The sequence below is a fragment of the Canis lupus genome, chromosome 22 (assembly GCF_011100685.1).
Source record: "Canis lupus familiaris isolate Mischka breed German Shepherd chromosome 22, alternate assembly UU_Cfam_GSD_1.0, whole genome shotgun sequence".
Lineage (NCBI taxonomy): Eukaryota > Metazoa > Chordata > Mammalia > Carnivora > Canidae > Canis > Canis lupus.
The window spans coordinates 2,951,642-3,210,770 of NC_049243.1; the positions used below are offsets into that span (position 1 = coordinate 2,951,642).

Genomic DNA, 259,129 nt, shown 5'->3' on the forward strand with positions numbered 1-259,129 from the left:
CGAGGTGCCTGGGGGGCTCAGTTGGTGAAGTGGCTGCCTTGGGCTCAGGTCTTGAGCCCAGGATCCTGGGCTCCAACCCTACATGGGGCTCCCCACAACGTCACTTACAGATGGGGGAGCCTGAGGAAAGGGGAATCAGAGTATAAGAAGCAGGATCTTCACTGATTGTGGTTAAAATATGTCTTGTGGGATGCCTGGGTGGCTCAGTGGTTGAGCATCTGCTCAGGCCATGACCCCGGGGTCCTGGGATCGAGTCCCACTTCGGGCTCCCTGCGTGGAGCCTACTTCTCCCTCTGCCTGTGTCTCTGCCTCTCTCTGTGTCTCTCATGAATAAAATATATATATACAATCTTGCAAATTTAACAAAAAATTTTATGACCATGAAATCCTGTGTGTAGGGCCTTAGAAGGGCCAGTGCAAGGGAGGCACCCGGCAGCTGCAGCTTCATTCCCTCTGACTGGTGCTCAGGCAGAACACTGTGCTTCAGGCCTTCGGCCCTGACGTGTCACGCACTGACAACCTCTGCCCAGAGTGGGGAGGGGAGGAAGCAGGCCTGGGGAGGGGGAGGGGGAGCACTGGCACCTGTCTCCCCAGGGCTGACAGTGGCTTAAGGCATGTGATGTGAGCAAAACGCAAGGGAAAGAGCATTTCCTGGGAAGTGCCTTCTCTGCCAGCTGGCAGGGGAGGGGTGCGTGTGTATGTGTGTGTGTGTGTGTGTGTGTGTGTGTGTAGGTGTGGGGGGGAAGGGGGAACTACACCGGGTGTTGAAGGGAGTCAGGAAAGAAAGGAAACCAGTTCAACTCTTCGGGGCTCTCATACTTAACGCGTAGGCACCAGACAAGGTCTCTTCTTTACCAAAATCTTTGACCTCACCAGAAGGATCGATGAATTGGTTTCTTACCATTTCTTCTAAAACCAGTCGTCTCTCCCTTATCCCCAAGTGTTTTTGCATTCTGTGGATTGTAACCACAAGGGCTTGCGACACACTGTACTTTGGATCTGTCTCTTCCACTATCAGTGACACATGCAAAGGAAGTAGAGACTGACGTAACTGGTAGGCCCACCAAAATACGATGAGAAAGATGATTCAAGGCAGAAAGATCACCGTACACTCCATAGCCAACACAGATTATTCTTGAACGTCTGTTTACTTCTGGGTCTTGAGGAAACAAACATTTATAGCGGCCTATCTTGTGCCTCTCGCATGATCTCCGTTTAGGGGGAGGCGTTATTATTCATATTTCACAGAAAAGGACACAAGCCCATAGTGGAGAGGTAACCCAAGGAGGTTGTGCAAGGCAACACACTAAGGGTTCCCGAGTCATTTTTTTTTTTTACCACCCCACACGGATAACTGAAAATCACCCATAGCATCAAGTCCCCCCGATGGCCAGCATCCCCCGCCCCCGCCCCCGCAGGGCTTGGTCACACTTAGGGCATCTGCACCGGTGAAGGCCAAGAACCTAGCGCAGCATCATTCTTGCCCTTTACAGGGCTCCTCGGTGCCTGCTGAGTGATCCAGACACCAGCTGACAGATCTTATTATTTTCCAGATTTGCCATTACCTTTAGATGCAAACTCTAGAGCTGAGAAAGCAGGCCGCCAAACTTAGTTTATAAATACTGTAAACCTCCATATTTTCCAACTGTACATTAGTGAGCACGGTAGGTTGATAGTGCTAAGTTGGATGAGTAAAAAATAAAGAAAGAAAGAAATCCTTTCATTTTTTTGAGCCACTGCGAACGTATAGGGGCATATTGTTCACACTGTACCCCAGGAAACAGTCAGCCAAACGCTTGCTTCCTGCCAGGTCATGTATCTGAAAGCTGATATTTCTCGCTTGCGTGCCTAGTTTCAAAATGAAACCGGAACATTCCTAGCCTTCAGGCAGCTCTGGTAGCCACAGCCAGCCGGAGATCCGACGATCACAGTAAAATAGGATGAGAATCTCCCAGCAGCTACACACAAATATGGAGGGGGGGTGCATATACATATACATATTTATTTTATTTTACTTTTAATTTTTTTCCATGAGGCACAGAAGGAAGAGAACCACAGCTGCAGTGACCGAGTGAGCTGCCTTCTGGCCCTGAGACTGCAGTCAGGGCCCGCGGCTGGCTGGCAGTCGAGGCTGTGGCTGGAGGAGGGGGTCAGTGGCATGTGCCCTTTGAGTCTGTCAAAACTTTAGAGATGTTTCTGGAAGACTAAGCAGACCTCTTTATTCCCTTTAAAAAAAGAAGTATATAAAATATAGGGCAGGGGATAGACACTCCAGTAGGGACATCCGTATGGGTGCCCGGCTGCTGCTATGACAAATGAGCGTAGCTTTAGGTCACCACACACATTTTTTTTTAACCTTAAACACACATTTTTTTTTTTTTTTTTCAGTCTTACTGTTCTGGAGGTCAGAAGTCTGAAACAGGCATCACTGGGCTAAAATCAATCTAGAGAAGACCCTCCTTCCTTGCTGTTCCAGCTTCTAGAGGCAACACACGTTCCTTGTCTCGTGGGCCCCTTCTCTCTTCAAAATAGCAACAGCGATGGGGGCCCTCATATATCCACTCCAACCTTGGCTTCGGTCCTCACGCCTTCCGCTCTGACATGGACTCCTGCTGCCTGCAGAGACCCCTGTGCTTCCCCTGGGCCCACTAGACAAGCCAGCATAATCCCCCATCTCGCAGCCAGCCGCTTATAACCTCAACTCCATCTGCAACCTTCATTCCTCCACTGCCATCCAACATAACATGGTCACAAGCTCCAGGGTTAGGGGCACAGACATCTTTGGGGTGGAGGGAAGCCTTAATTTTGCCCACTCTGTGGCATAAGGGGCTATTACTGTGCCTGGCACGTAGTCAGCACCCAATAAAGGTTTGCTATTTTCGTGGTTGTCTGTGATGCTGAAGACACCCGCCTTCTTCTGTAGGAGCAGGGCAGTGGGCTGGGCTATATTCTTGTGAGGAAATGCCCAAGATATTTTCTATGGCAGTGTTCTCTAGTTTTGGCTTGTCTTACCCTCCACAGCCTGTGGGGGGACACATATCCCTGATTAGGAAGCTCCCTCACCCCTGGCAAGCCAGTCACAGTGACCCAGGGTCATCATTCCATGTCTAAAGCTTGAGAAACCTTCCTGTGTAAGCAATGCACGCCTTAGGGCCTCACGATGTAGTTACAGAGTCCTCTGACCCCAGTTATTGGAATTTTCTCCTGCAGACCACCTACCTTCTGGTGCATCCACTCAGGATATATATATATATATATATATATATATAGGGGCATATTGTTCATATATATATATATATATATCCTTTTTTTGAGAGAGAGAGAGAGAAGGAGAGGGGGTAGGGAAAGGAAGAGAGAGTTTTGTTTTGTTTTTTTAAGATCTATTTATTCTCTGTGAGAGACACAGAGAGAGAGGCAGAGACACAGGCAGAGGGAGAAGCAGGCTCCATGCGGGGAGCCCAATGAGGGCCTTGATCCCAGGACCCCGGGGTCACGCCCTGGGCCGAAGGCAGGTGCTCAACCACTGAGCCTCCCGGGGTCCCCAGAAGAGAGAGACTCTTAAGCAGGCTCCACGCTCAGCATATAGCCCAGTGCTGGGCTTGATCTCGCAACTTTGAGGTCACGACCTGAGCTGAAATCAAGAGTCAGATTCTTGACCAACTGAGCCACCCAGGGCCCCTCATTCGGGAAATTCCAAACATGTATCGTGTGTGAGGTGCCAGAGACCCGAGGAGGCTGGGTGGCCCTACCCTCACCCCTCGGCGGAGCCCCGTCTCCCTGCAGAGGTGCCCTGGGAGCCGCCAAGAGCGTTCAGAGGGCAGCTGACTGACCCCGGGTCCTCCGAGCCTCGCTTCACCAGAACAGCTTCGGTTTTTCTGCCTTAAGATACGGGGGTGTGTGTACAATTCTGCTGCAAACCAGGATGGGCTTCCTGGAAGCGGGCCCATGGTGGACGCTCCTAAGTAAGGGAATCTCCGGTGTAAAGGCCACAGGCCTGGGGGTCAGGGGGGCCCTGGGGCCTCCTGAGTCCTAAGCGGGGAAGCCTCCGCTTCCTGGGCAGGCTCCTGGGCACAGAGGCTCCACTTCCCCTCCTTGTCCCACTTCGGGACCACATGGGGCCCTCCCTGGTAGCGAAGCCCTTCATCGCCATGGCTCCCAGGGCCCCTGTGCCTTGCCGCCTTCTCCGGAAGGTGCCCGGCTCTGCCCCTTGCCCAAGCCCTACGCGGCCTCCCTTATGTGGAGCAACAGCGTGTCTGAGGCTCCCACGGCTCCGCTCGGGCCTGAGGCATTTGGAATTGCCCGAGCTGTCTCATCACGCACCCTCGACGACACCTAATGACACCTTACATTTATGGTTCTTTAGAGTTCGCAAAGCTCTTTGACATGATCGCACTTAATTTGAGCCTCAGACGCCCTTATGAGGTAAGTGAGGCGGTGACTTTTATTCTGGTTCCGCAGAGGAGGAAAGCGACTGGGGACAAAGCCAGCAGCGCCTCGCCCAGGGCCGCAGGCCCCGAGTGGCCCGGCCGGCCTCCTCGAGGGGAGGGGAGGCCTCCGTCGAGCGCTGTGGCCTCCCTTCCCCACACCACGGAGAAGGCTGGGGCCGGCCTCCTTTCTGTTTCAGGAGTGGCCTCCACCAAGGAGCAAGGCGGCCCGGCTGACCCTGGCCACGGCTGTCAGAGACGTGCTGTGGCCTCCTCGTGGAGCCGCACGTGGATGTTGGAGCCTCAAAGCCCAGTCGGGGAGGGTGACAGCGACGCCGAGACCTTGCCCTTCCTGGGGGTCCCCTTCTGTCTTCACCTAAAGGAAGAAGGGGGAAGCCTGTTGGTGTCCTTGGTGTCCTTGGTATCGTTGGTATCATTGGTGTCCTTGGTGTCATTGGTGTCATAGGTGTCCTTGGTGTTGTTGGTGTTCCAGGTGCTTTAACTTGAAAACAGAACCCGCTTTGTTGTGAAGAACAGTGGTCTTTCCATGAAATAGGGCCGCCGTTGGGAGCCCAGGGGAGATCGGAAGCTCAGCGACATTCCTCACGGCGCACACTTGACCCATGAGGGAACAGCATCTCATTTTTCTGGTAACAGAAATAAGCTCTCAGAGCCACTAAGATCACGAGGCAGTCAGCCCTGTCTTCTCTGTTGTCCCTTCTGCTCTCCCTGGAGAAGGCCGTGCAATATAGGTTGTCCTCAGGGCTTCGCAGGCGCGTGGGAAGTACTTAGGATTTGGGGAAAGTGGTGTTTGGGGGTTATTTGGGGGGGCTGTTGTTTTTGTTTTTTTAATTGGTACTAGAAGAAGAGACTGCTCCTTCAGAGCCAGGCAAAAGGAATGGAAACTGCAGGAAGGGAAAGTGGTCTCCACAAATGCCAACCTACCTTCAGATCAGCAGCTTTCCCTTTACTGGGTTACCCCCCACACCCTCCCAGGGACAGCCTGAGAAATAAACACTTTCAAACTTGAGTACCCAACAAGAAACACGCCTGACTGGGGCGGGGGCGGGGGGTGCGGGGGGGACACAGATTTGTGGTTGCGCGGTGTTGGATTAGGAAACAGAGGTCAGTGTGAATTGGCCATGATTTAAATAAACGTATATCCCAATGCCCCCCACCAAAAGGGCCTAGAAGCAAAGATCCCTAGGGCCTGGAAGCAATGGTCCCTTGTGGCGGCACATGGACACCTTTGCCTCGGTGCTGGTTTCTGAATCATCCGGTGGCTCCTTGAGAAAAAGGGACAGTTTCAGAGCTGAGGGAGGGAAAGCACAAACCGAGCCTGTGCTACACCGGTGGGCAGCAAACCCTCACAGCCGCGCGGGCACGTGGGAAAGAAGGTCATGCGAGGACATGGATTGAGCCTTCAATGCACATCGCTAAGTGAAAGAAGCCAGTCCGATTCCATTTATGTGACATTCTGGAAAAGGCGCAACTGTGGAGCCTGTAAACAGAGCAGTGGTTGCCAGGAATTTGGGGTTGGGGGGGAGGAAGGAGCAGGTGAGAAGCAGAGGGGAATTTTAGGATGGGGACAGTGCTCTGCAAAGTAAAGCATCCTTCCATACTATGAAGAATCACCTGGAGGGTGATGTCTTTTCCAACTTCAGATTTTTATTTTGTACTGGAATTTTTTTAAAAGGGAAGAACATCCATCACACTTATGTGTCTGTGTTACAGAACAGAGGAGGAAGCGAAAGCGGTGTGTGGATGCATGAAGTCGGTAAGTGCACATAACAGGTAATCACTTTGATTGAAAAGAGTACAATAAAGCTCCACATTTTTAACACGAAAGTTCCTGTCTCCGTCACGCCTTGGCCCTGCTGCCACAGACTTCAAGCCTTGTGATGCCTACAGGACCCACGTGGCACAGAACCTGAGGCACGTGAGGCCAGAGCATCCCCAGCAAGGCCTTCACTGTACTCCGAAATCTCAGGAACTCACCCACAGTCCCTCCGAGGAGGAAGACGTTTTGATTTAATGTGACCAAGCCAAACAGGCCACATTGAATCTTAAGAACCCACCGTCTGTGTTCCCGGTTGTCAGAATTACTGCAAAATATGGCAGTAAAGATGCCACTGGCCCTTGCAGTGGACGGAAATTAAAGCCTGATGCCTCCTGCAGGGTATGTGCACACGCTCACACTGACACACACATTTCCCCCTTTCTTTCCCATAATACTCAATTCTAAGATAAACTCTGCATTGCACAATTTGGGTTTTTTTTTTTTCTTTTCTCTTTTTGCCTAAATAAGGAGCATGAGACCAAGTGTACGATAACTGCAGACTTAGGCAGAGTCAGTGTTTGTAAAAACCCCTCAAAGCGCCTCTTATCACTGTCAAAATAGATAGGTCAGCAGCCCGAAGAGGAAGTCAATCACAGACAAGGAAAGATGATCTTTTTACACTGGTGTAAACATCCTTTCTTTGCCAGGGCCTCTTATTATCATCACTTTTCCTTAGCTGTAATAATAAAAATACCTTTTTTTTTCATGAGCTGTTCTTGCTAATTACCCCCAGAGAAGAGATAGCATTTATCACTCTTTATTTCTACATTAAAAAAAAAAAAAAAAAAAGAGGATATTAAGGGCCCTTCTGCCTTTGTGGTCACAACCTCATTTTCCATCTCTTTTCAAGGTGCCGGTTGGCAACTGCACCTCATGTCTTCCCTTGGGCGCTCCCTTCACCAGCCCTCTAAAACGCTAGCAGGATCTTTGCTTTGTTTTCCTGATGACTCAAACAGCTTATTAAAAGTGCAGCGAAGTCAGCTCAAGCTTGCATGTGTCGACAGTGGACGAAACAGAGACAGGAAGTTTTTCTAACTAGATGAAGGCTCACATTAGCCTTGTGGCAGGGTTCCTTTGGCCACAGATTCTTATAGCTCAAATATTTACATTTAAATGTGATAATCATCTTTAAACAGTTCAAGCAGTTCAGGTTTGCATACAAAGCAACCAGAAAATGGGACTGATAATTGGAAACTTTATAATGAAAGAAAAGATGACCCTCTGCATACTCTGCAGGACTAGGAAGTGTTGGCAAGGGAGGCACTTCAGGGATCATGGAACTGAATCCTTTTGTCTTACAGATGAGGAAGCTGGAGCTGGGAGCTTGGGTGACACCTAAAAAAGGCAATACCGACATGGCCCTGGGTTATTCCATTAAACCATTGATTTAAATTATTTTGGGACATTTGGACAAGACAAAATACGTCTGTTAACTACGTTGCATCCTTATTAGGTTGTGGTGCTAAATATCACACACGATGTCCTAGAAGGAAGTTTGCAGGACAGAGCTCTGAGCAAAGAGCATATGAGTCTAGGGCTTAACAATGATTTCTGAGAATACATTTAGCCGTTCGGTGTACGACAGTTCGGTGAGGGACTCAGAAGAAGAGAACCAAGCTTAACGTTTTCTGATTTCATTGAAGAACAGATAGCAGTTTGGCCAACAGAGAATGCAATCAAGTATTGCTGGGAATACAATCTTTTCTGCCCGTTGCTCTTGGTTTCGGCAATCCTAGTTTTGTTTTTTTCTTTTCTTTTTGAGATGTATGTTTATATGTAATTAATGTATAAACATGCATTATATGTAATGTATGTTTATATATAAGATTGTACTAGTCCAAGGCATACAACGTGATTTGATGTATGTGTATCTTGCAAAATTATAACCACCCTAAGTTCAGAGAATATCAGCCACCTCACATAGTTATATTCTTTCCTATGATGAGAACTTTTAAGATCTACTCTCGCAGCAACTCTCAAATATGTACAGTACAGACTTGTTAACTATGTAGTCCCCACACATGACATTCCCAGGATTCATCTTAGAACCCAAAGTTTATACTTTTTTACCATCTTTACCCAATTTCCCACCTGTATCCCCAGCTTCTGGTAACCACCAGTCTGGTCTCTGTATCTTTGAATTTGGTGTCACTAGAATCCACCTATTAGTGAGATCATACGGTATTTATCTTTCTCTGACTTATTTCACTTAGTGTAATGCTCTCAAGATCTATCTGTGTTGTTGTAAATAGCAGAATTTCCTCCTTTTATGCCTGGATGAGAGTCTATTTGCGTGTGTGTGTGTGTGTGTGTGTACACACCATATTTTATCTCTTCATCTGTCGATGGATTAAGGTTGTTTCCATGTCTCGGCTATTATCAATAATGCTGCAAGGAGCAAGGGGTGCACCAGGTATCTTTCTAAGGTACTAATTTCATTTCCTTTAGATAAATGCCCAGAAGTGGAATTGCTGGATCATATGTTAGTTATGATTTTTTGAGGAACCTCCATACTTTTCTGTAGTGGCTGCATCAGCCTACATTCCCATCAACAGGGCACAAGGGTTCCTTTTTCTCCACATTCTTGCCAATACTTGGTATTTCTTGTGTTTTGGGTAATCGCCATTCTAACAGGTGTGAAGTGATTTTTCATTATAGTTTTGACTTGCATTTCCATCATTAGTGATGTTCAGCACCTTTTAATGGACTTATTGGCCATTTGGATGTCTTTGGAAAAATATATGTTCAGCTTCTCTGCCCATTTTTCAATTGGATTGCTTGGGTTTTTGTTGTTGTTGTTGTTGTTTGTTTTGCTATTAAATTAGATTAGCTGGTTTCAGCAATCCTGAGTTGAGATACCACTGAGTAGGAGGTTTAATGGGAAGAATTTAAGGCAAAGAGACCCTTGTGGTTAACAGGCCTGTCATTCTAGATAGAAATGGAAAGTGGGACTTCCTAATATCAAAGCTACACTAGAGGATAGAAATAGTGGTCAAGGGCCCTCATCTGCATCTTCCATTAACCTAATTATCATTAAGTTCCTTTTCCCATTACTCTAGGTAACAAACCATTTAAAAATTTGTTCTCCCATACTTTTTCCAAGTTTGGCACATAGTAAAACCTTAATTTGTCATGCTCTAAGTTTGGCACGAATTACTTAGTTGGAGAAATTGTATCAAGTCTGAGTCTGCAGCTTGGGGCTACAAGGTTGACTACATGATGGAACAGAAACCCACACGCAGAACCTCCCAGGTTGTCCAAATGTGAAGCCACGCTCCTTGTGAACAACTGCTTCTGTGGCTCAGATCTCATCCTCACTGCCTCATACTGAATCTGCCTTGTGTGCATTTTCTCTTTCTCTTCCTCTGAGGTCAGTGGTACTTCCTGTAGATAAGGTACTAAATATCTCAAGTCGGAGTACATCACTTTTTCTATTAAGCAACATTAGGGAGGAAGACACTGGTCGACATAAATTCTATTTGCTTTAGATTTGTTGTCTGATTTAGCAGCAGCAGCAGCATTACAGATTTGCTTTCAACAGCAGATTTGTGTGTACAAATTTATGTGTATAGACTTGCTGGAAAATCCATTTCAATGAGCACTCACTAAACACCTTCCTTAAGCTCACTATTCTGACAAGCACTGCAGAAAAGATGGTCTTTTCAAGTCGTGTGATTGTAATTTAGATGTGTTTTCTGTAAGTTTCTCAGGTTGTTTTGTGTCTCTCAGTCACTTACTTCCTTTTTCCAAAACATTGCAGCAATAAACGGTGCAATCACTGCTTAATTTTTTTATGCACTTCAGTCTTTGGCTGAAGAGCTTGTAAATTTACCAATTCAGATGCCAATCTGTTATGGATCTGTGTTATATAATAGAAATAAACCAGAAAATAGGGATATCAATAATTACCAATATTTAATTGACAAGTGCCAACCTTGTCCTGACTTTATATATTTTAAGAACTAAGTATCACTGTAAACAATGGAGTCATAAAAATTCCTGAGCATTTGGGGTTGGAAGTCTTAAAGGAAGGAAGCAGCCTGGGTTATCAGCACTAATCTTCCAAAAAATCAAGGTGCTCGGAGAAGAGCCAAAATTGTAATGAGCTTGAAGCAAATTATCAAATTAATCCTGGTTGATGCAACTGTCCTAACTTTTGAAGCCACCTGTCTCCATTTGAAGATGTCAACATCAAAAGTGGAACAGCATTTACTGAGTGCCCACAATGCCGCAGGCGGTGAAGAGAAAACCAAAATGAAAGAGCCTCATTCCAGTGATCTTATAATTATAGGAGAAGTAATAGGTAGGGTATTTTAAGGCATAAATAAATAGAAATAACAAGATAATCTTGAGCAAGAAGAAATTTTAGGATGAGCTCAGGAAAATAACTCCTATCAAATTTCTCAGTATAATCACTAGAGCCATTACACTATATCATGTTGTTGGGGCTATTAGTATTAATAATAGTCATCATCATTTATTATGAGTGTAGCATAGAGAACAATTCTGCAGTGGTAGGAAGATGGAACAGATAGACTTGAAGAGATTGGTCTTTTTAATTCTGGGATGCCATGCATAATGTGAACCCTAAGAACAGGAGGTCTTACGCACTTCATTATCAAATAAAGTACTGCCGGACCACATCCAAGGCAAGTGTCTTCTTACAGCTCTGCTCCTTTAATTAAAGAAGATGATGCTTAATATGACTGACTCAGTTGCAAAAACACTAGAACCAAGAATGATCTGTTGACTGTTTGTTAGTTGGGAATATGTTTATTCATCCTATTTTCTGTCCTCTTGCTCTTCTTGTCCTCTTCCTCTAGTTCTCTTGAAGAACTACTCTACAAAATAAAGTTTATCTTATAATTGTGTCCAATAAATAAGGCAAAGAATAAGGAATGGAAGGAACTCTAGTAGAAAAGTTAAAGACATTTAGATTATTTAGTCAGGCACTTTTTAATAGAGTTTTTTTTTTCACCTACTTCTACCCAGTTCCTCCAAGGGTAACACTTTGTACCCATCTTACTCATATTTCCCCAGCTTTTGTACATATTTGTATTTAGATCTACGCAATTTTATCACATACATAGGTTCACATACCCATCAGCACCGTCAGCATATAGAACGTTCCACTACCACAGGATCTCTCCTGTTGCCCTTTTAAAACCACATTCCTTCCCCCCATTCTTAACTCTTGGCAACAATTACTCTGTTTTCCATTTCTAAAGTTTTGTCATTTGAAAAATATTTCATAGGTAAAGGCGTCATACAGCATGTCACCTTTTAAAATTGACTCCTGTCTCTTAGCATAATTCCCAGCATATTCATCAACATTATTATGTATGTCAATAATTGATCTTTTTTTGTTGCTAAGGAGTATTCCATGGTCTATATGAGTCACAGTTTATTTAATCATTTACCTGATGAAGGGCATTTAGGCTATTTCCAGCTTTTAACTATTACAGAACACTGCTATGAACATTTTGCAAGTTTTCACTTCATTTTCTCAAGAGTGTGATGATAATTGTGCTAGGTACCCTTCTAAGAAAATGCCACTGCTTTCAAAGCAGCTGTACCATTTTATAGACCCACCAACAATGTAGGAGTGATTCAAATTCTCTTCACCCTTGCTAGTGCCTGGTTTTGTCCTCATTTTTTTATTTTAGTCATTCTGATTGGTGTTCGGTGATATCTCATCATGGTCTTTACTTAAATTTCCCAAATGGCAAATGATGATGAACATCTTCTCATATACTTACTTGCCAACTGTATGACCTCTTCAGTAATATGTTTCTTCACAACTTTTGTTCATTTTTGTTTGTCTGTTTTTTAGTGTTGTGTCTTGAGAATTCTATGATGTAACTTGTAGTTTTTTAGAGATGCTCTTTACCAAGTTGGGGTTATTCCCCTTTATTCCCTTTTTTGTTGCTATTGTTGTTTCATTTTATTTTGTTTTAGAATTAATTGGTGTTGGATTTTCTCAAATGAATTTTCTGTAATGAATTGATTTCACACAATTTTTTTTTCTTTAACCTATTGATATGTCACCGATAGATATGTTCAACATTTTGAACCAAACTGTTTCCTGGAATAAGTCCCAGTTGGTCATGATGTATAATTCCTTTATGCACTATTGGATTTCAGTTTGCTTACATTTTGTTAAGGATTTTCATGTTTGAGTTTATGAGCAATGTTGGCCTATAAATTTTTTTCTTTCTTTCTTTTTAAATTACCGTCTTGACCAGGCTTTATTGTCAGGTAATACTGGTCTCATAAAATGAATTGGAGAGTATTTCCACTAATGTTTTCTGGAAGGAACTATATGAAATTGGCGTCAGTTCTTCGTTAGATGTTTTGTTGGAATTCTCCTGTAAAAACATCTGGGCCATGTGGCTTTTTCACATGGTCTTTCCATGTCGCTTTCCAGCAGGATAGCCAGACTCCTTACAAGTAAACTTCAGGGCTCCTGAGAGTATAAAAGTAGAAGCTATCAGACCTTTTTAAAATCTTAGATTGTGATCTAACATAGCATCGCCTCTGCCACATTCGGTTGGTTAAAGATAAGCCCAGACTCAAGGGATGGGCACTGCAAAAGAGCATAAATATCAAGAAGTATAGTTCAATCAAACAGATGGTCACAATTAACTTCAGAGTTTATTAGGTCAATTATGTGTGCTAAAAATTTAAGGTGATCAATGGAAGAATTAGAATTAAATGTCGAAGGACCAAGAAACCTCAGTAAATCCAATATTAGAGAAAAGTGATAGTAATAAGGGAATACAAAAGCAAAGCAAGGTAAATACAAAAAAAAAATAAGACAGCAGAAATACAACCAAATATGTCAGTACTTACAATACATGCAAATGATTTAAACTAGTTTATTTTTTTTAATATTTATTTATTTATTTATGAGATGGGGGGAGCCCATGAGCAGTGGGAGAGGGAGAGAGAGGGTCCTCAAACAGACTCCCCACGAAGCACAGAGCCCAGTGCAGGCTCAGTCCCAGGATCCTGAGATCATGACCTGAGGCAAAATCAAGTCAGATGCTTAATGGACTAAGCCACCCAGGTGCCCGTGAACTAGCTTCAGACAAGAGCTTCACTGAGAAGATGTTTAAGATCCAGTTCTATGTTTTTGTCAAATCATAAGGACACAGAAAAGTGGAATGTAAGAGGAAAGACAGACACACCAAGCAAATACTAAGCAAAGCAAAGGAGAGGTAGCTACAGCAACATTGGACAAAAGAGAGCTTAAGTCAAACTTTAGTTTTTTTGGGTTTTTTTTAAAGGTGGTGAGTAAAGGGTTTCCTTTTTTTATTTTATTTTATTTTATTTTATTTTATTTTATTTTATTTTATTTAGTCATGAGAGACACAGAGAGAGAGGCAGAGACACAGGCAGAGGGAGAAGCAGGCTCCCTGAGGGAGCCCAATGCAGGACTCGATCCTGGGACCCAAGGTCACAGCCTGAGCTGAAGGTAGACGCTCAACTGCTGAGCCACCCAGGTGTCCCCAAACTTTAGTTTTAATGACAAAGAGGATTGGTACTTAATGATAGAAAGAAATAACTTATCATAAGAGATTACAATCTTGACTCTGTACACAATGAACAAGATAGCCTTAAAAGCATATCTTTTTAGAAGGAAAATTTGATAAAATAGCAGAATAGGTGAAAGAGAAGACAAAAGAAAAAATTAGAAAATGTGAACAATAATACACTTAATATAAGTGTATATGAGAAACTTCCCCCAACAATTACAGTTTGGAACACAGAGAATTTAGAAAAACCAAACACTCAGGCCACAGAGGAAGTCTTAAAAAAGTACAAATGTTCAATAGCGTATAGACCCATGTTGACCACAAAGCAATAAAATTAGAAACCAAAACTTAAAGGTAGCCTGAAAAGATTCATAATTAAATTTAAGATGTATTTATACCTGAATGATGTTATTGCATTTTAAAACCTGTGAGATATAACTAATAATACTTAAGGAAAATTAATAGTCTTAAATGTCTACATTTTTTAAAAAGATTGAAAATAAATGAGCTAAGTGTTAAATCAAAAGTTAGAAAAAAACAACAGAGTAAACCCCTCTAAGTTAGAACTATGTAAAGACTAGTAAGGTCTAAACAAACCTCTGGCAAAACTGATCAAGAAAAAAAGAAGGCACAAAGAAACTATATTAAAAATGAAAGAACTACTGCAAAGATTTTTAAAACTTAATCATATTTTTAAAAATTTAGATCCAATAGAGAGTTTTTTGGTTAAATGTAAGCCATCTAAATTGACCCAAGAAGAAATAAAAAAGCGGAGTAGGGCAGCCCGGGTGGCCCAGCGGTTTAGTGCCGCCTTCAGCCCAGGGCATGATCCTGGAGACCCAGGGTCGAATCCCTCGTCAGGCTCCCTGCACGGAGCCTGCTTCTCCCTCTGCCTGAGTCTCTGCCTCTTTCTCTCTGTGTCTCTAATAAATAAATAAAATCTTAAAAAAAAAAAAGTGGAGTAGATCTATACTCAGAAATAATATTTTTAAATATTCAACAATTTGATATAGGACATGCAACAGTAAAACCAAAGGACAACTAATAAATCCAAACAGACAATTGCTGAAAATAACTGATACAGACTTACCGTGAATACTAAATTACTATCAATCCCATTCATATCTGTTGAGGAAATTAAATCAATAAATCAAAAATTTATATGCCAAGAAAGTCTCATGTCCAGAAGATCTTACAAACAAGTTTTACCAGCACTTTAAGAAGCAAGTAACTCTTTTCTAATACAAAATGTTTCAGATAATAGAAGAAGAATCATTTCCCAAATCAGAAATAGGCAAGAAGGTATTAAAAGGAAGATTTTGTGTAAGCTTAGTTATGAATATGGATGCAAATATCCCAAGTAAAATATTAGCAAACTGAATTCAGCAATGTGTATAAAAAATTATCATGACTAGGGGCTATTCCAGGAATATAAGGATGGTTTAAATCACGAAATCCTACTAATGTAATTTGCCACATTAATACATTTTTAAAAAGATGTGATAATCGGGGATCCCTGGGTGGCGCAGCGGTTTAGCTCCTGCCTTTGGCCCAGGGCGCGATCCTGGAGACCCGGGATCGAATCCCACGTCGGGCTCCTGGTGCATGGAGCCTGCTTCTCCCTCTGCCTGTGTCTCTGCCTCTCTCTCTCTCTGTGACTATCATAAATAAATAAAAATTAAAAAAAAAAAAGATGTGATAATCGCATTATATGCTCCCCAGAATTAAATAAAATTCAACATTTATTAACAATTTTTAACTAATCCAAAGAACACTTTAGAAATTAGGATGAGGGAAAAAAAAGAAATTAGGATGAGAAGGGAACTTTCTTCAATGATAAAAGGTACAACTGATAAAATGTACTACAAATATCATACCTGATGGTGAAACATTAGAGCATTTTGTTTCAAGCCAGAAACAAGACAGGATGTTACCATTACTATTTCCATTCAACTTAGTTCTAGAGGTCTGAGCCAGAGATAGAAATGAGAAAGATAAATGAAATGCAAGGGAAAAAATAATTTCCAGAGATTTGGGTTGTCTACACAGAATATCCAAGAGAATCTACAAAGAGTTTAGAAAGGAAATGTGTTACCTGAGCAATATTAAAAGTTCAATGGTGTCCTTGTACACTAGCAACAACCAATTAGAATGTAATTAAAAACCAATATTCTATTTACAAAAGCAACCTAAGAATACAACTAACAAGAAAGATATGAAAGATATTTATGAAAACATTATAAAGTATTACATAGTAACACTTAAGAAGGCCTAACTAAATGGGGAACTAAATGGGGATTCTCATGGTTGGGAAGACTCACGATGACACAGATGTCAGTTCTTCCCCCAAATAATCTACAAATTCAATAGAAATCCAAACAAATTTTCAAGAGACTATGACTTGGGATTTGACAAGCTGAGCCTAAAGTTCAAGTACATAGGCAAGGGCCAAGAATAGCTAAGAAAGTTTTGAAAGAAAAAAATATAGGAAAGGAAAAAAATACATAAAAAGATATCTTTCCAGATAGCAATACTTATTATAAAACTAAATAAAGTAAAACAATGTGGCATTGGCAAAGGGACAGAAAAACAGACCAACTAACCAGGAAGAAAAGGTCCAGAAAAAGAGCTTACAAGTGTGGAAATCTGGTACATCACAGAAGTGGCATTACAACTCAGTGTAATAAGATGTCTATTCAATAAACGATGTAGGGATGTTATGTTACCATATGGAGGGAAAAGTTTAGACCTTCATCTTGTACCATATGCAAGCTCAACTCCAGTGGATTAAAGGCTCAAATGTGAAGAGCAAAACTTCAAGACTTGAAGAATGTCTTCATGACCCCGAGGTAGAATGAATTCCTATATGTGATTCAAAAAGCACAAATCACAAAGGAAATGTAATTAGTGTTTTCAAATTTAAAATCTCTGTTAAACAAAAGATCTTGAAAGATAGGCCAGAGATTTGGAGAAGATACTCACGATGCATACATTTAACAATGATTCAAAAAAAAAAAAAAGATTCAATAGTCCAATTATTTGAAGAATTTCTAGAAATCAAGATAAAAAAGTCAAATAACTGGGAGTGATATAAAGAGTAAATTCAAAGAAATAAAGACCTCACTGGCCACTTAATATAAATATAAAATATATATATAATATATAATATATAATATATAATATATAATATAAATGCAAACTCGTTGGTAATCAAGGAAATATCTTTTCGGGTCCATCAGACTGGCAAGATTGGTGATGATGCCAAATGGTCAGAATGAGAAAATTCTCATACAATGCTGGTAAGAGAAAATTGATGCAAATACTTTGAGAAGTAATTTTGCATTATCTGATAAAACAGAAGTTGTGCATACTCTAAGACCTAGCAATTCTACTTTTTCATAGATAGCCTAGAGAAGCTTTTGCACTTGTACTTGAGGAGATATATAATTGGATTTTCATTATATCATTGCTTGCAGTAATGAAATATTAAAAATAATAAATGTTCATTAATTGGGAAATAGATAATTGTGGTATTTGGTTGAACCATATGAAATTGCTGCTATTCAACCATTTCAATATGGTTCAATCTAATAAATGCATAAAAGTGAATATTATATAGGAGCTAAAATGAATGAACTAGATCAAAATGACTCACCATGGATAGATCTCAAAAAATATTGAGGGAAAAATCCATGCTGTAATATATATGGTATGATCACAAGCACACTCAGGCAAAAATCAACATCTTTAAGACAGAGTATCTACAAATAATAGCAACTAGAAGGATTTTAAAAATTAAGAAGTTTTTGATGATGACAGAAGAACTTGTTGAGGACTATATGCTTTTACACTTATATTGAAAGTGAAAGCCCCTCTACAGAAAACCACAGTGATATTAGAAACAGAGAATGAGCCCTGGCTAGCCAAAAATTACAAATGTCCATTGTACTATTTTAGTCCTCTACTTTTATTTCTTACTTACTAGTGATCTGTCACTGATTATTAATCCAAAGAAAAGAGAGTAAATACTTGTATGCAGAAGACCAGTAAATCTCCAGAGCTAGGGAAAAAAAAATAGATTAACTGAAATTTTTATTCCAACATTCTCCATTTCTTAGCAATTTCTATGCATATCATATCAATACTAAACTTGTTTTAAGTGAAGATTAAGATTGGCAAATTCATCTCTATTATTCCCTTTCTTTTCTTTGTTCATGTGGTTAATGATCTATACATGAAATTTTAAAAGTTGTGCTCTAGTTCTTAGTGATGTGAAGGGAAAATGCAAGAGTGCCATAAATGTGAATGAATTTTTCTTCATATCTAAAATCTATTATTTGTTCCTCATGATTTATATATAATTTACATATATTTATACATCTATCTATCTATATCAAAGATCTAAATTTCATAGTACAGAGTTCAAAGCCTTCTTGATATCATCTCAATAAAGTTGGTGATTTCTCTTTTAGTACCAGCTAAAATAGGTTCAGCTACCATGTACAGAGGATTCATAAGACAGAGGCTGGTATGGCAACTCTACAATTATCAGAGACCCAGGTTCTTTCTAACTTCTTGCTTTGCCATCTTCAACATGTGACTTCAACCTGTGGCCCAATTACTCCAGATCTTGCAATCACATGTGTATGCTGACTAACAAGAAGGAGGAAAAGTGGAGGAGAAGGCATATACCCCATCTCTAAGGACACTGTCAGGACACCTGTCACCTTATGCTTACATTGCATTGTCTAGCACTTAGCTATATGCCACACATAGCTCCAAGGAAAGCTGGTAAATATAGTTTTATTCTAGGTGGCTAGAACCCATCTAAATTTGAGGGCTTTTATTACTGAGGGAAAAAAGCTGATTTTGTAGGGGCAATCAGTAGCTTTTGCCATACCATCTTCATCCTTTCTTCTTCTCCTCTAATTGAGGGAATACTAATTTGATTCCAGAATTAATCCTGGGTCATGATTACTCTTGGGCAGAACCACTGTGTAATAAAAGACTTCATGCATCGATGCACTGATGTAGCCCTTTCTTGGATGATCTACTCCATTTCTTCCTTGTATATAGCTGAGTTGGTAAACTGATCAAAGCTTGGCTTAAGGAATGACCCAAGCATCTGGTCTCTTTCTCTTCATTTCCAAATGTTTGAGCACTTTCACAGTTTTCATGGCAGCAACTGGCTGTGGTTTGCTTTGGGCACACATGGAGTATGAATCCTGCCTTAAGAATTATAGGAAGTCATGCCTTAAGAATTACAGTTTGAGGGGATCCCTGGGTGGTGCAGCGGTTTAGCGCCTGCCTTTGGCCCAGGGCGCGATCCTGGAGACCCAAGATCGAATCCCACGCCGGGCTCCCGGTGCATGGAGCCTGCTTCTCCCTCTGCCTATGTCTCTGCCTCTCTCTCTCTCACTATGTGCCTATCATAAATTTAAAAAAAAAAATTTAGAAAAGAATTACAGTTTGAGACTAGCTAATATGGAAAATAAAATTGACACATTGGTTTTAGTTTTAAAGAAAAAAGTACTTGGAATAGAAATCAGAACTCCAAGAAAATACTGAAGTGATAAAAGATGGTAGCTAGATTGTTCTATGTAACAGAAGGAACCCACAAGAGCTGGACGTTGTGAGGTAGAAGAATTAGAAGGGAATGACCTCGATTAGGATTGGAGAGACAAAAAAATCCCTATGGCTGTTTGCTGGCTGTGTGCTGTGGGTATATCTTGTCAGTCTCCTCTTTCTTTCTCTTCTATGAAATATTTAGAAAACAACATTGTTCACAAGGGTTTGTATGAGCAGATTCATGATGGGCCTCAAGGATGAGACAATGATAGGTGGCAGTTTGGATTCACTTCCAAGTCCAGAAATCCAAAACAAGCTAAATAAAGGAAGAGAGAGAGAGACAGAAAGACTGAAGGAGAAAGTAAGTAACTAGGAAGTCCAGGGATGAATTTGGGTTTAGGCACAATAAGTACTTATTTCTCACTTCCTTCTCTTCACTGCCCCCTCATCTCTATCTTTTTTTTTATTTACATGTCTGCCTCTGCTTTCTTCTGTCTGTTGGTCTCTTTTCCTTTCTGCTAAAGACAGGCTTCCTCCATGCACCTAGGGAAGACATTTACTAACAGCACCAGATTCACATTTTCCTAGCACAGCAACCCCCAGCAGAAAAGCAATCGGCTCCTCACATTTGAGTATCAATCCAAAGGAAAACTATTTTTCTGCTGAATTGTGTGTCCATTCGTATAGCAAGCATATAATGGACCATGAGTGGGTCACATGACAACACAGCCAGAGAGTAATGGGCAGTGTGTGATAGTGGGATAGTCACATCCAGACCATATGGAATTGGGAAAGCATTCCCCAAGAGAAATGGAGTGCTGTGACCAAATGTGTTGTGCAGGCAAAAATGAAAAAAAAAAAAAAAAAAGAAAGAAAGAAAAGAAAAGTTCCAATCTGCTATACTATATCAGGTTTTCTATCTTTAAGATTTCTAGTTGCATATTAGTTGAAACCACCACTGCAGGACCGAACAATTCACACACTCCAATCACTGCCAAAGTGTTGAATGCATGGCCTGGAGAAATAGAAATTAACTAGCAAGAAGGTCTAAGAATATCACTTCTGAGTCAGAAGAAAATTATGGCAAGAACTGAGTGTAGCCTGATAGCTTTTATGCCAGTTCATAACAGAATAGGTTTCTAGATTTCTAGAAATAAGATTAATATGTCAACATTTGTTCATATTTAATGAACTATCAAAATTCAGGCTGCAATACAAAAAAGAGGTTCCAATGTGTGATCCCATCAACAATACATAAAAGTGCCTGTTTCCCCCATCTCAGTATTGGTTATTAGGGGATTGCAAATTAACCACAATGAGCTACTAGCACATATCTATTAGAATGTCTAAAACTTAAAAGAGTGACCATATTGAGTTTTGGAGAGGATGTGGGTAAAATAACATTCTCATATATTGCTCTTGGGAATGTTAAATGGTTCAGCTACTCTGGAAAAGATTTTAACAACTCTTATTCCTACCGTGTGATCCAGCCATTCCATGCCTAGGAATTTACTTAAGAGAAGAAGAAAAGTATAACTATACTAAAACTTATACATAAATGTTCACAGCAGTTTTATTTGTAAGAGCCCCAAACTAGAAACAATCCATTAACAGGTACATGGATAAAAAATTTATGTTGTATCTATGCAACAGAATATTAATGAGCAATAAAAAGGAATGAACTATTGATACATGCAGTAAAATGGATGAATCTCAAAATCATTATGCTAAATGAAAGAAGCCAGATTAAAAAAAAAAAAAGAGTACATGCTGTATAATATCACTTAAATTAACACCTGGAAGATAAAAATAAACAGGAAGTAGGAAGTTTTTTGGAGAAAGTAGGAAGTAGGTAGTTTTTTGGAGAAAGGTTAAAGTGAGAGATAGGGGTGGTGAGATTGTGAATAGGCATGAAGAAACCTTTGGGGGTAACACATGTTCCTTATCTTGATCGTGGTGAAAGTTGCCAGAGTTTATACATATGTCAACATTTAGCAAATTGTACACTTTAAATATGTGCAGTTTATTGTTTGTCAGCTATACCTCTATAAAGCTGTACATACATATAAACACATGTATACCTATATATCATACATACATATGTATAATATCATACCTCAATAAAGTTGTAAATACAGCAATTGGTAGATTGATAGATTGAATGTTTATCATGTGCTAGGCACTGTTCTGGATGTTGAAAATTCAGTAATGTCAATCGAAGACCCTGCCTTCATGGAGCCTTCCTTCTAGCAGAAAGACATTACCCACCTGCCCCCCCAAAAAATAAATAACTATATAAATAATAAAGAAATGGGCCACCTATTATTTTCCTTTATGGCTTTTCTCCTCCAACGAAGAACAACATAAATGAAAATGGCAAAATTCAGTGTAGCAATAAGATATTCACATTTTTCATATCAGAAACACACTGCTATTTTAATTGTTAAGGTACTCAAGGAAAAACTATAACCAAAGGTTAAGTACTCCTTCCCTCAAAAAAAATCTAGTTGTCTAAACTTACTTCTAAATTCCTTCTGGGCTAAAGAGGACATGAGAATTGAAAGCCTACACTTCAGAAATGATGAAAATGAGAACATCCTGTGGGTTGTAGTCAAAATAACACTCAAAAGAGAACTCTTAGCCTTAAGCACACATGGTTAGGAGACAAATGATCTAAGCATTGACCCAAGAAGCTAGAACAACATAGATTCAAGGAAAGCTGAAGGAGCAGATCAATAAGAATAAAAGCGGAAAATAATAAAACAGGAAGAAAAGCAGAATTAGTCATCAGTACCAAAAGTTGATTATTTGAAAAGAGCAATAAAACAGACAAACCTATGAGAAGTCTAATAAAAAGTTGAGAGAGAAACAGGGAGAGAGAAAACTTGGTGGATCTTGGATTCAGACATGCCTCGACTTGAAACCCTGCTCATCTTGAGCAAGTTACTTGACCTCTTTAAGCTTAAGTTTCTCATTCACAAAATGAGGACAGTGACACGGTGCTTATTTCATGGGGTTGCTGTGAAAATTAAATTAGGTCATCTCTAAGGGCTTAGCCCAGTGCCTTGCACATGATGTGCATACGGTAAATACTATGATTATGATGAATTGCGCCTGGTGCCTGCACATTGCCAGTGCTCAGTAAATGCTAGTTTCTTTTCTCCTTGTTGCCATAGTTCCACACATCAAATCATTTTCTGTTGTTCATGTCTTACCACTAACATTTCCTTTTTTTTAAAGATTATTTATTATTCATGAGACACGAGAGAGAGGCAGAGACACAGGCAGAGGGAGAAGCAGGCTCCCTGCGGGGAGCCCGATGTGGGACTCGATCCCAGGACGCCGGGATCACGATCTGAGCCAAAGGCAGACGCTCAACCCCTGAGCCCCCCCGGGCGTCCCTCACTAACTTATTTCTTTTTTTTTTTTTTTTAATTTATTTATGATAGTCATACAGAGAGAGAGAGAGAGAGAGAGGCAGAGACACAGACAGAGGGAGAAGCAGGCTCCATGCACCGGGAACCCGACGTGGGATTCGATCCCGGGTCTCCAGGATCTCGCCCTGGGCCAAAGGCGGGCGCCAAACCGCTGCGCTACCCAGGGATCCCCCTCACTAACTTATTTCTAAAGTCAAATCAGCTCAGGGCAAATGAGATGTGCTAAGACAGTAGCTTGGGGGACAATGCTGAAAACATCAATGTTTGTCTGAAAATAATTTTGATGCAAGGTTCCACACTCTTTGTGTGAACAGTAGAGAAATTCACGGCTCAGAGGTGTCGGCTTTCTGGCATTATTGCCAAAACACAATTCCCCATTCCGGGATGTATGCAGTCAGGGATCCCCCGTATCCTCCAAGGAGGGCTGGGAAGCACGTCCCTGGTATCAGAATAATCAATCATCAAGTCCCAAGCCCTAAAGACAAAATAGGGAATCAGTGAGCTTCCTGAGCATTGTCTCTTTGGGGGAGGGATCTCTCTGAGCTTTTAGGGAGATGAGGGAGACACATGTGAGCCATGAGCTAGTTTGAGTGGCCCCAGATGGAAAAGGAGTTGAGGCCGTGGGAACCAGGAAGACTGGTTAAACTACGCCCGGGACATTCTGATGCATGAAATAGGAGGCAGTCCTTAGTCACAGATGGAGATCACGAGAGGTAGAAGGGTTGGAAACAGGGTTTGTGGAGAGACAAAAAGGACACTGAATCACATTGCTGAGCCAGAGAAGAGCTGCTGTCAAATCCTAACCATAGAGAAGTCCCAAAGAAAGCCCTGTCAAATCCTGTGGAAAGAGATTGCAAAAAGAAGTGAGGTGAGGTAAGAGACGAGTATAAGAGAACATAGAAGACCGCCACAGTCAGGCAGCACCTTGTCCCATCTTCTGGCTTCCTGATGGTGTACGTCCTGCCTATCTTGCAGCCCTGTTATAAACCATTGACTAATAATTGATTCCTAATTTGCCGAAAGTCCCACTCTTTAGTTTTCCTATATGCTGCTTGGGAAGTCCTCTGGGAGTAGGACTGATAGCCACTTGGGTGGTGATGTTGGGACAGGGGTTCCACACACAGTCCATACGCCAGGCTAGGTGGTTCTAGGGAAGACGGTCAGAACTATTCTACAGCCCTTTCTCCTAATTTTAATTTTAGGAACCCTGAAAGGTAGCCATACCTCAACTTACTACACAGGCAATTATTTCAATGTACAGAAAGAGTTAGAAATTTCATTTTGGGGCAGCCCCGGTGGCTCAGCACTTTAGCACCACCTTCGGCCCTGGGCCTGATCCTGGAGACCTGGGATCGAGTACCACATAGGGTTCCCTGCATGGAGCCTGCTTCTCTCTCTGTGTCTTTCATGAATAAATAAATAAGATCTTTTAAAAAAATTTCATTTTGTTCCTCATTTCACTGTGATATGCACGACATCGTCAGTTCAGACTACACTACTGAGTTTTAGAAACATTATACCAAGCCTTGCAAAATGAGACTGTGAATTGGTTTCCAAGTGTTCTCTGGTGACTTGGGTCTGAGACACGAAACCCTGGTTAGCAACTAGCACACGGATAGGAATCTCGGAGGGGGCAGGATTAAATAGACACCAGTTCTAAATAGCAGAATCTCAACAAAATTTCTCTTATACTTTCTCACTGACCCATGCTTTGTATTTTCACTGGTGGGCACAGCATTCTTGACCCAGAGCAGATCTATGATCCTGATTCTTGAACGGCTTGGCAGGGAGACAGGCCCAGCCTTTCCCTCAAGGTTGCAGATATGCTACAATATTTTCTCAGACCAACATTGGTTCAGGGTGGAGGGGCAACATGAGTTTTGAGTTCCTGTTGTTGCCGAAATGTCAGAGGCACATTTGTCTGACCTTTGACCAGGCTTCAAGACCATCTGTCCCCTCCAAGGCAACTTGAGTGAAGAGCCATTACCCAAGAAGGCTGCAAATGACCAGGTCCACTGCAGAAGTTACAATACTCCCAGCTAAGGGTGTGAGGACTATCACCTCACTGAAGACTCTGAGGTCAGAATAGGGAGAAAATATCAAGGCTATGATATGGCTTTGGGATTGACAGCCGACTCTATCTACACTGGGGTCAAGGCCACATCCCTACCTGTAGTGGGAGCTAAGTGCTACTGTCAATCATCAGGGGATGATGGATCTATCAGACCACACAACAAACCTGCAGATGACTTGGCACAGAGTTTCACCATTTCCATGCTGGCTGCCAGGAAGGAGTAAGCTCTTCCTCCTTCAGAGCTCTGAGCCCAGGGTGGGTGGAAGAAACCTTGTTCTCAGTTTCCCATATCCTAGCTGAGATACAGTGAACCTTGCTGAAGACTCCACTGATGTTAAGAGAGGACGAAAGGCTACTTACAGTATTTGCTTGCTCCCTCCTTTCTTCCCTCCTCTCCATCCCAAAATCACTGCTCAAATTCAAGCTTGCATTTTCTCTCCTCTCAACTCCTGCAGCCACTTCTCCATTTGTTTCCCTATATCCTTCTGTACCCCTCATGCCATCCTGGTGACTGTGTCTGATCTCTTTAAAATTCATCAATGTCCTCAAGGAATGGCCTTTCTAGACTCATCTCCAACCTTATCTTATGGTATGTCTTCTGGGCATTTCCACACAGTAGATGATGAGGTCCAGGAGAGCAAGATTATCTCCTTTGTTGAAGTTGCCCCAGCAACTAGGGTAACACAGGGTGTGCAGCATGTGAGCCTAGAGAGCTGTTGGTTCTATTTCCTTTAATTGCTGTTGTGGTTGGCATAGCTCTGGCTTCCTGTGCTCATGGGCTGACGGAGCCAGCCACATAAAAGGTAAGTGACAATAGGAAAAAAGGCCCTTTTCCACTTTTACTCTGGAGGCCTAGTTTTTTTTTTAATAAATTTATTTTTTATTGGTATTCAATTTACCAACATACAGAATAACACCCAGTGCTCATCCTGTCAAGTGCCCCCCTCAGTGCCCGTCACCCATTCACCCCCATCCCCCGCCCTCCTCCCCTTCCACCACCCCTAGTTTGTTTCCCAGAGTTAGGAGTCTTTATGTTCTGTCTCCCTTTCTGATATTTCCCACACATTTCTTCTCCCTTCCCTTATATTCCCTTTCACTATTATTTAAGGCCTAGATTTTTAAAAAATATCTTTTTGGTTTTAAGAATATGCAGTTTCTTGGGAGAATTAAATGTACCAAAGAAATTGAAACTTCTTAAGTGTAGGCTAAAGGGAGACTCATTATTATTTACACTACTAAGTGAAAATTGTGCCAATGGTATTTTCTTGGTGACTGGAAAAGGTCTCTAATAAGACTTGTGCTTTTCTGAAAGTTTTTTCTTCAACAGGATGATTATGTCCCACTGGGCTAGACAGTATTGTTAATTATAACAATAAGATCCACGAAGGAAAAAAATTGCAAAAATGTTCAGATCAGGAAATGCTTAAAATGTTTCCAAAAAATGTTTATCAGGAAATGTTATTCCAGAATCAAAACATTTCCTGCCTTACAATTACACTATGGAGAAAAATCATGTGATGTGATGCCAGTTATGGGATCTTATAAAAAAGAATTTTTGTGATGGGGTATATATTTTTTTTACAAGAATTCATTATAAGTAACATGAATGAAGTGAGAATTGCCCAGAATCATACTTTCCAAAAAGTTTATTATTTACATAAAAATGTATGAGCCTTATACCTTATAGAAAAATACAACAAAAAAAGTGGAAATTCACCAGTCTCTCATCAGTCAGAGATGAACACTCTTAATAGTTCAATGAACCTAATTCCAGGCAGGTCTTGGTGTAAATACATGCATTTGTGTTCAATCGTATGTGAATAATTTTAATGATATGTATATCAGCAATATAGAATAGATACCATTCTCTATCAGTAAGTCTGGATCTGAAATATTAATATTCATAATCGTGCCTATGTATCTCATATATCCACTGAGACATTCCAAGCTTGAGTAGCAGCTCTCCAAACATCAAGTCCTTCTGTGGTATATGAAAAAAGCTGTGGCCAGAGGGATGGGAGAGAAAAAGGGGGGCACTTGAGTAGGTAGAGGGATCTGTCTTGGAAGTTATTTTCCTCATATGTGTCTACAGTCAGGACCAGTTATAAGCCCACCCTAGACACTGCCAAATGAGAACGAATTGATAAGATAGGGTCAGTCACGCTGGGATTTCTTCTCTGTGACTGATTGCATTACTTCCTAAACAAAAACAGGGTTCTGTGAGCAAGACAAAGGAGATGAAACACAAGAAGCAAGTTTAAATCCATGAATTCACAATGATACCAACATTTGGTTACTGTTGGAGCAGGCTGGTGAAACAACTCATTATTTTGAAAACTGGCAAGTTGAGAGTGTCATGTTTGTCCTGTATCACTGGGAAATCAAGTCATTGAGGAAAGTATTGCTCTTCTATAGAGGTACGTATTCCAGCTAACAAATGAAGAAGATATGATAAGAGTTAGGATTTCACCATTACTGAATGGTGAACATGGACTGAATTACATTAGTATCTACTTCAGCAGCCCATATTCAGTACAGTGTGGATATGGGCATTGAGTATCAACAAATACTGACACCGCAGAAACAATCTAACATTCCATTCCTCCTGATGGAAGGATACAACACCATCTAAGAAGTCATCTTGCAAAAAAAGTAAAGAATAAAACCCGAATATAATCAAGGTTCTCAATTACTAATTTATGGGAAATATATGGGAACTGCCTTCTGGAAATTCCAGATTTTGGAAGATCTAGAGGACAAAGAACCTGGTGTCTCCAAAGGAAACAAAAGGTGCTGGAGAGTTAAAAGAAACTTAAAAGACACATCAACCAATTGCAATGTGTATACTTTGAATTCCAAGTCACTCAAACTGATAAACCAACCCATATATGGTACTTGCAAGGTAATTAAAAAGCTGAACTCTGAAAAGGATCCTTCGTGATCAAGGACTTAGTGTTAGTTTTTCAAAGTATGGTAATAGTATTTTGGGTGTTTTTTAAAAAGAGGCTCCTTATCTTTAGGAAACATCCATTGAAATATTTACAGATGAAATGATAAGATGCTTCAAAATAATATGGTGGTGGAGAGAAGTACTGATAAGACAAGATTGGCTGTGAATTGCTAATAGATGAAGCTGAATGACTGTTTTTGTATATGTTTGAAATTTTCCCTAAATAAAAAAAGTACAAAGATAAAGGAAAAGAGGAAGCAAGAGAAAGAAAGAAAGAAAGAAAGAAAGAAAAAGAAAGAAAGAAAGAAAGAAAGAGAGGGTAGCTTTTAGGTGGACTATCAACAGTATTTGCCATCCTTTAACCAGTTGGTTATAGTATATAGAAGTTTGTTTTCTGTTTTTCCCAATTATAAAAATGCTATACACCTTTCTGCGTTTATCTTTTCATATGAATAAATTCCTAAAGCTGGGATTATTGAGTCAAAGGACAAATTTAAAACCTCTCACTAGTTGTGTGACCCTAGGCAAGTTAGTTAAGTCTCTACTATTACATCTGTAAAACAGGGCCAAAATTAAGTTGTAGTTTATCGTAGAGACTAATTTAAGATAATGTGCTATGAAGAGGACAACTCAAGAAAGCACTCAAGGAATTATTGCGAGTTTCCTCCTCTGCCATCACTGTCCCCTCCACATATCCTTTGTGCTGCTTGTTGAGCAGCTCACAATCCTCAAGCACATCATATTCTTTCCAATGCTTCCTTTCCCTAGCATCCCCACTCCTAATGTCTGTTCTTTTCGCTAACTCGTGCACGTCCTTAAAACTTAGTGCCGAAGTCTTTTTCCTTTGGGAAGCCTTTCTCGACCTCCTCCTGGGAGTCTGTTGTTCTCTCATTATTGCCACAATAACATGTACATGTATCTTATCATCTTCATTGCTTTATATCCTGGTACCAGGCTGGGATACAGCTTGCCATATGCCGTGGTGAAGAGGAAGTGTCTGGAAACCACAGTATGACTGATCTGTCTCTAAAGCACGCAGAGCTGGGCAGTGCTGCTGCTGTGCCTTCCGCACCAGAGCGGCCCGGGCACACTCGCTCCACAACTGGGAGTAGCCAAGACCCCAAGGAGGGTCTCCTGTCCCCACTCAGGAGAGGCAAAGAAGGAGGATGCCACATGGTATCTACGGCATTACAGTATAACACTCCATCTTCCCCGCCCCCATGGGCTTCAAAGAGGGGCTAATATTCCTACAAGGTTTCCCTTAGATGGACTCAGAAAGTCTTTTCTTTCTTTTTCTTTTTCTTTTTTTTTTTTTATAGTAACCTTGCTGTATTTCTCAGCTATGGACCTGCAGGAATCTAGGTTCTGATTGTAAGGACATTATCTGGAATATTTTTTTTTGGAATATTTTAAAAGAAATGACAAATGATGAAATAATAGACCAAAAGGAACACACACACACACACACACACACACACACACACACGTCTGTCTGGTATAGAGGCTATCACTTCTGTCCTGACCAAGGAATGTGTTGTGTTTAATGGTCTCCTTCCCCCTTTCCCTTCCTCTCCCCCTTTTCTCTGGAACAGCTCCCCTCATTCAGACTCCTGGCCCCCAAACAGTCCTTTTCAACCTTCAGCTTCTGGCCCGTTAGTTTTCCCAGAGTTTGGTCAGCTGATTCAATCCAAGGCTTTGCTTTATCTTAGTGTTTGCAGTACATTATTATCTTAAACACAGTGAGGGAAGGTGGGGGCAGGTGCATCGGACCTCCCTATACTATTTTTGTGACTTCATGTGAATCTATAATTATCGTAAAGTAAAAAGTTAAAAAAGAATTTCTTCCTCTTAGAAATTCTATGAGAAATGCTTGCACCTTCTCATCTTGTGCAAGGCGTTGTTGTTATCATTCATTTGATGGATAATGAGATCTTGGTGTTTGTCCTATGAGTGAGATGATGCATTGGAAAAAGCACTGAAACTATGAATCCGAAGATTTGAGACAAATTACTTCATGATCTGGGCATCTATAAAATGAGGATTTACATTTAATCCCGCAGCTTTAGAATAATACAAAGAAACATTATAGAAGTCACCAACTCTGTTCTGGTCATTCTTGCTATAATCACATCTTAAGTTCTCCATTAGCAACATGTTTCATGGTAGAACCAGGAGAAAGTCTATGCTATAAAATGTCTTATTATTTTTTTTATCATTTAGGAATAATCTTAGGACCTTTAAAAAGTCCTAAGAACTTCAGGACTTTTAAAAATTATTTTATTTTTAAAGCCACTGCAATCTTAGAATACTAAGTTGTAAAGGAGCATCATACCTGCAGGGGAAGAATTATTATATAGGTTGATTTGTAAATTACGCATTACATTCTGTATGAAAGTTGTTTTCTATAATTTTGCTCTCTAAACAATGACTCAAAGTTCTTAAAATGCCTTAAGTATAAGATAGTCGGGATAAAGGAAAGAGGTGGCAGGAGAACTTGAGTGTTTGAATTAGAAAATTCCTGTTTAATGAACCAGCTCTAAACTTGTTTAATGATGAGTTTTAGCTTTGGTGGTGATCAAAGGAAAAACCTTTTCCTAAACAGAAAGATAACTCAGTGGATATATATATATTTTTTTTAATTAAGTGCAGACTCAGTGTTCTGCAGCTTTGCCACAAGGAGAGGAAGCCTGAGAGAGCTAACAGGGTATAAGAAAAGGTGACTTAGAGGCTTTTGGGATTAGGTTTCAACGACTCTTAAGGGGTCAACTTACCCAGGCAGTCAAGCCCAGGAGAACCGGCACCAACAATCCAAAATGAGCGTAAACCTTGGAGTAAGGCTCATGTTTAGTTCTCAGTGAAGTATGGAAGCAAATTTGAGGAACTTAAGGGCATGTAATCAATGTAATTTGATTCCACAAACATTTATAGGGATTTTATGGCACACAGAAATCAGGCATGATCTGTGCTCTCAAGAGTCTCACAATCTAGTGAGATCTAGAAATCACCAATAGTAAAAGGAAGGTAGGTTTCGTGATCATTCCACCGTTTCTTACTACTTTTCTTAGTCCCTCCACCTTCTCCCTGAGATACATACCGTGACAGGAGTTCTTCGGAATTAGCCTTTTCAAATAAAAAACACAAGCTGTTCTTTCTATTATGGTCACGTTGTTACCTTTTATACTAAGAGGCCAAAAGTGTAACTGATGGTTTCAGGGGAAAAGCTGGTTTTAGGCAATGCCATGGAGGTAAGATTCCTGCCCCGCTGGTGACTTACAAACTCAAGTAAATGCAAGCCTCCTCCTGAGTTTTAACCGACTATCCTGTGGTCACAGATGTGCCTGCCGACTATAGTAGCTGCAATAAAAACAGCGAGACACTGTGGAAGGATGTTTTCCCCAGTGAATGACAAAGGCCAGACCAAATACAACCGAAGTGGTCACTGTGGGGTGACATCTCAGTCTACCCGTCTGTGCTTTCTGGTCAATCATTTAAACCCTTGAACCTGTGTCCTCCTTAAAAAAAAAAAACCAACGTAAAAGCATTCAGCTAACTGCACAGAACGGTTGGCAGTAGTAGCTGTGGAGCATTTTACCCAAACCCAACTCAGGTGAACGAGAGTGTAGTAAAGGGGAAGAAATTTCCACATATTTTAAAGCTCTGGTGCATTCTGCTAAAAGCTATGGAGACCAACAGCAGCGCAGGGTAACACAGGCACTGCTGAGTTAGTGCAGGGATAGTGTGGTCGGCCCAGAAGCCCTTGCCCCAGGGCAACTCCGGGCACCCCTCCAGACAGGTCACGCGTCATGTCAACATTCCGTAGTTATCAGAAGGGGCCAGGGCTGGGGCCCCACAGCAGGGGGTGAGGAGCGGGGGAACCCCCTGTGAAAACAGGGAGGGCCCCCAGGGACTGAGCGGGGAGGACCCCCAGGGAGAGCGTAGGGAGGACTCCCGAGGACGGGGCTGGGAGGATCTTGGGTACAGAGGAGGGAGGACCCCCGAGGACGGAGCGGGGAGGACCCCCCCGAGGACGGGGCTGGGAGGACCCCGGGTACAGAGGAGGGAGGACCCCCGGGACACAGTGGGGAGGACCCCGGGGACGGAGCGGGGAGGAGCCCCCCGAGGACGGAGCGGGGAGGACCCCGGGTACAGAGGAGGGAGGACCCCCGGGACACAGTGGGCAGGACCCCGGGGACGGAGCGGGGAGGACCCCCCCCGAGGACGGAGCGGGGAGGACCCCGGGTACAGAGGAGGGAGGACCCCCGGGACACAGTGGGTAGGACCCCGGGGACGGAGCGGGGACCGGGCCGCAGGACACGATGCCCACGCGCGCCTCAGCCTCCCGGGCCGGGCACCTCCAAAGCGCCAAGCCCGCGGGGACGCCGCGCGGGGGGAGCGGGGCGGGCAGGGAGCTGCGCGGGAGGCGGCGGCGAGCAGGGCGGGGGCGGGGGGGGGCGGGGGAGGGGCGAGGCTCCGTGCCGCCCCCTCCCCTGCCCGCCCCTGCCCGCCCCAGCCCCGCACCGGAGCGCGAGCCGCCGAGGCCGGGCCGTCGGGGGAGGCGCCAGGCGGTCGCCGCGCGGGCCCGGCGGAGCAGGAAGGGCGGCGGAGCAGGCGGGCGGCCGCGGCTCGGGCTGCGCGGAGGTAGGGCGACCCGGCGGCGGCGGCGGTCCGCAGGGGGCGCGGCGCTGGGAGCGGGCGGGCCCCGGTGCCCCCTCCCCCGGCCCGGGGCGCGGCGACCGCGGACGAGCCGCCCCCGCCCCCGCCCGGGCCCGGGGCCCGGGCGGGGGCCGGGGCCGAGGCCGAGGCCGGGGCCGAGGCGTCGCCGCGCGTGCGCAAAGCCGCGGGCGGGGGCGGGGCGCGGGCTCTGAGCCCCTCCCCCGGCCGCGGGCCCGGCGGCGCTGCGCGTGCGCGGAAGGTGCGCGGGCCTCGGGGCGCAGCGGCCGCGGGGCCCGGGGCTCGTCCTGGCTGCGGCGGTGGCGCGGGCCTCGGGTGTCACCTGCCCCGCCCCCGGCCTGCGCCCGCGTGGGGCACCTCCCGCGTTGGTCTCTGCCTCCGCGGCGTGGGCGCCCGGAAAGCCTTTCCCGCAGCCCCGGGTCCCGACCCCGCCCCCCCGACCCGGGTCCGCAGAGGAGGGACGGCCCCGCTCGCCGGGCGGGGCGGGGCGGGGCGGGGCGGAGCTGCCGAGCCGGTGCGAGGAGGCGCCCCGAGCCGCGTCCGAAGCCGGAAGGTCCTGCCCTGCTCGGCCCCGGAAACCGGAGGCTTCCAGACGCTGCAAACTTTGCAAGCGCGCCGCGCGGCCGCAGCTGGAAGGCGAGTTCGCCGCGGACTTGTTGTTTCCGTGCTCGGGGGAGTCGCACCCCGGGTCGGAGCGGAGCGCGGCCGGGACAGTCCCGGGGCCGCCGGGGCCGCTCGGCGCGCGGTGCAGGCGGCAGGGGTCGCGCGCGGCCGGGGGGCGACGCGCCTCGCGGGCCCCCATCCCACCGCCCCTGTGCACGGCTCTCCGTGCTCCCGCCTTTGCATCTACCCAGACCCGGCCCGGTTTTAGGAGCCTCTGGGCTTTGCACCTTCCCGGCCCCGGCCCGGTTCTAGGAGCCTCCGGGCTTTGCACCTTCCCGGACCCGGCCCGGTTCTAGGAGCCTCCGGGCTTTGCACCTCCCAGGACCCGGCCCGGTTCTAGGAGCCTCCGGGCTTTGCACCTCCCAGGACCCGGCCCGAGCCTGGCCTCGCCCCCGGCCTCGCCCCCTTCTGCTCCTTGGGCTAGTTTGGTGACTCCTGAGGCTGCTTGGAGCAGTTTTTGACCACGTCACTACGGTGCCTGGTCCTCTTACACGATGTGCTGATGCAGGCATTTGGGGGCTGGAGTACTCCAGGTGAGAGGTAATCTGTTGCCCGGGGCATTATTAGGCCGTGTGAGTGGATACATCAATGGATCCATACCTACAGGTTACTGAGTAGCAGGTAAAGGCAAATATGTATCCTACATTCTTGCTTACCCCAGTTCCACCAGGCCGGCCTCCTTGGGCTTACTGGGCTTATTACCACGTGGGCCTCCACCCTAGGGCGAGGCATTTGCTATTTTTTTTTCCATGCTCAAAGCCCATTTCCCCCCTCCACCCAAATATGTATGGCACCTGTCTTAATTCAAGGCTCAGAACAATTGCCATCACTTCAGAAAGGTGACTCAGTCATTTAAAACAGCCACTGCTCTCCTTCCGACCTCTTGCCCTGTTTGTTCCCTTTGGCTTTATAGCACTCGTCACTGTCCAATGGTATGTATTCGTGCGTGTAGGCTCTGTCTCCCCCATATTCAGAGCACAGGAGACATTTGTTAACTGCATAAATGAAGGTGAAATCTGACCGCAGATACAGTTTGTACTGAATTCTCATTGTGGATCCATTCATTCATTCAATAAATACTGAGTGACTGCTTTGCATCAGGTCCTGTCCAGGTATTTAAGATCTGTCAGTGAGGGCAGCCTGGGTGGCTCAGTGGTTTAGTGCTGCCTTCAGCCCAGGGCCTGATCCTGGAGACCAGGGATCAAGTCCCATGTCAGGCTCCCTGCATGGGGCCTGCTTCTTTCTCTCTCTGCCTCTCTCTCTCCCTCTCTCTGTGTTTCCCTCATGAATAAATAAAATCTTTAAAAATAAAAAAAAGATATGTCAGTGAACAAGAGAAACAAAGATCCCTTCCCTTTGGAGCTTACATTCTAGAAAAGAATGATTGACAGTAAACGTATGTGGTTACTTATCATTTAGAAAATTATAAGTGCTATGAAAAATGAAAAAGATGAGCAAAAAAAAAAAAGAGGCCTGAGGGTACAGGTGTGGGTTGCAATTTTATACAGCATGGTTATGGTGGATGTGAAGGATAAACTGAAGGCGATGGTCAAGACGGAGAACTAGTTTTTTGAATTATCTTTCTGGGATAAAATGCTCCTTGCTGTCCTTCACTATAAATTGGATGGGGGCCCGCAGCATGAACTTGTGACAAATAAAACCCAATTTTATAGTATGTAAGTAAAAGATGTTTTTTTTTCCAAAGTGAGTTCAAATCATTCAGAATTGTCCAGTTTAACTGAGCACAGCATATGAAGAGACTGGGCTCTGGCGTGGAGGAGTCTAGCCAAACGGACACTGCGGATGCGCTGAGAAAAAGTGTATGATTTTCTGAACTTTGCAATTGCCCTTAATGTCTCTCTGTGATTGACTAGAGAAGTTGTTTTCTAAGTGTGGGCAGTTGCCTTTCTTGATTTGAAACTATGTTAAGGTTCACCTGGTATGATGTCATGTGATAAGGTATTAAATTATTGCCCTTAGAGATTTTTGAGTGAACCAGACAAGACTTCCAGAAAGCGGCTGGATAGTGAGGACCAGTTTTAGAAAGTAAAGTATGTGTTCTTTTGGGCCCTTTATTTAAGTAGATTACAAACAATATGTTTAAATATCAAAAATGATTAATCTGGAACTATACATGCGGGGTACCTGTGGGGTTCATCTAAGCCTTTAGGAGTTTGTATTTAATTTTGGCTTTATCACTTGTTAAAGTGAAATTAAAATGCCCGTAAGATACTTTTGAAGTTTACTGGAATTGAATTAGTATGAATCAAAATTTGACCAGACGAGAGGTTTGAGACCAGGGGTGGAATTATCAGGGTTGCAGAATGACATCAAAGACTCTTGTTTGGGGCTGAAAATAGAGGACTTCATGGGGATATTTACTTCAAAGGAGTAGCTAGTTTGCCTCTTTGAAAGGGATATTTATAGTGTCCTTCAGTGGAAGGCAGATACCCTTCTCACTTTCATTATCTAGGAGTACATGTCTAGTTCCCATGGTGATCCCATCTTAACAGTGTGAGAATCTTTCGGAAATTTAAGGCTTAATAGTTTTTTTCAGCATTTATCTGACACTAGAGTGTGTGCCTTAAGTGTCTTGCTAATCTGACCTTAGCTAACATCTATTATGTATATTCTCCATGGAAGACAGTTTGAGCTAACAAGTAGCAGTGGGTGACAGATAAAAAATCGTAAATAACGATTAAATCGTAAATAACGATATTATAGTATGTTCTGTATTGCCTTGAATGTATATGACACTGAACAAAACAAATCCCGAATGCAAACAAGCCAAGTCTAAGAAAGCCTACGATGCTGAAGGAATGTTTATGTTGTGGGACAAAGATCTTTCAGCTAGGATTCTATTTCATAGGCATGTTAGGATTTTTTTTTAATTGTACTAGATCTATAAGGACCTAAATTTCAAATGGATTTACAAATGTCTCCAGTACTAACTCATTTTAGCTAGTGGAACAACATAGAAACATTCATATTGTTTATGTTTTAAATATTTTTCATATTTGCAAAAAGGCACTTTGCTGTATGTGGTTGAAAAGGCTCTGATGAGCTCAGTAATCTTTTCAGACTACATACAGTTTTGCTTAGAACTGAAGATCTGCCTCATTTCTAGGTGAAATTTGGAAACCTTTTTAAAAACATGATTAAAATAGCAGTGTTGTTTCTGTGTCCTAAGTCAGTTTGATTCTTATCATAAGCCTGACAATACCATTTCTTTTGAGGTTGTACCTTAGTTTTAGTTGTGCATTTCAGTTTGACCATCCTGTTTATAATTGTCCCACATTGGTTAGCAGATGTGTAGGTATTTTAATGGCATTTGTGGTAGGCTTATGACCTCTCATTCAAAGTAGAGGTAAATTATAGCTGTCATCCTTTTTTTGCAAGTGATAATTGGGATCATGTTTTCTTCTATTTTTCTCATTCATAACTTACAGAGGACATACCATTCTGTGGTTCAGTTAGCATATAATTGGGAACCATCATTACTGCATTGACATTTACTTGGTCTGGAGCTCATTAATACACCGGTGCTGTAAACTGTGTGCTGGCATCCTAAAAGACGTTAGTTTTCTTTAATGTCCTATTTCTTTGTTAATAAAAGCATCACCAACTGTGTGGCCCAGATGGGAGAATTTGTTTAAAGCATTGAGTTCTATATTGCAAGAAAACTTTTTTGTATATTGTATTTTTCAAGCATAGCTTTAGCAGTGATTTCATTAAGTTGGATTAAAAATATATATTTGTATACAGCATTGGGTTTTCGCTGCAGAAATTACTTTTTTTTTTCACTTTTTCTTCAGGGATTACTTCTAAAGAATGGATATTAGCATTTAGAAGCTCCTAGTTACTTGCAAAATACCAGTTTCCATGGAAAATGCTTGCTCTCATAGATACAATGTGTCTAGCTTATTAGCTTTTAGTGAAAACTAACAAGTGCTGTTGTGTTGGGGTAATGTTGACACAAGCACCTGGGAGGTGGATATCCTTTTGCTCCATGTTATTTTGTTTTTTCTTTTATGCAGATTTGCTTTCAGCTTAGTACCTACTGCAGGCACCAAATTAACATTTGTTGAATAAATTAGGCAAATGAATGTATGTCCTCTAATCAGCTTAAGTCTTTATTTGGGTCAGAGGTATTACCAAGTAATATGACACATTGTCCTACTAGCAAACATGGTGATTAACGTTGATTACCAACACTAATATGTAGAGGCTGCTTACTATATACTTTGTGTAGGGAACTGAATTATTTGACCTGTTCTTTGGGAGGATTAAGAATTGCTATGTTTTTCATGTTCACTTATCAAAAGACTGTCTTCTTATCCACCAGTCTCCAGCTGCGTAGCTATTAAGAATGTAAGGAGGGATCCCTGGGTGGCGCAGTGGTTTGGCGCCTGCCTTTGGTCTGGGGCGCGATCCTGGAGACCTGGGATCGAATCCCACGTCGGGCTCCCGGTGCATGGAGCCTGCTTCTCCCTCTGCCTGTGTCTCTGCCTCTCTCTCTCTCTCTCTCTCTGTGACTATCATAAATAAAAAAAAAAAAAAAAAAAAAAAGAATGTAGGGAAAACTCTCAAAATATAATCTGTAAGAATAAGGAGTTCTCTGTTCCAAACAGGGATAACTTGGAAATAAGTTGTTGAACTGTACAAGTTTAAGAAAACAGATATAATAGGAAATGTTGAGGGGGGGTGGTCCAAGGTGTTGGTGTGGGAAGATCCTGAACTCCTCTCCTTCCACAGACATACCAGATCTACAGCTGCATATGGAAAAACTCCCTCTGAAAAAGACCTGAGAACTAGCTGAATAGCTGCTTCACACAAAACAGTAAAAGGGCCACTATGGGTGGTCTCACCGAAAACCCCACTGCCAGAGTAACAACCCACAGCTGGGAAAAATCTCACAAATCTGGAGCTTCCTTAATGAATGAAGGGTTTGTACCCCACGTCAAGCACCCCTGGGACCTGCAGTGAAGGATGAACTCCCCAAACAACTAGCTTAGAAAACCAATGGCTCTCACATCCAAGAGACTGAAAATGAAAAGGCTGTAGAGAACAGAGATATTTCTCTTAAAGGGTTTGCATGTAAACTCACTTGCCCTGGGAACCGGCACAAAAGCAGCAGTTTGAAGAGCACCTAGACTATGTGTGAAGATTTATTTTCTAACCTTAAAGCATCTGCTGGATGCCACAGTCAAGGGACTGTTGGGACTGTCTCTGTGGACAGGGGTGCTGGTGGGTGCCATTTTTGCATTGTTCCTCTACCTTGATACCATGGGTAGGCATGCTTGTGTGGCTGAGTTCCACAGGACTGTAATGAGTGGAGAGACAGTTCTCGGTAGGCTGTCACCCCCAGGGCACTGTTCAGACAACGGGCTGGAACACACTCCTAGTCTACTTGTGAAAAAAGTCTATTCACTTGTCCTGGCGCTTCAGCCCAAGGGGCAGACTTCAAGTCTACCACACATCTAGAGGCTACAGAGGTGCTCTCAGGGTACATAGGCTGGATGATACCATCTTTTTGTTTTCCCTCAGCCTCACTACAGTTTGCCAGAACCCCCCAGAAAAGGAGCTTACACACTGGTCTGAAGCCCCAGTTTTTGCAGCTGTCACTAGGGAACACTGCCAGATTGCCTGGTCTAGAGGTCAACAGGGTGTATGCTTGTGGTCTCAAAGTAATGGTCAAAAAGATGTTCACCAATCTTGAGAGAAGAGCGAATGAATACAGTGAGAACTGCAACAAAGAGAATATGTAAGAAAGTACCAACTGAAGTCACAGAGTTGAAGAATATAATAACTGAACTGAAAAATATACTAGAGGGGGTTCAATAACAGACTAGATGAAGCAGAAGAAATGACTAGTGGCCAAGAAGACAGGGCAGTAAAACTTACTCAAACACAGCAAGAATCTCTCAACAAAGTAGGTATGGAGGGAATGTATCTCAACATAATAAAGGCCATATATGACAAGCCCACAGCTTATGTTGTACTAAATGGTGAAAAGCGAAAGCTTTTTCTTTAAGATTAGGTACAAGGATGCCCATTTTTATTCAACATAGTGTTAGAAGTCCTAGAACAATTAGGCAAGAAAAAGAAGCAAAAGTATCCAAGTTGGAAAGGAAGATGTAAGCCTTTCATTATTAGTGACATAGTTTTATATATAGAAAACCCTAAAGACACCACCAAAAAACTTTTTTTTAAACCGTTTTTTTTTTAATTCAGTAAAGAATAAATAAATGAATTCAGTGAAGTTGCAGGGTATAAAATCAACCTACAAAATCTGTTGCATTTCTATACACTAACAACAAACTATGAGAAAGAGAAATTAAGAAGATCTCACTTACAATTGCATCAAAAATAATAAAATACTTAGGAATAAATTTAAGCAAGGAGGTGAAAGACTTATATGCTGAAAACTCTAAGATTGACAGAAGAAATCGAAGAAGACGCAAGTAAATGCAAAGATATCCCATGTTCATGGACTGAAAGAATTAATATTGCTAAAAAGTTCCTCTTACCCAAAGCCATGTATAGATTCAGTGCAATTCCCATCAAAGTCCCAATGGCATTTTTCACAGAAGTAGACGAAATAATCCTAAAATTTGTATGGAACCACAAAAGACTCTGGATAGCCAAAGCCATCTTGAGAAAGGACAAAGCTGGAAGTATGATGCGTCCTGATTTTGGACTATATTATGAAGCCTCAGTAATCAAAACAGTATGATTTTGGTATGAGAACAGGCACCTAGATCAATGGAAGAGACCAGAGAGCCCAGAAATAAACCTATGTATATATGTTCAATGAATTTACAACACAGGATGCAAGAGTATACAATGGGGGTGAGGACAGCCTCTTCAATAAATGGTGCTGGGAAAACTGGACAGCTACATGCAAAAGAAACTAGATTACTTATCTTACACAACACAAAAATTAACTCAAAATGGATTAAAAACTGGAATGTAAGGCTTGAAACCGTAAAACTAGATGGAAACATAGGCTGTAAGCCTCTTGACAGTCTTGGCACTGCTTTTCGGATCTGATTTCTAAAAGCAAAAATAAACACGTGGGGCTACATCCAAAGAAAAAGCTTGTGCACCGCAAAGGAAACCATCACCAAAATGAAAAGGCAGTCTACAGAATGGGAGAAAATATTTGCAAATCCTGTATCTCATGAGTTAGCATTCAAAAAATACAAAGAACTCCCTCAACTCAATAACATAATCCAATTAAAAATAGGCAGAGGATCTGAATAGATATTTTTCCAACTACAGATGGCCAACAGGCACAGGAAAAGATGCTCAGCATCATAAATCAGGGAAATGCAAGTCAAAACCACAGTGAAATGTCCCGTCACACCTGTTTGAATGGCTATTATCAGTATGCCAAGAAATAACAGGTGTTGGCAAAGTTGTGAAGAAAAGGGAACCCTTATGCATTATTGGTGGGAATGTCAACTGGTGCAGCCACTATGGACAACAAAGGTTTCTCAAAAAATTAAAATCACATATGATCCAGTAATTCCATCTCTGGGTATTTACTGAAAGGAAATAAAAACAGTAATTTGAAAAGATATATTCACCCCCATGCTCATTGCAGCATTATTTACTATAGCCATCATATAGAAACAACCAAAGTGTCCGCAGATGCATGAATGGATAAAGAAGGTGTGTGTGTGTGTGTGTGTGTGTGTGTACACACACACACACACACACACACAATGGGATATTACTCAGCCATAAAAAAGAATGCGATCTTTCCATTTGTGACAGCATGGATGGACTATGATAAGTGAAATAAATCAGAGAGGCAACTACTATACAATTTCACTTATATGTGGAATCTAAGAAACAAAATGAAAGTCATGGGTATGGAGAACAGAGTGGAGGTTGCCAAGGGTAAGGGCGGTGGGGGAAGGATGAAATGGGTGAAGGGGCATGGGAGGTACAGACTTCAAGGTATGAAATGAATAGGTCAAGGAGATGTGGTGTGCTGCACGCTGACTATAGTCCATAATATTGTAGGTGCCGTATTCGAGTGTTGGCAGCAGAGTAGATCTTGAACGTTCTCATCATAAAATAGAAAGAAAAAATTTCTTGTAACTTTTTATGGTGATAGGTGGTGACTAGATTTACTGTGTAGATAATTTCACAGTGTATACAGATTGGGAATCATTACATTGTACACCTGAAACTAATGTTGCGTGTCAGTTATATTTCAATAAAGTTAAAAAGAAAATAACAGAAATATTACCAGCATAGAACCAGTGTGACTCTGAAAACCAAATCAGATTTTGTCGCTTTTCAAAACCTCACCTCAGAACATTACACCACATAGACCTAGATAGGTTTTGTTCTAGGTGTACTCAGCTCACTTCTTCATTTTCTTCAAGTCTTTCCTCGAAGATCATATACCTAGGGAGGCTCTCTGGCCACCCTGTTTAAAATCGAAAACCTTTAACATCAACCTTCAAGACTCTAACTACTCCTTATCCGGCTCCATTTTCAATTTTGTGTCACCATCACTTTCCAATATGCTATAAAATGTATCTATTATAATACGATTGTTGGCTTCCCACACTGGAATGAAAGTTGCACAAAAAGCAAAAAGAGAAAAACAAATTTCATACAAAAAATCACCTTGGTTGTATATTTGCTTTTGAAAATTCCTCTTGCAAAAACTTGAAACATTGGCCCCGTGAGTATACAATTTAGATTCACTAAAGGCAGCCTTAGACACTTTTTGTTATGAATTATTGGTTATGTGCCTGAGCCAAGTTGTAAGTCTGAAAACACATGTGAGGGGGGAAAAAAACCCAGTAAATTAAAACATAGTAAGTATTGAATGGAATGATCTTAAGCCGAGACACCATCACTGTGAAGATCTCCATACAGACGCCAGCCTCTGCTCTGGGTCTATAAGAAATATTGCCCTCCTGTCTCGATGGGATGAGCACTGGGTGATATACTATATGTTGCAAGTTGAACTCCAATTTAAAAAAAATAAAAATAAATACAATTAAAAAAAATATTGCCCTCCTGTGCAGAAAAGGAGGAAATCTATAAGCAGTTTTATTTTTAAAATTTCTGCCTTTTTCAAGTTTCTATTTAAATTCTAGTTATTATACATGGTAATATTAGTTTCAGGTGTAGAATTTAGGGATTCAGCACTTACACAGAACACCCGGTGCTCATCACAGTGCCTTCCTTAATACCCATCCCCTAATTCGCCCCATCCCACCGCCCACCTCCCCTCCAGCAGCCCTCAGTCTGGTCTCTATAGTTAAGAGTCTGTTTTCTGGTTTGCCTCCCCCCACCCCCCCGCCGCCCTTATGTTCATCTGCTTCATTTCTTCAAATCCATTATGAGTGAATCATATGGTATTTGTTTTTCTCTGACTGATTTTTGCTTAGCATAATACTCTGTAGCTCCATCCATATGGTTGCAAATGGCAAGATTTCATCCTTTTTATGGCTAAGTAATATTCCGTTGCATATATATACCTCCTCTTCTTTATCCATTCATCAGTCAATGGACATCTGGGCTCTCTCCATAGTTTGGCTATTGTTGACAATGCTGCCATAATCATTGGGGTGCACGTTTCCCTTCGAATAAGTATTTTTATATCCTTCAGGTAAATACCTAGTAGTTACATCAGTTATATATGTTGAAAATACCTACTCCCATTCTGTGGCGTGTTTTCCTTTGTTCGTCTTTCAGTATGCTGTATTTTTGAAGTTTTGTGTAGTAAATTTCTCCAGGCTTTTCTTTGTGGTTTATGCTACTGTGTCTTATTTAAGAAATCGTTCCCTGCCCTGAGGTCACAAAGATGTTTTTTGTGCTTTCTTCCAAAAGTTTGAAAGTTTTGCTTTTTTCACATTCCAGATGGCTTCCCTTGTGTTTTCTGTGTTGACACGAATTAAAGTGTTCTTAGTATGTGGGTTTTTTTTTTTTTTCATGTGTGTTCAGTGTCCAAATTGTTAAGCATGGTCTCCAAGCTTACAAAGTATAATATCTAAAGGTTATATTTTACATTAGCTTTTTAATAATGGAGCATCCGTACTGCTGACTTTTTAATTAATAAAACTAATACAATATTTGAACTATCTGCTTCTCGGATAAATAATGGCTTGTTAAAATTGCAAGATAGTATATTCTTTTCCTTCTCTCTTATTCTCTTAATAGAATTTATGTGTTTATGTTTTTCAGTCACATTGACTTTATTCTAGAAGACAACTTTACAAGGATCTAGAAGGAACAGAATTAAAGATGACTGAATACGGGGCTCCAGAAATTTAGGACAATCAGGTATAAAAATTTTTGGATGGAACATTCCCAACCAGTCAGTATAAAATAAAACTGGAACGTTCACAGGAGAACTTAAATACAGGGGAGGGTCTAAAAGAGAAGTTTTGAAATCAAATACTGTGGCTCTAACCCTGACTGGTTGGTGACGGTCAAGTTTTTGAAACATGTCCAAAAAATGGTGGCAATGTTTGTATCTGTTTCTTTTGGCCACTGTAAAGTTTAATGACATAATATAAGGCGCTTAATCGGTGGTACAGGGTAGCTGTTTATATTAACTGTTACTGTTGCTATTGTTATTTAGAATTCATGGATGTGGTATTCTGTATGTATATTGTGGATTTTTAGGAGGTATATATTGATATAGTGCTATAACATTGATATTAATAACAGCCTGGTCAGGGGCGCCTGGATGGCTCAGTCACTTAAGCATGTAACTCCTCATTTTGGCTCAGGTCACGATCTCAGGGCTGTGAGATCGAGCCCTGTGTCGGGCTCCGTGCTCAGCACATGGAGTCTGCTCAAGATTCTCTCCCTCTTCCTCTGCCCCTCCCCTTTTCCTTCTGCTCACACACTCTCTCTCTCTCAAAAAAAAAAAAAAAAAAAAAAATAGCCTGGTGAAATCATGTAGACAACACGATAACTATAATCCTTACATATATTCCATAAACTGCATTCCTCAAGTGGTGCAAATTAGAGAAGCTGTTTTTCTCTATTATGTTTGATCACATTGAGATAATTTTAGAAAAAAAAATCCGGGATCCCTGGGTGGCGCAGTGGTTTGGCGCCTGCCTTTGGCCCAGGGCGCGATCCTGGAGACCCGGGATCGAATCCCACGTCGGGCTCCCGGTGCATGGAGCCTGCTTCTCCCTCTGCCTGTGTCTCTGCCTCTCTCTCTCTCACTCTCTGTGACTATCATAAATAAATAAAAATTTAAAAAATAAAATCTTTAAAAAAAAAAAAAAAAAAGAAAAAAAAATCCAACTACTTTCCATAATGCTGGAGAAGTCAACAGTTTTTTCATAGTACTGTACAATAGTAATTATTCTTGAATAATTTTTAAATCTTCAGGAACATTTTGACCAATGAAGGTGAAATTATATTAATTTTATGTTTAGTCTTAATTGAATCGTACCAATGTTATTTCTTCAAATATGGTAATTTCAATATTCTATTCATGCAATTATGTCTTGATTTGATTAGTCGGACACAATAGCCTGTGTTCCACCATTCTAATTTTTAAAGAGTTACTGTACTTGAAGTTGATTTAAAGACACTAAAAAGAGCTATTTATTTTCCTCCTTAAAAAAAAACAGGATTAAAAAAATAAAAAAACCGAGGATGATATTTAGTTGATTAAAATTTTTAAAAAATCTCTGTTAACTGATCAGGAGTGATTTTCAGGATATGTTGTTAAGTGAAGGGGAAAAAAAAGCAAATTACCAAAGAGAATATATAAAGTATGCTATTTTTGTATAAGGAGGAATTGGGAAATAAAATTACAGACACGTATCTGCTTATTTTTGCAAAAAGAAATAGGAAGAATAAACCAGAAACCAATAGAATTGGTTACCTACAATGGTAGAGGAATGGGGTGGGAAACAACAAGCCAGGATTACTGTTCCAGGATCTTAGTGTATTAGCAGGATTTCTCTTCTCCTGGCAACAAAAGTGGCCTACGGTACAATAAAGGGCAGCCACATCTCTTCTTTGGTCCCCTTTCCTCCAATTTCCTTTTTTTTCTTGCCTTTGACTTCCCTTCCTCTACTTTTTTTCCTTTTTCCTTGTCCCCTCTTTTTATTTTTTATTCTAGTAAATGTGGGATAGATATGGGCAATGTCATTCCAGTTAGGATGAAATAAATTTAAAAAAAAAGAATCCTCAATGCCAGCAGTCTCCAATATGCAAAAAGCTGTATTCAAAAAGTGCTTTCAGCCAAATACATAATATTGTGTTCTTCTCTGAGCCATGTCCTACGGTGGTTATAGCCACGAACGAGCCATGGTTGCCTTTCTTAAAGAGCTTGCAAATTAACGGAGAAGACTGATCATGTAGGAATAACCGTCACATGAAATTATCTTTCCATATTGGCAACTAGATCAAGTTTTATAAATTGATTAGTGAGAAAAGTCTAATTGATTCTTTTAAAAACAAGTATATCTTTTGTAAATATTAGAAGTAATGATTCGTGGGGCGCCCGGGTGGCTCAGTCGGTTAATTATCCGACTCTTGATTTTGGCTCAGGTCATGATCTCACGGTGGTGAGATAGAGCCCTACGTTGCTCTCTGCACTCTGTGTGGAGTCTGCTCTGAGATCCTATCCCTTTCCCTCTACCCCTCTCCCTGCTCACAATAAATAAATAAATAAATAAATAAATAAATAAATAAATAAATAGATTTTTTAAAAATTATTTGTATCAATCGCCATAGCTTGAGCTATAATTATTCTGAATATGTGACTATTCCTTATATTCTGAGACACCTTTTTATAGCCAAGGAAACAAAATTTTACTAATATTCTCAAGGGCATGTAAAGCATGGATCAGGAACACTGTTAAGACTTGATTTTATTTTGATTATTGTTTTTATCTATTATAAGGTTCTAATTGCTTGTAGATAATATCAGATAAAATGTCCTGACGTTAGCCCTTGAAATGTAGTGTATTTGAGTAAATAGAACCCAAACTAATAAATCAGAAATACCAAAATTTTTTTGTTTCACCTTTCTTTTTTTTATTTTTTAAAATTAATTAATTAATTGTTATTTTTTTAAATTTATTTTTTATTGGTGTTCAATTTGCCAACATATAGAATAACACCCAGTGCTCATCCCATCAAGTGCCCCCCTCAGTGCCCGTGACCCAGTCACCCCCACCTCCCTTTCAACCCCCCTAGTTCGTTTCCCAGAGTTAGGAGTCTCTCATGTTCTTTCTCCCTAAATACCAACATTATTAAATAGGATTTTGTTCAATTGCTTTTGGGGGAGAGAAAGAATATTTATTTATATTTATTTTTAGTGATGAGATGGTTCACTGTGTAATGATTGAACCATAGTCCAGACCTGCCCTGCAAGAAATATTAAAGGGGATCCTTTGAGCAAAAAGAGAGCCCATGTTGCATGCCTTTTGAAAGAGCTGCTTCTGCTGTTACTTCTATGTGGTAGAAAGTAGTCATTGTGGAAATGGTTAATTAAGGCAAGAAGATTGAATACTGTTGCTTCATATTTGATGGCTACTGTTGCAGATTTTTTATTACAGTTTACGATAAACAAAGCCATAGTCATTCTTCGTCCTTTCATTTTTTCATTCATTTCTCCTTCCCCTGTCCCCCAAGTTTAGCAAATCATATACTCTTCAGTGGAGCTGAGAACTGATAAGTCTGCTCTGCACGGTGATTTGGAGCTTTCCAATCCCAGGGAAAACTTGACTAAGGTCTAAAATTTATTTTTTCTTATCTATAGTAGGTCAACTGTAAAATGAAAATTTTCTACTTGTTTCCTTATAGATTTAAGAATCTTCATTTATCCTGGGATTACTTTCCCAGACCTCTGCAGGAAGATTCCCATAAGAGACCATAGGATAGTTTCAGAACAGTTAAAAACACCTTTTGGGTTTTAAAGCTATTAACTCTCATGCCTAAACCTTAATTCCCTATCTTCCCTTCACCATATTGGAGTTTAGCTTATTTTCTCTGTTAATTGGAAGTAAAATAATTTTAACCTGCCTAGTATCATTCGACCTATGGGATCCTGATTTTACCACATACTTTTTCCTTAGGGACTGCACAGGACTGAATCCATATGGAAGAAGAGCTTTCCCTTTCCTATGGAGAAAGTGGCAAGGTTAGAAAAAAAAGATCATGTCTTTGGAACATGTGTTTTCTGTTGCATGAAGCATGTATCAAGCATCTACTGGTCACCGAATAGGAAAATCAGTGAGATAGTATCTATCTTTGAGGGGCTCACAGTGTAGTGACCCAGATGCAAACAGATAATTATTGTGGGTGTGTAGAATGCTAAAGGGGCCTGCAGAAAACCGTGAGTATTATCTGAGGGGTAGAGCTGGGTTCCCAGAGATGACGAGGTTGGTGCTGGACAAGGGGAGTACAGACCATCCCTACTGTCACAGATAACACTGTCCTGCAAGAGGGTCTGAGCTGAACGTCTACTTCATTCCCAGAGAATGAACAAAATTATAAAATACCTAGTCTTAGATGACATGTTCTTAATTCATCATAAAATATTCTTTATTCCTTTTCCATCACAGCTCAACATGACAGTCAACCAGCTTAAGTCCAATGTGTCCAAGTGATGTCAAAAGCTTCGCATCTTTCAGCATGCACATGGATTTCCAACTTGTGTTAATTTTATTAAACTGATACAATATCTGTTCTTCACTATTAACAGCTTAATATTAACTGCCACTCTTAATTTTCATTTTTCTGTTTTCTGCTGTTCTTAAAATATGGTTAAAAGACCATAAAAGATGTAAATAATTATATAGTCAAAATACAACAAAAGATGTAAATAATTATACAAAGCCAGCAGAGTGCATAAAGATGGCAAAACTTCTGAAACCAAACCATAGTGTTACCATGTGCCTGACCCCTGACATTGTTCATTTGTGAAAATACAAAATACAAAAATAGCTTACTTTTGTAAGACTGTATGGAACTTGAGAATCTTACAAAATGTTCATAGAAAAATTCCGGATTTTTCCCAGGAATAACAGACTGTGTAAAATAAAAAATAGACTAACAGAATTAGGAATGAAGTGACTGTTACATATAAAGTGCTGCATAGCCAAGAAGTCCTGAAAGGCAAGCTGTTGGTTGTTTTTTTTTTAAATAGTTTTTTTGGTAAGTCATGCCCAACAGGTAATTTTGGTTTTGTTTCTATATGGTGTGTTTTAAGTTTAATTGTGACAACTTAGTTGTCTAGATTGTTGACACAATCTGTCCGATTGTGCTTCTGTCTAGAGAAGCAGAATTATATAGATAGCACGTACTCCAAGGAGTAATAAAATGTATCTTGGTCTCTAATTTTATGGAGCTGTGTTTCCTTAACTATATTTTCCTTGAGCTAATATTAAAATATCACCATTTTGCATTTCCCGAACAGGGGCCAGTGAAAGATGGGGCTGTGGGGCTGGATGTAGAGCAAAAGTAAAGGAAAGCTGGCCTGGGAATAGTTATTGCCGGTAGTAGTATTATGTGCAGGGCTACCTGGGCCAAATTAAGGTTGAATTCTAGGGACATGATCTTGATGACTCATCGTGTATACTGTCAAGCTCTCATTCCCTGGAAGTGCTTTTTCCCCGTACAGATTTTTCTGTTGCCTGACCTTGGCTCCTGCTAAGCCAGTCCCTTACTTAACAGTTGGGCACGAAGTTGATTGGGCGCCTTCTGCAGAGGTGGCTGCTGTCATGCAGGGTGGCTGCTTCTCTTGCAGGGCGCTGTATGTGAATCCTGCTTCCTACACTCTTAATATGTATATGGAGGATACATACACGTTCCATTCAGGCAGGTTTACGGTGTGCACAGTGTGTACAGCTATATATACCTATGAGGGTGTTGTAGAGAGCAATGTATTTTTCTTCTGAGAACAAAGATGCTACAGTTCCTTGAGACTAATACTAAATACCTCAGAAAAGCATAAATGTGTGCCTTTCATAAATTAAGTCATAAGTTCCCCCCCATGAAATAACTCCCCCACAAGACTTAGAAAAATGCATTTTTGATAACTGACCTCCAGGAGCCAGCCTTCTGACAGATGTTTAAAAGCAGTGTATTCACACCCCCATTGTACTCCGGTTATATTGTTAGGTATTTGTTTTCTATTAAATTGTGAGCTCCTTGAAGGAGCGATGATCTTTCATTTTTATATCTTTTTTTTTAAAGATTTTATTTATTTATTCATGAGAGACGGAGAGAGAGGCAGAGACACAGGCAGAGGGAGAAGCAGGCTCCATGCAGGAGCCTGATATGGGACTTGATCCCCAACCCTGGGATCAGGCCCTGAGTCAAAGGCAGATGCTTAACCACTAAGCCACCCAGGCGTCCCAATTTTTATATCTTTAATATCTGGCACTCGGGACATGTTCAGTGATACTGTCACACCTGATGTTCTGTGGACCTGTGACATCCTTTAACAAATGTATGACTGCAGGCGATGCTACAACACACACACACACACACTGCAGGTGATGCTACAACACACACACACACACACACACACACACACACACACACACGAAGCCTGGCGGTTATAGAGTCACGGGGTGGGTACTAGAGGTTTTGTACAAGTGAGCCAGGAAGAAAGTTCAGAACCAATAATTTGTAGCCAGGTGTTTAGGAGCTTGTTGGATTTACAACCAGATTCTAGGCATCAAAGAAACCACTTGAGTTTTGTAGCAGGGCAGGTTGAAATCCAAAAAACCTGCCTGATGGGAAAAAATGAGGTAGGGATGCGTATTTTCTCTTTGTGTATTGCCGTCTGCTCTGTTCGTGGAAGGTAACCCACAGTGGGTCTTGGTGCCTGTTCATTAAGGACTGCGTGACAACAGCCAAAGCCCTGCAGCTGTAGGCCCGATCTGCCAGCGATAGAACTTTTTATGTGAGCTTTTTTCTCTGCAGCATGTGGTGTGTGGAAAGCAGTCTTTGGAAGCAGGTGATCTTGGAGGATTGCTTAGTCTTTCTGTGCCTCAGTTTCCCTGTATTTAAAATGAGGCTAGCAGTCTCTGTGCCCTATAGTAGTGAAGTTTAGGAATAATATATGAGTGCTTTTAATTAGCACATTAGCTCATCTATAAATATTTGATGCCACATCCCAAACATTGTTCTTTTTGAAATTTATAGACTTAAATAGGAAAAAAAAATTAAAATGAAGACCCCCCCAGAGAAAATAAAATGCCTTCATGATGTAAGGAGGTATGTAATTTACCTAAATTTTAGCCTAAAAGCTAACAGAACGAGAGTCTGTCCTTAGATCTGTAGTGGCCTTGGGTGCTGCCCAAAGATAACGGACGACTTCCCTCCCCAGACAGGGTCCTAGAACTTGAGTGGCACGGTGAGGGACGGTGGCTGGCTCTGGTGTCGGGGCCGTCATCCCGGTTCAGGCGCTGCCGTGGCCTCAGGATGATGCTGTTAGCCCTTACAGGCTGCTTACCCTCTGTATTCGTTTCCTGGGGCTGCCTTGATAAAGTACCGCAAACTGGATGGCTTAACACAATAGAAATGGATTCTTTGACAGTTCTGGAGACTAGAGGTCTGAAACTAAGGTGTCAGCAGGGCCATACTCTCTGAAGGCTCGAGGGAAGAAGCCATCCTTTCCTCCTCCCAGCTTCTGGTGGCTTCTGTCTGTCATTGGTGTTCCTGGACCTGCGGGCGGATTGCTTCAGCCTCTGCCTCCATGATCACATGGGATTCTTCGCGTGGTGTGGTATTAATTTTATGTGTTACCTTGAGTAGGCCACTGGTGCCCAGATGAGACATTGCTCCTGGGTGTGTCTGTGAGGGTGTCACCAGACGAGAAGAGCCTTTGAATTGGTGAACTCCGTAAACGGTTTGCTCTCCACAGGGTGGGTGGGCATCATCGAAACTCTTAAGGGACTGAACAGAACAAAAGGTGGAGGAAGGAGGAATTCATCCCTTTTTTCCTATTTCACTGGTTGATCTGGGTCATTTCGCTTCATCTTTTCCTGCCCTCAGACTGGGATGTGCATCACTGTCTCCCCTGGTTCTCAGGCCTTTGGACTCGTTACACTATGCTTCCAGCTCTCCCAGGTCTCCAGCTTGCAGATGCAGATCATGGGACTTCTGAGTCTCCATAATCTTAGGAGCCAAGTCATCATAATATATATACACACACACACGTATACTCAGCTGACTCCTAAGTCCCTTCCAGGTCTGCAGAGAGTGAGTCGCTAGTCCCGTCAGCTTTGTACCAGAACTCTTCCCTGGTAAGGTTGACTTAATAGCAGTTGGGAAGGACAGGCCTCACAAGATCCCCTGCTCCTTGAAATTAAGCAGAAGCATGGCGATTAGGAGAGAGGGCCAGACCTGCCATTTGAAAACCTGTTGGCTGCTTCTGCATCTTACTGTAATCCCCAAATGTCTGAAAGCTAGAGAGCACACACCTGACAATGTTGCCAGGGGAGCAAATAAATGAAAGCTCTCTTTCAGAACAGCTTTATGGTGTCCACATTGCGTGCTCTAATGAGAACTCAGGTGCCTATGATCTTAACGTATACTGCTGTGGGTTTCATTGTGTTTCCCCCCAACCCCAATTGATATGTTGAGATCCTAAACCCCCAAAGGTGATGGGGTTAGAAGGTGGGGACTTTGGGAAGTGATGAAGTCACGGGGGTGGAACCCTCGAGAGTGGGATTAGTGCTTTATAAAAGGGCCTCCAGAGAGATCGCTAGCCCCTCCTACCCTGTGAGGACACAGAAGACAAGGGCTGTGAAGCAGAAAGGGGCCCCTCATCAGAACATGAGCATTTCGGTGCTTTGCTCTTGGACTTCGAGTCTGCGGAACTGCGAGAAGTCAATTCTTGCTGTTTATAAGCCTCCCGGTGACAGCAGCGCAATTACACGAGGACACCCCAGTACCTCAGACGGTGACCTTATTTGGAAATGGGGTCACTGCAGATGTGAGGAGTTAAGATGGGGTTATTCCGGTGAGCCCTAATCCAGGATGACTGGCGTCCTTCTGGAGAGGGGCGGCCTGGACCCAGAGGCCGACTTGCGTAGAGTGGAGATGATGTGAAGACACAGGGAGAAGGTGGCCTCACAAGCCAGGGAGAGGGCCTGGAACCTTCCCTCACAGCCCTCAGGAAGAACCAGACTAGCGTAGACCTTGATCTTGAGCTTCTAGCCTCCAGAACTGTGAGAAAATAGATTGCTTTGGTGTAAACCGCCCAGCCTGTGGCACTTTGCTGTGGCGGCCCTAGCGAACAAATACGCACTTTCTGAGCGTGTCTTCTCACCGGTCTTCAGACCCGAGTGAGGGGGATGCGGCCAAGCCACCAGCCGCCCAACTGGTGGTCAGAATGGACTCAAGAACCGGGACTCCGGGACCGGTGTCTTGGCGTCACCGTCAGCGTCGTTCTTTTCCAAGGACGCATTTCGTCAGGACGAAGTCACAGTGCGCCCTCTCCCCCCCAAACCTCAGTTTTTCCTGCCTTTCCAACCAGCCTAGCGTCCAGAGCTACGCTTAAGACCAGCCAGCCCTGAGGGTTCAGGGGTCAGCCGTGGGCGACTGCCGTGGCCCCGAGAAGATTGGCTCCGGCTCCGGCTCGCTGTGAGAGCAGGACTGAGGCGTGGGCTTGTGGAGGCCGTTCCCGTAGCTCGGGGGGCCCCTCAGGAGTTCCCTCCTTGAACCGGCGCTGGCCTCCACGGAAGTACAAGGGGAAGAAAAAAGAAAGTATTTTTTAATTAATAGTCTTAACCTGTGTGAATGTGTGCGTGTATATATGTGTGTGTGTGTTTCAAATTTTATTTATGTATATATTTATTTATTTCCTTTTCAGCCAGTACAGGCTACTCTGTCATCTTTGAAGATGTTAGATGTGGGAAAGTGGCCAATTTTCTCCCTTTGTTCCGAGGAGGAACTGCAGTTAATTCGTCAGGCCTGTGTCTTCGGCAGCGCCGGCAATGAAGTCTTATATACCACAGTAAACGATGAGGTAAAGGTCGAAGGAGACATTCAGCCCCTTACAGGAATGGATTTGCTAAGTTGAAGGTCTTGGGTGGGGCGGGGATGGGAGGAACGAAGGAATTGCGGTTGTAAGAAAAAAAGCATGGAGAGTAGATTCTTATTATATCATGTTAAACAGTGAAGCAGTAATTATGGGCTCTTCAGAAATACAAGTGCTTGGACTAACAGTGGTTTTTTTTTCCCCCCCCATAGATTTTTGTGCTTGGCACAAACTGCTGTGGCTGTTTGGGATTAGGTGACGTCCAGAGTACCATTGAACCTCGGAGACTGGATGCTTTAAGTGGCAAAAAAATAGCCTGCCTCAGCTATGGGAGTGGCCCCCATATTGTCCTTGCGACCACAGGTAACCTAGGAGCACATGTAGAATTGGAGCCACTGCCTTGTTAGAAGCAGGACTTAGGACCACCCCTTAAACCGAGAATGTACTTTTTGATTGGGCAGGAGTTTCTGGCTCTGCTCTGTGAACTTGACTCTTGTCCATGCTTTGGACACCATGAAATATGAACATATCTGAATATGAGAGTAAGATAATGTAGAAGATGGAATCCAGCAAGCATTGGCACTTTGGACGTGAGAATGACAGTACTGTAAGCCCAGTGAACCCCTTTTGTTTATGCTTTTAGAAAGTTTAATTATTTTGCATTAAAATGCTGACCTCACTCTGGACTTTTTGAACTTGGGATCCCTGATCTATGAACTAATGAAGTCCAAGATGCCCTCTAACTCCTAGCACTGGGATTCTTATCATGAACGTGACTGATGGCTATAGGCTTTGATATTAGTAGGATAGAGAATTAAATACTCTCATGGCTATTTTATGAATTCACGCTAATAAGACATTTTAATTAAATCATACCGTAGAGGTTTTTTTTAAGCTGGGTATTCATTTTATTAGTATTCTTTGAACTGAAAATAAAGTTTATAAACATTCTTTTGGTTACTTATTTCACATAAATTTTAGGGAATTTTGGTTGCCAGGAATAGGCTGGATTTTTTTGGCCCATTTTCTTTGGCGGAAATTCTACATAAAGTATTTAAATTTTTTTTTTCATAGAGGCATCTAAGTGCTGACAAGGCAGAGGCAAATTATTGGATCATATTTAAGAGAAAGTGTGAAGTAAGGTTAAAGGGAACTTAAAGCTACTTTTGCCTTCAGGGCATCTACCTCTCCACTTAAATGGGGTTGTGGTTTGATGTACTCCTGAGGTGAAGGGATCGTGCATCAGACATCTAACATGCTGGGTCCACGAAGGGCTATAATGGGGGGGCAAGGATGGGCCGGCTCCTCCATCTCGAAGGCACTGAACAGAAAAATCGTTGGCTGTGAGCAAAGCAAGAAGGAAAAGAGAAAGAAAAGGAAGAAAACCTGTCCCTGAAGGGTTGTACTCATGCATTTGTATCCCAGTTCACATCAGACTGGGTGGGCCAAGAAATCCTAAGTGTGGGATCTATCAAAGAAGTACCTTTAAGGGCCTTCATGGCATGACAGAGGTTAATGCAGATGCTTTCTTGAAGAAGGCACCTTCACTTCATCGTAGGCCTGAGGAAATACATTGCCATTGAAAAATGAGTTTTCAGTGGCAGTTAGTAGCATATAGTCAAAGATAACCAGGGACACAGGGAAACAAGGCACCATGAATGAGAACCAAGCAGAAAAGGACAGCAAAAACTAACTACGAAGTATCAGATATTAGAATGATCAGATACCAGTTATAAGAGAGCTGTATTTATTGTGTTTGAAAAAATATCAGATGAGCTTGAAGCTATATCCTGCAGAGATGAGAAGATTTGAAAAAGAACCGAATAAACAATATAATCATCAAAAAGAAAAGCTCAGTGGGCAAGTTTTATAGCAGTTTGGACACATCAAAAGAAAATAAACTAGAAGATTAGAAGAAATTAGCTCTCTGGAATGTAGCACAAACAGATAATATAGTAGAAAATACAGACAAAGGAGTATATACTGTATGATTCCATTTATTGAAAGTTCAAGAATAGGAAAAACTGAATTCTCTTATTCAGGATTATATATGGTGAGCTTTTTGAGTGATCATCCAGTTATATTTCTTGATCTGAGTGGTAGTACGTGAGTGTATGCTTTGTCGTTATTTCTAAAACAGCATATATTCTGTGAACTTTTCTGAATGTGTATTATACTACACAATAAATAATAACAAAGATTTAAAAATTAACTTGATGATCATTTTATACATAAGAAAGTAGCCCCAGAGAAGGTAAATGATCTTACAGTCTTTTGACTTTCAATCTGATATTTCTTCCTGTTACTCTTGGTAACATTTCTCGGCTGTTTATTAAAAACTTATCTCCGGGATCCCTGGGTGGCGCAGCGGTTTGGCGCCTGCCTTTGGCCCAGGGCGCGATCCTGGAGGCCCGGGATCGAATCCCACGTCGGGCTTCCAGTGCATGGAGCCTGCTTCTCCCTCTGCCTGTGTCTCTGCCTCTCTCTCTCTCTCTCACTGTGTGCCTATCATAAATAAATAAAAAATTAAAAAAAAAAAAAAAAAATTTAAAAACTTATCTCCTAGTTATTATAATTTCATCCATTTCAATTCACCTTGTTGCTTTGAGATAGAATATAGTTTGTATTTCCAAATGTGTTCTTTTATGGAATGAGTTTGGTGGAATAGGGAAGTTGATTAGTTTTTGCACATGCATTTTTAGTTTTCATCCATGAAGGTGTGCAAATATATATGTTCATATAATAAAGTAGAAGTTTTGAAAGCTGGTTGTATTTCTTTTTATTTTCAGAAGGAGAAGTCTTTACCTGGGGTCATAATGCTTATAGCCAGCTGGGCAATGGGACAACTAATCATGGTTTAGTGCCCTGTCATATTTCTACTAATTTGTCAAACAAACAAGTCACTGAAGTTGCCTGTGGGTCTTACCATTCTTTGGTGCTAACATCTGATGGAGAGGTGAGAATAGTTAGCATAAATCTCATTGATTTTTTTCAATAAGGTTACATAGATTCTTATAGCAGTCTTAGAAATATGATCATTTGATTTAAATAACCATTTTCCTCAAGTTCAATCTTATTCTTGTTGGCAATTCATAGTCATGGTGGGTATATCATGAAGTGTACCTTTATGTAGTAGGGATTTCTATTAAATTCCTAGCAAAATTTAAAAGGCTGTATTTTCCTTCTATATGGCTGTACTCGAGGGTTTTATTTGCTAAAAGAAAAAATTTCAAAATGCTGGAAAATATGGCTAAGGTATCTATAAGTAGATATTTTAATAATATGTGATATTTGAGAATAATTACTGCTATTTGTGTAGATAATACCAATAACCTAATTTTGTAACATACTGCATTTTGTAAGAATGAATTTCATAAAAACTTCTCTGCCTGTGGTGTGAGAATTGATGGATATCAGGCACTTTGAGAGCAAAGATGAGGCACTATGAGTACATATTTGCGTCCAACTGAGACACTTTATAAACGAGTGTGTTTCATTTTTCGATTCCCAGGTATTTGCTTGGGGCTATAATAACTCCGGACAGGTAGGATCTGGATCAACAGCCAATCAGCCGATCCCTCGAAGAGTCACAGGCTGCTTACAAAATAAAGTTGTTGTGAACATAGCATGTGGGCAGATGTGTTCGATGGCAGTAGTGAATACTGGGGAGGTAAGAAAGTTGTGTGATATGTTGTTTTAAAAAACGCATTTGCCTTGCTGGTGTCCTACTGACGCAGCACGTTTCTCTCCAGCAGAGAGCTTGCTTGCTTATGTTTTCCTTGGACATTGAGTCTCTGGTTTTCTCTCAGGTCTATGTCTGGGGTTACAATGGAAATGGGCAGCTTGGACTTGGCAGTAGCGGCAACCAGCCAACTCCCTGTAGAATAGCAGCTCTGCAAGGCATTCGCATCCAGCGGGTATGTCCACAATTGGTTTCCGTGTGCCTGCTTTTAAGTCTTTAGGGGCAAAGATACACAGTTTTCTTGGCAGATGAAGGGTTTAGCTGCTTGATGTTTTCTTCATTGAAGTGAAGGCTAAAGCTCTGTTTCCCTGAATTAATTTGTAGATGTTCATCAGGAATTTATGTTTCTAGGCCATTCTCATACTTAGCTGTTGGAATGTAAATTGTCACAATCTTTTCCAAGGAAACTTTGGTAGTATATATATCAAGAGCCTTGAAAATACTCATAACCTTTGTTCTGTAATTTTATTCCTAGGTATTAGCCTAAGGAACCAAAATGAAAGACACTTACAGAATTAGTGGAGAAGATATAGCAAAAAAAGAAAGAGAGAGAGAGACAGAGAGAGAGAGAGAGAAAGAGAGAAAGAAAGAAAGAAAGAAAGAAAGAAAGAAAGAAAGAAAGAAGGAAAGAAAGAGAAAGAGTTAACTTCAATAAATAAATAATAGATGTAGGATAATTTAATCAAATAATGTTAATGATTAAATAAATTATACTAAATCTGTATGAATGGAAATGATGTTTACAAAGGGTTTTGAAGGATATGGAAATAGTGCTATGTGATGTCAAGTAAAAATAAAGATACAGACATGGTGCATGGAGACATGGTACATATCCATGTATCTATATATGAGTAGAAAAATAATCCTGATCTTCAGATTAGTTTCATATTTATACTTTTCTACATTTTTTCCACATTGAACATGTTTTAGTTTTACAAAAAAGGAAACAAATTCTTAAAAAGTAAAAGCAGAATCCCTGGGTGGCTCAGCGGTTTGGCAACTGCCTTTGGCCCAGGGTATGATCCTGGAGACCCAGGATCGAGTCCCACATCAGGCTTCCTGCATGGAGCCTGCTTCTCCTCTGTGTCTCTGCCTCTCTCTCTCTCTCTCTCTCTCTCTCTCTCTCTCCCCCTGTGTCTCTCATGAATAAATAAATAAAATATATATATTTTTTAAAAGTAAAAGCGTATTTCATATTCAGTCCACATCTTTGGTCTCTGTGAACATAATGAATGCCATATTTAAAGCTGAACAAACCAGATTCATGTTACTAAAGGACTCGTGTTGATCTTACTGCAGTTTTGGCCACACACAGGCTAAACCAGTTCTAGACATAACTGGTTACCTTGATGTTTTGCCTCTCTGAGCAGGCTGCCACTGTTTGGGGTTTTTTTTTCATCTTTGGTTCTTAACCTACCTTGTGAAAGCATATTTGCGGGCCTAAGTGGATTTGGGTTTTCTTTTTCTAGGTTGCCTGTGGCTATGCACACACATTAGTTTTAACAGATGAAGGCCAAGTGTATGCTTGGGGTGCAAATTCTTATGGTCAGTTGGGCACTGGCAATAAAAGTAACCAGTCCTATCCTGCGCCTGTCGTCGTGGAAAAGGACAGGTAATATGTGCATTTTCAAAATAACTTGCATGTTCTTTGGTTTATTAAAACCACGTAGACATGATACAGAATTGTGGGCAACTTACTGCTAATGTTAGAATATTGTTTCATGAGAGCATTCATCCCTTTTTAAAATTGGCCTTTTGGGGATCCCTGGGTGGCGCAGCGGTTTGGCGCCTGCCTTTGGCCCAGGGCGCGATCCTGGAGACCCGGGATCGAATCCCACATCGGGCTCCCTGTGCATGGAGCCTGCTTCTCCCTCTGCCTATGTCTCTGCCTCTCTCTGTGACTATCATAAATAAATAAAAATTAAAAATAAATAAATAAATAAATAAAAATAAAATTGGCCTTTTGGGCGCACCTGAGTGGCTCAGTTGGCTGAGCAGCTGACTCATGTTTTCTGTTCAGGTCATGATCTCAGGGTTTTGGGTTCAGGCCCCTCATTGGGCTTTGTGCTTAGTGGGGAGTCTGCACAGGGGATTGTCTCTTCCTCTGCGCCTCCCCACACTCATGCTCTCTCTTTCTCTCTCTAAATAAATCTTTTAAAAATAAATTAAATAAAAATCGGCTTTTGAGCTGTTGGGGAGTTTGTATGTTACATATTCCCCTTTCACTTACCCATATTTCAGCTACTCTACACTAATGGCAAGGACGAAACCTCCAGCGGCTATCCTACTGTGTTCTCCTCCGTCACAAATTACCTTTTCCTCCTTCTCATCGTTTTCTGTTTTATATTCTTAAGAGAAAGTTGTTAACGCTTGAGGTCAATCTTCTCTGCTTAGGAAAACGAAAGCACCTCAAATGAGGTATAAAGCTGTTCACTCAGCTACTTATAAAATGTAGTTGAAAGGATAGGACACTCTCATTATTTTAGTTCCCAAGCTATGAGGAAGTGTGAAATGGTTAGAAAATTAAGACTTCTCTTTGCCTACTTGTCTGCAAGGTTGTGTTAAGTAATTAGCATATGCAGAATTTCCTCCCAAATTATCCCACTATTTTTTTAAAAGCCTTTTGAGTGTCTCAGACATGGCATTATCACTGCCTTTTCATTCTACGTGTTTTGACACAGTGCTATTGAACAAAAACATTTCATTAGTGTTTCTGTTAAACTAGGGTTGTAATCACTGTGGGAATTAATATGGCTATTTTCATTTTTATTGTGCATATTAATTTTTGTTACATCTGATTTTAAAGTAAATATATGGACACATAGATTATCTTGCATTTGTATGCAGTTCTTTTACATTTTCCTGTTGGAGTATTTAACAATGAAAGTGAAGAACCAGATTGTCATTCTCAACCCCATTGATTTTCATTTGAGCATTATAAGCTGGTTAATTTTGTTTAACATATGTCAAATAGGTTAAAAAAAAAAAAAGACCTGTTTTTGGTTTATTTCCCCCAAAATCTTAGGATAAGACCCTGGACCTCAAGGATTGGGGAGGAGGAGAGGGACTGGAGGTCAGGAGTGTGTGAGTGTGTGCTGGAGGCACACAGCCGTGCTCTTTGCATTTCCCTTAGATCTAGTCCCAGTCCCGAGCTACTCAGTGAAAAGAGAAGGGACAGTCTTGAGACTTTGGACAATCCCACAGATGCCTCAGTTGAGCAAAGCGAGTCAGTAGGGACATTTAGTATTTAGATACACGACAAAGAAGAGTTAAAGGATCAAATAAAGGTGCTGTGGAAATAAAAACAACATATTTATGTGGCACTTAACCATTTTTATGGTGCTGCCACACTTCACGTACTTTTTAACTCATTTGCCAAGTCCACTGCGCTCCGCTCATCAGCAGCTTGCCCCACATTTGCACCCTGGTCCCAAAGCGTCCCAGAGCGAGTCACTAGAGCCAGGGAGCAGCATGGTGGAGGAAGCAGGAGAGGCAGAGAAGCCGGCATGGGAGTTACGTGAGTGCCAATGCCTTACCTGGTACTTGAGAGTATTGCTTTTTTAAATTGAGTAAAAACTCAATTAAAAAAAAAAAAAAGCATTTTAAGCGTTTTTGAAATTTTGAATTATAACTGTAAAAAAAAAAGTGGAAATAGCCACACACTTGCCTGCTCACTGTTGTCCACATAGTCACCATTTTGGCTACGACTATTGTGGATGAATGTCTTGAACGAGATCCTCCTGCTTTTCTGTTTTCCGTGCCTGAATTTGCCGTGGTAATCCCTGTTTGCAGGCCCCGCATCACACGAGCATTGCAAGGGAGGAATTTGTAAGTCTGCTGGGACTTGTTTTGCACGTACCTACCCCTTCTCAGCAACTGAAACGTGCAGATATGTTAGGACTTCTGTCTCAAGAACTCCCTTCTGAGTCTTGGGGCCCATTTCGGGGAAGTTGAACTACTTAGAAACAAAAGGATTGAATTTAGGGTGGGGTGGATCGTCAGGTCCTGGTTACCTGGTCACAGAACTGGAAGGTGAAAATCTGTCTACATTGGATCCTTTGCTTAAATGACAACCCAGAGGAAACCTTTTAAGATTTTTCCCACAGAGGTCCGCTTCTGATGAAGACTGCTAATAACATTTGTTAGCAATTTATGTTCACATAAAAGTAATTTTAATGACTAAAGCCATTCTCTTCTCTCTAATCCAGTCATTCCCAATCTTTCTGAAGTCTCAATACTTTGATTTACCAGCATTTGTCTTTGTTCCTGAAGTTTCATAAAAGCATATTTTGAAGTTAAATTGAGTTAGAACTCACTTTGCCTTGCGTTTTCGTGAATTTTGTGACACCTTGCGATAATTGCAATGACGTTGGCCTCTTACAAAGCCAGGCTTGGGAATCACTGCTCTGGACCTTTTATGATCATCCTTTGTCCCCCACTCTTCTTCTCGCTCACAAATCACCTTTTTTCTCTCCTCCTCGTTTTCTGTTTTACATTCTTCCTCAGTCTCTGCGTTTTCATTTCTAGTACCACGGCCATTAAGCTGTGGTCCTTGGGGATCATTCCGTGGAGGGGACACAAAATTCCTTCATCATGAACATGTAGTACCTTCTCTCCATTACTCATGGGCTGCAAAATAAAATGTCAGATATGCCAGACACCCTGACAAGTGGAGGTGAGCTCAGTCCACAGTCACTGTCTGTTATATATTAGACTGGAGAGTATGAGCTTCCAAATTGGCTCCTTGGTACGAATTGGATTTAAGAACAGATGACCTTAGGCAACTGCGGGATGCCTTGGCAGTTGGTTGGGTCCCACGATCAGCCTGAAGGCTCCCTCTAAACTGTCTCCACTCTTGTTCCTGTAGCGGCTGCTGCCGTCAGCCCAGCCCGTGCCCCACCCTTGACTTCCCTCCCGCGCAGCTGCTGGGTGTTCAGGTAAACGTCCCCTGGCTCAGGGAGGCCAGCGCTCCAGTGCCTTCCGCACCCGGAGCCCTTTGCCACGTCTGTTCCACCCTTTCTCCACGAAGCAGCATTCCTGCCTCCTGTAAGGGCAGAGGCTACGCTCCCTTTTCCGTAGAGGCTGGTAAAGCTATCCCAGAAGCCAATGTCAGAATTAAAGCATTTTGGTTTTCTGAAGTTGGGTGGAAGGACGCTGTTTCGTTCCCACCCGTTACATTTTTCATAGAACATTATCAGGGAAAAGAGGTGATTTTAAGCGGTCTCCCAGAGCTCCTGCCACCGCTGGTAAACACTTGAGTCTTCGGAGGAAGCTGGCTGTGAATGTGCACTGTGCTGGGGAGCTGGTTTCGTTGACCCTTCACCACAAGGCCGTGAGACGATTGCTATCTTGTCTTCTCTTCCCTCGCCTTTTTTTTTTTTTTTAAGAATAAAATGGATGATAAGAGTTTAGGTAACTCGGCCCCCACAGGCTGCCCTCTGACCCCTAGCCCGTGCCCTGGCCACCGCAGCAAGGTGTGCAAAATGAGATAGGTCTCTGCTCTCACATTTGATGTAACGGGTGAGGGTAGATGGTAACAGTAGATGCCCTTTCTTTGAATAAATGTATTTATTCTATTTCCTTCCCCTTTTTTCTTTATTTGTTGAAAAGAGAAGCCAAATAGGATTGGCCATCTTCCTGGTGTGGGCATGGAAGGTTCATTTGTAAAGTCCACGGCTGAGGTTCGGGCCCAGTCGCGGACTTAACCGTGCAGCCAGGAAAGGTCTCAGTGTCCTAATCGATCGTTGGAAATGTCCAGGCTCTGTATGAGGGAGGCTTTGCCGCCGAGAACACTTAGCAGGAATCCTGTCAAGAAAGCTCTGCTCCTGGCTGCTATTTGTACACCAGACACAGTGCGCGGTGTATTTGATCACTTCTCAGGTCCTCGCCTTGCATGTGATGAAACTGAGGCTTCGAGAGGCCCGGGGACGTTCCCACGGTCACCTGGCCTCATGGTAGAGCTCCGATGCGCCCCTGGGCCCGCCGGACTCCAGCGTCTAGGCTCTTCACCCTGGCACGCTGTGGCCTCTTTTCTAGTTAGTTCTCCTGTTGTCCAGAAAGCAGCCCTTGAATAAATCAGTGAAATTACTTGGGCCACACATAAAATCCGTGCACTGTAGCCTTCTGACGCAAGCCACCAGAGCGGTCTCCAGCCTGTGTGATGCCCGTCTTCCCTCCTTGGCTGGGAGGCATCCGGTTAGACATCCAGGGACGTCTCCATCCTCCCACGGCTAGCCGGTCATGGGGTCTTACCCACCCCTCAGTTGCTCTGGGTTGTTGAGTGTTTCCCATAAAATGACCTCCAAGTTGCTTAGTCAGACACCATGCTGGGGACAGAAACACACTTGGGGAGGAATAAGCCAGTGATTCAGGCTGCCAGGAACCTGCAACCCAGCTGGGTAGGTACGACCCAGGCCGTGCTTCCGGGGGCGCAGGTGAACCAGAGGCCTCCTACTTCGGGGCTGTTTGAGCTGGGCCTTGAAAGATGGGCAGGATTTCTAAGGCAGAAAGGAAAGAGCATTCTCGAACAAGCTGCCTGAACTGTAAGAATATTGAGGGGCAGCAAGTACCTCTGTGTGTTGGCGCCCGGAGGACATAGGCGAGTGTGGTTCGAAAGGGGGCTGGATACAGACAGAGTTGTATCCAGTTAGGGCCTGGAGTTGTGTTAGGGCCTCGTGCCACGTGCCTTGATCCTATCTTGTGGGAAGCCACTGTGGCCCGAAGGCACTGATGGGGAGCAAGGTGTCTTCAGCCCTTGTACAACCGATTCAGAGGAGAGGGAGAGTCTGAGGCAGGGACACCGAGCAGGCTGTCCCTTGGTGCACGCACGTGGTGTGACTGACCTGGGGTGGAGGCGGATGGCAGGAGTCCGAGCAGCTCTGTCACCTGTCAGTGGCTATTCTGAGCGGGAAGGGGGAGGAAGTCCAAGCGGAGTCGGAAGCTCTGTGCCTCCTGCCTGAGGGTGCGGGCGCCCTGGGCGCTGGGGCAAAGGCAGGACACTGACCTGCCTGGGGGGAAAGCAGTTTACCCTCTTCTCTGAATCTGCGTGACGGCGTAGGCTCGGAGCAGAGTAACTAGTTCCAAATCACCAAAACCAGAGTTTTCCATTAGGAAGGAAGCCGAGAACTAGGTCCCTGGCAAAATCAGGGGGCTCTAACGTGTGCCGGTTTCGGGAACCTGCGCCCCTAGGCCCCGGAAGGTAGGAGGGGGGGTCCACGGCGAGTTCTGGCTGACGCTAAAATTGGTGAAATTTTGATGAAAATATTTCTTGATACTGGGTCAAGACCTGGGTTAAGTAAGTAGCCTGAGTCCTTTTTTTTTTTAATCTACTTCATTAAGTCCTTTTTTAAGAAAAAAAAAAAAATTAGACCACCATTGGGTTAATCTGTTTGTTTGGGTCTCCATCCCCTTGGGAGGGTTCTTGCATCTCGCCATGGAGGCTACAGAAGCAGCCAGAAGTGCCCCCAAGCCCGTCTTCCTGAGCTGCGCCACCGAGGGACAGCTGGCCTGGAAACAAGTGGTGCCTGGAAATGGAGGCCACTAAGCCTCCTCCTGTTCTGTTTTGTTTTGAAAGCAGATAAAACTAAGGGACGGGGGAGTCAGCTTGTCTCTTCTCCCGTTTGCCGTGTTCACCTGCTGTTTGTGGACTTAGGATCGTGGAGATCGCGGCCTGCCACTCGGCGCACACGTCGGCGGCCAAGACCCAGGGCGGGCACGTGTACATGTGGGGCCAGTGCCGGGGCCAGTCGGTGGTCCTGCCTCACCTCACCCACTTCTCCTGCACCGACGACGTGTTCGCCTGCTTCGCCACGCCTGCCGTCTCGTGGCGCCTCCTGTCCGTGGGTGAGCGGTCCTTCGTCCCCTCGGGGGACTGCCCGGTACTAGGGAGACGACTCTGGTGCTTTTAGGGTGCTAGTAACGACTTTTCCGGGCGCAGCGTCGCACTCAGTTCTCTCTTGTGGGCTCCTGTGGAAGGAAACTACTTTGATGGATTAATTTTTCTTGGAAGTATCAGAAACATCACGTACTAAATTCAAGGCAGTTGTAGTTGACTGCTTTTAATTTCCCTGGGAAAGTGCACCTTTGTCCTTAGCCAGCTTATTTACTGAAACATGCAAACATTTCACGGAGTGGAGCAGTTTGGGACTTTTTAGTTGTTTTGTCAGATTTACAAGCAGATGTGGGTGAGGCTCTTATCCTTCAATGATAGTAGAGCGGTGAAAATCTGTATTTTGGGGTGGGGGGTGGGGAACGTTGCCCTGTTGGTCACTTATCTTGGGTACTTTCGCGAGTGTCACCAGAGCAGTGCGAGAGGCTGCCTGCAGTTTTCTCCATCCTCCTTGACCCTAGAAACTTTGCTGTTCCTCCCGTAGAACCTGACGACCACCTTACAGTGGCCGAGTCGCTCAAGAGGGAATTTGACAACCCCAACACGGCGGACCTGAAATTCCTGGTGGATGGGAAGTACATTTACGCGCATAAAGTGCTGCTCAAAATTAGGTAAGGAATCCTTTCTTTTGAGAATTGAAATAAGTACCTTTATTAGGTCCCAGGCGGCCTATGCCCGTCAGTAGTTAGGGAAGAAGGGAGGCCGGTTTCGCCCTAGGAGTGGACAGCCCAGTCTGGGGATCAGGTGTCCCTGGGGGGAGCCCCGGCCGGGCCGGCGGGGTTGTGTCCTTGTGTTTGGACGTGAATACCTGCGGGCAACACTGTTTCAAAGGTCTCCGTGTGCTCTGGTGAATTCCATGAATTGGGCATCCCATAAATTCTAATTAATATTCCTTATAGTTATTCAACCCCGTTCTTGTTTTTTTTTTTTTTTTAAGATTGTATTTATTTATTCCTGAGAGACACAGAGAGGGAGGCAGAGACCCCAGCCGAGGGAGAGGCCCGAGTCGGGACCGATCCCGGGACCCGGGGTCACGCCCTGGGCCGCGGGCAGACGCTCAGCCGCTGAGCCCCGCAGACAAGCGCCCCGTTTTCACGAGGCCACAGTCACGCCCCGTGCCCGGGCTGCCCCGCCGTTACCCTGTAAAGAGCCTTGCTCCGAGGACCGCGTGTCCTGAGGTCGGGGCGCAGGCCAGCCCCGGGGAAGGAGGCCACGGCCGCGGGGTCCCGCAGTGGGGGGGGGGGCAGGGCCACAGGTGGGGGGACCCGGGCGAGGCCTCGGCGCTTCTGTGCCCTGCAGGTGTGAGCACTTCCGCTCCTCCCTGGAGGACCACGAGGACGACACGGTGGAGATGAGCGAGTTCTCGTACCCGGTCTACCGCGCCTTCCTCGAGTTCCTGTACACCGACCGCGTCAGCCTGCCCCCCGAGGAGGCCGTAGGTGGGGGCCGGGGCTCCGCGGGGCTCCTGCGCCCCGGCAGCGGGGGGAGGGGGGAGGGCGGGAGCCGGGGGGAGGCCCTGGGAGTGGGGGGGGCCGGGAGCCGGGGGCCTCGGGAGCGGGGGTGCCCTGGGAGCAGGGGGCGGCCCGGGAGCGGGGAGACCCCGAGAGCGGGGGTGGGGGGAGGGGGGCGGGTGCTGAGCGGAGCTGGGGCGTCTTGGGAGCGGGGGATGGTGCCCCGGGAACGAGAGGACCCCGGGAGCGGGAGGCCCCGGGAGCAGGGGGGCCCGGGAGCGGGGGTACCCCGAGAGCGGGGGTGGGGGGCCCGGGAGCTGGGGTCCGGCTGCCCCCGGGGCGTGTGCGGTGCGCAGGGAGTCCACGCCCGTGGCACGACCCCTGGGGCCTCCGGGCTCAGGTCCGGGAAGAGGCACGAGCGGACGTCGCCCTCGGGTGCCACCAGGGCCACGTGGGGGGGGGGGGACCAAAGGCGGAGCTCTGCCCTCGAGTTTGGAAGTGACCCCAGGGGCCTCGTGGGCGGAGCAGCCTTCAGTTTGCGTGGGGGCCTTGTGAGGCCGCGTCCTGCCACCGCAGAGCCCTCCTTCCCGCAGACGTGGGCCGTCGGGGCACGTGCGCCCCGGAGCCGGGTCCTTGGGGCGAGGAGCCTGCAGCGCAATGCTGGGGCGCAGGTAGCGGTTGCCTGTTGGGGAGTGCACGCGGCTCCAGGGAGGCCCCCCTTCCGCTCCGCAGTGCTGTGTCCTGGGTTACCTGGAGCCACTCTGACCAGAGCTGGGGCCCCACTGCGGGGCAGCTCGTGTGTCTGTCAGACCCGCCGGGATGGTCCAGGTGCAAGGTGGCTGTGCCCCGGGTCAGGGCCGCGTAGCTGGAGCTGTCGACGTTGCTCCCGACAGCTGGTAACCAGAGGGCTGCCGGGGTTTGCTCCCAGGGGGCACGCGTGTGAGCCAGAGAGGGAAGGCTCCCCGCTTTCGGGTGCTCGCCCCAGGAGCTGGGTTAATGGAGGGATCATCCGTTAAGCTGAGGACGATGACGGGAAAGGACAGGGTTTGCCCTAGAGTGTGACAAGTCAAAGGAGTTTGAGTCCGTCTTAGACTCCGCGTGGCAATTTTTCTGTAGCCCCCCCCCCCAACATTTGTAGGGCCCTGGGTGAGAATCCAAATAAAGCCCCTTGTACCTTTGTCTAAAAATGCAAAGTTCTATGTTAAGCTAACAGATTTCAGATAAAATAGGTTCAATCCTCACTTTGAAAAATAGACCTTCGTTGAGAACTGAACGGCCAGGCTTGAGTTTTAGTTGCAGTTTAGAATTTTAGGGCTGTGGAGAGCTGCTTTCAGGAGCACACAGAGGGACAGACCCCAGGCGTTCAGCTGTGGCCTGCACTGGGGGGTGTACAAGCCCCCCCATCCTGGGCCGCACCTGCGGCTGGGCACCTGCGCGTTGGCGGCCTGGTCTGGAGGGGAGGGAACGTCCACCTGCGGGGCGTCCGGGCTAGTTAGGGGATTCCAGAGCCCCGGGTGCCGCAAGTGCAAGTGCGGTGTAGGAGCGGGTGCGTGGCTCCTGGGCCGCTGTGGTGAGGACTGTGCCTGGAGGGGTGCAGGCCCGGGCTGTGTTGAGCAGGGGCTCAGGGCCGGGTCTTCCCTGAGGGCGGCACCTGTGGGTGTGCACTGATGTGATCGCGAAGCTGGGGGCTGGGGAGGGGGGGCGCGGTATGGATAGGAATTTGGGAGTTTCTAAGAACTGACCAGAAACAACGGAGCCGTCACAGCTCCCGGGATTAAGAAAGATTGCAGTTCCTCCGTTGGGCCGCGGGCCTTTCTTCTCTGATTTTAACAGTATTGGTCCCGTTCCCATGGACACGGGTTTCCCGCCCTGGCCCCCCCCCCCCCCCCCTTAGTAGCAGAGAGACCGGGAAACAGTTGCTGTTGTCCGACGGGTGAAGTCGCGGCTCCCGGTGCTTCGCGTGGACCCGTGACCTGAGGTCGGCGCAGCCCGGGCGGGGGGTGGACCTAGCGAGTGTCGGTCCCCGCGTCCAGGGTCTCATCAGCGAGCCCTGACCCCCCGGGGGGGGGGTCCGAGGCCCGCCGGTGTATGCGGCAGTCCGGTCCCGGGGCAGAGGTATGTGTGCGGGCGGCGGGTCACACGGCGGGAGGCCGCAGTTAGGGCCGCAGTTGGGCTGGGCGTCCGGGCTACTGCCCGCCCCGCGGAGGTCGGCGGGGGGGGGGGGGGTCGGGGCCTGGCGCCCTCCAACATCGCGGGGGAGGGGGGCGCGTTAGGAAGAAGAAAGCGCGAGCCAGTCGGGTCTGGACGATGAGCGTGGGCAAGCTCAGCCCCGCAGCGAGGACGGTGAGCGGAAGCGCGCGTGGAGCCCTTGCGTCTGGGCCGGGTGGCCGCAGTGGCCGCGGGGGGGTGGGGGTGGGGGTGCGGAGCGTGCTCCCGGGGCCGCGGGGGCCGGGGGGGTGCAGAGTGTGCTCCTGGGGCCGTGGGGTGGGGGGGTGCCGAGCATGCCCCCGGGGCCGCGGGGAGCAGGAGGGGTGCCGAGCATGGTCTCGGGGCCACGGGGCGGGGGGGGGGGGGGGGGGGGTTGCGGCGCATGCTCCCGGGGCCATGGGGGACGGGGTGGGGGTGCGGAGCGTGCTCCCGGGGCCGCGGGGGGGTGATGGGGGCAGATGGGGTGTCGAGCGTGCCGCGGGGGCGGGAGGCGCAGGGCCCGGCAGGCCTGCCCTCGCCTTCCGGGCCGAGCCCTGCCTCCCGGCGCCCGGGCCTGAGCGGCGCCGTCCTCCCGCAGGCCTGCTGGACCTGGCGACCTTCTACCGCGAGAGCCGCCTGAAGAGGCTGTGCCAGCAGACGATCAAGCAGGGCATCTGCGAGGAGAACGCCATCGCCCTGCTGTCGGCCGCCGTGAAGTACGACGCCCAGGTCCGCAGCCCGCGGGGGGGGGGGGCGGGGGGGGGCGGGGCGGGGTCCGGGGGGGGGGGTAGGCGCGACGGGGGCTCCAGGGCGCCGGCCAGAGGACCGGACTGGCGGACGCGACTCCAGGGAGAGGATGCACGTGCGTCCGCCCAGGGAACGCGGGAAGGTGGAGGCGGGAAGCGGCTGCCCCGGCGTCCCCCCGCGCCACGCGGGGCCCTGAGGGAGCAGAAAGGAGCGCGAGCAGCCGGACGGGAAGACCCAGACCAAAGAACAAATGGGGTCATGAAGAAGTGGGAAATATGGATGAAAATAAGATACGACTGTCCGTGACACCGGGAAGCCTAGTCTTCGAGGCGCCGCAGGCTCAGGAGGGCGGGCGTCCTCCCCAGCTGCTGCCGGGCGGGCGTGGGAACGGGGCGGCCCTTGCGGGGGGGGGGGGGGGGGGGTAGACGGGGGCGGGTGGACGGGGGGGGCTTGCGGGGGGAGGGGGGTAGGGGTGTGGACGTGGGGGCAAGGGGGTGTGGACGGGGGAAGGGGGGTGGATAGCGGTGTGTGGACGGGGGAAGGGGGTGGACACGGGGTGGGGTTGTGGACGGGGGGAGGGGGGTGGATAGCGGTGTGTGGACGGGGGGAGGGGGGTGGACACGGGGCGGGGGTGTGGACGGGGGGAGGGGGGTGGATAGCGGTGTGTGGACGGGGGGAGGGGGGTGGACACGGGGTGGGGGTGTGGACGGGGGGGAGGGGGGGGTGGATAGGGGTGTGTGGATGGGGGAAGGGAGAGTGGATGAGGGGTGGCCCTTGCGGGTGGGGGGCGGTGGGGGCTTAGGGGGTGCACTTAAGGGATCGGCTTGTAGGAGTCTCTCGTAAGGAAGTGGCCCTGGGCCCGGGGACGCCGCTGCAGAGCCGTCGGCGGGCAGTGCTGAGGATTTCGAAGTCAGAGAGCCACTTGTCGTGAGCCCACGTAGCCGCCCGCAGTGCGTCGCTAGTCGAAAAAGGACGCCCCTACGTTTAAGTATGAGAAGCTGAATCTAAAGAGACTGAAATTCATGATCTACACAGAGAAAAAAAAGGCCGTCCCCGGTCGCCCGCGGATGGAGGCATCGTGGGTGACCCGCATTTCGGCCCCTGCTGGCTTTGGCGCGTGTGACAGAGGAGGGCGCGGCGCCGGCGGGGGGCGAGGCCTGCGGGGTCGGGCTTCCTTGCAGGGACGCCCCCTCCTGCGGTCGGAAACAGGAACCTGGTGGTGGCGGGGACAGGCTTCTGACTCTGCTTGTACAAATCAATCTGCTTATTGAAGAAAACTTGGGAAATATAAAAGTATGAGGAAGGAGGTGACTCATCCGCCAGAGAACACGGCCGTTTGCGCCCCCACCGCGCCTTCTGCTTTCCCTCGGTCACGGTCACGGGAGGCAGGTTGGCCGCACCCTCGGGTCTTTTCACCCGACGTCTGGGGAAAGCGCAGCCGCCCTGAGATCCGGACACGCGAGAGCAGCGCGCGCCCTGCCTCAGCCGCCGCCGTGCGGGCACTTCCACGTGCGGCCGCTCCCTGCTGCGGCGCCTGCCGGAGCCGCGAGGGGCCGGGGCGTCGGGCCGGCGTGGCGGGCGGGCAGGCTGCTTGGCGGCCCCTACTATGCGGATTCCGCGAGGGGTTGCCCCGGCCCTCGCTGTTCTAGAAGCAGCTGCCCGCCGACGCGCGCACGTGGGTGGGCGCGGAGCCCACGCGGAGCGCCCAGGGCGGTGCCTCACACCCACACACCCACACGCGGGTCACCCGAGGGCAGTGCCTCACACACTGACACACAGACACACGGCACTGTCCGCAGAAGTGAGGCAGGCAGTGCCCCCCCCATGGGTCACCAGAGGGCAATGCCTCACACGCGTGCACACACACCCACACCCACGGGTCACCAGAGGGCAGTGCCTCACACACTGACACGGCGCCGCCCACACAAGTGGGGCAGGCAGTGCCCCCCCCACACCCACATGGGTCACCCGCGGGCAGTACCTCACACACACGGTGCTGCCCGTGCAAGTGGGGCAGGCAGTGCCTCACACGTACGCAAGCACACAGGTCACTCGCGGGCAGGGCCTCACACATACACACACACCCAGACACACACACACGGGTCACCTGAGGGCAGTGCCTCACACACCGACACACTCGACACCACCCACAGAAGTGGGGCAGACAGTGCCCCACACAGACCCACACACCCACATGGGTCCCCCGCAGGCAGTGCTTCACGCACGCGCACACGCACGCGCCTGCGGAAGCGGGGCAGGCTCGCCGGGGCCGACGGGACCGCGCTGCTGCCGTCGGGGGTGGCAGCGGAGGCGCAGGCCGCGGCCACACGGCACCTGCCCCCGCCAGGCCGCGGGTCGGGGGCTCCCCGGGCGCTCACGCGCCGTCTCCCCGCGTGTCAGGTGGGTGCCCCGCGGCGCCGCGGTCACACGCGGTCGGTGTCGTTGTCGTCCTAGGACCTAGAGGAGTTCTGCTTCAGGTTCTGCATAAACCACCTGACTGTGGTGACGCAGACGTCGGGCTTTGCGGAGATGGACCACGACCTGCTCAAGAACTTCATCAGCAGAGCCAGCCGGGTGGGGGCCTTCAAGAACTGAGCCGCCGGGCGTCGCCGCGACCCCGTCCTCCCCCGAGACGCCGGAGCCGGACGCCGCGCTGCTGACCCCCCCGCCCGCGTCCCGCCGCGCCCCCCCCGGCCCCAGCTGGCTCCAAGCAGCGGCGGGGACGGCCGGAGCCCCAAGGACCCACCTTGGCGTCCGTCCACCGGAGCCCTTACGCTGTCACCAGGCGGCGGGACGGCCAGCAGGGCCCTTCCCTCGCCTTACGGGGTGGCCTCTGGCCGCCTCGGCCTCGTGCGCAGCGGCGCTGAGCCCCGGGCCGCCCCCGCGCCCCGCCGGCCTCCCCAGGCCTCCCCAGGCCGAGGCGGGGCAGGGCGGGGCACAGCAGGGCGGGCAACAGCGAGCGGCCCGGGGCCCCAGCCGTTCCGCGCTCTCATGCCCGGTCCACCAGGTCCCACGTGCAGACGCCCTTCGGGATTAGAAACCCGGGCCTGACGCCCAACTATTTGATAATAAAGCGCTTGTTTGCAGATAATAGGACGGACGCGTGTCGCCTCAGAAATTCCTGAGCAGCCGCAAAAGTCCATCGACCTTAGCGTCTCTTCGGTCCCGTCGATCCACCTGACGGCGGCTGTTTGCGAAGCAGCGCCCCGACCCGCAGGGCCCACCCTGGACCCCGGCGTCTAACCGAGTCGCGGTTCGTGTCCTTGCCCGCGGCTGCTCCTGACCGCGAGGCCCCGCGCAGCCCAGAGGCCGCCAGCCCACGTCACGAGCCGCCCCCCCGCGGGATCCTAGCGGGCCTCCTGCGCCACCCGCCACTGCTCTCGGGCCCGCGGCCCACTCGGGACTGGACGGCGGCGCCCGCGGGCCCACCACGGCGACTCCGGGCGGGGTCACGACAGCCGGCTGGCGCGGCTGGCTCCGCCCTCCTCCGCCCTCCCCCTCCCCCTCCTCCCCTGCGTGGCTGGCTCCGCCCTCCTCCTCCCTCCTCCTCCTCCCCTGCGCTGCTGGCCGCCCTCCTCCTCCCTCCTCCTTCCTCCTCCTCCCCCTCCCCCTCCTCCCCTGCGTGGCTGGCTCCGCCCTCCTCCTCCCTCCTCCTCCTCCCCTGCTGGCTCCGCCCTCCTCCCTCCTTCTCCTCCCCTGCGCTGCTGGCCGCCCTCCTCCTCCCTCCTCCTCCCTCCTCCTCCCCTGCTGGCTCCGCCCTCCTCCTCCTCCTCCTCCTCCCCTGCGCGGCTGGCTCCGCCCTCCTCCCCCTCCCCCTCCTCCCCTGCACTGCTGGCTCCTCCCTCCTCCTCGTGCTGGCTGGTGCTCACCGGCGCCTTCGTGACGTCTCCCCAAACCACCTCTTCCTTTCCTGCCCATTTCTGCCGGCTCTTGAGAAGCTTCTAGATGCCTCTTTGTTCCGCGACATCCTCTCCTGTCGGAACACTGAAAGGAAACAGGCAGGGGAAACGGCCTGCCCGTCGCTGAACTGCGCGGGGGCCGGGGGGTAGCCCCGCTGCCAGAGGACGGATGTTGAGGGTTGGGTGGATTGTTTTAGATTTCCTCAGCTTCGCTAGTGCGGGTTTGCGCTGCTCCGTCTCGCTCCGTGGCATCTGGCCAGCAGCAGCACCTGTGCAACTCCCGCGGAAAACAGGTTTAAGGATTCGGATCCAAGACGTTTAGAAAGCTCCCCAGGGAACTGCGCTGTTTGGCCGAGTAGGGGAGTCGCGCTGTGACCCTCAAGGCCTGGGCGTCCCGGGGAGAAAGAGCTCCCGGGGTGGGGGGGGGCGCCCCTGAAGAGAACCGCTCGCACCCTCCTGGGGAGGGGTCACAACCCTAGCAGCGTTTGTAGAGTCCCGGCAGCCTCGCTGCTCCAAGTTAGGGACGTGGGGGCAGGTGCTCTAGCATCACGACCCTGCAGCGGACGGAGGAGGCCTTCGTCTCCCTCCAGGTCAGCGGGGATGCTGGTCCCCAAGTCCCTCCTGTGCTCACGGGCGGCCAGGGGCGCGGCCCCCTCCCCCCTCCCCCAGGGCGGCGTCAGGGCGGCACAGCCACGCCGGCTGCGGACAGGCTTGTGAGGGGGCACTTGGGGAAGGTGAACCCGTGTCCTCGGCTCGGCCTTCAAGGCCCTGCCAGGGCGTTACTCAGAGGCGGGGATCCCCGGCCCGGGCTAAGGAAGCGGGAACCGTGACAAACTGCACGGTCCTGTCTGGCGTTTGGCGTTTGTCTCATTAGCCCTCTTCATGCTGTTATTACAACGGACGGGGAAACAAACGGCAGAGCAAAAGGAGAACCCGTACCTGTTATTTCTGAGTCTTCGCCACGACGCAAAGACAGGAGCCATACCCATTCTGTCTCACTAATTCAGGTAAAATCACGTACTTTCTGCTGAGGAAATAAGCGATGTTGGTCTGTGGGATCAACTGACCTTTCACGCTCACCACCTCACCTGTCCATGCCCGTGCGGAGACTCTCCTAAAATAACGCGGAAAAAGGTTTCCAAGAGTATCCAGCCTCATGTTAAAAGAGGTTGTTTTCGGGGATCCCTGGGTGGCTCCGTGGTTGAGCATGTTTTTGGCTCGGGTCGTGACTCCAGGGTCTCGGGATCGAGTCCTGCATCGGGCTCCTCGCCGGGAGCCTGCTTCTCCCTCGGCCTGTGTCTCTGCCTCTCTCTCTATCATGAATAAATAAGTAAAATCTTTTTAAAAAATGCATTTAAAAATAAAAAGGTGGTTTTCACTGCGCTGGGACATTACACAGTATAACCAGGTTACATTTCTAGTAAGGTGCTCACTGGTGGTGGAAACTTGGTATTCCTACAGGCAGGGCTTCCTGCTGTCCTGCAGAATACACGTGTCCAAAGGAACATTCTACCGAATGAAGCCTTACTGACGCCGTGCACACTAGCCCACAAGTGAGGGACGACAATCTGCTTTGACGGGCGGGTCTCCCTGAAGTCACCCAGATAGTGACAGAGCCAGTCCGTGGGGTCTCCCTCCCCACCACCCGCACCTGAAAACTGTAAGGAGAAGAACGCGAATAAAGGAACCTGAACAGTTCTTCTGACTGTAAGAGCTTTGACCACCGGAATACGGAGTCTCTGGAAGTGGCCACTGTCACGCAGACTGACATCCTCCAGCGTCCCCAGGGCTGCTCGGTTCTGCCCCAAGGTCCCCATCCCACATGCACGCTGACCGCTGACGTCTGCCTTCTGCTTGTCCTGCTCCCAGCCCTTTGCCTTGCTTCCTTTAGGAATGAATATGCTGCTGTTTTAGGAGACGATTTCACTTTCCACCCTGTTGCTGAGCGATCGTTATTACCGAAGTTCAAGGTAATACCTTACCTGAAACCCTCGGTGCCAGATACACCACCTACTTTTTCTGGGGTTTAGCACACACGGTAGGTACGTATACCATAGGGTACCTCGGTTCCATCCCCAAAACCAATGTATTAATATTTTTGTAGGGAAACAATATTCCTACTAAATGGGATGCAGGTTGTAAATAGCGCAAGTCAGTTTAGATACACTCTAGATGCCACGTGACTTTTGTCACCAAACACACAGACCACTTGGGGTTTTAAGCCTTTGGGATTTCAGAATCGCAGATAAAAGACTGTGGACCTGTGAGATACGTGTATGTGTATCTCACATATTTCTCTATGTATATATATAGGATGCTTGGGAGGAAAAGCCTTTATCTTATTTTTTTTTTTTTTTTTTTTGAGGAAAAGCCTTTAATACAGACTCTGCATTAGATGAAGGGAGACTCTTGCTTCTCACGCTCCTGACGCCCTGTGGCTCCTGCAGCCCCTGCGGCCCCCGGCCCGTCGGGCTCTTCTGCTCTGCCCGCCGCCTCCCTCCATGGCTTGCCCTGCTTCCTTGCCTCTTTCCAGGCTTGGCTCAGAGACCCCTGGGAGCCCCTCCTGACCCCGGCGCACCTCCCGGGTCCTCGCCACGTCCCCTCGCCTGACGCCCTGTGGGCTCCTGGTTTCTTCCTTGCTTTCTTCCCTACGCGGCAGGCTCCGCAGAGATGGGGACCTTGGCCTCATCCAACCCCTGCTGCACCCCGACTTAGAACCGCGCCCGGCAGTGGGAGGCACTCAGTACAGGACAAATGAAAAGAGGAAGAGAATATGATTTTTGTCTCCATATACTTGGGAAAACACGCAAAGTCCACTCTGGTTTTGAAAACAGCCTCCTCCAGGTGCCAGAGCCGTGAGAGCAGCCAACTGACGCGCCCACCTGGGGAGGGAGGCTGGCAGAGGCCCGCCCTCCGCTCCTGAAGGAGAGTAGTGCCCGGGAAGGCCGGCGGCGTGTGGTCAAGGCAGGCCTCTGAGCGGATGGGCCCCGGGACGGGAAGGAACCAGCCAGGCAAAATTCCAGAAGAGCTCTCCAGACAGAAGGCGTCAGAGCAAGTTGAGAGCGGGAGGGGGGCCAGGCCTGGCAGGAGGGAGAGAGGGCAGTGGGCTGAAGCCCAGGGGGCAGGGGCAAGGAGCTGGGAGGGAAGGCGAGGCGCACAGGGCCCCTTCCCAGGCCCGCGAGGTGCCCCACACCCACCCCGAGGAGCAGTGGGGATCGATTTCTGTTTTGAAGGAATCATTCTTGCTTGTATGTTCAAAGGTGGGGAGGAAAGGGAGGGATCACGGAGACTAGTGAGGAGTCTAAACAGCGCTCTCAAGAAAAGCGGATAAATGGCTCTGAGGAGTTTGGCTTGACCAGTAAGTGTTTAGTAAAATGGGGAAAGACTGGGGTAGAAACAAGGTGCTTGGCCTGATTTTGGTTTCTATTTTGCGAATTCAGGGAGTGGGGGAAGGGAGTGAGAGTCAAGAGTTCTACTGGCTCTGAGGGCTTGGACCTCCATGAGGGAGGTCAGGATGGGGAAATCAATTTGGGGACCATCAGCATATGAAGCCAATTAAAGGCTAAGAATGGATGAGACGGGCCCCTGGGTGGCTCTTGGTTAGATGTCTGCCTTCGGCTCAGGTCAGGATCCCCGGGTCCTGGGATGGAGCCCCCACATCGGGCTCCCCGCTCAGTGGGGAGCCTGCATCTCCCTCTCCCCCTGCCTACAGCTCCCTCTGCTTGTGTGCTCTCTGTGTCAAATAAATAAAATCTTAAAAATAATAATAACAATAACAACGATGAAACACCAGGAGAGAACTTGGATACAGAAGAGAACATTAGTGCACTTGATACAAAGAATACATCAGACCATTAAGACTCTTAACAACTAATTTATTTTAAAATAGACAAACTATTAATTGTAGAAAATAGTAACATAGCAATTTTAAATGTACAGTTTTAACCAATACAAAAAGCAATAAAGCATTATCTGAAGATAATTATTTAAGAAATCTTAATACACAATCTCTGAAGTTCCTAAAATTCTGGCACTAACTCTAATATGAACTCTTATTAGCAAAAGATCCAGAAATATGGTAGCCCTTGACCTAAAAGCTAACTGATTTGTATGATATTCATGCAGAAATTAATGAGGAAATGGGAGAAAGCTTCCTAGTGCCTTTGTTATCAAGATAACTGCCAAAAATAAGTTTGAAACTTAACTGAGCGCAAAATAAAATTTCATTTTCTAACAAGTAAGACCAGATTTCTTTTTAAAAAGAACTCTGAGTTTAGACAAAGTGATTTTCCTAAAAGCTAGCTGATGCTACCTTAAATATCACCTATTTTAAATTATACCATCTCTAAATAAGTTAATCACACAAGATAGTTTAAATACACCTTTAGGTGTCGGGGTGGGGGGGAAGCGCCTCTTTTTCTAAAACAGCTGTTTTCACTTGAGGCTTTTGCAAAAAATCAGAAACATGAGTGCCTAACCCAAAGACCTTTGACTACTTGCAATTTTGGAATAGAAACGATGTGGCTTTGAATATGCCAGTGTTAGACCATACTGACTTAAAAAAAAAAAAAAAAAAAAAAAAACAATTGCCAGTTCCAGAGATACATGGAAGACATGTACAATTCCAGAGAAAACACATCCCTTCCCAAATTTAGGAGAGCAGAATAATTGCTGAGATGCAATTACACAAACCTCGAAGAGAAAAATTAAGGCTCCGATAGTTAACAGTCTGTTTGTGGAATAAAGTTATTTTATATCTTGATTCTTCAGGACCCAGAAATATTAGAAAGTGCACTTGGAATATACTGTCTGAGGGTCCTCTACAGCGCAGCTCTAACTGAACACCTGATTTTCCAGGTACTAGATGGGTACTTCATGAATTCAGTGATCTGAATGGCATAAAAGCCAAGAGTACTATTTTAAAGCATGAGTTGGATGGAGAAAAGGATCAATAAATTCTTACAAGTCCTGAGGTATGAAATCTGTATCAGTAGTATGACAACATCATTTGTTTACACTTTGTTTTTCTGCTTGTATTTAAAAACTAAAATTTATAAAACAAGCAACACAGTACATCAGATTCCGTTAGTAAACTAAAATCTAATGTGTAAAAATTAGTGATTTTTTTTTTCTAGTTTCTAATATCTGTTTTAGCAGAGAAGTTCGGGATCATTTGGGCAAAGGGGGAGTAGTCAGCCAAATTGCATTTGGAAGGCAGGACACATATTCTAAGGGCGTTCATGTTAAATTAAAAAATATATAAATATAAATTAATAAAAATAATAGCAAACATCACATATATGCCACAAGAAAAGACAAAGTACTCAAATAGGCCTGGGTTGTTCGGACTGCCATCCCAGGGCATCCTCCCCGTGTGTAGAGCAGAGCAATTATACTTTGGAAATGGAAACATTCACTACAACTTTTTAAATGGCGGTATTTACACAAGATTCTCAATCTTGTGCAATAACAATGTATATTCTACTTACTACAAGCCATTGCAAATGGCTTAGGAATCCCCTGCACGCACACCACACGCAAGCCCCTGGGCACACTTGACATCCGTCAGAAGAGCCGAAGACAGGTACTCAGTGTGGCCGTAAACAGAACTGGGAGAGTCGCACGGTGTGATCTGTGCGAGACCATGAGGCCAGAGGCGGACGCGGTGCCCACACAGGTCCGGGACCCTCATTTCTCTTCTCTGTTTGATGTATCCATGCTATCATTCAGTTTTTGCTTCTGCATTCGCGTTCGGGTGGATGCTGGAAGATGTTAGAGGAAAGAGGATGAAGAGAGGTTAGTAGCACTGATGGCGCTAGGTGCGGTGCGTAAGGGCTGCCATACACGTTACGCTCGTGCCAAGTCGATGGAGCTCAGGGCCTGCCAAAGCAGTGGCTTCCAAATTTTTTATCGTGTAATTTTTTTTCCCAAGCATGTACCACCTAATTATGCATGTATAAAGTATACCAGGTATGCTTGTGTAGAAATAATAAAACATGGTCAACCCAAACAAACATGAAAAAGGAGATAAAAACGGGGATTCTAATGTGTTCTTCTCTACGTAAAAGACGGCCTCGGACCCTCCGAGGTGTGCCCAGCTCTGCAGACATCAGGAGGCTGGGTCTGGCCCGGTGGCCGAGCAGAAGGCTCTTCACAAAGCAAGCAATCTTCCCTGGTGCTTGGGGACACACAGCTCATTTAATTTCGACATGAACATTTTAAAAGTACGGTATTAATTACAACACAGACAAACCCAGAGAACTTCCTTAAACTTATTTTAAAATCCTTAACTCGGTTTTAGTGGTGGGCAGAAGCTCTTCATTTCAAAGAAGCACCAAGTCACACTTGGAAGAGAAGGAAAATACTAAGTGTGCACCCCCCCCCCGCCCCCCGCCCCGTGCCAGCTCGCCCGTGTGACGGTCTTTTCCATGTGACGGTCTTTTTTGGATTGCTAAGAATTCTCTGAGGGAACCTGAAAAGCTCCTAGCCTGGCATCGGGAACTCACCAGCATGCTGAGCGTGCCACTGCAGAATATGGGATGACGCAACTGAACTCTTCTCTAAGAAAATAGACATATTTTTTACAGCTTTCTGCTCCTTTGGAAATGCATATTTGTGAGCTTCAAATGCTTCCAAATGTTTTCAGAGCATCATTTTGGTCATAAGATTTGTGTCTATTTTCACGTACTGAGTGGAAATGCCAGAACTAATTTAAAATAAAGGGAGTCTATCAGCCAAGGTAAAATCCAAAACAAAGATTCGTTTATAACCAAGGAATTTAAACTCTTGGCATATTGAGTTTTAACTGTTCTCTTCAAAAGAACATACCTAGAAAGATAAGAGTCTTAAAAAAAATCAAAGCATTCTTTTAAAAACTTTATATTTGTATTTACAGGCACATGTTAGAGAAGCCCCCTTTTAAAAGTCACATATCAACTGATATGTCGTCCTAGGCCCTAGAAAACATAGTTTTAATACTTATTATCTCCGAAATATCTGTCTTCTTTCCCAGTACCAGCCATTCTTCCTGTCAGTGGGTCGGGAAGTGTCACCCGCACTACCACAGCTCCTTCCTTAGGGAAAACCCGGCCAGAACGTGTCTTCTTCATGTACTTTCCATCTATTAGACTTGGGTTGACCTTGTACAGTCTTGGAGGAGCTTAACATTTGCCTTAACATCCCAAACTTATGTCACTCTGCATAACGTGGAAAATGACCTGGTGCTCTTTGTCAAAATTCTGATTTCCAGTAATGGAAAACTTTTGTTTGACATGGTTTTAAAAACTGCAAATTAGAGAAGTTCAATAATGGAATAGAAATTATTCTTCAGATAAGGGTGACGAGGTTCCTATATGCTAATTTTATAAGACGTTTCCCAATCTCCAAGGAGTTCCTCTTACAGAACTCTTATGGGTTCCTCATTACAGTTTTGCTCTCCTGAGGTACTTCTAACCACAGCCGTTCACGTTGAAGATGTGGTTTTACTTCTTGGTATTCCTGCACTAAAGATTTTAGAAAGGGCAAACATCTTTATTTTGCATCACACATTTAACCCACAAAGGTCTATGGGAAAACAGTACATTCTTGATTGGATTACATTTTAAGTGCATAAGCAAGAGTGCTAATTTAGGGAATTACATGTACTTATTCCTTTAAAACATGGAAAGGCTTTTTGCAATATAAACAATAGTTTCATTTCCATAGGGTGAAATGATAAGTACTTACTCATTTCTGCCAGTTTCTGTTGAAATTTAGACTCCCCTGGGAGATGTTTACTGCAGATTTAAGAAAGGGAAAATATTTCATATGTATATGTATAAATGGAAAACTCAAATTTTCAGTAACTATGGTGGTTTTAATGACTTATACTCTTATTTTAGTAACTTTTTACTTTCAAAAGTTTATAGACCATCTAAAATATAAACCATCACAAATTTATAATCTTTTTTTAAAAAAATTTTTTAAATTTATTTATGATAGGCACAGAGAGAGAGAGAGAGAGAGAGAGAGAGAGAGAGGCAGAGACACAGGCAGAGGGAGAAGCAGGCTCCATGCACCGGGAGCCCGACGTGGGATTCGATCCCGGGTCTCCAGGATCGCGCCCTGGGCCAAAGGCAGGCACTAAACCGCTGCACCACCCAGGGATCCCTAATCTTTTGTATCTTGTCAGTGATTCTAACAAAGTTAATATTTTTCAAGAGTAAGCATTTGAAAATCTCAGGTTAATCATAACAAAATTTTATCAATGGCTTTGTGAAAAAGATTATTGAAAGATCAGATTGTTAATATCTGATATATTCAATGAACTTCAGTAGATAATATATAATTTATATGGTTTTAACCTTGGGATTCATTCTATTTTTTGAGCAATCTTCACAATTTCCAAATAAAATTGGTATAAAAGGGTGAGCGAAGCTGGCACTCTGGGTTCGCCATATGACTGGCTCAGCTACTGAAAAGTGATGGGGGAACAGAGGACAAAGCGCAAGCCCGGGGCGGCACACTGACAAGTCCCTGAACCAGGCAGAGGGACCTTCCTCTTCGGACTCAACCGCCTCCATGTTCACACTTTGCTCAGGGCAGAAGGCAATCTTAGCCCGACCCCCAGGATCCCGTTGAGTCTACTTTAATGGATAAAAACTCCTCTAGAAATTTCCTTTATCTCTAAACCCTCAAAATATGTGTTGGCGATCATCGCCAAGACGAAGGCCCATGATACACATATGAAGGGTCTCGTGCCTCGGGTTTTATTAGATGGTAATCAGCGACATTTTCCCAACAAGAGCCCCTCCCAACTCCCAGGTATATAATCAGCCTCCCCTCCCAGGCCTGGGGCAGCGCACTTCCTGCCCACGGGTCCTGTCCCCAGGCTTTAATGAAACCACCATTCTGCACCAAAGATGTCTCAAGAATTCTTCCTTGGTCATCGGCTCCGGACCTCACCCCACCAAACCTCACCTAGATTCCAAAACTACGTCAAAAAATATTCTACAACTGTTCCTACCTTCCATCTGCTTCATCTGATCCTTCGATATCAAAGCGTAGTTTTTTCAATGGTTTAGGAGGGTTGCTGCCTTCAGCACTTCTTTTGAGCACACGGTCGCTGTTACACACCATCTGATTTATTTTCTGGAACTTCTCAGAAGTCTACGAATTACAGAATTCTTTATTTGAAATCCCTGAATGCCAGCAACCTTTTAATTTTAGTTAGCAACCTTTTAAAATTATTGGTTTAAGGGGTATCAAAAATCAGGCAGAGGTAATATCTGCATTTTAATTGCTTTATTGTACCAAATGAGATGAAAAAATCTTAGAATCAGTGTAACTACACCTAACTCTGCCCCAATTAAATATCCCCCAGACTCTCCCTATGAGGCTCCTCCACTTCCTCCAACAACTCTAATACTCTGAAAACCCTGGTTTCTTGTTTTTGGAACTCACCTACACACAAAACCAGGGCTGCTTCTCAGAAGCATGTAAAGTTGGATTGGCTTTCTGGAACACTGTAGGTTTTGTTTGGTTTTCTTTGTGGGCATAATCAGAGAGACTATCACAAGAATCTAATAGGAAGTGAAATGTCTAGGCAGTAATAATTTTGGACTCACTTTGGATATTATGTTGACAAGTCATATAGTTTATACATATACATATACATATATATATATATATTTAAGATTATTTATTTATTTATTCATGAGAGACACAGAGAGAGAAAGAGAGAGAGAGGCCAAGACACAGGCAGAGGGAGAAGTAGGCTTCACGCAGGGAGCCCGACATGGGACTCGATCCCGGGTCTCTAGGATCATGCCCCCGACTGAAGGCGGTGCTAAACCGCTGAGCCACATGGGCTGCCCTACTTTATATATTTTAAACCATTACTGATATAGTATTCATTTAAATGCTAATTCAAAGTTTTTTAAATAAAAAAGCAAATATCAAAAGACTCTGAGTCCATTCACTATTAATAGAGATGACCTGAGATCTGTACCTCTTGAGGGAGAACCTCGTCACAGCAGAGTAAAGAAAGCTTTCGTAATAAACACCAAAGAAGACATAATACCTTATTTTATCTAAGGGACAAACACATGGAAAAATGCTATTTCTTACTTGTCTACTTTAGAACTAGAGTGAGGGGATAACTTCAGGGATGTGTATGAACATGTTCATCTGAACTAAAAAATGAAGCCAGATTGTCAGTAGAAATTAAGTCTGATTTGACTGATTAAGCAGTGATATTTAGCTTTGCTAATTAAGCTTTCTTTTCTAAAATTAAATGATGTAATAATCTTTTTAAAAAATACTTTATTTATTTATTTTAGAGAGAAAATGTGTGCGCTCATGAGCAGTGGGAGGGGCAAAGAAGAGGGAGAGAGAAAAATCTCAAGCAGACTCTATGCTGAGTGCGGAGCCTGATGCAGGGCTTGATCTCAAAAACCTGCGATCAGGACCTGAGCAGAAATCCAGGGTCAAACGCTCAACTGACTGAGCTACCCAGGTGCCCCTAAATGACGTAACTTTCTAAAAATTAAATATGATAACAGGTTTTGATGAAAAATATATTTAGAGCACATAAATAATATGAAATTAAATCCTGTCTAGGTATTAAGTTTATAAAATTTTTCATTATCAGCTTTAAAATATGTAAGTTCATATGATATTTTCTCAATTCTTTTAGAGGTTATAGCATGCAGAAAAGTTTGAGGACCACTACTCTATATGTTTCCCAGATCCAACCCTACTTACATGGTCCCACATCTCCTTTGTGAAGCCTGATTCCTGCAGCCTATCTCGAGCTAAATGTCACAGGATTTACTATTTGTACATACATTTCAACACTCAGTCTTTCAGTGTACAAACTATTATCCCTCTCTAGCTATATTGGGGCAGTGAGGTAGGCAGACTCTAGAATGGCTCTCGCTAATCCTCACCTCCTAGGTTTTACACTCTCATAATCTTCCCTTCCCTGAATGTGTGGGGCTGGATCTAGTGTCACCTTGCTTCTGACAAAAATACGATAAAAGTGATGGAATATCACTTCCAATATTAGTTATAAAAAAGACTGTGACTTCTCTTTTGCTCTATACCTCTCTCTTCCCCTATTTCTCTTCTTGCTCTGAGGGAAGCAAGAGGCCATGTTGTGAATAATGAGTGTCCCCATGTAGAGGCTCTCAAGTGACAAGGAACTGATGGCTTGGAAAAAAAAAATGTAATGTATTATATAATCTCAAAGGATGTTTAGAAAACCACCTTGAAATTCACCAATTATAATTTGAAATCAAATCTGATTTGAAAATAAGTCTTCTCTGTCTTCTAAATTTTATGCAACACGCCTTGCTGAGATGTTTGAATAGCATTTGTCAATTCAAATTACAGAAATCTGTAATTTCTTTTATAGTTACAGTGCATGTCCTTTTATTTCATAAAACAAAAATACTCACCCCAAATGATTCACCAATTGACACTAAGATTCTGTCAAGATAAAATACAAGTTAGTAATGAAGATCATATATAACTGTGCAGAGATGAACATACATCATTCTGAGGAACCAGAAATACCAAGTCAAAGGTCTGCTCTACCCTAGTGCCAATCAAATCATACACTGAGCTGGTCTCTTAAGAGTTTTAAAGAACTACACGTCTGAGAGAACATACACTGCCACTGTCCACATTTAAGGAAGCTAAAGGAAAATTTTAAGTTTACTCATATTTAATTCTTCATAAATCAATGGGTAAATTATCAGTTAAAATTTCACATTTCCTCATTAAAAATTCACATAAAATTGGCAAAAACTTACAGTATTAATAATCAGAACTCTAAATTAAGATCTCTATTGATATATGGTATAAGTAAAGTCTACTTAGCATATATCCTAGAATTGGAAATGTATTAGTCTGCTTGTACTTGTTTGAACCATATAATTTATATTCATTTGTTTTTATCTGAGTACAGCTGACACACAGTATTACCTTAGTTTCAGGTGTACAACATAGTGATTCAACAAGCTTATACGTTACGCTGTGCTCGCCACGTACGCAACTACCATCTGCTACCGTACATCCCTAGTACAGCATCGCTATTATCACCGCTATCACTACCCATTATGCTGTACCTTTTATTGCCATGACTTATTCATTCTATAACGGGAAACCTCTCTCTCCCGCTCCCCTTCGCCATAGTGTCCATCCTTCCCTCCCCTCTGTCAACCATCAGTTCGTTCTTTGCATTTATAGGTCTGATTCTGATTTATTTTATTTATTTTAGATTTCACTTATGAGTGACATCCTATGTTATTTGTTTTTCTCTGACTTATTTCACTCAGCATTACATCCTCCAGGTCCATTCATGTTGTCTCAAATGGCATGATCTCATACTTTTTAATGCCTGCATAATATTTCCTTGTGCGTATTGTCCCTTGCACCCCTGGAAGAAATCCCACCTGCTTGCAGTGAATATTTTGGTATATTGTTGAAAGCAGTTTGCTAATATCTTGTCGAGGATCATGTTCATCAGGGATACTGGCCCGTAGTTTTTTTTTGTGGGGTCTTGGTTTTGGTATCAGGGTAATGCTGGCCTTATAAATGCATTTGGAAGCTTTCCTTCCTCTTCTGTTTTTTGGGATACTTTAAGGACAATAGATATTAATTCTTTAAACGTCTGGTAGAATTCAGCTGCAAATGCATCTGGTCTGGACATTTAGTTTTTGGTAGTCATTTGCATACTGATTCAATTTCACTACCAGAAATCGAAATTGATCTGTTCAGATTTTCTATTTCTTCCTGATTCAGTTTTGGAAAATTCAATGTTTCTAGGAATTCATCCATTTCTTCTAGGTTGTCCAATTTGTCAGTATACAATTTTTTGTAGTAGTTTCATATATTTTTTTCAATATTTTATTTACTTATTCATGAGAGACACACAGAGAGGCAGAAACAGTCAGTTGTCACTTCTCTTCCCTTTCTGATTTTTATTTATTTAGGTTCTTTCTTTTCTTGACAAGATAACTAAGGGATAATCAGTTTTGTTTATCTTTTCAAAGAACGAGCTCTTGGTTTCATTATTTTTTTTCTTTTTTTAGTCTTTATGTTTTTATTTCTGCTCTGATATTTAATTTCCTTTCTTCTACTCAACTTGGGCGTTGTTTTTCTTTTTCTGGTTCCTATAGGTGTAAGGTTATGTTGTTTATTTGAGCTTTTTCTTGTTTCTTGAGATGGGCCTGTATTGGTATATATTTCACTCTTAGAAATGCTTTCACTGCATCCCAAAGGTTTTGGACCATTTTGTTTTCACTTTCATTTCTCTCCATGAATTTTTTGTTTCTGATTGCTCTGCTGGCCCGTTGGTTGTTTAGTATCAGGTTATTTAATCTCCATATTTTTTTACAGGGTTTTTTTTTTTTAAGATTTTATTTATTTATTCATGAGAGACAGACAGACAGAAGGCAGAGGGAGAAGCAGGCTCTGTGCAGGAAGCCTGACCTGGGACTCAATCCCGGGTCTCCAGGATCATGCCCAGGGCTGAAGGTGGTGCTAAACCACTGAGCCACCCAGGCTGCCCCTTTTCTACAGTTTTTTTCTTGTGATTTATTTCTAGTTTCGTACTGCTGTGATAAAAAAAAAAAAATGCATGGTATGATTTCAATCTTAAATTTACTGAAACTTGTTTTGTGGTCTCATGATCCTTTCTGGAGATGTCCCATGTGCACTTGAGAATAATGTGTATACTGCTGTTTTTGGATTGAATGTGCTATATATATATATATCTGTTATGTCCATCTGTTCCAAAGTGTCATTCAAAGACACTGTTTCCTTATTGATTTCCCGCCCGAATGATCTATCATTGATATAAGTAGGGTGTTAGGGTCCCTGACTATTATTGTATTACTACCAGTCTCTTTATGTCCATTAATATATGCCTTATGTATTCAGGTGCTCTAGATATTCACAAGTGTTAAGTCCTCTTGTTGGATTGCGCCTTTTATCATTATGTAATGCCCTTCTTTGTCTCTAGTTACAGTCCTTTCAAGTCTATTTTGTCTGATATAAGTGTTGCTACCCCGGCTTTTTTTTTCTTTTCTTCCACTTGCATGGTGTTTTTTCATCCTTTACTTTCAGTCTGTGTCTTTACATCTAAGGTGAGTCTCCTGTAGGCAGCATATAGAAAGGTTTTGTATTTTTATCCATTTCACCACCCTCTATCTTTTGACTGGAGCATTTAGGCCACTTACATTTAAAATTATTATTGATAGGTACTTAATCCCATTTATTCCTTGTTTTCAGGTTGTTTTTGTAGTTCTTCTCTGTTCCTTTCCTCTTTTCTCTTGCCTTTTTTTTGTGTGTGTGATTGATGAGTTTCTATAGAGCTATGTTCGGCTTTCTCTTTATTTTTTGTGTATATATCATAAGTTTTGAGTTTGTGGTTGCCATGAGTGAACCTTATAATTTGTTTTTAATAATAATGCTGAAAAAGCAGTAGCCTGACATAACAAAGATAGGATCATATGCACATGGAACTAGATGTTTTATTGTACTCCAATTCCTTGGTACGTGGCCATCATTCTATATACATATTTAATTAAGCAGAATACCTAAATATGCTGGATACATAGAGTGTTAAGATGCTCTCTTAATGCCTGACCAATGATTTATCAAGATTTTGAGAATGTGGCTTTTTCGCTAAAGAATCTCAACCCAGAAGTGATTTCACTAAGTTCAGCAAATAGCCATCATCATAAGCATAGTATGGATCAATTATCATTACCTAAGTACACATTTTCATGCGGACTGTGTAAATATGCATTGTATAGCATCTTAACCAACTTACAATGTAAGTTGTAGATACCATGCACAGATACTATAAGAACACCAAATAAAGGATGGAATGGGGATGCACAAGAGGATTTATATCACTTGCCAATTATTTTCTACTTTGTCTCTTCCTGTGATTTCAAATTTTTATCATGAGTGTGCATTACCTATATAATTAAACACGCCACACAAATGTTTTCTAAAAGGCTAATATATCTCCTTCTCCTTGTTTTTCTTGCCCATTAAGTACAACTCTATGAGCTGACAATTTGGGGAAATGAGACTACATTAACTGTGCTAGCTAATCTGCCTATCACTGTACAAATAAAGTCAGTTTCAAACAGTGTATGATACCATATAATAAGTCAATGGAAGCACTTCAAAGCCACAAATTGCTTGTGGTTGGATGTGGAAGATAATATAATGATTTGTAGTTGCACAAAACCTTTCATCTAAGAATTTAAAACAGCTTCATACTCATCATCTCCCTAATCCACAGCACCCTTCCGAAGTAGACAGGACACCTGCCCCAGGTAATCTAAGGAAGCAGCAGGCAAAATTAAGGACGGACTCTTAAAGACTTAATTTACAGTCATCTACATTTAATCAGTCATCTACATTTTTATAGCAAAGCAAGATGAACAGGTTCAGAGAGTTTACAGGACATTCAGTAAAACTACAGAATAAAAATTCTTAACCAAAACTAATCTACTTTGCTTAGCAGACTGGCTACTTAGAAAAATATGAAAGTGATTTTACAACTATTACAAAAGTTGTTCTTTGTTCACAGAACAACAGACCCAAGCAACCAGGAAAGTTGAGGACTAAATTTGCAAGCCCATTTAAGTAAAAAGATTGTCTTTCTTTCCTTGCCAAATTCCTTTCATGTCATTTAATGTTAAATAAGCAAATATTTTAAGTGAAGAAAGCTTTATATTTTTGTTTTTGGATCAAAATAATCCCCCCTTGATCTTCCCTAAAGAGAAAACACAAACCTTGATCTTGGAGTCATTTTTGTTGGCGTTGGCACACCTTCTGAAATTTTATATGGATTCTTCAGGGGTGATATGTAGATGTTCCCTCCAGGAATCCGCAAAGGTGAACTAGAAAACTTGTAAGGGCTTCGAGGAATGTGAGGTATTGGTGACAAGGTAGGGGGCTGAGGCAAAAATAAAAAGTAGATTTTAAAAAAATATTTTAGTAAGATCCATTACTTTATAATTAGATTTTTCCCAATCAAAGGATACTTCCAACGTACCCTGGTAGAAGCATACTGTAAAATATTTGTTTTCAGTCTCTGCATGAAGACCGAATTATAGAATACTATAATGGAATCATACTCCTCTTCTCTGATCAAAACACGTTTGAATGTCTGAGGAAGAAGAATAAAAATACCTGTTAAGTGAATTGGGAAATTTATCTCTTTAGATTTTCTTTTTTAGGGATCCCTGGGTGGCGCAGCGGTTTAGCGCCTGCCTTTGGCCCAGGGCGCGATCCTGGAGACCCAGGATCAAATCCCACGTCAGGCTTCCGGTGCATGGAGCCTGCTTCTCCCTCTGCCTGTGTCTCTGCCTCTCTCTCTCTCACTGTGTGCCTATCATAAATAAATAAAAATTAAAAAAAATAAAAAAAAAAAAAAAAAAAAAAAGATTTTCTTTTTTAATAATTCATAATATTTTTTAGCAGTAGGAATCACATACTGTATAGGAAAAAATAATCTGAAAAAGCCTTCTCAGGTTTGGAATACAGCTGTTTTACCAGAAGAGAAATGTCACAGATTTTTTTTAATGTAATATTATTACATGTAAAAGTTTATTACAAATATCCTATCTGTGGCAGGGATATAGTATTCCTTATTAACTTTGTAATATGAATGTGGATACTAAAGTGCCTTAACTTTCCAATTCTATTTTAGTTACAAATAATTAACCAGTAACATAAAGGTAAAAAATTGATATGTGAATTTATATAACAAGGTCAGAATGTATGATCTAATTAATGACTTATGTTATCCATATTATAGATATGGATATAACCAAAAAATCTTACCATGAAAGGTTACCTACCTCCTGAACAGCATGAGGAAGATCCTTATATGCTGTTACAATGATTTTGAATTTAAGGTCTATATTCTTCACTTTGCATATGCCATACATGGAACACATCATAATCTAGTAAATCAATACAATACAAAAATATCAGAATTTTGTTACCTAGTTGTGCTCTAAAAAGTACTGTTCTCTTTCTTTTAGTTTCAAAAAATGGACATTTAAGCTCCTACAGGATTATCTTTTCCTATCCTGAGCTGAGTCTGAAACTTGATGTGAAGTGTTTAGCCTAAATTATATTTAAAGAACAAAATGCAAATAATCAAATCTTGATTATTAGAACTGATCAGGGTTTGTAAATAACCCTAATTTTGACTCCTGTTCTTTAGATTTTTTTCCCAGAAAAGTTGAAAATGGAATCTGTTAACCATGTAACTAGCACTTAAAAAAAAAAAAAAAAGAAAAGAAAAGACAGTTGTTATCAAAGGTTCAAACTATCAGATAAAATACTGATGGTGGTAAGGAGTTTGGAAGGGGGCAGGAGAGAGTCTTTGTATTGTAGGTAATATTCTTGATTTGGATGCAGGTTATACAGATGAACTCAGCTGAATTTGCATTAAGATATATTCTTATGACATGGATGTTTCTATATGCATTACATTTCAATAGAGAGGATATTTTTAATATAAAAATAAGATTTGAAAGAATTCCTTACAAATTAAAAAAAACTTTCATTTGTATGAATTTTATTGTCAAATTTAAGTACTCCTATCTCTGCAAAATTCTTGCTCATATCTACTGTTGCCAAGAATACCTACTCATCATCATCCCTTGTTCAGCATCCTACTAATCCCAATTCTACTATTTTTCCTATTCAGAATGCCATCCAATCCTTCTTTGCTAATTCACATTTTTCTCCTACTTCGATTCTTTTCCTAAGTTACCTCTCAGCAAAAAATCTTGATTTCACATACTAATCTCTTTAGAAATCCTTAGCACTATTGTCTTACTATATTGTAGAAAAGTACAAGGCAATTGAGTGCCTACTTTCAAAAATCCAACATACCAGAATTTATACAATCAAATATACTCTTGTAAAATATACTATATTCTTGTAAAATATACAAATACACTCATATAAAATATACATATACCCTAATACACTAATCCACCATTTGCTGAAAATATCATTCTTATTGGGAACATTACTACTGACCTTACAGAAATAAAGGGATTATAAGGGAAGATTATGAACAATTACATACCAACAAAATAGATATTTAAGATGGAATGGAAAAATTTAAGAAAAGACACAAATCACTAAAACTTACTAAAGAAGAAACTGAAAATATTGAATTGAGCTTGAATTAATAATCAAAAACTATCTGCAAACAAAAGCCCCACTCAAGATGGCTTCACTGGTGAATTCTATCAAACATTTAGAAAAGAACCAATACCAATTCTTCATAAACTCTTCTGAAATTAGAAGAGGAGAGAACACTTCTCAACTAATTCTGTGAGGACAGTAGTACTCTAATATCAGAACCAGACATCAAAGGAAAATTACCATTATCTCTTATGATTATAGATGTAAACCTCTTTAACAAAAACAAGCTGAATACAGTAGCACATCAAATGTATTATATACTGTGACCAAGTGGGATTCATTCCAGAAATGCAAGGTTGGTTTAACATCTGAAAATCAATTAATGTAATATACAATAAAAGGGGAAAAACCCAAATAATTATCTCAATAGATACAGAAAAAGCATTTGACAAAATGCAATACACTTTTGCAATAAAAACAACTAGAAATAGATGGGAACTTCCTCTACTTAATAAAGGGCATATATAAAAACTCCATAGCCAACAATACATTTAATGGTGAAAGATGGAATGCTCTTCCCCTAACATCAGGCACAAGATAAAGCTGCCCTCCTCTCACTACTTTCATTCAACATTATATTGGAGGTTCTATGTCAGAACAATTTGACAAGTAAATGAAGTAACAGTCATCTAGATTGAAAAGGAAGAAATAAAGCTATCTCTATTTGAAGATAATATGAGCTTATATATTAAAAATCTTAGGAATCCACTAAAAACTATTAGAACTGATCAAAACTAGGCAAAACTGCAGGGTAACAAGATTAATATATGAAAATTAATTGTATTTCTATACACTTGTAATGAATAATGCAAACAGGAAGTTAAAGAAATAATTCCATTTACAATAGTGTTAAAAGGAATAAATGAGGCATACGAATTTAATATAACAAGTTCAAAACTGTACTCTGAAAATCTCAAAACATAACTGAAAAAAATTAAAGAACACCTAAATAAAGGGAAAGGCATCACATCACATGTTCATGGACTGGAATATTTAATATTGTTAAGATGACAGAGCTCCTCAAATTGATCTATGATTCAGTACAATCTCTATCAAAATCCCAGTTGGCAGGCAGCCCAGGTGGCTCAGCGGTTTAGCACCACCTTCAGCCCAGGCTGTGATCCTGGAGACCCGGGATCAAGTCCCACGTGGGGCTCCCTGCATGGAGCCTGCTTCTCCCTCTGCCTGGGTCTCTGCCTCTCTCTCTCTCTCTGTCTCTCATAAATAAAAATAATAAAATCTTAAAAAAAAAAAAAAGAAGCTTTAAAAAAAAAATCCCAGTTGGCTTCTTGGCTGAAAATTAACAAGTTGATCCTAAAATTCATATGGAAATGCAAGCTTCAGAAGAGTACAACAAATCTTGAAAAAGAAGAGAAAATTCGTCCCTATTTCTTTAAAAAAAAAATAGATTGATTTATTTGTTTGTTATTTTAGGCAGAGAGAGAGAGCACACACGCATGTGCACAAGAGCCTGTGTGCAAGGCGGGGGGGGGGGGGGGACAGAGACACTCAAGCAGACTCCCACTGAGTGTGGAGCCCCACATGGGGCTCTATCTCATGACCCTGAGATCATGACCTGCGCTGAAATCAAGAGTCAGATGCCTAACTGAGTGAATCACCCAGGCACCCCCACGTTTACCTATTTCAAAACTATTACTAAGCTACAGTAATCAAGACAGTATTGTACGGGCATAAGAGGAGACATAAAGATCAAGGGAGTACAATTAAGAGAACAGAAATGAACTTTTACACATATACAGTTAGTTGATTTTTGACAACTGTCAATAGAGAAAGAAAAGACTGTTTTTAAGAAATGGTGCTGGAACAAGTAGTACTCACATACAAAAGAGTGAAGTTAGACCCCTATCTCACACCATTCATAAAAATTAACTCAAGATGAATCAAAATGTAAATGTAAGAGCTAAAAGTATAAAACTCTTGGAGGAAAACAAAGATAAATCTGCATGATCTCTGACTTAGCAATGGTTTCTTAGATATGATATCAAAAGCACGAGCAACAAAAGAAAAAATAAACATGATCAAAATTAAAAACTTTTGTGCCTCAAAGGACACCACCAAGAAAGTGAAAAGACTACTCAAAGAACTGGAGAAAATATTTGCAAATCATATGAAATAAGGGACTTTTATATGGACTACATAAAGAACTCTCATAATTCAATAATAGGCAACTCAATTAAAAAATATTACAAATGATCTGAGTACATATTTCTCAGAAAAAGATATACGAATGGCCAAAAGGACATGAAAATCATCCTCAATTAACATCATTAACCATCAGGGAAATGCAAATCAAAACCATAAAGAGATACCACTCTATACATACTAGGATGATTATAATCAAAAAAGCATGGGGATGCCTGGGTGGCTCAGCCGTTGAGCATCTGCCTTTGGCTCAGGGCATGATCCTGGAGTCCTGGGATCGAGTCCCGCATCAGGCTCCCTGCGTGGAGCCTGCTCCCTCTCTGCTTATGTCTCTGCCTCTCCGTTTCTCTCATGAAAAAATAAATAAAATCTTAAAGGGGATCCCTGGGTGGCGCAACGGTTTGGCGCCTGCCTTTGGCCCAGGGCGCGATCCTGGACACCCGGGATCGAATCCCACGTCGGGCTCCCGGTGCATGGAGCCTGCTTCTTCCTCTGCCTGTGTCTCTGCCTCATTCTCTCTCTCTCTCTCTCTCTCTCTCTCTGTGACTATCATAATAAATAAAAAATAAATAAATAAATAAAATAAAATAAAATAAAATCTTAAAAAAAAAAAGCAAATAAAGGGTTGATGAGGATATGGAAAAATTGGAAACTCATACACTGCTGTTAGGAATATAGAATGAAGGACGCCTGGGTGGCTCAGCAGTTGAGCGTCTGCCTTCAGCTCAGGGCATGATCCCAGGATCCGGGATCGAGTTCTGGACCAGGCTCCCTGAGAGGAGCCTGCTTCTCCCTCTGCCTGTGTCTCTGCCTCTTTCTCTCTGTTTCTCTCATGAATAAATAAATAAATCTTTTAAAAAAAAGGGCGGGGGTAGGCAGCCCGGGTGGCTCAGTGGTTTAGCACCACCTTTGGCCCAGGGCATGATCCTGGAGACCTGAGACTGAGTCCCACGTCAGGCTCCCTGCATGGAACCTGCTTCTCCCTTTGCCTGTGTCTCTGCCTCTCTCTGTGTCTCGCAGGAATAAATAAATAAAATCTTTTTTTTTTTTTTCTTTAAAAAAAAAAGGACTACAGAATGGTGTGGATATGTTGGAAAAAGTCTGGCCAGTCCCTCCAAGGTTAAACACAGAATTATTACATGACCTCGCAATTCTACTTCTAGGTATATATCCAAGAGATTTAGAAACATATATTGACACAAATATTCATAGCAAGATTATTTACAATAGTCAGAAAGTAAAAGACACCAAATGATGAACAGATAATTATGATGTGGTGCATTCACACAATGGAATGTGATTTGGCAATAATAAGGATGAAGTACTGATAGAAGCTAGAAGACAGAAGAACAATGAAAACATTACACTGAGTAAAAGAAACCAGATGCAAAAGACAACAGATTATCGGATTCCATTTATATAACATGTCTCAAGTAGGCAAATCTATAAACATAGAAAGATCCGTGTTGCCTGGGTCTGGAGGGAGTGGGGGAACATGAAGTGAGTGCTGAAAGGTATGGCATTGCTTCTTGGCACAATAGAAATGTTTTAAAAATGATTTTGGTGATGGCTGCACACCTCTATGGATACACCAAAAATCACTCGACTGTACACTTTATATGGGTAATTTGTATGGTATATGAATTTTATCTCAATAAGCTGTTATAAAAAAAACATTATTCTGCCTACAGAAAAGAAAAAGGAAGCTATGAGAGATCATTCTCTGTAAATTAAGACATTCATCTGTTATTTCGTTCGTTCATTCATTCATTCATTCATTCGGCACTGTTTTAGATTAACTTGTTAAGTCTTATGCTTTTTCCATACTAACATGAAATTTAGTTTACCCCAAGACAGAAAAATCCTCAACAGTTTCTTCAATGATTTCTGTAAAGATCTTTTATGACATTAAACAAGTTATTGAAATACTCCCAAGCTCTAGAGCTCTAAGGATTATAACAAAATTATTAAAGGTAGCCAACAAATGGATTATATTAAGTCTGCTAAATTGATCTAGCTTATTTGAATCTAATCTTTTAAGAAATCAGTACACAGTTAACAAACAAGTAGAAGAGAAGTGTATTATTTTCTTACCTGATCCAAATGCCTGTCTCTCATGAGTTCATACTCATTTTGCAGTGTGTGCTGAAAAAGGGTCCAGATGATGTGTTCTAGTTCTGGGTGGTCAGATAGGAGGCGTGCACACAGCGTATTTAGTCGAAGATAAGCTAGTCGGTACACTGCAGAGATAAGGGGAATGAGTCATGTTTATTATTCATTTTGAATTTCAAGGGTATTTTTCAAAACATTAAATTGCTGTAAGCACAGTGCTGTTAAACAGCATTTTCCCCCCAAGTTTATTTAAAGCCCAGTTAGTATACAGTGTAGTGTGGGTTTCGGGTGTAGAATTTAGTGATTCATCACTTCTATGCAACAATGTAACACCCAGTGCTCATCCCAAGTGCCCTCCTTAATCCCCATCACCTATTTCACACCTATTTCACCCATTCTCCCATCCATCTCCCCTCTGGTACCCAGAGGGGTAGTTTGTTCTCTACAGGTAAGAATCTGTTTCTCAGTTTTCCCTTTTTTCTTCCCCTATGTTCATCTGTTTTATTTCTTCAATTCCATATATGAGTGAGATCATATGGTATTTGACTCTGACTTATTTCACTTGGCATTATACACACTAGCTCCAACCACATCATTGCAAATGGCAAGATTTCATTCACTTTTATGGTTGAGTAATATTCCATTGCATATATATGCCACATCTTTCTTACCCATTTATCAGTCTGTTTCCAGAGTTTGGCTTTTGTAAATAATGCTGCTATAAACATTGGGGTGCGAGTATCTCTTCGAATTACTATTTTTGTATCCGTGGGGTAAATACATAGTAGTGCAATTGCTGGATTGTAGGGTGGTTTTATTATTAACTTTTTGAGGAACCTCCATATTCTCCAGAGTGACTGCACTAGTTTGCATTCCCACCAGTAATAAACAGCATTTTAACAGGAACCTCACTTCTACCACTATTTTTTTTTCTACCACTATTTTCCTAATGTATAAATAATTCCTACTCTTAGGCAAAATAATACTTGAATACTAACGTAAGATTTATTTAGAAAGTCTATAAAAAATACTACTGGAATATAGGTTTGGATAAAAGGAATCCACAAAATTTAATTACCCCCCCAACTACTTTAAATATAATGACTCTTGTTTTAAATGTACCTTTCAAAGATGTGCATAAAGTAATCAGCATTTTTTAGTTAATTGTCTCGGTGGTTCTCACTTCAGTGTGCATCAGACTAGTCTTGGAAGGCTTGTTAAAATAAAAAAAATTTTTTTTTCATTTCATCCTAGAGCTTCTGATTGAGTAGCTTGAAGATGGGGCCTAAACAAAGATTTTCCTTCCTACAACTTTCCAGGTAGAAAGTGGATTCTGCGGGATGGGGACCACACTCCGGAAACACTGCTCTAATTTAAGGATTATTTTAAAACATGCCCATGAAACTCTGTATATTTATGACTCAAATAAAATCAGAAAAAAGATTTATCACAGAGGAATCTGGCCTTTCATGTTCCTTCAGAGAACTTCAGTGGGTGTGCACAACCATATACAGCAGACTATCAAACAACATGGGTTTTTTTCTGATAAATACAAGACAGTACTAGTATTTTCCTTATGATTTTTTAAAAAAATTTTATTTATTTATCCGAGAGAGAGAGAGAGAGAGAGAGAGAGAGAGAGAGGGAGGGAGGCAGAGACACAGGCAGAGGGAGAAGCAGGCTCCATGCAGGGAGCCTGACGTGGGACTCGATCCCGGGACCCCGGGGTCACGCCCTGGGCTGAAGGCGGTACTAAACCGCTGAGCCACCCGGGCTGCCCCTCCTTATGATTATCTTAACAACGTGTTCATTTCTCTAGCTTACTTCATTGTAAGATGTACAGTATATAATACGTAAAAACATAAAATATGTGTTATTCAATTGTTTATGCTCAATTGGTAAGGCTTCTAGTCAACAGTAGGTTTATAGTAAAGTTTCTGGGGAGTCAAAAGCTATATGTGGATTTCTGACTGCATGGGGGGATCAGTGTCCCTAACCACCAACGTTCAAGGGTCGGCTGTATATACGCATGCACAGACACCCCTGCTCCACCTCATACACATAAAGTCAGAGAATGCCACACTAGCTAACTACCAGGAAATGTGCCTACACTAGACCATAGCACACTTACCATCTTAACTCTACAGCCACATCTGATAGCAAAAGTAATGTCAGGGGAAAATATTTCTAAACATAAACTTGAAAGTGTTACAGAAGCAGCAACAGCAACAATAACAACATCTAACACTTTGAGTGCTATGTGCCAGGTACTGTTTGAAGCATTTTATGTATTAATTCATTTAAACTCAAAAACCTTATGAGGGAGATTATTACAAAACATATTATTATTATCATTTCCACTTTACAGATGAAAAAATTGAGGCAGGGAGGTATTAAGTGACTTTGCCAAGGTCACACCTAGTAAGCAGAAGAGTCATGATTTGAACTTAGTCACAGCCGGGTTCCAGAGTCCTTCTTTTTGAAAGAAATCATCTACTAACCTTTTTTGTAAAAAAGTGAAAGGGAGGTAGATTTCAATGGCTTCTGAGTCTGGAAGGCTGAGGTTGCTTGTGCCTCTGTGTTTACAGTAGAATTTACACGTATAGTTGATCCTTTTTTCTTTGGGGATCTTACAGGAGAAAGATACCTAGACATATTCAAAGGAAAAGTCTTCATTTGACATTCTCGAAGAGTCTCTCTGTCCCTATCTACATTCCTCTGTCCCTTCTCTCTCACACTCACACAGAACTGTACACATACATCTGAACATATCTATTTAATCTTATTCTGTACCAAATTCCTTCTTTCAGCAAGCTATTTTTTTAAACTCTTATTTAAATTCTAGTTAGTTAACATACAGTGCAGTATTGGTTTCAGGAGTAGAATTCTTTTATTTTTTATTTTTTATTTTTTTAATTTTTTTTATTGGAGTTCAATTTGCCAACATATAGCATAACACCCAGTGCTCATCCCGCCAAGTGCCTCCCTCAGTGCCCATCACCTCATTACCCCAACCCCCCACCCACCTCCCTTCCACCACCCCTTGTTCGTTTCTCAGAGTTAGGTGTCTCTCATGTTCTGTCTCCCTTTGATATTTCCCACTCATTTTCTCCCCTATCCCTTTTATTCCCTTTCACTAATTTTTATATTCCCAAAATGAATGAGACCATATTATGTTTGTCCTTCTCCGATTGACTTATTTCACTCAGCATCAAACCCTCCAGTTTCAGAAGTAGAATCCAATGATTTGTCACACACAACCCCTAGTGCTCATCATATCAAGTGCCCTCCTTAATACCCACCACACATCTAAGTCCATCCCCCACCCATCTCTCTGTCAACTCTCAGCCCTCAGTTTGTTCTCTATCTTTAAGAGTCTCTTACAGTGTTTCCCTCTTTTATTTTCCCCTTCCCCCATGTTTACCTGTTTTGTTTCTTAATTCCACATATGAGAGAAATCATATGGTACTTGTTTTTCTGACTTATTTCGCTTAGCATAATATACTTTAGCTCCATTCACCTTGTTGCAAATGACAAAATGTTTTTCTTTTTGATGGCTAAGTAATATTCCATTATACACACGCACATGCGCGCGCGCGCACACACACACACACACACACACACACAGGCACCACATTTTCTTTATCCATTCATCAGTTGACGCATTTGGACTCTCTCCATAATTTGGCTCTTGTTGATAATGCTGTTATAAAAATCAGGGTGCATGTGCCCCTTCAAAGCTGTATTTTTGTATCCTTTGGGTAAATACCTAGTAGTGTAATTGCTAGATCCTAGGGTAGTTCTATTTTTTACTTTCTGAGGAACCTCCATATGTTTTGATAGAGTAGCTGTACCAGTTCCAGCAAGCTATTTAAACACAGGCTGGAAAAGATACAGCCTAATAGGAAAGCTAAGCTGTCATTATCATTTCTATCTATTTTAATAAATAGCTTTTCCTGAGAGTTACTGCTTTATTGAAAAAAAGGTGCATATGCATATATATTCAATTTTAATAATTATAGTGAGTTTGAGATCATAAAATAACTCCAGGTCAAAAGAATAAGTTATTGATTCCAAAATAGTGTTGTCATGTTTCTGATTCTCCTCTTAAAAAATGTTTCATTTTGGTTCATATAGATGATAAAACCTAAGTTACACAAACACCATCTAAATTACCTACTACAGAATTGTTTACGATACTTCAGATAACATTACCAAGGAAGATTTACACCTGTATACTAAATATGTTAGGCATAAATCAATCTAGAGATATTAGTAAGTATTCTCTCAATTTCTGACATTATACCACTCTTATATTGCCTTTTATAGGATAATCAAGATCTACATTCTAATTTTGTCTTAGTGGCTAAGAAATAATTCTGAGCAAGAAAGAGGATTTGTACCTTACTATATAGATAGATGTTTCTACTATGTGTAGTATGTCACCTAGTACATTAGGAAAAGGGAATCACTATCCTAATCTTAGTCTACTTCCAATCTTGGATTTCCCTTCAATTCATTAATTCACAATATTGTAGACAAACTTAACTTGGATAGGAGTTGGTCTCCCTGGAGTTCTAGATGCAAATATTCAACTACCTATAGAACATCACTACTTGAATCTCAAATTTAAGAAAGCCAAAGCTCTTGATTTCTTCCCTGTTTTTCCCATCTCAATAAATGGCTCCATATTACATCTAGTTTCTTAAATCTAAAACCTGGGAGTTATTTTTAATATCTCCCTTTTCTCAATTCCTTAAACCCAATGCAAAACCAAGTCTTATTAAATCTTCTTCTAAAATACACCCTAGGGACGCCTGGGGGGAGCTCAGTGGTTGAGTGTCTGCCTTTGGCTCAGGTCATGACCCCAGAGTCCAGGGATTGAGTTCCACATTGGGCTCCCCGTAGGGAGCCTGCTTCTCTCTCCGCCTATGTCTTTGCCTCTCTCTCTGTGTCTCTCATGAATAAATAAAATCTTAAAAAAAAAAATAAAACACATCCTAGATCTTTCCATTTCTTTCTATCTGACATATCTTAGACCAAGTCTCACTTGGTCCACTGAAACTGTCTCCAAACTGGTCTTCCTACTTCTTCCCTGTCCTTCTCCAAACCTACCTGGACTTCAAATAGCAGTCAGAAAATGGCCCTTTTAAAAATACAAATTATACCAAGCTGCACCCCTAATACTTTCCTATTACCCTTCTAAAATTCAACCCCTTCTTATGGCCCATGGGAACCTACAAGGTCTGGCCTCAGTTTGCCTCTTGTCTTATACCTCCAACCTCCTCTTGCTCATTTTACTCCAGCCACACTGGATTTCTTTCTGTTCATTGGAGCAGCTAAATTTGATCTGTCTTAGGGCCACTGCACTTGCTGTTTGCTGTGCCTGGAATGTACATGATGCAGATTTGTGCTTAGCCAGCATCCACTTGTCCTTGAGATCTCAGGTCAAATACCACTTTTCATAAGAAGCTTCCTTAAATGTTCCTACACTCTCAGTTTCTCTCACACCACTTTATTTCCAGTATAGTACTTAGTATACTCAATTTTTTAAAAGTAATCACTACTCCCAACATGGGGCTTGATCTCATAACCCCAAGATCAAGAGCAGCACGCTCTATTCACTGAGCCAGCCAGGTGCCCCAAATTTAGCATACTCTAAAAACACATCATGTATTAGTTTATTTCCCCCATAATGTAAGCGCTATGAGTGGAAGAACCTAGTCCATCTTATTCACCTTTTATTCCCTGTGCCTATAAAATGTCCTGGGACTTAGACAACTGCTTAAATTAAAGAAAAAGATAAGGCTTGACTTATTTATATTTGTATGTAATCTAGCAAACAAATGTTATGTGAAGGCTGAGGTACCATATGCTAGAAATACCTTGGATACAAGTTAGCATGGAAAGGACATCTTTGGAAAATAGTCCCTGAACTAATCACAGAACACTGTACTGTCAATTCCTAGACAGAACTAAATAGAAACAGTATTAGGCACATTTCTGTGAAAGGCAGAGTAGACAGACTGTTTAAGAGCATAAGCTTTGGGGCAGATTGCTTGGGTTTGATTTCTATTGACTTTTATTTCTCTAATTCCTATTTTACAGATAACTGAGGCTGATAGCAGTATCTACTACCTTATGGAGCTGTTATGAAGATTAAACGGGGAAAAGAAAATCTCAAGTACTTAGGCAGCTGTCCAGCACATAGTGAACCCTCAGTAAATATTAGCTTTCTTCTTCCATCATCATCATGATCATCATCATGTATTCATCAACTGATTTAGTCTCGTATCTTACCCTAATCTCTATCCTATACCTCACCCCTGAAAGTGTTTCCAGCTTTCCCGGTGTTACACTTTGAGATTTATGCCATTTCTGACTCTTGGAACACTTTGTGTCTCCTTCCTTCTCTCCAGAAATCCTATTTTCCAATTTTTAGGCCTAACTAAATTGCCATCTCTACCATGAAAACTATTCTCATTACATCAACCCTGAGTGATCTCAGTAGCACTCTGTACCACTATATATGATCTTTGAGTCATGTATCTTACATTCCTGCTTCTTCAAAGCAAGAACGTCTTATTCAAAATTCTATACCCTACAGTTTCAATATAGTATCTTGCATTATACCATGCTCAAAACCTATTTGCATATTGACTGAATAGCATAACATATGTTCTACTTACATATCTGCTGCAGTGTGATTACTCTGGAGAGGAAGGTTGAGAGTACAAGCAGATTCAAGGTGATCAGCTGGTCCTTCTCGGTCTTTTGCTTGTTTAATCAGATCAAATAAAGGTGAATCCTATATAAACAAGATGACATTAAAACCACATTGGTAGGTATGATTTTCCCATGTACTCATTAAAATCATATTGTCTGACATGGTGAGCACTACAAATTTAGTCACAATTGACAGCAGCAATTTAGAATCAGAGATCTTTCTTTCTACTTTGAAAAAACGGATTGCCAATTTTTGTTTTATATACATGAAATCGAAGAGATGTGCTTTGAATGCAAAATTTAAGGAGGATTCACTTGTATGTGCACTGACCCTCCTATGAAATCTGCCCTTTGGATACTGAACACCAAATTGATAATGAATGTCAGTTAATTTAAGATACACAGGCAAAACAGAATGATATGTCACTTTGATGGTTTGCTTAGACCCAAGAATTAAATAAAGCACTTTCACAGTTTACAAAGGTAATTCAAACGTATTATCTCATGTAATCCTCAAAATAAGTCTGTGGATTAAGTATTATTATTCATTTTATGGATCAGAAAACTTGGCTATTTTAGTAAATTGTGACTGAATACTATATTATGCAGTAAAATTATTTTCAGAGTGTAGGATAATAATGTGAGGTTTATAAATATAGAAATCAAAACTCTTTTAAGCTTTTAAAAAAATAATGAGTAGAATAGCTTCCTACAAGTATTAGAATATGACATATTAAAAACATTTTATTAATTTAGCTATTATTTTTCATCTTATCCAAAGGATTTACTGAAAAAGAAATCTATATTAACATCTGTTATTAACAATAATAGTTACCAATTAGTAAATGCTTACTGCATGTACACATTTAGTTTTCACAAAACCCTATGCTGTTGCGGTATACTATTCCCACTTGAGAGAGAGAGAAAATGAGGCTAACAAAAGGATTTGAACTTAGGCAGCCGGGCTCTAGAGTCTGAGCTCTTATAAAAAGAGCAGCAATAAAACAAGTCCATGAATTAACTTTACCGAGGCTAATCCTGTATTACACACTATTTAATAAAGTGAAGTGTTCCTGATAATCATTCTTCAAGCAGAAAACAACACGGTCATACTTACTTAATCAGAGAGGACTATCTACAACTACTACAATATTTGCTTAACCTAATTATACAATTTACCAAACAGTGAGAGCTTATATAAATTATTAGTTTCCTTTCCAGAGTAACTGTTTGATATAATAAATACCAAAACAATACAATGATGAACAATGAATCAAATTTTGATAATGCTGAACAATTTATATTATAACCAGTTTGAACAATGGTAGTTAGCATTGTTTTTGAAAAACACGCTTGTTAAATATTAGAAGTTATGCAAAAGAGGCCCAAAATTTGAACTAGATTTTCACTGAAAGTGATCATTTACAGCAATTTTTTAAAAAGTCTCTTAAAACAGCAATCCCTTTGTTAAACTGTAGACTAAAAGCAGATATTTTAAGAACTTGAAAACCTTAAATGTTATTACATCAATTATATACAACTTTACATATACAAATATTTCAAACAATTGTGTACCCTAAAATGTATTTTTTAAAGTGTTTTCTAAATTGATATCTTCATCAACTTTTTAAAAAACAATGAGAAGTATATATATCAACTTGGGTAGATCCTATTTTCTTTAATTCAAAGTAAGCTATTTTGTGGTATTGGGTATTATTTAAATCTTAAGTCATATTAAAAATGTTATATTTTGTATTTGCCGCATTAATTTTAAAATATTGTTTTAAGAAAGTAACTCCTAACTCAAAATTAGCCAAGAATTCTAAACCTGGGTCAGGGTTTACCTGAAGATGTTTGACATATCTGCTCTGGATAGGCAGCTCTAAGTGCAAAGGCAAAATTTATGCAATTAAACTAAGACAGCTGTTTTTCTAAATGAAATATTACAGGAGTCAAAAGTCCTCTCCCATCAGTACTAGCTTCAATGGCCACAGCAAGTATATCCAATGTGAGCTTCCTCTGTTTTAACAATTGTGATAAAATCATGTGGAAGAGTCATTATTTGTATCATTTACCCTAAAAGCTGTAGGAGTTACTGTTCCTAATCCAAAGAAGAGATCTTATTCTAACTGAAAGCATAAGAAAACCTATAATGAATATTTGCAAAATGAATAAAAATTCATACAGGAGAGTTCATATTATAAAGGGAACTAATACAGTAAGAGAGATGGACATTCAAAGAGGAATAGGGCATGAAAGCTTGTAAAAGGAAACTAGCATGTCTGAACATGATGAAAATCAAGAGTATTTTGTCACACTTGGAAGGAGTAGAGGATTATGACTGAACAGGAAAGGATAAGATGGGTGGATAAGAGTTCAAAGTTGAAGAATAAACATGCTTGCCATGCTGAAGTGAGGAATCACCAAATTACTGATGATAATGCTGATGAGAAGAATTTGTAAAAAAGTAAAAGAATGAAAACATATATCCTATGATTAAATAATCACAATAAAAGTCACCTTTCTCAAATAATTCCTGTTTTAACCAGGGCCTCTCTACCAGAGAATCAAAACCACCAGATTTTTACCTTTGAGATTCTAACTAGTATCCTTTACTTACCTACATACATTATTCCATGACAGCAAATACTGCAGCAGGTTTAACCTATTCATAGCACCAAGGTTTTGTGTCAAAAATTATTTCATGACTAGACATTGAATTGTTTTCAAGAAGATGAAACAAACTTAGAAACTTAAGCTAACATCAATGAGGGATTTCACTGGCCTGGGCTTTGCTGCTTCTACCTTTAGGTGGACATACTCCTGTGGTTCTCAAAATTTCATAATTCTTCAAGTTTCCAATCTGAAGCTGAACTAGTCAGCAGGAAAAGGTTAATTGGCTTGGGCTTAGGCTCCTTGCAATCAGTGTTTGTTGATATGCACATTTACTATTTCTGCACCTGTTCTGGCTTTGGAAACCCCTTGGCCATTCTTGTCCTAGGGCCTTAAAATAAGGGTTAGCCAAATATGGGCACAACAATAACTTGACATGTAAATGTAAAGGTAATATGAGGTTCTACTGGCACAGCTTAGTTTCAGCACATCAGTATAGTCATGCCAACTTAATGTTTGTACTTAATTAAATCTACAAAGTAACTATGAGATAGTAAAACTGTTAAATTATTACACTAAAATCTGTGCATTCAAACAAGCACTGTTAAATTGTGTGGTATTTTTTAAGTATAATAAGAGTTCATAATCTCTAATGATTAATTTCAGGTCTATACCATCAGTAGCCTAGGTCATCCCTAGAATGACTCTATATTTTATAAGGTTCATTCTTACTTTTTTGATATAGCTTACAACTTGCTGGAAAGCAGCCTATGTCAGAGTCTCCAAGGGAGCTTTATTAAACACACAGATTTCTCCTCAACCCCTAAAATTCTGATAATGCCAGGAAGGAGGAATATCTACATTTTAGGAAAGTTCCTCAGCAGAGTCTAATTCTCATGCAATCCCACCATTCTAGCGTCCTCCCACTGGATCCCTGCCATGTCTCCTTTACATTTATCTCTCCTCTGCCCACCCCCTCAAGAACTAACTTTAGTTTTCTAATCCTGATATAAATTTCTAAAAACTCTAAAATAGCATACAACTCGATTTCTTGCCTTCTTAGGTTTCAAAAGACATCCTTTCCACCATTCCCTAAATTCTATCTTCTAGAATACTAATAACCCAGGTAAATTTGAGATCAGTCAGATATAAAAGTACAGTCTCTTGTTGTGAAACTCAGAAATTCCTTAAATCCTAGTATAGTCCAATCACTGACAAGAAACTTCTGGTTCTCATATTCCCAACATGTGGGCTAAAGTGATGACAGGGTATGAAGACGGAATATTAGAAACATTGCATTAACTTTAGGAGAACTAATTTTTAATGCCAGACCCACAGCAAATATTTGGTGTTGTCTAGTGAGGATACCACGCTGTCAGGTATATTAACAACTGTGATCTTTCTTTCTACTATGTCTTATCTTGATAACTATAATTAATGATTCAAAGCCATTACCACATATTTCATAATAATATTTTACTTCCTTCACTACCAAAATTCTGTCTTCTTGATTCTCTCAATTTAAGAATACTCATTGAGCATCTACTACCGTATGCCAAGTTCTATGCGAAATATTTTACAGACATTTTAATCTCATATAATCCTCATAGTACATCTATAAAATACATACTGTTATTATCCCCAACTTATAGATAACCTGAAATATGGATATTAAGAAATCTGTCCCATGTCATATGGCTAATGAATGGTGGAGCAGGGAACTAAACTCAAGTCTGTTTTAAGAGCATGTGCTGTTAGCTCCTATACTATGATGTAAATCATGTTCGTTTATTCACTTTCTCTTCATTCTTTGTGCCTACTCTCATGCTTCTAGCTGTGTTGCCATGGTGGTGTTTCCCCCTACAATTAGCTCTATTCCCCACAATTCCATCTACCATTCATTTGCTCATTCTACAAATACTCACATTCCATGACAGGCACTATAGCAACTAAGAAGAATGTAATATTAATGGTGGTATCTAACCCAAAGGGTTGTTGTGAAAATTAAATAAACTACATAAAGGGTTTGATACAGTACATGGCACAAAATAAACACTCAGTAATTCTGCACTCCAAGAGTTTATTGATTTGCTGAATGCTAGGCATAGCACGAAGCACTTTATTTATATTATTTCATTCCCCCAACAAACTCTAGGAAGAAGGCACTATTTTTTTTATGTCATTTTACAACTGAAGAAAAGTAGGCTAAGATTAAGTTGCCCAAAGGCACAATTAGTAAGTGGTGGATCAAGGATTTGGCCCCAAGCTTTTTCATTCCAATGCCCTTGTTTTTAATCCTTATGCTACAGTCTCTAATGAAGGAAATAAATAAGTAAGTAAAAAACAGTAATATAGACCAGTAAGTCCCATAATCAAAGGATACACATGGTATATACTGGAAATCAAGAGAAGAACATCAAATCTAGATTAGGTACATTAGGGGGAAACATCTGGAAGAAGGTTAAGCCTGACTTGTGTTCTAAAGGTAAAAGTTATTTCAAGTAGAAAGCAGAATAGATGGTTCAGAAACAAGAGAAAATATGGCTCTAGAGAAACTTCCTGTAGCTCCCATAGAGTAAGGAAAATAATACTCCCTCACAGGGTTTGGTTGTTATAACAATTAAATGAGATAATAAGTATAAAGTACTCAGAATGGCACCAGAGACATAAATGCTTAAGACCGAGATGATTCACTCCAAAAAGCTAAAACACAGATTTTATAGCAAGGAAACAGCAAGGGATTAAACTAATTAAAGGATTTTAAGCAGTTGACTAACAGGGTCCAGATGGGACTTTTAGACAGTTCTAAAATAAAATCCCAGTGCCAAGCACATAATGGATACTCAAATATTTCTGGGTGAAATTAAGATACAGCAAATCACCAAGAAGAAATGCTTTCTAATTGACATTAAATATCAGCTGTAGCATACCGCTAGCAAGATCACTCCAATAACCCCTACCACTGGGTTATTTATACCCTTGTGAAGACCCCTCCTACACTGTACCAGGTTAGTCTGTCTGGTCAATGGCATATGGCACAAGTGATGGCATGTCACTTCTGAGCTAGCTTATAAAATATCTACAGTTTTAGGCTCCTGGAAGTCCCATGGAAAGAGGTCCACACGGCAACAAAGGGAGCCTCTGGCTAACAACCAGTGAAGAAGTAATGAAGCCTGCCAACAACCATGTGAGTGAACTAGGAAGCAGATTCTGCAAGCCTTAACCTGACTGCATCCTTAGTTGACAACTTGAGGGTCTCTCCTGAGAGAATAGGAGCCAAAACCACACAGCTGAGCCACTCCCAGATTTCTGACCTTCAGAAACTGTGACATAACAAACTTTAGTTATTTTAAGTTGCCACATCTTGGAGTAATTTCTTACACAGCAAATAGATAACTGATATAGCAACTGATTGTTTTAAAAGACTATAAAGAAAACAGTTAGTGAAATACTTAACTTATGAAAATTAGGTGCTTATATGGGTAGCACTGTATCCATGACTCAGAGAGCAGTTCTTCTCCTGGACTCAGGCAAGCTGTCTCATGTCATTATTTATCTACTTAAATTAACTGTCAGTTAATACTTCACTCTGCTTTGCCACTTAATCTTGGGAAAGAAACAAGACTCTACCAGCAAGATTAGTATAAATCCCAGTGAATAAATAATACACGTAGAAAAAATAGAAGCTACAAGTCTACTCTACATGATATTTCATAATTAACATACATTTTCTAAGCAAGCATGAACTTCTCCTGAGAGTCAAAGACTTAAAGGCTATCAAGTCAAGGTGTTCCTAAAAGAGATTATGATTATCCAAGTAAGTACAAGGTCTCTCTTTCTTGTAAAAAAATTAATAATAGGAGTGAAAGACGGGAATTGCTATTGTTTTCTGGGTATTTTAAGGAATATTATTGGAGCCACATTACAGGAAATGTTTTTGTACTATCCTAAGCCAAATCATTGTAAGATCATTTTACCCTGCAAAAGGAAACTCAAATATAAAATGGATAATCTAGGGAAGGCTCTGACTTTTCTAACAGTTCTTTCCCATTTTACTTTACTTCTTTTTTAATATTGATATTCCTCAGGATATTCTTGCTAATACATATACTCATTGAGCCACTATCATGGCTTTAATTATAGCTATATTACTCCCAAATCTACATTTCTAACTAAAGGTACTTGTTCAAGTTCCAGATCAAGTATTTCCTACTAGATATCTCAGACCTCTACATGGATATGTGGCAAAAATGCCAAATACTCACATGTTCAAACATTAACATGAACTCATTACTCTCATCACCAATCAGCTATGACTCCTTCAATAAATATCCTCTTTGGTTAACTGTGTTATCAACTACCTAACCACTGACAGTACAAATCTTGGCATTATCCTCAGTTTTACCCAGGATTCTAATCCTTAGAGATTCATGCTTTTACTGTTAATATATTTTTATATTTGAAACCAGTGTCTTGAATAGCACAGAGCTCGGTCTTTCCTTTTTACCTACTTTGACAATCTTTGCCCTTTAATTGGGGTGCTGAGACCATTTATATTTAATGCAATTACTGATAATGGTTAAATACTACACTTATTTGTTCCATCATCATCTTTGTTCCCTTCTTGCTAAAGGTGCAAAAGCAAATCAATCGAAAAAGGATAGATTTTACAACAAATATTGCTAGAAAAACTGAATATCCATAAGCCAAAATAAAAAAACCCTGACTTAAATCTCAAAACTTGTACAAACAAAACTAAAAACGGGGCTTCTGGCTAGCTCAGTTGGTGGAGCATGTGACTCTTGATCTCAGGGTTTTAAGTTCAAGTCCGATGTTGGGTGTAGAGATCACTTAAAAAATAAAATATTTTCAAAAGATTTTTAAAAATTAAACTAAAATGGATCATGCGCTTAAATATAAAATGTAAAGCTATAAAACTTAAAAAAGGCATGGGGAAAAAATCTTTGGGATCCTAGACCTGGACCCCACCAGCATGATCCATAAAAGAAAAACTGATAAACTGGATTTCATCACAATTTAACACTGTGGCTATGAGAAAGACCATTAGAAGAGGTGCAAAAAGAAGCTACAGAGTTAAAAAAAAAAAAAAAGGCAGCTACAGAGTAGGAGAAATTATTTGCAAGCCATATATCCCCAATAAAGGACTAGTATCAAACATATAAAGAACTTGTAAAACTCAATGGTAGTAAAACAAACAATCTAATTAGAAAATGGGCAAAGATATGAGGAAACATTTCACCAAAGAGGAAATACAGATCACAAATAAACACAGAAAAAGATATTCAATATCATGAGCCATCATCCTAATGGGAAATGTAAACTATAATCTCAATGAGCTAATCCCTACACTGTCAGGTGGCTGTAATAAAAAATAGTGACAAAATCAAATGATGACAAGGATATAAAGAAACTGGAACCCCCATATATTGCTGGTGGGAACTCAAAATGGTACAACTACTCTAGAAAATACTAATTAAACAAAACACACAATACCCATACAATTCTGCAACTGTACTCTTTGGGTATTTATCCCAAAGTAATGAAAACTCAAGTTCATATAAAACCTGTGCACAAAGTTTACAGCAGCTTTACTTGTGATACTTAGAAACTGGAATGAGATATTCTTTTATTTTTCTTCAAGATTTTATTTATTCATTTGAGAGAAGGAGTGCGGGATTGAATGAGAGAGAAAGCACAAGCTAGGGGAAGAGCAGAGGGACAGGGAGAAGCAGATTCCCCACTAAACAGGGAGCCCTACTTGGGGATCGATCCCAGGCCCTGGGATCATGACCTGATGACCTGAACCAAAGGCAGACACTTAGCCAACTGAGCCACCCAGGTGACCTGAAATCAGATATTTTATAATACAAATACAGTTAAAGAAATTGTAGTACATTCATAGTATGAAATCTAGTCAGCAATAAAAAGGTAATGAACTAGTGATACATGCAATATCTTAAAAGTATCTCTAGAAAATTAGGCTAAGTGAAAAAAAGATAATCCTAAAAGATAATCATATTTGACTCCATTTATGTTACATTTCAAAGTAACAAAATTTTAGAAACAGAAGGCAGATTAATAGTGACCAGGTGTCAAGGACAGGCATGAGAGACTGGAGTGATGTGGATTTAGTTCCTTGTATGATACAACTGTTCAGTGTCTTAACTGTAGTGGGGGATATATGAACCTACACACATTGTCCCCAGGTCAGGGTGCCAGGTGTCTCTTAGTTGGGGCTGGGAGGACGGAAGGTGGAATCTCTTTACTGGTGTCCCGCTACAGTCCAGCTGCTCTAAAGCAAGGAAGGAAAAGTCTTGGCACAGGTGCCTATTGCGGCTGTGTCCTTTCTGCTGATTCTATTTGCTGCTCTAAGACTCCTGGTGGGGAAAGGGAATCTTAGGAGACTTGAGCTTATGGTAACAACAGCACCTGAAGCAAAAGGGTTAATACTATTTCAGACAGTGCTAACAGAGTAATAATAATAATAATGCAATAAAAGTATAATAATCTATTTTTAAAAATCTCCTTTTTTATTAAGACTGAATTCCAAAACAGATTCACTAAAGTACAGAACTAAACCTTTAAAGTTTCAATTTATAGTATGACCAAATGCAATGTATTATTATTAAAAAGATTATTCTTCTTTCTTATTTATTTATTTATTTATTTATTTATTTATTTATTTATTTATTTATTTATGATAGTCACAGAGAGAGAGAGGCAGAGACATAGGCAGAAGGAGAAGCAGGCTCCATGCACTGGGAGCCCGACGTGGGATTCGATCCCGGGTCTCCAGGATCGCACCCTGGGCCAAAGGCAGGCGCCAAACCACTGCGCCACCCAGGGATCCCTAAAAAGATTATTCTTCTAATTATCAATATTTTAAAAACATATTTTCAGGTCATCTTTAAATAAATACAGAGGTAACAGATAAAAGTTTTAAGATATGCTCCTTCTCAAGAAGAAACGAATTCAAAGGTGATGAATGAAACAAATCTATCCACTTCTCTAGTTAAGCTGAAAACTTTCTCAAAGCTATCAGTGTTTTGTAATGCAGAGCATAGCTACTATAAGGAAAAAACTGCATTTTCATTAATAGTAAAACAGTTTTATCAGATAAGAATTAAGCATTGTGTCTCTGACTCATAATTTTAAATGGTTTACTTTACATAAAGTCTGTCTTTGGTAGCATACTTATTTAAGGCTCATTTGGTGGCAGAAATTCTCAGACCAAAAATTTTTGCCAGATTCATCTCCAGCAGATACATTACTTTGAGGAAGCCCCTGAAAAGCCTTCGCTGTATTAGAGAGCAAGGAAGCAGAATTTCAACTCTCTCCTCCAGACAGTATATACCTTAGATAAGAATTTTATTGCTTCTGACCAACAACTGTTTTTAAATTTACAAAGCAGTAAATATAATATGACTTTAAATATTTTAAAACATCGAAGTTTTAAAACTTAAGTTTTTCTTATTTGTGAATTAACCTAAGTGTACTTTTATATACTTATTCACGAGAGACACAGAGAGAGAGAGAGGCAGAGACACAGGCAGAGGGAGAAGCAGGCTCCCTGCAGGGAGCCCGATGTGGAACTCAATCCCGGGACTCCAGGATCACGCCCCGGGCTGAAGACAGGCTCTAAACCACTGAGCCACCCAGCATTATAAACAGAAAAGCACACATACATTTTTTTTTAAAAGATCAAAGTCTAAAAAGTTACATTTCAGATATGTCATAATGGAAGATACCAAGGCTTTAGTAGTCTACATGCATGTTCATGTCAGAAATTAGTTTATTTTTCATATTGTTTAAAATGGATGGTGGCTAAAGTCATTTTTGAGAACTTTATGGTAAAACATAGTTTAAAAGATACAGTAGAAACTATTCTTATCAAGTAGAAAATGTTGTTACCTAATAGTACATAAGAAGCAAAAGCAGTGTTCCCTTCTACATCTTAAAGATACAGTTCCCTGATTACAGCTATGGAAGTATAACAGCAAAGACTTAAGTTAAACCTACATCTTGGAGCACCTGGCTGGCTCAGTCAGTGGAGCATGCGACTCTTGATCTCAGGGTTAGGAGTTCAAGTCCCACTTCGGGTGTAGAGATTACTTAAAAATAAAATCTTTAAAAAAGCCAAATAAACCTAGAGCCTAAGGTAGGTACATTGATGGAATGGATGAAGAAAATGGGCTGTATGCAGAATATTATTCAGATATAAAAAAAGAAGAAAATCTTGCCATTTGGAACAGTATGGATAGACCTTAGGGCATTATGCTATGTGAAGTAAGTCAGAGAAAATGAATACAGTACAATTTCACTTACATGTGGAATTTAAAAGAACCTAAACACTGAGCTCATAGATACAAAGAACAGACATGAATGCCAGAGAGGCGGGACGCTGGGAAAAATGGGTAAAGGGGCCAAGGTATAAAATTCCATTGTAAAATAAATAAATCATGGGGAAGTAATGTACATGGTGGCTACAGTTAATAATATTGTATTGTATATTTGAAAGTTGCTAAGATAGTAAATCTTAAAACTTCTCATCACAAGAAAAATTTTGTAATTATGTACGGTGATGAATGTTAACTATACTTTTTATGGTAATCATTTCACAATATATACAAATATTGAATCATTATGTTGTCCACCTAAAACTAATATAATGTTATATGTCAATTATATCTACTCCCTTTGTTCCATTATGGAATTTCAAATTCTTTCCACAAGCTTCACTGCTAATTCTTTTGGTTCTTCATCTCCACAAAGAATTTAAAGATAGAAGCTAGACACAAAAGGTCACATATTGTGACCCTGTAATGATTTGCAATGATTCCCATCCAAGAGACAGATATAAGATCTACACAACATGGGTGCATTTCAAAAACATGCTCCATGAAAGAAAAAAGACACAAAAGAGCCCATGTGGTGGAATGGAGTGGAAAGAGGTACTCAGCAAACCTGCTGGGATGAGGACGTTTCATGTCGTACTTAGGATGGCAGTAACCTGGATGTATAAATTCATCCAAAGACACTGAACTGTAATATTTTTTTAAAGATTTTTTTAATTTATCCATTAGTGAGAGAGAGAGAGAGAGGCAGAGACACAGGCAGAGGGAGAAGCAGGCTCCATGCCAGGAGCCCGACGTGGGACTCGATCCCGGGACTCCAGGATCATGCCCTGGGCCAAAGGCAGCGCTAAACCGCTGAGCCACCAGGGCTGCCCTGAACTGTAATATTATATTACCTACACCACACACACACTAAAACAATCATGTGACAGGATGGAGGTGTCAGCTAATGCCATGGCAGTAATCATTCCATAATATATAGATGTATCAAATCAATACACTGCATACCTTACACTTGCACAATGTTGTGTGACAACTATAATCTCAGTAAAGGTGGAGAAAAAAATCTTTTAATTATATCTGAGTAAAAATATACATATAATGGGAAAAAAAGAGAATGAAATCTTGTCACTTGCAATGACATGGATGGAGCTAGAGAGTATTACACTAAAGTGAAATCAGAGAAAGACAAATCCATCTGATTTCACTCATATGAGGAATTTAAGAAACAAAACAAATGAGCATAGGAGAAAAAAAGAGAGAGAGTGAGAGAGACAAGCCAAGAAACAGACTCTTGTGACAGACATGACAGTTACAAGAGGGGAGGTGGGTGAGGGATGAGTTAGATAGGTAATGGAGATTAAGAAGGACACTTGTAATAAGCACGGAGTAATGTATGGAAGTGCTGAATCAGTATGCCGTACACCTGAAAGTAATATTACACTGTATGTTAACTAACAAATTTAAATAAAACATTAGTATTTTTTTAAAACCTAGAAAATGATGGGCAGCTGAATTATTATGGTAGTAGAGTTATGATACTTTTTTTCCTAATTTTTTTCTATTCCTTATTATTAAGAACCTTAATAATATCTCTCCTACATTATAAACAATAAACTTTTTCTTAGGAAAAATTATTGAAAAACCAACCTCATGGAACGATGTCATATCTGCCCAGAAAGTCGTGGAGTTATGTCAGAGAAAAGTGAAATTACAGTTCCAAAAATGAAAAGGGCTAGGTAATAGTACTGTCAGAACATAAGAAAAAGGAAAGAGTTGGCTGCTTGAAGGACTGACACAGTGACAAGAATTTAAGTGTGGATCCAAAATTAGGATACCATGAGATGATGGAGAAAAGACAATTGTAACATATAAGTACCTTTAAAATCCCAGATGCTCATTCAAGCACATGTAGGACAGACAAGGAAGTCAACTGATGTAGGCTGTCAGATGTCACTGCTACCGGGGAAACTGAGCCCAGGAAAAAAATTCAGTCCCGAGTAAATAGGTAAATAGGGTGCTAGCCAAAGTGTCAAAGAGTAAAAGACGAACGTGATAACTGCACAGGGAGGCAGAAGTTAGGATGGGATTTGACTTGAAATGGAATTATTGACCTGGGGCTCCTTTTAATGAAAGACAGGTATTTTTCTAGAAGTATTTAGTTTCAAAAAAACTGTTGAGTAGCCAAAACCAAACCAACACAAAAAAAATTCCAGTTTATAAGGTGTCATGCAAAACAAAAATTGTAAATAGACACATGGAATTTTATCACATTGAAATGCTGTGTGGAAATTACCAATTGCCATGAAAATTTTGGGTTCATGAATCTGATGAGTAAAGTTATGGAAGATGAGGTTGGAAACACAAATCGGGGGAGGGTGTTTTTAAAGATTTTCAGTTAAAGGTTAGTCCCTGGGACATACATGATTGATTCCTTCACTTCTGTTCAGATGTTCCCATATCAGCAAGCCCTAGAACACTTTCCCTCTCCTCCTAAATGTATTTGTCATCAGAGACCTTAACACCATATGACCAATTATGTAACTACTTATTGATTGCCCGTTTTCCCCAAATAAAATATAAGTTCAGGAATTTTTTCCCCTGCTGTACATCCCCAGCAACTGGAAGAGGCCCTGGCACACAGCTGGTGCTCAGGAAATATTTTCTATTGAATAAACAAATATCAGCAGATCCAAGATCAAAGATAACATAAGAAGGAAAAAAATTTTAAATGTGTCTATCCTATTTCCCTATCTATATAACCAAGCCAATAACCCAGCAACTGTTTTTAGTCTGGCTGAAGCGATCTACTTTCAACTAAAAACAACAACAAAAAGCTGGGCTTTAAAAGGGGCCCTTTCTACATCAGTTCTTCCGGTCTTTTGTTTGTAATGTTTCTGAGGCAGCACTTGTGACATCTGGTATTGATAGGAAACCCTCAAGTTTTCCAAGAATGTGAAATCAGTTGATTAAAATAATCACACCAGCAAACCAATAAAAGAAGTGATCATGGAAATTTTGCTCTGGGAATGGGTTACCAGTGGTTTAGAATCTTGCTGATTAATTCTTCTATATACCTTGAGTAACAGTATCTGTTAAAAGAGCCTGTCTCTTTGAGTCCTAGTTAAGAGCAAAACATCTGCATGAAGGCTTAAATAAGTTTCTGCCGTTAAGTGTATTTGCAGTAGTGTTCACAGAACTAATCTTAAAAAATTGTCATTTGTAAAGGAAAAAGAAAGAAGGAATCTAACTTATGTATACTCATTTTTATTTTGAAGGCCAAAACTTTAAAAAATTAAAAATATTAATTTGGGTATCAAAAACTGCAAATCACTTTTAAGTTAAGTGAAAAAACAATATTCGCTTTTAGACCCTTTTCACATTTTTAAAAATGATTAATTTTCATTAGTTTTATTTTTTTTTATCATTAAGTAAACACTATGCCCAACATGGAGTGTGAACTCACCACCCTAAGACAGAGTCAGAGAATGCTCTACAGAATGACCCAGATGCTCATTAGTTTTATTCTTATATGAAGTGCAATATGATAAACTGATATCTTCTTTCTACTCCACATATTCTAGCAACAAAATTAAATTATTAGGTCAAATGTATCTTTTTCTTTAAAACTGTAGACTTCATATAAAACTTAGTCTTTACTACTCTGCTATTTTTAAGTACACTCAATTTTCCCCCGAAATTTTATGTAGTCGTTTTTTTAAATGGAGTCATTTTTTACATTTAAATTCTTGATCTAGTTGGCATTTATTTTGGTATAAAAAGTAAGGGTCCAGGGGAGCCTGGGTGACTCAGCTGATTAAGCATCTGACTTCAGCTCAGGTCATGACCTCAGGGTCCTGGGACACAGTGGAGCACCCTGATGAGTGAGGAGTCTGCTGCTTCTGCTCTCTCTGCCTCTCTCCCTACTTGTGCTCTCTCTCAAATAAATAAAACCAAAAAAAAAAAAAAAGTTCAAGTCCACTTCTTTCTCTTTAAAAAAAAAAAAAAATGACCCATTAAGCATTTGCTGAACCACCCATATTTTTCTCTACTGATTTGAACGGCTAATATTGTATTTCCCCAGGTTCATAGTCTATTTCTGGGCTCAAATCCACTCATAACTAAAGAAATACAAATTAAATGAAATACAACTTTTGGCCTATTAATTGGGAAAGGTTTTAAAGGCTCATAATAAACTGGTTTAGAGGAGGGAATGAGAAAATAGGTATTACTGATAGGGATATGAATGGGAAAGAAAGACGAAATTTTTGGAAGTAAAATCACTAGGTTACACTATATATGTATATTACACTATATGTAATACAGAGTATATACACACCACATATATATAATATTACAGCATAATATACACACACCATTTTGTTCAGGACATTCGCTGAAAATCTACTGGGATTTTTAGTGGAATAGTAATAAACTTACAGATTTGTCCCAGTAAAACTGCATGTCAGATATTCAGGTATTCTTCTATGGCTTTCATTAAAGCTTTGGGTCTTTTGTTTTCCTCTAGATCCTATTCTTTCCATATTACATTTATTCTTAAGTTTTTCATACTATTTTCTGTTCTAAGTGGAATCTTTTTTCCACTACGTTTTCCAGTTGATTACTGATGATGCAGAAATTGTCTTATTTAAGGAGAGATACCAGTTAATCAAAACAACAAAAAACAAGGAATCATTTTTAAATGATATGTAATTTAAAATATTTTACTTGAATTTTCAAAAATATAGAATGTATATTCACTTAAAAATTCTCTTTAGGTAGGGTCAAGGTTCTTTTTTTTTTTTTTAAGATTCTTTTTTAAGTAGAGTGCCAAGTTGTTTTTCTCCTATGAACCACATCAACAATGTGTGTCTATGATTTTCACTATGTATAGAGTAAGAACATAAAGTCCCTTGCAAAGCAATCTGAGAATTAGAGAATCTTTCTAGTTTCTTATGGCATCCCCTATGAACCTTTACATATATACACGTGTGACTCAATGATGTATTTTCAGCAACTTGCCTCAGAGTCACTCCAAAGCACCAAACTTGGTTTCCCTAAAGCACAATTTCATTATTGGGAATAAAAGAACTCAGATGTATCAAAGAGCAGCTTACTGGCCACAAGCAGTTAGTTTTTCAGGAGCATCCTAAAAGAGCAATCCTTCCCTATCACCACACTCCAGTAATGGATAAAGTCAACAAATGCTTATTGAAATAAACTGAAGAGTACCTGGATTTCTGATAATAAACTCTGCTGGAAAATGTTAAATTTACTATTCATAGGAAACCCTTCTTCTAATTATTTGAAAGAAATAAATATTTCCTATCTATATAAAATTTGGTATATACCTTTATCCAATTCCAACCTCTTTTTAAAAAAATCAATATAAAGCTAAAAGTGAAAGACGGTTGCACTATGATCTTAATATACTCTAAAAGGTTAAGCTAAATTTGTCATAATTTTAGACTATATTGTTTCCCAAAAAAAGTCTACATAGCTTACACATATAAAAACAAAGTTCGGGGGATCCCTCGGTGGCGCAGCGGTTTGGCGTCTGCCTTTGGCCCAGGGCGTGACCCTGGAGACCCGGGATCGAAACCCACGTCGGGCTCCCGGTGCATGGAGCCTGCTTCCCCCTCTGCCTGTGTCTCTGCCTCTCTCTCTCTCTCTCTGTGTGTGAATATCATTAAAAAAAAAAAAATTAAAAAAAAATATTTAAAAAAACAAAAAACAAAAAACAAAGTTCGGGCAGCCCGGGTGGCGCAGCAGTTTAGCACCACCTTCAGCCCAGGGTGTGATCCTGGAGACCCGGAATCGAGTCCCACATCGGGCTCCCTGCATGGAGCCTGCTTCTCCCTCTGCCTGTGTCTCTGCCTCTCTCTCTCTCTCTGTCTCTTATGAATAAATAAATAAAAATCTTTAAAAAAAAAAAAAAGTTCTTCTCTGTTTAACATTCACCTCAACTATGAACCAAGGTTCCTATTTTGTGTAAGAAAAAATAAGGTTGGAATCCATCTGTTACAGCAGGAAAACATGACTAAACATCAAGGAACTAGACTACTAGTTCCAGTTCCCCATACACTCACTGAATTACATTCTGTAACTTAACAACAAAATACAAGGAACTGGGTTGGGTACTTATTAGTGAGGACCTGGTTTCTTGTTCTGGTTCATCATTTTCCATCATTTAATCACTTATATAATTCTAGACAAACTACAACTTCACAGAATTTCAGTGTCTTGGAGACAGTAATATATGTTCTTTGTATCATTTAAAATTAGTATGAAGATTGAATTAGAAAAGTAAGGTCTGAAAAAGATTCTAAAGATCTACTTCAATATTCTTCTTTTACAAATACATAATAGAGAAGTTAAATTATTTGCTTAATGTCACGTTATTTTTTAGTATCTGGGATTACAAAACTAGGTCTCTTAACACCTACATTGGCTCTTTTACACTATATCTTCCTGCTTCTAAAGTAGTAAAAGACTTTTTGAAAATTGCAACCAACCTATAACCTTCCTTGACTGGATTTTATGACCAAATTAAGCCCTTATGCCCCAAACCATATAGTGCATGTGATGAATTAACTTCTTTTCTAGAAATTTAGAGTGGAACTAATTATGTAGCATTCTTGAGAAAACTGAGAAAATTGTCTCTCAAATCATTTTATGTGTTTTTGGTTGCAAAAGACAACATGATTATACTAATGGTACTATACTAAGACATTATTAACTGGCATGGCTCCAGCCTTCAAGACTTAAAATTTGAAACTCTTATTCAACTTTAAAAGCTTGCCTTCTTTAAACTTTACCTTCTCTGAAAGCCCTTTAACTGACTTTGTTGACTTTCATCTCATTCTGTATAATCATCTATTGTTACATTCTGTATTGCAATTATTTGTCTTTTAATCTTAACCGAATTGCATGAATATGACTTAAAAGGAAGACAGACTAAGTACTATGGAGGTATAGAAAAAAACTGATGAAATTGAGAGGTCTCCATAAAAAATGTGATACATTTTAAAAGGCAAAGATGAAGGAGTAGGGAGTAGGCAGGGATAGGAAAAAAGGAAGAAAGGACAACTTATGTGTTGGCAGTGATAAATATATTTACTCAAGTTTTAAGTCTTAAACCACAACAACATTCCTGGTCCTCTTAATTTCCTTTACCCTCTTTGCTTGAACCTGCTTCAACCACCATTCCCTTTTACTTTGCTATAAATAATCATTCATCACCCTTTAAATCTTTCTTCTTCCACCCAACACTACAAGCTGGTTCAACCCTTTCAACTTGGGTAGGTGACTCATACTCTAGTAAAGAGTAACAAAAAGTGCTAAGTGTTTGCAATACTGATGGAAAGTTATATCAAGCAAAAGTTAAATATGAAACTTATTTAATCAAAAATCTTTTTATATAAAATATAGTCTGGGGACACCTGGGTGGCACAGCAGCTGGGCATCTGCCTCTGGCTTGGGGCATGATCCTGGAATCCCAGGATTTTGTCCCACATTGGGGTCCCTGAATGGAGCCTACTTCTCCCTCTGCCTGTGTCTCTGCCTCTCTCTCTCTCTTCTCTCATGAATAAATTAAATAAAAATACAATTTATTTTAAAAATGTAATCTATTGGCATAAATTACAAATGATCATTTCTCAAATTGAAAGTTTTGTTCATGTCTGAATTTAAATAAAAAATGTATCCTAATAGGTTTAAGATTCTAAAATTAAAAAACTGACTTTTTTAATAAGTATAAATTTGAGATGGAAGAGAACATTCAAGAGTCACATCTCATTACAACAAATATTTGCTGCATTCAAAACAAGCTGAGTATTTTTCTTAACATTTAAAATTTCACTGTTCCACACTTTATTTTTTTCCATACTTTTTCAAAAATTTAAACAACTTTATTTAAGTTTCACACTTTCCCATTCAATTGTTTTACAAATCTCATATTCCTGATGTTACTTTAGGTACAACTCCAATTATGGCCATCAAAATCTTTAATGAGAAATTACTTCAGAGTTTTAATTTTATAGTATAAACAAGGCATCCTATTTGTGCTTTGGAAAAAAATCTTTTACTTATTTATTTTAAAATATTTATTTATTTTAGAGAGAGAGTGAGCAAGTGCAGAGACAGAGGGAGAGAGAGAGAATCTCAAGCAGACTACCCACTGAAAGTGGAGCCTGAGGCCGAGCCCAATCTCAGGACTCTGAGATCATGACCTGAGCTGAAATCAAGCGTCAGAGGCTCTAGTGACTAAGCCACTACACGCCCCAGAAAAATCTTTTGAAGAAGAATATTACAGAAATACAAAGTATGTCTGTCTTTCATGAATAAATAAAATCTTAAAAAAAAAACACAAAATAAAGTCTTTTTTCAATGTTAGATCTTTATAGTATAACAAACTGTTAATAAAATTCTCCTTATGAGACTCTTGGCTTAAGCAAAGACTATTTCTTGTATATATTTCTTAAATAATCTGTTTTCAAAATTAGGAATCCTTAAACATAAAAAATGAAAAGTGATTTCTACTTTGTTATACCTGAGAACGAAAAAAAAAAATCTAGCAGCTTAAACTAGATTCAAAATATTAAAATATTAAAAGAATTAAAGTATTAAAAGAATCAGAATCAGATACAGAAGCTGGAAGGGACATCTTAGCAGTCCAACCCCTCAATGAGAACCAAGGAGCCAGAATTTTAGGAAGGTCAAATGACTGCATAACATGCTTCCCTTAATTCTTTGCCTGTGCTCTTTACACAACACTTCCACGCTTCCTTATATCAAAATGAAAATTATAGATTTACATTTTATTGCCTACATACACAATTGTGTACATCATTCATAAGGAACCTGCACTAGCAACTAATAGTCTTTTTCCGTCTAGTCTATCCACAGAGAAAAACTTTCAAAGTATTTCAGAGATTTCCAGATATTTCAGAGAAGTAGACTACAAGACTTGCTAATCCCTCACTTCTTCAGATCCATGGTCTCTTACCCGTTTTTAGTCACAGAATCTCATCAAAGCCATGGACCCTGTCCTCAGGGGAATGAATAAAACAGGAGCTTCAGAGATGTCAAGGTCTTCAGGCAGAGATCCCTTGCACAGACGATCAAACTTGCCTCAACAATAACAAAATCGCCACATTTATTTGGATTATATTAATAATCTATCAATCTACGTTTCTCAGGACTATCATTTGACTTTGGGTACTCTTCAACTGACGGCCACCGAGAAGTGGCATATGTTCCGCCACTAGAAAACAACCTCCTGTGGTCGCTTAATGGTTCAAGTGTAAAGATTCACAATGTATTGCTGAGATAAAGATAAGTTTCTCCCTTGATACTCTGGAATGTTTTCTTTCATTAAATGAAAGCAACAACCCATCAGGTTTTCTTTTTCTGCCTTGTATCAAATGCAGCAGCTTCCCTTAGTCCAGATTTTTCTAACATCATTATTTCACATATTGTTCCCCTTCCCACCCTTCTCTCTTCCCTCTAGCACTTGGCTTTTATTCTTTTACTAATGTGTTATGAATTTGTGTTTTAAGATTTCTTTTGCCTTTTGCAAACTTTTACTGTGTTCAAAATGAATAATTTTTAGAATAATGAAAATGATTAATGTATAGAATTTCTCTCACATTTCTTACATTTAAACTTTTTAACTGTTCTATACTTTTTAAACTTCTAAATTTAGGTATCATTTACATAAAATAAAATGCTAATATCTTAAATGCTTGACTCCATCAGTTATGACAATTTTTTTTAAACATTTCATCTATTCATTTGAGAGAGAGAGCACAAATGAGCACAAGTGGGTGATGGAGGGAGGGGCAGAGGGAGAGGGAGAAGCAGATTCCCCACTGAGCAGAAAGTCCAACATGGGGCTGGATCCCAGAACCCTGGAATCATGACATGAGCTGAAGACAAACGCTTAACCGACTAAGCCACCCAGGTGCCCCAGTTACGACAGTTTTAAAATTATTGTCTGCTTTATATTCTTTTTGGAAGAAGGCTATAAATGAACAAAATAGTTGATTCATTCATGAGTCAATCTGTGACAGGTTGGCAGGGGTAAAATGGAAAAGGGTGGGATTAGAAATAAGACGACAAGATAAGGCATTACAACAATCATACAGGTAAGAGTGACAGGGTTAGCCCAGAAAGGTAGCAGTGAGAATTAAAAGGGGGCAAGATAAAAATGATATTGCTATCAAGGCTGGAAAACACTATGAAAATGAAGAGAAAATGAAGACTGAGGAGCACACTTTATACATTAATTGTTTATAGTGGGTGTCCACTAAGGATTTATTTATTCATTCAACAAACTACTATTTTGAATCAGGCATAAAAAAGTCAGATATCTTGCCTCAATATCATAGCTGCAGCTATGTAGAAATTTAGTCAAGAACTCAGAATCCTTAACCTTCTAATAGTTAACTAACAGAATATTCTCAATATGATAAAAAATGAATTACATAACTAAATACTATTATTATAGTGAATAAAGGATCCACTTTATAGGCTAGCTGGCTATTTACCTGGTTTCTTGATAAAATTAAAATTTGAAAAGTGATGACTTGCATAATGAGATTTACTAAATTTCAAATCAGTTGTACATGTTATTTCACACACGCACCCTCTCCCCAGAAAACCCCATTCAAGAAAAAAGTTGATTCACAAACTTAACTTTCAGATCGCGTATTAGAGTAATAGTTTGGTCTGAGGCTATCAAATACAAAGCACCTATTAAATATACTCTAATCCCTATACTTATTTAACTCTCTTTGTAAACAGTTACTATATATTTCTCAAATCTTAACCTAGGAATTTTCAAGGTATCTAATTTCACTTTGGTTTCTTCATTAGAAGTCAAATTAAATACCTTGAAAAATCTAGCATTAAATGGTCTTCTTTGAAGCCCCTCTACTATTGTTCTTTCCCTCAGCAGAAACCCCTTTCAACGAAAGTAGTTTAATGTTATGATTCATTCATTAGCAAACATTAGAGTATCTACTAAGGGTCAAACACTGTGTAAGAATTAGAAATATAAACACATACTGATTAATATACTACTAATAACAAAAAGCTTAATTCAACAAACAGTGATCTATAAGCACCAGTAACTCAAACATGAAAATCTAGAAATGAACAGTTAAGTGAATGAATAACAACATCAATATGCCGAAGAATAGTCCGACGTAGGATACGCTCTTAACACTTGGTTTGAGACAATGCCATATTCAAAATGAAAGCAGAAGTAAACAAGGTCAGGACATATGACTGCTTATTTTATTATTTAATGATGACTAAACAGACTGATGTAATAGATTACTAAGAAACTATACTAAAAATTTTTTCTCCAATAAGAATACAAGCTTATTTCATTACTCTTCACTACTTCATTAACTACTCCTTATTTCATTACTCTTCACCTGCCTTCTAATACAAACACTTACACATTCTACCTCTTTTCTATACCAGTGCAATACACAAAGAATTCAGCCCTTTAATGTTTAAGTTTGTTGATTATAAATAATACTCATTTTTGGTGTCATTTGATTATAAATTTCTCGGTCAAAACAATAAAAAAGGAATACAATTCAGGCATTCATTAATGAACAACAAAAGTTGTTAAACTTAATTTTATAATTAAAAAGGTATAAAATCAGCATAAAACATATTACTCTTAAGTTAGTTATGTAGGAAGGAAAAACAAATCACTCTTAAATGCTCTAAACTTTCCTAATTGATACTTCAAAAGACAGAGTTTTGGCCAAACTGAATCAAACTAGCAACCGTAAACCATAACTGGATCTAGCCTTTTCTGAAAAATGGTAATTCAGAACAAGAAAAACATGTATGTGTCCAGAGGTTGTGGCATCTTCAATCCTCAAGAAAGTAACACCCATATTCAATTACCACCATCCTGCACATATTTTATTCTTCCAAGTTCTTTGGACTTAAAAAAAAAAAAAAAAGAGAGTATCCCTTAAATATAAATATATTGCGAAATTACTCATAGAAGACAAAATGTGAACCATATATAGTTAATATTATATTAAGATGGGTAAGAGGCAGGCTGGGGGTAATGAACATAAAATTATGAAGTTAAAATTTAGCCAAGTAGTATAACTTTGATTCTCCAAAACGGATTTTAATCAATTTAGGGGGAAAGAAACATTTGTTTAAAAAGATGCAATTTAGTTCTGTGTGTAAATAAGATTAATAGCACACCAAACGTGAACATTATTGAATTTCTATGGTGAAAGTGAGTAATTTAAAAATTGGAAGTGCTCTAAAATATTAACTCAATTTTATAGGAAACAGGAAAGAATGTTAGAAAATTGCTTATCAAAAACTGAAGAGATGCAGGATTGGAGCCATTCACAATCATACCAATTAAATCTTGAGGAGCAATTATGGCAAACAAGCCAAAGAGGCAAAATTACCACTGGTCAGTCAAGTCTATTTTACGCCTAAAGCTTCTTCTTTTCATAAGTCATTAAACAGTTTTTTTTAAAAAATGCTATATAAAGATTCCACAATTTCCATTTATAAATACACTCTCAGCTACATTTTATTTCTTAAAAAGTCATATTCCAAACACAAAAGCAATCAAATAAAAGAAAAACAGGCTTAATACTGATTTCTTACTGCCAAATAGAAAGAAATAAAAGAAAGGAAAGGTGGTCAACATCCTAGAAGGCATTTCTGCATAAAAAGAGTTAAAGGGCAGAGGCTCAGCTGAATAGCCAGTGACCATTTGCAAGCCTCCTAGGTATATTCCCAGCAGACACATTATCAGATTAAAGGCACAGTAAACAAACGGGGCTGAAACCTTTCTTTGTCCAAGCCCAGCCTCTTCTTCCTGTGATGTCATACTACAAATCTAGCAAGCCTTTCTTTTCTACTTCAGAGAAAGCCCATCTCACAATACATCTGGCAACGGAGGAAAAGGCTTCAAGCCAGCAAGAGCTAACACGCCTAGGAATTTATTTCAGAAACTTTGAAAGACTCTTCTGCTTACCACCATCTGGAATCCACTGCTGGAATATCAAAAAGAAAAACTTCATTTAAAAGAAGAAGTAAGTGAGACCAAACTGGGAATGTTTAAGTCTCTGAAACTGCACTGAAAGCAAAAAAAGATTGCTACCTTTGGCTTAAATATTCTGGAGTGTAAAGAGACTTTTTTTTTTTCCAACTCAGAACCCAGCTTTTCTTTACATTTATAATCCAACAGGTTGGCTTCACGGACTATATTTTTCAAAAGTTGTTCGTCGGTTACCTAGACCCTGGATTCACGGATATTCTGGAGATTAGAAGAAAGGATTTGCCTGTTGAAGGGCCAAGTGGAAACTCTGTGACAACGAATTTCATGTTTCTTACCAAGATTTCAAAGAAAAAGGAAGTATTTCTAAAACCACCCAAAGATACAAAGAATCTGCAAATACTCTGGAGGTTATAAAGCCGGCACAATCGGAATACCAAAGGCTGCAGTGACCAAAGGACTTCCATACAGTAGAGCGGCCGTGCCTTTATGATGGTAAGCAGTAACAGCTCCAGCTGCTCCTATGACGACTCCTTTAAGTACACTTTGTATGGGTGCATGTTTAGTATGGTGTTTGTGCTTGGGTTAATATCCAACTGTGTTGCCATATACATTTTCATCTGCACCCTCAAAGTGCGAAACGAAACCACAACGTACATGATTAACTTGGCAATGTCAGACTTGCTTTTTGTTTTTACTTTACCCTTCAGGATTTTTTACTTTGCAACACAGAATTGGCCATTCGGAGATCCACTTTGTAAAATCTCAGTGATGCTCTTTTATACCAACATGTACGGAAGCATTCTGTTCTTAACCTGTATAAGTGTGGATAGGTTTCTGGCAATTGTCCACCCGTTTAAGTCAAAGACTCTGAGAACCAAACGAAATGCAAAACTCGTATGCATTGCTGTGTGGCTAACTGTGATAGGAGGAAGTGCGCCCGCAGTTTTTTTTCAGTCCACCCACATTCAGGAGAACAATTCCACAGCAGCCTGCTTTGAAAAATTTCCAGAAGCCACATGGAAAACATATCTCTCAAGGATTGTAATTTTCATTGAAATAGTGGGATTTTTTATTCCTCTAATTTTAAACGTAACTTGTTCTAGTATGGTGCTAAGAACTTTAAATAAACCTGTTACATTAAGTAGAAGCAAAATAAATAAAACTAAAGTTTTAAAAATGATTTTTGTACATTTGGCCATATTCTGCTTCTGTTTTGTGCCTTACAATATCAATCTTATTTTATATTCTCTAATGAGAACACAAACATTTGTTAATTGCTCAGCAGTGGCAGCAGTAAGGACAATGTACCCAATCACTCTTTGCATTGCTGTTTCAAACTGTTGCTTTGACCCTATAATTTACTACTTCACGTCGGACACAATTCAGAATTCAATAAAAATGAAAAACTGGTCTGCTAAAAGAAGTGACTTCAGATTCTCTGAAGTTCAGAGTACAGAGAACTTCATTCAACATAGTCTGCAGACCTTAAAATGTAAGATATCTGACAATGAATCTACAATATAAGCTGCCTGAAATAAAACCACTGGGACTTCACTGGGAACCTCTAAGTTCCTTCAACTGTGAACAGTTTTTTCTTGGACAACTATTTCTCCACCTCTGAAAGAAACACGTGGACATTTTAAAGTTATAGTATAAAAAATTGTATTTGATGTGTTAAGCATTAAAATGTATTCTATTCTTGTATACATACCATTTTATTTTTCTGAGCCATTTGGACTTGTACCTTCCTCTTCATTAAAAAACCCCTAAAAGACTTGTTCAAAGCTTTAAACTGACTATGATTTAAATCATGTTGCAACCATGTGTACTGTTTTTTAATTTCTTAGCAATTTTAAACTAAATGATTTATAACACTTTAAGTATTTAATATTTTTATTCAACATATATCTAATTTCTATTTCAACCTGAATTGAAACTAGTAATCACGTTTCTTGAGCTATAATGTAAATGAGGAAGGAGAATAACTTTAAATAACAAGTGTTTTGGAGTGTTTTTTGAAAAAACATCTAAAAATGTCTTCTGTAAATAACACAGTAACAGTATTTGGGGATCTCAAGCAGTTACACTTACAGATAATATTTAGGCTTTTGTCTTTGTAAGCAATTCTTAAGAATCATATGCTATATAACTATGTATACTTTAAAATTATTATTTTGATACATTTTCTGCATATAACAGCACTCAACTTCAAAATAATCTATGCCACCAAAATTGAGAGGGAAGAAACTAACAAAATGCTGTTTTGCTAGGTACATTAAAAAAAAATACTACTTGGACATACATTTTAAAGATATATTTTGTCACAATAAGTAACTTGTATATGTATTTTAAATCAGAAATACCACAGATAGTGAAATACAAGACTTGGCGCTTAGAAAGTGATCAATAAATATATTACTTCCCTTCTCTCTTTTGACCATTTAAAGGCAAATATTGAACAGCAGAAAATATTATTTTCCAGGAGGCAAAATGTTAATGTCTGTCAAAATAATTTATGAAGTAAAAATATAGTTCCTTATGTAAAAAGCAGCAAAACTACAGGGCCAAAAAAGCTCAGTACAACTACATTTTCATTTTCTTAAACACAGAGAAGGTACTGATTTAAGCTATAATTTAGTAGAAATTAAGTACCAACTACACTAAAATTTTTCATTTTCCAGCATATATATATACTTTCAAATTCAAGCAGTTCTCCAAAGTTAACTAAAAAAGAATGCTTTTTATTTGAGAAAAATGACATAGGATTAAATTTAGATTCAATATATTTGATTATTACAATCTAATTTTTCAAATCCTGAGCACAACTTTTGGCAAATACTCTTATGATTTAAATTTGATTTTTGCTGTTCTCTGGGTCTGGGCTATAATGATTTCAGACAAATCATAGTCATTTACTACATAAGCAATCCATTTCCAATAAAAATAACTAGGAGGTTTTCTTTAAGTAGCTATGGTATCCTTTAGATAAACCAAAAGCAAAATAAATATCCTTAATGTCTTCAACTGGCCCCTTCAGTATACCTTTATTTGATACTACTCTTTAGAAAATAAATATACCTAGCAGTCTTGAAAAGCAACTAACAATGCTGTGGAAAAAAAGGGGCTGAGAGTTTATAACAGATTTCTCAGAACTTTCCTTGGCTTCAAGATCTGTGAGCAAGATCTTAAGGCATGGCTATTACTTTAAAATACAAGCAAAACAGTCATTGGATATTTGTTATTACTGGAGACATTTTTGTTGCCCTCCCGTCAACAGAAAGATGAATCAAAAGTTTTGTAAGATTTTTCACAATGTGATACCTAACATAACAAATACTACTTTTCTAGAGCTTCAAATCCTGGGTAAAGCATAACTACATGGACAGAAAGTGTACTAAAGTTATTTTCCTTTGTTAGCATTGTACGTTATAGTAAATTACATACTTTAGAGTTTTCTTTCTTCTTTCCCCAGAAGACCTGTATGACTAGACTTAAGAATTTTACTTTTTATTACTTTAAAGTGACAGTACCAAGCCCTGCCTCCCAAAAATCCATGCCAACTGTTTTTAACATCTTTGTAAAAGAGTAGATGGTGTATTCTGTTCCACATTAATGCCCTTCAAAGGAACAGAAGATGAGAACATTTTTTAGGTGTGGAAAATAGCTCCCCAGGATCTTAATGATTGGTTCTAAACTCAGAAGTGACATTTTCTGGGATCCCTGGGTGGCGCAGCGGTTTGGCGCCTGCCTTTGGCCCAGGGCGCGATCCTGGAGACCTGGGATCGAATCCCACATCGGGCTCCCGGTGCTTGGAGCCTGCTTCTCCCTCTGCCTGTGTCTCTGCCTCTCTCTTTCTCTCCGTGTGACTATCATGAATAAATAAATTTAAAAAAAAAAAGAAAAAAAATTAAAAAAAAAAAAAAAAAAGAAGTGACATTTTCTGAGAAAAAAACAACTAAATAACTAATTTACCAAAAGGATATATGAAAATTATGTACTGTACATAAAATATGTACAAAACTTTAAAGAAACTGAAGACATTGCTTCAAGGAGTTCTAACTTTATATTTTACATTCAAAATACTGAAAGTAAATTTGAGGTATGAAACTTATAGATATTGGTATTTAAAGATTAGTCACTTAGTTGAGGAATACAAAATATAAAATGGATTTTCAGCAAACTTCTCATCCCCAACTGAGAAACATTTAATTCCTGACTCATATCTAAAGCAATTGCTTTTTGGTTCTGTAATTTTGGGCCCCTAATGAATGAACCACATACCTGATCTTTTGTAATATAGTAAGTTACTACTATTGCCTAGCAGAATCCTTACCACCTCCTAACACCCAGACATTTTAGTACTTACAGATCAATCCAACCCAAGATGCAAATAAGGGCTCTTAAGATCTTAAGATGTAACTTGGTGCTCTTGTGAATAAATACATAGAAAATTTCATAAACAGTGCTTAGTAGGCGCTTGGGTGGCTCAGTGGGTTAAGTGCCTGGCTTCAGCTCAGGTCATGATCCTGGGGTCCTGGGATGGAGCCCCCGCATGCATAGAGTTCCCTGCTCAGTGGGGAGTCTGTTTCTCCCTCAACTCTTCCCCCAACTTATACGCTCTTTCTCAAATAAACAAAATCTTTTAAAAAGAAAAAAAAAAAACAGTGCTTACTACTAGATTAATCTTAGCATAATCCTAAGGTAAGAGGTTTTTAAAAAGCTCTTTTGGGCTGGTCTGGAAATCAAATTATCCATTTATAACATGATTTCCAAGAAATTAATCCTAAATTAAAAGGAACTAATGGACAAACTTAAGCACACAAAATATCTTTAAATAGACCAGAGTATTTAATGGTTGACAAGATTACTTAATTAGCAACATTTTCCAGAGATCAACATATACACTCTCCTAAAATCACTAATTCTTCATTACCTATTTAATCTTTCTTCAATTTTTTTACCTGATATCTGCTACCCATCTTCTGACAATTTTACAAAAATACAAAGAATGATCAATTAAACAGGGCAACAGATCAAGATAATAAAACAGTATGAAATTAACTCCAGACCAACTTCTCTATTAAGTCTTTCCCATTCCTCCTGCTCTCAAAAAAGATTTAGTCCAATAATTCCTTAAAAGGATACAAAATTATCCTCATCACACTGTGGTTAAAGTGCTAAAAGCAGTGACAAAAACAGAATCCAAGTCACAGGACCCCAGAAGCAGAGATAATTCATGAACTTAATAATCACTTTTCAAACTTCAATCTTATTTACTCATATACAGTCAACCCATCAAGTGATTTTTGGAAATAATTAAAATTTAAGTAAAACCTAAGAATGAGAAACAAGTGTGTTTCTTTACTTAAAGCCAAGTTATAGTTAAAGCCACAGGGTGAATATGCTGAGTTCTATTAACCTTCCCATCAAAATGACTTCTGGTAAATATACAATTTAAAACTGAAAGAGCCTATAGGTCTTCTTAACTGAAGAATTAAAAAACCAAGTAACTTGCATAAGGTCATATAACAAGTTAAGGTAGAGCCAGGATAAGAACTTGAGGTTGTTTGTTTTTGACTCATCTCTTTTTTTTAAGTATGGCAAGGGAGGTAGCACATGCAAAGACCCTTGAACGTGGAATGAGAATGTCGTACACTGAAAGAACTAAAAGCCAAAGTGGCTGGAGACATAGGGCTGAGACGTTACATGTACTCATAGGCCATAATAAGACCATGTTAAGATCCGAAGAGATGTGGAAAACACTGAAGGATTTCCAGTTAAGAGAGACAAGATCAGATTTGCATTTCAAAAAGATTCCTCTGATTACAGGGTAGAGATGCATTTGTCTTCATCAAAAGAAAACAATCATAATAAGAAATATATTTATTCAATTTAAACTTAAAGAGCTGTTCTGATCCTTTATGTTCTCTCTCATTCAAATGGCCTTTCTTTTTTGAAATGATGCTGATGAAAGCTGAAAGATATATTTTAATGTCATCACTTTGTAAAATTAAACCACTTCTCCCTTGTGGAGAAATTGGTACATTCATACACTGCTGATGGGAGCAGAAAATGGTATGATCCTCAAGGACAGGAATCTGGCAATCCCTCTCTCTCTCTCTCTCTCTCTCTCTCTCTCACACACACACACACACACACACACACACACACACGGACGCACACACATTCACTCTTTGAGCCAGGATTCTCATTTCTAGTTGTTTGCTTGGAAAACATAATTTTACTAATGTAAAAACATACATACAAGGTACAGCACTATTTGAAACTATAACTATTGGAAACTAGAAGTCCATGCAGAGGAGACTGGTTGAATACACTGCGGCACATATACAATGTAGTGGCATGAAGCCGTGATAAAGAATGAGAAAGAGAAAGAGCTCTATGAACTGATATGGAGAGATTTCCATAAGTGAAAAAAGTAGTGTAAGAGAATACGTTTGGTATGCTGTCTCTGGTATAACAAAAAGCAAAATAAAAAGGCAAATGTATATTTGCTTATTTTTACCAAAAGAAACATAAGATAAACCAAATAGCAAGGAATAGGAGTGAGGAACAACACAGAGAGGATACTGAAGGTTATGACACTTATCTGAGCGTGAGGCTTTGGGGAGCACGTTAATGTTGTACACCAGAAATCAGAAACCCTTTTCTTTAAGGGTCAGAGAGTGAGTATGTTAGGCCTGTTGCAACTTCTCAACTCTGCCTTACAGTACAAGAGCAACCACAGACAATACATAAGTGAGTGGGTGTGGCTGTGTTCCAATAAAACTTTACATAATCAGGTGGGTGGTCTGTGGCTGCATGTGCCACTTCTTGCTCCACATAGTCAACAAACTAAATCCAACAAAAATGAGAAAGAAAAAAAAAAAAAAAAACCAACCTAGAACTACATCCACATTAGTACATAACACATAAGAGCTCTCGATCATCTGTTGAATGAATGACCCTTGGAGTTCTATTAAAAGATGGACATGAGTCTAGTGGGAGGGGGGGCTTTATCTCACGACCCAGTCAATAAAACTCACTCTGCCCCTCTTCTCTGATAAAAATCCTTTTCATCCTCCAAGGGCCAGTTCAACTTGTAAACAAAATCTTTGATGATGCTACTATCTGTACCCTTTTTTTTTTTTTTTTACTGTTTTTTATTTTAAAGATTTTATGTATTCTTGAGAAACACACACACACAGAGAAGGCAGAGACTTAGGCAGAGGGAGAAGCAGGCTCAGTGAGGGGAGCCTGAGGCAGGACTCAATTCCTGAATTCCAGGATCACACCCTAAGCGGAAGACAGATGCTCAACCGCTGAGCCACCCAGGCGTCCGTCCCATTTTAGTTATCATTTTTATCTTCCTGACACATCAAGATCCTTGAGGAAAGGGATTATGTTCTGTACCTCTTTGTATTTTTTATAGTATCTAACATAGGTTGAACTAGAGGGGGTAGGGATTGGAAGGAAAGGGCTTAGAGTTAAGAACAAGTTAAATATGATTCGCCCACCAGACCAAATATTAATTTTTTTCCTTTTGACTATTTTTATTTTAATTCCAGTATCATTAACATACAGTGTTCTAACAGTTTCAGGTATACAATGCAGTGATTTGAAGCTTTTTAAAAAAGATTTATCAGAGAGAGACAGTGAGAGTGAACAGGGAGAGAGAGAGAATGTTCAAGTGACTCCCTGCTGAGTGTTGAGCCCCACGCAACACTTGATCCCAAAACCATGAGATTATGACCTGAGCCAAAATCAAGAGCTGGCCACTTAACTGACTGAGCCACCAGGTGTCCCTGAAGATTAATTTTTAATAACCAATACATATTTGCTTATACACTACTCACTCTGGGTATTTATCAATGTAGTTGCAATAAATGTCCTATTTTTACACGCAAAAATGTAAAGAAAATAAAGACTGCCTCTTTTATCATCAAACCTATGTATGGTTCTCCTCATTCTTCAAAAGCCCAAGGAAAGGAAGCAAATTTTCCTTTGTCAATACTACTCTGACACAAGAATTCAACTCCTGCAGTTATTACCTAAACTTGCTTTACTGAACCCCCACCTTTAGATGAGGTTATAGAGTTGTTAAAGGAAACCACCGCATTCAAGACATTCTTTACGCAACTATGGATTTCTCTTTTGGAGCAACTATTTTCTAGGCCTGTTGTATCCTAGAATTTTTCCCACTTTTTTCTCTCTGCAATCCTGTTTCACTCTTTCTTAGATACCATAATTTCTCCTTTCTTGGATTTCTTTTTTACTTTGCTAAATCAAATTCTCTAATAATTTTATTTCAAAAAGAATAGTTAAGAGATAAACCTTCTGAGTCCTTATATGTCTGAGAATTGTTTCATTTTACCCTCCTGTTTGACATGTAAGCTAGATTGAGAATTCTAAGTTATCAGACATCCACTACTCCTGCTAAGAACTTTGATGTTGATCTGGATCTTATTCCACTGTAAATAACTTCCTTTTTTCTTGCTGGAAATTTTATAATTTTCTCGTTACCTTTTGAATTCTGAATTTTTCATCAATATGTATCCACATTCATTTATCCTGCTTGGACCTATGAACCCTTTCCAATGGAAGTCTCTGAAAAAAAGGTTCTGAAAAAAAATTTTTTTTTAAATCTTGTATTTCTTTGGGGGATGGATATTAAACTGAGGTTATCCAAAAAATGCCAAAATTAGGGCAATATAAGCTTGCAACAAAGTGGTTTGATGCATTTTCTTCTTAAGCAGAAGTACTTTTCCTGTCCCATTTTTTTATTCAAATGTTACAGAAGTCTATAGATTTACCTTATTTATAGATTTACCTCATTTTCTGTCTGCTTTTCTTACAGACCAAGCAGGAAGCTATAGGTACTGTGTGTGTGTGTGTGTGTGTGTGTGTACAACAGTTGGGGTGGGGCCAGGCATGTACCTTATAGTTTGTGCACTGCATAAAAGCACAGGGCTTCAGCATAAATTCTTCATATAAATTCTGCTTCCAAGGGAAGCTGTATCCGGAGGGGCATCTTTTTCTAATTCATTAGTACAGAGGAATGCGCATTTTCCTGATTCCTATAGGACTGAGGTGGGGGACTGGCTGAAATACTTCACGGACCCGTGTTCTCAAAATGTAGCATCAGCATTGCATGGAAACCTGTTAGAAATATAAATTCTTGGACCCTACCCTAGAAACTTTGGGGTTGCACCCAGCAATCTGTAACCTGTGTTTTAACAAGCCCTCCAGGTGATATTTTGATGCATGCTCAAGTTCAAGAGCTACTGGCAGACAGCACTTTAAAAATCTCTCCTGATTACTGCCTTACTCTCTATATCTGCTACTTTGAGCTTAGAGACTGACTCCCACTTTCACCAGAGCCCTTCCCTGTCTGTGTGTATGGAGAGCTGTGGTTTTCTCTACTTTGTTGTATCTTTCAATACAGTCCTCATTTACTTTTTATCCTCAGAGCTGAATCAACCCCTCAACTTCCCTCCATAATTTTTCTCCTTTATTGTCTCAGTATTGCAGGATTTCACTCCCTCGTGTGTTTTTTATTTTTCTTTTCTGTACCTTCTAGAGAGGTTTTGAGGAAGGAAAGGAAGTAAAGGTGTGTGGTTAGCTTGCTAGTTTGAACCAGAAATATTCCCATTTTTCAAAAGCAATTGTACAATGTAAATTACACAAGAAAATGTTATACTACTTAAACTCTTTTACTGCTGCTGAAAAATAATATGCAAAGGGCTTTTTCATCAAAACAAAGCAAATCTTTCATTATGAATAACATAACTTTTCTTTAAACAATGATAATCTCTTAAACTATTTAATCATTGTTAGCTCATATTTTAACAGGTCATAAAAACCTATGAATCAATTTATTACAGTTCTTTATTTTAAAATAATTTTTATTTAATTACATGAATGTAAAATATTCACACTAGACTAAATTTAGGCTTTCTAGGGGAAAGGATTTTATGAATAGTACTCGATAAAAAAAGAAATAGTTTATTTAAATAAAAATGAGTATTAAAACAGCACTAAAAATTATACCTTTTGGGTCATATATCACATTTGTGATTTTTGCTGATGGCCAAAATAACTGGATTCAAAACTGTTGGGTAAAAATTGCTATATTTTGTGTTGTGGTCTTACAAGACTTATTTAGATTGAAACACAAATAATTTTGATATAAAAAGAAGGGAAAATAGGGACATGTATAAAAAATAGGAAGGGACAATTACAAATAGTTTGTCTGTAAAAGATCATAGAAAAAGTGGTTGTTGTTCCCACAGAAATAATTAAAAAGGTCAGGTATATCATTTTTGAATTATCATGGCAATCTCTATCCACCCAAGCCATTTATTCTTCCCTTGAAACTGGACTGTGGAAAGTTCATTTTCAGAAAACCTTGTTTCAATATGTGAGTTAGATCCTGGTTTAAGAGTACATACTACTGAAAGTGTCCAGTATGCCTAATTACAAAGATAATGCAAATGTTTGTATTTTTAAGAACAAGTTTATATTTCTAAGAGTTCAGTACTGGATTAGGGAATCCTATGTTCATTTTTGTTTAGGATTCATGTATTGGTAAAACAGGAATCATTTTACTTTTCCATCTTTCTCATTTTTACTGCTTAAAATAAAAAACCAAAATGACAAGACTTTAGTTATAATAGTGTTACTTAATATGCAAATTTAAAAATTTAATTATCTTAAAACATAGAAAGAATAAATATAATAATCAGATATTAATAAAAACAAACAAGTTTTTATTAATTTATTAAAGATAAAAATGACCAAATATTAAACTCCAAAAATGAACTTAAATAAAAGATAGCAAGACAGATTTCTGTTAGTCTTTAAGGAATTTTTTAAGAGCATAATCAAATCTTAAGGAAAAATTATGTTATATTTTAACAGAGGCAAGAAACACTGAAACTTAAGCAAGAAGAACAAAAGGTTTTTTTGAAAGAGAAATAAATCCAGCTGTTTCCTATTCTACATTTTCTTATCAGCTCTAAATCCACACTTACAGGAAGACATCTTAGATACTTTAGATATTTGGCTATTTCTGCCAATAGTAGAAAATATGAAGAACCAATCAGTAAAATAATAAAATCACACACCCAAGGGCCTCTGACATGCATTTTGAAACAGACTAGGTTGGGACAGTTCAGAGTTTTAAGAACATGACATAAATATTTGGGAAAGATAAATATCAAAAAGTTGGTTTTATTTTATTATGAAAAGAATTTGAACTTATTAAATGACTTAGGAACAACTGCTCTAGTGTTTCTAAAATTTTACTAAACTCATTAGTAATAGCCTTATTTTGCTAGAGGAATTTAGAAATTATATTGATTAAAATAAGTATCTCGAGGCACCCGTCAGTTAAGTATCATCTGCCTTCAGTTCAGGTCATGATCCTGGGGTCCTGGGATTGAGCCCTGCATGGGGCTCCCTGCTCGGTGGGGAGCATGCCTCTCCCTCTCCTTCTGCTACTCCCCTCACTTGTGCTTCAATTAATAAATGAAATCTTTAAACATTTTTTTCTTAAAATAGATATTTCATAAAATACCTCTACTTTTTGTTTCTTTCACATCTAGATTCCCGAACTGTTCCTCACTATTACAGTCAGGCCATAACTACAAACAAGTTCAGAGACTGAAATTCTAAGATTATGTTCAAGCAATTTCCTAACATCATGACCTTGCAGAAGACCCTCTGAACAGGAGTACAAATGCTTCCATTTCCACAAGTTAATAAGCAAAGAGGATCAAAAAAAATAAAAAAATAAAAAAATAAAAAAAAAATAACAAAGCAAAGAGGATCTTTCTGAGTTATTCTTCTACAATTGCTATCTCCCTTCTTGTTTGCACTTGAATAATGAACTAACACTGCCCTCAGGTAATTACTGACATGATTCATACCTAAAGCAATATAACAAATTCCAACTGCGATATTACAGTGAACACTGCCCACATTTAACAATGCTGGAGTTCAGTTACACCTTTTTCCCCCTGAATTTTTCCATTTTGAAAAGGCAATGGGGGAGGGGAGCGCCTCAGGAGAAAAGTTCTACATGCTTCTAGAAAGTGAGGATAAACAGATCCAATACTGTTTAACTGTATTCTCAGTTCTCTGTTCTTAAGAAATCATGCATAGTAGAAGAAAGGGAATGAAGGGAACTAACAATTGTTCTATTTTTAAAATGTACCATTCTCAGGGCGCCTGGGTGGCTCAGTTGGTTAAGAGTCTGCCTTTGGCTCAGGTCATGATCCCTGGGTTCTGAGCCCTGCGTGGACTCCCTGCTCAGCAGGGAGCCTGCTTCTCCTTCTCCCTCTGCCCCTCCCTCCAATCACCCTGCTTGTGGGTTGTGTGCTCTCTCTTAAGTAAATAAATCTTTAAAAATAAAATGCACCATTTTCATAAGTGTTCATTTATTCCTCACAGTGACTCTGAAGGTAAATACTATTAGCCTCATTTTACAGACAAGGAAACCTGATGCAGAGACATGACGGGTTCATAATCACACCAAAGCAAGTTACATAGTAAGTTACATAAGCTTTTCTTATCTGTAAAATAGGGATAGCATTATTTACCTTCTGTGAAAATTATTGAGATCTGGTCGTTCCAAAGCCCAGATTCCTCTTGTTGCAGCATAGTGACACAGACACACACACACACAAACACAGATAAAGCAAGAATAAAGAAACGAATCACAACACTGCATATATCCAACAGTAAACTATACCATGAGGCAGCACAGAGGTTAAGAACACTGTCTCTAGAACCACAGACAGCCCGAGTTAAAATTCTGGCTCGGCCATCAACTTAGTTTTGTGGATCTGCAGCATAACAAATTCTACCTGCAGTATAACAACAAACACGGTGCACATTTAATAATGCTGGAGTTCAGTTATACCTTATAAGGAAAAGGTTCTCAATTGCTCTGTGCCTGGGTTTCTTCACCTGTGAATTGGTGAAAATGACAGCATCTATTTCAGAGTTTGCAAAGTAAAGGAACTAACACCTTTCAGTACTTTTAACAGTGCCTGTAACAGCACACATATAAAAGTATTAACTATTATGATTTCTACACTGAAATGTTATCTGTGTAAGTGAGGATCATTTTGATGGAGGTCTGTATGATGATCAGGAAAGATTCCAAAGAATTAAGCCAGTGATGAGCTTTTTAAAAGCACTGCCTAAAGCTAGTTTCTTTGAGCTGCACCTGGGGACATTTCTGAGTTGCTGATTTTTTTTTTTTTTTTAATGTCCCTAGATTTCTTTAGTCCCTTGTGCCAATTCATGAGCGAGGAAAATGTATATAATATGGATGTTAAGAGAGTTGAGAAAGGAAGACATGAATGGGCAAGTCTCCTCCACAGTAATGCTACCATTACTCATGTATGTCAGAGTGTTCTAAAGATTAAAGAAGGAGGCAAATGCATAGAGAAAAGAATAGACCAAATAGTCAAACATGGGATACAAGACTAGAAGGCACTTGAGTGAAGGTTTAGATAAGGAAAAGGTTTTATGTTTAAAACCATAAATAGATCTGGATCAAGAACTCAAGGCTCACACCAGCATTTAGTACAGGAGAAGACTTGTATTAATTTATAATAGTCACACCTCAGTTACTTAGGGTTTTCCATTTATTGTTTTTTAACATATGAGAAGCCATATAAAAAAACATTTTAATGTCTCATTGATTCTCAACAATTATGAAGAAATGGAATTAATTTACTAAATTGAGCTTATATTCTTAGATCTTTTTAAATAATCATCTATTCATATTTCAGTGGATATTCATATAAACTAATTTACTAACCTTATTTTTGTTTGTGCTTTTTCTGAATATCTGTATTTTTAAATTTTTCTCTAAAATAGTCCACTAGCAGGAAACAAAGATACTATCAAAAATTTTATTCTACAATATTGCCTTTCTTTACTTTCCCTTTTCAGGCTCTACCTTTTTTCATTCTTATAGAAGACTTTAGGCATACTGGGATCGCTTATTAACTCCTGAGAGAAAACTCAGTTCTAACATTTCAGTCTATGAAAATAGACCTAGTGTTACAATTCATTTTTATCTCCAATCTCCTTGAGTTGTTGCTCCAAATACCTAATTTCATCAACCATACATTAATATGAATTCTAAAAATATATTATATTAAAATCTCATTTCTGAGAGTTGTGTGAAACAAACACATATGCACACTAGTACTTTCTTTTAAAGTAAAACTTGGTCTTTTTTTTTTTTATTTTTATTTATTTATGATAGTCACAGAGAGAGAGAGAGAGAGAGAGAGAGGCAGAGACACAGGCAGAGGGAGAAGCAGGCTCCATGCACTGGGAGCCCGATGTGGGATTCGATCCCGGGACTCCAGGATCGTGCCCTGGGCCAAAGGCAGGCGCCAAACCGCTGCGCCACCCAGGGATCCCGGTCTTTTTTTATAAAGTCTTTTTTAAATCTTTTCTTCCTAAAGGATTCAGTAGACCAATAAGGACAGTGCACTGAACAAAGGAACTGGTCCACAAATCCTACCTCCTCCCCTTCCTATAACGAACTAGCTTCTGGGCAAAACACTTAACCTTGTTACTCAAGGTAAAAAATATATATATAATTTTCTCACTTAAACTATTTATACTGTTGCCTTTTATAATGTCCCATATCCCTGACTACATGTTATAGTGGTAACAAAAACAGTGTGAATCAACAGAAATAATGCAACACAATGAGAGGAGCACTTTACTAGATGAACATGGAATTTGGAATCAAACCAATCTGGAGGTTCAAATGCCAAGTGGGTGATCTTAGACAAATTACTTAACTTTCCTAAGCCTGTTTCCACTTTTATAAAATGAAAATACTTTTAACAACTTCAAAGAATTTGTGAGAATTAAATTAGACAAATATTTTTGGTATACACACACCATTTTTAATTAGTGCATAAAATTAAATGGTACATTTACTTTCGTAGAGTATTTCATTTACTAATAGAACTAGCTTTCCATTTTTAACAAGATTAAAAACTCTTACTTAAAAAAAAAATCTCTAACTTTAAGACTAAATTAGTCTACAACTGCTCATCTACAATTGCTGAAGCTGGGCCATAATTTCCCCCACTGTGTCTAATTTCAAGTTTTCCTACTTCTGTGTCTTTCCACATTTCTACATTTGTTGCAAGTCTTTTCCCACCTACATATAATTACTCCCTCGTCTGATCCTCGTGGCCTATCTTATTTCATAATATATTACAGTAATTTACTTTTCCACTAGGTGCCAATCTCCTTTAAGGTGACTATTTTCCATGTCATTATATATCTCACAAAGACAAGTACAAGTCCTTTAAAATATCTGATGTACAGAATACCAGGTGTAGCCCAAAAAGAACTGGGGAAAACTGAGCTAAAGGAGAACAGGGAAATGAGACCTCTATGTAACCTTTTTATAAAGAATCTTTCTTCAATATTTTATAAATTGTGAAGCAATCTAAAGGAATATGGATCTACATTCAGTACTGGCGAATAATTCTTAACATTTAAATCATTTTGTAGAAACATAAAATATTTGAACTAGGAGAACCCAAATCTTTTGGTCTATCTCAGTTTACAAAGCAAGAAACTAAGACAAAAATACTAACTAGCACATGAAAGAGTCATGACCTAAAACCAGGTCTTCTGATTCCATATCCCACTTTAGGCAGCTGTATCTGTCACTGGATAAATGCGGTTTGCTCCACAGATGAAAGAACTCTCTAGCTATAGTGAGTGAGTGAGGAATAGTGAAGGGAGGTGGGGAAGGGCCAGATTCCACAACCAGAGAAAAGAGGTTAAACTTTTCTGAATGGCAACAGGGAGCTACTGGAGGTTTTTAAACAACAGCATGGCATGAATAAGCATTTAGAAATATTAACTGGGCACCAAAGCTTAAATGGAGAATAGTAGCAAAGCTGGGAGATCAAACAGGAGCCTAAATGTAAATGAAAATAAAATTTTTAAAACAATATAATAAAATAAATCTAAGAGACATGTATATATATATATATATATATATTTTTTTTTTTTTTTAATTATAAGACTCTGTATCTAACCATAGAGAAAAAGAAGGAAAGAATACTCAGTATTTAAGCCTGGATCACTTGAAAAGTAATGTAAAAATATAGATATTGGTAAGCAAAGCTGTATTTAGAACAAAAATAATAATTTCAGTTTTGATTAATAAAACCAATTCTCCTTAATCTTAAGAAGCTACTAGTCATTTATGGGAATTAAGGGCAAGAAATTAGGAACACATTGGGTCAGAGTGAGAAAGGTTAAAGCCTTAGTTATACTTTCAGAAAGAATCAGACTTTTAAAATTCTAAAAAAAAAAAAAAAGATTTTCTCTTGCTGGCAAAAAAAATAAATAAATATAAAATAAATATATGGTTATTTTAAATAACTCATGAGGAGCTTTTAAAATTACCCAACATAGGAGATCCCTGGGTGGCTCAGCAGTTTAGTGTCTGCCTTTGGCCCAGGGTGACCCCAGGATTCTGGGATGGAGACCCACATTGGGCTCCCTTAGTGGAGCCTTCTCCCTCTGCCTATGTCTCTGCCTCTTTTTCTCTCTCTCTCTCTCTGTGTCTCTCATGAATAAATAAATAAAATCTTAGGAAAAATAAAATTACCCAACATAAAATATTTTCCATTATAAGAGCATGATTACTGTATAAATACAATATATGGCATTATATTATTTCATCATCCTTACCCATAGTCTCAGAAAAGTGTTTTACACGACTGACTTAATCGTTATCTTACAGTTCTCTCACCTTCCTGAGACAAAGCTCTCAGTAAAATGTAACTTAAAAAAAAAACAATGTCTAATGTAGATACTAAAACCTTTGTGTAAAGTGCACCAGAGGTTAATGACCTACCATACAAATATAGAACAGATATCCTTTTTGGCTTTTTCAGAGCCACAGGCTTTTCTGCCTTTTGTGTTCACTTCCTGTCAAGTTTGGCATTTCAAAAGAACACTGAAGAAGCTTAAAAAGTTTGTCATCAAATTGAGACTCTAAAAAAATATAAGCTATTTGTTGTAACTGTGCTGCTATGTAAAACAGACCTTCATTTAAAATTCGGAAAACTAATAAAAGAGAAATTTTTACATCTTTTCTATGTAAAAGTGGTTTGGCCAAATACACATGTAACTGAAGGAAGAAATCTGCAAATGTTTGGGGACTACAGGAAGTATTAAGACAGAATCCATTTTAACGAGTCAACTTTATTCAGCAACAAATTAAAGGATATTCAATTTTCTTGTGACTTATTAAAATTAAAACAATAGTTAATAACTACTACTTCTATGATCTCCATATAGTAAGTACTCCTCTGAAACAGTATTATTCAGAAGATATGATGCATTTAATACAGGAAAATAGAAATAAAGTATTTAGGGTATCCTAAATTGTCCTTAAATATACATATTTATAAAAATTTTATGAGTAAATACTATGTATAACTCTTTCAGCTATGATGATGAAGGAACAAATAGGATTTGTCTTAACTAAAAAAATTGAACAACATAAATCAAACAATAGATTTCTGCATTGAACAACAAGTAGCAAAGGACAGTAATCCCCGAGAGAAAGAAAACAAATGGTAAAGCCCAACCACTGCCTCAGTTTACTGCATGGAGAGAGCTGCCAGGCTACAAGGCAAAGAGAATAAATTTAAATAAACCCAATGTCTGTCTCCCTGGCAGAAAAAACAGAGTTCAGAATTCAAGGAAGCCAAGGTAGCTAAAATTAGTTGGATAGGACATCAGAGAGGAAAGAGTTCCATGGAAAGGAAAGAGTTGCAAAGAGAGAGCTTCAGGGACCTGAAGATGGTTAAGCTCAAGTCTACCGGAGCATAGAAACTACCCAGAGTCAAGGAAAAAAAAAACACTGGAAAGGCAGAATCATTCCAGAAGCTGACACTGGGCCAAGAAAAGTTCTGATTTCCACCAGGCAGAGTGGAAAAAGCTTTTACTGCATGGGACATCAGGTAGCCTACTCAGAAGGGTGTTGTAGATTAGGCACAGATTAAAGATTGTTCTGGCTTTATCTAAAAACAACAACAAAAGCCTTGAAAAGGATCAAATTATTTTCAAGAAACTAAACTGTGTACCAAAACACAATTGAAGCATACTGAAAAGAATATGAAAATATCTAGGACTCCAAAGGTAAAGCTCACAATGTCTGGCACCTGGTAAAAAAATTACAAAGCAAGAAGAGCAACATCCACAATAGCAAAACTATGGAAAGAACCCAGATATCCATCGACTAATGAATGAATAAAGGAGATGTGGTGTATATATATATATATACACACACAAAAGGATACTACTCAACCATCAAAAAAAAATCAAAATCCTGCCATTTGCAACAACATGGATGGAACTAGAGGATATTATGCTAAGTGAAATAAGTAAATTAGAGAAAGACAATTATCATATGATCTCACATCATATGTGGAATTTAAGAAACAAAACTGGACCATAGGGGAAGAGAGGAAAAAATAAAACAAGACAAAATCAAAGAGGGAGACAAATCATAAGAGATTCTTAATCATAGGAAAAAACTGAGGATCACTGGAAGGGAGGGGAGTGAGGGGATGGGGCAACCGGATGATAGATGACATTAAGGAGGGCTCATGATGGAATGAGCACTGGGTATTATATAAGACTGATGAATCACCGAACTCTACTTTTAATAATACATTATATGTTAATGTATAGAATTTAAATTTAAAAATTATAAAGCAGATCAAAAAAGGCAGAAAAATATTAAAAAGGAGAAGTACCAGTCAATATAAACAGACCTAAAAAGACAGACATGTTAGAATTCATAGACAAGAACTTTAAAAGTTATTATAACTATATTCCATATGTTCAAGAAGGTAAAGTCTAAACATATCTTTTTACCCACATATGTTAATGAGAGATATAGAAGACATAAAAAAGATCCAAATAAAACTTCAAGGTGATAAATATAGTATCTAAGATTAAAAATGCAGTAGGTGGAAACAAAAGCAGATTAGACATTTCAGAGGAAAAAAATTAATGAACTTGAAGATATAGCTATAGAAACTATCTAAAATGAAAAAAAGAAAAACACCTGGGGAAAAGAACAAAAACAGAGCATCAATGAGCTGTGGGACAACCAAGTCACCTAATACATTCATGATTAGAATCCCTGAAGGGAGGGGGTGGGAGGAGTCAACTAAACTATTTTAAGAAAATAATAGACAAAAGTTTCCAAATTTGATGAAACCTATGAAGTCCACAAATCCAGAACTTTAGGAAAGTGAAACATGAAGAAAACTAAACCGAAGCACATATGGCTTACTTTAAGAAACAAGAAAAAGCTCATACAATCTAACCTTACACACCCAAAGGAACTAGAAAAGAACAAAGTCCCAGACAAATCAGAGCAGAAATAAATGACATAGAGACAAAGAAAGAAAAGAAAGAAAGAAAAGAAAAGAAAAGAAAAGAAAAGAAAAGAAAAGAAAAGAAAAGAAAAGATCAGCGAAACCAAAAACTGGTTCTTTTAAAAGATAAAAAAATTGATAAACCTTTAGCCAGACCCATCAAGAAAAACAGAAAAGACCCAAATAAAATCAGAAATGTAAGAGAAGTATCAACCAATGCCATATAAATACAAAGGCTTGTAAAAGACTACTACAAAAACTTAGAAGCCAACAAATTAGGCAACTTAGAAGAAATGGTTAAATTCCTAGAAGAAATAAGAAATCTGAGATCAATTACTAGTAATGAAACAGAACCAATAATCAAAAAACTACCAAAAAATAAAAGTCCAAGACAAGAGACATTCACAGATGAATTCCACCAAACATTTAAAGAAGAGTTAATGCCTATTCTTCTCAAACTATTCCAAAAAACAGAAGAGGAAGGAAAGCTTCCAAACACATTCTACTAGACTGGCATTTTCCTGATACCAAAACCAGACAAAGACACTACAAAAAAAGAAAACTATAGGCCAATATCCGTGATGAACACAGTTGAAAATCCTAAACAAAATATTAGCAAACCATATTCAACAATACATCAAAAGGATTATGCACCACAAATCAAGTGAGATTTATTCCACAGACGGAAAAGCAGTTCAACATTGATACAATCAACATGATATAACATATTAACACAAAAAAGGATAAAAAATCTTATGATCATCTAGATATATGCAGAAAAAGCATTTGACAAAATTCAACATTCATTCATGGATAAAAACTCTCAACAAAGTGGGATGAGAGTAACAGATCTCAATAAAAGATAAAAATGAAAAACTCGGAGATAACAGCATAACCCAATTGTGAAAAGCAGAGCTTTTCCTCTACTATCAGGAACAAGACAGGAATATACACTCTCACCAGTTCTATGCAACGTAGTACTGGAAGTCCTATCTGTAACAATCAGATAAGAAAAAGAAATGAGATATCCATATTGGTAAAGAAGAAGTTAAACTGTCACTACGTGCAATGACATGATCCTATATATACAAAATCCTAAAGACTCTACTAAAAGACTAGCAGAATAAATGAATTCAGTAAAGTGCAGGATACAAAATTAATACCAAGAAATTGAATGCATTTCCATACACTGATTAAAAAGCTGCAGAGAGGGCAGCCCCGGTGGCACAGCGGTTTAGCACCGCCTGCAGCCTGGGGTGTGATCCTGGAGACCCGGGATCGAGTCCCATGTCGGGCTCCCTGTATGGAGCCTGCTTCTCTCTCTGCCTGTGTCTCTGCCTCTCTTTCGCTCTCTCTGAATAAATAAATAAATAAATCTTAAAAAAAAAAAAAAGCTGCAGAGAGAGAAATTAAGAAAACAAGTCCATTTACAATCGGAACAAAAAGAATAAAATAGCTTGGTATAAAATTAGCCAAGGAGATGAAAGATCTGTACCTGAAAACTATAAAACATTCATGCTGCCTATAAGAAACCTACTTTAAGTATAAAGACACAAATAGGTTAAAAATAAAAGAAAGGAAAAATATATGCCAAAGTATTAGTAATGAAAAGAAAGCTGGAGTGGTTTTACTAATATCAGACCAAGCAGTTGTCTGCTTCAGAGGTCCAGAACCTCTTCAAGCATCGAAGCCTTTGGTCGGTCCCTCGTCCACATTCCTCCTCTCTCTCTACCTCCTGTCCTGAGGGACTTCCTCTCTCACTCAGCCTCTTGGTCCCTTGACCTCCTCATTTCCAATGGTCTTCATTTCCATTCCCAATCACTCACGTGCTCCCAAGCTTATTTCTCAGAATACAGTAAACTATCCAAAATGCTCTAGCTCTGGAATATAAAATTGAGTTCTCTTATTCTCTATTAAATTTCATTAAAAGCTGCTTTTTTTTTAAACCTCTACTTTGTCCTCCTATGCCCGCTATGCAACTGAAACTACAAACCTTATCACTTTAATCACTCTGACCAACTTCCTCACCTTATTTGCCAGATTATCACTACTGCATCTGTGTAGGCAAAGCCCAAGATCCTGAGTCAATCTAGCTGTTCATTTTTTTCTAATCTTCCATCTAGCTGTTAGATGATGCTGGAAAGAATAATGCCACCACAAAGAGTGGGTAGCACTACAAATTTAAAACTTCTACCTTCAAAATTTCTTCCAGTGCTGCTGGATAATCCTCTTGTCTTTCATCACTCAGTTCTATTATTCTCCTCAGCAACAATTCCAAATTGTGTCCACTATCCTCAAACTTCTGATTGTGCCACTTTGCACTCTCTACTCCACCCCATCAATCCATCCTCAGCAAATTAACTCAGCTCTATTTTATTAAAAATAAATAAAGGCCATTAGATGGAAAGCTCTTCATTTTCTGCCATGGCTCCCACATACAACCTTACTTGTAACTGCTTCCATTCTTTCCATTTTGCCACAAAATACTTCCCTTTCCACCTTACCTCTCCTCAAACAAGAGATAAGATCTATTCAAGGGGGCTCCTTGAATCTGGACAGGCCCTGTGACTGCTCTCACCAACAGAATACAGCTTCCAGCTACAGTCCTTTCAGAAGCTTTCTGGGACCCAGCTGTTATGTAAGAAGCATGACTATCCTAAAACCAAACCCCTCTCTTTCTAAAAAGGACAAAAAAAAAAAAAAAAAAAAGGAAGCACCATGGATACAGTAAATCTTATCCCTGACACCACACAGTCAAGGAGGAACTGCCCAGTCAAGCTCTTCCCAAATCTCTGACCCACAGAATGAGCAAAATAAAATGGTTGTTTTAAGCCACTAACGTGTCATCCTGCAACACAGAACACTCCTAATGGCTCTTTTCCATCCACATTTAATCCTACCTTTCCCATGTTACAAAATCATCTTCCCGCCACCTCACATCCTTGACAGCTGTATCTTTATTTCCCTTCACAGACAAGACTCTAGGAAAAGCTACCCATAATCACTGTCTCCACTTTATTCCTCATTCACATGTTGTCCAAATTCCATTGCAATCTACTCCTGCCTCCACCACTTCTATGAATAGTCCTTGCTACCATCAGCAGCGGCTTCCTTGTTGCTCAAATGAATACTTTTCAGTTCTTAGTGGCTGCTCCTACCGCATCTTAAACAGCAAGCATTCACTCAGACCTTATAATGCTTTCTCTTTATGACATCACTTCTGATTTTCCTATCTCTCTGGCAGTTCTATTTCAATCTCTTTTGTAGGTTTCTCATTTCTGTCTAGCTCTTAAATGTCAGAGCACCTCATGATTCTATCTTTAGGCACCTTCTCTTCTTATACAGGAGCCCCCCTTGATGGCAGTTTTGCTTTCTGTGGTTTCAGTTACCCATACTCAACTGCAGTATAGAAGCAGATGATACTTCTGCTGGATCATCGGAAGGTCAGTAGCAGCCTAACGCTGTGTCATTCACCTCATTGCATTTCATCATATAGGTATTTTGTCGTCTCATATCATTACAAGAAGGGTAACTATAGTACAATAAAATAATTTGCAGAGAGAGAGACCACATTCACATAACTTTCATTATAGGATATAGTTATAATTTTTCTATTTCATTAGTAGTTATTGTTATTAATCTCTTACAGTGCCTAATTTATAAATTAAACTTTATCACAGGTATGTATGTATAGGAAAAACAGTACATAAGGGGTTCAATACTATTCATGGTTTCAGGCATCCACTGGGGGTCTTGAAACACATCCGCCACAGAGAAAGATGGAACTACGGTATTACATTTTCCCCTTAGGTGATCTTATCCATTCCCCAAACTTTAGTTACTTGGTAAAAAACATAGAGATTAACCGTTTCAGAGCCAGATAGACCAGGATTCAAACCACAGCTCTGTCTTTTAGTTTCTGTGGTTTGGACAAGTTATTGAAGTTCTTTCTAAGCACTGATTTCCTCATCTAGAATACTACCTCAAAAATTATTATAAAAATTAAATGATATTAAAATAAGTACTCACCACAATGCATGCCATGAAATAAATTGTCAATAAGGGTGGTAACGTTTATTACTATATAGGTGCCAGCAGCTTCCAGGTTCATATTCCTACCCTATATTTCTTTCCTTAGCTCCAGACACACATATTCAACTGCCACTGGACATCTCTACTTGAATGACCTACAATCACCCCAAACTCAACATAATCAAATGAAATTCATCTTTCCAAGCAAATTTCATCTGATCCCATGTATTTTAATGAATGACACTACCTACATATCCTTCACTTCCACTTATTAACTACATTAGTAATTGCCAAATGCATAATATGCCAGATACTACTGAGTACTTTATTACATTAACTCAATTAACATGAGAGATGCACATGTAATAAAATATAAAGTTTATATTAAAGTTAGGTAGTATAAACAAACATTAAGGTTGTAAAGGAGGAAGAAAGACTATAGACTAGAATGGTCATGAAAAACAAAGTAGAAGTAGAACTGAAACTCTGGTAAATAAAAAAGGCAGGGGAAAGTATTTTAAGTGGGACCTATGAAGTGAACAAAGACTTAGGGACAAGCAAAAAACAAACATGGTTGTGTGAGTTATAGTGAAAGACAACTGAATGGAGAAGAGAATACAAGGCAGGCATTCTCAAACATTATGGACTCGTAACTTTTTCCACATTCTTTTTGTTGTTGTTGTTTTTTGTTTTTCCTTTTTACACATTCTTAAAATTATTTAGGGCCCAAAAGTTTTTGTTCATCTGAGTTATATCTAACAATATTTATTGTGTTAGTAATTTTTAAGTAAAATTAAGTTTAACTTAAATTAAAACAAAATTTCTAAGGGTGTAATAAGCAAAATAAACCAATTATATGTTAGCATAATCATATTTTTCAAAACAAAAAAAATTAGAACACTGGCACTGTTTTATAATCTCGTAAATCTAATAATATCTGGCTTAAAAGAAAGACCTGAATTCTCATATCTGTCTCTATGTTTACTCTGTTGCAATAACAACAAAATATTGGTAGCTTATATAAGAAAATCTAGCCTCACAATATGTAGTTGGAAAAAGGAATATTTCAATAGAGTTTTCAGGTAATAATGGATTTTTTTTTTTACACTACTCTAAAACTTGGCAAGTTATAGTTCCTTAAAGGTTAGGTGCAATGTGGAATTGGGAACAATATTAATGAAGAAAAAGAAACTTTTCATATTCTGAGACCTTAAAATCTGTTGGTCTTTCTTGAGCTTCATTTTTTATGGTATGAATATTTTTTTAAATTTTATTTGGGTCTACATTAAATTTTGAATAAATTTCTTACATAACTTTGTAACATGATGAATTGGTCTTTTGGAAATACTGATTCACTAAATTATGGAGATCTTACAAACATAGACAAATCTCTAGACTGTATCAAAAAGTCACATTTATTAATATACCACTGATCTCATCAGTAGTCTGAAGTACTGGGAAGCTGTCATGCTTACAGTGCATATAAGCTTAACCAAATTCTAATTTTCCCTTGTAAACTCAAAATTTGCTACTAATTTGCAAATTTGCAATAAACACTTGCAATGTTTATTGTCAGTTGTTTTCAATGACATGTGCTTGAGAATGGAGATTCAAGAAAATTAATACGTCTTACTGGTTCATCAATGGCATTCTTAAATGGAACTGATATGTTCTATATTTTATTTTAACGGGGAGTTTTTGGTGGTGAAGAATACAATGGCGACTAGCCAGCTTGATGCTACTGCTCTGATACCTGCAAAGGTGCTAACACTTACATCATCAGTATAAATGTCAACAGAGTAAAAAAGAGAAGTAACATTTTTTTTTGAGAAGTAACATCTTAATAGCAATATAAAAATACTTTTTACCTTGCAGATTCCCTAAAATGGTTGTGGGGACACCAGGGAGTCTAAGACCACACTCTGAACTGCTGACAGAAGAAAGCAGGAGGAGACAAAGCTCCCAAAAGAGAGCCTTGGGACATCAACTAGTTGACCTCAAGTTCCCATTCTAAAAACCTGATTCCTCTGACCTTCTTCATATGTCGGGTAATTTTAGAATTGTATCTTAGACATCATAAATGTTAAGTTGTAAATATTCTGGATTCTGTTATGTTTTCCTCAAATAAACATTGTATTCTGTTATTTTTTTTCCTCAACTAAGCATTGTTTTTAAGCAGGCAATTATTTTTGCTGAACCTGAACTGTTTTTATTTGGGCAGCAACTAGCAACTCCTGGCTCAGTTCAGATCTTCCATTAGGTTGCTGCTAATCCACTACACTGCAGTAACTCAGGTCTCACACACAGAAGTGGGTAAGCAGGATCAGTCCACTCTCTTCAGCAGCTGGCCAGAAAGCCTGCAGTTTCCTTCTCACTGGCCCCCTCTCCCCATCCTATTACACGTCCTCGCCTAGGGCACCTTGCTCCAGGCTAAAAGCTTCCTGCCCAGGCTCAGAGCTTCTCCTCTCTCCGGAAGAGTGTGTCCTACTCCTCTGTCCAGAGATTTCGGGCAGTTGCTTTCCAAATTATGCAGAGGTTCTATAGCTGTCTTTGTTGAGGGGAATCATACGATAGAGTCTTCCTCCACCATTACCAGAGGCACAGGTTCCTCACAGAAGGTTTATGTTTGAGTTAGCATGATGAGATTTGCATTTTCAAAAAGACTTCTCCGGTTCCTGCCACAGAAATTGTCTTACGGCAGTTAGAGATGTGGGGAGATCAATAGGAGAGTCCACACTATCCTCAGAAAGAGACCGTTTAAAAAATAAAGTACCTGGTGTACCTTGGTTTATAAAGATTTTATTGAGAAAAATCTGAAGAATTTTGAATATACTAAAAATAAGATATCCAAATCTCACTTCATTATCTGCTGCCATTATAAACTGCTTAACAGATTTAAGAGGACTAAACATCTGGAAGTCATTTAATCTAACCTTGAGGTATAGTTTGCTCTAAATCACCTTAAATTCCCTTAAATTTCTGACAGAACAAGATTTCACCAAGTTTTCCAATATACTTATATATTTAGCATTTTATACTTATATATTATATAGTTTAGCAGTTTATACTTATATATTGCCCTTTAATCTCTCTGGGGTCAAAACAAAGAAAGGTGTGCTTTTCCCTTTAAGTTATTCTGTTCTTGATTTATTATTTCTTAATATGGTGAAGCAAAGATGCTGGAAACCTTCCCCGTGCAACCATTAAAAACATGATGATGTTCTTTCTTTTATTAAATTATTGTAAAGAAAAAGTAAGTAGTACCTCACTTGATGTTTCCCTAGGTAAACAATACTGTTTGAATCTACAGATTAATGAAAAATTCTTATTGTGATACAGAATCAAAATACTCTCATTCTTGACCTGGGTGCTGGTAACATGGGTGTGTTCAATTTGTGAAAAATTAATCAAACTATAAACTTGTAATACATACTTTTCTGTATATATGCCACACTTTGATTTTTAAAAAAAAAGTCTATGAAAGCTCAAATATATCTATGGTATGTACCTTCACTAAAATGTCAATTATTGGGATGCCTGGGTAGCTCAGTGGTTTAGCACTGCCTTCGGCCCAGGACGTGACCCTGGAGTCCTGGGATGGAGTCCCACATCAGGCTCCTACATGGGGCCTGCTTCTCCTGGAGGATTAAATCTGCCTGTGTCTCAGACTCTCTCTGTGTGTCTCTCATGAATAAATAAATAAATAGTCTTAAAAAAAATAAAATGTCAATTATTCTCATAGGAAAAATTCACAGTATTCTATTTGTATTGTATGACATCTTCACAGTTACCCTATTCCTTTAATGATTAAAAAAGTAAAAAAACTTTTTTAAAAGTTCAAACATTAAAAATATATGACCATAAAAATCACCTATAATTTTATCCCCTACAGATACCAACCACATTTAGAATTTAAGTTTAGAGGCTTATGACTTCCACATCTTATTAATAAATTATACACTTCTCCAGACTTTGGGCATGACATTTTTTATCCAAAAATTCTCAAAAATAAAGGGATAGTATTTAGAATCCTAGAATCCACTAATTGAACTAAACAGGCTCGAACACAGGCAATTTATAAACAGTAAATTTCTACCATTTCCTCCACAATTTTCAGAGTCCATGTCTTTTCTGTATTTTCACAATGTCTACCCCAATGCAAGCCATGCTGCAGATGTGTATTGAGGGAAAAAAAAAAAAAAAACAATTCTCTAAAAGAAATGAAAATCGTCACTTTCATATGATACAGTTATGTCTTAAATCCAATCTCTAGAAGGAGAGGGAACATCAGCCTCTGAAAAGTACTTCTTATTTATTATATTTATTTATCTATTGATTCATTTTTGTCATTTAATCCCCCAGAAATCCCCTAGATTTCTCCTAACCACTCCTTTTCTTATAAAGTAGAAGCTTGTGCATAATAAGAGTTACTAAATTCAATTATAGCAATGCAATGGCTTTCTGTCGACTTCCTTTTCTTCTCTCCTATTTTATCTACTCTGTCCATACAGCAGTGCAAGAAAACACTAAGAAATAAGTTATCTTTTAGTCATTAAGTTTTTAAAACATCAAAAAATTAAAACTAAGGGTTACATGTACACATTAGAATTCTAGTGTAACTAAAATCCTAAATGTTTTCACTGTCACTTCTACATGAAAAGTTATAAGCTTAGCATGCAACACAGTTTCAAAAGAAACCAACTCTATATTAATCTGCAAATCTTATGAGTCACAAAGTATTACCCAACCATGCAGATTTAAAGAGCATAAGACAGAACTTCAAATAAGTATTTTACTATTACTCCACAGCAAATGCCATCTTTATGAACAAAAGCCTTATCAATAGCTTATATGCTATAGACAGAATACCTAGAGAATATGATTTGTGCTCTTATAATGCTATAAATAATAATTATAATTGAACAATAGTGTAGATTTTAGACTACTTTTAATGATAGAACAAAAAAATACAAATAAATTGAACCAGAAAATTATACTTTGTTAAATCATCTAAATAGTATAATCTCAGTTTTTACCATTTTGTTTGAATTCAACAGCATTTACATTTTCAAGCACAACACCTCTATTTTAAATATAGAGCTCAAATACTTTAAGGAATTCTTGTTTTCTTGTTTTAAAGTACCATGTTTTAAGTAAAGCTATTCCTAAATAAATCATTGTATCAGATGGTCTGGGGAGCCCAAATGAAAGAAAACTCCATTTAATATTCCACTTGGGCTATACACTGAAATTACAATATTCATTAAATTGCATATTTGCTGTTGAGGTAAATTTTAACAAATACCTCTCACTAACAGACAACTGTTATCTGTTGCATATTCATATCTTTAATTATTTTAATTTATTTTAGATAAATTATTATTTATCGTTATTTTAGTTACTTACAGAGAGCCATGCAAGTGATTCCATGATTCGATGTTCACATCGTTCTAAATGTTTTATCATTTCTCTGGTCAAGTTGGCTTCTGCTTTGATAAAACTTTCAATCACTTTGTAAAAATCAAAGGCTTTTAAATTAAGTACATTCAGAATCCATGGGAAGGACAAATCTGTTCCAGTATCAAGATTCTGAGATGTACTTCCTAAAAATGAAAGAAAAAATGTAACTTAGGTATGAAATGTTAAGCCTCGAATTACGTATTTTTAGGTTGGAAGGTTTTATCAAACAAAAATTTTAAAGCTAAAACAGCAGAAAAGCTAAACAAAAATTTTTATTTAGAGCAGATTTTTCTTTAATTTTGTTTTTTAAATTTATATTAAGTAGTCTCCATGCCCACCATGGACTTGAACTCATGATCATGAGATGGAAAGTTGTGTGCTCTACTAACTGAGCCAGTCAGGCACCCCAGGAGCAGAATTCTTTCCATAGACTCATAAGAAATAGTCTTCTAAATTTTGAGCATATTGCACATATGTTTTTCCTAAATAGAGGGCTCGTGCTTACATCAAATTTTCAAAAGTTTAAATACTCTAAATTTATATCAGGAACAGGTTTAACATCTAAAGATCAATGCATTAGCATATCCACTTTAACGTCTCATTAATCCCTGATGTGGGAAGGGAAGGATTCTTTAAGATTTTGCTAATTTGTTTAGAAAATGGTAACTTTTTAAAATGTGCGTTTTTTGGTTATTAATGAGGATTCATAGCTTTCCATATATCTCTTTTATTATATATTGGTATCCTTAGGTAAATTTTCTTTTGTTTGTGCAAACAAAATTCTTAATATTTGCAACATTTGCCAAACAATACATGTCTAAAATCATGTTTTCAAAAAACACCATGAGTGGCCTCTGTTCTGTATATCTGGTGGACTCTAGCTCTAACCTTTGGTTTCATGACCATAGAATCTATAGCAGATATACATTTCCATACAGATAAATGCTACTTGTTAGTACTCCTTTGAAAATTTAAATCTCCTTTCTTGGAAGAGATTTCCATAGGCACATTTCCTGGACTCAGCATAGCCCAGAATAAGAGCCTAGTGAAGTACTATTTCCAAGATTACCTGAAATAATGCAGATAATAACCCATTTAAATGATTTATGTGACCACTTACATTCTTCAGTATATACTGATCTAACATACACATATTGTCTCAACTCCACTCCTCCCCAAAAAACTCCACGTTAGATAAATTTTTTTAACTTTAAATTGAACAAAAATGTTTTTTTTACTAAAATTTAACTTACTGCTATATGTAGCCATTACAACCTCAAGAGCACATGCCAACAAAGACATATGAAAGATGTCGTCATTCAGGAGTTTGCTAAAGGAAAAGAAAAGAATGATTTTGAAACATTTACTTTTATAAAAAGAAGGAACTATTTTACTAAAACTAAAGAATTTACCTAAAATTTTGAATGGATAATCGTTCTTCTTCCTAAAACAGATAAAAAAAAAAAGTTTACCTGATGCCTTTTTTGTGTCAGCATTAAATTTTTTTTCTATTATGTTCTTTTTAACTTACTGATTTAAGCATGGATTCCATTACTCGATAATACAATCGGACTCCAAGTTTGTATCGCTACAAAAGAAAAAAATTAGATTCCACTAATTTAGAAAACCATAATTATTAATTTTTAAGAAGGCTTCTCCTGAAATACATTTCTGATACTTCTTAGGAATATGAACACTAAGAGATCACAAAAGCTACCTTGTCTAAAACTCAAGACTTCCATGTAATATGGTGGTTAACATTCCCAATAAATTATCAAGAAGGAAAGTCCAGTTCTTGGTTTTCCTTAATTTCACTTCGGTCTACATCATTCAGCAGAGACACACACATACACACGCGCACACACACACACACACACACACAGAGGATATGCTATACATCTGGTACTATTTTACCCATTTTACATACTAATGTAATACTTTGTGGCCTAGGACATGTATTTTCAGGATAACTCTCCCAAGACTGAGAATAGCCTGTCCATAAAACTGGCAAAGGCAAAAATCAGACCCAACTGATCTTATCAGCAAAAAGTTTTAATCAAATAAATAATTCTCATTAGTTCAAAGAATAACTAAATTTTAGATACATACAAACCATATTCCTTCATTCAAATCATAAGCATAAATTTCATATACAACCAAAAAAGACTTAAAAATATTTAAAACATATTATCAAAATCAAAATATAACTTCACTACACTGAAATAAAGTATCTAGATTAGTTTTCCAACACGTTTTTATATGTTACCTAATTCTACACAACAAAGCAGAGCAAATTTAGAAATTGAATCTCAGAGAAGTTAAATGAAGCTCATAAATGGTAGAACCAGATATAAACCCAAGGTTCTGATTCAGAGCCCATACTTTTATCCAATATATTAGTATTAGACTTTGTGAAATAAGAACAGTAATAATAAAACTAATTTCATTCAATAGTATCCCTGAAATAGCATGCATATGATCCCATTCATGTAAGTATATGCATCATAAATATTCATATATGTAGAAGCCAAAGAATATATACCAAAAATTTAATAGCATCAAAGATTTTAATTTTTTTGTACTGATATTTTTTAAATTTCTACATTTTTTTCTAAAACTGCCTACATGTTTACTTTTGGTTTCTGTAATGGTGTAAGGGGCATTTTTTGTAAAATAAAGTTTTCCATAAACAGCAGCATACACAGGCAGCCAAGATACAGAATCTACCAATATAGGACAAATACTATTATAATATTTTTTTACAATTTGGAAAGATATTTCATTCTAAATTATTTATCAAATAGTGACAGTAAAAAAAAAAAAAAAAAAAATAGTGACAGTAATCAAACTGAACTCAAGTTACCTGTGATCCAATTTCCATACATCCCTGTCCCACAGCTTTAGCAAATTTCTCTTTAAAGATGTATCCAACATCCTTCACTCTTTTCAGGATACTTTCCTTTGGATTCACTGTGCAGTTCTTTAAAGAGGAAAAACATAAATCAATGTTGAGGATACCGTTTAATCAGAATTAACATTTTCTGTCCTATAAGATATAACTTTACGCTTTCAATTATACTGTGGAAACACCTCCACAAAAACTAGGTAAAAACAACTACTGAAAATAAGAGGAACATAAAGAATTCCATTTTAGGATGTTAGTGACTAAAAAATATTAAAGTACAAAAAAATCCCTTTTATCTAAATTTTCTGCTGCTAACTTAAAGAACAGATTTGTTAGCCCTTCCACCCACCAAAAAGAGCCTCATAGACATTACAAACTGATACCATGGAAATACAAAGGATTGTAAGTGACTACTATGAACAGCTATACACCAACAAACTGGAAAACCTAAAAAAAAAAGGATAAATTCTTAGGAGCATACTATCTACCAAATCTGAACCATGAAGAAATGGAAAAAATGAATGGATTGATGACTAGTAAGGAGACTGAGTGAATACTCAAAAATATCCCAAAAAACAAAAGTCAAGATCCAGACAGCTTCACTGATGAATTTACTAAACATTTAAAAAAATTAATACCAAAACTCAAACTCCTCCAAAAAATAGAAGAGGAGGGAGCACACTTCAACATAATAAAGGCTAAATATGATAAGCCCACAGCTAACATTGTACTCAACAGTGAAAAGCTGACAGGTTTTCCTTTAAAATCAGAAACAAGACAAAGATGCCCACTCTCCCCACTTTTATTCAACATAGTATTAAAAGTCCTAGCCAAAGCAATTTGGCAAGAAAACTAAGAGGCATCCGAATTGGAAAGGAAGAAGTAAAACTACGTCTACTAACTTATCACATGATATTATACATAGAAAACCCTAAAGACTCCATCAAAAAAACTGTTAGAATAAACAAATTCAGTAAAGTTGCAGGATACAAAATCAATATACAGAAATCAGGTGAGTTTCTATCCATAAATAATGAATTAACAGAAAGAGAAAATAAGAAAGCAATCCCATTTATAATCGCATCTAAAAGAATAAAATACCTAGGAATAAATTTAAGCAAGGAGGTGAAAAACCTATACATGGAAACCTATAAGACATTGATGAAAGAAACTGAAGAAGACAGAAATAAATGCAAAGATATCCCATGCTCATGGATTGGAAGGATTAATATTGTTAAAATGTCCATACTACCCAAAGCAATCTACAGATTCAATGCAATCCCTATCAAAATTCTAATGGCTTTTACACAGAAATAAAACAAACAATCCAAAAATTTGTATGCAACAAAAGATTCCCAATAGCCAAAGCAATCTTGAGAAAGGACAAAGCTGGAGGCATCATACGGCCTGATTTCAAACTATATTACAAAGCTACAGTAATGAAACAGTATGGTACTGGCACAAAACAGACACAAAGATTGGTGGAACAGAACAGAGAACCCAAAAATAAACTCATGTATATAGTCAATAAATTTGTGACAAAAAAGGCAAGAACATACAATGGGGAAAGGACAGTCTTTTCAGTAGACAGCCCTGGATAAAGTAGATAGCCACATGAAAAAGAATAAAACTTGACCACGATCTTACACAATACACAAAACATGACCCAAAGTGGATTAAAGACACTGAAACCATAAAACTCCTAGAAAAAAACAAAAGAGATAAGCTCCTTGACATCAGTCTTAAAGATCTGATATTCTGAATCTGACACCAAAAGTAAAAGCAACAAAAGCAAAAATAAACAATTGGGACTACATCAAAATAAAGAAGATTTCTGCACAGTGACAAAAACCATCAACAATACAAAAAGGAACTACTAAAATGTTGTATGTCAATTATACTCAACAACAACAACAACAAAAAAAAACCTAAAAGTGAAACAATTATAATACCACTACTAAAATAAAAAGAATCTCATATTCTCGAGTAAAAATTATTTTCAATTAAGAGTTATATTGGGATGTACATTATCCTAAAATACAAATAATAAAGATAAAACTAAGATTTGAGTTTGGTAGCATTTCTTAATTTCAAACTCTGCTTTCAAAAAGTTAAGAATTATTAAATCATTTAGCTACCTCTTCAGAAACACATGATAAAGAAATGCTTACAAAAGAAGTTTCAATACATGAATCATATGGGGTGGGGCTATATGGTAATAACTAAAATATATCACAAGATTACTAAAACGCATATTATGATATATTAAAATACTTGTAATTGATACTATAATCTATTAAATAAATTAAAAACCTGATTCTCTTCAGCTACAACCAAAGGTTGACTTTATTTTTATAATATTTAGAGATCAAATACCTTCAAAATACTATTAACTTTGCAAAACTAAGAATAATTTTCTTTGAAATCTGAACACTGTCATTAAAAAATTTCACATCCTATAAAATCAATAATCCTATCTACCTAAAAGAAAACAGCACATGTATCATAGAAACAGTAACAAAAAAACACTCCCTTTCATAAGGTCATTGTTACCAAAACATCCATTTAAATGTTTAGAGCTTCTAAGATTTTACTTACAAAAAATAAAGACAGCATTTATTTAAAAAAACAAAACAAAACCCTGAACTAATAAAAAAGGAAACTCAAAGAAAAACTTACTGATCTTCAAGACATGCCCACTCTTGAGAGAAAGCAATCTGCAGTCTACGTGAAACTTCAGTTAAGCTGTTAAACTTCATTTAATGTTAAACTTTACATTAAGCTCCAGAGAATGCCTTGGAGGCAGAATTTCCTGCCAAACTAAAGTACTTCAAAATAAAAAAGAGCTCCTATATCCTCAAAATGTTGTAGGAAATATTCAAAGTTTATTTGAGAAGAGAGATTATGGGGATAGTGTTAGGGGTAGGGAGAGAGGGGGCAGGGGCGGGGTGGGTGGTGGGAAATAAACCATAAGAGACTCTTAGGGTATTAAAGAGGGCACTTGTTGTGAAGAGCACTGGGTGTCGGATGTAAGTGATGAGTCACTAAATTCTACTCCTGAAACCAATATTGCACTGTATGTTAACTAGAATTTAGTTGAAATCAAAACAAAACAAAATAAAACAAAAAGGGAGAGAGAGAGAAGAGAAGAGAGAGATTATCATTCTTACAACTTCTATCATTTTCCCTTCTAAAAGTTCTAAGTTACTGAGTAGCCATGTTTGGGAAATATTCTTGTGCTCCAGATAATACATAAATAGAAGGAACTTGATGCAATTTGGACAAACAAAATCAGTTCTGAGCCAACACAATTATGAATACGATGACAGAAATTACTTTGCTAATTCCTGGGGGGCATATAAACAAGAAGAACAGAACATGACAAAACCACAGGCAGGTTATGATATCAAATAAAATGTTAACTACACAGTTATTGGAATAAGCCAAATTTTAATAATTCTCCTGGCCTTATCCAATTTCCATGGATAAGGATTTCATGAGTCCTAACTCTCATTTGAATTTAAATAAGGAGTGAAGAAGCAAGCAAGTAACACAGATGCTAGTTTTCATTATCTTTTCTCTCTCCCTTTTTTGTACAGCAGGGGCCCTTCAGATATCAACCACTCAGGTCTACAGACGTAGCAAACTGCAATGCACACAAGTCCAGGCAAGAAATGTAAATAAAAATGGGCTGAATATAAGAAAGACTGTAGAGATGTGACAAATGTTAAATCCTAATATCACATTCAAAGAAAAGATCTTAAAAGCAGAGAGAAAAGATACAAAACAAACCAACAGTTAGATTCACAGATTTCTTAAATAGCAACAAGGAGAACCAAGAATTGTATATTATCTACAAATATCTAAGAGAAAGAATCTAGAACTGAGATTCAGCTAATCTATCTTACAAAAAACAAGAGTAATACTTTAAGACAAAAAAACCCACAAAACAAAAACCTTGTAAGTTTACTCCAAACTAATCCTCACTAGAGGAATTATTAAAGTATGTAACTGAAGAAAGAAAATGAAATCAGAAATGAGGTCTAAGTTGCAAGAAAAAATGATGAGCAAGGCAAAAAGCAAACAAGAAAAAAATCTAAAAATAACACTACCAAAATAAAACAATAGTATCCATGATTAATCTGGAGGGTTCAAAAAAGCAAGAAGTAAGATGATAGACAAGGACATGTCCATTGGGAGATTTTTTTTTTAAATCTCAGTATTTTAACTTTACTTTCAAATTTCTTTGTGAAGATAACACAATAACAATGTTTCACTTATGGCTTACATTAAAATAGGAAATCAGATTTTCTGATGGTTGATCACTTGCTGAATTTAAGATCATCATTAATTGTTGGATAGTATTCATTACGGTCCTAGAGAAAAAAAAAGACAGGAAGAAATATTAAGCAGTGAAGGAAAACAAATAAACAAAATGTTTCTATTTCACAAGTTAAATGAATCTTTCAATCTCACTATTTCCTAATTATCTTTAAGAAGTTCTCTGAAATAAGACTTTACAAAACCCTTCATTTACTGTTGCTTACAAGGAATTTCATTTTATTTAAAGAACATGCTCCATAATCACTAAGTTCATAATTAAGGAACTGACACATTTATTTACTAATAAAACTACTTTAATAAAACATTAATTGGCCAAATTAATATTTTAAGAAGAAAACATATAAACTAGTATCAAAATGATAATTTTAAGAAAAGATTGCTACAACTAAATATTAAAGTTTTTCAAATAAAGACAGTAGGATATACCATAATTCAAATGAAGAAGCATGTGACTTTAACAGAGGTCTTCAGATGAAAGCATAATTTTAGAAGTCATCACTGTTAAAGCATAAAATAGGGTCAGTCCCTTAAGATTTATTTAATTCTGTAATTGTGTGTGTGTGTTGTAGAGTGAATTATAATGTTCAAATTTTGGAGTAGCAGTACATTGCTACGGTAGGTACTGTTTATTGATGCAAAGAACTATAGAATGTTTATGGCTGAAAGATTCTTGAAATATTGTTTACCAAACATGTTCAGTGAGTATTTTCTTTTTCTTTTTTGTGACTTCAGTAAAAGTTAGAACTGATGTCATTTGCTCAGTTTGAAAAAAGAACTTGTCTTTAAGTTTTCAACTTCTTTTGGTGAAAGTTTCCATTTAGGAAAAAAGATGACAAATATCCCTGATATTTTGGTATCTTCCTTATTATTAAACCAAACTATTATATCTCTCTCAACTGATATTTATACATTCTCACCTTTCAAATAGGATAGCTTCGATAACTTGTACGTCTCCTAATCCACTTAAGCCACAATGACTAAAGCCACAAATAACTGCTGACACCAAAAGATCTTTCTCACTTGTTCTGATACTTGATTTCCTCGAAGCATGTGACACTCAAACACCTGCACTTTCCTGGAAATTCCCTCCCTCGGTCTTTTTGGCTTCATTCTCTGGGCACCCCCCCTCATTCTCCCTAACTTCTCTCTAGCACTTAAATGCTAACACTCTTTAGGGCTCAGCCCTTAGGCAGCCATTCTTGCTACTATACTTTTACTTCAGGCAAACTCATATATTTTTATGGTTTTAACTTTCCCTGATTATTCTCAAATCTGTAAAATCCTTATGTCCTACTACTTAGTACTTCTTCATGTCCCATAATGCCTCACAAATAATATTCTAAATATGAATTCATCAAATATTTATCAAATCTATTCTTGTTCCCAGTTCAGATCTTCAGCATTTCTCAACTAAATCACTACAATAGAGCATTCCAAGGATTCTGACTATGTATATGGTAGTAGGGTCTAGCTAGGCATGTATAGTTTGGAAAAAAAACCACCTCCTTAGGTTACTCTAATTTGCGCCCTTGGTTGGTTAAGAACTATTGTGACAGACTGACAGGTCTATTTCTCACCATGTCCTCCTCAGTCCATCCCCTCACAAACTACTACCACATAAACTTTCAAAAATCAACTCTAATTTTATCCTTACTCCAATTTAACACCTGTGTATGGCGAAAGGCCAAATCGTGCACAAGCTGAAGTCCAAACTTATCAGCATGGCATATAAGTCCCCTTCAGGATCTAGTATTCACCTCCACTCCTGTCATTTCATCCTGCCATTGAGTGAGTTAGTACAGAGCTGCTAATCATTCCCCAGACACATCATTGTTTTATATTTCCATGCCTTTGCACATGCTATTCCTACTCCCTAAAATGCCAATCTCCTGTGTCTGTTTCAAAATTCAGTTCAATAAAGTCCTTCCTATGCCATCTCATTAGTTTGTCAAAAGTTTATTACTCTACTTTACACTTACACAGAATTGTATCTTTATGTCTGCATAGTCATTTGAAAAATATTACTGATTGCCTACTATGAACCATGTATTACCCTAGGTACTATTAAATGTTGAACAAAAAAGTCATGGTCCACATGGTATCAACCTTAAAGGCTATTATGGGTACTGGCAAAAACAGGCAAACACACAAATTAATTTTTAATTACAAATTATGATATACACTATGAAGGACTAGAACAGTACACTATGAGAAAGAAGAATAAAGAAAAATACCTCAGAGAGAAATCTTTTAAAAAGGAATATTTGTGCTGAACCTAAAGGAAGAGTAGTTGTTGGTAATAACAGAAACAAAAAAAAGAAGGAAGAGTTTCAAGAAGAGGGAAAAGCAAGTGTGAAGGTCCTCAAGTACAAAAGAAGAGCTTCGAGCATTCAGGAAACTGGCCAGTACATAATGAGCAGGGAAACAAGATGAGGTTAGAGGCAACAGTAGCTCAGTCATATAAGGTCTTGTAGGCACTGTGAACCAGTGTGTATTTCAAATGCAAAAGGAAGCAGTCAAAAGTTTTAAAAGCAGGGTGAACATGATCTGACCTACATTTCTAGAAAATTATTCTGGGGCTCTATGGAGAATATATTTGGTGGTGAGGAGAGGGGAACAGCGAGGAGAGTAGATGTAGCAAGATCAGTTAGTAGGCTACTGCAAGAAATCCAAAACAAAGAGAAAGAGATTCTGGACAAATGTGGTGAAGAGTGCAAATGGAGGATAGGAGATGGACTAGAGGTATTTTAAAGGTAGATTCAATAAGACTTTATAAATGTGGAAAGTGAGGAAAAGGACATTAAAAGGGTTCCAATCCTTCTACGTTGCATGCAGAGCAAAGAGTGATGTATCTTTTCTTTTTTTATTTACTGAGATGGAGCACATTCCCATTCTAGGTTATATTCCTTAAGTACAGACAGAACTAGGTTTAACAATCATATCCTCAACAACTAGTAAAATATCTGGCAGACAAAGAGCACTCAATATATATTTGTTGCATGTACATACAAATATATAACAGAACAAATGAACAAACCCAAAGTACTATAAGGCATTGAATAAATAATTATAATGAAAATCAAAAGTAAGAAAATTCATACCTAACTGGAGTCTGTGGAAGAATCACATTTACCTCTTCATCAGAGTTACTTTTTTGTGGTGTTCTCTGCATTTCAAAACTATATAATGACAAGCAAAGTCATTCAGATTGAAAATGCACAATCTGAGCCAAAAAAGCAGTATATTTTACTTGTTGCCTCATACCATCATACAAAATCTTAAGTCAATTACACAGGTGATAGGAAAACAGATGATTCAAAAGCTGCTTAAATAAATAAATTTTACACTTTTCACCATTGTTTTTAAATTGGGTTTCTTCCACTAGGTTTATGAAAAACAGGTGCACCAATCATTAACAAATTTTTAAAAATGAAAGTTAGATGCTATCTCTAGATGTTAGATGGCATTACAAACCAAACTGTTCAGTATTTAGAAATATCAAAGCTTGAGGTGTTCAATCATTATGCCTTCCAAAAACTTTACTTTGACTTAAATAATAACATTTTAAAAACATTTTGTGTTTAACCAACAAATTGTATATATTTTCAGTTACAAATTAAAGGATTTTATGGTAAAGACATAAAATTAAATATACTTATAATCATTTGAATTTTTTGTAATTACTCTTAATCATTCCTACTTTATAATTATACATAATTCAAGAGAATACACTTTCATATTAACATTTAAAAAAAAAAACAAGAAAATAATAGTTTAAAAAAAAAAAGCGTGAGGCCAAAGAAAGAGACTACCACTTAAGTAAATTACTGCAACAATTTTCTTTTAGTATATGTTTTAAAATTATATTCAGCTTAATAAAAAAAAAGTTGCTATAGAGAACAATTCAGAGAAATTCTCTATTTATTAGTACATTATATGCTTAGAATACTGTTTACCTTATTATTAGCTTTACAGAAAGGCATGTGAAGTAACTTATTATAAATGAAATTTAAAGATGATGAAGTTAAACAAAAACCTATGTAATCTATCTATATTAAAATGAACCTATCGCCAGGGAAAAAAAAAGAAAAAGTACCTGTCTGTAGGATCAATCTGAAGAGTTTTATCATGATCCAGAAATAATCTTGCATCAAAATCTTTGTTTTTAAGGTAAATCTCTTCATATTGTCTAGAGAGACTTTCCACCTCAAAAAAAAAAAAACTGATGATTAATTAATCTTTTTGTATCATTACATTTTCCAATCCACAGAAGTACAGATGTAAAGAAATCTTTGTACATACTTACTTTTATAATATACACAGTTCACATGCAATAAAAATAAAGCATATCTAAGTGACATTAAAACTTTCCTATTTTTTAACTCCAATTTAAAACAGATTTTATGCATGCACCTCATTCATTAGAATTTTATGTAGACAATGACCACCAATAACACAAAACAGTACTGAGATAGACTCTCAGTAAGACAAAAATAGGTGATATTATAACCACTTAATTGTCAAGATCCTCCAAACATCCTACACATCCCTCACTGTTAATCCTCCACTATGCTTATCAATCTAAAAATATTTTTGTTTTTTTTATTTTTTTTAATTATTTATTTATTTATTCATAAAGACAGAGAGAGAGAGAGAGAGAGAGAGGCATAGACACAGGCAGAGGGAGAAGCAGGCTCCATGCAGAGAGCCTGACATGGGACTTGATCCAAGGTCTCCAGGATCATGCCTTAGGCTGCAGGCGGCACTAAACCGCTGCGCCACCGGGGCTGCCCTAAAAATATTTTTCAAAAGTAACAAATCCTCTTGATTATATATTCTGCTTACCTTTTCTAAATCCTTTGATGCACTCTAACTTCCTTTAGTTAAGTATCTTGGGCAAGAGTATTAGCCCAATTAACACATTTGCACAATGTATTTCTAATCTCAGATACTTCTTCATTTGCTAGAATCTGTAATTCTATCACAAGTTCTGATTCATAATTTTCTAATCATAATTTTAAAACGAACGCCCAGTGGACAACTATATTTGGCAGACTTCTGCTATGACTTTTAAAGTCTGAGTGTTTCTAACCTTAGAGAACTCAAATTGTATTTCAAAACGAGTGGCAGGAAGAAATCTAGTTAAATGTAAATTTTTTGTCTATTTAAGGTTTTTAGGTAGAACAGTTATTCATGTTGATTAAGTTTAATCATTGTTCCTGCCTGATCTTAGTGAAGCACTAATTATCAATCACTTATTTGACTGGCAGCTATTAATGCTATATGAAAAGTGCTAGTGTAAATGTAAAGTTTATCTTAAGATTTCTAATAAAACTAATCCACTCTAAAAGAAGAAAAATTACAATGTGTCCCCAAGATTCTTTACAGTTGTGAACAGCCTATTTTTTTTTTTTTGGTACATCAGTAGATAAGAAAACTCCATAATACACTTGGCCTCTTTTCTTGTCTCTAGTTTATCTTACCAGTCTTCTGCCCTGCATCCCAATCTTAGTGAATTAGTTGGAGTTCACTGAAGAGACCACACTATCACATATCACTGTCCCTTTGAATCTATTAATTTCTAATACTAGAAATGTCATTTCTCATAAAGCTACTCAGCTGAGAAATTACACCTCCAAAGTTTTCCACAAAACTGATCTGCCCCACTTCGGATTAGATGGCCTCCTCTGAGATATCACAGCGATTTGTTCATACTTCTATCAGACTCGTGCAGACTCCTGTAGTGTCCCATTTCTGTGTCTTTCTCCCACTACCACCTTAATGACAGTGACTGAGTTAAATCTCTTATGAATAATATCTAGCACAATGCCTGGCATATATTAAGCACTCAATAAATAACTGTTGGATGAATAAGTTTATTAATTCAAGGACTAGCCACCAAATTGGGTCACAGAATCAGCAGACTAACCGACTTCATGTCTTTTGGTCTTGGTAACTAATGCCAGGTGCTTCTAAAACAGTGGTTTATCCCTGAGTACTTGTTCTTCATCATTTATCTAAGCATCCTTTTCTCCACATACTTCATCTTACCACAAAAAGTTCTCAGTTGTTCTGTTCTCATTGAAGAGCAAGACATTTGAGGCAAAATGTGAAAAGAGACAGATGGATGGCATACCACGAAGGTAAAACATTTCTGCAATATAATCACAGCTATTTCAACAGAATTTATCTTTAAGTAGTTTAAAATATTCAAAAGAGATGCTCCACAATACAGTAATGCCAATCATGTTGAGGGCATCAATCCATGGATCCTACCTATGCTTAAGGATGTGTACCAAACTAGAATCAAATTTGTGCATATTTTGTTATACTTAACTATAATGGCATTCAGAAATTCAAAAACCTACACTAAGATTTTTGAAAAATTTCAGTAGAAATCAATTCCTAGTGCAAATTACAAATGGTGCTTATTTATATATCTGAATATATATATATATATATATTCAAAAAGTTTTTCTATTACTTATATAAAGTTAGTTCACCAAAATTCTACTTAGGTTTCTTTTCTTGAGAAAAAAAAATTTAATAAAAAATAATTTTAAGAAATTAGCTACTTCTCCCTCCCAAAACGCATTAACTTTTTACTAATTAAGTTTCTTTCAGATTACCTCTGGAAGTCCATTAGAAGCTACAATTCCAAGAGAATTCATAAAAGGTATGAAATTTTTGAAATAAACATTTTTCACCTGAAAAAGATAAAGTTACAACATAGCCATTAAAATAAAAAAACTTAATCTGTCATTATTAACACTAAAATGAAAGTGTTAACTGACTACTGATCAATGACATACATTGAACCTAACGATGCTTGTTTATAACTCAATTATTTACTTTTTAATTATGTGAGGCAGATTTCAAGTCTTAGAATGGGAGTAGAGAATTGTTAATGAAATAGGATTTATAAGAAGAAAATCCATTGAAACCAACTTCAATATTCTATATTTAAAAGATGATGAAAAGATGGCTTGAAAAAATTAAGCAACTTGACCAAAGTTATACAGCTAGGAATGGGGAGAGCTAGAATTAAACCCAATTTATCATCACAGGCAAGACTCTTCTTTAGACTGTTTCCGATTTCTTCCTAAAGCATATTTTTAGGCCACTTCACACTCATCATCTGATAGCTAGCTTAGGAAATATCAAGTCAATTATTTTAGCATAAATTCAGGAGAATAACCTGTTTCACCAGAAAATAATTTCACACACTAAAGAATACCCAGTAATTCAATTCAAAATCAAATAACAATATTTTGTAGAATGATGCAGTTTCATACAAAAGCACCCTACATTTATTTAACACGGATAATAAAGGCTGTAATCAGGAAACCTGAGTCACATTCCTGGCTAAAAATTGCTATACTGGCAATGTGTTACAAAATTGTGTGTGTGTGTGTTACAAAATTTTAAACCACTTATTTTCACTTCCTTTTACAAATTTGAGGTCTACATTTATTAAGGTGGAAATAATATCAGTTTATATCTTCAACCTCATAAATATATTGCAAGAATTAGACTTCTGTAATACTAATTTTGTTTTCTGATTAACTCCCATTTAACTTGAGTATTTACAAAGTGGGTATTTCTACTTAACCATTTAGTGTTAACTAACCAATAATTATATAGCCATAAATGTAACTAACCAATAGTTATATAACTAAAAATGCTATATCTAAATAATCAAGTGTCAATTAATATCAAATACTACCAAAGTTTTTAATCAGCTGTACTTTAAAAATCATTCCTATATTCTAAATTACAAAAAGTTATTTAAAATGAAAAAATTTTAAATGGCTTAGGCCTGATTTTAGAAATGAAATTTAATAAGTAGTTTTGAAAGCCAGAGGATTAATAACCAGGAATTAGAAAACTGCATTTATATATATTCATTATCTTGAGGGAGTTAGCAATAGACTGGATTAAAAAAAATATTTCAACTACATTTTTCAGCTTATTAGCAAAGATTGTCATTATAGAAAAGTAAAAAAATAAATATAGAAGTATAAAGCTGATAAATCTATAACCATAGGTGTATAGCTATACCTTTATTAAAATAAACAAAAGGCACAGTGCTAACATTAAGATAGCCCGATAAACCACTCCAATACTTCTTAAACTAGATTTTGAGATCATACTCCATTCTTTCCCAGAGTTGACAGAAAAATTTCAAAGAAGCGACATCTCATACAACTATCTGGTGGTAGTGAACTGTGGGCAATATAACAACCTAGGAGAGAAACAGCATAGCAGACGGAAAGGAACAACTGGTAGCAGGTTTCCCAAAGTCTAGCCCTGTTAGTAATTAGCTATCAGTCTCTAGAAGCTCATTGACTCATTACTACAAGGAGGCTGAGTACATGATTCCTAGGATTCCTTCCAATTCCAACACTCCAGATTCTACGAACAAGATAAGCGATTCCAGGGTGTTCATGTGTATTTTCTACCAGCCTTTAACATCTACTGTAATATTTGGAAAGGGCGTGTAGGCTGAACAGAAATTTAACGTTGATATTACTTATCACTAAACCAAAACACCAGGGTTTTCTTAGCAGGGTATTTTAAAACATTAGGAATCATCAGTAACCACAGAGGAATCAAAGAACAAATTCATTTGAAAACTACTGCCATAATGATGTATCTTTCAGTGATTCCTGAGTAAGGGAGCTACCTCTCTTTAAAATCAAAGTAAGTGAATATGAAAAATAAATTTTTTTCTAAATATTTTGCTGCAAAAGAATTGGCACTAATTACAAAAGCAAGCTTGTCATGAAAGAAGTATATACTGATAGGAAGAACTTACATCTAAATCTACTTCATTTTAAAGAAATCATGAAGTTAAATTACCTCATCTATATTACATTCATGTTCTTTACAGAGAACTTCAATAATTCTTGTATCATTTTCTAGTTGTTTTGCTATCCGTGCACTCCTGTTCTGACCTCGCCTTGGTGTTCGAGGTGAACCATTAAAAGGTATTACAGCTGTTTCTGTAAAAATGGTAAATTAGATAAGAACAATTGTACATTCCACTGTATAAAATAATGAAGTATTCTAACTTGGGAGATCAGAAATAATCTTAGTAACATTCTGCTACTTTTATTTATTAGGCTTCATTAAAAGGCTAACAGTTTCATCTATTTATTGAATATCTATTTTAAGTTATGTACTGATAATAGTTTTTGGCATCCCTATTCTCTTCTACCCCCAACTAGTCCAAAAAAGAAACTATAAAATATTTAAAGCCTGATAGGCAAATATGGAGAAGGCAAGGGAAACAGCCAACTTAAAAACTAATTCTAAATGTATCCTATACTCAGTCTGTAAAGAGGAAAAAATCTTTTCTATCTTGAAGAGTCTTAAAAAGAATAAGTATTTATGGACTCAACTGCTAGACATAGTATAAAAATAAATAAATTTTTTAAAGTTTGAGCAAATACAATAAATAATGTTTTTTTAAAAAAAATGTACTTTTTAAAAAAAGTATGTAAATATTATAATATAATAAAGGGTGATTTAAAAAAATCTCCTGTATTACTTTGAGCATTCCCAGTTCAAACTGAAAGTGAATCCAGCTATTAAAGAGGTAACAGATGACTAGATATGAAAATCATTAACTGCCTCCAGGCCTGACCAACAATTTACAGAATACAGCAACACACTAAACTATATAAAAGGATGCAATCAGAAAAAATTAAACCACAAGAAACTCCACAGAATAAACTACCTAATTATTTAATAAATAAATTATAAGGAAAAAAAGAGAAAGATGAATGGAGAAGGAAGTTTTTTAAAAGTCTCCAAAGTATATCAACCAATCATAAGGTAAAGATCTTATTTAAATTCTGATTTAGCCAACCTATAAAAAAGTTTTAAAATCACTTTTATAAGACAATTGAAAATCTGGACACTAACTAGGTATATGGTAGTACTAAGTTAGGAAACACTATTAAGTGATTCTTAGGTGTGATAATGGTAGTTATTATGCTTTTTAAAAAGACTGTTTTTGAGGTACATACTAAAATTTATAAGGATGAAATGGTAGGCAAACATGTGCTTCAAAATAATATAGTTAATGCAACTGGACAGCAGATGGGGCTACAGACTGACCAAAGTTATATGCTGAAGGTGGTAATTAAGTACATGGGGGTTATTATACTATTGTCTACTCTTATATTCACTTGAAATTCTCCATAATAAAAAGTTAATTAAAAGTTTACCTTATTCAATTTATCACCTTATCCTGGTTTCTCTTTAAGACAGCACTTAGAGAATTAAAATGTACTTTCGAATAATCCGAAAGAACAAAGCCTGTCAACCTAAAATAATATCTGACATCAACTTACTAAATTTGTAACAATGAAAAAAAAAGTGAGAGAAAAAATATCATCTTGACAGACTCAGAAATTTTTAAAATATATTTGTTTTCTATTTTTTTTCTCCTGTTTTGTATGTGGTTTCTGCTACTGACCTTTTCCTGTCAAACCATATTCAACACATTTTCAAAATTCTGCTCCAGACTTCATTTTTTCATGAGGTTATTGTTCAAGAAGATTAATTAGGGTTCAGCTTTTCAGGCATTTCCAAAAACACTGAGACTTCATGTTTTGAATTGTCCTCTATTATTTTTAGTATTATTAATACTTTAATCATTTTAGGACCAACGGATCAGTTCAGCTTTACTTTTTACATTTCTCTGTAGTATAAGTGATTTTGAAATTCTACTGTTGATGCCACCAAAAGAAACAATGCCATTTTAAGAGGAATATACTCATCTTTCCTTAACGCTATCTATTCCAGCAACAGTTGTTTTTTTATTTTTTATGTTTCAGTTTTTTTAGTAACAGTTACTTTCATTTAAAAACACTTCCCACCTCATGACCCAATAAGGTAGATCAATTACAATTCACATGCAAAAAAAAAAAAATTTAGTCACATAATAATCGTAGCATCCAATAACACAAATTAGGTAATCTCCTCCTGCAGAATGAACTACTCTTTCTCATGAAGTTTCACTCCTATCTCTGTCTTACCTCTTAACTTCCTCTTTACTGAGAATATCCTACCACAACTTCCCCTAACACCCAAATGCTATCTACTCTTCAACACTCAGTTCAAATCCACCTCTTTTATATGATCTTCCTTGGTCTTCTCCAGCTAAAAATCTTCCACACTTCCTGAACTCTCATAGTATTAATGTACTTTGGCCCAGACTACTTACTGATGACTACCTTACTTGTTTTATCTCTACTATTATATCTCATACTACTTGAGGGCAGAGTCCATGTTTGATTTATTTTTTATCATCCCTTCAGCTCTAGAAGCATGTTTTGGTCCTAGTCAACATTAAATAAACAATTGTTGGGTGATGATGTAGGAGATGCATAAATTATGTACAATACTTACTGTATGGTTCTTTAAGCAATGCAGGAGGTGAGAGTTTAATAAAATAGTCAAGGACACAGAGCATTAACTGAAATGAGATGACGAGATCATCCTCCATTTGTAACACTTCCCCTGAAAATAAAAGAGGTTTATAATGTAAAGTAACAGATTAGAGATTGAGATTGAGATGTTTAAGTCAGGGAGAATTGTGGGTATGGGAATATGCACATATTGATTTGTTCCAGAATCGCTAGAGGCATGTTAAAGAACTTAAAATTTTTTTTTGTTTTGCAAGAACTCAGATTTGAAATATATAAAAATACACATACAGATATATGAACTTATGAAATTATAAATGAAGCATAAATCTATGAGAATTTTACATCTAGCTATTATTATTATTATTATTATTATAGTTCATGCCCTATGTCTACATTCATTTTGGTTTTTGCTTATTTTTATTTTTTCCTTAAGAAAAAATAAAAATAAGATTTTATTTATTTATTCATGAGAGACACAGAGAGAGGCAGAGACAAAGGCAGAGGGAGAAGCAGGTTTCATGCAGGGAGCCCTATGTGGGACCCGATTCTAGGACCCAAAGGTCACGACCTGAGCCGAAGGCAGATGTTCAACCGTTGAGTCACCCAGGCATCCCAGTTTTTGCTTTATTTTTTTTAATTTTTATTTTTTAAAATATTTTATTTTTATTTATTCATGAGAGACACACAGAGAGAGAGAGAAAGAGGCAGAGACACAGGCAGAGGGAGAAGCAGGCTCCATGCAGGGAGTCCAACGTGGGACTCGATCCCGGGACTTCAGGATCACAACCACTGAACCACCTCAACCACTGAACCACCAAGGCAGACCCTCAACCACTGAACCACCAAGGGATCCCCAGTCTTTGCTTTTTTTAAACTTATTTCCAGTTTTGGTAAGAGCTATGGAATTTATTATTTCTGAAAATAATTTTTTTAAAGATTTTATTTATTTATTCATGAGAGACAGAGAGAGAGGCAGAGGGAGAAGCAGGCTCCATGCAGGGAGCCCGGAATGGGACTCGATCCCAGGTCTCCAGGATCACGTCCTGGGGCTGAAGGCAGATGCTCAACCACTGAGCCACCTGGGCTGCCCCTGAAAATAATTTTTAAGTATGATACATGGTAAGCTTTAGTTCTATTTATTTATGAAGCTTCATATTTTTTATTTTAACCCCTTCCAAAATATTACAATAACCAAAGCCATAATGAGCTAACAATCAAAAAACAAAATTAGCATATAACTGAAAAGTCATCTATAAAGTAATTATTTAGCACAAAATCCTATAAAGTTAATACAATAAATACACAACTAGAAAGCTTAAGGAAATAATTGCCTATAATACCTGAGGAAAAAAATAGGGTAGGTATGCAAATCATGATCAAATACAGCGATGATATATTTACTTGTTGCTCTATGCTGTGTAATATTTTTATTTTATTTTTTTGTGTAATATATTTTTTTAAAGATTTATTTATTTATTCATTCAGAGAGAGAGAGAGAGACAGGCAGAGACACAGGCAGAGGGAGAAGCGGGCTCCATGCAGGGAACCCGACACGGGACTCGATCCTGGGTCTCCAGGATCACGCCCTAGGCTGCAGGTGGTGCTAAACCGCTGAACCACCGGGGCTGCCCCTGTGTAATATTTTTAAAAGAAGTTTAATTTGGCTCACTATTTTCTTGGTATCTAATTGCTCATCCATTAATAATCCAAACAAATACTGAAAGTATAGAAATTATGTGAGAAAACAGATAACCCTGCATCAGGTAGGTTTTTTAGGATCCATATGTATACTGCAAACATATTTGTAATAGACTTAGAAATTATTAAGAAATACCACAGAGGTAAAGAATGATTAAGGACTTGGGAGTTAAAAATAGTAGGGTAAAGTCATAGCAAAGAATTGTCCTCCAATACCCAATTAAATAAAATGAAAAAAATGTACTAAGTGACAGTAACAACATCAAATTTGAGAGCTATTGATTCAGAGTATCCTCACCTTCTCTTCTAACTTGGAGGGAGTAGAAATTGCTAATGATGGGATAAGGTAAAGCAGAAGAAATAAACAAAAGCTAACTTTCTGACAAACACAGAGATTCTAGTGTGCAATGCTGAACTGGGGACCAATCCAAATCCCAACACAATCCCACTATGGAAACAGGATGTAATTATCACTAGAAGTGTTCTATTTTAGAGTTCATTTTAACAAAAATCTTAGAACGACAGACTCATATCATTCCAGATGAATTCTCCACTTTCTCTCTCAACTTCTGACTAAAAGTATAATAAAAAGCCTGTACACGCAGGGGTGCCTGGGTCGCTCAGTCAGTTAAGCATCTGCCTTCAGCTCAGGTCATGATTCTGGGATCCTGGGATCGAGCCCCCCCTCCCTCGGGCTCCCTGCTCAGTGGGGAGTCTGCTTCTCCCTCTCCCTCCCCCCTGCTTGTGCTCTCTGTCAAATAAATATAATCTTAAAAAAAAAAAAAAGGCTGTACTCATTTTGTAGCTCTTTAGAAAACACAATCAGCCAAAGATAAAAATGCAAAGTGAGTGAAAAGAGATTTATTCACACTACATCAGAGAAAACAGAACATCACACACCAACCACAGTAGAGAAAGTAATCAGGTCAGGGCTGCCCACATAACATGGGGGGAGGGAGTAACATGGGGAGAAGGGAGTAGGCGAGAAGCACAGCGATTATGCAAACATACTACAGAAAAGAAAATATAGAGTCACAACATACAAAAGGAAAAAGTCAGAGAAAGAACGCAATCTAGAAGATAATCAGAAGAAAATGCCCTAGGACTCCTTGCACTAAGAAATAAAAAACGAACTGTATAAAAACAACAAAAAGCTAAGGAAAAACGGAGAACCAAGTAACACCATTAAAATATAGTTTAACTCAAAACAGAAGAAAGGCTTGAGACAGAAACAGTTCATAAATAAGAAAAAGACCAAAGAACAGAATAATAAGGGAAAAGAAAGTAAATATGGAGGACAAAAACAATCCAACATAAGATAGTTAAGTTCCTGAAACGTAACAGAATAATACCTAACTGAATAGAACAATATTTTAGGGGCAGCCCGGGTGGCTCAGCAGTTTAGCGTGGACTTCAGCCCACGGCCTGACCCTGGAGACCCGGGATCGAATCCCACGTCGGGCTCCCTGCATGGAGCCTACTTTTCCCTTGGCCTGTGTCTCTGCCTCTCTGTCTCTGTCTCTCTATGTGTCTCTCATGAATAAATAAATAAAATTTTTAAAAAAAGAACATATTTTAAAATGCAGTGTTAAGAGTTTTTTGAAATGAAGAGCAGAACCTGCAGTTTAAACAGAGGTACCGTGTTAGAAGAAAAATATGGAATAATAAAATCAAGAGCTATTCTAGTTAAGATACTGAGCCTCAAATTTAAAAAAAAATCAAGTACTCAGAAAGTGAGTGAGGTGGAAAATTAAAGCTAGTCTCCTATTTCTCAACAGCAATGTTCAATGCCATAAAACAGTGTCCTGAGGAAAACTCGTATGACACAAGAATAGCATAGACAGCCTAGTGGTCCTTCAAGTATAAAGACTACAGACATGATTCATAAACATGACAAATACAGGGAATATAGCGCCCAAAACCTTTTTTTGAAAAATTCCTTCTTGGTAAAAACCAGCCAGCTAAAGATGAATCAAAATAAAGAACTCAGAAATGGAGAAGTTATAATAGACGAGTGGTGATAAGCTTAGAATCCAATGATATACAGAAGTGAGACTAAACAGGTAATTATAATTATAGAATGGAATATAAATGTCATTATCATTGGTAATGTAATGATAATAAGCAAATCTGAAAGTGGGGGATGGAGAGGTAACAGGAAGAGTGGTAATACTGTACTAACAGTCTTTTTCTTCAAAGCAGATTAATATAAATTGCTTTATGTCAAAACATAAACCTAAATACAATAAAGATTCTAACCTTAATTTTTTTAGTAATGCTTTTTCATAATCCTAGAAAAATATTCTAGGAAATAATACTGTTTAAGTGACAAAACACTGATCTAAATTTAAGTAATTCCTCCCATTTCTCTTGTTATTTTCTTCTGTAAAGTTTGAGTAAAACTATATAAAATAATTTATTACTTGAATTATGTATCATGAATATGTATCATTTTAATAAGAAGAGTAACTTTTTTTAAAAAAAGGAAGAATAAAAGGATATTAAAAGCAGAAATAAAATTAGAAATTTCCAAAGTTGCTTACAGTGCCAGAATTACAAGAACTTATTAACAGGTAACAAGCCACACAGAGGATTGGGGGGTGTGGGGGAGTAACATTAAACTGAATAACAAATTTTGAACCTAGTCCAAAAGAATTTTTTTACATTTGAAACATTAACATGTAACAGACATAGTGACTTTACCTTTAGCTAGTAAAAATGTGATCCAAGAAACTTTTAGCACCAACACAGAGTTTATTTCAGTAGATATCCTAGTAAACAAATAGAAAGGAGAAAAAAAATTATTCTGACAGTTTTCCAACTATCTTTTTTCCTTTTTTTACATTATAGGCCTAAGTTGATTGCATAAGAAAATACAATCCATTTTAAATGCACAACTTCCACATTAACTCAAGTTGCCTCAATTTAGTGTTTTTACCAAGATATTTATATTTAGCCCATAAAGCAGCATATGTTTTATAAAAGAAATATTTAATATTTATATTCTAATCTAAAAAGATGCACAGGAAGTGGTATACTATGATGTACTTGGTTTCTAATTAATACTTTTCTGCTCTTTTCTAATTAAAATCAACACTTAAGCAGAAAAATACAGGTTTGGGTGACTCTAGTTTACCAATTTAACACTATGCCTTGATAACCTGTTGGTATTAACAACTGGAATAGATTAATATAATTAATAAACATATAATTTCCCTTTGTATCTATCATCTTCAATACTACTAGTTCAGTGAGGCAGAAAATCTCATATACTACTCATTCTGTTTCCAAAGAAAATCTCTAGAGCTCTTACTTGGGTATTCTATTGGAGTATATATCATACATTTAAATAAATAATTTGGAAATTTTAATATACACTTTCACATTTAGTCACACACAAAAACTATGCTCTCAGTCTTAATAAAGTACCAATAACAAACACTAAAAAAAGGTTAAGTCAGTGAATTTGCATGTTTCCCAGAACTGGTGATATGTTGCACTGAATCAACTTCCATCCTATTAGTTCTCCTTGTAGTAAAGGGCAGATATTTCATATCATTTTCTTTGTTTAGAAGATAAGTAATCTGCATAGGGTTTAAATCTACAACCTTAATTTATGAAGTAGAACGCTATAATCAATCAAACTAACCCTGGCATTATCAACACGTTTGTGATTTTTCCAGAAAAATCTTTTAAGAAACCAAAAAGATAAAAATAACATGCTCTGAACTACTTACAAACTGCTGGGTTGTGTCAAATATATAAGTTCACATGTCCTAAAAGGAAGAAATAATTATATTAACATTATGGCTTTTTTAAAAGTTACTTTTAAATTCTTTTCATAATTTAGGGATCAATTTTATCATGCTTTATTCATCTTATTTCAAGAAATCTACATTTTAGGTGCACCTGGGTGGCTCAGTCAGTTGAATGTCCAACTCGTGGTTTTGGCTCAGGTCCTAATCTCAGGGTTGATGGATGGAGCCCTGCGTTGGGTTCCAAGCTCAGCGGCAAGTCTGCTTGGGATTCTCTCCCTCTTCCTCTGCCCCTCCCCCTACTCATGCACACACTCTCCCCAAAATAAATAAATCTTTTTTAAAAAGTATACATTTTAAAGACCAAAAAAGTATAGCACCATTTAAAAAGTTAAGGTAGCTTTTTTCCAATACATGACATTTCACATATCATTGTAATATCTAATTACAAAAGGACTGGATTCCATATGTGCATTTGTAACTCAGAATACATTTTGTAATTAAATCTTCATCTAGTGAGAATCCCAGAACAGGTCATAAAAGCTTATTTAACTATTAGCCTTAATAAAATAACTGTTTAAAAGTATTATAAAGCCTTTGTTTAGGACAATGGCATAGTAAGAATCTCCATAGATCTGCTCCCCAGTGTAATAACTATAATTGGTTGAAATTACTTAAAAAATCATTTAAAGTCTCTAGAAATTCTAAGGGCATAAAGCAAAAAAAGGAAACATTTCTTCAAGAAAATCTACTAACTCTTGGCAAGTTCAAAAACAGTCTGTGAAATTCAAAGCAAAACTCACTTCCTCCACCCTTCCAGTTCAGCATCATGAAGCTCTACCTTGGGCAGGTGCAGCCAAGACACAGGACTCCCTCTCTCCCCAGCTATCAGCCTAGGACTATCACTCTGGGAAAGGAAAGTAATGAGCATTTCTATTTACTCCCAGCTTTGTGTTGCAGAAAGTCTATACCAGGCTAGAGGGCTCCCTTCCTCCACTTAGCCCCACTCATAGGGCAAAAGTTCTATCACAGGCACAGCAGATCAAAAATATGGAGGCCTTGACTTCTCTTACCCCAATTAGTTCACAAGACAGAGGTTTCAGACATGAAAGGCAATTTGCAAAGACCAAGGACTATTACCTCTTCCCAGTAACACTCTTAAAGCAAAAGTGACATTCCAAGAGAAGAGGACACTGTTCCCATTCTGATCTCCTGAGCAGTGACACAGAAAAGATACCTAGGGGAGAGGCAAGTCTTAACACACACACCCCTTCTTTTTTAAATTCAAGAGACATCAAGAATGTGGAGGGGAGGGAGAGTAGAGGAAGAAGAGAGGAGAGTTGAGCACGGAGCCCAACATGGGGCCCAATCCTAGGACCTCGAGATCATGACCTAAGCCAAAGTCAGACACTTAACTGAGCCACCAGGCACCCCAAGAAAAAAAGAGTTCTAAGCTCTCTCCAAGCTCTCTCCTTGGAGTTAATTCCTCCAAGGGAATTAACTTCATTTGGAACACAGTGTGGGGACTTTCAAGTCTAAGTGCTATTGAAAACAATGGAAATTTTGGTGATGAGCAAGTTAAGAGGAGGCTAGTAGTTCTATGAAAGCAACAAGCTAAATTCTAGACCACCTAGGAGAGAACCAGAGGAAGACTCAGCTAAGGAGAGCTCTCCTGGAAAAAAAACAAGCCTCAAGGCTGACGTCAAAGAGTATTCTTGCAAAGGAAGCCAAATTTAATTGGATCAGACTGTGAAGCAATTTGAGATGTAGGATATTGTCAAAAATAGCAAAACAATCAGTCACCAATTAGTGGAAGGTAACAGCTAGGTATTAACATGAGATCAGGAGAAAAGACTGTCAAAGAGAACCCCTTGAAAATGACTCACCCCAAAGTGGCTGCCACATGCCCAATGGCTACACTGAAGAGCACTATCAGAGGCTACACACTATGGGACAAATAGACTTCACTAAAATAATACAGCGAGGCCACTATAAACAAACAACCACAACAGAAAGCCCCAAGAGAAAGGAGAACCAGTACCTAGACTTACTATAGTGTTTTCAAAATGTTTTTAAAAATAAATGAAATATGCAAAGTTGGAAAGTATGAGGGAAAAAAACAGGCAAAAGAAACTGCATTCAAGAGAGCCCAGGTGCCAGACATAACAAAGACTTCAAAGGAGCTATTGTAAATATATCCAAAGAACTAAAAGTAACCAAAAAAAAAAAAAAAAAAAAAAAGAACTAAAAGTAACCATGCTTAAGGAAGAAAGATATTCTGACATTGTTTCATCCAATAGAGAATATCAATAAAGAAAAATTATTTCAAAAGACCCAAATGGAAATTTGAGTTGAAAAGTACAGTAACCAAAATGAAAAATTCCCTAGATGAGCTCAACAGTAGATCTGAGCTGGCATAAGAAAGAAACACCAAATTTGAGGATAGGTCAAAAGAGATTATGTTGTCTGAAAAACAGGGGAGGGGGAGAGAAGAAAAATGAAGAGGTTTTCAGAAATGTGGGATGCCAAAAAAATACATCAACACATGTGTAATGTGAGTACCAGAAAGACAGCTGGGATGGGGGAAGTGTTGGGGGGCAGAAAGAGCAGGAAAAATATTTTTTTTAAGATTCTATCCATTCATTTATTTGACAGAGAATATGAGAGAGAGAGAGAGAGAGAGAGAGAGAGAGAGAGAGAGAGATGTGCACAAGCAGATGGAGTGGCAGAGTGAGAAGCAGGCTCCCACTGAGCAGAGAGCCTGATGCTGCCTTGATCCTAGGACCCCACAAGTGACCTGACTTGAAGGCAGCCGTTGACCAAGCCACGCAGGCATCCCTAGAAAAAATATTTAAAGAAATAGCTGAAAACATCTCAAATCTGATGAAAAACATTAATCTACACATCTAAAAAATATAAACTTCAAGTAGGATGAATGTAAAGAAATCCACACCCAGATATAACACAGTAAAATTGTTTAAAAATAAAGAGAAAATCAGGAAAGTAGCAAAAGAAAAATGATAGAGAATGTATAAAGGAACCCAATAACATTAACAACTGACTTCTCATGAAACAATGAAGATCAGAAGGCAGTAGGATTACGTATTCACAGGGCTGAAAGAAACAAAAGTTAACTTAAGAGTCATACCCAGAGAACTCTCTTTCAAAAGTGAAGATGAAATAAAAACATTCTCAAACAATAACAGAGAACTTTTTTGAGAATTTGTTGATAACAGACTCACTTTCCAAGAAATACTAAAAGAAGTTCTTCAGGCTGAAAACAAGTAACCCAAGACAGTAATTCATATCCACATGAAAAAACAAAGAGCCCTGGAAAAGGTAATTATGTTATTATAAAAGATGGTATAATTGAATACTTCTCCTTTCTTCTCCTAATTGACGTAAAAAGCAATTGTATAACATGGTATGAATATAATTGTGATGTTTGCCTATAACATATAGAATGTGATGTATTTGACAGTAACAGCACAAAGGAGACAGGGGAGATCAAAGATGTATTGGAGTAAACAAATGACACTAGATGGTAAACAAATGGATGAGAACAAATCCATGGGAACAAACGAAGAGAACAGAAATGGTAATAAGACAATTAATGTAGCAAGCTGTAAAATATACACTCACTTTCCTCTGTACTCTCAACTATTTCAAAAGACATACAACACAAATGTCTATAAACCAATGAATGGATAAGCAAAATGTGGTAAACCATACAATGGAATATTACTCTGTAATAAATAGTAACAAAGTATTGAAACATGCTACAATGTGGATGACCCATGAAAACATGCTAAGCAAAAGAAGCCAGTCACAAATTCGTAAATAAAAAATTTGTTAGAAAATTACTATCTTATAATAAAAAGCAGATAGTAGTCAAGAAAGAGTTTTTATAATTATAGAAAAGACGTTGAATGCTTGATGCACTGTTCTATGTTATTTTGTAACTTATCATAACTCAGAATAAAATGCTATCATACAGTAAAAGATAATTACATTCAATATTAACCCGTGCTAATTAAAAGATGGCCATAAGCACTTGCAGCTACTGAACACCTGAAATGTGGCTAGTGCAAATGAAGCTGTGCTGTAAGTGTAAATAACACACCAAAGTATTCAAAAATACTTAATATGAGAAAGAGAATGTGAAATATTTCATTAATAACTTTTATATTAGTTTCATGTTTTCTTATTAAAATATAACTCATATAACATAAAATATGTTAGAGTATATAAATTCGGTAATTTTTAGTATATTTACTTTGTTTTGCAAACATCACTATCTAATTCCAGATATTTCCGTCATCCCCATAACAAACCCCATACCTATCAGCAGTTCCCCACAACTGACAGTCACTAATTTACATTCTGCCTCTATGGATACACCCCTTTGGACATTTCATACAATGGACTATATGGCCTTTTATGTCTGGCTTCTCTCACTTAGCTTAATGCTTTCAAGGTTCATCCATGTTATAGTATATATTAGTACTTTATTTCCTTTGATGGCTGAACAATAACCCACTTTTTGACTATTATAAATAACAATCCTGCTATGAACATTAGTGCACAAATCTGTGTGAATGATACATGTTGAAATGAGGGATCTGGGGACTTATAGGTAAAATAAAATGTTAAAAATTAATTTCACTTCTTTTAACTTTTTGTAATTTAGCTACCAGAATATTTAAAATTCATGGCTCATATTATATTTCTCTGTGACCGTATTAATGAAGCTAGAAATAACTTTAAAAGCTACTGTTTATCAGCCATCAAAAAGAATAAAATCTTGCCAATCGCAATGACATGGATGGAGCTAGAAAGTACTATGCTAAGTGAAATATGTCCATCAGAGAAAGACAAATACCATATGATTTCACTCATATGTGGAATTTAAGAAACAAAACAGATAAACATAGGGAAAAGGAAGGAAAAATAAAATAAGATAGAAACAGAGAGGGAGACAAACCTTAAGAGACTCTTGAGTACAGGGAACAAACTGAGGGTTGCTGGAGGGGAGGTGGGTGGGAGATGGGCTACATGGGTGACGGGCATTAAGGAGGGCATCTGTTGTGATGAGAGAACTCAGTGTCAGATGTAGGTGATCAATCACAAAATTCTACTCCTAAAACCAATATTACACTATGTGTTATTAACTGGAATTTAAATAAAAACTTTTTAAAAACCTACCATTTATTATGCACTTAATATATACTGGAAGGTGAACTAACCAGTAACATTTTCTTACTTAATTCTCACAATTATCCTACAAGGAAAGTATTACTGGCTGTATTTTAGATTGAAATTGAGGTTTAGAGAAGTAACTTTTCCTAGCTCACACAGTCAGTAAATGATTAAATTAATATTCATACATAGATCTGTTTAGCTTTTTTAAAGTGACTATAATCACTATGGTATGTTGCCATATATATACTCACATACGGTCTGTTCTGAAATAAACAGGCTTTGATATAGCAGTTAATCTTCCTAATTGCTCTTCAGTAAAAGGTAAAAAATAAGATATAATAATCTCTGCCAGGGACGCCTGGGTGGCTTCGCGGTGGAGCGTCTGCCTTCGGCTCAGAGCGTGACCCCTGGGTCCTGGGATCGAGTACCACATCGGGCTCCCCACAGGGAGCCTGCTTCTCCCTCTGCCTGGGTCTCTGCCTGTGTCTCTCATGAATAAATACGTAAAATCTTTAAAAAGAAAGAAATAAAGAAAAGACTCTGCCAATCCACTTTAAGGCCAGTAAACACTAAATTATTTCATATAACTAGTTAGTAAAAATTCTAAATCCCTTTTTACAAAGGCCTGAGCGATCTTTTCAGGCCAGATCTGACTGTCATTCCCAGCTTAAAATCATGCAATGACTCCATCAGCTGCTGGGCAAAATCCAAGCTCCCTATTGGTCTGATCTCCTCCTACCTTTCAGCCATCCGCAACATCAAGGTACATCATTCTACTGGTTTGCCTTTGGACACATGCTAATCACTCTGCTGGGGAAGCTCAGTTCTAGTTCCTACACATTTTGCTTGGTGAATTTATCTGTAAATCTGTTCAGACATTGCCTTCTCCTATAGTTTTTACTTGATCAAAAAGCACCCCACAATCACCATTCTGGCCTTAACCATACACAGTATTTTGCCCACTATATAATTTCTACTTCTCAAATATAATACTCTACAATAGAGCATCACATGCATTATTGCACTTATTTTTATTAAAAAATATAATTTATTTGGGGATCCCTGGATGGCTCAGTAGTTTACCGCCTGCCTTTGGCCCCTGGCATGATCCTGGAGTCCCAGGATCGAGTCCTGCTTCGGGCTCCCTCCATGGAGCCTGTCTCTCTCTCTCTCTCTCTCTCATGAATAAATAAAATATTTAATATATATGTATAATATATATGTTAATATATATGTGTATATATAATTTACTATAAGTTTCTTGATGATCATAGTGTCTAATATTAGATTTTGTATCCCCAGCACCTAACATATAGCCAAGCACTAACAGCCACTTCATTAATACTTGTTGTGTTTCTTCTTTTATTTGCAAAACAGCTGATAGCCAGCCTAAAGTTTCTTAAAATATATTTTACAAAACACTATTTCCAGAAGTTAACTGATGTTAAACACATATAAACATATATTAGTAGTCTAATAATTTAGTAAATGATACACTCAACAGATTCAACATATTTTATCATACAGGACTTTTAAGAACCCTGGCTTGCCAATGTACAGTCTGACTCTCTAAGGTGGTGTAGGTGTAGTCTGTAAATTTTCCCAAACTGGGTCAGAAATTTTTTTGTTTTAAAAATATTCTTGAAAGAATATCTGGCTATTTCAGTCAGTAGAACATGTGGTTTGAACTCATAGCCCCATGCTGGGTATAGTACTTACTTGAGAAAAACAAAACAATAAAAAAACTTTTGTGGAAAGTTTACTATGTTTATTACAGGCACTGGACTCAGCACCGTCTGCATTATCTCATTTAGTACATTAAAACACTAAACAGTGTAGGCACCATTATCAACTCAGTTTTCACATCAGAAAACTAAGCTCTAAAGTCCGGTAACTCACTTGTCCAAGATTGCACAGTACATGTTGAAGCCCAGAGTGGAATACAAATCTGACTCAAAAGATTCCATTCTCTTCAACTTTAAGCTTTACGAGAGCCTCTTTTTTTGGTAGGGCATCACACCCAACTACTGTTGTAGAGCAAATTGTTGTGAATTCTGATCTTAGCCCTACTTACTAATCTGAAATAGCCCTACTTACTAATCTGAAATAGCCTTTTTCTAAAGGAAAAACATAGGGCATGGAAGGTAGGAAGAACTCAAATACTTCAGAATTATACATACAATATTCCACTTTCTAACTTTCCTTTCGCCTCCACAAGAATCAGAAATACAATGTATACTAGAAGATATGAAGGGTAAAGGAAAGAGGTAATAAATATCCAAGCACATTTCTGATCTCAGACAATGAAGCAAAAAACCTAGAAGTATCTAATTAAAATTATTATAGCAGGAAAAAAATCAAGACCGTACTCCAAATAATTCTCACTAAAATTCTGTATCTAGAAATAACCTGATAATTATAGATTTTGAGGGATTAGTTTTTACAGAATAGATTTTTCTCAAATATTGGCTTAAGAAGGTTTTGCTTAATTTATTATACTAGTAACATATCCTCTTTAGAAATGTAAGTTACTCATACAAAATCTTGGTTAACATTTTGGTACTTCTTTCCCAGTTACTTCATTCAATATATCAGTGTCAATACATTGCTTCATTCAATACATATGACTTCCTTCTGTAGTTTTAATTACATTATATCCTGCTTTATTTATTTAACATTAGAAGTATTTTTCTCATTTCGTTTTTTTCTCATCAAATTTTATATTTAAAATTAGAAGCATTTCCCCATATTGTTATTATTCCTCATCAAATTTTATTTTATATTTATAATACTTAGTGTTTAGAGCGTATTTGTATCTTACTCTTTATTTTGGTCATGCATAAATAGGTTGTTTCTAGTTTTTCGTTGGTTTAAATAATATTGTGATAAAAATCTCTAAAGCTCTTCTGTGTTTAAGATAACATCCTTAGGACAAGCTCCAAGATATGAGTTAAAAGGCATAAACAACTTTAAAGGACAGAAAAGCATATAGGAAAATCCTAGTTAGGTTAAAAAAAAAAATTATATATGCCATATAATTAACATAAAACAATCTCCAAAAGAAAAATATTCAAATATGAAAACTGGTTACCTCCAATATCAAAATTTAGGGTGATTCATATTTTATTTATGATCTTCTGTTTTCTAAGTACTTTATAATTAGTCTACATTCCTTGTACAAATTAATTTTTATTATAATAAAAAAATCCCCTTTTTTCTGTGCAAAGAGATTTTACTCCACCCAAGAAAAGACAAAAGAAAATAATGATGGCCAATGTGACTTTATTACAATTTAAAACGGGGAGCAAGAAAAATTCCTTCAAATGCCTTAGGCCAATCTTGATTTTTCTCTCCACTTTTCTTATCCTCTAGCATATCTCTAAAGTGTTAGTGACATGCCAATCAAAAAGAAGGAAAAGGAAAATAGAGACATCCTTCTAGAAGATGCTTCTTTCCAGCTCTATCTCCATACACATTCTCCCTAGAATATTTAAGGACTTGCCTCTTCTTACACATTCTCCCTAGAATATTTAAGGACTTGCCTCTTCTTCCCCCTCCCTTTACAACTATTTGTTTAGCTAAAATATTAACTTTCATATATTCTCACCAAAGTGAAATGAGCCCCCAAATGAACACAGTAATAGGCACATGTCAGATTTGGCATTGTACCAGTGGCAGTGGCGACGTGGCTGGAAAATGTATTAAAAAACAACTCAAGTTTATCTGAATTTCATCTTTCTCCCAGTTAAACAGTAATGAAAAGTCTCCTAAACCACCAATGAGAATACAAACTATAGCTTGGTAGTATAGGTCACGTACATCTTCTACTGCCAGTATGTTTTTCTCTTTCTAAATTAAATAACACCTTTAGGAAGAAGTTTAAATTTAGGTCACTCTTCCACTGATAATTGGAAGTCTTGGCAAAGAAGATTAAGGTCTTTGTTAAAACAGATGAGAAATATGAAAGGATAGTATAACAGTTTTAGATGAAACATTCAGAATGCATTCTACTGGATTAAAAAAGAATGCTAAGAACCAATTTAAGAAATTAGTAACAAAGGGAATAAATCTAAGGGGTGATACCCAATAACTTTACTAAATACAGTTCTCAGAATCTAATCATCAACAGTAACATGAAAAACTGGGTTACAGTCCTAATAAAATTTTAACTATACCTTTCTAATTTGCTGTAGAGTGCACACAATACATCGTACTTCTTCAATAGTCTTGACATAGCATTATCAACTTTGGTACTGGTATCAATTTCTTTCAGTAAATCAAAGAATCTGTAGACACTACAAAGAAAGGAATAGAAAAAAGTGAATCTGTAATTGAAAAAATCATTTTATTTCACTTTCAAAGCATAGTCATTTCAACTCAAAAGTTTATTCACTCTACACCAAATCACGACTCTATCCTTTGGAAGGAACTACTTTTTGCATTTTACTAGTTTGAAGAGTAAAAATCAACTAGCTTCAACCTATACCCCTATATCTGTATACCTACTACGCCTACAACAATTTGTATTAAAAAAAAGGTTGTTATGATAGGCATACACATTTATTTCTACACCTACATGTTTTGAAAATCTTAAGTTCACATCCATTTATCCAATTCCAACATAAAACCACATGGTTTATTCTAGTGTTTCCCTTTCCATATTTATCACTCTTCTTTGACAGTGAGAAAGCTGCGATCCATTTATCTTTATTTACTCAGTCAATTCCTCTCTATATAACTAACTACCTTCTGTCTCCAAAGCTACCGACTCTCCCACATGGGTACTGTCCTCTCCTGCTCAGACTGACTCTCCATCCTAGACTGCCCTCACCATTCCACATGGAAATTTTCCTCACCGTAGTAGGGTTCTGACTCCCCAGCCCAGACTGCACTCACTTCACTTCACATGTGGTCTCGCTGCCCACACACTTTGCTTGGTCTCTGACACTGCATACCAAGCAGGCCATATCAGGCCCCTCACCCTCAAGCACATCCATATTAATCCCCTTCTCATCCCACTTGGGCTCTAAGATTCTTCTCTGGACTCCATACTTTCCCCTACCATAGATGCACATACCTACTTTCTTCACCCATCAATGGTTTTATGACTAAATTGTTGGGGAAGGGAAAAGAGAAACTGATAAAAATTTTTAGGTTCTTTAAATAATGGCTTTAAATCATTCTTTATTGTTTTCTATAAAAAATTAATCTATTTGAAATATTAATACATTTTCCACTAATGAAAAATAGGGCACTAAAGATAGCAATCATCAGCTTCATCTCACACATTCATTTCTAATCAAGTTTGTCTAAGGAATTATACCAAAGCAGCTAAATGAATGCATGGGTAGTCAGTCACCAGGCCCACCCATATGCCCTCAAGCAACTAATGAGTTATGGGCTTCGTTCTAAAAAAAATGAGCTGAACCACTCAGACATTTATCTCGAGAACTGCAAAAATAAAAACTTCAGCTAATCAGTAGAGAACAAAGAACCCAAAAAGGTTATTAAAGTACTTGTGACACATAGGGGACTGGGGCAGCCATAACAAACTACATGAACAGCAAATAAAGAAGTAGAAATGATACGAAGTAGATGATCACGATGCTGCTCACAAGAGAAAAGAGAATGGAGTAAATGTGTAAGTACCTTCAATAAAATTAATCAACCCCAGAATAGCATGTATTCACGAAGCACTCTCAGTTCCAGTTTTTATGACATATATGGCAATATCTATGGAGCATCATGGAAACTGAACTGTTACTACAAAGCCTCTTTTTTCTAGGGGTAACTTAAGTGAGTCTCTCTTCTTTCTCAGCCCTCCTCTGAAGGAAAGAAGAGAAGAGGGGAGGCTCCAGAGAGGAAAAGTGAGCATAAAAAGCTATAATTAAGACACACAGATCTAAAATAATTACTTACTCCAAAGCAATGCTTCATGGACTGATAGAGTTTGTTATCTGTCTACAACTAAATAAGTACAGAAATTGAGAGTAAACATATAAAAACTTTTAAGGCAATTAACACTAATTTTATGCCTGCTGAATATAATAATAGTCTGGTCCTGTGGTTAGTATAATTTTCTCCATTTTTCTAAATAATTAATTTATATTGTATATTTTTTAAATGTCAGTCCATGACATATTGAAAAAAAGTTTTTTGCCAAAGCACAGGTAAGCAGCAGTGGTCTAGATACCATTCCTGGATAGTTGTTGGAACAAAGAGATGCCCTAAGAAAAAGTTGTAACAAATCTATGACTATATTTATTGTAGGGAGATTATTTATGACATGCCCAATTATAAAAGGTTGCTCCATTCAGGAAAAAAGTTCAGGAAAAGCTGTGCCAGGAAAATTCTTCCATCTTAGAGATAAAAAATGTGATAGCCTTTCTGCCATATTTATTTAGTGGCCTATAAACAGCTACATAACACTATACTACAGCCCTCTGTTTAATTTTCTCTTCCCCTTTGGACTGAGTTTCTTGAAGTCAGAGATTATTTCTCACCTCTATATCATCAGAACCCAGCACAATATCACAGAGCCTAACAACTATTTGGGTTATTTTTTGTTTTTCTTTCTTTTTTTTTTTTTGCATGGGAAAGGCATGAACACAGGTCTACAGAAGGAAAGATATCAGGATCTCATCAGTACCTATGGTTAAGTTACAAGCACTGACTCTAGGAACCACTTACCTTTCTAATCACTGTAGGTTACTTAATTCTCATAATCCTATAAAATAGCTAACAATTTTCATTTCATAGATGAGGAAAATTAAACTTAATAAAGCTAAGTAATCTGCTCTAGGTCACACAGCTTGTAAAACAACAGAGACCCACTAAACTGACACATCCATATCCTTTTCTATCCTCTAGGCCACTGAAACATCTACTGCATGAATGTATAAATTAATGTAGAAATTTACTTATATAGACTATTTTTCAGCTATATAGAAACTATTTTGATTTAGTGATTTTATGAATAAAGTAAAACTGAAATCTCTGAGAGTAAACCAATTCTAATTCAATAGATTAAAATATGAACATACATGGTCTTTTTTTCCCACATTTAGAAGTAGTAAAAAAAAAAAAAAAAAGGGTTACTGAAAAATCCAGCAATCTATCTCATTTAAATAAAATATTACTTCTGTTTAATTCTAGACTATTTTATCCAAGAAGAAACATACACTACTACCTTTCTGGTAGAGTTATTTACTATTACATTTTCTAAATATGCTGCAAATGAAATGACTGGAAATCCTAAAAAGCTGCTCCAAGATAAAGTTCAGGAATTAATGAAAACAAATTAGTAAATTCTTCTTATAAATATAAGGCTTATAAATAAGCTCAATAACAAACAATTATTGGAGCAATTAAGGAAACTCAGCTGAATATACAGTCTTAAAAAGTATTAATTATGCATGTATTCTATTAAGCAATGTTAAACATTAATAAATGTTAACTAAATTCCTTTAAGATAGACTCACACTACTTTACAAAAATTATAATCTAATAAGCCTACTTTACAACCCTTGCTCTTTTTGTCTACTTTATCAACAGCTACAATTGAAAAGTTCTAGAAAGTGAGAGACCTGATAAAATTTCCCAGGACACAAACTGTTACATTCCTGAGAAACTGTAACATAAATACACATCCACTAAGGCTCCATTAGAGAACATTTCACTGGCTAATCTAAGTCCTTTAAAAGTTTTACTTAATTTTAGTATTTCTCACTAGATCTCTCAAGTGTATTAAAAGGAAAGTTCAGAAATATTTTTGATGGCAGGGGCCTATATTGATATAAGAAATTTTACCTGATTTCTATGGTTTTTTGTAGCTCGGTAAAAGTGAATGGCATCTCATCTAGGTCAACTGCTGCAATAAAGATACAGATTCCCCATAGCTCCTTTTTCCTTTGAACATAACCTTCCTGGGTACAAAAAAAAAAAAAAAAAAAAAAAAATTTTCATTAATCATTCACACACTGAATATCATATTAAAATTGTATTACATGATAATTCTTATTCAATATACACTTGTTTTTAAATCTTTATGATGGCATATACTTTAGAACATTTAATTTTACACTAATAAAAAACACTAATTTTATATTGTAAGGCAAAACAAATTACTAAAAAGACTGAAAAGTTAAATTGCAACTTACTGTGAAAAATTTAGGGGTCAGTCAATTCTTTGAAGTAAATATTTTCATTTTTAAATAATCCAATGTCATCAGAGCCAACTTAAAAGATTTTCGAGTCCGTAACATAAACTGTTTTTTAAAAAAACAAGGGGGCAGCCCCGGTGGCGCAGCGGTTTAGCGCCGCCTGCAGCCCGGGACGTGATCCTGGAGACCTGGGATCGAGTCCCACATCGGGCTCCCTGCATGGGGCCTGCTTCTCCCCTGGCCTGGGTCTCTGCCTCTCTCTCTCTCTCTCTCTCTCTCTCTCTCTCTCGCTCGCTCGCTCTGTGTCTCTCATGAATAAATAAAAAAAATTAAATCTTTAAAAAATAAAAATAAAAAAACAAGGCTACTTTCTTACATGATTATCCTCCTTTTGCTTTGATTCACTCATTTTTTAAAAAGACTTATTCATTTAGAGAGAGCATGCACATGAGCAGGGGGAAGGGAAGAGGAAGAGAGAGATTCCTCAAGCAGCCTCCCAGCTGAGCACAGAGCCTGACAGGGCTTAATCCTAGGATCCTGAGATCATAACTTTTGAGCAAAATCAAGAGTAGGACACTTAAACTTACTGAGCCACCCACCCAAGTGCTCTTGATTCATTCATTTTTTTAATCAATCTATGGACTCAAGTATTTGTGAAATTCATATCCCTCAGTGCAATAATTACCTTCTTTGTGAAATGAAAATAATACATATCTCACTTGGTAAATGCGATTATACATATAAGGCCCTAACCATAATGCCTGGCATATAATTAGTACTTGATGAGTGATGGCTATGATTATTATTAGAATACTCTTTCATTATCATTATAATACCTCTTCCCCTAAAAATATGTATTACTTTCTAAATATGTAAGTTTTATAGATAAAATTTGATTCCATTAAATTGAAAACAAAAGAAATACAAAATTATCTGATATTCTATTACAAAATTGGAACTATTTGGTTACTCTTAATTGGAGGTTACATACAATAGAGCTGAAAAGTATGTGATGCAAATTTACATTGTTTTGAAATTTCAATTATATATAAGGTTTAAGAAAATAATTATTCTGGGGCTTCTGGGTGGCTCAATTAAGCAGCCGACTCTTGGTTTCAGTTCAGGTCATGATCTCAGGGTCCTGGAATCAAGCCCTGTGCCTGGCTCTGAGTGCAGCAGGATTGTCTCTCTCCCTCTCCCTCTGCTCTCCTCCCCCACTAGCTCACAGTCTCTCTCTCTCTCTAAAATAAACATATAAATTTTTTAAAAATTTATTCTAGATTATCAAATTTTACTAATAAAAAGTTTATCATTATCCAACTCTAAACTTTTCCTTAATTTTAGCTACTTGGAAAATATTTTTTAAGTTTTTATTTTAATTCCAGTATAGCTAACATACAAAGTTATATTTATATTACTTTCAAGTATACAATATAGAGATTCAAAACTTCCATACATACCCTGTGTTCATCACAAGCACACTCCTTAATCTACATCACCTATTTCTCCCCCTCCCTCTACTCCCCACCTCTCTGGCAACCATCAGTTTGTTCTCTATAGTTAAGAGTCTGTTTCTTGGTTGTCTCTCTTTTTTTCTTTGCCTGTTTGTTTCTTAAATTCCACAATATGCAGAAATCTGTTGCATTTCTCTACAAATCTTTTAAGACTTACAACTATACACCCACTAAAATGATTTAATTAAAAAGAGTGACAATACCAAACGTTAATGAGGATGTAGAGCAAGAAATAAACATTGCTGGTGAAAGTGTAAAATGTGGTACAAACAGTATGAAAAACAAGATTGGCATCTTACAAAGTTAAGTATATACTTTCTGTAACACTTAGCAATACCACTCCCAGATATTTATACCCAAGAGAAATGGAAACTTCGTACATGAATCTTAACAGCAGGTTCAATCATACAAACCAAAACCTAGAAAAAACCCAATATCCAAAACCAAGTAAACAGATAAACTGTGGTATATCCATATAATGGAACATTATTAACAATAAAAAAGAAAAGTACTAATAAACACAACATAGATAAATCTCAAAATTATTACATGAAGAAAAAGAAGCCAGAGAAAACAGGGTACATCCTATAATACTGTTTCGTTTTGTACAAAATTCTTAAAAAGGCAAAATTAATCTTTAATGGCAAAAAGTAGATCAGTGGCTGCCTATAAACAGGAATGGAGGTGTTTGGGGAATGATTACAAAGGAGAAGGAGCAAACTTTCTGGAGTAATAAAAATTTTATGTCTTACTTACTGGTAGTCATTACATGGTTAAATGCATTTGTCAAAACTTATTGAACTATTCACTCAAAACTGGGTGACTTTAGTGTCTGTAAATTATGCTTCAATACATTTGATTCTTGAAACCATATTACATAATGTACTACTTCTGAAAATGAACAAAGTATACATAGCTTGACTGTTACAATGACTAGTAAATATATTTTAATAAAATGAATACCAACTTTTGTATATGTGTTTAATACGGTCAATTTTTCAGAAACTACTAAGATGCAAAAAGTTGTTTGTCATAATAAGTTACCCCACACTACATTACTTCTTAAATTTTGTGCTTATGTTTTTGGCTTGCTTCTTTGCTCTGAAGCAGCTACCTGCTCTCAATACGTCTACTTTCAGCCATTGTAGTATTTTTTTACCTGTTTAAAAAGTTGAGAAATTAAGTAACTAAAGTTGTTAAAATGGAGAACATTGCTTATTTTTTAAAAACAACAGATTTTACTAGGACATAGCCAACACACGATTCAACACAAGCTCATGTGAAATGATAAAATGCCTAAATGAAATGTTGTATAAATAAGTTCTGATTTTTAAGGATCTAAGGAACTTTAGAACTTTCCTATGAGCAAAATGTATGACCTTTATTTCAGATGACTTATAAAGCTTGCTGTTGTTGCTGTTGTTGTTCTAGCTGCATTCCAATTAACTCGTTTTGGATAAAGTATTGTTTCTTCTTGATACAAATTTATCTATGGAAGAAAAATAAATGTTCCTTCTAAACTTCAGACTATTAAATATTAAATATTTCCCTGGGCCAAAGGCAAGCGCTCAACCACTGGGCCACCCAGGGATCCCCCCAGAATAGGATTTTGTAGTTGATTCTAATCTTTCTGGGTTTGTAAATTTTTTGCATCTTGGTAGCATCCAGGTATAGATAGATAAGTGTTTTACAAAAATTTTCACCTGGTCTGGGACTTGTATTTTCATTTTCTCAAACAATATTATTTCAAAAAGTGTAAGTTATTAATTTTAATGAGCTCAATTTATTATTTTTTTTATGGATCATGCTTTCAGTGCTATTATCTTTGAAATTTCTGACTAATCAAAGGTCAAAGATTACCTATGTCATCTCCTACAAGTTTAGGTCTCTAATTCAAGTTAACTTTTATAAGTGGTACAAGGTAGGGATTAAAGTTAATTTTTTATATACGGATAACCAGTTGCTCCAACATCACTTTATGAGAGGAATATCCTTCCTACTCTGGTTTACCTTCAAACCTCTGCATACAAAGACTGATGAGCATATATGTGTGGACCCCATTTCCGGATTCTCTGATCTGTTCTACTGACCTGCTTATCTTTCTTTCCACCAAGGCTGTATACAATCTCTTGATTTTTTTTTTAAAGATTTTATTTATTCATGAGACACGGAGAGAGAGAGAGAGAGAGAGAGAGAGAGAGAGAAAGAGAGAGAGAGAGAGAAAGGGGCAGAGACCCAGGCAGAGGGAGAAGAGGCTCCATGCAGGGAGCCCGACGTGGGACTCGATCCCGGGTCTCCAGGATCATGCCCTGGGCTGAAGGCGGCACTAAACCGCTGAGCCACTGGGGCTGCCCTACAATCTCTTGATTAATGTAGTTTTATATATTTTGTTCTCTTTTAGTTTGGTTCAAGATTTTTCCATCTGAAAAGGTCACCTGACTCACCTTTCATTGTGCAGATTAAGAAATTAAAGACTAGAGCTGGGACTTGTGCAACCCAGTCAATGCCACAGACCTAAAACCCAAGTTTCCTGACACTCAGTTTAGTATTGCTCCATTTCTTTGAGAGTATTTTCTTATTAGATTTCAACATTAATGTTCTTAACATTTTCATTACTGAAATCCTTAATCTTAGCACTGCACCTGGGTTCTGTATTCTTAACTATTTTTTTATTATATATTCTTGATTTCTATTTTATTGAGACGGTTAAAGAATCATAATACCTAAAGCCTCAACATTCTTTTCCACATTAAATACTTTCTAATTCCATATCTCCAGTCTCCTTCAAAATGTCTCTGCATCTTCATCTCTAAATTCCTCTTCTCTTCTGATTTTTACAAATGGACACTCTCCTCCAATCTCAAATGAACAACTCTAATGCCTTCCTACCTCCTACTTTTGATCGCACTGGCTCTCATCTCCTTTAAGACCTCACTTATCCATCACTCCCTCTACCTTTTATAATTTCTCTAACAGTTTTGCTTCCAAAAGCTTCTTTCCCTTTGGTTACTTAAATAAGCCCATATCGGGATCCCTGGGTGGCGCAGCGGTTTGGCGCCTGCCTTTGGCCCAGGGCACGATCCTGGAGACCCGGGATCGAATCCCACGTCGGGCTCCCGGTGCATGGAGCCTGCTTCTCCCTCTGCCTATGTCTCTGCCTCTCTCTCTCTCTCTCTCTCTCTCTCTGACTGTCATAAATAAATTAAAAAATTAAGCAAAGATGGAGCTGCTTTAAAAATGAATGAATAAATAAATAAATAAATAAATAAATAAATAAGCAAGCCCGTATCACCTTAGAACAAAAAAATAACCCATCTATCACTGGACCTTATCAAGTTACTGTCCTCTTTCCACATGTAAACCTCTCACTTTCTCACTATTCACACACACAGTTACCACACACACTCGCACAGGACACGCATAGTACATCCACTGAACACATACTTTAACTAGCCTCTGCTAAGGTTATTCTCTAAGTCTTCAAAGATCTCTGTCTTTCCAAACTAAATAGTCTTTGTTAGGTTTCTTCCACAAAGACCTCTATGTAACATCTGATACTGCTGCAATGAAACTTTTTCCCTTAGCTTTTAAAACATTCTAACATCCTCATTCTCCTTTTTTCTCTCTCAGAATTTTTTCAGTATTTCCTAACTCCAAAGACTTTTTTCCACCACATTCTATTTTTCTCAGCAATCTCATTTACTTCCATAGCAACCCCTATGACTTCCATACAAATGATTAGTGATCTTACTTTGCCTTCCAGCCCTGATTGCTTTCTCAAGATCCACCGCTTATTTTTCAATGGTAATTTACAACCTAAAATCTGTAACCAATGTGTTTTCTTGAAAATTTAGTTGAGAATTATGAAAAGAGCTTAGAACAGGATCTTAAAAATGGTTAAAACAGAGAAGAACTCTTACCCAGTCAAAAGAATTACCAAAAAGAAATACTAAAACATGAAGAGAATAAATGGGCAAGGACAAGAAGTCTGCAAAAGAAAAAGTGGCACTTTCCAACAATCATATTTTGAAATGACTGAACCTCAAAATAGTAACAACTGAAAGACATTTTGATAATATCCATCAAGATTCTTAAGAGTTGGGGATCCCTGGGTGGCTCAGTGCTTTAGCGCCTGCCTTTGGCCCAGGGCGCGATCCTGGAGTCCCGGGATCGAGTCCCATGTCAGGCTCCCGGCATGGAGCCTGCTTCTCCCTCTGTCTGTGTCTCTGCCTCTCTCTCTCTCTCTCTCTCTCTCTCTCTCTGTGTGTGTGTGTCTATCATGAATAAATAAATAAATAAATATTAAAAAAAAAGATTCTTAAGAGTTCAGTTTTAATCTAAGAATTTATCCAACGAAAATACCTGGAGAACTGAATCAAGATTTAGTGTAACACAACACAGGAGTCAAGGGAAACAAGTAAAACTTAACTACTGAGACTTCATAAAGATAAAACATAGCACACAGCACTGGAAACAATCAACAAAACTAAAAGGAAGCCTCTGGAATAAGAGAAGACATTTGCAAATGACATATCTGATGAAGAGTTAGTGCCCATAATCTATAAAGAACTTATCAAACTCAACACCCATAAAATAAATAATCCAGTTGAAGAATGGACAGAAAACACGTGACTACTTTCCAAAGAAGACATCCAGATGGCTTACAGGCACACAAAAAGATGTTCAACATCACTCATCATCAGGGAAAATACAAACCAAAGCTACGATGAAATACACACCTGTCAGGATGGCTAAAATCAACAACACAAGGAACAACAGGTGTTGGCAAAGATGCAGAGAAAGAGGAACTCTCTTGCAATGTTTGTGAGAATATAAACTGGTGCAGCCACTGTGAAAAACAGCATGGAAGTTCCTCAAAAAATAAAAAATGTAACTACCCTACGAGCCAGTAATTGCACTACTAGGTATTTACCCAAAAGACACAAAAATACAGATTCCAAGGGGTATACACACCCTGATGGCAGCATAGCCAAACTATGGTGAAAGCCCAAATGTCCATCAACTGATGAATGAATAAAGAAAGAAAGAAGATGTGGTATATACACACACACACGAATATTATTCAGCCATCAAACAATGAAATTTGCCATTTACAACAACATAGAGCTAGAGTGTATTTGCTAAGCAAAATAAGTCAGAAAAGACAAACACCACATGATCACACTCATATGTGGAATTTAATAAAGAAAACAGATGAACATGGGGGGGGAAGGAGAGAGGAAAACAAACCATAAGAGACTCTTAATAACAATAGAAAACTGAGGGTTGATGGAGGGAGGTGGGTGAAGGATGAGCTAGATGGGTGATGGGTATTAAAGAGGGCACATGGTGTTGTATGTTAAGTAATGAATCAATAAATTCTACTCCCGAAAGCAATAGTGCACTGTATGTTAAATAACTAAAATATAAATAAAAACCAGAAAAAGATTTAGTGTAATAGAGGTTTAAAAATTATTTATAAGGGCAGCCCCAGTGGCTCAGCGGTTTGGTGTGGCCTTCAGTCTGGGGCCTGATCCTGGAGACCAGGAATTGAGTCCAACGTCAGGGTCCCTGCACGGAGCCTGCTTCTCCCTCTGCCTGGGTCTCTGCCTCTCTCAGTCAGTCTCTCTCTCTCTCTCTTTCTCTCTCTCTCTCCTCTCATGAATTAATAAATAAAATAAAATAAATAAAATCTTTAAAAAATTATTTATAATAGCAAAAAGAATGGGGAAAACCTAAACATCTTAAAATAGGATATTTAAATGAGTTATGATGGACCTATATTACACAATGATACAAAACCCTTAATGCATTTTAAAGATTATAAGGACATGGGAAAATATCAAAGATATGTTAAGAGAAAAAAAAGACACCAAAACACAAAATTCTGAGTATATTTTAACTCAATTTTGTGAAAACTTTTAAAAAGGAAAAGCAAAAATATATCAAAATGTTAATTATTATCTCTATATGTCAGGATTACAAATGGTTTTCATTTTCTTTATTAATCCTAGATACATTTTCTAAATTGCCTATAATTATAATAGGAAAAGTCAATCAACTAAAAAGCACTACATTAATGCAAAGCAATAAAGGGAAAATTAGGAATAATGAGAAAAATCTTAAAGATACTAAAACCTTAATCACATATATTATAGTTTAAATCAAAACCTACAATCAATACTTGAAGAAGCTACCTATTAAGGTAGCATTTAGTTTCACTCACTTGAATACCCTAATGATAACCCCCAGTTGATGACATTACTTGATACCTTAAAATGCACTAACTTACAAAAGAGCTCCACCATGTGGTAACACAAATCATCTTGGAGGCATCAGAAAATTCTCTTACTATTCATGTTATCATAACTTAGCATGAATTTAAATTCAATTTTAAAAGTTAAAAATACTAGCCATGACCAAGATGAAAATAAACCACAAGAAATATGCTTTCAGGGCACCTGGGTGGCTCAGTTGGTTAAGCATCTAACTTTGGCTCAGGTCGTGATCTCAGGTTCCTGAGATCAGGAGAGTCAGGCTCCACACTCAGTGGGGAGTCGCTTCTTCCTCTCCCTCTGCCCCTCTCCCTACTTGTGCGCACACACACATGTACGCTATCTCAAATAAATAAGAATCTTAAAAAATATATGCTTTCTAACTCAGGGTCAAAAGGACACATGCTTACTCTTGACTCACAGGATTGTAAAGAGTGATTAGTAGTAAGGTTACAAAGTAAATATATTACAGAAATATATTAGAGGAATAGAGGGGATAAGTTGTTTTTATCTTCTACTCTTGGATTTCCTCCTCACCAAGGTTATATGTGGGAACCAAAGGGATAACAGACTAAAATGTCAGAAAATCCCACTTCCCTCACTTGTGTAATATTGGCTGACAGCAGTTAAAGTACATTCTTTGGTGTACTCAGAAACAGTAAAAGTCAAGAGTGGCATAACCAAGAAGAGGAATGCGAAAACTACCTTTACTTGTACTCAATCATATTTTTGATACAACCCACAGGAGTAAACAACAGGCAAATCAGCCATACAGTTACCCAATGGCCTTGTGAGGAGAAAGCAGACTCTACTACCAGAAAAATAAGTACCTAGCAAGTTCAGATTTACCTGGCCCACTGCCCATGAGATGAGGCTCCCTCCCTTAAGAACTTCTACAGAGGGATCCCTGGGTGGCGCAGCGGTTTGGCGCCTGCCTTTGGCCCAGGGAGACCTGGGATTGGATCCCACATCCGGCTCCCGGTGCATGGAGCCTGCTTCTCCCTCTGCCTGTGTCTCTGCCTCTCTCTCTCTATCTGTGACTATTAAATAAATAAAAATTAAAAAAAAAAAAAAGAACTTTTACAGAGCTCAGCGGATAAGAATATCTGAACACTTAATGGAACTGTGATTTATGTATTTATCCATTTCTTGCTCGGCCTCTCTCTCTCTATCTGTGACTATTAAATAAATAAAAATTAAAAAAAAAAAAAAGAACTTTTACAGAGCTCAGCGGATAAGAATATCTGAACACTTAATGGAACTGTGATTTATGTATTTATCCATTTCTTAATTAGTCCATAAACATCTGGAGTGCAAAACAATTATACCTAATTCACTGCTGTACCCCCAAGAGCTTAGTAACTAACTTAGCACTAACTTGGTGTTAAATGCGTATTTTTTTTTTTAAAAAAGCAGTATTAATAGCCATACTCCAATATAAAACAATAGCTTTTTTGTCTTCATCTCTTTTTTTCCTTTAGTATACTCAAAAAAAAAAAAAAAAAAAAGCAGCAACTCAATAAGGGAAGACAACTGGTTCTACTATAGTTTCTTCAACTTCCACTCACACATTGATAACTAATGAGTATTAGCAAGAGTAATGCATGGAAAGAAATAATACTACAAACTTATGTTCTAAACAGGTGATACATAACTGAAGTGGAACTTAGTTTCTGGTCAAGCTTTCTGCTTTGTTTATTGAATCAAAGGCCCAAAGATGATCCACCCAAGAAGATACAACCACATAAGAAAGAAAACTGCTACCAAACTCAAACAGCCACTAATTAACTGGCTTTTCTGTAAAAGATCTATGAAACTGGTATCTACCATTCTTCTTTTTTTTTTTTTTTTTTTTTTTAGATTTTTATTTATTTATTCATGATAGTCACACACACACAGAGAGAGAGGCAGAGACACAGGCAGAGGGAGAAGCAGGCTCCATGCACCGGGAGCCCGACGTGGGATTCGATCCCGGGTCTCCAGGATCGCGCCCTGGGCCAAAGGCAGGCGCTAAACCGCTGCGCCACCCAGGGATCCCCGGTATCTACCATTCTTAGAAACAAGGTTGAAAAACACTGAGGAGACAGGTCATTCCTACAACTCAGATTGAATTTTATCTATAGATAAAAGGTATCTTTCAAAGTTTGCATGCCAATTCCTTCTACCAATATTACAGATATTACTTGAAAAAAGGGGAAACATCAATAATGAGTAAATGAGTTGGCAATAAAATAAAAGAATCCCAAGTCGGAAGGGAACTGAAAGAGATCATTGATCATCAAAGTCCTGTGGTCTGGGAATTTTTAGGGTTCCAAGTCATAAATGATAATCTTTGGCAAATTTTCCAATATTTAAAAAAATTAAGAAAACCCATATGTTTACTTTCAACAAAGCCTCAGTTAATAAAATAGCCATCCAGTTACATAATGCCCTTGTGAGGAGGGCCCTTGGTAGAATGGGCATTTGTCACTTTTGTTAGAATTCAATGCAGCATAGTAATACAATTCACCATTATGTTGATAAAAAGCATTGACTGCCAGCTTTTATGTCTTGAATAAAACCAGGAAAAATAAACTTAATAAAAAAAGTTTGGTAGGCTTTCTGAAACAGAGGGGAAGCTAAGAATGAATGGTAGTTTTGAATGCAATATAATTCTGATTCAACTACTCTTAAAAAAATAGTATATGATGAGAAAATCAAGGCATATATAAAAGAGAAATTAAAACAGGAATAGGATTAAGAATGTTTGATAAAATAATTCACTTCAAAACTCTCCTAAATACCTAGGTCTTATAGAAATTTGGTTGTCTGTTTATAGTATATATAGAACAAATAGAAAAAACTACCAATCTAACATCAGTAATTATGAATATTACGGCTTTAAAATTATGATACATATAAATAAAGAAAAATATAAATTCACTGATACATTATTTAACCATTTATTTCCATTTTAGTATATGTGCTGCCAAAGTGAGCATTTAACCATTTATTTCAAAGCAACACCTGATAACCTAGCACACTTGGAAGGCCATAACAATCTCAACGGTCATTTCAATCCTATGGAAGATTATTTTATGTTGCTGGTATCTATTCCTAATAGGTGGGATGAAATTCAGATCTGGTTCTCTGTTGGGGGGGGTGGTAATTTTTTTTGAAGATTTGTTTATTCATTTGAAAGAGCGAGCACCCAAGTGGGAGGAGCTGAAGGAGAGGGGGAGAGAATCTGAAGCAGACTCTGAGCTGAGTGCAGAGCCCCAAGCAGGGCGTGATCTCGCAACCGAGATTACCACCCCAGTCAAAACCAAGAGTCAGTGGCTTAACTGACTGCGCCACCCAGGCACCCTGTGCTTTGGGGGTAACTTTCTAAAAGTAAATACATTACGGTTGGTTTGCAGTAATTTGTATCCCAAAATATACTAGAAAGGATTTTTTTCTTAAAGCTTAACAAAATTATATGTAATAAAAATAAGGGAAAAAATCCAAAATATATGGCTAAGGAACTTGGACATTTTGGGAAGTGTAAATCTGGACATTATTCTCTAATCCATTTAATTAATTCAATAAATATTTATTAAATGCCTACTAAGCAATAAGGATTTTAACTGCATCAGTAAATAACATAAGCATTCTTATTTCCTGGAGCTAACATTTTAGGGGGAGGAGAAAGACAATAAATAAAAATCAGAATAAATAAGTAAATTATACATTATGTTATAAAAAGTGGATAGAAAATTTCAGGGAGAAGTGTGGGCAGATTACAGTATTAAACAGGATAGTAGATCTCATTAGAAGAGTGAGATTTAGCGAAGACTTTTATTCTATGAACAAAGATATAATCTATTAAATTTTGACCCAGTGGTTCCACTTCTACAGTCTACACTACAGAAATCTTACTTATGCATTAAATGTAAATATGAGGATATTCACTGCAGTGGTTTGTAGTATCAAATACTAAAAAATTAAACTAAATCTTTACCAACAGGGGAGTACGTAAGTAAATTCTATGTCCATACGATGGAAAATACATCCACCAAAAATGTCAAGCTAAATACAGAGAGTGAGGTGCTTTTCAACATACATTGCTACATGACAAAAGCAAAGTACAGAACAATGCAAAAACCAGAAACCTTTATTGGTTGCTTCTGGAGGGAAAAAGTATGTAGCTGAGGGATAGGAATGAGAGAAACTTTTCACTGTTTAACTTTTTTTTTTTAAGATTTATTTATTTATTCATGAGAGACACACAGAGAGAGAGAGAGAGAGGCAGACACAGGCAGAGGGAGAAGCAGACTCCCTGTAGGGAGCCTGATGTGGGATTCGATCCCAGACCCCAGGGTCACGGCCTGAGCTAAAGGCAAGCACTAAACCGCTGAGCCACCCAGGGATCCCCATCACTGTTTAACTTTTATTTCTCTTGACTCACGAACTATATGAATCTATTTCCTATTCCTATAATAATAAATAGTAATTATTTATTTACACTTCTAAAACAATTCATAAGACCTCAATTAGGTAAAATAAAAATCCTTATGTGTATGTGGTGAGGTGGGAGGAGGAAGGAGTAGAGGTACAGAATGAATAAAAACTTATTGTTATTTCTAGAGTGGTAGAAATAGAAGGCAATGGATATTCATGCTTATTACTATAAAATGTGATTTCCTGAAGTTTATTTGACTTTTGAATACATACATTTTCTCTGATAGTTTTTTTTTAATTTTATTTATTTATTCATAGAGACCGAGAGAGAGAGAGAGAGAGAGAGAGAGAGAGAGGGGCAGAGACACAGGCAGAGGGAAAAGCAGGCTCCATGCAGGGACCCCGACGTGGGACTCGATCCAGGGTCTCCAGGATCACACCCCGGACCGAAGGCAGCGCTAAACCGCTGAGCCACTGGGGCTGCCCTCTCTGAGAGTTTAACAGCAAAATATACAAATGATGATTTAAAAATAAAAGGAAAGGGACGCCTGGGTGGCTCAGCCGTTGAGCGTCTGCCTTTGGCTCAGGGCGTGATCCTGGAGTCCCAGGATCAAGTCCCACATCAGGCTCCTTGCATGGAACTTGCTTCTCCTCCTTCTGCCTGTGACTCTGCCTCTCTTTCTGTGTCTCTCACGAATAAATAAATAAAATCTTTAAAAAATAAAAAATAGGGGATCCCTGGATGGCTCAGGGGTTTAGTGCCTGCCTTCGGCCCAGGGCATAGGCATAGTCCTGGAGTCCCAGGATCAAGTCCCACATCAGGCTCCCTGCACGGAGCCTGCTTCTCCCTCTGCCTGTGTCTCCGCGCTTCTCTCTCTCTCTCTGTCTCTCATGAATAAATAAATAAAATCTTTAAAAATAAAAAAATAAAAATAAAAAATAAAAGGAAAAATGTTAGTATCTGAAAAACTACCTGCTATATAATGCAGATGTTAGCATCCAAAATAGTAAATAATCAGAAGATTCATAGTGACCACAAAATTAAATAAATTAATTCTCAGACGAGCCTAGCTGCATTCTAAGATGAAGGTTAAATTCCTTGCATCAGTCCGCAGGAAGAAGAAAAAACACTGCTGTAAACAGTACTGGCCAACAGTGAAAATTTTTATGAAGGAAAAGAAATTTAAAAGCAGGTAGCCCAATTATATATTATTATAATAATTATACTATATATAATTATATATTAGACCTATCTGAGTATTTCATGATGAAAGTTCATGACGAACTTTAATAATTGGTATCTGATATACATATCAAGTATAAAGAATTAAGTGGTAGAAAACAAAGAAACAAAGAGTTTAGGAAAGAGAACAGAAAAGTGGAGAAAAATCAATGAAACCAAAAACTTTTTTAAGAGATCACCAAAAGAGAGAAACTTTTAGTTAGACTGACCAAGACAAAAGAAAGAAGGCTTAAATTACCAAAATTATGAATGAAATAAGGACATGAAGACCAACCTTACTGAAGTAAAAAAAATTATAACATGAATGCTTATTAACAACTGCATGCCAACAAACTAGGTAACAGATGAAATGGACAAATTCTATAGCAAGAGACTGAGTATCTCTTAGAACCTCCCACAGAGAAAAGTCTAGGCGCAGATGGCTTCACTGGTGAATTCTACTAAACATTTAAAAAGGAATTAATATCAATTCATCAAATGACTCAAAAAAAAGTCTTAGGAGGGGAAATTTCCCAACTCATTCTGTGAGAGGCCAATATTACCCTGATACTAAAATCAAAGACATTACAAGGAAAGAAAACAGAGATAAAATCTCTTATGAGTATATGCCAAAAATCCTCAACAAAATACTAGCAAACTAAATTCACAAAAATATAAAAAAGATTATACACCACGTTCAAGTAAGACTTATCCTAGAAATGCAATCCTGGTTTAAGATCTGAAAATCAATTAATGTAATATCAACAAGAGGGGGAAAAAAGAACATCATTATATTAAGAGGCACAGAAAATCATCTGGCAAAATCCAAAATCATCTGATAAAACATTTAATGTAAGAGGAAGAAAAGGGAACTTCCTCAACCTGATGAAAGGCATCCAAAAAAAGATCAGGAAAGACAACAATGCCCCCTCTTGCTATTCTATTCACCAAGGTATTGATTCTAGCCAGGGCAGTTAGGGAAGAAAAAGAAATAAAAAGTATTAAGAAAAGAAAGAAGTGATCTCTATCTGCAGACAATGTGATCTTATATATAGAAAAGCCTAAGGAACACACTAAAAAACTATTTAAACCAATAAATTCAGCAAGGTTGCAGGGTACAAAATCAACACACAAAAATAAACTATTTCTATATAACAGCAATGAATAAACTAAATATGAAATTGAGAAAACAATTCCATTTATAAGAGCATTGACAAGAATAAAATACTTAGGAATAGGGCGCCTGGGTGGTTCAGTTGGTTAAGCATCTGCCTTCAGCTCAGGTTATGATCCCAGGGCCCAGGGATGGATGGAGTTCTACATCGGACTGGCTGCCTGTTCACCAGGGAGTCTATTTCTCCCACAGCCCTTCTTCCCTGCTTGTATGCTCTCTCTCTCAAGTAAATAAATAAAATATTTTTTAAAATACTCAGGATAATTTTTTTTAATTTTTATTTATTTATGATAGTAACACACACAGAGAGAGAGAGAGAGAGAGGCAGAGACATAGGCAGAGAGAGAAGCAGGCTCCATGCACCGGGAGCCCGACGTGGGATTCGATCCTGGGTGTCCAGGATCACGCCCTGGGCCAAAGGCAGGCGCCAAACTGCTGCGCCACCCAGGGATCCCCAGGAATAATGTTTCTAAGTGTAAGACTTACACTGTAAAACTCAAAAATTTTGTTGAAAGAAATTTAAAAAGATCTAGGGGTGCCTGGGTGGCTCAGTCCGTTAAGTGTCTGGGTCTTGGTTTTGGTTCAGAGACTGAGCCCCATGTAGGGCTCCACACCCAGCAAAGAGTTTGCCTCCCCTCTCCTGTACCTCCCCCCACTAGCACCTGAGTTCTCTCTCTCCCTCTAAAAGTAAATAAATAAATGAACCACTTGGATAGTATTAAATACTCGCTAGGGAGAAAGAGAAGATAATAAAATACAACATTCTACATACAGAGAAACAAATTTGGATAGTAGCAGACTTCTCTTTGGAAACAGTGTAAGCTAGAACATAGTAGGACTTGGGGGAAAAGCCTAGCTAGAATTTTCTAACAAAAATATCCTTTAAAAACTAAGGCAAAATAAATACTTTTTCAGTTGTACAAATGCTCACAGAAATCATCATCAGACCTGCACTATAGAAAATGTTAAGGAAAATCCTTCAAGCAGAAGGAAACTGATGCCAGATGGAAATCTGGACCTTATAAAAGAATGAAGAGCACTGGAAATGATAACTACATGACTAATATAAAGATTTTTTAATTATTATTTAGATTTCTTTAAAAAATAATTGTCTAAAGCAAAAATAGTTAACACCATATTATGGGCTTTATATCACATGTACAAGTAAAACATATGACAATAGGACAAAGGCTATGAGGGAAAAATGAAAGTACAGTGACACAGTTTTTATATTGTACATTCAGTAATATAATATCATTTGAAAATAAGACTCTGAAAAGTTTCAAACATATGCTATAATATAAACCCTGAAATAATGACTAAAATAACACAAGAGTGTTATTTATCTCAGGGTTGTTAATTGAGCCCATAGTAGTGGTACTGTGCTCTGCACTGGGCTTGGAGCCTGCTTAAGATATTCTCTCTCCCTCCTCTCTCTGCACCTCATATCTCTCTAGAAAGAAAAGAAAAGAAGAAAAGAAAAGAAAAGAAAAGAAAAGAAAAGAAAAGAAAAGAAAAGAAAAGAAAAGAGAAAAGAAAAAAGAAAAGAAAAGAAAAGAAAAGAAAAGAAAAGAAAATCTGTATATAATTTGCCTCCCCTCAAATTTTAACGACTAATAGCCTACTGTTGACCAGAAGCATTATCAATAATACACACAGTTGATAAACACATATTTTGTATGTTACATGTATTATATACTCTATTCTTACAATAAAGTATGCTAGAAAAATGAAAATGTTACTAAGAAAATTGTAAGGAACAGAAAATACATTTACAGTCTATACTGTAGTGACTGAAAAAAAAATCCATGTATAGTGGACCCACCCACTTCAAACCCATGTTGTGCAAGGGTCAACTGAATAAAGATACAAAAAGATTAAAAGTAAAAGGATTTTTTTTAAAAAGGTAAATGATATAAATACTCATCTAAAGAAAGCTTAAGTGTCTATATTAATCTAATATTAGGAAAAGATTTCAGAACAAAAAACATGAGGTATAAAGAGGATCATTTCATCATGCATTATATTAATAATATGACACATAGCATGTAATTACAATAGCGAAGTTTATTAAAATAATACTAAGGGGGACACCTGGGTGGCTCAGTGGTCAAGCATCTGCCTTTGGCTCAGGGCGTGATCCCAGGGTCCCACAACAGGCTCCTCACAGGGAGCCTACTTCTCCCACTGCCTGTATCTCTGCCTCTCTCTGTGTCTCTCATGAATAAGTAAATAAAATATTTAAAAATAATAATAAGCTATGATAAAGTATAATAATAAAATAACATTTTAAACAATTTTACAGCAATTCAACAAGCTAATAGGCACATTCCTTGAAAAACACACACTGCCCAAGCTCACTAAAAAAGTCAGAAAACTGAATTCCGCATATCTATTAAAGAAATTGAATCTGTAGTTAAAAACTTTCCTGCAAAAAACACCCCATGAGGCCCATATGGCTTTACCAAACATTTCAAAGAAATAATACTAATTTTACACAAACTCTACAAAAAAAAAATAAAGAGAACAATATATTTCCCAATTCATTCTATAAGGCCAGCATTATTCTGTTATAAAATCTTACAAAAATTGTAGGAAAAAAAAAAAAAAACACTAGGAAAAAACCCCGTAACCAAAAAGAGGAAACTACAGACCTACTACCCCTCATGAATCTAGGTGCAAAAACTCTTACCAAACGTTTAAGTCCAACAATATAGGAAAGGGATAGTGTATCATGATCAAGTGGAATTTATGCAGGAAAGTTGCTTTAACAATCAATAATACTCACCACATCAACGGTCTAAAAAAGGAAAAATATAATCACAATAGATGCAGAGAAAGCATTTCACAAAATCCAACATTTATTTCTGATACAATAAAAAAAAATCTCTGCAAACTGGAAATAGAATAGATTCCTCAATCTGATAAAGGACATCTAAGAAAAATCTACTCCTAACATTATACTTAATGGTAAAAGACAGAATCTTTTCTCCCTAAGAGCAGAAATTCTTACCACTTCTATTCGACATCATATTGAAATCTTAGCCACTGAAACAGGCAAGGGAAAAAAAGTAAAAGGTTATAAAGGAAGAAATAAAGCTGTCATTATTCATATAAGACATAACTGTTATATGGGAAACCTATGGAAACTCAAAATGGGCAGAAAACATAAAAGACAACACACTGATGATGATAAATGGCAAACAAGCACATTTAGAAGACCTTCAGCAACTATGGACTTAGGGTGATAATAATGTGTCAGAGTAGCTTCATCGACTATAACAAATGTAGCACTCTTATGGGGATGTTGATAATGGAAAAGGTTAATTAAGCATGTGTGGGGGCAGAGGGGTATATGAGAAATCTCTGTACCTTCTGCTCAATTTTGCTGGGAACCTAAACTATTCAAAAAAAGAAGTCTATTTTAAAAATATTCTGTATCATTAGCTATCAGAAAAATGTACATTAAAACCACAGAGATATTACTACATCCCAAGAAGAATGGCTAATATAAAAAATAGTACCACCACCAAATGTTGGCAAAGAAGCAGGGAAACTGAATCACCCATATGTTGATGGTAGGAATATAAAATGGTACAGAGACTCAGGAACAAAGATTGGCAGCTCTTACATAATTAAACATATATGCCCATATCATATGACCAGTAATTGTACTCACCCAGAAAAATGAAAACTGATATCTACACAAAAACCTATACACAAATGTTCACAGCAGCTGTATTCATAACAGCTAAAACCTACCGCCAAGGCAGACATCTTTCAAGGGGTGAATGGTTAAACGGTGGTCCAGTCACGAATACTACTGAATAACAACAAATCGCAGTGGGCTGACTTGTGCCCCCTGCCCAACTCCTGAACACTCATATGTTCAAGTCCTAACCCTAAGTACCCAAGAATGTGACTGTTTTTGAAGACAGGGCCCCAGAGAGGTACAGTAAATTAAAATGAGGACATGTGGCAAGCCCTAATCCAACCTGATTAGTCTTCTTATAAGAATAGGAAATGTGGACACAAAAACCACACCAGGAGTGTGTGCACATAGGAAAACCATTCCAGAATGCAAGGAGAAGGCAGCTGTCTGTAAACCAGAGAGGTCTCAGAAGAAACTAAGCCTGCTGACATCGTAACTTAGACTTGAAGTCTCCAGAAACATGACAAAATCTATTTCTGTTGTTTAGGCCACCCAGTCTGTAGTATTTTATTATGGCAACCCTATCAAACTAAAATATTTAATATATAACTTCAATGATTCTCCAGGGAATTATGCTGACTTAAAAAAGCGAATCCTAAAGGTTAAGTACTGTATGATCCCACTTATATAACGTTCTTGAAATTACAAAATATGTCACATTATTACTGAGTACAGATCTTATTAAATATCTGTGTATAGCTAAACTGGTCTACTGGTATTGTTGACATAATATTTGGAAAGATGATTACTATCACTGGTCATCTTTGGAGGATCTTACAAAACAAATATGTTAATTTAAAAACTAGTCAATAAAAGCAAAGCATAAAGCACTTATCCTTACTTTCCTGAATGAACCGTCTTTAGAATAAGAACAGTTAATAGAGAAAAATTTCTCTTTGCAGAATTACAACTAACAATTGGAAGAGAAATAATAAAGTCATCAGATTACCATTTAGCAACCCCTATGGATCCAGTCAACGGTCATCCAAAATCGCTTATAACAAAAAAAAAGAGACCTAACAAGATATATGCCTCCCAATGGGCATTCACAAAAATATTTTGTGAGTATTTCTTCCAGAAAATATCAAGCCAGGATCTGATTAGGCCTAAAGGCCTGTATTTCCAGGAAATATAGAGAATTAGACAAAATATGTTAAACAATGAAGGAGATGTAACCTGCAAAATACCCACTGTAGGAAATATAGAGAATTAGACAAATATGTTAAACAATGAAGGAGATGTAACCTGCAAAATACCCACTGTAGGAAAGATAAACCACTTTCTTCAACAAATAAATTTTAAGAAAAGAAATGGATGGGGAAAAGAAGTAGAAGGTAAAATCTATAGATTAAGAGATTTAAGACACAAGTCAACCAATCACAATATATGAACCTTATTTGAATCCTGATTAGAACATGCGAAAAAGGGACGCCTGGATGGCTCAGTGGTTAAGCTCTGCTTTCGTCTCAGGGTGTGATCCTGGAGGTTCAGGGATCGAGTCCCACATAGGGCTCCCTGTGTGGAACCTGCTTCTCCCTCTGCCTGTGTCTCTGCCTCTCTCTCCTCTCTCTCTCTGTCTCTAATGAATAAATAAATAAAATCTTTTTAAAAATGTGAAAAAAATTTATGATATAATTGAAAATTTTTGAGCATTGGATAGTTGACAATAAAAAATTGTCACTTGGGGGCACTTGGGTGGCTCAGTCAGTTAAGAATCTGACTCTTGATTTTGTCTCAGGTCCTGATCTCAGGGGTCATGAGATAGAGCCCTGCAGCAGGCTCTGCACTGAGCCTGGAACCTGCTTAAGATTTTTTTTCTTTTCTTTTCTTTTCCTTTTTTTCCTCTCTCTCTCTCTCTCTCCCCCTGCCTCTCAAGAATAAATAAATAAAATCTTTTTAAAAAGAAAAAGAAAAGGATTCTCTCGCTCCCTCTTTCTTTGCCCCTCCCCTCCACATGCATGTGCACATTCTCTCTCAAAAAAAAAAAAAAAAAAAAAAAAACCTAATAAAATAGAATATTCTGGTTTTTCAGGTTATTAAAAAGAACCTTTTGCAAAGAAGTTATCTGCAAAAGAAGGACTTCAACCCTGCATGAAGAACCCTTCAGGAAGAGGTTTCACATCCTTAGTACTGTGTAATTTACACGGAATGCCTAGTGTTACTCTAGTTCCAAACTATTCCTTTCAACTATGGTTCTAAATATAATGACCCACATCAGGAGGAAAAAAATCTTTTATCAAGAGCAATATTTTTTCAAAGCTCTTGAATATATACACACATAAAACCCTAAGAGGTTGACATTCAGACATCATTTCTGCTTTACAGATGAGCAACCTGAGACTCAGAGAAATAACCAACTTACCTAAAATCCTATAGCTACAATGCAACTACTATCCTGCCTCTAGATCCAAGGCCTTTTCCATTCTACTATGCAGTCATTTAAGATGCAGAAACAAAATCAAAATTCTAACAACTGATTCACTGTAAGTCACAACTTGAACGGCACTCCTGGACAATTTCTTCATGGAATATTCCTTATTTATATGCCATATGCAGTATGAACACAATCTAATCTAATGACAACAATCACATATTATACACACCTATCAAATGTTTATATAAAAAGGAAAAAAATACTTTTCTAGACAAAATACCACAAATCTTCCTTAAATTTTAGCTAAAGTACCACATCAGTATCATTACACATGCATTTATAAATTCAACTATTTTCAAGGTTGTTTTGGTTATTTGGGGTATTTTGTGGTTCCATACAAATTTAAGGACTGTTCTAAGCTCTGTGAAAAATGCTGTTGGTATTTTTATAAGAATTGCATTAAAAATAAAAAAGAATTGCATTAAATGTGTAGACTGTTTTGGGTAAGTATAGACATTTTAACAATGTATGTTCTTCCAACCATGAGACTGGATGTCTTTTCATTTCTTGGGGTCATCTACAATTTCTTTCATCAGTGTTTTATAGTTTTTAGAACACAGGACTTCATCTCTTTGATTAGGTTTACTCTCAGGTATTTTACTGTTTTTGGTGCAACTGTAAATGGAACTGATTCCTTAATTTATTTCTGTTGTTTCATTATTGCTGTATAGAAATGCAACAGATTTGTTTGTTGATTTTGTACCCTGAGACCTTACTGAATCTGTGTATTAATTCTAACAGTTTTTTGGCAATCTTTTGGGTTTTCTATACAAAGTATCATGTCATCTGAAAAAAGTGAAAGTTTTACTTCTTCCTTGCTAATTTAGATGCTTTTTATTTCTTTTTGTTGTCTGACTGCTGTGGCTAGGACTTCCAGTACTATGTTAAATAATTGTAGAGGAAAATCTCTGTTTTTTCCCCACTGAGGATGATATCGGCTATGGGTTTTTCATATATGGCCTATATTATGTCGAGGTTATGTTCCTTCTAACCTTAATTTGTTGAGGATTTTTATCTATGAATGGATGCTGTACTTCGCAAAATTTTTTCTGCATCTATTGAAATGATCATATGATTCTTATCCTGTATTAAGAAGCAAAGCTGATGAAAAAAAAAAAGAAGAAGAAGCAAAGCTGGAGGCATAACAATTCCAGATTTTAAGTTATATTACCAAGCCGTACTGATCAAAACAGTACCAGCACAGTATGGTACCAGCACAAAAACACACAGATCAAGGAACAGAATATCCAGAAATGAACCCACAACTATACAGTCAACTATAGAGTCAATTAATCTTCAACAAAGGAGGAAAGAATATCCAATGAGAAAAAGTCTCTTTAACAAATGGCCTTGGGAAAACTGGACCACTTTCTTACACTAAACACAAAAATCAATTCAAAATGGATTAGAGACCTAAATGTGACACCTGAAACCATAAAATCCTAGAAGAGAACACAGTGATCTCTTTGACACTGGCCATAGCAACTTCTTTCTGGATATGTCTCCCAAGGCAATGGAAACAAAAGCAAAAATAAACTATTGGGACTTGATCAAAATAAAGAGTTTCTATACAGCAAAGAAAGCAACCAATAAAACTAAAAGGCAACCTACAGAATGGGAGAAGGTATTTGCAAATGACATACTGGATAAAGAGTTAGTATCCAAAACATATGAAGAACTTACAAAACTCAACACCCCCAAAAACGAGTAACCCAATTAAAAAATGGGCTGAAGACTTGAATAGACATCTTTCCAAAGAAGGCATACAGATGGCCAACAGACATATGAAAAGATGCTCAACATCATTCATCATCAAGGAAATACATATCAAAACTACAGTAAGATAATCACCTCACATCTGTTAGAATGGCTAAAATCAACAACACAAGAAACAACAGGTGTTGGCAAGGATGTGGAGAAAGGGGAACCCTATCATACTGTTGGTGGGAATGCCAACTGGTACATCTACTCTGGAAATCAGTATGGGGTTCCTTAAAAAGTTAAAAACGGAACTACCCTATGATCCAGTAATTGTACTACTAGGTATTTACCCAAAGAATACAAAAATATAGCACCATTATCTGTAATAATCAAATTATGGAAATACCCCAGGTGTCCACTGACTGATGAACAGATAAAGATGATGTAGTATACATACTATAGAATATTATTCAGTCATAAAAAAGAATGAAATCTTGCCATTTGCAATGACATGGATGGAGCTACAGAGTATTATGCTATGCGAAATAAGTCAGAGAAAGACAAATGCCATATAATCTTAAGCATTGTGGAATTTAAGGGAAAAAAATGATCATTGGGGAAAAAAAAAAAGAGAGGCAAACCAAGAAACATAGTCTTAACTATAGAGAACAAACTGATGGTTGCCAGAGGCGTGGTAGGTGGGGGGCGGGGGGGGGGGGGGCGGAGAAGTGATGGGGATTAAGGAGTGCACTTGCTGTGATGAGCACTGGGTGATGTATGGAAGTGTTGAATCACTAAACTGTACACACAAAACTAATATTACATTGTATATTAACTAACCAGAATTTAAATAACTTTTAAAAATTCAAGTATTTTAACTGATTCTTAAGTTGTCTTAAAAATTATATTAATATAAAATTTTCTGGGGTAATTCTTAAGTCAAATTATTCTGGCTGCACAATCTAATATAGGCATTCATTTACACTAATAAGTGCTTTATGTGCGTGACATCATTTAATCCACACAGTTAACTCCAAGATCCAGAAATTACTGTTAGTCCTTTTTACAAATAACAAAACTGAGGCTTGGAGATTTTTAGGTAACTTGTTCAAGATCGTGGAGGTAGTAAATAGTAGAACTGAGACTTGAGTCAGTCTAGTCTGATGACAAATCCTTGCTCTTAATCCACCCTCTATTCCAATAAACATCATCTACTTTCAGTTGCCAGAAAGATTCCCTTAGTTATTGTATTCCTCTTCTTGTTTCAAAGACAGCCAACTGCTATCTGAAATAGCTAGAATGGAACAGGTGCATCAGAAACAGGTTCATTTTGTCGTAACATTCAGTTCTCTGCACGCACTGTCACATTCTCCCTTAGAAATTATTGTATGAAGAGGGTAAATCCTCAGGCCAACCCTCAAAAACTTAACTATCACTTAAAAGAATATTTCCAGGGAAACATCTGGAAACTGTAACAGAACAATACCACCTCCTCTTCTGTCATACACCCCTGCAAAAAATAGGTACCAAATATCCCAAAGATAACATGAAATTCCTTCCTTGTCTTCCTCCAGCATACAACCAAGAATGATTTCGTATCTCCTAGTCCCATCACGACCTTCATTAGGAAATGAGATTTAAACTGTGCCAGCTCCCATGGAAGGCAGGGACAAAGCCAGGATAGAAGAATAGGATACCCAAGTTGTAACATGTATTCATACTTATAATCAGGTCTGAAGCCTAAAAGGACCTCTATAGTGAAAACTCTTACTGTTATAGTTCAGTACAAAAACAGTTTTGTGTGAACTGGCCTGGAAACCTAACTACTATGTTGTACTTACAAAGAGATTGGAAACATAACCCACTCCTAAATTGGAAACTACCTATATTCATCGATACTCTCTATAATCTGCTACTCCTTCCCAACTTTCTGAAAACTAAAAGCCTAGCATCTGCGAGCAAGAGGTGAAGAAGCTATGACTCCCTATAACTGCATATGCACCAGAAAAACCCTTTGTACATGAAGTATCCAAATCAGTGGAAGTACACACTAGATGCTTTGGTAAGATAATACCAAAGTCATTCACCCAAGATACTTTAGTATTCCTCCTTTTTTAGTAAGGAGTTCCAGATTACGTTCAGGTCTTTGAAACTGGATTCATTTTCTCTTTTTTCATTACCAAATAATAATGCACTAAATGCTTATGTCCCCCAAAATCCATATGCTTAAAGCCTAATGCCCAATGTAAACGCATTAGGAGTTGTAGCTTTTGGGAAGTCATCAAGTCATGAGGGCTATGCCCTCATGAATGGGCCAGTGTCCTTATAAAAGAAGCCTGAGAAAGCTCCCACCCCTTCCGACTTGTGAAGCCAGTGACAAGGCGCTGTCCACGAAGCAGGAAGCGGGCCCTCACACAGACACAGAATCGGCCACACCACCACCTCGGGCTTCCCAGCCTCCTGAACTGTAGGAAATAAACTTCTATTGTTTATAAGCTACCCAGTCCGCAGTATTTTGTTAAAACAGCCCAAATGGACTAAGATACCAGAATTTTTTAACAGTTTTAAACACTTTTATGGAATGTATATTAACATATTTTGCTGTGTTAAAAAAAGACACATACATTAATACAAGGCTGTAAGAAAGAAAATTCATGGGTGCCTGCGTGGCTCAGTTGGTTAAGTGTCTGCCTTCAGCTCAGGTCCTAATTCCAGGGTCCAGGGATCGATTCCCTTATTGGACTCCCTGCTCAGCTATCTCTCTCTCTCTAATAAGTAAATAAAATTAAAAAAAAAATAAAGTAAATTCATTTAAAGGGTCTGAAATGCAATTTAACAATAATTACCAAAAGATTTATAAACGTTCATAGCTACTGACTCAGTAATTCAACTTGTAAAAATGTATTCTAATAATCAGATTCATTCATTAATTTAACGAACCACTGAGGACTTACTTTGTGCCAGGCATTATTCTTGTGAGTAAAGATATTCATCACATCATTTTATAGAGCCAAAAAGTTATGGGGAAAAAATATCAAATAATATTTTAAGAGTTAGGAAATTAAAAAATATCTAATATATAAAACATTATACATTAGAAACTATATTATCAAATACCCAAAAATATTTAATAACACAGTAAAATGCTCATGATGTCGAGAAAAAAAATTTATTTTCCTTTTTTTAAGATTTTATTTTTTTGACAAAGAGAGAGACAGCACAAGCAGGAGGAGTGGCAGGCAGCAGGAGAGGGAGAAACAGTCTCCCCATGGAGCAGGAGCCCCAAGCAGGGCTCAATCCCAGGACCCCGGGGATCATGACCTGAGCCAAAGGCAGATGCTTAATCAACTAAGCCATCTAGGTACCCCAAGAAAAAAATTTTAAAATAAGATATAAAACTATTATATGTAACTACATATACCTATATGTATGATTCCGAATGTTTTATTTTTTTTATTTTTTTTTAAACTTATTTATTTATTCATGAGAGACACAGAGAGAGAGAGAGGCAGAGACACAGGCAGAGGGAGAAGCAGGCTCCACGCAGGGAGCCCGACGTGGGACTCGATCCCGGGACTCCAGGATCACACCCTGGGCCAAAGGCAGACGCTAAACCGCTGAGCCACCCAGGGATCCCCCAAATCTGTGTTTTAAATGACCAAGTCAGGAACCTTGGTCAAGTTACTTAATCTCATTCTATTTCAGTATCTTTTTCTATAAAATCAAGATTTTACATTTTACATATGAAATAAAGACTTTTTGTCATACCCTCAATGGATTGTTGAGGGAGTTATTTTTTAAATGCATGGAATATTCCCCCAGTACATATACAGCACTATTGAGTCATATTACATATACATACATATACTTATGCAAAAAAATGGAATATATCAAACGCTATCAAAGACTGTAAATTCTAGCAAAACTAATTCTAATTCTAAAACAATCAAATTTTGAACACTACATATTGTAAGATATTAAAAATTATAAGGTATGGCTTTGTTTTTAAAAAATTTTTGCATCTGAGTGAAGTACGTATGCATATGATATCTAAGATTTGCTTCAAAGTACTTTGGGGGAAAAATACTTTGGGGGGTTACGTGGGGATATTTTTAACACTATCAGAGTTATTTACCTCTGGGTAACAAAATTATTACTAGCTTTTCTTTTCTTTATATTTTTCTATTTTCCAAGTTATCTATAGTAATTCAAAATCATTTTTTAATTGAGAAAATTGGGGGGCACTTGAGTGGCTCAGTCAGTTGAGCATTTGACTCTTGGTTTTGGCTCAGGTCATATCTCAGGGTCCTCAGATCGAGCCCTACATGGGGCTCTGTGCTCAGCAGAGAATCTCCTTGAGATTCTCTGTCTTCCTTTCCCTCTACCCCTCCCCATGTTCAGGCTCTCTTTCTGTTTATCAAATACATAAAATCTTTTTTAAAAAATAATGAGAAAGTTTTCTTCAAAAAATGTTAAAGAAATCCTTACCAATACTCCATCCACAGATGAAACTTTCTCCCAAGTTAACCAAGCTCTTTCTCTGACATGATCTGGTATCTTTAATTTCTGACATAATGCAGTAAAATCGGGTTCTTCGGTTTCTTCAAACACAAGCCTACCAGATAAAAACAGACATATAATGGGGATATATTTAGAAATCAAACTAAAAGTAAACATTTGCTTCAATGGTTTGCATATAACAAACATCATTATTCTGAAAAAAGGCATTACTAAGTACTTTAAAATCTTATTTATCTTTGAAAAAAAATTACAGAATTTAAATGTTTATTTTTTTCATAGTCCTTCCAACAAATATACAACACAGTGAAAGATGTTTGTTGGCCTGAATCACATACACACCAGAACAGCAAAATAGCTTTGGAAAAGTAAGTAAGTATGATAGCTAACGCTGTATGGGAAAAGCGGGATGACAATAAGAGCAAAAAGAAGAAAGCCCATTTATGATATTGCAGAATCAATTTAGTATCAGCAATTTTGCTAAAATGCAGTCTACGCTTATCAACGTCTCATATAATCTCTCTACCTATAAGCATTTCTCACGTAATAAGAAACTTAACATGAATTCCTGCTATTCTTATTTCAGCCTTTTCTCTTCGATCTTCCTTACCCAAGATAGGTAGTCAATAGTTTCTTGTTGGCTAGCTCCCTTTCATTCTCTTAATGTCTATTTGACACCTAATAATAATATAAGGAATAGCTAATAATTTTTGAGTATTTACTCTGAGCCTGTGTGAATAAAGTATCTTAAATGTATAGTTTCAGTGGAATCCACACATGGGCCTACTAGATAAGTACTCTTATCCTTGTTTTACAGACAAGTACCAAATAAGAAGTTAAAGGACTCACTTGAGGACATGGCCAGTAAGTGGGAAACCCAAGTCTAACTCCATGATCCATGCCCTTGACCACTATGCCAGACTGGTAAACCTCCTTCAGAGCGTAATTAACTTTGATCATGTCAACAAGGAGGGTGCACTCTTGCTCCTAGTGAAGGTTTCCCTTCCAACATTCCCACTTAGGCCAGATATAATGCAACAGAGAGAAGATCTCAGCTTCAAGGTACAGACAGATTCCATCACTGAAAATGCAGGTGGAGCGGGCCCTGAATCCATCCCTAAGCAGGACGCTTGGCTTTGGATTGCCAGGCACTAGTTTCACCCTTGCTAAGCAGCTAGTCTACACAGTTCAACTGCCCGTACTAGCAAAACCTTTCGGGGGGTATGGTTAATCAAGAGTGGAGTGTATCCTGTATGGTTTTACTTACAGGAAAATTTTTTATAGTTCCATCATTTAAAAGTAAATAATGCAATGTTGGGGTGGGGAAGAAAGGCCTTCTTTTCCCAGGTGGGGGCCCTAATTTGAATATTTCTGGTTACCCTACAATAATCCAGAGGACGCTTCCAAAGCTCCGTGGTAAACATGGAACTCTTTATAGAGTAGATTTACTGCTTTTTCCAAATGAAAACGTTCAAGTACTGGACACAACAGAGCTTAATCAGAAATTAAATTTGCTTTCAGAACAGCTTGACTGTTTTTCCCCCCAATTAGCGAGTGTGATTTTTAACTGACCTGTAAGACAACCCATTTCAACATATGTATTTTTAACAGCTTTTCACAGGCCATCCCAGAAGCCCATTCCAATCGTTCACAATCTATCTGAACCCTGTTAGTGTCTAGCAAGTTCAAAGAATAGGGCTTAGTAATGGACTAGAACAGGTGAGGAAGCGGTGAGGAAAAGAAAGCAATCCCATTCTCAAACAAAACAAAACAAAACAAAACAAAAAACAGGTACTCTCAGAGTGGTGGAACCAGGACTGGCAAAAATAATGGCAATCATAGTCTTTCAGTCTTAGGTTCTTAACCATAAAGTACCACGATCGTGAAAAATAGGATGCTGCAACAGAATAAGTCCTCCCTGTCACGTTCTACTGTATTATCACAGTAGTCGCCTAAATTTAGAGACCACTTGGTGGTGCTGGTGCTGGTGGTGGCGCTGGTGGTGGTGCGGGTGGTGCTGGTGCTGGTGCTGGTGGTGCTGGTGCTGGTGCTGGTGGCGGTGCTGGTGCTGGGGGGGGGGGGGGGGGGGAGAAGTGTGCTGTGAGCACGGGCAGCTCACGAACTCTGCAGCCCAAGCGAAACAAAACAAGAGCAGGCGCGAGGATGTGTCCGGGCTGGAAGGCAAAATGGAAGAAGCGCTGCAAAGCGCCGAAGACGGATACCGAGGCTGTGCAGGGGGACCACGGAGAGGGAGCGGAGGCAGGCAGCGGCGCTCCAGCGGGGCGCGTCGCGGGGCTTGCCCGGTGCCGAGGCCTGGAGCCGCGTCGCCGCCGCCGTGTCCGCGGGAGGCCGCCCGTCCCCCGCCGCGTCGGCCGCCGGCTCCGTGTCCGCGGGCGCGGCGGCGGCACCTGTCACCGGGCGCGGGCGCCCGACCCCCCCCCGCCCGACACCTGTCAAGCCGGCGCCCGGCCCCCGCCGACACCGCGCCCGCCCCGGCCCCCGCCCGCGCCCGCGCCCGCCCCCGCCGCTCTGGGCTCACCCGGGCAGAGGCGGGTCGTCGGGGCCGCTGTCCTGCGCCGGGTCCTCCTCGGGCGGCGGCGGCGGCGGCGGCGGCGGCGGGGCTTCGGCGGCGGCGGCGGCGGCCCTCCGGGGGGCTTTGGGCGGCATGGCTGTCCGCGGGCCGGCGGCGGGGCGGGGCGCGGCGCGGCGCGGCGCGGCGGGGCGGGGCGGGGCGGGGCGGGGGGCGCACCTCGGGGCCGCCCCGCTGCGCGCAGACCCGGGGAGCGGCGCCCGGCGGAGCCCACGAGCCCTCCTCCCGCCGCCCACCGAGCGCCGGGCCAGCCGCGCGAAAACGTCACTTCCGCCCGCGGCGTCACGTCCGCGAGCTCCGGGGCCGCCGGCGGCGGGACGGACGGGGCGCTCCGGGGGCGCGGGGCGGCGGCGGGCGCGCGGCGGGCGGGGCCTGCACCCCCGCGGCCCCCGGGACGCGCTCGCCTCTCCCGGCGCGGGCCCGACCCCCGCCGCCCTGGGCCCCGCTCCGGCGGCGGGCGGCGGCGGCGCCGTATCTAGCGAGCGCACCCCGGGGGCACGCCCCGCCGCGCCCCCCCGCCCCGCGACACCCCGCCGCGCGCCGCGCCCTCCCGCCGCCTCCGCCCCGCCCCGCCGCGCCCCCTCCCCTCCCCGCCCCTCCCCGCCCCCTCCGCGCCGCCCCCCCGCGACCCGCGTCCGCGCCCTCCCACCGCCCCGCGACCTCCGGCTCGCCCCCGCCGAGCCTCCCCCGCGTCCCCGCCCCCTCCGCGCTGCGACCCCCTCTCCCCTTCTCCCCGTCTCCCCGTCCCCCCGTCCCCGACCGCCCTCCGCTCCCCGCCCCGCCCCCTCGCCCCTCCCCGCCCCGCCCCCGCTCCCGCTCCCGCCCAATCCGCCCCGCCGGATCCGCCAAAACAAAAACAACCGTCTGCGGAGCCCCCCGGGCCGCGAACGCTGGCGACGCCGGGAGACGGCGGGACGCGCGGGGCGAAGCACGGCCGCCCTCCGGGACCTGCGCGCGCAGACGGGGCCGGGGGCAGAGCCGGTGAGGACCTGAGCGCCCGCCCGCCGCGGCCCCCGGTGCCCCCCGCAGGCGCCGCCCGCCGTCCCGCGTCCGAGCATCGCCCTCTCCGGGTGTCCCTCGGGAGTAAATGAACTTTCATCTTTTTTTAAGTCAGGATTGTATTTAATATTTTATTTATTTATTCATGAGAGACACAGAGAGAGAGAGACGCAGAGACCCAGGCAGAGGGAGAAGCAGGCTCCACGCGGGGACCCGACGCGGGACTCGAACCCGGGACCCCGGGGTCACGCGCTGGTGAGCCACCCCCCACCCCCGCCCGGGCTGCCCCGTAAACGAAGTTTTAAAAACCGCGCGCGCGCGCACAGAACCGGGAGGGGCCGGCAAACTGTAAGGGGCATTTTCAGAGAAAAAGCGGCAGCTGAATGAATGCAAGCCCGCCCGGCCCGCCCGGCCCGGCCCGGCCCACGCGGGACGAGCGCCCACTGTGTGCCCGGCGCGTGCTGGGCCTCAACCAGTGATCGCCAGCCTCAGAACAACCCTTTGAAATCGGTGCTTTGGTCTTCCCCAGATGGGTGAATCCGCCCAGCGTTAGGGAGCGGATGGGGGGTCAGAGGATTTGAAAATAAATAAATAAGCAAACAAACAAACAAATAAATAAATCCTTATACACACGATTCAGGAACAATCGGGTCAAAGTTTTAAATCCCCCCACACGGCTTTCTGTTGCACAACCAAAGAAACATAAGAAATTCTGCAGATTCTTAAAAGAAGCCTTTCCTGATCTTTCCCCAACAGTGAAACCAGTCTTTTCAAAAGTTGCCCCCGTCCTAGTTGTCAGTTCAATGACTTCTTTCTGATCTTCTCTCTACTTGGCCTTTCTTGCAGTTAACGCAGTTAAACCACTTCCTCTTGCGTAAAGCTTCGCTAGTCTTCCACAAATCCAGGGTCCCCTTTTCCTCCCCCTCCCTCCTGTTCCTTTGTAAACTCCTCCCCTGGTTCTACTTTCCCTTGTCTTCAGTGCAGGTCCCCTCCCCGACAGCAGCATGACCCAAAGTGTGCTCCTTGGGCGCACGCTGCGCAGTTGGCGGATACCCACAAAGAAGTAAGCACAGGGATCGAGAGCGAGTGCTTAGCAGCCCTTAGAGCGATTTAATATTTCAGCTACATCCGAGCACATGATCGTCGGACACCTCTCATTAAACAGAACATGGAACAGGTCAGGTGTTCCCTAACTTGTGGGGTTGCGGGTGGCATGACTGTGTCCCTGTCATGTGCAGTAGGGCCACATTATAGGGAGTGAAATGCCAAGGCAAGTATCGTTACCTGTAACCCAAAAGTGAATACAAATCTGTGAAAATGTAAATATTTATTTACTTTTTTGTTACAGTTTTAGTCATTTTAATTTTTAATCCAGCCTATTTTTTTTTTGAGATTCATAGCAAAATTAGGGAAGTAAAGTTTGTGTCATTTGTTTTTCACCCTAAATTATAGATGGTGATGTAAGCCTTCCTGTCCTGTTTTGTCAGGAAAAGACACATGTCAGTAGTATGTCCGTAATAATAGTAGTAAACCAATGACCAGAGGAGTGATTATAAAGAATTAAAGATTATTTTTACTAGTTTTACTCAGAAGTGTCATCTTCCTTCTATTGAGTTCATAGCCAAAACTCATAGTAAATATTAAAACCGTAACTGACTATTGAAGCAATAAGGCCATCAAACTTCAGTAGCATTCACATATAAAATATAAAGAAACTAATTATGAGTTTGACAAAACATTTGGAATTTTTATTTTCCATGAAAATAATCTCCACACATAGGGAATTCATGGATCCAGAATCCATTTCTTTAACTGAAGGGTACTCTAAATGTAACTATCATTTAGTAGGACAAAGTTTTGGAACTTATAATGAACTGACACTATTACTGATGAGATGAATCTTGAAAATAAAGCGTTATTTGCTCCATTTTGTATAAAAAACAAAAGTGAATATCCTGAGCTTGATGAAATAGTCTTAAAATCACTTGCATTCCATTAAACGTATCTCTGAGAGACTAATTTCTCTACAGTGAGGGTTACTGAATAAAACCTAGAAACAGTTTAGATATACAATATCTCAGCCATGCAACCTAGCTTAGATCATTTAACAGACCCAAGAAACACATTCATCTGTCAAAAATGTACAACTACTGACAAATTTAAAATATTAAATACAGCGTTTAATATGGGAGATTGCTCCTTCACTCCCAACCTTGTGATTGTCACAACTATGGAATGATAAAAAACTGACCATATATTCACAGTTCGTCATATTAATCGCCTATTTGCACGCTTTCAGTGAAAGTAGCTTTTGTAGTTTCTTCTTTTATGCGATGTAACTTTTTGTTCTATGTTTTTTGAAATGTAATTTTATATCTGTTTAAAATACTAAAAAAAATGTGAGTTTGTCATTTTTTTGTTTTCATTTTTCAAATTATTTAAATTTTTTTTGTTTTCCAGAAGTATCAATTCACAAAGTTTAAAACAAAGGAAAGGTCCTTCACAGATAGTGTGACATAACGCTGGCCTAAAAGATCCCCACCTCTCCTCTCCATTTGCTTTATTTCATTTCCATGATTCAACTCATCTCCATTAGAGTCTTTCAGGTTTCAAGAAAAACAGAGATCTACTATTTTACTTTAATTATTCAGGATTATGGATGAGTTTAAGTGAGAAAAGTGAAAGAGACAAAAAACTAAAAAATAAGAGTCCCTTCTGCTGCAGTCATGTGCCCTGTCATCCATCCAACAGCTGACTCCCATCTTTCCTGCCTCTGTGAACACTGCTCATCTTCCTCTCTTTATAATTTTCTCCTGCCACAATGACTCCCTCTCTGTATCACTAATTCACATTTCGCAGGAGAGAGAATAACACTGGTTCCCCTACTAAACTGGAATTTACATTAGCAGGACCAGATAACATAATTTGCGGGACCCGGAGCAAAATGAAAATGCAAGGCCCCTTATTCACAAATTATTGAGATTTTCCGGATGGTGAGTGTGGAACATTAAACCAAGCACAGTGCCTTTCTAAATGGACTGTTAGAGAACTGCATAGCTCACCCGCCCACAAAGCCAGCCACATCCAGGAGAGTGCATCTATACTTGTTCTGCTAACGAGGGTGTCCCCATGCCTCACCTGTGCCCATGACACTGAGCAATCAATTGGGCGTGATACCAAGTGGTGCTAGTTTGGTACGATTTCATTTGTATTGGTTTCCTCTCCTCCCCCGTCCACTCCCCTTTGCCTTCACTCCTATTTCTTTCAAACTGCACTCAGTCTCTACTTTCTAGAGAACCCAAGCTAAAAGACTTGTCTCCCAAGTGTCCTGGAGACACTCAGGATGGGATATTAGAGGTGGGTTAACCACTGGTCTTAGGACAATAAAGACCGAGGCGTGGTTTGTGGGTCGTAGGTGAGGCCACACAGGGGGATCATAATTACTAAGACTTCCCACCTGTGGCCAGTCGGATGCAGTGCACCTGAAAGTGAGACATTGGACTGTGTAGTGGCAGTGATGCCCGAGCAGCATGAGGACAATATTGTAGAGATTGGGACGGATTCTGTTACTGGAATTGCATACTTTGTACAAGAAAACGATACATCAGGGCAGTCAGCTCTCACCTTAAGGTATATTAAGAAAGGCTTAATATGGAAAGGCTTCCGTTGGACATATTTTTTTTTAAAGATTGAAATAAATAAATAAATAAATAAATAAAGATTGTGATTTTGGTGTAAATTATTTTTGTTGCTTTTATCTTTCTCACCTACGGAGACACATCTAGAAAAATGTTGCTAAGGCCAGCATCCAAGAGATTACTACCTGTTTTCATCTCGGAGTTTGATGGTTTCAGGTCTTACATTTAGGTTTTACTCCATTTCGAGTTTATTTTTGAGTATAGTTTAATAAAAATGGTTCAGTTCAACTGTGTTTTTGTTTTTGTTTTTTTGATATAGTTGTCAAACATTTAAAGGATGCAGACTTCATGGTTTCTATTATATCCCTATTCAACCAATTCTCCTGTCTGACCCTTACAAAAATGGGATCATGGCACATGACAGTGGACCACCATAAATCTAGCCAGGTGATTGCCCCAGTAGAAGCTGCCATACTACATGTGGTGTCTTTACTAGAGGAGATCAACATAGATTTGGCATTGGTACATAGGTATTAATTGGTAAATGAGCTTTCCTTAATTTCCATCATGAGAAAGAATCAAAAACACTTTGCCTTCATAGAGAGAGAATAGGAGTACACATTTACTTTCTTGTGTCAGGGCTATTTTAACTCTTCTGTTTTCTGTCTTGGTGAGCACAAAGCGGCAAGTACTACTATTCAGTGTTTCTCATAGTGAAGGACTACTTTGTTTGTTTGTTTGTTTGTTTGTTTGTTTTTTCCAATCTGTCTTGGAGCCATACTTTTGGAAATCACTGAATTTGACCAGCACATACCTTGCTGCACGTGTGAATTATCACAAGTTTGACAATAACCAAAATGATCAATAGCTTAATGAGATGAGGCTTCTGATCATATACTTGGATGTCACAGCAATGTCAGATTGCTATAAAAATGTTCTAAACATAGATTTTCAATTTCAGAATTTATCCTGTGGGATGCCTGGGTGGCTCAGCAGTTAAGCATCTGCCTTCCAACTCAGGGCGTGATCCTGGAGTCCCAGGATCGAGGCCCACATTGGGTTCTCTGCATGGAGCCTGCTTCTCCCTCTGCCTGTGTCTCTGCCTCTGTGTGTGTGTCTCTCTCTCTCATGAATAAATAAATAAAATCTTAAAAGAAAGAATTTATCTTGCAAGAACCAGTAACCAAGAGTTCACCAACCAGCAACAGTCTGTAGACTCCGCTTTCAATATTAATCTGAATGGCCCTTGTAAAACACGCACATGCTGAAGAATGGAAGAGAGACCTCTGAGACAATCCAAGGGCTTGCCACATCAATAAACTTTTTAGGATTCCAAAATTCTGGGGATGCAGGAAGTATCACCTTTAATGTAAAGAACAACTTGTACCTCTCACCTCCTGCCACTAGGAGAGAGACTCATCACTTAGTGGACCTCTTTGGATTTTGAAGGCATATACTGTCTTTGGGAATATATCCCCAACCCACTTATCAGGTGACTTAGAAAGCTTTCATTTGCAAGCAGTTACCAAAATAAGAGACATCTCTAAATCAAATCCAAGCTGCAATGCAAACCGCTCTACTGCTTGAGTTGTATAATCCAGCAGATCCAATGGTATGAGAGGTATTTGTGGTGAATAAGTGATATAGAGTCTCCAGCGAGCCCCAATAGGAGGGGGTATACCTCTAGTGCAGGGCAACCTTCTGCAGCAGAGAGTTAGACTCTATTTGAAAAATCAGCTATATGTGCATGGAGACAGCGTGCCTGAGCAATAGGGGTAGCCCATCATGCACTGATTATTATTCTCTAAGCGATAAAAATCTGTCCACGCCAATCCATTATACAATGGATACGGTACATTAGGGATCAAGCATGCAGGGACTAGGAAGTCATGAGTAAATGGGAACAAATGGTCTAAACTCTTATATCCCCAACCTCTCTTGTGCTACTTCTCTCCCAGTTCAGTCCTTTTGGCCTGAGGGTTTTCTCTAAGAGCAATGATGTAGAAGGAAAGACCTTGGACCTAGTTTACATATGGGGCGGTACAAGATGGAAGTACCATAAAAAATGCACTGCTGATGCCCACAGTACAGTGATGGTGGGGAATCCTCCCTTGGGAAGATTTGTGAGCAATGCACATGTTGTTTTATCTCTTAGGAGCAAGAAGTGGCCTGAGATAGGGATGTGGATATGCAAGAATTTCTAGGCAGAGATGAAGGGCTTGGCTAATTGATTCAGGACCTGGAAAAAAAAAAAAAAAAAACCATGATCGGAATATTGGGGACAGATTGGCCTGGAATACAAAATTTGAATGGATGTATAGGAGTGAGAATATCTCTGTGTCTCATATTAATTCCCAAAGAGAATATTCTCAGGCATCAGGTGAATGAGATGTCTTGTGCCATCAGCGCAAAGATCCTGTGAATAGAGAGGTCATGGTGGAAGTCATGAAAGTATTGCATGGGCCAGAAAATACAGACTCCTACTAATTCTGATCCAGCTAGATCAATGGCCATTGCTGTATTTCCAGCTGGCCACTTGCAGATACTAAAACTGAGCCTTTCATCTGCCATTACTCTTTGAGAAGACCAGTCAGCTTCTTGATGGCAGGCGGGTTACTTTGGACCAGTTCTACCTTGGAGGAGGCAGCGACGCATCCTTATCAAATGGGCACCTACTTTAGTCATGAATTTGCCTTCCTTGTCCTCAGTGCCTCTGCCAGCACCGATATTCAAAAAGTTATAGGAGCCCGTTAACATTGACGTGGTTTCTCTCGCAATAACTACCCAGCCCAAAGAATATATTTTATGACAAAAGAGGGGAAACAACAAACACGTGGCTATGGGCCCCTGTAGCCTTAACCATGTAATCCATCCATGTTAGCTAGATCTTGTTGTGTAACAAAATACTTGAGGCAGTGCAGAGCTGGGGACTGCCCTCTAACATTCGGTATATGCACTGAACCAGCAGCTAATATATAGAACTGCATCCCCCAATTACTAGAGTATAAGGGGGCAAGAAATAAAGAGTGGAGGTAGGATGAACCCCTTGTAGTCGACGGATGCCGTTGGTGCTTTGCATAAATCTCCTTTACCTACTCGCACACTCACTCATCCCCTAGCTGCTGTGAGAATTCACTGAGAATTATCCTTAGCCAAATGAGACCTGCCTCATCTACGACAGGTACCCCCTGCCTTCTCCACTGCTGACAGACAGTGGCCAGTGGTAGACTGACATGAGAGTACAAAAGAGTAGAGGAGAAAGAGATGAATATTATCAACTATGGCCTTAAGATTATCTTCATCAGCAGGGACTTGACTTTGTTCCATTAACCTACTTGCCTTAAGTGTTTTCAGAGAAGGCGGCTGGATATCATCTTGAACAGGACTCTGTGATGAGATGAACGGATTCTTTCCCCCTCGAGGAAGAAGTGATGGAATGATCTACTCACAAAAATTGATGCTTCTATTGTAGTATAGGGGTGAATATAATGGGAAGCACGAATGAAAGTGAGTGGTGAAAAAGGTGCATTCCATACTCAGATGCTTTTGGCTTCACCAGCTTCAGGGCCATTAGCCACTTGTTTTGTCCCAGCCAACACTGTGACAGCCAACACCTTTGAGCAACAGACTTCACATTAGCACAACTTGATGGTTAGCTCACCTTATAACCAAACAATATCACATCTTGCCTTCTGTCCTGGAGTTTTCTCATAAAAGACAAATGAGATGCTGCAGGATCTATTGCGCCTATACACGAACAGCCCTGAAATGTGTGGATTCAATGTCCATGAGGAAAATTTTTGACAAGAAGATCTAGCAGATAAATTCTCTGTCTTCTTCTCAGAAGTCTGTTCTGGGATTAGGGTCATTTATATTACCTCTTAAAGATGCTCCCATGAGACTGAGCAATTAATTGCATTCCATATTGAGTGATGGCAAGTTCATAGAAGAAGCAGTAAAGTGAATATACCTATAAAAAAATGGTCACAGGGACGCCTGGGTGGCTCAGTGGTTGAGCATCTGCCTTTGGCTCAAGGCGTGATCCCGGGGTCTGGGGATCAAGTCCCACATCGGGCTTCCTGCATGCAGCCTGCTTCTCCCTCTGCCTATGTCTCTGCCTCTCTCCCTATGTGTCTCTCATGAGTAAATAGATAAAATCTTTAAAAATAAATAAATAAATAAATGAACGAATAAATAAGTAAATAAATAAATAAAGGTTGCAAAGGATGAATAACAACACAAAGATTGTTTCTCCTCATTAATTTTATTTTTACACAATAAATCTAGGTTTGTACAATTGTTACTATGTATGGTGCTTAATAATAAGAAAAAAGGATATTATTTGTAATTTAAAAATGTATACAATCACAGTTGTGAAGTCCTTACATTATAAATAAAGTTGCATATCAATTCATCAGAGATGCATAGTATAATCACTATAGCAGCCAACCTTCAAAAGAATGAAAGAAGATATAACTGAAAAGCAAATATGCTAATTAAAAGGCAGTACGAGTTGGCTGGATAAAAAAAGCAAAACATAATGATATGCTATTGACAAGAGATTTACTTTAAATACAAAGGCACGACTAAGTCAAAGTCATGGACATAAATATGTTAAATAACCAGTACTATGTTAAATAACAGTGGTGAGAGTGGACATCCCTGCCTTGTTCCTGACCGTAGAGGAAAAGCTCTCAGTTTTTTCCCCATTTAGGAGGATATTAGCTGTGAGTTTTTTGTGTTTGGCTTTAGGTTGAGATATATTCCCTCTAAATCTACTTTGTTGAGGGTTTTTATCATGAATGGATATTGTACTTTGTCAAATGCTTTTTTTTTTTTTGCATTTTTTGAAAGGATCATATGGTTCTTATCCTTTCTTTGATTAATGTGTATCAAGTTGACTGATTTGTGAATATTGAACTACCCTTGAAGCCCAGGAATAAATCCCACTTGGTCATGGTGAATGATTCTTTTAAAGTACTGTTGGATTCAGTTTGCTGGTATTTTACTGAGAATTTTTATATCTCAGGGATGTGTTCATCAGGGATATGGACCTGTAGTTCTCTTTTTTAGTGGAGTCTTTATTTGCTTTTGGCATCAGGGTAATGCTGACCTCATAGAATGAATTTGGAAGGTTTCCCTCCATTTCCGTTTTTTGGAATAGTTTGAGAAGAATAGGTATTAACTCTTCCTTAAATGTTTGGTAGAATTCACCTGTGAAGCCATATGGCCCTGGATTTTTGCATGTTGAGAGGATTTTTTTATTATTGATTCAATTTCTTTGCTGGTTATTGGTCTAAGTTTTTATTTCTTCCTTGAATTGTAAAAACTCTTTATGTGTTGTATATACAAGTCCCTTATCAGATATATGATTTGCAAACATTTTTCCCATTTTATAAGTTGTCTTTCCACTCTCTTGATTGTTTCTTAAAGCACAAAAGTTTAATTTTTATCAAGCCCAATTAATCTATTTTTTGTTCTGTAGCTTGGTTTGTGGTGGCATAGGTAAGAAACCAATCAACGCCTAATGCAAGATCATAGTTTTATCCTGGTTTCCTCTGAGAATTTTGTAGTTTAGCTCTTACCCTTAGGTCTTTGATTCATACTGAGCTAATTTTTGTATATAATGTGAGGTAGGGATCCAACTTCATTCTTTTGTATGTGGACACCAGCTGTCAACAGCACCATTTGTGGAAAAGCATGCTTTTTCTTTTCTGTATTGAATTGTCTTGGTACCCTTGTTGAAAATCAACTGAACAGAAATAAAAGAGTTCATTTCAGGACTCTCAATACTGTTCCACTGATCTGTATGTTTATCCTGTGTCAGTACCACACTATCTTGATTACTGTAGTTCTATAATAAGTTTAAAGAAGGAAAGTGTGAGTGTTCCAATTTTGTTCTTTTTTTCAAGAATTCTTTGGTGATTCTGAAACTTCATTTACATATGGATAATATTAGATTTACTTGTCAATTTCTGCAAAAAAAGACAGTTGAGACATTAAGGGATTGTTTTGAAATATAGGTCAATTGGGGAAATATTTCCATCTTAACTTTGCCATAGTAAGTCATATGATACAAAGACATGAAATGTCTCTCCATTTAATGAGACATCTTTATTTTCTTTCTTTTTTTTTTTTGGCTTCTTTATTTTCTTTAAGCAATGTCTTATAGTTTTCAAATCATAAGTATTACACTTATTTAGGTAAATCTGTTTATGAGTATTTTATTCTTTTTTGGTACTATTGCAAATGGACTTGTTTTCCTTATTTTATTTTTAGATCGTTCATTGTTTTTAATGAATTTCCTAGAACTTTTTTTTTTTAATATACAAGATCATATCATTTTACTTCTTCCTTTCCAATCTGAATGCCTTTTATTTTATTTTCTTGCCTAACTTCCCAGGTTAGAGCCTTCCATACAATGTTGAATAGAAGTGGTGAGAACAGGGCAGCCAGGGTGGCTCAGTGGTTTAGCGCCAGCTTCTGCCCAGAGTGTGGTCCTGGAGACCCGGGATTGAGTCCCACGTCGGGCTCCCTGCATGGAGCCTGCTTCTCCCTCTGCCTGTGTCTTTGCCTGTCTCTGTGTCTCTTATTAATAAATAAATAAAATCTTAAAAAAAAGAAAAAAAAAAAGAAGTGGTGAAGTGATGAGAACAAACACCATTGTCTTGTTTCTGTTCCTTAGCAGAACACATTCAGTGTTTTACCGATATGTATCATGTTCTCTGGGGGGACTTTCATAGAAGTATTTATCAGGTTGAGGAATTTTCCTTCTATTCCTAATTTGTTGAGCACTTTTGTCATGAAAGGGTAATAGATTTTAGTCAAATGCTTTTTCTGTATCTTTTGAGATAACAGTGTGATAACAGTGTGGTCGTTGTCCTCTATGCTAGTGTGACACAGTATATTATATCAATGAATTTTTAACTGATTTAAAGTTCTATCTTACTAATTTTTTTCATTGATTTTTTTTTCTTGATCAGTCCAAGAAGAGCTTTATTGCCTCAATTGTTCTTTTATAAGAACAAAATTTTGGTCACGCTGATTTTTCCTGAATTAATTGGTTGATTCATTTTCTATTTTATTGATTTTCCCTAAATTTATTGTTTCCTTTTAAAAACTTCCTTGGATTAATTTACTCTTATTTATTTCCTTTTGCTTTGTAAGGTGGAAGCTTCAGTAAGTTATTTTTTTAAAGATTTTATTTATTTATTTATTTATTCGACACACAGAAAGAGAGAGCACAAATGAGGAGGGGCAGGCAGAGGGAGCAGGAGAAGCAGGCTCCCTGCCGAGCAGAGAGCCTGATGTGGGGCTCTACCCCAGGATCCTGGGATCATGACCTGAGCTGAAGGCAAATGCTTAACCAACTAAGCCACTTAGGGCACCCTAAATAATTTATTTTAAGCTGTAAGCATGTTAGACTACAAATTCCATTCTAGGCACTGATTCAGCTCTGTATCTCACAAATATGGGATGGTTTAATATGTATTTTTATTAACATTCAGTTCAAAATATTTTATTTCCCTTGTTCTTTCTCCTTTGGGTCATGGTTTATTTTTAAATGTACTATTTACTCGTTTTACCAATTACTAATAGAGGAATATTCTTACCAGAACAGCACTAAACATCACAGAAAAATCGGTGAATCAGACTTCATCTAAGTTAAAATTATCTGCTCATCAAAGGACACTGCTAAGAAAAAACCTAGGCAATACGTAGACAGAGAGAAAATATTTGTAATGCATATATCTATCGAAAGATCTTTATCCAAAATACATAAGGAACTCCTTCAACTCAATAGTAAAAAGACAAACAACACAACCTTTTAAATGGGCAAAATACAAGGAAAAGGCATCCCCTGAAAGAAGATATATGATTGGCCAATAAGCTCATAGAGAAATACTTAGCATCGTTAGACATTAGAGGTACAAATTAAAACCACAATGGGAGTAAAAGGTACAGCATAGGGAAGTAGCCAATGATATTGTAATAGGGTTGTAGGTGACAGATGGTAGTTACTTTTGTAGTGAGCATGGTGTAACGCACAAACTTGTCAAATCATATGTTGTATGCCTTAAACTAACTGAACATTGCGTGCCAACTATACTCACAAAATAAAATAACAATAAATCACAGTGGCATATTCTACAACAACTGGAATGGCTAAAATTAAATAAATGGCAACACCGAATGTTGGCAAAGATGTGAAGCAACCATTCATTTACGGTAGGAGTGTGTGGTGTACATACTCTTACACTGGCCCCTTTAATCCCCACCTTCTGGTATTCATTCCCTGTGTGATCCCTCCCCTTGAGTGTGAGTGGGACTTACATTAAAATACGGCAAAGGTAATGGGATGTATATGATTAAATATATTTGATTACATGATTACATTTTATGAGATTGCTGCATTCACCTTGCTGGATGGAACCTCTTGCTCCTTCACTGGCTTTGAGGAAGCAACTGCCCATGTTAAAGAACCCCACATGGTAGGGAACTGTTGGCAGCCTCTCTAGCAGCTGAGGGCGGCCACCAGCTCGCAGCCAGCAAGAAATTGAAGTTCTCGATCACACAACACAAGGAAGTGAATTCTGCCAAAAACCACATGAGTCTGGAATCATGTCCTTCCCCAGTTAAAGCAGGAGAACCCAGTTTGGGTCAGCACTCAATCACAGCCTTGCAAAGGATTATCTAAGCTATGCCCAGCCTCCTGATCCAAACTGGGAGAAAAAAAAAGTATATTGCTTTTTGCTGTTAAATTTGTGGTAATATTGTCATGCAGCGGTAGATAACTAACACAGAGTATAAAATGTTACAACCTCTCTGGGAAATGGTTTGACGTTTTCTTATGACATTAAACACGCTCCAGAAACTCCACCCTCAAGAGAAACAGAAGTCCACAAAAAGGACATAAACAAGAATATTCACAACAACTTCATTCAAAATAGCCCCCAAAAATCGGGAAAAAAAGCAAATTTTTATCAATATAAAAGTAGATAAAGAAGTTGTGGTATAAAAAAAAAAAGAAGTTGTGGTATATTAATACAATACAATGAATACTACTCAGCAATAAAATAGAATAAACTTTTGATAGACACAAAACATGAACAAATCTCAAAAACATTATGTTAAACTAAAGATGCCCAGACACAAAAGAGTACAAACTGCATGATCCCATTTGATGAAGTCCTAGGACAAGCCAACTTAATCTATGGTAAAGAAATTGAACCATTGGTTGCCTCTGGGAATTAAGGGCAGGCACTTATTTGGAAAAGGCATGAGATCATTTTCTATAGTGATGAACATGTTCTCTGTCCGATGAGATGTGGCTTACATCTGTCAAAACATTTGTCAAAACACCTAACTATGCACATAAGATCTGTGCTTATCACTACATGTAAATTATATTTTGATTTAAAAAAATTTAAAAGACAAGAGAAATACTTCCTTGGCAAAGGATAGCAGCATATGTCTCAAGCAAAATTACCCCGAGATTCTTGCAAAGATGATGAGAAAAGCATAAAACATCTGTCATGTATCATCTGTTACAACACAAGTTTCCAGAGGAAAAGGCACCTTCTGTATGGTTCTCTCTCAGTTGATCTTTATGCCTGGAGCTTCATTGACTCAATCCACCCAAAGAAGACTATGCCAGTCAATGAATCCTGTGAACTCGATAGCCCATATTTAATCAATGAGTAGTTATAAAATGACCAAAACCAAACACAACTGCTAAAATAACTTTATCATCCTTATCATGCAGCTACTTCAAACAGGATTTGATTTCCACCAATTGTCTGACATTTTATTTAATTGGAAACAATACTTTTTGTGGTGCTTTGCCGGGCAACGTAGGGAGATTAAATTATCGAAAAACCTATGAGTTCGAAACCATTGAGGACATCAAAAACAAGAAAAGTCTGAGAAACTGTTACAGTCTAAGGAGCCTAAGGAGAAATAACAACTAAATGAAATTTTGATTCCTGGACGGGATCTTGGAACAGAAAGGACTCTAGGTTAAAAACTATGGAAATCTGAATTAAGTATGGATTCCATTAATCATAATTTGTGAATACTGGTGCATCAGTTGTAACTAATATTCTCTACTAATGTAAGATGTTGATAGTGGAAATTGTGTGCAGAGGTAAAGAGGATATATAGGAACTCTGTACTATTTTCTCAATTTTTCTGTAAATATAAAACTGCTCTCAAAATAGATCTATTTTTTAAAAAGAGACCTATGAGAGCAAGCTGAATGTACATGGTAGGATCTGGGAAAACTACTAACAACTAAGAGAGGACAGATTTAAAACATGAGTGGTAAGAAAAGGGGCAACACCCTAGGAACAGACTAGGTGGTTTTCAATCTGTCTCTGCTACTTACTGCCTCTACAAAGCTCCTCTCCTCCAAATCGTTGACGCAAATGGAATCCGCGTCAACCAATCTCTCTTCTGGCAGCTGCTATTATTTCTATTTTCACTCCCTGCCAATCTGGACATGGGACATCTATAATTTCCCCCACAGAATTCATTGGCAAAAAACGTTGATGAGAAATGTGGTTGCTTTTGATGACTTTGTGGGGAAAATGGAAAAGGCATTTATGTTGAACACAGCAAACAATTTTAAAATCCCCTTTAAATTGGAGATTTATAAGGATATTTTTGGGACAATGGGGAAATTTGAATATGCACTAAATGTTAGATATTGTATTTTAGCAAGCTTAAGTTCCTGAGTGGGACAATTGCATCCTGGTTATATAGGAGCAATGGCCTTGTTCTCAGGAAACACATACTGAAGCACTTAGTGGTGAAGCTGCATGATGTCTACCAACAACCTTCATATGGTTCAGAAAAAGAAAAAAAAAAATATATATATATACACACACATTTCTCTCTGTATCAACTTTCTTATCTGCCTATCTATATACAAAATGTCAATACACATGTTAATAAAAGTGCACTCTCTGTCCCTCTGTATACATTTATATGTACACATAAGGGATACACCAGTGTTTAATGTACGATTCTTATAACTTTTCTGAAGTTTTGGTATTTTTCAAAATAAACATTTGTGGGAATCCCCCTTAACATATCTGTTCTTTGACTTCCACCCTTGGCTCGCCAGTACCAGAGATCTCTCTTGAATACTCCTCCTCTAATACTGCTTCCCCTTTGATGGCTCTGGAGTGTGCCACAAGATTTCTCTTTCTCTCTCACTTCTAATATATTTCTTCTCTATTTATACTAAGCATTTACCTCTTCTTGGCTTCTACCTTCAAGTTCACAGATGTAAACCCATCAAAATTCTCAGTGAAACTCAGAGGGCTCTAGCTGATTGCACTTACACTCCCGAGAAGATAGCCTAGTGACCACGTGCAACCAGCCTGTGTTTTTGAGATACCGTCCCCACCCCAGGTAGCATAACAAAATATTCCTACCAAACACTACTTCAAACAAATTCTGGGGAATAGAATTTTCATCTCATTTCACAACTAAAGGATTCCAACACTCTACTAAATCAGAAAGATTGCTGCTATTTCAGACTTTTCTGCATGTCATCTGAAGCTAGATTTAAAACCTACTTCCCAACGCCCACCTTTCAAAGGGTAACGACAAAGATTTTCACAGCGACGTGCAAAACTTCCAGAGATGTCAAAAAAAAAAAGAACAGGGATCCCTGGGTGGCCCAGCGGTTTGGCGCCTGCCTTTGGCCCAGGGCGTGATCCTGGAGACCGAGGATCGAATCCCACGTCGGGCTCCCAGCGTATGGAGCCTGCTTCTCCCTCTGCCTGTGTCTCTGCCTCTCTCTCTCTCTCTCTGTGTGTGTGTGTGTGTGTGACTATCATAAATAAATAAAATTAAAAAAAAAAAGAACGACTGGTTGAACTAATAATATCCAGGGTCTTTCATGGGCAATAGCTAAGAAGGATTTCTAGCAGTTGAAAGATTAACGATTGGTTCCTTAAGCCTCAATTACTGTGATTTCCCTTTCTCTGTTTCTTTTTTTAAAAAAACTGAAGTGTGGTTGACACACAATGTGGCGTTAGTTTCAGGTGGACAACATCGTGATTGGACAAGTGTGAAGATATGCTGTGCTCACCACAAGTGTAGTTACCATGTCACCATGCAATGCTTTTACAATCTCATAGACTATATTCCCTGTACCTTTTATCCCCGTGACTTATTTATTCCATAACTGAAAGCCTGTATCTCGTACTCTCCTTCACCCATTTTGTTCATCCGCCTCATCCTCCTCCCAATTTCTATTAATTTCTTATATTGAAGGCATGAGAAGTGATTGTCCTGTTCTGGAACTACAAGTACAGGGCAGTGTACCTTATGCTAATTCTAAGTAGATCTCGAGGGTAAATAAGCAAGAGATTCTACAGCTAAGCATAAGTAAACAGAGTTTGATGTTGGAGTGACTAAAACGTCCAGCCAGGATATCTGGGCTTGTCTTTGATGCCCATATAACAACTTTCCTTCTTTTTCTCTTCTGGACCACTTTAGTCTAGTGAAGCCCAGTGTCCTCGCGTCAAACTGTTTGTTCAAAGACCCCGGAAATACACCCTTCATCCCATATGCCTTCTCCATGTGTGTTATCTCTTCCCATTATCTCCTCCACCACAAAATGTGCCCTACATGGTGCAACGTTTTTGTTTTTGGTTTTGGTTTTTGTCACTTACAAATCTCTTTCATGTGCACTGACTCAATCATGAGTGCACTGAGAGTCAGTGATTCAATAGGATGCATTTAATTGAAACCCTTTTACAGTTGAAGAAACCAAAACTCAAATAGGTCAAGGTATCCTCCAAAGTCACACATATATTAAATGGCAAAGCCAGAAACTAAACTTGGGTGGTGATATTAAGCCCCGCTTAATATTAAGCTTAAGAACAGGAAGATGTTGGATATTTGTTTGCTTTTTTCTCTCTTTTTGTCTTCATTCTCTCCTCCTTTTCCTCCCATTAGAAAGAGAACCCTTACACAACGACCCTCCTACCTCCTCTCTTCTTCCGCCAAACACCCTATGTTCTCCTGCTAGTTCAAAACTAGGTGAAGGGATGCTATGAATCAAAAAACATTTGGTTCTCCTAACAATATGTGAATTCAGGAAATTAGCATTTCAAAAGAGGTTTGTATTTTGGTTTCACATTCAGTTCACCAACCCAGCTATATAAACAGTAAGTTTATTTTCCTCCAACTTTTCTTTTTAGAGCCCCTGCCCTTTCAGTGGTAAAAACGTATATTTAGTTAATATATACCAAAGGGACCCATTTAATTCTGGGGGTGCTTGTGGAGTGTTAAAGCACTGGAAGATGTGGTGTCTGGTCCTTGACTGTTCTCATCTCGGCTTTCATTTAGACACTCACCATCCTGCTTCATATTTGTTTACTGGACATACAGGTGACTGTTGCACCATCCCCTTGATCCTATTAAAAGGGCCCCAACAGGTTTGACAACTACCATTTTAACTTCTATACAGACTCTGAGGTACATAAAAATCCATCCCACTGCCAGCCCGAGTCTTAGAAACTGGGGTGCACTCAGGCCATAGAACCACGTCTGCTCCCAGGCCACATTGTGACACATGGGACTCTGAAAGCTGTCCCAGGGTCATACCTGCCACACAGCCCTTTAGTCTCTGAGATCTTGGGTTTCCTTGAGATTTTATCTAAGAGCACATCTGGATTGGCACCCAGGTGGCTCAGTGGGTTAAGCATCTGCCTTCAGCTTAGGTCATGATATCAGGATCCTGGAATCTCATGATCTCAGGAAACCCTATGTCTGGGTTTCTCACTCAGCAGAAAGCCTGCTTCTCCCTCTCCCTCTGCCACTTCCCTTACTTGTGCTGTCTCAAATAAAAAAATAAAATCTTTAAAAAGGGGGACGGGGGACACCTAGGTGGCTCAATGGTTGAATGTCTGCCTTCGGCTCAGGGCATCATCCTGGAGTCCTGGGATGGAGTCCCACATTGGGCTTCCTGCATGGAGCCTGCGTCTCCCTCTGCCTGTGTCTCTGCCTCTCTCTGTGTCTGCCTCTGTCTTTCATGAATAAATAAATAACATCTTTTTTTTAAATAATAAATATAAAATAATTTTTTTTTAATTAAAAGAACACATCTGGATTGTTTCTCCCCTCGGTTCCCACAATCTTACCTGGTGCTTCTGTTAGTTTGTTCCTCCTCAGTGCGGCAAGATCAGTGCCCTCTTCAGTGATCCATGAGGATAGGTTCTCTTCTTGTCTATTTGCCATCTGGATTTGCCCTTTCCTCTCAACCCAGAGAATCTTTAGTCTGAAATCAGGAAGCTTTTCTCTGATTCATATTACCTTCTTCTACATGATTGCTTCCGCTCTAAGTCCTCCTCACAGGGTTTATGAAATTCAGGGAGATCATTAAAAAAGTGTTAATCAGATACGAGTTAAAGTTGGCCATAATAGAATGTTTAAACCACAAGAACTTTTTAATCCAAAGCAGTTTGTGAAAATAACTTTCCATTAAAATGATAATTTCTGAATATATATTCTTTCTGGCTATGAACAGTAACTTACTTTCACAGGTATTTTTATTTCAACTAGCTAGAGAACAGGTTTACCTCTTTGCCTACAGTCTTCATTTTCCTTTGTCATAGGACATGAAATATAATTACAGAATGTATAATTTTGTAATAACTTCTTCTAAGGATTAGTTCATTTTCTTTTCCTTTTCAATTTAACTTCCCTTTCTGAAAACAATTGGGAGAAATGTGTTAAGCACTTGCTATGCACCAATATGGGTTGGGGAGAATATAATGCAGAAGGCCCATAAACTCTCTCCTCAAGTAGCTTATGATCTTTTTATTGTATTTTTTTAGAGATTTTATTGATATCTTTCAGAAAGAGTGCATAAGTGCACAAGCAGGGGGCAGAAGGAGCCGAGGGAGAGGGAGAAGAAGCAGGCTCCCTGCTGAGCAAGGGAGCCTGATGCTGCTGATTCCAGGACCCTGGGGTCATGACCTGGGCCCAAGGAAGATGCTAAACCAAACCGACTGAGCCACCCAGGAGGCCGCTTACCATCTTTTTAGAAAACAAAATCTAGACATAAATGAAAAGTTCAATGGCCAGAAAAGAGTTTGAGTAAAAAAATGTGCTGTGTAAGATAATAATTCCAAGTGGTATGAAATTTTTCCTAAGATCTCTAGGAAATGAGACTTTTGAGCAATTTGTGAATCTTAAAGAAGGATCATGTAATTTTCTGACTAGTATTATTTTTTTTAACAGAACAAAGCTAACTAACATCTCACTGAATAAAGAAGGTGGAAAATTTTTTTTGTAGAATTCAAGAAATAAGTTCTAAACCCACCTTTGCCAGCTAGATGTTGTGTGAAAGTTGTTTATGCATATATGCATGCCTGTGCGTGTGTGTATGTGTGTGTGTGTGTGTGTATCCCCACACTTGTCTGGTGAGTATTTTAGGTGAGGCAGAGGAGAGAAGAGAGAGACTGAGGGAGAAGAACCTGGAGGAAAATCCAGGTGCTCACTCCTACAGCTGTCATATAGAATATCTTCATGTCACACAGAAGGAAAAAATTCTTAGCTATCCCACATGTGACGGAACTACTGAGAGTGCATGAAGTTACTGAACTACACCTGTACTCACCGGCTGGTGGAGCCTGTGATAGTAACATTCCATGTTTATTTTCATTAATTTATTCATTTAGTAAATATTCATCAGGCCCCTACCATGTGGGTACTCAGGATCTGGGAGAAACCTTTATAGATACAGAGTCTGCCTTCATGAAGCTCATAAAATGATGAGGAGAGGAAAACATTAAAGATTACTCAGACTTACAATTACAAGCTAGGAAGGAATGGGATGTAGAGCTATAAAGGCAGTAACGGGAGAGTGCATCTGCTCTGGGGTTTCCAGGACAGCTTCCCTGAGGAAGTGACATTTGAACTGAGCTTGGAAAGATGAGTGGGAATTAATAAGTGAAGAGCCAAAGAGAACAGCAGATGGAAAAGCTCAAGGCAGGAAGGAGCATGGCATTTGAGGAACTAAAAGAAAATTGGAGCATGGCATAGGAGGAAGGGGGCATGTGGTGGGAGTGAAGAGACTGGCAAGGGGAAGGACATACAGGTGAGGCAAGAAAGAGCTTTATTATTTTATTTATTTTTTTCACAGAAAGAGAGAGAGAAAGAGGCAGAGACACAGGCAGAGGGAGAAGCAGGCTCCACGCAGGGAGCCCGATGTGGGACTCGATCCAGGGACTCCAGGATCACACCCTGGGCTGAAGGCGTCGCTAAACGGCTGAGCCACCCAGGCTGCCCGGAAAGGGCTTTAAATAAAGGAAAGACACAATGAGATTTCCTGACCGCCATGTGGAAAACTGAAAAGAGGAAAACATGGACAGGAGAGGCCCACTTGGGAGGCCATTGCATTTTGCCTGATGTGAAAAGAACGTCCTCATGTTCTCTTATCTGGACTTCCAAGGTATGGAGTATGGACCTCACCAGGATAAAGCTCTTCAGAAGACCCCCCCACCCCTGCCACCAGGTCAGTCCTTCTACTCACTAGCAGGCAGTCTTTCAGGACAACCAAATGGCACACCCAAATCTCTGATGAACTACGTGGAATGTGAGAATTCTCTTATGGATTGTAGGGAACGCCGTGCTTAAGATTGAATGGCTAGAAATAAGCCCAGGACCCCTGCAAGTGGAGCTGAGACCATTTGATAGACAGAGCTGGGCCTCCTCTGGGAAATAGTGTTGGGCTGTACTGATTCGCTCCTGGGTGTCAGGTTTAGGGCTAGAATCCTTGGAGATGGAGGGGTAGTCCTGAACACTTGAGATCCCTATATGAAGGAAACTTGAAATGATAGCAAACTTTCACTCTAGCTAGTTTCATTAAGTTGGGGGAGCTATTGCCATTGCTGTGGATGAGGTCCACGAATTAGTCATATCGTAAAGTTTGCACCAACCACTGTTAGGGTGCAGATGAAAGTCATAGAATCTGGTGAATGGAACTGTGGACTGTTTATCCATTCTGGTGGATCACTGAACTCCTGAGAAATCCAAATAAAGTGCTCCATCAGGGGCTGTAGTTATGTTCATAGGGAGCCAACAATCTTCCTTTCACTCCAACAGAAGATTGATTGTATGTGAGGCTTTGGCCACAGCTGCAGGATACAGGGCCACCTGTTAGCTAAATTAAGGAATTTGAGAGAATCCAACTGCTCAGGACTTTCCATAGGGTTTTAGCTGTTAGTAGATCAGCCAGGAAGCCTTGTGTCAAAACTATGGAGCCTGAGGACAAGTCTTTCCTTTGTGCCAAAGAGATTTTCCAGCATGTAGGGTACCTAGATATGTGATTAAGGTTCCAGGAGAAACCTAGGAGTCAGCAAATAACCTAAGTCCTAGCAAGAGGCAGGAGCTCACAGCATGGAAAGCAGGTATTATACACAGAAGCAAGTGGCAAGTGCAGTCTGTTGTCCAAGAAGAGGAGAGACAAGTACTACAAAACGTGCTGAGCAAAGGGTCAATAATTAACACAAAACTATTTCAATTCTCCATAGTCTATCCTCTAGATTCAAATGAATTAACCACTTTAAAACCAGGTGTTTTGAAAAATAAAGGAGATCTACTTAGGGTTCTTTCGAGGTTCTTTAGTATCCCCTACTATGTGGTAGGTTTGAATCAGTTTGTATATTTATGTATTTAAATGGCCTTTCTACCCCTTAGGTCAATGCTAAATTTTAAGAATCTCTGTAATTGCTTTTTTTTTTTTTTTTTTTTTTGGCAAATGTCTAGCCTGCAAAATTTTAGTTAGAGGCTAGAGGGAGATAAAGGACCTTTAAATTTTCCCTTCCACAAAGACCATAAATTGATTTGTAGTTATAGGACTCCTGATTCAACAATTGTCTGGCAAATAGTATAAATGGGTATATGCATAATAGTAAGAAATATCAATTGATTGTATATTTCTATGTTCGATTTTAAGATTATACATCTGTTATTTAAAATAAATCTTAGTAGCATTAAAGTAATAGCACATGCTCTATTATTTTTTAATTTGATAAAAGTTACCCAATTTTTCCTGAGTCTTCAAAGCTATATGACAGTGGTTCTCAAAGTCTAGTCCTGGACCAGCAGCATCAGCACTACTTGGGAATTATTAGAAATGAAAAATCTCAGGTCCCACACCAGACCTATTGAATCAGAATCTCTGGTGGTCCGTGTTTTAACAAGTTTTCCAGGATGATAAATCTAAATAGAATAAATGCAAAGAGACCCACACATCCAGACACATCAAAATGCTGAAAGCCAAAAACAGAGAAAATCTTGAAGGCAGCAAGAAAAAACGACTCATCACATTCAAGAGAATCTCAATAAGATTAATGGCTGAAAGCCAGAGGGTAGTGGATGACATATTCAAAGTGCTGGAAGAAAAAAATGTGAACCGAGGATCTTATATCCAGCAAAATTATCTTTCAAATATGGGGATGAATTAATCACCTTTCTAGATAAATAGAGAATTCCTTGCTGAACAGATCACCATACAAAAAATACTAACAAATGTCTTCAAGCTGAAAGCAAGTGACAACAAACAGTAATTAAAATTCACACAGAAAAACAAGGACGCCTAGGTGGCTCAGTGTTGAGTGTCTGCCTTCAGCCCAGAGTGTGATCCTGGGGTTCTGGGATCGAGTTCCACATCGGGCTTCCTGCAAGGAGCCAGTTTCTCCCTCTGCTTGTATCTCTCTCTCTCTCTCTCTCTCTCTCTCTCTCTCTCTGTGTCTCTCATGAATAAATAAATAAAATCTTTTAAAAATTAAATAAAATTCACACAGGAAAACAAAAAGCACCAGTAAACATAATTATCTCTTTTCCCTTTCTCTCTTAACTGTAAAAAACTGTAAAAAGTAATTTCATAAAACATCAGGTGTATTCATATATTATTGAGTCTATAACATATAAAAATATACACTTGACAGCAACATCACAGAGGAGGTGGGTAGGAGCAAAGCTGTATGGGAGTTAAGAAATGACAACAGCTGGAATTGAATCCACAAGAACAAATGAAAAGAACCAGAAACAGTAAATGAGAGCTACTCTAAAAGACATAAAACTATACAAAGTAATGATTATAACAACGTACCATTGAATTTATAGCATGCATAATAAATATTTAATAATAATAGCACAAATGGGAGAACAAATAAAATTTTATAGGAGCAATGTCTTATATCTTTATATGTTTTATAGAACTAGAATTAAGCTAGCGTATATTTGGGGGTTTTTTAAAGATTTTATTTATTTATTTACTCATGAGAGATAGAGAGAGAGAGGCAGAGACACAGGCAGAGGGAGAAGTAGGCTCCATGCAGGGAGCCTGATGCAGAACTCGATCCCGGGACTCCAGCATCACATCCTGGGCCAAAAGCAGTGCTAAACTGCTGAGCCACACAGGGATCCCCCACTAGCATATATCTGAAGTAGATTCTAGCAAGATATATAAACACTAGAGCTACTATTGAGAAAATAACTCAAAAAAGACAGTGAAAAAAATGAAAGGAATTAAAGTGTTACACTAGAAAATATACATTAAACGCAAAAGAAAGCAGTAAAAGAGGAACAGAAGAAGAAAAAAGACATGAGACATATGGAAAACGAAAATAAAATGGCAGCTGTAAATCCAACTATATTGATAATGATACTAAATGTGAATAGATTAAACTACGCTAGTCAAGGGCTGAGACTATCAGATCAGATAAAAATCAAAATTCAACTATACTCTGTCCACAAGACGCTTTCAATTCAAGATACAAATAGGCTGAAAGTAAAAGGATGGAAAAAGATTTATCATACAAACAATAACCACAGGAAAGCTGGAGTGGTTATTTTAGTATCAGACAAAAGAGACTTTAAGGGGTCCCTGGGTGGTTCAGTCCATTAAGCATCTGCCTTCAGCTCAGATCATGATCCCAGGGTTCCAGGATGGAGCCCTGAGATGGAGCCTACTCCTCCCTCTGCCCTTCACATCCCCCTTATGCTCTCTCTCTCTCTCTCTCTCAAATAAATAAATGAAATCTTTTTTTAAAAGAGAGAGAGAGGGGATCCCTGGGTGGCGCAGCGGTTTAGCGCCTGCCTTTGGCCCAGGGCGCGATCCTGGAGACCCGGGATCGAATCCCACGTCGGGCTCCCGGTGCATGGAGCCTGCTTCTCCCTCTGCCTGTGTCTCTGCCTCTCTCTCTCTCTGTGTGACTATCACAAATAAATAAAAAAAAAAAAATAAAAGAGAGAGAGAGGGCAGCCCAGTAGCTCAGCCATTTAGCGCCGCCTTCAGCCCAGGGCATGATCCTGGAGACCTGGGATCGAGTCCCACGTTGGGCTCCCTGCATGGAGCCTGCTTCTCCCTCTGATTGTATCTGTGCCTCTCTCTGTGTGTGTGTGTCTCTCATGAATAAATAAATAAAATCTTTAAAGAGAGAGAGAGAGAGAAACTTTAGCCAAAATCATTTACTATTAATAAAAAGGACAATTTTGTAATGATAAAAGGGTCATCAATCTATTAGGAAGATTTAGTAATTATAAACCTGTATGCTCTTAATAGCAGAGCCCCAAAATTCATGAAGCAAAAACTGACAGAATTATAGGGAGAAATGGTCAATTCAACAATAATAGTTGGGGTCTTCCAACTATTCCCCATTATACCCCACTTTCAGTATAAATAAAACAACTAGATAGAGGTTCAGCATGGAAATACAGACTTGGAGAATGCTATAAACCAACTAGTTCTACAGACATCTATAGAACACTCCACCCCAACAATAGAATACATACTCTTCTCAGAAACACGGAACATTCTTCAGAACGAATCATACTCGAGGCCATAATACAAACTCATTAAATTTAGAATGATTGAAATCACGTAAACTGAAATCACAGTTGCATGTTCTCCGACCACGATGGAAAGAAAATAGAAATCAGTACAGAAAGAAATTGAAGATGTTAAAATTAAACAACAGCCATCAAAGAAGAAAAAATCACACACACACACACACACACACACACATATATAACCAAAGAAGAAATCATAAGAAAAACAAGAAAATACCTTAAAATGAATGAAAATGAAACCATATCATATGAGAATTTAAGAGATGCAGGAAAAGCTGTGATTAGAGGGAAATGCATAGTTTTACATGCCTATATTTTAAAAAGAAGAAGAAAAACCTGAAACCAAAAATCTGAATTTCCAAAAATCTGAATTTCCACCTTCAGATATTGGAAAAAGAGAGCAAATGAAACCTAAGCATGCATGAGCCACAAGGGAAAATCAAAGCCACATTAAGATACCACTAAGCTGGCTATAATCAAAAAGATATAACAAACGTTAGGGAGGACGTGGAGAAATGGGAACCCTTGTGCAATGATGGTAAAACATAAAATGGTACAGCTGCTCTGGATGACAGTCTGGCAATTCTTCAGAAAGTTAAACCATAGGTACCCTATGGCCCAGAAATTCAACTTCTAGGGATATATCCTAGGGAAATGAGGACATGTGTTTATGTAAAACCTTATACACAAATGCTCATAGAAGGATTATTCATAAAAGGCAAAAGTGGAACAACCCAAATGTCCATGATGAATAAATACATAAAATCTGGTAAAAACCACAATGGAATCTTACTGAGTCATAAAAAGGAATGAAGTATGGATAGATACAACATGGATGAACTTTGAAAACATCATGCTAAATAAAAGAAGCCGAACACAAAACAACACATATTATAGGATTCCACTTATGTAAAATATACAGTTTAGGCAAATCCATAGAGACGGAGAGTAGATTAGTGTTTAGCAGAGCTAGGAGGGCGGTCGGGAGAAAATGAGAACTCATTGCTAATGGGTACAAGGTTTCTTTTTGGCATAATGAAAATGTCCTAAAATTGATTGTTTTGCTACAATGGTCACACAACTGTGAATATGCTAAAAACTGCTGAATTTTATGATGTGTGTGAATTGTATACTATATGAATTATATCTCAACAAAGCTGTTACTTAAAAGTTAGACAAGTTTAGCAATTTAATTGTACATTCCTATCAAGATATACCTCAAGGACAAGGGAACTAAGAAAATATTTTGTAAACTGTTTTCAATAATCATATTGTTGATAGTCGTGTTGCTATCGTCATGCTGAGGTTTGTGTGCTTTGTGACAATAAAGTATGGGAGAAAGGACTACAGATGTAAGATCAGTTATATTAAATAAAACTCCTGTATTGGCAGTATCAAAATGAATTAATGTTTTATCATCTTTTATTTTATATTGATATATATACATGTTTATGAATATATATATATATATATATATATATATATATAATGTAAAATGGTATGCCCATAAGAAAAATGGTGTGGTAGTTCCTTAAAAAAAAGGAAAATAAAAATACAATTATTATATGATCCAGTAATTCCACCTCTGGGTATACATCCAGAAGAACTGAAAGCAGGTATCAAAAATATATTTGTACATCCACGTTCATAGAAGCATTAAACAACAACCAAGAGGTGTAAGTAACCCAAGGATCCAACAAAATGACTAGGTAACCAAAATGTGGTATATACTTCCAATAGAATATTATTCAAACCTTAGGAAGGAATGAAATCCTGACACATACTATGTGGATCAACTTAACACGGATAAACTTTGAGAACATAACACTGAGCGCAATAAGCCAGTCACAAAAGGATATATACAGTATGATTGCACTAATATGAGGTACCCAGGGTGATTAAATTCACGGGGTAATCAGATTCACGGAAACGGAAAGTAAAATGATCATTGCTAAGGGGCGAAGGAATGGGGGCATGGGGAATTGTTTAGTCGACTTAAATTTTCAGTTTTGCAAACTACAAAGAGTTCTGGAGATGGACGGCAGTGAAGATTGCACCACAGTGTGAAGGTACTTAACACTTCTGAACTATACGTGCAAAGATGGTTAAGACAGTAAACTTTATATTATGTGTATTTTACCACAATTAAACTTTAAAAATTTCTTTAGTTTAAAAAAAGATGTAATAAACAGCCAGTTGCAATGTATGGATACTGGTTCACACTGATTCAAACATACAAACTTAAAAATAAGAGAACAAAAACATTTATGAGACACAAGGAAATTCTAATCGTAACTGTGTGTTTGATGAAATAATATTTTGTGTCCATTTTTCAGATATGATATGGCTGTGTGGTTGTCTTTTTTTTTTTTTAAAAAAAGAGTCCATGTCTTTTAGAGATAAAATACTAAAATACTTGTGGATAAAATAATTTAATGTCTGGAATTTGCTTTAATATGATCAGGGCTGGGGACAAAAGAGACTGGTTATCAGTTGATAATTATGAATTTAATTGATGGGTCCATCAGAGCTCCTTTTCCTCCACGATTTCTTTGGCTTGAATGTGGTGTCTGATATTATTCTTTACTAGTGGCTATGCATATAGGAAGGATACTACATTTATGCCAATTTATTCTCAGCCCACAATGTCTTGCTTGTTTTCGACCTTGTCTAGCAAATCTGTTCCCTTCTGTCAAGTATCAGGGAACTAAGTTCCCCCACATTCCAATTGCTTAGAAGCCAGAATAAATAGCCATATACCACATGGCACCATCCGTCCCCGTATGCAGTCCAGAAATATCATCAGAAAATGGATGACTAATGCACATGTCTGTCTGCTAAAGGATATCCTGTAAGCCACAAAGTGTCAAAAACCTGGGGACTGATTATTGCCCTACAAACAGGACAGCCCTGGAGACACTAAGACTGATTTTTAGGTTATATTTATCCGTGAAGGAAACAGAGAGGCAATGTTTATACAAAATGGTAGGAAACTGAATACTAAACACATCATCTAGCTGCTTCAAACCATTGTCCCAAGGGCTTATTATTCAGTGAACAATGAGCTCTTTCCTGCCATTTATTTCTAACTTTTATGTGTGCTTTTTAAGTTAGTACGGTGAGAGATTTTGCTTCATAGTTCCTAACGAGTTTCACATGTTTGTACTTTTCTATATGCAGTATCTACACTTAAAAAAAAAAAAAAACCTGATCAGTAATATTACAAACAAGCTTATTATTCTTCTACCTTTATTTTGGAATTAAACTACTCAGTGGTCTGAAAGACACGTTTATTTAAACTTTTCCTGCAGAGGATTAAAGAAATTCTAGAAAATACGATCATAGCCTTATTTCAAATATGTCTTCTCTCCCTGCCTGAAGTCCCTCTTCGTATCACAGCCCTTAGGTTTCACAATAGTAGGAAACCATTCTTGGCCCACATTTTATGACTGTAGGATGTGCTTCTGAGTCTGGTAAAATCAGTACCCACCCTAAGTGTAGTGAAAAGATTGTTTAAATATTTCCTTCTGCTCATATAGGGAAAATTTCTCAAAATCGTTTAAACTCACATGATGGCAATATATAACTGAAGGTCAAAGATGTCGAGTTCAACTCATGCCTTGATATCAAAGTAGCTGAGTTAGCTGAGGAAAGGCACTGAATTCATTAGGCCTTTGGACTTTTCATTACATATTGAGAATGTTCCAGAGATGATCTTTAAAACACCTGCCAGTTCTAAAATTCTGTGCTTCTTTGAATTAACTCATGCAAATAAGAATCGATATGACACAGGATTTACAGATGACCCAAAACCCTAGCTCCTCCATCACAGATTTTTAAAGATTTTATTTATTTATTCTTGACAGACACACAGAGAGAGAGAGAGGCAGAGACACAGGCAGAGGGAGAAGCAGGCTCCCTAGAGGGAGCCCAAATCAGGACTCGATCCCAGAACCCCGGGATCACGACCCGAGCCGAAGGCAGATGCTCAGCCCCTGAGCCACCCAGGCTTCTCTGTCCTTCGGAGACTTTTGTCCTCTTTATTCCTTTACCTACCTGAAATTAAAGACTCTAACTGCCAGCACCAGTTAAACAGTAAAAGATAAACAGTAAAGATGAAGCAGAACATGCAAAACTACTTTTTAATCTCTGGAAAATGAAGAACTTTCCATACATTATATGCCTAAATGAGTTTCTTTTACTATCAGATAAAGTCTCTCAAACTTTTAAGCAACTATGGAGTTTTTTCATCAAGTACAGTCTTAATCGATTAGATAGAATGGTCCTATTTGATCACAAAATTCAGGAAGAAAACCAATGTTACGGTTTCGGATTTGAAATCAAAAGACTTCAAGACTCTTTGGGCTCAAAGTTGAAGACTCCAAGAGGTAAGAATCTCAATTCCCTCTTTCATGAAATGGGAAGATAATACCTCTCTGATACGGTCATTGTAAAGATAAACAAAAACTAATGTAAAAGAAACTGCTATATAGCAGATGCTCAGATGGCCCCCTTTCTCTTTCCTTCCCTTCTTTCTAGTATCACAAAAATACAACAGGCACCCCAAAATATTCGTTAACTAAACAACTTCCTTGATGGCATTTTAAAAGACAGTTTAAGTCCAATAGGGGAAAGGAGAAAGTTTCAAAATTAATCAACCGAAACAAGAAACCAGAAAAGACATATACCAAATGTGAACAGTAGTCTTCTTTGGAAGGTAGGAATACTTTTGCTTTTTATTTTCTTCTTGGTTGCTCACTGTATTTTTTAATTTTTCTACAGTGAATGTTATATTCATAATTAAGAATTTTCAATAAGACTATATGAATCTAGCTGAACTCATTCATCAAGCTTAATGTCACTTTCTATGAATGTGATGCAATAGGAAGGTTAAAGCACATCCAATGAGTACTGTTGCCAAATCAATCAATTATCAATCAATCAATCACCTAAATTGAATTCTTCCTCCAGTTTACAAAAAATACAGGGGATACAGGAAAAATTTTAAATGACATCATGGAAACTCAATCAGAAAAATCCAAAATTTGGGAAATTCTACAAGACACATGACCCAACTTTTCAGTTAATGGTAGAAGGATGGAGATGAACTCATAAATTAAACTCATAAATTAAAATAGATTTAAGGGAGGCACCTGGGTGGCTCAAGCGGTTGAGCATCTGCCTTGGGCTCAGGTCATGATCCCGGGGTTCTGGGATCGAGTCCCACATCGGGCTCCCAGCAGAGAGCCTGCTTCTCCCCCCGTTTCTCTGCCCCTCTCTCTGTGTCCCTCGTGAATAAATAAATAAAATCTTAAAATAAAATAAAGTAGACTTAAGGGATATAGCAACCAAATGCAAAGTGTGTATGTTGCTTGAATCCTAATTCAAACAAACCAACTATATAAACAGCCATTCTGAGCCAACTGAGGAAGTCTAAACATGGATTCAGAGGTCTAGGTAATAAAGGAATTAATTAATTAGGCAATAAAAGGAAATAATGTTAATTCTGCTGAGGATGAGGATAACAGTATTAGGATTTTATTTTTTTTTAAAGGACACATGAATTGCATGAATTAAGGGTGAAATGATAGGTTTGAGAGCTGCTTTAAAATACTCCAGCAGAAATAAAAATAAAATTCCAGAGATCTGGGATTTTTAACAGTCATTCTAGGAAGGCCATGGCTTCTGGTAAGGTATAATTCACAGAAAGTGACCTTACATTTTTTGTCTGAGGATTGGTTATGAGAAACAGATAAACAGAATATACCCACCTTGTCTTAGACTGTTTTAGATGAAAGGTACTGACAAGAGTCATCTGTGATCAACTAGAGCTGGCTTTCCTTATCCTTGGCCAAACCCCTTCTACCTAAAGTTGACCTAAACCAAACTTCTTTATTTTATTTTTATGTTTTAATTTATTTAAATTCAAGTCTTAACATGTAGTGTAATATTAGTTTCAGAGGCAGAGTTCAGTGATTCATCAGTTGTGTATGACGCCCAGTGCTCATGACATCTCATGCCCTCCTTAATGCCCATCACCCAGTTACCCCAAACCCCCTCCCTTCCAACAACCCTCAGTTTGTTTCCTATGATTAAGAGTCTCTTATGGTTTGTCTCCCTCTCTGATTTTGTCTTGTTTTGTTTTCCTTCTCTTCTCCTATGCTCCTTTTGTTTTGTTTCTTAAGTTTCACATATGAGTAAAATTACATGACAATGTTCTTTCACTGATTGACTTCTTTCACTTAGCATAATATCCTCTAGCTCCATCCATGTTTGTTGCAAATGACAAGATTTCATTTCTTATGGCTGAGTAATATCCCATATACTACATCTTTTTTGTCCATTCATCTATCGATGGACATCTGGGCTCTCTCCGTAATTTGGCTATTGTTGATAATGCTGCTATAAACATTGGGGTACAGATGCCCCTTTGGATAATGACATCTGTATCTTTGGGGTAAATATCTAGTAGTGCAATTGCTGGGTCATAGGGTAGCTCTAGTTTTAACTTTTTGAGGAACCTCCACACTTTCCAAATGGCTCTATCAGCTTACATTCCCACCAACAGTGCAAGAGGGTTTCCCTTTCTCTGCATCCTTGCCAACATGTCATTCCGAGGGGTTAATTTTAGCCATTCTGACCAGTGTGAGGTGGTATCTCATTGTGGCTTTGATATATATTTCTCTGATGCTGAGTGATGTGGAGCATTTTTTCATGTGTCTGTTGGCCATGTCTGTCTTCTTTGGAGAAATGTCTGTTCATGTCTTCTGCCCATTTCTTGATTGGATTATTTGTTCTTTGTGTGTTGAGTTTGATAAGTTCTTTATAGGTTTTGGATACTAAACCCTTTATCTGATAAAACATTGGCAAATATCCTCTCCCATTCTGTAGGTTGTTTTTTGGTTTTATCAACTATTTCTTTTGCTGCACAAATGCTTTTTATCTTGATGCAGTCCCAATAGCTCATTTTTGCCTTTGTCTCCCTTGCTTTTGCAGTTGTATCTAGCCAGAAGCTGTTGTGGCAAGGTCAAAGAGGTTGCTGCCTGTGTTCTCCTCCAGGGTTTTGATGGATTCCTGTCTCACATTCAGGTCTTTCATTCATTTTGAGTCTATTTCTGCGTATGATGTAAGAAAGTGGTCCAGTTTCATTCTTCGGCATGTGGCCATCCAATTTTCCCAACACCATCTGTTGAAGAGACTTTTTTTTTCCATTGGCCATTCTTTCTGGCTTTGTTGAAGATGAATTGACCATAGAGTTGAGGGTCCATTTCTGGGTTCTCTATTCTGTTCCGTTGATCTATGTATCTGTTTTTGTGCCAGTACCACCCTGTCTTGATGATCACAGCTTTGTAATAGAGCTTGAAGTCTGGCATTGTGATGCCCCCCACTTTGGTTTCCTTTTTTCAACATTTCTTTAACTATTCAGGGTCTTTTCTGGTTCCATACAAATTTTAGGATTATTTGTTCCAGCTCTGTGAAAGATGTTTATGATACTTTCATAGGGATTGCTTTGAATGTATAGATCTCTCTAGGTAGCATAGACATTTTCACAATACTTATTCTTCCAATCCATGAGTATGGAATGTTTTCGTTTCTTTGTATCTTCCTCAATTTCTTTCATGAGTATTCTATAATTTTCAGAGTATAGATCCTTGGCTTCTTTGGTTAGGTTTATTCCTAGGTATTTTATGATTTTTGGTGCAATCATAAATGGATTGATTCCTTAATTTCTCTTTCTTCGGCCTCATTGTTCGTGTATAGAAATGCCACTGATTTCTGTGCATTGATTTTATATCCTGCCACATTGCTGAATTCCTGTATGATTTTTAGCAATTTTGGAGCGGAGTCTTTGGGGTTTTCCATGTGGAGTATCATGTCATATGTGAAGAGTAAGAGTCTGACTTTTTTGCCAATTCAGATGCATTCTATTTCTTGTTGTTGTCTGATTGCTGAGGCTAGGACTTCTAGTACTATGTTGAACAACAGTGGTGGGAGTGGACATCCCTGTCGTGTTCCTGATCTTAGGGTGAAAGGTCTGTTTTTCTCTGTTGAGAATGCTATTCACTGTGAGCTTTTCAGAGATGACTTTTATGGAATTGAAGTATGTTCCTTCTATCCCTACACTGTGAGGTGTTTTAATCACGAAAGGATACTGTACTTTATCAAATGCTTTTTCTGAATTTATTGAGAGGATCATATGGCTCTTGTCCTTTCTTTTATTAATGTAGTTTATCACATTGATTGAGGTGCAAATGCTGAACCACCCTTGCAGCCCAGGAATAAATCCCACTTGGTTGTGAATAATCCTTTTAATGTACTGTTGGATCCTCCTGGCTAGTATCTTGGTGAGAATTTTTACATCCACGTTCATCAGGGATATTGGTCTGCTATTTGCCTTTGTGGCAGGGTCTTTGGTTGGTTTGGGGATCCAGGTAATGCTGGCCTCATAGAAAAAGTTTGTAAGTTTTCCTTCCATTTCTATTTTCTTTTACAGCTTCAGAAGAATAGGTATTAATTCTTTAAATGTTTGGTAGAATTCCCCTGCGGGGCCATCCAGCCCTGGACTCGTTGAAAGATTTTGGATTACTGCTTCAATTCTCTTGCTGGTTAGGGGTCTGTTTGGGCTGTTTCTTCCTGTTTCAGTTTTGGTAGTTTATAGGTTTCTAGGAATGCATCCATTTCTTTCAGATTGCCTAATTTATTGGCTCATAATATGTTCTTATAATTGTTTGTATTTCTTTGGTGTTGATTGTGATGTCTTCTCTTCCAATTCATGATTTTACTAATTTGGGTCCTTTCTCTTTTTGATAAATCTGGCTAGGGGTTTATCAATTTTATTTATTCTTTCAAAGAACCAGCTCCTAGTTCATTGATCTGTTCTACTGTTCTTTTGGTTTCTATTTCATTGATTTCTACTTTAATCGCTATTAATTCTCTTCTCTTACTGGGTTTAGGCTATATTTGTTGTTCCTTCTCCAGCTCTTGTAGGTGTAAAGTTAGGTTGTATATTTGAGACCTTTGTTTTTGAGAAAGGCTGGTATTGCTATATACATCCCTCTTGAACCACCTTTACTGCATCCCAAAGGTTTTGTACAGTTGTGTTTTCATTTTCATTTGCTCCTGTTAATTTTTTAAATGCTTCCTTAATTTCCTGGTTGACCCATGTTTTTTAATCTCCAATATTTAAGCTCCTTCTAAATAGTCTCTTGTGATTGAGTTCAAAACATTGTGGTATGAAAATACACAGGGAATGATCCCAATATATTGGTGCTCGTTGAGACGGGATTTGTGACCCAGTACGTGGTCTATTCTGTAGGATGTTCCATGTACACTCAAGAACAATGTGTATTCTATTGCTTTAGGATGGAATGCTCTGTATATATCAGTGAAGACCATCTAGTCCGGTGTCATTCAAAGCCTTTGCTTCCTTGTTGAACTACTGCTTAAATGATCTGTCCGTTGCTATGAGTGGGGTATTAAAGTCCCCTACTATTATTGTATTATTATTAATGTGTTCCTTTAATTTTGTTCTTAGTTGGTTGATATAACTGGCTGCTCCCAAGTTAGGAGCATAAATAATTATTGTTAGATCTTCTTTAGTAGACTCTTAAAGTATGATATAGTGTCCCTCTTGATCCCTTACTAGTCTTTGGCTTAAAATCTAATTTGTCTAATATAAGGATTGCTACCTCAGCTTTCTTTTAATGTCTATTCGCATGATAAATGATTCTCCACCCCCTCACTTACAATCTGGAGGGGTCTTTGGGTCTAAAATGAGTCTCTTGTAGACAGCATATGGATGGGTTTTGCATTTTTATCCAATCTGATACGTTGTGTCTTTTGATTGGGGCATTTAGCCCATTTACATTCAGAGTAGCTATTTGAAGACATGAATTTAGTGCCATTGTATTACCTGTAAAGTCGCTGTTTCTGTAGATTTTCTGTTTCTTCCTGGTCTATGTTACTTTTGGGCTCTCTCTTCACTTAAAGGATACTCTTTAATATTTCTTGGAGGGCTGGTTTAGTGGTCACAAATTCTTTTAGTTTATTTGTCCTGGAGGCTTTTTATCTCTCCTTCTACTCTGAATGATGGCCTTGCTCAATAAAGTCTTCCTGGACACTTGCATAGTTCTCTTATTTGGCACCTTGAACATATCATGCCAGTCCTTTCTGGCTTGCCAGGTCTCTATGGATAGGTCTGCTGCGTCTTTTGTTTCTACCCTTGTTGGTTGTGGACCTCTTGTTGTGAGCTGCTTTCAGGATTTTCTCTGTCTCTGAAATTTGCAAGCTTCACCGTTATATATCAAGGCCTTGACCTATTTTTGCTTTTGAGAGGGGCTCTCTGGCCCCCTGCACTAGAATACCTCTTTCATACCCCAGACTAGGGAAGTTCAGTTATAATTTGCTCAAATATACCTCCTGCCCCTCTCTTTCCTCTTCCTCTGGGACCCTAGTTATTCTAATATCATTTGCTTTATGGTATTGCTCATCTCTCAAATCCTCTCCTCAACTACGATCAGTAGTTGTTTCTTTTCCTGTTTCTTTATTCTCCGTAATTTTATCCTCTATATCACCAATTCTCTCTTCTGCCTCATTTATCCTAGCAATATGTCTCCATTTTTTAATTGCATCTCATTAATAGCCTTTTTTATTAATAGCCTTATTTTGATCTGATTAGATTTTAGTTCTTTTATTTCTCCAGAAAGGGGTTCTCTTGTGTCTTCTCTGCTTTTCTCAAGCCCAGCTAGTACAGGCTATGAAGATTTGAATTCCAGGGACCAGGGGATCCCTGGGTGGCTCAGCGGTTTAGCACCTGCCTTCAGCCCGGGGCATGATCCTGGAGTCCTGGGATCGAGTCCCACATTGGGCTCCCTGCATGAAGCCTGCTTCTCCCTATGCCTGTGTCTCTGCCTCTCTCTCTCTCTCATGAATAAATAAAATCTAAAAAAAAAAAAAAAAAATTCCAGGGACCAGACAAACCAGGGTCCCAGGGTCCCCTACTCTTCCACCATCTTCCCCTCTACCTTTAGAGAGAAGCAACTGCTGATGATAAAGCTGGCTTTCTCACAGAATGTCCACAGAGATGCCAAGCTAGGAGTTACCTAATACAAAGATGAATCAACAGCCAGATGAAGAGATGTGTAGAGCCAGGTCTGGGGAAAGGGTGCAGAGTTTCCATGCCCTCTCCAGGGAAGCCACT

The 259,129-nt window shown here is 38.9% G+C and overlaps 3 protein-coding genes and 3 long non-coding RNA genes across 20 annotated transcripts; 5 read left to right on the forward strand and 1 right to left on the reverse strand.

The window, feature by feature from the left end:
* The first annotated feature begins 32,367 nt into the window (after nt 1–32,367).
* On the forward strand, nt 32,368–72,287 carry RCBTB2 (RCC1 and BTB domain containing protein 2). 15 transcript variants are annotated; one of them, XM_038569503.1, is made up of 15 exons: nt 32,368–32,469; nt 43,384–43,482; nt 46,813–46,910; nt 47,256–47,320; nt 53,009–53,164; nt 53,389–53,539; nt 55,966–56,132; nt 56,688–56,846; nt 56,986–57,093; nt 58,388–58,530; nt 64,570–64,760; nt 65,291–65,417; nt 66,106–66,245; nt 69,043–69,173; nt 71,646–72,287. In XM_038569503.1, the coding sequence occupies exons 4-15, from the start codon at nt 47,279–47,281 to the stop codon at nt 71,784–71,786; spliced, it is 1,656 nt and encodes a 551-aa protein (XP_038425431.1). In that variant the 5' UTR covers nt 32,368–32,469; nt 43,384–43,482; nt 46,813–46,910; nt 47,256–47,278; the 3' UTR covers nt 71,787–72,287. The 15 variants fall into 15 exon arrangements, with proteins under 15 accessions (XP_038425431.1, XP_038425425.1, XP_038425435.1 ...); XM_038569504.1 differs by lacking the exon at nt 32,368–32,469 and adding an exon at nt 33,404–33,698; XM_038569506.1 differs by lacking the exon at nt 32,368–32,469 and adding an exon at nt 33,772–33,786.
* A 718-nt stretch (nt 72,288–73,005) lies between these two features.
* On the forward strand, nt 73,006–77,090 carry LOC119877402. Its single transcript, XR_005376199.1, has 2 exons — nt 73,006–74,097; nt 74,552–77,090. It is a non-coding gene; the product is annotated as an uncharacterized LOC119877402 (long non-coding RNA).
* RB1 (RB transcriptional corepressor 1) lies at nt 76,945–222,585 on the reverse strand. The gene is made up of 27 exons (XM_038569496.1): nt 222,359–222,585; nt 219,790–219,916; nt 192,498–192,613; nt 188,864–188,983; nt 179,469–179,507; nt 178,435–178,502; nt 174,014–174,124; nt 171,455–171,597; nt 169,222–169,299; nt 166,689–166,798; nt 165,694–165,771; nt 162,537–162,624; nt 158,207–158,323; nt 156,875–156,931; nt 156,756–156,787; nt 156,597–156,673; nt 155,290–155,486; nt 102,295–102,413; nt 98,107–98,252; nt 95,588–95,733; nt 89,962–90,066; nt 89,154–89,267; nt 88,891–89,054; nt 84,529–84,559; nt 82,095–82,237; nt 80,816–80,865; nt 76,945–78,852 (listed from the first exon to the last, which is right to left on the reverse strand). The coding sequence occupies exons 1-27, from the start codon at nt 222,484–222,486 to the stop codon at nt 78,779–78,781; spliced, it is 2,778 nt and encodes a 925-aa protein (XP_038425424.1). The 5' UTR covers nt 222,487–222,585; the 3' UTR covers nt 76,945–78,778.
* Nucleotides 126,214–129,406, forward strand: LOC119877400 (lysophosphatidic acid receptor 6). Its single transcript, XM_038569515.1, has 2 exons — nt 126,214–126,416; nt 126,572–129,406. Exon 2 carries the CDS (start codon nt 126,869–126,871, stop codon nt 127,904–127,906), a length of 1,038 nt encoding a protein of 345 aa, XP_038425443.1. The 5' UTR covers nt 126,214–126,416; nt 126,572–126,868; the 3' UTR covers nt 127,907–129,406.
* LOC119877401 lies at nt 149,122–221,530 on the forward strand. Its single transcript, XR_005376198.1, has 6 exons — nt 149,122–149,294; nt 151,759–151,931; nt 169,207–169,268; nt 171,518–171,582; nt 220,102–220,187; nt 220,637–221,530. It is a non-coding gene; the product is annotated as an uncharacterized LOC119877401 (long non-coding RNA).
* A 1,028-nt stretch (nt 222,586–223,613) lies between the features above and the next one.
* On the forward strand, nt 223,614–227,135 carry LOC111091803. Its single transcript, XR_005376200.1, has 2 exons — nt 223,614–223,663; nt 223,774–227,135. It is a non-coding gene; the product is annotated as an uncharacterized LOC111091803 (long non-coding RNA).
* The last annotated feature ends 31,994 nt before the right edge of the window (nt 227,136–259,129 follow it).

Bases quoted from the DNA above. Each gene is read 5' to 3' on its own strand.
- LOC119877400 (XM_038569515.1), top strand. From the start codon at position 126,869: ATGATGGTAAGCAGTAACAGCTCCAGCTGCTCCTATGACGACTCCTTT.
- RCBTB2 (XM_038569503.1), top strand. From the start codon at position 47,279: ATGGAAGAAGAGCTTTCCCTTTCCTATGGAGAAAGTGGCAAG. The intron at 64,761-65,290 runs GTGAGCGGTCCT...TTCCTCCCGTAG, and splicing joins GTGGCGCCTCCTGTCCGTGG to AACCTGACGACCACCTTACA. The intron at 69,174-71,645 runs GTCCGCAGCCCG...TTGTCGTCCTAG, and splicing joins CCGTGAAGTACGACGCCCAG to GACCTAGAGGAGTTCTGCTT.
- RB1 (XM_038569496.1), bottom strand. From the start codon at position 222,486: ATGCCGCCCAAAGCCCCCCGGAGGGCCGCCGCCGCCGCCGCCGAAGCC. The intron at 166,799-169,221 runs GTAATCTGAAAG...TTTTTTTTTGAG, and splicing joins CTTCTAATGGACTTCCAGAG to GTGGAAAGTCTCTCTAGACA. The intron at 156,932-158,206 runs GTAACTTGAGTT...TTTCTTTTGTAG, and splicing joins GTATGGAAATTGGATCACAG to CGATACAAACTTGGAGTCCG.